This window comes from Dreissena polymorpha, chromosome 7 (assembly GCF_020536995.1).
Source record: "Dreissena polymorpha isolate Duluth1 chromosome 7, UMN_Dpol_1.0, whole genome shotgun sequence".
Lineage (NCBI taxonomy): Eukaryota > Metazoa > Mollusca > Bivalvia > Myida > Dreissenidae > Dreissena > Dreissena polymorpha.
Window position 1 is genome coordinate 30,711,076 of NC_068361.1, and position 288,358 is coordinate 30,999,433.

General features: G+C 35.7%; 8 protein-coding genes and 2 long non-coding RNA genes across 20 annotated transcripts; 6 read left to right on the top strand and 4 right to left on the bottom strand.

The window, feature by feature from the left end:
- Positions 1 to 1,408: 1,408 nt before the first annotated feature.
- Positions 1,409 to 23,281, bottom strand: LOC127839588 (cardioacceleratory peptide receptor-like). Its single transcript, XM_052367978.1, has 12 exons — positions 23,208 to 23,281; positions 20,108 to 20,376; positions 18,012 to 18,149; positions 17,522 to 17,603; positions 16,123 to 16,659; positions 15,360 to 15,528; positions 7,579 to 7,690; positions 5,314 to 5,452; positions 4,169 to 4,272; positions 3,782 to 3,883; positions 2,546 to 2,684; positions 1,409 to 1,599 (listed from the first exon to the last, which is right to left on the bottom strand). The coding sequence occupies exons 2-12, from the start codon at positions 20,144 to 20,146 to the stop codon at positions 1,409 to 1,411; spliced, it is 1,752 nt and encodes a 583-aa protein (XP_052223938.1). The 5' UTR covers positions 20,147 to 20,376; positions 23,208 to 23,281.
- A 44,057-nt stretch (positions 23,282 to 67,338) lies between these two features.
- LOC127837549 (uncharacterized) lies at positions 67,339 to 76,007 on the top strand. The gene is made up of 3 exons (XR_008029336.1): positions 67,339 to 67,452; positions 68,402 to 68,460; positions 75,499 to 76,007. It is a non-coding gene; the product is annotated as an uncharacterized LOC127837549 (long non-coding RNA).
- LOC127837545 (endoplasmic reticulum transmembrane helix translocase-like) lies at positions 76,004 to 230,971 on the bottom strand. Of its 2 annotated transcripts, none has more exons than XM_052364729.1 (26): positions 230,697 to 230,971; positions 224,348 to 224,437; positions 222,603 to 222,790; positions 219,431 to 219,659; positions 218,169 to 218,238; positions 216,796 to 216,902; positions 216,339 to 216,468; positions 212,521 to 212,703; positions 211,597 to 211,734; positions 207,114 to 207,234; positions 206,307 to 206,458; positions 204,747 to 204,922; positions 203,143 to 203,253; positions 202,610 to 202,735; positions 201,818 to 201,926; positions 199,511 to 199,623; positions 198,246 to 198,338; positions 197,442 to 197,538; positions 195,967 to 196,034; positions 194,207 to 194,329; positions 192,587 to 192,704; positions 191,658 to 191,854; positions 191,159 to 191,298; positions 185,783 to 185,891; positions 185,527 to 185,670; positions 76,004 to 76,118 (listed from the first exon to the last, which is right to left on the bottom strand). In XM_052364729.1, the coding sequence occupies exons 1-26, from the start codon at positions 230,952 to 230,954 to the stop codon at positions 76,011 to 76,013; spliced, it is 3,498 nt and encodes a 1,165-aa protein (XP_052220689.1). In that variant the 5' UTR covers positions 230,955 to 230,971; the 3' UTR covers positions 76,004 to 76,010. The 2 variants fall into 2 exon arrangements, with proteins under 2 accessions (XP_052220689.1, XP_052220688.1); XM_052364728.1 differs by lacking the exon at positions 76,004 to 76,118 and adding an exon at positions 181,414 to 182,946.
- On the top strand, positions 94,201 to 158,962 carry LOC127837546 (uncharacterized). 6 transcript variants are annotated; one of them, XM_052364731.1, is made up of 4 exons: positions 99,148 to 99,305; positions 100,194 to 100,287; positions 104,244 to 105,330; positions 156,261 to 158,962. In XM_052364731.1, exons 1-4 carry the CDS (start codon positions 99,247 to 99,249, stop codon positions 156,515 to 156,517), a joined length of 1,497 nt encoding a protein of 498 aa, XP_052220691.1. In that variant the 5' UTR covers positions 99,148 to 99,246; the 3' UTR covers positions 156,518 to 158,962. The 6 variants fall into 6 exon arrangements, with proteins under 6 accessions (XP_052220693.1, XP_052220691.1, XP_052220692.1 ...); XM_052364732.1 differs by having other exon boundaries at positions 104,244 to 104,332; positions 155,299 to 158,962; XM_052364733.1 differs by lacking the exons at positions 99,148 to 99,305; positions 156,261 to 158,962 and adding an exon at positions 94,201 to 94,344 and having other exon boundaries at positions 104,244 to 105,699.
- LOC127837548 (uncharacterized) lies at positions 112,293 to 171,836 on the top strand. Of its 3 annotated transcripts, none has more exons than XM_052364737.1 (5): positions 112,293 to 112,440; positions 167,642 to 167,787; positions 168,603 to 168,726; positions 169,186 to 169,351; positions 171,336 to 171,836. In XM_052364737.1, exons 2-5 carry the CDS (start codon positions 167,651 to 167,653, stop codon positions 171,425 to 171,427), a joined length of 519 nt encoding a protein of 172 aa, XP_052220697.1. In that variant the 5' UTR covers positions 112,293 to 112,440; positions 167,642 to 167,650; the 3' UTR covers positions 171,428 to 171,836. The 3 variants fall into 3 exon arrangements, with proteins under 3 accessions (XP_052220697.1, XP_052220696.1, XP_052220699.1); XM_052364736.1 differs by lacking the exon at positions 112,293 to 112,440 and adding an exon at positions 160,326 to 160,427; XM_052364739.1 differs by lacking the exon at positions 112,293 to 112,440 and adding an exon at positions 163,736 to 163,864.
- An 887-nt stretch (positions 230,972 to 231,858) lies between the features above and the next one.
- Positions 231,859 to 237,272, top strand: LOC127840105 (uncharacterized). Of its 3 annotated transcripts, none has more exons than XR_008030412.1 (3): positions 231,859 to 232,347; positions 232,699 to 234,065; positions 235,297 to 237,272. XR_008030412.1 is itself a non-coding variant. In XM_052368544.1 (2 exons), the coding sequence occupies exons 1-2, from the start codon at positions 232,281 to 232,283 to the stop codon at positions 235,647 to 235,649; spliced, it is 420 nt and encodes a 139-aa protein (XP_052224504.1). In that variant the 5' UTR covers positions 231,859 to 232,280; the 3' UTR covers positions 235,650 to 237,272. The 3 variants fall into 3 exon arrangements, 1 of the variants encoding a protein (XP_052224504.1); XR_008030413.1 differs by having other exon boundaries at positions 232,699 to 233,930; XM_052368544.1 differs by lacking the exon at positions 232,699 to 234,065.
- A 3,942-nt stretch (positions 237,273 to 241,214) lies between these two features.
- Positions 241,215 to 241,860, top strand: LOC127838375 (uncharacterized). The gene is made up of 2 exons (XM_052366088.1): positions 241,215 to 241,605; positions 241,770 to 241,860. Exons 1-2 carry the CDS (start codon positions 241,223 to 241,225, stop codon positions 241,783 to 241,785), a joined length of 399 nt encoding a protein of 132 aa, XP_052222048.1. The 5' UTR covers positions 241,215 to 241,222; the 3' UTR covers positions 241,786 to 241,860.
- A 15,144-nt stretch (positions 241,861 to 257,004) lies between these two features.
- Positions 257,005 to 258,390, top strand: LOC127840144 (uncharacterized). Its single transcript, XR_008030441.1, has 2 exons — positions 257,005 to 257,137; positions 257,486 to 258,390. It is a non-coding gene; the product is annotated as an uncharacterized LOC127840144 (long non-coding RNA).
- A 6,858-nt stretch (positions 258,391 to 265,248) lies between these two features.
- Positions 265,249 to 270,650, bottom strand: LOC127838999 (RING finger domain and kelch repeat-containing protein DDB_G0271372-like). The gene is made up of 3 exons (XM_052367144.1): positions 269,506 to 270,650; positions 266,642 to 267,888; positions 265,249 to 266,372 (listed from the first exon to the last, which is right to left on the bottom strand). The coding sequence occupies exons 1-3, from the start codon at positions 269,838 to 269,840 to the stop codon at positions 266,005 to 266,007; spliced, it is 1,950 nt and encodes a 649-aa protein (XP_052223104.1). The 5' UTR covers positions 269,841 to 270,650; the 3' UTR covers positions 265,249 to 266,004.
- A 5,006-nt stretch (positions 270,651 to 275,656) lies between these two features.
- Positions 275,657 to 287,150, bottom strand: LOC127838049 (discoidin domain-containing receptor 2-like). The gene is made up of 6 exons (XM_052365562.1): positions 286,951 to 287,150; positions 286,006 to 286,137; positions 284,531 to 284,658; positions 282,934 to 283,127; positions 281,365 to 281,603; positions 275,657 to 280,803 (listed from the first exon to the last, which is right to left on the bottom strand). The coding sequence occupies exons 1-6, from the start codon at positions 287,137 to 287,139 to the stop codon at positions 280,471 to 280,473; spliced, it is 1,215 nt and encodes a 404-aa protein (XP_052221522.1). The 5' UTR covers positions 287,140 to 287,150; the 3' UTR covers positions 275,657 to 280,470.
- Between the last annotated feature and the right edge of the window lie 1,208 nt (positions 287,151 to 288,358).

Consider the following 288,358-nt stretch of genomic DNA (forward strand, 5'->3'; position numbering starts at 1 on the left):
AATGAATTAATGTAATAAGTATGTATATGTAAGTATGTTCTTCTTTTTGTTTAAAATATGTATAGACTAATTCAAATGGTGAAATTGAACATTATTATTTTTGAAACTCTAAAGGAGTATGTGCTTAGAAAGTATAATTTATTGTCTGATATGTTTTAAAGGGTAATGATTTCTGATAGACTGATGTTGTTTATATCTTGACTCTTTATGATAGAAGTATTAGTGTATGTGTATTTTCAATTAAAATGTACTTGAAATATATATAAAACGATAAATATCAAGCAATAAAAGATTGTTTAATGGTATGTCATATAACATGACGGTAACCCACCCACTTCTATAATACCTGAAACGTTGTACATACCTGAAATGAGTCAGAAATATTAAAGTTGAAACTTGAATTTTGACATTATGTATATTGTAATGATAATTTCCACTTAAAAATGGAGCGAACATTATTATATAATTTAAGAAAAGATCATTTGAAGGCACATTGTAGACATGTTAGACGCCATTTTGGACGCCATATTGGATGTTCAAGTTAATAAAACAAACGATGAGTGCAAATATGTCATTGTTGTGACATTACTCAATGTAGACAACACTTTCCACAATACATATTGTAAATTGTATAAATAACGTAGAAAAAAGCCTTGTTTAGGTAAATAGACGCCATTTTGGACGCCATATTGGTTATTTTACTATGAAAACAAGCGATTTGTATCAATTTGCTATTATATCCTTATTTCAAAAGATTAAGGCACAAAAAGAGTGATGCTTTTAAAGAAATACTCTTACAAGTGCTCATACATGTGTATTCAAGGCTTGTTCTGCTGAACCGTTAGCGTCACTCACGTTATCAAACGTGCTTGAACTCGGACGCTTCTCATCACGGAATGTTTCAAGCAGTATAAGTTCAGATGGAGTCATTTTTCTATTTGCCAATGGTAGCCTAGAGGTTCTTCGCTGGCAAAGTTTCATCCGGGGTGCGGAACTTTATTTTCAGCGATATTGAAATCACATTTTCTGCTGTGAAAGATTCCATTTAGGCAATTCCAAGTGGCACTTGTTTTGGATTTGACCATTAAACTCGTTCCAGATGACCCTTCTCCACCGCCGTTACTAAACTGCACATTTGACCGGGTAAGCAGCTGTCTCTTAAGGCGGCATTTACACACACAACCACCAATGTTATTTAGGATAGGCAGCTTCCTATTGAAAACACAGCATGAACATACGTCATAAATCAGATGTTATAAATGTATTTAAATTTTGTTTTATTTTAATAATTTGTAGATAAAACGTACAGTTTTCCGTTTTTATAAAGACCGATATTGTTTATCTTGCCGTTTCCGTTACCACTAATTACAAATCAATACATAACAAAACATTACATGGAATACACATATCACCTTATATATAAGCATATTCGTGTTCCGAATATTCCGTATATTATTGGATTTAACACCGAATTTAGCGCAGCAAGACTTTGAATAAAGGCCGTTACAGCGACTTGTGTATGTGACGTCACTGTGTTTATATCCCTGTACACGTCAACAAGATTGAACACAAAGTAGGGAGACCAGGAAGTCACGAAGGCTGAAATTATACGGACTATACAATAATATTATTCGAGATCAGTACAGACTAAATGATCTAGAACATAATGTGATAAAATAAAATCTTGCGTTTGTCAGTTTTTCAGGTAATGTGTTTTTAACATTTAAACATGCATAAATACATTTAAATATGTTGTTCAAACTGCTTAACATACACGTGTAGAATGATGTACATGTTCTTCTTACGGATTGACATTTTGGCTGATATCTATTGAAAATTTATATCGTTTGCGACATTTTAAGGATATATGCGTAACGGATTCCATAGAGAACGATACATGTTTCATTATCATTAGGATGTTATATCAGCCACACAATAATAAACCTAGTTATTTTATTTGAACGAGTTTGACGGTAGATACTTAGGCATCACCTTTTAAACACATTTTAAAATCATACACTCACGATCAGGCCATATTAACATAATGCCATGATATAATGGAATGCTTATTCCTTTCCCGAAACATTGTAGAAACAAACAAGTATTACGCCATGATATTGTTATGATAAGACAAATATGCATGCATTCATTTTGTGTTCGCGACTTCAAAGTTGAATACTTTGATATAAGCACACAAGCTGTTGCTCCTTACAGAGTATAATGATAAGCGTCATCTTCACCGTTTTTATTTTTGCCTGCGGAATGATGCCTTTATTCCTTGTCCGATGGGTAGTTTGGATGTCTAAAAACAAAACGTTCGCACATTATTTAATTTCACTAGAAGAACGCATTGCTCTCTACTTAAAACATAGCATTAAATATACATTATAGGTTTAATGTAAAATGTCATCCAACAACAGATTCGCAGTGCTTTTTCAATGACAAAACGCCCGGTTTAATATTCCAAGAGTTAACGTTTGCCAAAACAAGCATTACGTTCTGAAGACTAAATTTATTTCATTTATAAATGCCTTATATCACTTACTGTCGTCACTATCGGATGACGGACTCCTGTTCAGACCCCTGCCTTTCCCCCAGATCACGCAAATGATAATCGTGTAGCACGAGATGATGATTGCTGCTGGGATAATAAATGCAGTCATGGCAATCAATGTTATGTAGACCTGCAAAGTAATGTTTTATTTGGTAATTTAATTCCGATGACTTGAGAAAAAACTCTATTATTTTCTCATCGAAATTTGTGGAAAAAAAGCTATGTATCAACTTGAAACTTCCTATGATCCTTAAACAAGAACAGTTAGTGGCTTTCGTCCGTTATGCAACAACTGATGATACACATATCGTTAAAAAAGCACTGTACACAGATTTGATATACTTGCAAAAAGTGCTTTTTCTTTTTACACTCAAAGCAATGACTCAACATATTACTTAATCTATGTTTATAAATGAAAAAATCAAAAGCAAATAAACAATTTATTCTTAAAAAAGATTATTTGTTTTCCATATACCTGTCAATGCCAGCGTTCCTGTAGTGTCATTATGCAGTGTGAGTCGCCGTTGAGGGTGACTGTATCGAACAGGAGAAACGAGGGAATGGATAGAATGCCGGAGCTGATCCAAGCACCGTTTGCCAATATCCGGACTGTCGTGGCTTGAGTATATAAGAATAAAGTGTTTGTCTATTTCCGTTGATATTACATACATACTTGGTGAAACATCACATTTGCCCTTACTCACAGCTCAAATAATTGAAGTGCCCAATCCAGCGATAGGGTGTTAATTACATACATTGCGCAGTATTATTTCCTTAACAGATACATTATTGAATCAATAGGAAACACATATTTATCGAACATGTATTCAATTGGCAGTTCCAATAATCGCCTTGAAAAATAAATATTTTCAATGTATGTCTTGACCAGGGGTAAGAGCTGTCCAAACGATACACATGTCACGAGAACTATGCGCCTTACAGTGGCAATAAACACAACTAGCTTTTCTCATTGTTTTTTATTTGACGCTGAATTGTTACATTAAGGCTGTGTGACTGTAATTACAATTATGCCAAAACTAAATTCTTCTACTTGTTTGTAAAATCTTCAACGTTTTGGGATATCCTAACTAAACATTCCATTTATGTGGCCATCTTAGCCAATGCCATTATTCTCTTATACACATATAAGTATCGAAAAGGGTCCGTTCTATCACTTATGGCAGCGTTAGTTATGTGTGAATATACTATAAACAGACATTATTTTACAAACATACCTTTGCGTGTAAATTTCATCGGCCTTGCAATTGCATCCACACGATCTATGCTAAGGGCAACTATCATGAACGTGGACGCATATATCACACATACCTGAAAATAACATCAGTCCGTCTAACGTTTGATTTTTTTTATGGTGTATGTTTATTAATTGCAAAGTTGAATATTTGACATAAGCATACTCAACAGATAAGGTTAGTTATTAAAAATACACATATTGTTCTAACACGTAGTGTCATAAATCAACGTTATATTTATATATTTCAAATTCGAATTCAAATTCCATGAATTTTAGGCGCAAAAAGGGTTAATGATGCTATATGCAAATAAAATGATTATTTGCCATAAACAGACAATTAGAAATGACAAAAAAACTACCTGAAAGAAGCGAACTATTTTACATAGTGCGGGACCGCCATGCCAAACGATGAAACACTTCTCAGCAATCTCCACTGTCACGTGCAGCAGTCCCACAGACATATCTGCAACAATATATTACTAATTTAAAATTGAAATCGATTTGAAATTTTCTTCTATAAATATTAATATAAAGATCAAAATTATTGAATGATTATTACAATTTAGCATAAATAAATAAATAAATTTATAAATAAATAGATACATAAATAGATTAATAAATAACCAAATAAATAAATATAAACTAAATAAATAAATAAATAAAGTAATTCACGTATTAAAATAATTCATACATACAAAAATACATACATAAATCAATAAATCAATCAACAAATTAATAAATCAATAAATAAACCAATCAAGAAATCATTTTAATAATCAATCAATTAAATAAATACATAAATAAACTAAATAGAAGTAAAATAAAAAAATAATTAAATAAATACATGAATACATGGATAACAAAATAAATAATTATTTAATTATTTAAACAAATAAATGAAAAAAAATACATACCTGCATTGATTAGTTACTAAATATATATTTACAAAAAGGTTGTGAAATATATTTTTTTATTATGCAACATTTTATAACAGAAAAAACAACATAGCCGATTCTTTGCTCATTTAGTATAAGCAGTTCGTGTCGATTAGGGCTATTTTGTGCTAATAATTTTTCCTGATTACATTATATTAAACTGAATTAAATATTCACTTGGTAAACTAACATAAAAAAACACATGTACTAATGCTATACATGTGTTGGTTAATACGAGTTTGACCTGCTTTTTACGCAACAGTAAATTTTGAAACTATGGTCGCAGTTTCGGACATTACCGCCTGTCCCACCATTGTACATGTGGTTTCTATTTATATTTGATTAGTGCACCCCCAATAAAACAACCCCTAATAAAACATACGACATATTGAGTTGTTATAAGATGATGTCGCACGCTTTGTTGATGGTAAATCAATATGGAGTGAATTCAGACTATGCAAACATATTTAATTAAACCACCATCCGTGACTTGTATATGTTACATTAATTTATTAACGACAAAGTCAGACATGTTAAATAAGTTACATGAGTCAAATGAAACTCGTTACCTGCTATAGCAAGGTTCATGATAAAGAAGTTCATCCGGGTTTTCGCACGTTTTTCAGAGAGCGCAATCCCGACAAGGACGCATGTGTTGCTGACCACAATGAGGACAAATAGAGTCACCAACAATACCAGTTGCGGCACCTGAAACAATAGTTCTCAATTTATAATATACTTATCTGCACAGTATAGTGATATATCGAAATAATTACCGAAGAGTGTATGTGATTGATCAAAATATTTATAATTATGCCTTTGAGTATAATATTTTTGCAGAAAACGTTTCCTTATTGTGCTGCAAACAACATTTCATACAAGATATCGGTATAATACAGTGGCAAAACGATTTTGTTTGGTTATGTCATGCCAAATTTTCCTGGAGGTTTTTGTTCAGCGGAGCGCATATGCAAAAAAAACATGTGGAATGCCTTATTAGGGCCTAGCATATTTTATGGAAAAAACAAATAACACATTATATCGCTGTCATATTATCAGTGATTTAGTTATTGTTCGCACATATGGTGCTCAAAATAATTAATACAAACCGATTGTATTTACAGTATCTCAGCGTTTCTTTAAAAGACATATTTTTTCTTGGAATGATTGACGGTAATAGTTTGCTCACAAATAATTTCACTAAGGTTTCGTCTTCGGTTCTTGATTTCCCGTTATCAGTTATGGTGTGATCTAGTTGTTTCGCGTCGGACGTTACAATATTTAAATCTCGAATAAAAGGCCTATTTCCTGCATGGTTATGAACTCGATAGAACAGCACAATAAGCTAGATTCAGTTTTAGTTTCGTTTGAATATCATGCGTATTTATCAAAACAATATATGTAGCAGGTATTTTCCGAAGGAAAACGATAATGGACAAGTAGAGAGGGAAGGCATGGTGCTCTTTTAATTTGATTAATGTTATATTTATAGTAACTTTTTTTTTTAAACAGTAACAAAGCATATTACCGATTGTGTAACATAAATATCATTTGATGACTATTTTTGGGCCGCACACTTTTCACCAAATGAACGTTTTAAACATAGACAATCCATTATTGTTAGTTGTAGTCAATAATTACATAAAGCTAACGGATAGGTGTGTGAATATGAATGATGTACGCATTTTTGAAATATATAAGACCTCATAGCATTTTTCTGGTATTGATCTACAAACACAATTTTTAAATGAAACTCATTAAACGGTGTATTGTTACTTTTTCATAAGTTTTTCTTTATACATGAACACATGAATATTTAAACATTTATATGTTTTGCTTTTCCAAATATATAAATGTTGTGCTAGATAATTTAAGGCAAGTGCATTTCGACGCGACTGAAATATTGTTTGTTTAATTATAACAATATATCTATGTCAACTATACTACTTGGATAACTTTGATTCATAAATGTTATGTATGTATTTATTCTGGGGTATGCACTTTTTAGCGAGTACACGCTTCAGATGCTTCGTAATGATCATTCCAATGAGTCAAAACCATATTTGTTATAATTCTTATGTTTGATTATATAACGCTGGGGGTACCTTCTCGTATATATGATAGACAGTGCAAGTGTTGAAACTAATATAATGCATGATCTAATAACTAACAAACTCATTCCGGATTTACATTGACTTTTTCCTCTCTCTCAATAGAGATTCCCGTATGGATTGAGATCTAGTTATGAAGCATTTGAAACGTGTTTAGAATCTAATCAAATGAATAAGTACATGTATTGCAAGATCTGTTATGGTAACCGTACATGTGTTCATTTAATACTATAATTTTGCTGACGAAACATCATAAATAATAATGGGAGATTTTAGTTCCTCGCTATGTCTAAATCAAAATTGAAGAGGAACAATCGCATACATGATGTATATGTATAGAGGTATAATCAATATACGGCGGTTGCAACGGGTGTGTTTTTTGTTTATCATATAAATTATAATAACGTGTATTGTAGACACAAACGATTTTGTAGTATGAAGCTAAGTCAGTATACAGTGAAGGTAAAGATGTCAATAAGTCAGATTATGCTTAGTGTTAAACGTGTGATTTGCATCTTTTACATGATGCGATTATGTCATTTCTTACCAAACGCAATTTACAAAAAATAAGATAATATAATCTATATACCAAACGTTACGATTAAATATACCATCCATGTATGCATATGACTTAGATGCAGTCTCCTATCCTACATTGCAATGAAAAGCATTCACAGTTGCATACAATTTATAATGAGGCAAATGTCAATAAACCAGCCAAACCTTCCAAAATGCCACGTTTTGATCGACGATATAGTAATCCTCGTATGATATATTCATGTCAGTATAAAAGTCCCTCGGTTGCGCGTTAGTGGCAGCAACGAATGTTGAAGCGCTTGAGTGCATCAAGCTCCGTGTCGATATATCCATCATTTGCGAACAGTATTAATTAACTTTCATTTTAGATAGAACGCTTGAAAGATTCATAAAACTACAAATTTATAATTAGCAACTTTCTAATATAAACTCTTAATATTAATATAAGTATTATTTATTTCATTCTTGTATCAAATGTATACGTAGTCAGCTACTTCATCGCATTATAAACAAGTAAATGTTTAGATCTGCTAAGTTCCCATTTAAAAAAAATGTGTATGTTATTTATTGTATTCTAATAAACTCGTTCAAATGTTGTTCAGTTAGTCGGTTGTAGAATTCAATCGATCTTTAAAAAGTGTTGATATATTTTCAAAGCATTTTTAATACACATATTTTATTTATTCTAGAATTGACGGAAGAATTATTCTGTCTGTAAAGTATGCATATGAAACATGTATGTGTGTGAACAATTATTTTTAGGCAAATAGATTCTAGTAGTATAATTTCTAGTTCAAATATTTGCTGTGGTCGAAGAAGAGATGTGCTAAGAAACCCTTTAATTTGCGATCTTTTTCCCAACGATTTTGACTAAACCATCAATACATAGTAACCTGTCTTCGACGTAAGCTGAGCGGTGTGTTTTGTTAAAATGTAAAACAATCTGTACATGAGTAGCGTATATAATTAATCTTACCTTCCATGTTACGAATGATGAGATGTGGACAGTTAAACCATTTGTACTTACGGGATATAAGTTGCGCTCAACGTTATCGGAAATCATCAAAAGAAATCGTAAAGACACAATGCTGACAAAAGTTAAACATGTATTGTCAGGAGACAATAACATCTACAAAGTTAACTAAGTGAGTTGAATAAAGATATAGAGAATAACAGGTTACTGTCCCATCGTTTTGTAATATATCAGGCGAGGCTTAGAATAATATAACGGCAAGGCTTGCCGAGCCGTTATTTTATTCGTGCCGAGCCTGATATATTACAAAACGATTGGACAGTAACCTGTTTTTCTGTTTATCATACCACAGTTTCCTAAAAATCTGCAAAACAATCCATTTTTATATTTAAAATGTACGGATCCCCGCTGATTTTTCTGATCCAGCTTTTACACGTTGACATACATGTAGCAACGGCGTTCGAAAAGACGACACGAATAATCGCTTATTTAAAACATCGTATAGAGAAAATAAAGTTGTTTGCACTACGAATGGGAAGAGTACACCCGCTTAAATTATAAACGTCTTGAATTGGAGATCAGGAAAGGACTGCAGCGACATATTAAATCGAAGAACACACTTCACTGAATATATTTGAGGGAGACGCCATGTTGGAGATGTGTATTGAAATTGACATTTTGATGATGGTGTCAATATTGACATAAGGCGATGATAAGCGTGTTAAATCGTTTGTTTAAATAGTTGAGGATAAGCATGCAGTTATCATTTGTCTTGACGTTTTGTGCAACACTTGCGAGTGCAATGACTTTATCGATATTTAAGATATATTGTCCCATTGATGACGTCATTTACTTTCTGTAGTTCGGGCTGTGGTGATTTTTAAAAGATAAACGGTTTTGTGATTTATGACTTTAAATTAGAATAAAATATGTACGTTCGTGGTATCAATTTTTTGTTTTTTTTAAACCTGATTCACGTTGATAGGAATTGTTGACTTTATTGCGTATCCAACGTAACTCCAAACATTGACTGATATAGGAAATTCCTGTTGACCATGCTATACAAAAATATATCAGGCAACGTGATATCGGGAAGATATCAATGCGGTGGTAAGATAAAAAGCATTATGTTGTAAAGTGCGTGTATGACCTGTACCACCAATAGCATAAACAACTTATACAGCATTTAAAATTAAATACGGAGGTACGAACTATTTGATTAATGTGAACACCTGTAATCTTGCAATAATATAGACCGATTACTTGCCTCAATCGCCTTATATCGTCACCAATTGAGTAAAAATGAAATAAGTAAAACAGATTCGTAAATGCGACACGGCATGCGGTCTAGAGGGTGTTAGCAATACACACTGTTGCGAAAGGGTTGACAGATGTTGATCTTGTACAGTCGAACAGGATAAAGAGATGAGAAAAACAACAACATACAAACAAATCCAGATATACAAGCCCCTGTACTGTCACAAAATTCCCTTATTTTAACAGTGGGATATTTTGATTTTATAAAAGAGTTTTAGAATAAATATACTGCGGTAGTAAAATAAAACCCTTCACGCACAAATTTAAAGCGGTGTTAAATCTTACAATTTTAAACTGTGAATTTTAATCCTATACACAACGTTACTGGCAACATGTATCCTTAATTTTATTTATCTGCTTTTAATTGCAACAGGGCACATCCAAACACGCCATGCATGAACATCAAACCTTTGACCAGCCGCTCGCTCTAGTAGCGAATATACGTCGACACATATATGGCATGTTCTTGTTCTTATCGTGTCGTTACCATGGTTAAGTTACTCGGTCCCATGACTTAATGTGCATGTTCGTGTGAATCATACTTGGTTATTTTTCAAGGCATAGAATGAAACTCATGTCGGTTCTTCCAAAGCTTAAACAAACTAACGCCATTTTGATAAGTATAAAGTATGTGTTTGCTTTTTCTCTTTGATTCGGAAACGACTGACAGTTACCTTAACACGCTTCTCATTATGTTATGTTTACAGGTACACAGCAAAAGGACAGCAAATACAAAACGAAAACAGACGCACAAACAATCATACAAACAAAACGAATGGCATGTCGCGTTTTTTTTATCTGATTCGTATGTCAGCGTTTTTTATTACAGTTAAACAAAAACATAATTTTTCTGTTATTGCATGTATGTTTTAGATCTGCCATTTTATGTCAGAACGATCATTTTCGTTATAACGACGTAGCTGAATACAAAATTGTCGAGGTTGTTGCACTTTCGCACCAACATCATCAAATGTTGATGGTATTTTGAAGTGAAGTCTTTATGTAAGTGCACTAGTATACAGACTGGTCATGTCACGTTTACACATGATGTTAACAATTGTTTATATTTTTGTTTCTTTTCAGTGTTTGTAATGCCTGTTGCAACCTCTGTTTTCTTGGACAAGATTTTCGATTTTTTTTTCATCTGCATCGCTAACATTCGTGCCATTTTGCATATGCTCAGAAACACCTCAGCGCCAATATGTAAAACGGCGTAATAGATATCATGATGGAAACGACACTTTGTTCCTTTGCGTTATTTCAATAACTTGCCTTGGAAGTAATACGGAATTTCATGAAATACATTTAAGGTACATCCGCCATGATATCGGTTCCGAATTAATACCAAGGCTTTCATATTATGTAAGCATCCCAATGTTCATAGTTCCTTTCAAAATGACCGAGTGGTTACAAGTAACATTATTTCAGTGATTTATTTGTATCAGGTTTTCGCAATATTAAAGATATTACATAACAGTTATGTTAAACGAATTTTAGTAATTAAAATGTATATGCCTTTTAAATCTTTCTAAAATAATTGCTATTGCAAAATCGTCGTTCAAACCAACAAAATGAAGAATTGGGTATTCTTCAAAGAGGGACATTCATAGTTGAACTGATGTCATTTAAGTTAAGAACAATACGCTAATTCCAATAATGTCAATGTAAATGATTAATTTTAGTCCAATGTATGATAATTTCAAACAATGATGCTTTAAATGTATGCGTTTGTATCAATTTACATATAACAGTAAATGCATTTGTTCCGTTTTGATTTCAAATCCCAGATTCTAGTCATTGACTGTACTACATAGATTTATAATGACAGCAGCCAACCACACCTTTGTAAGGTAAATGTTTGTATTATTGACATCATTATGTATATTAGGTATAGACTCACCTTTTTTTAAAGACCGTGTTTTCCTGCTAGATTGGTAATGCTTTGAAAGTTCATGGAGAACTTTGTATATTAAATATCACGGCTGTTTTGTTTCTAGCAATTTCTTTTTCGGTTCCAGGGATTTGTTACGTTTACCAATCGAAGTTGAAGTACGTTTATTTGTAATGGTAACATCTGTTCATGAGGAAAAAAAGAAAAAATGGCCAGGGCAGCCAAAGCCAAAAGGTGATACTGGCTTTTATTGTATATACATCAAGTGTTCGTATGGAATGTGTATTACATTTATTTGCTAGAATATAGTTATATAGAATATAATATAATAAACAAGCTACTTAATAACAACCAATTTTACAGAGTGCTTGCGATTTTTAATAAGTAATTTGCGAAGTTATTCACCTCTCACTTAGTCATAAAGCATAAAACTGAAGAGTGAACAAATACGGTTGTTCACCATACTCAATGCAGCTTTATACATCTCAATGTTCACGAACATAAATTTATTATATACTACATATTTTGTTAAAAAATAAAATATTTAATTATTTATTTTAGAACGACAAACGAATACATCGATAAATGTAATTAATCGACAAATCCGCAAACCGCAATCATTAATTAGTTTTGAAGTTTCTGTTAATAAAAAGAAGTGAAACTCCAGCTGCAGGAGCAGTATTGCATTCTCATTATATACAATTAGTTGGTCCTTTATTTAAAGCAAGTGACCATTTGCCAAAACAGTACAAAACAGCACAATACAAAACAACATAAACACATAAAAGAATAAAGCTGGTGTCACCGCCTTGGAACGGTCAATGCAAAGCATTGGGGGTTTTGACCGGTTTTAGAGCGCTTAACCTCACACTTAACCTCACACTTGGTCCAGCAATATTCATGATACACATATGTGTAAATATAATTAACCTCATAGCATTGCAACACAAATTAAACAATATCAAAACGGCCATGAAAACACATTCAAAAGAGACCAGAGCTACAGAGTTACAACTTTTTGAGGACGATGCAATGAAACTACGAACAAGTGTCAACGACATCCCTTCTTTTTAAACAGTAATTGTATGTAACATATTTCACATTGATATGAAACACAAATAAAGCAGATTAAAAGTAGCAAAATGCAGCCATCTACATGTATGTTAGTAAATACTGACGTAAATATTTCATACATATATCCACACTATTATGACAAATATACCCCGCTAAAGGATGCAAATATGACATATGAAAATAGTAAAAATGAGTTCAATGAGAGCATGTGTCGGTCAGTAAAATGGACGAATCCGGAATCGAACGAAATAAAAACAAAATTGCAATAAAAAGAAATAAATATTCAAATCAATTCGGAAAGAACCTGAACTGAAGCAAATCGCAGTCTAAAAATGCCCTGAATGGCGGGAACTTGAGTAAGTAGGTCATCATCTAAAATTGAGAGGCATAGCGTTATTAAAAAAAGAGAATTCAAGTCATACTTTCAAACATGTCCCAGTTCTTTACTTTTTTAACCGAACGGATTCATTAGACACGGTGACAAAACAGTACAAAACAGCACAAAACAGCACAGTACAAAACAACAATACACACAATAAAGCTGGGGACACCGCCTTGGAACGGTCAATGCAAAGTATTGGGGGTTTAAACCGGTTTTAGAGCGCTCAACCTCACACTTGGCCCAGCAATATTCATAATACATTTAAGTGTAAATAAAATTTAACCTCATAGCATTGCAACTCAAATTGAAAAATAATAAAAGGGAATTAAAACGCATTCTATTTAATTACCATTTAATTACTAAATGGTAGGAAAGAGACCAGAGCAACAGAGTTACAACTTTTTTGAGGAACGATTAAATGAAACTACGAACATGTGTCAACTACATTCCTCCTTTATAGAAAAAGATTTAGAATATAACAATTAAAATAAGTATGAATGTGGGTAATACTGTCCCGGATTCCCAAACACATTTATTGAAAATTGCATTATTAAAAAAAGCCCTGTGGGATAAATGTTGAATACTAATCGCACAATGCATACAACCGCAATTATTAAATTTTTAATACAATTATAAACTCACGATATTTAAGCAAAATAAACAATAAAGCCAAATGTTTTTATAGAAACATTATATGTACAGAATATGACTGTAAATGGGTATTGAAAATTATTTCATGTACTATGCACTTGTTCTGTGTTTTAATAAAAGTTTAGTATTTTTGTTCAAAAAGCATTTTATTACATCAACATATTCACTTGGGATAAGCATGAACACTTAATAATTTACATGCTTTCACTTTTTTGCAAGTCAGTGAAAGTAAATGAGCAATTATGTTTCACTTTGGATCAGAGTCACCAGTGCATAACATAAATATTGAATCATAGTGTTCTCCTAATACTGAGAATGCTTTATCAAGGAGAACCGCACAATATGTCACATTGTTACGTGGTTGATGAACGGTGGTGTTTGTCGAATCATAACATGAACTCTCAAGTTTTCCTACTAGCATTGCGACAGCATACAATGTCCGCTCCCTTCTGTCAGTGGCACATACCATTGCACCGCTGTCACCAGGTTTGCAGAACGACTCACCCTCGATGCGATCATTAATTGTCATCAATAGGCCGTTTGGCGTTTCTAAATCGACAGCAGAGATTGTTCCTAAACCAAGAGACGTTTTCGCTCCCCATATATAAACTGGAGTTCCTACCCATTCTTTGCATTCTTTACTGTACAGTAATTGTCCATGCATCTCCTTTCCTGTCACTGTTTTGAAACGGGTTTTACACGTGTTTTTATTTTCTTCATATATTTCAATTGGAAGAATATCAACCAAAGTATTCTCATGAATAGTATTCATTTCTCCAATGATTTTGTCATCAACATGAAGGTATACATGTCCGCCTTCTCTATTAGCATTTGCTACGTGCAGGGAAATAAGTGCAACGAGTTTTCCATATTTTTGTTCCTCATCTGTTTCCTCTCTGTTATATAACTGGACGGAGGAACGCTTAGGAATCCTCTGTGCAAAACCACCCAGTGTTCCATTATAAACACTGTCTCCAGTGGAAATGAAATTTGTGAATTTACCATGAATAAATATGGCTTCAACAGCTTCACCAACAAGGAGCTGATTTACTCTACGTTTTGTTTGTTCGCTGTCCGCCGTGTTATCAACAAGGACTTCGATACATCCATTATTCTTTGAGCAACCAATTACCCCTTCTATTTAAAGTAGTCTGCTGATAATCTAAAATAAAATTAATACATGGGATTTTAAGTAAGTCAAGTGATATTAAGTTTGGATTGTTGATTGTAGATTGTATTAGATTTTTGTTTCAGAAGATCGTAATGTCTTTGTAAAAGATATTCGTTCCTTTCTCAGATACCACATCTCGACTTACATGTTTTTTTCTACGTGTATACTTTTAGTTTGATTTGAAAACAATGCTTACATTGATAAAGAAGACATTTTAATCGCAATTTTTCAATATGTCATCACATGCACCCTGTATATTCCATTTGGCGAAATAGCGACCCGACCTTGGATAGATGACAACAATCGTGTCCCAAATTAGCGGGTATTTATCTCGGCTCGCCATTACAATTATTTTTAGGACACCCGATGGAGCCATAGTGTTAACATCATTTCGCTTTTGTTCTATTATATCAGGATGTGTTTTATGTTGCATGTTGGTAACAGATCTATCGCGGTAATCAAGTAATATACACATTAAATTACAATTAACAGACAAAAACATATTAACCTTTGCTGTATACGTATAATCATATTTCTACAAACGTCGATAATAGTTTTTGGATAGTTGTACGTAATCTCTGGTAGAGTAAGTCTTTCAGGTAGTGGTACTTCACTTCTTTTGTATGCCGACCCTGCATATGCATAAATACTCTGCAAGGTGTTTTCGTTTTCAATATCTGCAATTATTTTATATGTAAATAAAATATACATGTTACTTCAGTAGTTATATGAATATAAATTAGAAGATACATATGAGAAATTACTAACCAATAACATGGTCACCCCTTTTATTCTAGCGCAAACAAAGTGAGCGTTTCTTGTTAAGGTATACGTTTCATGTTAAACTCATATGGACCAACAAGTTGCCGCCTTATTTTTATCGATGAAGTTGCTTAAACAACTCCAAAATACTTTTGAATTGACAACCACAATTCTAATGGAGATCGGCAGAGTGATATATTTACTTTGACACTTTTAACTTATAAATTTAACAGAACGATAAAGCAATTCAAGGGACAAACGTAAATCTGTTAATGGACACAGTTTTACAATTTGATTTTTCAATGACATTTTATCTATGTGTTATGTAAATACACAATAATAGTATTATATGGAATAACTAAATTATTTTGGAGAAAAAAATGAAACACACATGTTTACTGTCCATATAGATGAGTTGTTATTTTTCCTACCGAAAAATGAACTAAGTGCGATTGACAATAATTCAAAGCTTTGCATGATTTATATATAATGCACATTTTAACACCTACTTAACGTATGCGTAGGTTGTCCAAATTTGTTAACGCAGTTTCCCACAATGCTCTTTAAAACTGCAAATATGGCACGTTCCAGAAGATCATCTGCAGCTACCTTGATGTCTGATATCGTCGTCGTGCTTTGGAACACGGATAATCTTGGGGCAATGTATGTTGTATCTTGCTCCTTGCTAACTAAAAGGACGCAAATACCAGAGACATCGTCATCTAGGCTGCTTATCCATTGTTCAATCTTGTTCCGATGTCCTTCACTCACAATTACTACTGCAGGAAAGGATATAGTACGCTTTTTCAAAATAAACTCAATTAGTTTCTCGAGTTGTTGGTTAAATGACTTGGTCTCGTCAATTAAAGAAGACGTTGAGTAAAGCTGAATGCGCTCTTGATTAAGCATTTCGCTCTCAGTTTCATTAAAAACTGGTTCGTAAAAAATGCTTTTTCCTCGAGTCAAAATACCCTGTATAGCTGCACAACCGTGTCGGAACGATGGGAATAAGTCAGTTCCGCATTCTGCCATGACGTCAATGTTTACTTCAATAAGTTAAAACATCAATATTTCACTATCCGGTTAAATCGAAACATGTTATCTTATTATGATTCTTCTTAATCATGTAAAATATACAACACAGTTTTTATCCTTAGTTTGCTATTAAGATTCAAATAAAAAAGCATCAACATAATATTACATAAACAACCATGTTATTATGTAGAATGAAAACAATCATTATTTGCACAAAGCGCCTTTCTTCAAATTACAACGAATATTTAAATAAATAGTGCTTTCTGATATGTGCACCTGACGCAGTATTACCAACAGAATACCAATATTACAATGAAAACCGTGAATGGACCAGTCTAACCCATTTAAAAAACCACGGACAATCTCAAATAAAAAAATCGCGATGGTAGGTCTAGTTCCCCTCTGATATTTCTGCGGCTTTTATCCGGTTTCCATCGTTGTGCATTCCATTTCCTTAAATGACAACTATTCAATAATTCACCGTTTATTTTAGTTTGCTTTTAAAACAGTATTCAATGGTCATTCGTCCGATCTTAAGCACGTTAACTTAAGACAAAAACGATGTTTAAGAATTTGAAATGCATTGGTTCAGCTCCGTTGCACATAAGAGCGAAATTGATTGATACAGGAGAAACGGGTAACATCGATTCATATTGTAGTTGATGCGCATTTATTTTCCGTACTGAGATTGTGTCACCGTATCAAGTGTTGATCCTCTTTTATATTTAAATAAATTTTATCTTGACGTCAACCACAATGCTCACAAGAATCTGAATATTTACTCACATTTAACTTCATTATTCAAGCATTTATGCAATATATATGTTCTTAAACACAGACATGGGTATATTGAAGGCAACAATCTTCACTTACGCTGTTCAAACAATCGTCTCAGGTCTCCATTTGTTGAAGATTCGATGTTCGCCCTAATCGCATTACTAAATTCCTCCTCGTTCTTGAAATTGATAAAAGAGACATATGTATTCTGTTTTATTCACAGTAGTTAAGCCTTTTTGAGTGAATTAAACTTTCATTACGTCTTATTTAGAATTTAAAAACATAAGAGGACAGTTAGTATAAACTAATTCAATGATTTGGAGTTCATAGAAGAGACATGCGGAAAAAAACACTTCTGTAGCCGAAGCTTTCGCCTCTTTATATGATCTTTTTTTTATTCAATCATATTTCCAACTGACCTAATTGATAAATAAATCATACATACTTCCCAATGTTCTTACAGTCGGGAAATAGATACACGTGTAAGTTTTGTCTGACTACGTCGTAAACAGTTTATAAATAACTGAACATGTTTTTTAAATTAATATTTTGAACAAATATTCAATACAAAATATTTTTCAGTTACCACTGTAGCGGTGGTGACAGGTTCTTTAGTGTCATATAAAATTTCCCCATCCCCTTTCAGCTGCTTGTGTGGAGATGCCTCCTCACTGAAGTTTGGCTTATGGTCCCCTGTTTTCCTCGGGCTAATCCGCCGATGGAACTGTAAACATGTAAAAAATTACTACAAAGTTATATTGTTTTGACATATTGCACGTAGTTCATTATTGATTTCATTTTGATGTCTAGCAAAACACTTGATATTAATACAGTAAGGATTTATTTGCAAAGAACACAGGTTCATCAAAACATCTCAAGTGCTATTGTTCCACTAAAACCATTTATAAAAAAAGACATCTAAATAAATTTCAATGTCAACTAAAGTTAAATAGGCATAGTCCAATCTGATCTTGATATTTCTTGCAAAGGCTAAATCATTCAATCAAAAGAGTCGGTCAAGTACTTGGGGTCAACTATTTACCAAAGTTTGATATTTTAATCCATGGCATGGTCAGTTATCACAAATGTCAATTCTAGAAGTAAGTTTCTCTACAGAAAAAATAATTGTTCAACTTCCATACTAACAAGTTGCTATCCACGGCCATTGCTCAATGTTATTTTGATTATGCTTAAGTTGTATGGCTTTATTTTACCAATCAAGCTATCAAGAACAAGTTACAGGTCACCGGAACAAAATGATTCGATTTGTGTTAAACCTAGATGCCAGAGCTCGTGTTGGTGAAGAGCGATTTGCCCTGTTGAACTGATTACCAGTGGCTAGCAGAGTTGATTTTAAAACCATTTGTCATGTTTTTAATATCAATACTAATTCTGCTCCATTATATATGAAGGAACATTTTACCTTAGCTAGGTTTGTTTATAAACACAAAACGAGGTTCATAGCCAAGGTTAAATGTACAGACCCTGTCAAATGTGACAAGAATCCCTTCTACTTTATAGAGTGTAGCCGTTACTCCATCCATAAGGTAAAACGGTTTGATAAAAGGTCATTTGCCTACAGGGGATGCACTTTGTAGAATAATTTGCCACATAATGTTAGAGACCCTGTTAACATTTAATAACTTTCTGTGCTACGGAACATTGTATTAGTCTACTCGATTCTTAACCATATTTTTTCATTTAAAGAAATAAATATCTTTTTGTCTGTAAGTTGCTCATGTTGATTGTTAATTGCTTGTTGTCACTTAATTTTTATAAGCTTTACAAGAAAAATACATGTCTTAGCATTATGTACGATTTGTTATAGATACTTAGTTTAAATATTTTAAAATTTAATAATTTCAAACTAGGTGCAATATACATGTTTTGTGTTATTTACAGTTTCCTTTCTTAAGGTGACTTGATGAAGGTGCTCAAATATGTGTTATATATTTCTATCTAATAATGTCTTCCTATGTCACACACCACTATATATCAAGGACCACCATGGAAATAAGTGTTTTTCTTTTACAAATGCTTTGTGTGTGCCATCCTTGATATATTATGAAGGTTGTCATGACTTCACTTTATTATTTGTTTAATTCATGCATATTTTACTTACTTAAGTACATGTGTGTTATACTTGTATTGCCATGTATTCTGACATTATATATTGCAATCAATCAATCAATCAATCAATCAATCAATCAATCAATCAATCAATCAATCAATCAATCAATCAATCAATCAATCAATCAATCAATCAATCAATCAATCAATCAATCAATCAATCAATAAATCAATCAATCAATCAACCAATCAATCAATCAATCCATCCATCCATCCATTCATCCACCAATCAATCAATCTGTTTTGCATAATTTTCATTACGTGACCATACCATCTGAAATGCTTTGACATAACATATACATATACTTTCTTTTCAAGATGTAGAACCCTACATTTGACATATTTCCTTATTTTTCTTTTACTAAAAACATATTCTCGTGTTACTGAATGTAATGAGATCATTTTAATTAAATCAATGCTGTAGTATACCAACACACAGGCGGCCCTGTAATTGCAAGAAACGAACTCCAAACTCTAACTGAACTTCATACTTACCTGCCCTATACTTAAACAACACTGTTTTACATACAACATCGTGCTCGCTTTGTATACCGTAATGCCAGGCGTGCCAAGATGTGTTGAGTAATTCATTCTTCATGAAACACACCCCGCGGAGAACTGTTCATGTCATCTTATTTCGTATGTTAGCACGACTTTCTGGCCAAACAGACGATACGGACGTTACCCCGCACAGAAGCCATGCGACTGTTAAGATACAACCCCTACAAACTCTAACCGAACTTATTCTTTAACTGTATTTTTCAATAACTTCTTTTTATACAAGATTGTGCTGGCTGTTAAAACCGATATTGCAGATGGGTCTATAAAAAGACAAGAAAAATTGCATTAACATCGGGCAGTTTATCAATAAACAATAGCATTACATGCGTTTGATATCCACACGCACCAAGATAATTCACCATGCTAATTATGTGGGCGAGATATACTTAGCGACAGGTGTCCACTTATGAGATACCGTCCTGTGTTTTTTTATATGCAATGATTAATCGAAATTTCGTAACGAACGTTATTGTCACAAAGATACGCTTGTTAGTAAAATCTTTTAAATGGCCTTGTTCACAGTTTGGTAAAATGACGATTTTCAAAATAACACTCTTTACTATAAACATGTTAGAAATTAGTTTTTCATTAGTTGATGATTATAATCGAACTTGGTTAAATAATGAACGTTTGTAACTCCTTTCCTCAATATTTTTGAAAAACAAACAAACACGATGAGGACAAACATAGAGTAGCTGTTTCATTAAAAATGTCACAGCATGCATGACGTAGCGGTTGTTTATTTACTTTTATTATTTACTTTTTAATTATGTATTTTTAAAATTGTCACCATTTTTAATGGGATGAAATGGAGAGCCCGCTCATTCGTGAGAGTTTTCTATAGGTATCACGATCTTTTTAAAGACATAAGTATTTGTTCAGCATCGTGCAACGGCACGTTTGTGTTACGAAGTCTCCACACTGATCCGACATTTTTCTAACCGTGCAAACGATCGGTTGCACTTTACTAAAAAAGTACTTATTTGCTTCAAAGATCAAGAAAATTTGCGCGGGAACCTCGTTCGTGAAGAACTTGCATACACGCATCCATTCAACATATATTATGTGAGGCATTATATGTCTTTAACATGCTTTGATGTCAATACAAATAACACTCATCGATACCCAATATAACATGTTTGGTGTGCCTGTATTTACAAAAAAGAGACACAGAAAAGGATGGGATTCATGTGAAAAAGGTACGTCCAAAGAAATGGAAAGGGCGTTAATATTTGTAAATGATTGAGAAAAAAAATAGCAGTGTTCCCCTTAGTTATTCTGCTTTAGCTTTATCTCTACATCATAACATAATATTTGTAATATCTGTTTAAAAGTTTATTTGATATTTTTTAAGTTGTCACAGGGTGAAAAGACAATATATCTGCTAAACAAAAAAACAAAAAAAAAAAAAAAAAAAAAAAAAAAAAAAAAATATAAATCCGAAATTAAAACTGGATGGCCCTGTCCGGAATACAGCTAATATTTGGTCTCCCTGATGAGACGCACTAAACAGTTTTATATGTCACATACGTTTCGTTTTATAGCATTAAACGTTAATTTGCTCTCAAAAAGGCTTTGGTGTTGTTGATTAACGCCTGATGTCTGGAAAAGCTATGCTTCAAATAAAGCACCGCGTTGTACATAATTAATTATGGCCTTGTTCCAGACGTAATATCATACAAGCCTGTCACCAGATTAATAACAGTGTTCTCAGAAATTTGCATGATAATCACATGCGCAATTAAAACGCAATTATATGCTTTTACTGTGTTCTTTATATTTGAAGCTATATGTGTATTAAAGCTAAAGTGATAATTTATATTAAATAGTATATAACGTCTTCAAATTATCACGTTTCCTAATTTATCTGATGTTTCTCTGAATTTTTTCATTTAGTATTTAATATTTTGATTAATTGCTGTTATTAAATTATAATCTGTTGGCTTAATGATTGTATTTAAAGGATGTTTTTGCAGATTTTGGCATGTATTGACATTTGCGATTAAATGCTTTATATTGTAATCATTGGATCTAAAAAATGCTCCAGTAAAAACTTAAAGAATGAACAAAGTAACCCTCAACTGGGCTCGAACCACTAACACTTGGAGTAAAAGCCCAACACTTACACCACTCGGCCATCCGCACTCATACAATTAGTGATGTATTTGATAATTGATATAAGCAATAGTCGTAATGTCACACATCGACAACAACAGAACTCTCCAAATTATTCAAGCCTTTCGCGTTTCAACGCTTTATATTTTTCAAGTTTTTAAATCGTCAAAAAATGACTATATTGGATATTTTAGAGCATGGTAAATGTTAAGTATAACTGTTTCCTGACATATAGCATAACTACAACGAAACTGCGAATCTGAAAAATTGTCTTAGTACTTTTGTCATTTTACCAAAACGTGAAAAGGTCTCTTTAATCTATTAATTACACATTCAAGAAATCTTCAAATTTTCAACCTAGTACACCGCCCCTGACATTTTACCTTTAATTATTGATCATAGGGCGATGCGTGGGTGGGGAAAATCGTTACAGTATTATTATCAGTACATGAATTCAGTGTACACGTAGCACAGCACAAACTAACAACATTACTTAAATTAAGCTTACATGCGTCTAATCAAATTATGTCTGGTGTATTAATGGACGGCTGCTTTATCAAGTTTTACAAAGCTTTTTTATACTCTTATATACTATAACTTGCATCGGCTAAATTTCCGGTTGCTGTGGTTTGGCGATTTTTTGTCTGTGACTTACCCATCTACATTGTGTCAGGGCAACGTTATTTAGACTATAAGGTAACATACTTCTAAGGATAGCATGGCATTTGTGATTTATTTTAAATGCCAATGGAATTAACCTAATATTAGTTTTATTGTATGAAGCGAATGACATAATTCGACAAGAGCTTATGAACTACGAAATTTAAAAACATCCTAAACATATCCGGGTGTTGGTTAATATTGTCCGGAAAATACTCGCTAAAATAGCCATTTACACAACATATCCGTTTAAATCGTACAGTTCAATTCAAATATTCCATCACCTAGAAATATCAAATGATAAAAAGGTACTTACGCAAAACTACGAATTGGAGTATTCATTGTAGTCCACAGTATAAGGTAAATTTGATGAACTCTACCTCTACAACCACAAACCTCAAAACAATTAAGCCGTTGATGTCTACGGTTTACACCCAATCACGTGACAAAACCACGCAATCACTTTGCTCGTTATTGATTTGTTAGACATGCTCTACGCAAGGTATTAAATATAACCATGGGTGTAATGCGGTCGAAGAAAGGCAAAGCCTGTTATGAGTGGAAATCAGAAAGGCGCATAGAAGAGTTGTTAATTTCAGCTCCGACAAACAACCTTTCTTCAAATGTTCTCGTGTGCGTGTTTTATATCTTTAAGTCGCTTCGCGTCTTCACGACGTCACTCTGAGGTGACTATCATATGTGGCTCATAAGATGAGTAATTTGAATGTTAAAATATAAAAGAGACATGTGATATAATATGATCAAGTATTTTAATTGGGTATGTTCTTCCAAGCCTGATGCTGCATTATGTGAGGTGTGTATCGAGCACTCCTTCGTACTTTACTATACTCAAGAAAGGTTGGGACGAATGTTACATAAAGTAACTATTCGAATTTTACTGACAGATATGGTCTATTGCTGCGTGGGGTGGGCATTGATGTACCCGGGGAAAAAACAGTTGCCCGGTATGGCGACCACTAATCATGCTCACAGGCGCCAGGAGCGGGGATTGTACCCGGGTCGCCAAAGTGATAAGCGCGTGGTCCAACCACTGTGCTAAACGGACGACCGCGGTGTTCTCAGTGTGTGTATTTCTAAGTTGCTAAATTATTGATTAATGTGTATGTCATTAAATACAGAAGCCATGCAATTTATGTGATATAGTGTTCTCGGTGTGTGTTTCTACGTTTAAGAGGTCCTTCTGTGCCTGTTTACCTTTAGTAAACAAAATAACTATAAAATCTGTCAAGCGAACTGTAGGATGAGATAAAACCAAATGATTAAACCTGATTTTTGCTGTTGGTTTAATTGCGTATACAAATATTCCTACCCAAGGCTGTGTTAAATCAATAAAGCAACGAGGATAGTTGTTTTATTATAAGTGATTTTTACAATATTCGTAAAACAGGAAGAATTATTATTTGCAGATCACTTGAATGTAAAGTTAGGACTTTTAAGATAGCTGTTATAAAAGCACTTTTCACAAAGAAATAACACATTTATTAAATACATGACGAATTGAATTTAAATAAAATAATTTCTGTCATAACTTAAATATCCCCCCTAACACACACATGCAGCTTTGTCAGAGTATGGCTAGTTTGGTTTTATTTTCATATAATTTAATATTTACAACTTTCAGTTTTTAAAGGGATCTTTTCACGGTTTGGTAAATTGACAAAATTGAAAAAAGTTGTTTCAGATTCGCAAGTTTTCGTTTTAGTCATGATATTTGTGAGGAAACAGTACTTCTGAACATGATGATGATGATGATGATGATGATGATGATGATGATGATGATGATGATGATGATGATGATGATGATGATGATGATGATGATGATGATGATGATGATGATGATGATGATGATGATGATGATGATGATGATGATGATGATGATGCTGATGATGATGATGCTGATGATGATGATGATGATGATGATGATGATGATGATGATGATGATGATGATGATTATCATGATGATGATTATCATGATGATCTGTATCAATCATGTTTCCCAGGGGCTCAGTAAGTGTATACGTCCAGAGCATGAGTTGGACAAACTTCGTAAAGATAATGTTACACAACAAATAATGAAAACCTTACCGTTCTGATTTCAGAGAGTTTTGAAGTTGTTTTGATCTACTTTATAAGCCTATAAAAAACATTTAACCCCGGGAAATACCCAACTATGACAACAGAGATATGATTTCACATGATTTAAAAAATAAATCAGATACACACTTAAAGATGTGATATGCACAATAACAAACCTCTAGGCCTTAGTTAAAGATACTAAGAGTTTTTATGAGGCCACTATATATTTCAAAACCAAGTTACCCCTATGGCAGGGCAAATTTTAAACCTGTAGGCATGATTTAAACAGAATTGGTAGAAAACCGCTTTATCATGTTTAACACCAACTATAACACTTCTTACCCATAATTTTATAGTTTCGGAGAAAACTATTTTAAACGTTATTTATTATACATGTCTATATGAATATTGTGATTCCTGAACACGGCCAGTTTTGACCCCAGGGACATGATTTGAAAAACACTTGTTTAAAAGCCACCATTTGATGTCCCATGCCAAATACCAAACATGTCATCTTATCTTAAGTTTTCACTATATACATATAAGAAAAAGGAGTAACTCTAAAGGCGTGCCAATTTTGACTGCATGGGCATTTTTGTCCAGAACTTTGTAGAGGAAAACCACAGAATGTTGCAAAGCATGATCGTTGCAGTTTCAGAGATTCATAAATATAGTTTAAAAAACCTTGAAGTTTTTTAGAAGTAGTTAACTATACAAAATTAACGTATACACATTAATAAAGGAGTATAACTTTTAAAAAGGGGAGCAAGACTTATGGTCCTAAAGCACGGAATACTCGCTCAATAAAATCAATGTACCTTTTCAGTTTTATCATAAATTCCTCTAATATTTTTCACTTATTTCATAACTCATGAAATCAAATCACCAATGAAAAGTCAAGTTCATTTCTCCGATAGTTTTCGAGCTATGCTCCGTACTTAATTGAGGTTCACACATTTAACCGAGTGCGAAAACCCTCATCATAATGTAACAAGAGTTGTGCATCTTGTCCCTGCACAAGCCCTCAATGAGATCTTCCTATCTACATAATACTTATGGTCCTAAAGCACTCAATACTCGTTCAATAAAATCCACTTACCTATTAAGTTTCATCCTAGATTTCTCTGATAGATATGGCCTGGACAAAATCAAACTAATGAAATCAAATCACCAATGAAAAGTCAAGTTCATTTCTCCGATGGTTTTCGAGCTATGCTCCGCACTAAATTAAGGTTCACACATTTAACAGAGTGCAATACCTTCACACTAGTGAAACAAGAGTTGTGGTTCTTGTTCCTTGCACAAGCCCTCAATCAGATCTACCTATCTATAAGTTTGAAGTTGATTTCTCAGATATTTTGCAAGATATGCTTTGGACAACATTTAAAAAATGCAATAACTCTGACAAGAAGGCAGATGCCACTCATCAGAGACACGATGGAAACGAACTGTTTTGTGAAGCTTTTGTGAGGTTTGCGTCCTGAATTTGGGGTCTTACCTTGCTTTTTATCTTAACATAATGTTTAATTCCGCAGAGCTATAAATAGAACAAATGAATGCTTAAGGCCCATGCTGATTGGTAAAAAAGTGAGGCTTTTAGATTGTTGACAATTCTTCGATTCTTCACTGAAGACATTTAGGAAAAACAACCCCACCGCCTTGTAGCCATGTTTTTAGATGGACCAAAGCTTTTTTCAAACTCGGCCGGTTTTTTGTTTGTTAAATCTAAGCTTGCCTGATAAATTTTAAAACGAAAGGGTAGTTACCTGTTTCTGTCTATTTAAGATACATATCTATATATCTCAGATCACGTTCAAAAGATTCGGTGATACTAAACAAATTTACACGAACGCACTAGTGCTAAGCTTAAGTAAGTTACATGTAAACGAGAATAAGCGTGATTGACAAAAAATACTCCTTTGAGCAATCAATGTCAACCTAATGGCGTCACCTAAGATGCTTTAAAAACATTCCGTACATTCAAAATTTACAAGCACTCGATTGGAAATTGTTATGGCAACTTGATAACTATATGCTTATTACGTACAACAGCCATTTAAGATCAGTTAATACAATTCATACAATAACATTACATTACATTAAAATTCAAAAAAGTTGGAAAACAGAAAAAGAAGACAATTTATTATAGGAGACAATATAGTAAGGGGACCAAAGGTCCTATGGCGCTCACTTGAGACCCCAAGGAACATTAATTTAGTGAGCAGGTAGTGTTCACAAATTTTCACAATACACTCTACGATATATTGGCATAACACATGGAAGCCACTTTTTTATCTAGATATTGCAAATAAATACACCACTAAGCTAGCTATGCTATAAGAAAACGCGCATTTTACAGAAACATCTGAACACTTGGCTGAAGGTGGCACCTTACGTGATAAGGCGTATGTGAGCGTACCACACGTAACAGCGGCCTTTACAGTTGTCACTATCAAGTAAAGACCGGTGTATATTTAGCTGCAAAGAAAACTGGTGTTTTGCCAGTGCAAGTACAAGTTGTAATCACTGTGGTGTGCGCAGTTCACTTGTTAAACTGGTGAATGAGCAGTTCACGTAGAAGCCTTAAATGCTGGTGTATGTTTAATGATAGTAGAAATTGCTAATACATTGGTGTATGTGCAGTTCACGCATAAGCTGCAAACACTGGTACATGTGTAGTTTATGTAGAAGTTGTAAACAATGGTGTATGTGCAGTTCATGTAGAATATATAAACACGTATGAAATGACTGCTTAATGCGTAGTTTGCGTAGACGTTGTAAGGCCTTGTGTATGAGTATTCAACGTAGAAGTTATACGTACTGGCTGAAATGCAGGTAACAAAAACATTGTTCGTACTGGTCTGTTTGGAGTTCATCTAGAAGTAGTGGGTCTGTTGTATGTATAGTTCATCTCCAATACTAAATGGTGTATGTGTTTTAATTCTATAGTGGGCACTAGTGTATATGTAGCCACTGTCCAGTGATTACTGGTGTGTGTGTAGAACCAAACAGAAGAAATAATGAATTCCAAAACGTGACGCACCAATAAATTATATACATTTTGGTGTCGTAATCGTCGGCTATATATTTGACAGATTACGTGATAGTTTTTTAAAGTTTTACGTGTGAAGCAAAAACATAGGCTATCTGTAACCACTCTAGAAGCCACACTTAGTTTCTCAAGCATGATCAGCCTTAGTTGAAATGCTTATTTTTACAACATCAACGCCATGTTTGAATCTTTCTCAAATGGGGTCAGCCAATTTGTCATCAAGTCAAGTAAACGACAGTTGGTGAATCGCGTACTCATGTGAGTGCTTTAAAGCCAATATGACAATTGTGTTTATATTTAATTTATTAACAGTAAACCGTTCGCAAATGCGTACGTGCGTATTCCCAGGTTTGCGCCGGCAATAAAATAAATATTTTAAAGACAGGGTTTTCCTATTTCAGGTTTAACTTTACGTTTGAACCACCGAAAGCTTAATCGTAAATACACACTCGATGAAGTTATAAATTAATCTAAAATAATCTGTTAAGATCATGCTCGTTTGATTTGTGATCGGGTCCGTATTACGTTTTGTTTAAAGAACGCGAAACATACCTGAAATATGCCAATAAACACCAAGAGCAGATAATGTAAGCACAGCTAGTAGACACTGAATGATTTAATAGTTTATGTTCTCTACCATGACAAGGATACTTTACGGAACATTTATAAATTTTGAAGTGGACTGGAATGGGAGCAGTGGTCTAATGGTAAGACGCTGGCTTAGGGATCGAGAGATCCCGGGTTCGAATCCCGCCCTGACCGCTGGAATTTCCTTGAGCAAGAAATTTATCCCACAACTGCTCCTCTCCACCCAGGTGTATAAATGGGTACCTGTGAGGGAAATAAGCCAATGTGCCGTGGCTGCATACTGCGCCAAGATGTTAACGGACGACTTATGACCCAGTGATCAGGGAAAAACTGTAACGCGCCTTTGAACGCACATCTCGAGTATGAAAAGGGCGCTATATAAATGTGGTATAAAAAAATGTCAACAAAAAAGGAACAAGATTATAACCATCCTTTTTAAGTTTCTGTACATGTTGCCAAACATATCTTGTTTATTTGTTATGCGATTTAAGTGGATTTTTTTTGGAATAAGGGGCCTGATTTATTGATGTTTTTAGTGTCTTAGGTAACTCTTTTTAATGTATGTGAGTGTTAAACAATTGCCTCAACGACACAAGTGTTTACTGACACCTTTGATTTATTGAGAGCACGTTTTGTTTTTTAAAGTTACATCTCTCTGGTTTGATCACCTGAAAACTTTGTCAGAATAATGCCCATGCTATGTCACCTCAATAAAAAAGGTGTTCCACCTGCTTATCACTATGTATGTATATATAATAGTTTATGTTTTAATACAACATGTCGCAATTTTCAAATAGACAGATAGGAAGTGCAACAAAGGGTTATTATTACGTCTACTACCACCCAGTACTTGTTTTCCTAGGAAAGAGGAAGGAAGATATGGGCGTTATATTATGCATAACACACTGGACAGAGCCCTATGATGTTAACGCAGTTTTTAACTGTACAATGAAAATAATGAGATTGTTTCAGTGCTATTAAATAAATAAAAAAGGTTTCCATTACTTTATATATACGCACACACCTGTTTCTACAATGTGAGTGATGATGATGGTGATAATGATGATGATACTGGTATTAACGATTCCGACTACGATGGTGGTGGTTGAGATGATGATGATAAAAATAATGCTAAGAATCATAGCCTTCACATGAATGTTATAAAACGTAGTACGGTACGATTAACTTAAGTTGCATTCGATCGTCGCTTAGTTTAACCTCAAATTTTGTTTCAAAGTTCTTCACAAACTAACAATAGTCTGTGTTATCATAAAAGTTGTTTGGAATTCGGTACGTTGCAACCTTCTAAAAGAGTTCCTGCAAGCCGCCTAATCGCTTCGTCTATGATCGTCCCGCTGTCCACCCGATTGCCGGTCCCTATGTCTGCTTGACTGGTGATGGCGACCGCTGTCCGCCAGATTTCCGGTCCCAATGTCAGACCGACTGGTGTTGGCAATCTCCGCGCTGCAGGTGGACTTCGCTTTTCATGCCGTCCCGTCCTCCTGGTCCGTTCCCGTACACCAATAGGTGCAAACGCTTTGTATGTTCCCGTACACACATAGGTGTAAACGCTTTGTATGTTTCCGTACAACCGGTGGTGTCACCAATTGATGTGTTGTCGTACACCCATAGGTGTAACCGCTTTGAATGTTCCCGTACACATAGAGCTGTCATGGCTTGGTAGGTTCCCGTATAACCGGAGGTGTCATCGCTTGGAATGTCCCCGTACACACTGAGGTGTCACCGCTAGATAAGTCCCCGTTTACCCGGAGGTGTCACCGCTTTGAATGTTCCCATACACCCGGAGGGTCATCACTTTAAATGTTCCCGTACACCCGGAGGTGTCATCGCTTGGTATGTTCCCTTATACCCGGAGGTGAAACAGCTTGGTATATTCTCGTACGCACAGAGGTGTCATGGCTTGGTATGTTCCCGCACACCCGGAGGTGTCACCTCTGGGTATTTTCCTTTACACATGGAGGTGTCACCGCTAACTATATTCCCGTAATCCGGAAGTGTCACCGCAAGGAATGTTTGCGTTCACCCGGATGTGTAATGTTTCCGAATACCCCCATCATCCAGGGACAATACCTTTACCAACAGCAATGGCATACATGGATACCACCAAACATAGACTGAACCCTTGACAAACTCAAAGTGTGTTGATATAATTGAACCTGTGATGCGTAAGACCACAAGAACAGATCCTGTTTGCAACAGAAAAATACTTGCCAGGGTGTATTGGTTGTTAAGTTTTTTTCTTTTACACACTGGATTTTACTGTACAATATTGCTTATAACAAATTAAAAAAAAACACACACTTGATAATATTACAGTTAACAGTATAAAATTTTAGTTCGCTCATGGAGGTTTCTCTGCTCTGGTTGATGCATGATTGAGTAAGTTCTTGGACTCAGAACCGGTTTGTTTACCTTGGAATTTTCGAAGATATCACATCTTCTTCATCAGCTGATTACTGGCTAATTGACGTCACAGTCACACGACAAACTGGACACAAGATCGACCCTAAGAACATCTTCATATCACTTCCGAAGAACATCTATGGGTACCCAAAGCAAATAAGCCATTGAGATCAAACAGCGGCGGTCATCACTTAACAGGGACGAGGGACTGAAGCTACCTCGGGTGTATGACAGTCTCCTCATATCATGCGACCCATTACAAAAAGCGTGGGGATAATAATGTATAGCATTACAGCGTGCTTTAAAAGGTAACCTTATCATTATATCCAGCTATGCACAACAATCATGTTAATGTATTTCATGATTTACAAAGGATCACAAATTCGTAACAAACCAATATTGGCCGTGTGTTGTATATTATTAAATTGTTAAGACAATTACCTAACAGTGTCTCTTTAAGTAGCCTGTATATAATGACAAACACAAACATGAGAGTGTTAAAGATGTAGTTTAAGCTTTAAAAGCTAAACAATGTTTTTTTGATTATTCTACGTGTTTATTTAACATGGACTGATTAGAAAATAATTGTTATTACGCCCTGTTTACATGCGAGGCGGAAAATAAAATAAGAACGGCTTAACCAGAATAGCTGGAAAACACTTAAAAATCTAATAAATTCAAACTTTACATGTGCATAACCTTGCACTCTACTTAATAATTTAAAGGAAAATATCGATTTTTAACTTAAAAGCGACAGCGTCCATATTTTACATAAACATAACATGTTCAAGGGACCCAACTCGCAATTTTAATACAATGTAGACGATAACTGTATCCTTAATTTAAACATGTTCCTTCATGAAATTTATTGTAGTAGTAGTAGTATTTCGGTTGACCTTGCGGCCAAAAATAACACATGAAAGTGCAAGCACTTATTCCAATGGGGTCCAATGGTTTTGCTGAAAAGACAGCAAGCAGAATAGAATGTATTGAAATACAGTGAATCCGGGTACGATACCCTAGCTCTTTGCGAATAGATCCCTCAGTTATTTTACGTGCTCAGTGTATAGCCATAGAATTACCTGGGTTTCATACCAGTACATCTCTAGTTGGGTGGGGAACGTTTCTGAAATTTCCAGTGCCCCGGCCAGGAATTGAACCGGGGACCTCTGGAATGGTAGACCAGAGTGTTACCACTCGACTACCGCACCACCACCAACTTGGTTAAATTTGATAGATTAACATGCCATGTACATATCAGCTGTACTCTCTTCTAAAATTCTCATTCACACAGATAAATGTAAATTGGCTAATGACAGTAAAATATAGTGATTAACAATAATCTTTATTACCCAAAAAGCACAGGCCAATCCTAGAAAAGATAACGAATCTGTAAAACGAATGGCGTATTATCTTGCCCCATGCATACATTTAATGTATTAAATTCTAGCGATACCTCGTACCATATTTATACCGCAGCAACTGTTTTCTTATTCATAAACTTCCATGGACTTTGATACATGAATCGGATAATACATCTTCAAGGGGATAAACACTTGCTATGGGATACAGTATCCCATAGCAATTGTTAATCCCCTACAAGATGTATTCATAATACTTTCTATAGGCACTGTCGTGAGTTCTGATAGATTTATAGCTGAGATGATGTATTAATAATTCTTAATTAATTGACTGTCATGAGTGTGATACATTCATACCACAACAGGCTTCTTAATACAAGGACTTTTGAGAGTTCTGATCAATTCATCCCAAATCAAGCGTGTTCATAATGCATGGGCTGTCGTGAGTTCTGATAAAAGGGATTATTCTATATTCAAAAAATTCATCCAATCGGCATTCTTCATATGTACCACGTGACCGTCCAATATATTCCGGTATTGGATCCAAAAAGTCTGTATTTTTTTCCATATTGGACAGTTGAGTACAAGTGCACTAAGCAAAGCCGTTACCGAGAAAAAGCATCCGAATGTACTATAATCGACTTACACGGGCGCTTGTCTTGAAAATAGCATAGATGCAATTAAAGCATTTTACAATCAAAATTTAAAATGAAACAAAGAGCTGAAGAAAGTGATATAGAATAAAAAGCCTATTGACGTTTAAACTGTACAATACGTGATATATATTTGGACTCGCACACAGTTTGAAGTCATATATAATGTAATACTTGATGCTTTGATATTCATGGGCATATTGGAATAAGCACGCGTCATGTGCTTTACAGCCTCAAGCGTTTTCAATTATTTTGTTTTACCATTCTCTGACATGCTCATAAACATCTAAGTCGCAATGGACGATAATGATATCCGACTTCCTTCAGTGAGTATATGTTTTGTTAAACCATGTTAGTATGACGTATTCAGGTTCCCAATTACTCAATCGCACGCACGGAATGGGCGGCCCTGATGACGTCAGACTACCTTCAGCAGCAGCTCGTATCCACCACGGCGGAAACCGATCCTGTGATGGAGCAGGCCAAAGACACAAAAGGTATATGATGTGGTAACACCGAGACAATAAATCGTAAAGCGATGTAATATGAAAGCACAATGGATACATATCTTACTTCCTTTTGTAGAGCGGGATTTTTAATAGCGACTCACATGATAAAAAAGCTGCATATATAATGATACATGGAAGCGATAACGCAAAACGAGTCAACACATCATATACTGAACAAATTGTCGAATTTCGTGGTAATTTGATTGTTACGGGAATTTGTAAAGGTTGTGTTCAAGTATCTTAACCCATTTTAGCCTAGTGGACTCTCCCATCCTTCTAAATTGGATCAATTTATTTCCAAAACTAGGGATGTCTAATATATTTATTTCTATATTTAGAATATTTCTTGCAGAAATTCCTTTAAGCAAACAGCGCAAACCCTGATAAGACGCCGCATTATGCGCCGTCTCATCAGGGTCTACGCTGTTTTCCATGGCCTTTTTTCTACACGCTAGGCATACATCGGTTAAGAGTACAGCTTTTTTATTTTAAAATACACATGTGTACTGGGATATTTTTAGTGCTTAGACACGATACAAGTAAAATAATAATACATACAAATTTAAATACGTATGAATTATGATTTGCGTTCAAAATGACAAGTTCTGCGCGAGTAAAGAATTGTACCTTATAATACGACGTTGACAGCCCATTTACCGCTATTACACTCGTGATCTGAGTCTGATCTGGCAGATCTCTGCGCTCCCGCGCGCCTATCTTCGAACCAGGCGGCTGAACCCGTTCAAGCGGACCCGGAACGCTTACATCTACGTGGAGAACGAAGATGACACCACTGCAAGGACAGACGCGGAGTGCACGGGAACAGCCGGCATCGACGGTGAAATGGGGGACGATGTAAGGTATAGTGGTGAAGTACAAAGAGCGAAAGATACTGTGAGTGATTATAAACAAGAATCGTCTGGGGGCGATGGTGATATGGATAAAACTAAACTTATTTCTGCGGAAGATATTGCGAAAGATAATGGTACAAATTCAAGAGGCAAATATATTAATAGTGGTTATGCAGAACAATCAACAGGGAATCTTGTTATACGATATTCACACAAAAACTATCGTGCTGAAATTGTCAAACATTATGGTACACGTTTAACAAGGGAAGTTTATGTAAATGGTACGCGCAACGAATCAACAGAGGAAGATCTTAAGGATACGGTGAAATACGCGCGGGAAAAGCTAGCAGATAAAACACGCGATGGTGAGGAATTAAGTGACTCTGAGTCCGAAAACAGTGACATCACAGCAGCCGTGTTCTATCAAGATTGTGTAATTGTCTATGATAAAGGTGGACATGATTCCATTATTATGTAATCAAATGCTGCGTGTATTTATGTCATTTTCTCGGAAAACCTGATTGAATGATAATGAAATTAAATTAATTATTTTGATGCGCGAACGTATATTTTTCGTTTTGTTTATTAAAAAATCAGCGCTTTAGCAAAACTGTGATTTCTTGTAACATACGCTGTTATGTTTTAAGTTGTTTGTATGAGTTCCCTGTGCATGTTTATCTTTACTAATACCCTATTCATTGTATGGTTACAAGAGGCACAACTGTACAATTCAAAGATGACATTACATCGAATTATCAAAGCTACGGATGTCTTCGACATGGCAGTAATGGGCCACATTCTCTACATGACTGTCCCCAAACAGAAGACGGTGTACGGGTACAACCTACACGAAAAGAAACGCCTTCCGTCTATTCAACTTACACACAAATGCTACGGACTTGATAGTTTCGATAACAAAATAGCTATATTGCTATGCGATACGGCAGAAAACGACTTTCAGATTGCATTTATGAAGGATGTAGGAGTCGTGGCGGGTAAAACCGATCTGTCTCGCGGCGAATACCAATTCAAGAAACCGCAGTATCTGGCTGTGTGCTCTCTGACGCGGTTAGCTTATGTTAGTGACCGGAAGGCTAATCTCTTGAAATGTTTCCGTCTTGACGGCGGTCTTTGCTGGGAAAAGGTAGTGATTGGTGCTGGACCGTTGGCTATATACAGCGGGTACCTGATAATGGCACGGGCTTACACGAGCTCTGTAGACGTTTTCGCGGGAGGAGGGGAGTACAAAGGGAGGCTTCGCTCGGTGAAGTACGCGATAGTTAGGCCCCGGTGCATTGCGGCGAAGGAACACTCCGCCTCGTTTGTGCTCGTAGACGAAGATCAATTAATACATCGGTTCAAAATCTCCCAAATCAACAAAATCGACCCAAAGACAAAGGCTGGTGGATCTAGGGCATGTGCTATTCTATAGGACAATCTATAAACCACGAATTTACACAAGCACTATTCTCCAGGCTGAACATGCTCTGTAAAGGCCGCGTTCTGTGAAAAAAGGGCTTAATGCATCTGCGTAACGTGTTGTCCCAGATTAGCCTGTGCACTTCGCACATGCGAACCGGAGAGGACACTTTACGCCCAAAACTAGATTTTCGTAAAGAAGAGACTTTTACAACCGCATTATTCCATAAAATCGTTGATGGCCTCAATTATTAGCCTGTAATGACTTCCCAGGCTGATCTGCGACGACATTTTACGCATATATGAACCCCAGTTTTACCGGAATGAGGCTACATTGTTTAAAAGACTGTACATTCTTTATAGAGGTGAAAGGTCAAAATTGAAATCGTGAAATGGACATGCAGCAACGCCGCACTATTTATATTGTTCGTTGTAAATCATATGGCGACGGCCAAAAATAAAATACTCTTTTCTTATAAAAAATATGCAAAATAAACAATATATAAATATTTAAAAAACAAAAAGACAAGCGCACTCGATCAATTATGTTTGTGACAAATCGATGCTGATAATTCAATATATACTTTTTATTTTAATGCAGGTTATACAAATCAAATTTTTACATTATAGTGATAATAGAATGATATCATATAAAATGCTATGCAAACTTTTGCAATATCTCATATAGCTCAACACCATGAGCGGTTATATACATAACGTTTTAATGTGAATATTTGTTACTGTTATAAATATGTAATGTATGCATATAAATGAGAATAAAAAATGAAACCTGTATTGGTGCCTGTTGTAAAGCTTCAATGTAAACGCCCCCATGAATGAACAATTGCATGGCACTCGTCTAATGCTGACCGTGACAGTTTGTTCAATGTAAACGCCCCCATGAATGAACAATTGCATGACACTCGTCTAATGCTGACCGTGACAGTTTGTTCAATGTAAACGCCCCCATGAATGAACAATTGCATGACACTCGTCTAATGCTGACCGTGACAGTTTGAAAGCCAAACAACTGATAGGAAGACAATTCTTTTTCTAAACACGAATTGCTCAGGTACGGATCAACTAATCCGAAGTTGAAATTGTACTGATACAAATGTTGATACTGTTCGGAATACGGATAATGACTAATGGAATGAAGCCTGACACAAATACAATAAGAAACGTTGAGATTCATCCTGATATCTTTAGGACGAATTTCCCTTTTTATTGCTGTAAGCCATCGAAAGACGATTAAGAGTTATTGTATGAATCGCGTTCTGAGAAAACTGGGCATAATGCATGTGCGTAAAGTGTCCGCCTTAACTAGATTTTCGTGTAGAAGAGACTTCCTTTCAACGAAAAATACCGTAAAAGCGTTAAGTGTCGTCCCTGATTAGCCTGTGCGGATTGCACAGGCTAATCTGGGATGGCACTTTACGCATATGCATTAAGCTCTGTTTTCTTAGAACGCGACTCATATTGTCAACATTATATGGCCTTGCTCTGTTAAAACGGGGCTTAATGCATGTCCGTAAAGTAGCGCCCATTATAGGTCACAATATACTAAAAGATTTCCTACACAAATTCAATGTGAAAGCAATAACTTTAACAAAAAATAAAGTCAAACTTTTGCGCATAGACATCCCCATAACCATACCTTTTCTTAAAGAGCATTCCAAGCCGCAATGATTTAAACAATAAAAAGGGGGGGGTCATACGTTATGCAAGAAAGAACTCGACGCGAATCAGCCGTCACTGTTTTATGGCCATCTATTTGCCGGCTTCGTACCAGTTGAGAAGGGTTTCCCGCCATCTGTCAAAGTCTCATGTAGTCTCCAACCTTCAAGCAAAAGAGTGCATTTCTGTTAAACATCAATGTTTTCCCTACCACATGCACAAAGAAACATTCTAAAATAAAGCCATGGCAAGTGCCCCTACAGAGAATTGTGTCTTCTTATAAATGATGTTCATGTTTTTAGAGAGTATAGCATTGCACTCCAAAATATTTTAGTATATTGTAACCTATAGGCATGTGCAGTCCATATAGGATGTTCAGGGACGACACTTTCTGACACAAGAGGATGTTTGCTTAGAAGATGCTTCTTTTAAACGAAAACACCATAAAAGCGGTAAGTGTCGTCCTTGATTCATTAATTCATTAATGCACAAACTCCGGTTTTATCAGAGCGCGGTTCATATCGATTATTACCTGATATTGCAAATAGGAATTACGAAGTTTATGTGGTCTTTCCGCGTTTGAGGCTGTTTATTGTGTGGACACGAAATATATCCCATGACGCGTACACGAATGATATCCATGACAAACAACTTTTATTGATTTTGAATGAAATCTGTCATGTCCATTACGGCTAAAAGACATTCAATGTTGGTTAGGTGTTGTGCAGTTTGTGAAAACCCGAGTTTAGAAAGGAAACGAAACCTTTCTTGAGTGGTGGTTTGCAACCTAATTCAAGGGCAATATGGTTTGAATCCTGGTTGCCGAAATGATACGCGTGTCTACCAATTTACGGCCTTAACTGGACAGTCAATCACAATACTATTTTTATATTGGTTTAATTGAGTTTATTATATTGGTTTATTCAGTATATACAAAAGACATACATGATCAAAACACGGTAACATATACAAAGGCATGACATGTGATCAGTATTGAATCTCATAAGTTGTGTCATGAGGTATAAATACATGAACAAGTCTAGGACAAGAATTTTTTTGATTTCAACATTTAGAATCTATTTAACAATTAATGCTATAACGATAAAATCAAAAGCAACAAAGACGAATCTACAAGAGAGCGAGAAGTCAAGTTTGAGTAAAGAATTATATATACAATATGTATAGCAATTACTTCACTCTGCAGCTTTTTAGGCAAACCACACAATCACGCATTGACATTCACGTCGTGATCTTTTTGTTATGGGGAGTAATTGCTACGCGTCTGCCTGGCCATGAGTGGTTGCAGTTATTTCCCCTATACAATATGCAAATGTTCAACTTGAGAACAGGTGTGCTTTCTTAGTCCTGCTGTTGTCATTCGATATTATCAGACAGACAGACAGACAGAATGTTTTATTGACGTAAACTTTACAGTTTTTTGTCATTTACAAAATAGTTATACAAAGCATAATGTCAACGTGAGAACAAATAAGTATATTTAAATATCATATTGATCGCGTAAATATCATATTCATACATACATGAATTTAAATAATAAGTTGTACATAATAAAGATTTGTTTTACAAATTTTAATAAGAAACAAAAAAAATAGTATTCGTGTTTCGCTAGATTAACATATACAGATGATTAAAACAATTATTTGTTATTAACTTTCATAGAAATATTCGAGGATGAAAACCATAAATATAGTGCAATTATTTAAACGTTATACAAGACAACTTGATATGTAAAAAATGAAGAAAAATTAGTTAGTTAATATTTTAACAAATTTGTTCAAGATAAGTAAAATTGGAACATGCGTTAAGACTATACGTGAAGTATTTGAAATATACTAAACTGTACAACATAGATAATTTAAAAACAAAAGGTAATTGTACAAAATTTGATTATTTTTTGTACATTTTACAAAATATGCAACAATAGTATTTAAGTTGTGCTAGGCTAACATATTCAGATGATAAATAAGGTGAATGTAATAAGAACTTGTACAGACGAATGTTGAGGATGAACATAGTACGGCCATCAAACATTAAAAAGACGAGTTTATTTACCCAACTACTAGATGAAGGGAAATTTATTAGTTAATATTTGAATATCCAGGGTTAGTTAGCTGGGTGGGGCTGCATTAAGGCTCTACATATGAACTTGCTCAGGTTCCTTACTTGTGTTTTGTTTGAAGTACCCATTAATTCAACAAATTTAAACATACTTGGTCTTTTATAATAGTAGGCTTTGATTAGTTCTTTTCTCAGTGAATTGAAGGCTTGGCATATCATGATAAATAGTACTCGTCTTCAATATCTCTGACTTGACATTTTGCGCATACTCGCTGTGATCTCTCTATATTGTTATGTGTACCTGTTTCAATTGCTAGTTTGAGCGACGATACTCGTAATTTGGAAACACATATACGCAATTTGTTTGGCAAATAATCAAGATATGGTTCAAACTCAAAAGGTGCATTTAAATAATTTATATGTCATAAATGAGTTGCTATTATTAATCGAATTGTACCAGGGTTGCTTAAAAACGTTTAAAACAGTTGACTTAAATACAATATGGAATGTATCGAGATTGACAGAAGAGGGATTGTCCCATACGTATGAAAATCTGAAGGTATCCATTCAGAGGTCCAGATAAGATGCGTATTTGCGTAAAATACGCATGAAAAAAAAAGAAAATACGCATGGCTTAAAATTTTGTTGAGTAAAAAAACTCCTGGCTAAATTCGGATTACGCATCGTGTGCAATTTCAATGCGTATTAGCCGTTTATACATGAATACAAGTTCCAATCTCTTGCACGACGGTTACATTACATTCACCTCTGTGTTGGGCTCAGAACGGACTACTGATATGAAAACGTCTCATTCATGTCATGATCATTCCAAGCGTTCATCATTGAGGTTACAGTATACTAAACAATCTCTTGCACGACGGTTACATTGCATTCACTGCTAAATAGAAAACCATCTCATACCATGATATCTTATATCAGTCTTAATTAATTATTATAAAATTGATATGTTTTTTATGTTAATAAACCAACATACATATATACGTCGAAGCAATGCCTAACGTAACTCAATAAAAAATATGTACAATTGTTTACATTTGTGAAGTGCGTGGAATGATTCCATCTGTGTAAATGGGCAATAAAATAGTTTCAAAGAGTTGCATTAAAACTCACAAGTTTTTGCACGATTTATCGTAAATTTAAAAGTCATATTTCTTAATTTAATGCATGCGATCTTAAATATCCACTCAAATATACATTGAATGCGTTTGTTCGGTTTTACCTATTTGGTAGACAAAATGGCATGCTGAGCCTTACGCAGAGTTGTATGTGAGAGCAAGGAACGACAACTCTGCGTGGAGATTGTATAAGTTCATGTAATCATGACTGGTTCCCGTCATTGTGTCCACACCAGTAAAAACGTAGTGACATCAACATCTATGTACAGATGGTGGTTCCCGACCTAATTTACTCCTTAGTCAGAACGGTATCATTTCATTTTAGCCCACGGTAAAGGCTGATGTTGACACAACGGACTATCCGCTGCATTGTTGAGAATCGATATACGCTAATGGTGAAAACATTTAACATCACATTCGAAAAAAAAACCGAATCGCCCAACTTCAAGCATATAAGTTTTACTATCAGTTCATCTCTTGTGTGGCACTATGGAAAAACCTTTTTCCTTCAAGCACTGTTTAAATGGCAGCCGAAATACACATATATAATAAACAAGTTTTACGGATACCACCCGCTTACCATTCAGATAACGTGCCTAAGCACATGTTTAAACTGTTACATATATTAAAATCCGGTTTGCAATCAATGAATCCACTAGAATCATCATGTAATGCGAAAACTTGCTGATTGCTTGTTTTTCATATGACCGTCACGATCTGTGCCGCCCTGACCGGCAGTCCCTGTCCCGAAAGCGCTTTTCTTTTTGTGATATGTTCCGCAGCGCCTGCATGTGTTTGTGTTTTATTGTCATGTAAATAAAACAAAATTAATGGCGAGCCAGTTATAAATGGTCGATCTCTATTAAGTCGACATCGTCATTAGTAACACCAGAAAAAAATTGTACGCCCTATTATTGACAGTATATTAAATAAAACAAAAGTTATTGCTTTATTGTGTACAAAACTGCTTGTAATAGCAAGTTAACACTACATGTACAATTTATTATTAATTCAGGTCCTTTGAACATAAATACTCCTTAAAATTAACGGATTTTGATTTTTACTCATCAATTAAAAAATTCATGAGTGAAATACCCCTCAGCTGAAAAAATTATCTGGAGCTCTGTATCCAATAACTTCTTCACGTTTAAAGTCCAATTACCTTTACATAATTTCATAATTTTGAAACGTTCATACAATTTTGATATGATTATGTTATTTGAATGGATAAGTTTACACCAGTATTTTATTAAACGAACATTTTTGTAAATGCAAAGTGGATACCTTCCTAGTTCCCCATATACTCCCATGCTGCTGCTAGATGCCTTGATACCTAGGAGCCTTTTACAAAACTTAAGATGTATACGTTCTATTTTGATAAACTTATCAAATCCCCATATCTCGCAACCTAAATTTAAAGTCGCACCCACGAATGCGTCAAAAAGTTGAAAAGCAATACTAGGTTTGATATCAAGGTTTTTTTAAATTAATCATTAAAACATTTAGGGCTTTAAGTCCTTTCCCAGAAAGAGATTCAGTGTTTAGTAAAAACGAACCCGTGTAATTAAAAACTGTTCCTAAGTAATTGAAGTCGTCAACTATATCTAACTTTTTACATTTAAATGACCATTTTTCATTGTTAAAAGTCGGTCCTCTTTTTCTAAATACCATTACTTTAGTTTTGCTAATATTACCTTCTAGACCCCAAAGATCGCAATACTCACTAAGGTTTTTAATACTTTGTTGGAGGTCAGTTACAGACTTGCCGAATATTACCATATCATCAGCAAAAAGCATAAGTATAAATATCAAGTCATCATATGAAAGTCCAGAATTGACGTCTTTTTCTAAAAATAGTTCAAGGGCATCTAAGAATAGAGAAAACAGCACCGGCAAGAGTACCTCTCCCTGTTTGAGTCCAATCGCACAATTAAAGAAATTCGAGTATGAATTACACTTTTTGACACAGCATTTAACTTGATGATACATGTCTTTGATGAGCGTTTATAATTTACCGTTAATACCTGCGTTGTAAAGCTTATGCCACAGTCCATTTAAATAGACCCAATCAAATGCACGTTTCATATCGAAAAAACAACAGTACAAACGTCCGTTAGAATTCACGACATTTTGAATAATAGCATTAAGTACAAAAATAGCGTCAGTAGTCGAGCGGCCCTTTCGGAAGCCGAATTGAGCGTCACTTAAAATGTTATTATTTTCAATCCAGTTATTTAAACGACTGTTTAGAATGCTCGTAAAAAGTTTGGACATGCAGCTTACCAGATTTATCCCCCTATAATTACCTACATCGTTATGGTCATTCTTTTTAAAAACAGGCACAATGAACCCCTTGGAACATTCTGGAGGAAAATGACCTGAATTCAGTATAGCATTAAATATCTTTAATAGATGTGGTGATAATATATCTAAACTTTCGATGAAATACTCGTTTAACAAATAGTCACAGCCACACGATTTGTAACGTTTAAGCCGATTAACTGCCTTATCGATTTCGTCAGTGGTAATTGGACCAGCTAATTCTTCAAATCTGCCGTTATTAATGTTAAAATTATAAGAACTAAAAAATTGTTCTGCTTGGATATGATCTACGTGTTTTAAATCGTTCTGGAGAGAGTAAAAATAATTATAAAAATCATCAATGGACAAAAAATCACTTATGCTGGTTTTATTTTTACTAAAAAGATTCAACTATAATGAAACAGACCTTTTTACAGCAACAAACAATGCAACAGACTTATTCTAAATATCGACAATGTTTCCTGTTACTAAAAAGGATGATATACACTCAGAAAGGGGTGAGTTGGGACCAATTAATGTTTAATTTATGTTTTAAGTTTATTAATATTATCATAATTTATAATTAATGTTTATTATTATATAGGAATGCAAGGTACAACAAGACTACCAGTTACGGTTGTGTACATGTATATAGCTATTCATCATTTATTATACAAGTAAATATATATCCCGTGAGGCTTTAATATATTATTGTTTTGGTGTGAAAACGTTGGTTCACTAACATTACATTTATATCATAAATATTAACTCTTAAGAGCATATTTTACTGTCGTTTTAATCTACGTAGCTTTTCTCACGTAGCTGATGATGAAATAACGCATTTACTCTCCCAATATTAGGATACTTCTTATATGAATATGCGTCACTTTGTGTCCAGCATCTCATTTAGTAGACTTACATTGAATATGTTATGTTTGTATGTTTTTGTGTGAAACATTTACAGTAACGTATTAAAATTAAGTGTATGTGCTATGCGATCAGAGAATCCAGTTTAAATGAATTTAAATATGTATTCAATTTAACAATTTTGTTGAGAAGTACTCACAATTGTATGAGTCGCGTTCTGAGAAACTGGGCTTATAGCATGTGCATTAAGTGTCGTCCCAGATTAGCCTGTGTAGTCCGCATAGGCAAATCAGGGACGACACTTTCCGCCTTAATTGGATTTTTGCTAAGTGACTTCATTTAAACGAAAAATTTCATAAAAGCGGAAAGTGTCGTCCCTGTTTAGCCTGTGTAGACTGCACAGGCTATTCTGGGACGACACTTTACGCACATGCATTATGCCCAGTTTTCTCAGAACGCGACTCATATGCATATTTTAGTGTTGATCTTAGTTCTGTTATTAAATTGAGGCATTGGGTTAACATGTGTACCGTACGTTCTGTTTACTTGTCTTCGCGCATGGTTGATATCAATGGCCTGTACTTAAGACATAAATACGGTAGTCGTTATATACCATACTAATACTGAACGCATCGTTAGAACCTATAGTATTATAAATATGCATAGCACTTCCACATACCAAGATGCATAGCGGATTTGTGTGAATGTGGGTACCGTTGATGAATAAACGATCAAACGAAAACATGCCTAAATTTCATTATGACATTATTTGTAATTTTAAAATTATTTGCACAATTGAAAATAAAGCTACAATTGTAATACTATTTGTTTGTTTTAGCGATACCTTTGCATTGTTTCGAATAATTAATTGAATGGTAGAATGACATAACGACGTTTCCAAATCCATGCAGAATTGTTAAGAAATTTAACATTTTGAAATGAATTAAGTCGTTTGTAGTGCTTTTGCCCATATATGGCGATTTTGCTAAACATAAGCACAATGAATTGCTAAATGGCTTTGAAAGATACCTTTATTGAAATATCAAAGCAAACAAACAAGTGTAAGAGTCGAATACACCGAATATAGAACAATGATGTCGTAGCAAGCACCGCGTGGGGATTTTATGGTCTTATCGTGCTCTTTAAAGTCTATATCATGCAATTTAAAGCAAGTCATTCATTTTGTTTTATCCGTGGGTTTCCAACGTACAATTATTTTAAAGCGATGTAGTGATTTTATTATAAACAATTGGGGCTACGTCCGTTTAGTACAAGAAAAAGCAATGCGGTTGTCGGAATGTGACCCTAGTTGGTCATATTTTAACAACTGGAACATTCGAAATTGTATATTGTTAAAGTATGCGGGAACGCAAAATAAATTAGCATGGGTTGGATACACACCTGCAATTTATTTATAGATTTACACACAAGTACTGTGTACAGTTTAAAACCAATAGCGTACAACGTAATGTCTCACTGTTACAGACGGCGAATCCTGGCCTTGGAGGAATATATGCAGCCCCGTGTACGCCGTTCAATAAAAAGAGGTTGGCTTGCATGTGTTTTTAATTCGTGTTCTGAGAAAACTGGGCATACTGCATGTGCGTAAAATGTCGTCCCAGATTAGCCTGTGCAATCCGCATAGGCTAATCAGGGACAACACTTTCAGCTTTTATGACATTTTTCGTTTAAATGAAGTCTCTTCTTAGCAAAAATCCAATTAAGGCGGAAAGTGTCGTCCCTGATTAGCCTATGCGGAGTGCACATTCTTATCTGGGACGACACTTAACGCGCATGCATTATGCCCAGTTTTCCCAGAACGCGACTCTACAACTAATTCTGGGAAAACTGGGCATAATGCATGTGTGTAAAATGTCGTCCCAGTTAAGCATGTGCGGATCAGGGATCTAACTGGTTTTCGCTATGAAGAGACATCCTTGAAACGAACAATGCCATTCTAGCGGATAGTGTATCTAATTACCCTGTGCGGACAGCATATGCTAATCCGCAACGATAATTTACGCAAATGAAATAAACACCATTTTCCCAGAGCGAGGTTCATTTATATGTAACACGCGTATCTGCCTCTATTATAACCAGTTGGTCATACTCACTGCGTGCACAAAAATATGCAATTGTGGTAAATGTTTTACGCATGCATAAATACGAATTTAGCAAAGGAAATACAATATTAATAGCCAAAACACTATCACGCGCTTTGGATACTATTTTCCCATTTAGTAAGTTTCCAAAGATAAGAGAGTATACGTTGGCCTGGAGGTGACATCACGTGCGCACGTGCGAAGCAATTAATTTAAGGCTGTTAAGGTCTCTTACAGGCCATAAGTTCACGGGATACGTGAAGATTTGCACGTTAAGATTTTCACTTGGGCACGTGGAGATTTGTACTTGTTCACGTGGAGATCTTTCCTTTCGCAAGCGAAGAAAAACATATTTCGGATGTCATCTTCAAGCAACCGTTAGAAAAACACCGTTACACTGGACCCCACTGCATGTTTACGAATGGGAGCGCTTATAAACTTTAATGCTCACAAATGTTATATTTGTTCACAGATGTGAACAATATTATCTGATAAATATATGGACCGAAATACCGCCTATATACAAGAGGATTCTCATCAAGGAAAGTAAATGTATGATCCAACGATTATAAAAATTTAGTGCATTATATTTTTTGCAGATTACCACAGTGCATAACATCGATGCTCTCTAATTTCAGAGATGTTGATTTTGACAAAATCAGCTGCTCCGTTGACTATTTGAAGAAATGCCGCTTCAATGGATTGTTTGGTAAGTCTTTCTTGATAAAGACCATGACAGCTGAGTGTATTTGTGATAATATAACCCTGCTCTGTGAAAAAGGGGTTTAATGCATGTGCGTAAATTGTCGTCCCATATTAGCCTGTGCGAACAATTGGGGACGACACTTTCCGTTTTTTTTTTTGTATTTTTCGTTTACAGAAAGTCTCTTCTTAGCAAAAATCCAGTTTATGCGGAAAATGTCGTCCCTTATTAGCCTGTGCGGTCTGCACATGCTTATCTGGGACGACACTTTAGGCACATGCACTAAAACCCCTTTAATTAAAAGACAGCATTAACATATAAGAACCGGGCTTTGCATATCGGCGAAAATGAGCCTGTCTACACAGGCTTATCAGGAATGCAACTATCCGCGTTTACACTTATTCGATCTAGGCGGAAAGTATCGTCCCTAAGGCAGACTAACCTGGGGATATACTTTAAACACATGCCTTAAGCCCGGTTTTCTCTAAGGCCGCCTTCAATTGAATATGATAAGATAAAGCCACGTGTACAGCACTGAGGGAGACACAAAGTTTTAAGTGTTTACGGTGTTTAAAATGCATCACATGCTAAAACATGCTTAAACAAGAAACAACGATATCACTGTTGACATCACATGAAATCTTCACTGTGTTAATGATGTATGTAGCAACGACGCAAAAGCCTATCATAACGATAAATGTTGGAACGGACCCTAAATGTCGCGTTGCTACAATGTAACATACTTTTTTACGATTTATGCAAAAGCGAGGCATTAAAGTCTCTGCCTTTTTAGCTCACCTGAGCACAACGTGCTCATGGTTAGCTGTTGTGATCGCATTTTGTTCGTCGTCCGTCGTGCGGCGTCAACATTTTGACTTGTGAACACTCTAGAGGCCACATGTATTGTCTGATCTTCATGAAACTTGGTCAGAACATTTGTCCCATTGATATCTCGATTTAGTTCGAAACTGGGTCAAAAACTAGGTCACTGGGTCAAAAAAAAGAAAAACCTTGTAAACACTGTAGAAGTCACATTTGATGCCCAATCTTCATGTATCTTTGTCAAAATGTTTGTCTAAATGATATGTTGGTTGAGTTCAAAAATGGTTCCGGTCCGTTGAAAAACATGACCGCCAGGGGGCGGGGCAATATTTATTATATGGCTATAGAGAAACCTTGTGAACACTCTAGAAGTTAAAATGTTTGCCCAATCATCATGAAACTTGGTCAAAACATTGATGTCATTGATATCTCCGACGAGTTCGAAAATGGTCCAGATCGGTGAAAAAAACATGGCCGCCAGGGGGCGGGGAAGTTTTCTCTATATGTACATAGTGAAAACATGTGAACATTCTAGAAGTCACATTTTTGGTCCAATCTTCATGAAATTTGGTCAGAACATGTGTTTTTTGGATATGACGGTTAAGTTCGAAAATGGTTGGGATCGGTAAAAAAACATGGCCGCTAGGGGGGGGGGGTCATTTTCCTTATATTTATAAAGTAAAAAAAGCTTGTGAACACTCTAGAAGTCACATTTTTTTGCCTTATCATCATATTTTTTTTTCTAAACATAGATTTTATAGATATCTCGGAGAGTTCGAAAATGGTCATGATTGGTGGAAAACATGGCCGCCAGGGGGTGGAGCAGTTTTCTCTCTATATATATAGTGAAAAAATGTGAACAGTCTACAATACACATTTGTTCCCCAATCTTTATGAAATGTGGTCAAAACATTTGTTTCCTGGATACGACAGTTGAATTCGAAAATGGTTTGGATCGGTAAAGAAACATGGTCGCCAGGGGGGGGGGGGGTCTTTTTCCTAATATTTATATAGTAGAAAAGCTTGTGAACACTCTTGAAGTCACATGTTTTGCCTAATCATCATGCCATTTTGTCAAAACATTAGTTATGTGGATGTCTCGGACGAGTCTGAAAATGGTCGTGATCAGTGGAAAAACATGGCCGCCAGGGGGTGGGCAGGTTTCTTTATATGTATTGTAACGCCTGCCTTGTAATTGTTCACTTTGTTTTTATTCTTACAATAATGATTCTTTAAATTACAATTTTAATAACTTTAAAATTCATTAATGTTAGATCAGGTATATTTTTATTGCATGATAACTCTTAAGAAATGAAATAAATGCTTTACACTCTCTGCAAGTGTGGTTGCAGCTAGTTTACATCAGTGGTCAGTACTGCATCTCTTCTGACCAGTGCTTATCTTTACCTGGATACTAAAAATAGCAGTGCTCTCATTTGATTGGATGTTTACCTAGGTTACTAGCAATATATGCCAGCTACACCTCAGAATCAGGGGACTGGCACATTGTTGGCCTTTCTCATAAGAACTAATCACCCGAAACATCTGGGTATACAAGTGAGAGACTAATGTTAGACCCCCTGGCACTTAGTTGAAAGAGCTAGTCCACTAATTAAAAGATTGGGGTTAGTGAATTACTAACCTGCCAGACCTGTTTAGTGTAGCAACTGTTAGTTTTATCATGGAGATGAGTTTAATGTTCTAAGTTGAAATTTCACTTAGTAAAAGTGACTTACCGGTAGTCTTATTCTCTAAATGAAAATATTGAATTAGTGATTTACTGTGTTTCACTAACTGGGAATGTTAAGTAAGTGGAGTTAGTTTAGTTCTTTTAACTAAGTGCGATTATTAACTAAGTGATAACTAAGGCAAAGTGACTTAGTATTTTTGTTCTCTTAGTGAAAATATTGAGTTAATGATTTAATGAAGAACAGGACTTAGTGAATCTATGCAACAACAAGTTAGTGTTTTTAATAAGTGATGAGTGAACATAGTGAATTTATTAAATGACAAATCTCAGCTAGTCTTTTAATTAAAGTTACTAAATGTGTTGTGATTTAGGTTCATGAAGAGGCTTCATTTTGAAAAATGTGGGACCCCTAGCATTGAACTCAAATTTGACTAAAGGAAGAGTGCCACATTGAAAATGTATACACATATGCTTTAAAGGATGTTTTTCCTTCAAACTGCTACCAAGTTTGTACATCAACGTATCATAACATCCACAAAATCAATCAAAATACAAAGCGATTTTAACACTAAAATATACATTATTTTCAAAAATTTGAATCATGTTTATTCCACGTATTTCGGCGGAAAATTATATAACTAGTGAATAATATCGACATTGACGAGGGCAAGTTACGCTTAAATAGTAAAAAAAGTTTACATATCTAGAAATATCAAAACTCGAACACATGTCATTTCATCACCATGGGGGCAGCCATTTTTAAATTAATAAAATAGAAAGAAACATGCTAAAAACTCACTCATCGCCTAATTGACATTCCAAACGGTTGACGATGACAAATGCATTGGATTGTAATCTTTCCGTTGATGTTTGCAAACTGCACGATCAGACCTCATAAACACTCAAAAGAATAAGTATGTAAGAAGCATTTCACCAATGTTTACAATCGTTGTCGAATCACATTACTTATATTATTGCGCATAAAATAGTACGCTTACTGACTGACAGAAAGATCGATACGTAACTCCGTTCAATTCATCACGGTATACTCTTCTATTGATAATATATAATAATGCATCGCGTTAACAATCTAAAAGTAGAAATAATTGTTTTTTACGGATTTTTTAATAACGAAAGTAAAAACAACGGAAGTTGGATGGATATTCTGTGAGATGCACTTCGGCTCAAGAAAAACAATACAAATAAACTAAAAAAGACGTGTGGGGAACAATTTTCAGCTGGAAAATATTTGAAATAGGGTAAGTGATGTTATCTCTACGTGGTCATTTCTGTTATTTAGTGCGATCTCTTGCTGATTAATGTTAATAGTTGTTTTACTAGTTGCCACCCAAATGTCAAAAAAGTATGTGTTTTCTCAGGTATGTGTATACACATACCTCGTTTTCTCACCACTGCACGTGGTTTCGACCGATTTGTTTTGCACGTTTTTCTACGGATCACAGCGATGGCCACGCTTTCAAAATGGGTAGAAGGAATCGAAATATAAAATCAATCGTTTTGCCAATTTCTTTATATTCCTTTACAATTTTATATGTCGTCTGCAATCTTTTTCAATTTGAGATGGTTTAAAATTTGCAATTTGGTTGAGAGGTAAATAACAAAATTGTTAAGCCTTTAAAATAGAATTGTGACTATTATTATCCATCATACCTGGATTTTTAAAAAGTAGTTACGTTTTAGTTATTTTTAGAACTTTGTTTAGAATATTGATCCAAAAAAGGCAGTTGAATTAAAACTCATTAGTTGTTTAATGACAATAACTTTCTGTGAAATGTTGCTAACTTGACCTTGTATATGTATATAGCTTTGTATTTATTCAACTTAAGGTAGTGCATATCCTTCCTAACTTTAGATTGAGATTTTGTAAATTAGTGTAAAAATGTATTGGTTTTAAACCAAAATATGAATAAAGCACACAAATATTGAATGTCAAAAAGGTGTTTATGTTATTCTATCCGTCTTTAGCTTTAAAATGATATATAGTTTGACCATATTGTACAACATTCTATGAAGAAAAACCAAATCGAAGTTTTAATGAATTTTATCCCCCCCCCATGAACCTTAACGCAAGTTATAAGTGATTAATCAAGGCCGAAGAAATGGATTTAAACTGTTTGCTTTCTTTAAGTGTCTTACATTAGACTTAAGTTAATAATTCAATGAAAGTGAGTTCTTAATTATTTGTTTAGTGAAAGTAAAATTTGTGAGTGAATTCAATTATAGTGATCACGGTGTTACGATTGAACCCATTTCTATGTTATTTTATGTTAATTTTCGGGCCTCATTTGTACAGAACTTTACATTTGTCTAGTTATGTAAGTTTTTAGATTGTTCAGTTTGATGGTTATTATAGAGGTTTTAAGCAAGTTTTTGTTAACCACATTATTCAGTGTGGTAGAAGATACATTTTAAGCCAAAACACGTTTAAATACGTTAAGTTTTAAAAACTTCGATCTTCATATTTTTGTAAATTTTCATGTTTTTCTGTAAAGTTAGACAAACGGGCCTCAATAAATTACGCTTTTAGTCGTACGATATCGGGTGATGTGTACATGATCGATTTATGTCTAATTTTATTGGTCAGTTGAAGAAAAGTTGTTCAGTTTGAGTTCATGGAGAGAATGTTCCTCGATTTTTCGGTAAACGCTGCTGGGCGGTTAAACGTATAAATCGACAGACAATTTGACATACATGGACAGTTACAGCTTTCAGACTAGAGCACTAGCTGTGACGTAAGTGTCCATAACATACGGCATTTGGGCAAGTTATTTTATTTTCAATTACATTTTTAGCTCATCTATTTTTTGAATTTTTTTTTGAACTATTGTCATCACCTTGGCGTCGGCGTCGGCGTCCGGTTAAGTTTTGCGTTTAGGTCCACTTTTCTCAGAAAGTATCAATGCTGTTGCCTTCAAACTTGGTACACTTACTTACTATCATGAGGGGACTGGGCAGGCAATGTTAGATAACTCTGGCGTGCATTTTGACAGAATTATGTGCCCTTTTTATACTTAGAAAATTGAAAATTTTGGTTAAGTTTTGTGTTAAGGTCCATTTTATTCCTTAAGTATCAAAGCTATTGCTTTCATACTTGCAACACTTATTAACTATCATAAGGGGACTGTGCAGGCAAAGTTATGTAACTCTGACTGACATTTAGACGGAATTATGGACCCTTTATACTTAGAAAATTGACAATTTGGTTAAGTTTTGTGTTTTGGTCCACTTTTCCCCTAAAGTATTATAGATATTGCTTTCATACTTGGAACACTCGCAAACTATCATAAGGGTACAGTAAAAGAACAAGTTGCATAACTCTGGTTGTCATTTTTACGGAATGATGGCCCTTTTTTGACTTATTAACTTTGAATATATGGTTAAATTTTGTGTTTCGATCCACTTTACTGCTAAAGTATCAAAGCTATTGCTTTCAAACTTCAAATACTTTCATGCTATCATGAGGTTACTATACCTGGCAAGTTGAATTTTACCTTGACCTTTGAATGACCTTGACTCTCAAGGTCAAATTATTAAATTTTGCTAAAATTGCCATAACTTCTTTATTTATGATTAGATTTGATTGATACTTTGACAAAACTACTGTTACCTGACATACCACAATAGACTCCACCCAAACCTCCCCCCCCCCCTATTTTTTTTTTAAGATCATCTCACAAATGACCACCACACTCTCACCCCCCCCCCCACACACACACACACACTATACACCCCTCTTCACTCCAACCCTCTCTCCTTTGTGATTGAAATTGAGAGTCCCTTCACCTAAAAAAAGAAAATAGATGAGCGGTCTGCACCCGCAAGGCGGTGCTCTTGTTGCTACTTGTTTTTGCTAGGTGAAATGAATTGTTGTTTTATTTTAATATTTCAATTTATTCTTATGGGAATAAAGTAGATTATTGTTTGCATTTTTACAAGTAAACGCCGAAGTTTATTTTAAATATAACCATTTATTCTTGTAGGAATAAAGAAGATTGGTGTTTGCATTTTTACAAGTAAACTCCGAAGTTGTGTTTCAATTTTTTTAAATAGTTGTCAAAAGCGGAAACTTGCATTATCTGTATAGTTGTTTGCTTGTGTACATAATCCTAGATACGCGACGCATGGTAATAATTAATGTGTTTATGTCTTAATATAATTTATTGTGTGTATACGCTTTATGCATCTATTGATTTAACAAACCATTAAGAGTTTGATTTAATTCAATATTACACATTTACGGTGGAGTATCATACTTTTTTAGATGTTAGTTGGTGAATTGAGTATTATGTGTACAATTTTTTTGGCACATCGTGCATTTAATATATGCATTCAAGCGAGTAGCAATATTTGATAAGAAACTTGTGCATTTATGGAAGTAAACAAGTTTGTGATACATTGTATGAAATTGTACTATATTTATATGGTATGACTGTAAGACAGTCGTTAATGACAAAGTATTTATGTCATTTATTTTAGCCGTTTCAATGTGGGTATTCGTTTGGCATGGTAGACGACAGGTCGTCAACGCACCGTTAGCGTTACGCCAGTGCCACTTGAGCATCCGCAAGTCTACAGGGCGTCATACTCGTTGACATTACCGACGACACCTCGTTATAAGGCGGAATACGGGGAACCGTTTGCACCGGAATACGGCCGGTCGCGTAAACGTCACCAGTACGTTCTACTTCCGGGCAACGTCTGCTCGGCGTTTGAAAACGTTCTACTTCCGGGCATCGTCTGCTCGGGTATCTACAGACTACTTCCGGGCTCGATACAGCTCGGGTAACAACAGTCTTCTTCCGGGCATAGTCTGCTCGGGTATCTACAGTCTGCTTCCGGCATTGATACAGCTCGGGTTATTTGCACTCTACTTTCGGGCTTGATACAGCTCGAAGTTTGCTACGTCGCAGAACACTATCACCGGTACTCAGCTCCGGTTCTGGTCATTGACGGCTGGACCTAGGTTCATGTCGTGACACTCAATAGTGCTCCACCACTACATCTAACAGTTACAGTTGAACTACGTTAACTGGCCATTAACTTTGATACTTTGTTGGTTTATTTCTTTTGATAGTCATATCATATTGTAAATACATGTAGTTTATTTTAGTGTTGTAAATAAATTTATTTATTGTTCTTGTGTAGTTGTATCTGGTTCTGGAGGGGTTATTGCACTGAGTTATCACCGCCTCTGCAATCCTGACGGTTACACACGAGTGTTTGTTTATCCTAGTGCTTTATACAGGCATTTTCCTCGTACTGAAAACAAACTGTTGACCAAGTTTAGACATGAACGTGTATAATTGTTTTCGAAACCTTGGTTTAACTATGATTAACTTTTGAAAGTTTATGAACTGTATTTCTCTATGAATTGTTTGTATTGTTTGCATTATTGCTTAAGTATAAATGATGAATGTTTAGAAATAATAAAAATAGTTTAGTCATATTGTTGTTGATTTTTTGTGTGCCTCAAGCTAGGCTCAGATGAGCCCCAGTAGCTTTCCCTGTCACAGTATGTGATAAATAATAATTAAAATTATTGACTTCATTTTTGATAGCCGGCATGACGTGTGAAACGCTTCAGTATATAGTGAAAACATGTGAACAGTCTAGAAGACACATTTTTTGCCCAATCTTCATGCCCAATCTTCATGCCCAATCTTCATGACATTTGGACATATCTTGGAAGATTTCAAAAATGGTTCAGGTCTGTAAAAAGACATAGACGCCAGGGGGGCCATTTGTTGTTCATTCTTCATGAAACTTGGTTCGAAAATTTAGTCCATTGATATCTTGGGCTGCAAAGAACAGGGTCATTTCTTTTTATCTCAGGTGAGCGACTTTGGGCCTTTCAGGTCCTCTTGTTTATGTAATAGAATCAATTGGTTTCCGTACCTTTGTCGTGAAAGTTGTTCTAAACGTAAATATATATTGACTCCGACATTATGCGATTTGACATAAGGATTGAACTATATTATGGATATGTAAAATACTGGCAATTGTAATTTAACATGCGTACTAGTTTGGTCAATGAACCAAATGGCAGTCACTCAGACGCAATGTTTACTATACTGTGATAGAACAAATGATAGTTTGAATTCCCAGATTTTTTTGTATGTAACAAAAACGGTCAGATTATTAAAGGGATCTTTTCACGCTTTGGTAAATTGACAAAATTGAAAAAAGTTGTTTCAGATTCGCAAATTTTCGTTTTAGTTATGATATTTGTGAAGAAACAGTATTACTGAACATTGACAATAGTCCAATATAGCCATTATATGTATCTTTTGACGATTTGAAAACCTAAAAATTATAAAGCGTTGCAACGCGAAACGATTGAATAATTTGGAGAGTTCTGTTGTTGTCGTTTAAATTTACGAAACTACGAAGGTTGCTTATATGAGGTATAAATTCCTTAAACTGTGTATACCCGGCGGCTATTCCGAGAGGGCTAATGCGTTTTTACTTCAGACTTACTCCAGGACTCCGGGGGTCACTGGTTCGAACCCTGGTACCGGCTACTTTTTTTCCTTTTTTAAATTTTATTCTTGATTTTTTACTGGAGCTTTTAAGATCCAATGTTTACATTTATCAATATAAAGCATTTAATGACAAACTTCAAAATATGCCAAAATCTATGAAAAGGCCCCTTTAAATGCATCGATATGTATAAAATACGGAATGTAATGAATCTATGAAAATCGGGCTTAATGCATGTGCGTAAAGTGTCGTCCAAGATTAGGCTAACCAGGGACGACATCTTCCGCTATTTGTGTGGATTTTTTTCGTTTGAAGGAAGTATTTTCTTTGCGAAAATACAGTTAAGGCGGAAGTGTCGTCCCAAATGAGCCTGTGCGGACTGCACAGGCTAATCTGGGACGAAATGTTAACGCACATGCATGCAGTTTAGTTTTCACAAAACGACGCTCTTAAATATCTGCTCTGAAAACTGTTGGGGGTGTTACAGTGAACGGAACGTTGGGAGAGGGCCTCAGTCTGTCGCTGGAGGAGCGGAAATAGAGTCTCGAGGAGTGGATGCGTCACGCGGAAGGGTAAATACAAGTGCCCGTGGCACAAATGATCTTGCGATGATAGTGCATAACGTATGGGCGTGAAGTATCAGATTATCCAATGCACTCCGCACAGGCTTATTAGGGACGATACGTTCGCTTTTACCGAATATGTAGCTTAAAGGAAGCCTCTTCTAAACGGAAGTCCAGTCTGGGCGGAAAGTGGTTACCTATTGGAATCAGTCGGGGCGGAAAGTGGTTACCTATTGGAATCAGTCGTGTTCCGTACTTTTTTTAATCAAAGTAATTTAAATACAAATACATAGTGACCTCGACAGTTTTCGGTTTATGTTATAGAAGACCCTAATAAGTTATCCAAAAATAATCAATGCTTTATCTCATTGTCAGAATATATATATGTGCAGTGTTGAGACGCGTTCTGAGAAAACTGGGCTTAATGCTTGTGCGTTAAGTGTCGTCCCAGATTAGCCTGTGTAGTCCGCACAGGCTAATCAGGGACGACACTTTCCGCCTAAACTTGATTTTCGGTAAGGAGGGACTTCCTTGAAACTTAAAATACCATAAAAGCGGAAAGTGTCGTCCCTGATTAGCCTGTGCGGACTGCACAGGCTAATCTGGGACGACACTTTACGCACATGCATTAAGCCCAGTTTTCTCAGAACGCGTCTCATATATGTATCTTGTTGATTATTTGAGTAGAAATATTTAAACCATTATTGTAGGTTCAGGTGCCTGCCCGGCCTAAGCACTTACAACAAGTTAATGTTGTGATTTTTACTCGAGTTGTTCGTTTAAGGGCCGTTTGATAATGAACCTAACTTACTACAATAATGAGTTGGGAAGGTTTAGGCGCTCGACTTATAAACTATCTAACGAAACACTTAACTTACAAATTTAAGGAATTCGGAAGGTACATGGGTCTGTCCTACCAAAGATCTTATAGAACTCTTAAGTTTCGGCTTATACGGAATGTTAAAAGTTAAATGTAAATGGCCAGCATGTACTTGAAAGGAAAGGAAATAGCTGTTAAAAAACAAAGATAATAAGTCAAATTTCTGAAATTCAGGAATCATACTTGAAAGTAACGATTGAATGTTGAACAACTGTCCTTAAATTAGTTAGTTCATGGAATCATCTATTTTTGGTAATTCACATGTCCTTTTTGTTCAAACGTGTAAACATATTATTAATAACCCATGCGCAATGTTTACTACGACTGACTTCGAGAGCGGTTTGAGTTGTCGTTTCCGGATGCATGTACATATTTTTGTGTGACCTGTGTGGCACATTTGTAAGACTGGCTGTACGGCACGTTAAGGCATGAGTTGACACGGAGTTGACACGCTTGACCCATTTATGCCTACTGGACTCTCCCATCCTTCTAAATTGGATCAATTTATTTCCAAAATTAGGAATGTCTAGTATATTTATTTCTATATTTAGAATATTTCTTACAGAAATTGTTTTAAGCAAACAGCGCACACCCTGATGAGACGCCACATCATGCGGCGTCTCATCTGGGTCTACGCTGTTTGCCAAGTCCTTTTTTCTAGACGCTAGGCATAAATGGGTTAATGTACTGTTTGTTTTGTCTTGTATTGTATTTGCAATTTGTCTTAAATACAGACTAGCGAGATATAACCGGAATTTCTCTCAAATGTTTCTGGAGTTTTATTATTCCTTAATCATTAAGCGGCCGAATGACGTCACGCGCAATTTAGAAGTTTAAAATTAGCCACTTATTGGCAAATGATGCTTTTAAAAATAAAGGCGTTTATAGAAAGCGCTTGTTTGTTGCAGACTTCAGCTCGTAGCCCACATTGGGACCGGAAACCTGAAGGATACACAGGAGCTGGTTCGTATTCCTCCGGAAGTCACGTGCTCACGGCTAGATTTCCATGTATTCTAGTTTTGCGCGCGACAAGATATCACTATCTAATAGTCGTGAAGTATTTCATGGACCGCACATGTTCAATAAGTAATGCAACGTGAATAAAAATAGCATTCAACCAGGCATAGACACTCTGCTGTTACGTTGATTTTGAAAAAAAACACGACCGAATGCTATTATAAAATCATGTGAAACGTATTTACAATGACATGTTAAGTAAAAGTTTGAGATCAAGTCCACGACTCCTGAAAACCAATGGTTAATCCCCGGTAATATGTATTTTTTTATATATGCATTTCTTTTTAAATGTGCATTTCTTTTTAAAATCTACCGAAAAGCAGAAATATATTAAACCATGAGTAAAGCTGAGTACTGTTTTGATGTACATGTATACCTAAGGCCGTATGTTTCCTTTCAGGTCAAATCCCAGAGCATTATTACATTAGCCTCGTTTTGGGAAAACTGGGCTTAAGGCATATGCGTCCAGTTTTTACACAGATAAGCTGCATGTGCAGTCCACACAGACTAATCAGGTACTTCACTTTCCGCATAGACTGCATTTGTGTTAAGAAGAGGCTACCTGCAACAGTGTAACTGAAAAATTCCATTACAACGGAAAGTGCCTTCCCTGTGCGGACTGCACAGGCTTATCTGGGACGAAATTTGACGCACATGCACTGAGCCCAGTTTTCCCAGAACTGCTAATCTGGGACGAAATTTGACGCAAATGCACTGAGTCCAGTTTTCCCAGAACTGCTAATCTGGGTGAAACTTCGCGCACATGCATTAAGCCAAGCTTTCCCAGAACAAAACTCGTACTGTATTGCAGGCCCGGCACGCCGAACGTATAGGAGTGGACGCCATAGCCGCCCTCCCGCCTACCTACTACAAACCCGCAAATGAAGGTACCAAGCTTTTAGTGGTTTTAACTACAATAACTATAATATTCTGCTAAGAACAAGCGCATGTTGTTTATTTGGAAAATATTCAGGGAATCAAATCCATTATACCCCGATCGCAAGTGGGGCACTATAACAACAATTCTGTCGTGGTAACTTCTCCATAACTCGCTTGTTTTTAGCTCGACTATTATATATGAAATATATATAGTGGAGCTATCCTACTCACCCCGTCGTCGGCGTTGCCGTGTCCGTTTGCGTGCAAATGTCAAAGTTTGCGTACTACCCCAAATATTTTCAATGTCCTTTGACATGTTGCTTTCATATTTTGCCTACTTGTTTACCATCATGACCCCAACCTATAAACAAGAGCAGAAAACTGTATCAAGCATTTTGACAGAATTATGACCCCTTTTATACTTAGAATATGCTTATTATTGATAAATCTATGTTAAAGTTTGCGTACTACCCCAAATATTTCCTGTGTCCCTTGACATATTGCTTTCATATTTTGCATACTTGTTTATCAACATGACCCCAACCTATAACAAGAGCAGACAACTGTATCAAGCATTTTGACAGAATTATGGCCCCTTTTATATTTAGAATATGCATATTATTGATAAATCTATGTTAAAGTTTGACAAAACAACAATTACCTTACATACCACAATGCACTCCACTCAAACCATATCCCACGCCCCCAGAACCCTCCCCCACCCCCCCAATTTTTTTCTTACTTTTGAAAGGTCATCTATTAAATTATCACACACCCACATTATACCCCCTCTCCCCCCACCCCCGACCCCCACCCCCCCCCCCAAAAAAAAAATAAAATAAAATAAAAAATAAAATAAATTTTGTTTTCTTATTTTTGTAAGATCATCTATTAAATGATCACACACCCACATTATACCCCCCCCTCTTCATGATGGCTTTCGTTAAACTGTCAAGCACTCGAATACTCGAGCGCGCTGTCCTCTGACAGCTCTTGTTTCTATCGGTGTTACTAGATTATTTCTCTTGATTTGCTGTGATGTCAGCGCAGCTTGCTCTGATGACGTCGCTTTTCTTACTTGATCTGCTGTGCTTTTGAGCTAGCCCCTCAAGATCCTGTTTTGACGTCAACGTAAATCTTGATTCGCTGTGCTGACGTTAACAAGCATATGTGATGTCGTCATCTAGCTCATTGGTTTGCATTCACGACGTCCGCCAGACTGTACTTTTCTCATGTATAATGATCTGCTCATATTATTGTTGTACTTTTTAATGATTATGGTGTGTGATAAAAATCCGAATGAATGTGAAAACAATTACTGTTAGCCGATTGAGCAGTCAAGCATAGAACAATAATGTACATGATTGGATATGTTCATCACATATTTTATGTTTTTAATTGAGCCTCGTATTTGGTAAACATGACTTAATGCATATGCGTTAAGTGTCATCCCTTAATAGCCAGTCCGCTCAGGCTAATCAGGGACGACACTTTCGGTCTAGACTGGATTTTCATTTAGAGGAAACTTCCTTTTGTCGAAAAACTCCGTAAAAGAGGAAAATGTCGTCATTGGTTAGCCTGCGTGGACTGTTCAGGTTAATCTGGGACGAAAATGTACACACATGCATTAAGCCCAGTTTTCGCTTAATGCGGCTCAATTATATCTTACAGAACAGCTGATGGAGTACGTGATCGAGGTCACCAACGCCGCCCCGAACACACCGTTCCTTTACTACGAATATGACGTCACCACCGGATTACACCGTAAGTTCTCGTAACACACTGTAATCTCTCGTTATACACCGTAAGCTCTCGTCATACACCGTAAGCTCTCGTCCAGATAGCAACGTCATCACCAACGAAAGTAGTTAAAGACTGAAAAGTACTGCATGTTGTTAATGTTGCGATGGAAGAACTTGACGTAAACTAACTGCATTTAGAATATAATTTTTCATTTTTATGCACTGTTCCAGTGAAAATTCCGCGGACATATTTTTATGCGCTGTCCCAGTTACTATCCCGCTTGCACAGTTTTATATGCTCTTCCAGTAAAAATAATGGCAAAGTTTTATGCGATGTATTAGTGAAAATCCCGTTAGCATAGTTGTATGCGCTGTTTCAAAGAATATCCCGCTAGCATAGTGGTGGTATGCGCTGTTTCAAAGAATATCCCGCTAGCATAGTTTTATCCGCTGTTTCAGTGAATATCCCGCTTGGATAGTTTTATGTGCTGTTCCAGTGAATATCCCGCTAGCATAGTTGTATGCGCTGTTCTAGTTAATATCACGCTAGCACAGTTTTATGCGCTGTTCCAGTGAGTATCCCGCTTGCATAGTTTTATGTGCTGTTGCAGTCAATATCCCGCTAGCATAGTTGTATGCGGTGTTCCAGTGAATATCCCGCTAGCATAGTTTTATGCGCTGTTTCAAAGAATATCCCGCTAGCATAGTTTTATCCACTGTTCCAGTGAATATCCCGCTAGCATAGTTGTATGCGCTGTTCCAGTGAATATCCCGCTAGTATAGTTGTATGCGCTTATTCAAAGAATAGCCCGCTAGCATAGTTTTATCTGCAGTTCCAGTGACTATCCCGCTAGCATAGTTGTATGCGCTGTTCTAGTGAATATCCGGCTAGTATAGTTATATGCTCTGTTTCAAAGAATATCCCGCTAGCATAGTTGTATCCGCTGTTCCAGTGAATATCCCGCTAGCAAAGTTGTATGCGCTGTTCCAGTGAATATCCCGCTAGCATAGTTGTATGCGCTGTTCCAGTGAATATCCCGCTAGTATAGTTGTATGCGCTGTTCCAGTGAATATCCCGCTAGAATAGTTGTATGCGCTGTTCCAGTGAATATCCCGCTAGAATAGTTGTATGCGCAGTTCCAGTGAATATCCCGCTTTTCCAGTGAATATCCCGCTAGCATAGTTGTATGCGCTGTTCCAGTGAATATTCCGCATGCATAGTTTTATGCGCTGTTCCGTTGAATATCCCGCTTGAATAGTTGTATGTGCTATTCCAGTGAATATCCTGCTAGAATAGTTGTATGCGCTATTCCAGTGAATATCCTGCTAGCATAGTTTTATGCGATGTTCCAGTGAATATCCCTCTAGCGTAGTGGTATGCGCTCAGTGAATATTCCGCTCGCAATGTTTTATGCGCTGTTCCAGTGAATATCCCGCTTTTCCTGCGTCTAGCCAAACACCGGTTGCCCACGCTGTATGGTGTGAAACATACCACGGCGGACCTAAACTCCGCGCTTAGCTGCGCCCTAGCGTGCCGCCGGAAATACAAGATCTTCTACGGAACGGATGCCGTATGTATGCGTTCAAGTACTCGTTCAGGAACCTTAAAGCTTCAAACAATCGTTGTTGATTTGCTGCTTAACAAAGATAAATCGAACATTATAATTTAATGTATTCGCTGTAATTTTGAGACCGGTTGTGTTTTAAACACACCCAACCAAACTTCGGCTATGGGAATCGGACCTTTCACTGGACCCAGCTCTAATTATCTGTACAAAAACTGTAAAATATTCCAGTGTAAATTATTAATTTGACGTTCATTGTCGTATCTCTGGCCCCTTTTTACAGATGTACCTTCCGGCGCTGTCCCTGGGACTCGATGACGTCATTTCCGTGCCCGTAATGGGAACCCTCTTACACTTGATGAAGACGAACTTTTTGAATGGCAACACCAAGGAGGCCCAAAAATGTCAGGTAAATAACGAAAAACACACTACGTTGATTTACTACGCATAACGGTATAGTATTCTGCCTCTGATGTCATTCACATGAAATTGAGACGCTTGATGTTTTCATAGTATATGACCTGCGTCTTGCGAACATTCGTCTTATGACATTTGCGGCATTCGTTCAGGCTTTTCATTAGCTACGATCTCTGCTACAAAGTCACACACGGTTTCGTGGTCTTAATCAGACAAAGTAGCTCCTGTTCTGACTGTATTCCTCCCGCCCTAACACCCGACGCCCACCCGACTCCCGCCCGATCCCCGCCCGACCCTCGCCCGACCTTCCTCACCGGCCGCCCGCCCGCCGGCCCACCATACTAACCGCCCGCTCGCCCATACGTCTTTCGAATGGTGAGACGAGTTACTATTCTTTCCGTCAGTCTGTCTGCTGATGTTAAATCCGCTCGTGTTTCAGGAGACAGCCCTTCGACTGCGGAACATTCAACAGGAGCACGGTACGTAGCTGTCTGACGGGTGCTTTTTGGCAAGACGGGGCTTAATGCATGTGCGCAAAGAGTCGTCCAAGAGTAGCCTGTTTGGAAAGAACAGGCTCATCAGGGACGATAATTTCCGCCTACACTTAATTTTTGTTTTGAAGAGACTTTCTTTCAGCGAACAATTCTATAATAGCGGACGGTTTCGTCCCTGATTAACCTGTGCGGACTGCATCCTACAGGAGCTCAGAACGTAGCTGTATGATGCTTGTTTCTCCAGGTGTCTGAGGCTTTGCGCGCCTTAATTGAAACTTAAAGCCACAGTCATCAAATCCTTTTACAAATAGTTAATAGAAATCGTTTCTTACGGACCAAAATACACATAAGCCTCGCTCTGGGAAAACGGGGCTTAATGCATGTGGATAAAGTGATAAACGCAAAATATCATACAAGCTGTAAGTGTTGTCCCTGCATATGCTTATCTGGGACGACACTACGCATATGCATTAAGACCCGTTTTCCTAGAGCTAGTCTCTTATAAACGTATTGAAACCGGTTATATAATACGGTTTAGGTAATAATTTATCGTATACTTTCTGTATATACGTGATCATGAACGTTTCCAATCAATGTTTTATCCGCAAGGACAAAACATGTGCAATTCTTATGTCGTTGTCTTCCATTCGGGGGCTTTAACCTTTGGCAAAGATGTGTAGGAGACATGTATGCCAATATTGTCCTTATGCTATCTCAGCTAATGACAATAACTGAAAACTAGTCATTCACCAATGAAACTGGTCGTTTCTTCCGCAGTACTAAGTATTTCCCCGCATAGGAAGTCGACATGGCTTTTTATATTGGAGTCACATATTGGTTGGTTTGTCGATCACAACCTATGCGGACATTTTGGAAAGTACAACTTCAATTTTTTGTCAAGCATTAATCTTAAAACTCCAAATATGACATCGTCATGTTATGATACACGATACTTTTCCATGTCCAATCATTCATAAATCCTTAACTTATTTTCCCACAACAAGCGATGCGACGGTAATAATACTTACGTTTGCCTCAAAGCTCTAGAATGTAGTTGCAGTTGTTGTTGTTCCTGTCATGTAGGGGGCGGTATCGCTGTTGCCAAGGCGACGTTCGAGCTCATGTCCGGGATCCCGATGGGCTGCACCCGTCTGCCGCTGCACGCGTTGACGGAGGCGACCAAGGAAAACCTGCGGGCGGATCTCGAGGAGAGCGGCTTTCTGAGAGGCGATACGTCCAGCGACTGCACTTGGTAGCCGCCCCGGTGCCGTGTGTATCGGGGTCGTGTGTATTTTAATGTTTATGGGGTCCTTCCGCGCCTGAGGCTGCATTCTGTGAGGACTTGAAGTGTGTCCCAGTACTCCTACCTAATTAACTATTCGACTCACACAAGTTGGGACCATTTTTTAATTATAGCTATAATTTCCAGTCATTTGTTTTGTACTGAAATATATTTTTAATGTTGGTGTGGTCTTGTGTTGTTTTTGGGAAGTCGAACGATACCCCACCTGTTTATCATGTTGACCACCAACCAAACCCTCATGCTTCCGGGTACGGGGCCCTGGTCGCATGGGTGAGAAGCGCGGCACTTCTTTAACCGGCCGCCGCCCCATGCCATGTCCGGAATGTGTACATGTGTACGACACTTAAAGCACATGCATTAAACCCTTTTTCACAGCCATGGCTAAAATATTTGTATGAAATTGAGTGTAATTGCACACCTTGTGGTGTAGTATTATATAAAAATAAAATGATTTTCACCATTTTCAATATACTTACTAATGGTTTAGTATTAGTGCAAATGGTACAAATAGTTGTTGGTTGGCTTGTTTGTCATACACAATTTTCAGGAATGTTTAGGAAAACGTTTTTGTACTGTAATAATTATAAGATAAGCAACATTAAGCCACATCACATCTGTTATATCTTTGGGTTGGGATGACTTGATTGCGATAACAAGATGTCGAGTTATTTAGTTATTCATTCTCTCGCATTGTGTCAGTTTTTGTTACATAAAGGCCCATGAGTTATTTGATATTCGTTCTGATATTTGCTGCTGTTACCGAAATGCTTTATATATTTAAAAAAACATACAACACATGCTTGGATATTCTTCGGTTTGTGCCAGTTGTTTTATACCTCTATCCATTTTGTTTGAAAGCAATACTCAACAGTATTGACTTTTACTTCTGTGATGTTGTTGCTGTAAGCTCAATGCTATATTCGTGTTCAGTATGCGGTGAACGTATTATGCGTTCTCGTGTTTTAGTTGCAGTGAATCCCTTCATTAAAAATTATGCATAGAAGATGATGGCATATCTAACTAAAAACTTATTTTCATTCAGTTATTGCTACCTCAATGTAGTTATTGCTATTTATATAACCCTCGAACTGGGAAAACTGGGCTAAATGCATGAATATGCGTAAAGTGGCGTCCGAGATACGCATGCGTCCGAGATAAGCATGCGTCCGAGATAAGCATACGCAGACCGCAAAGGCCAATCAGGGATGGAAGTTTCCGCCTAGACTGTTTTTGTTTCGTTAAGAAGAGATTTCCTTGGAACATTTGTACCGTACAAGCGGACTGCAGAGGGATATCGGATGACAACTTACGCAAATGTTTTAGACCCAGTTTTCCCAGAGCGAGGCTCATTTGTATTTAAAAAATGAAAATGAATAAATATTCTGCATGCTAGCCAGCTATGTAACGTCTTTAATACCGTAAATCGTCTTAACTTTGTTTGATTGATTTCAAAGAGTAAATGAAAACATGTCGATGGCCATAAAGTGTAATGTTTACACAATAGTTGATTGTTGTAGGATTTGTTAATCTATTATTTTCGCTAGATGGCTTCGAAAGCCTGGGTCTTTAACAAATACTCTCGAGTCAGTTTCGTGGGTTAGTAAGAACTTAAGATGTTGAGAACTCTCCCAGAGACCCGTAACCTTCTGATCACACCATCCATCCATCCACCCAATCAATCAATCAATCAATCAATCAATCAATCAATCAATCAATCAATCTAAATAAATATATTAAGAAATATGTTTTGTTAACATTACCGGAAGTTTATCATTTACTTAATAATCATGCTTTGTAATATTGCCCTTATTGTATATTTTGTATCTGTGGGTGAAATAAATGTTTTGTTCTATTCTGTTCTATATAATTAAATCAAAACTAATAGCCAGTTGTTTAACATAATTGTGATAGAAAACTATCATACGTCACGCGCGTTCTGTCGCTGCGTTTAGACCTACTCCTGAATTTAAACATAACGCAATGCACACAAATAAATACTCAGAACTCTGAATTATTCATGCCTAAGCAGCAATCACAGTCTGCCATCGAATGTATACAAATAATGGCTTGGCAATGCTTTTCTAAAAACCTTCGCGCAGAAGTTTACTTAGTTCCACTCATATCCGTGTTCGATTATGGGCAAAGTGGGGTAGATAATAACGTTACCGTGTTAAACCTAAGAAAAAACAACGTATAACCACTTTGGAAGCCACATTTATGAATCAATCTTAATGAAGCTTGGTTAACCCATTTATGCCTAGCGTCCTGAAAAAAGGACATTGCAAACAGCGTAGACAGCGCATGATGCGGCGTCTCATCTGGGTCTGCGCTGTTTGCTTAAAGGATTTTCAGTAATAAACATTCTAAATATAGAAATAAGTACACTAGACATCCCTAATTTTCGAAATAAATTGATCCAATTTAGAAGGATGGGAGAGTCCACTGGGCATTGGACGTTGATTAATGACTCGTACATATGAACGACAATGCAGCAATTAGCTAAACCAAGATATGATAAAATTATTCAGACGTTCAGAATGTATAGACGTTTGATCGGACTCCGATAGATCCAAGACTTCCTTTCATTTTTATTAAGTTTGTGTATACGCCTTAGTTCGCATACTTCAATGATCAGATCTGTTCGACCTTTGTTTTTATCTGATTAAGTCAACAAGTACCGACTTGACCCATTATGAATCACAGTGGACTGATTGAGGTTCCAACGTGATAAGGGACTTAGAGAAATCGTGATTGTCGTTGGTTCCACTGAAGCAATTATGGCTATTGGTAATGTACTAGGGGCACGCGGGAAGAGCTACAAACAGCTGGAGGGGAAACATTTCTTCACTTCTGTTAACTGTTTGCACAGGTAAGGACGCTTGATTTTCGACAATGAGTATTGAAATCATGAAAATAATTGTATTTTCCAGTATTTTACAAAAGTTCGATAGTGTTTGATCAAAAAATATTTTGTGCAGATAAATAGTATGGTACGTTTGAAAAGAATGGATGTATTGATAGTAATTAAGTATTTATTAAATTAATAGAAAAAAAGATGAATATTCATGAGTGTTAATTCTTTAACATACTTTTTTACGTTTACATGGAACTGTTGTGTTTTGTTTTACTTGTTGACCTATGCGTAAATGCACTAAATATATTAGATTTAATGACGTGTTCAGTGTCCTGGTTCGCAATTGTAAAGCATTACGCAGTGCGTCCAAATACTATTGAAAACAATGTCTTTCATGCGATTGTATTGTACGTTTAAAGGGGCCTTTTCACAAATTTTGGCATATTTTGAAGTTTGTCATTAAATGCTTTATATTGATAAATGCAAACATTGGATCTAAGAAGCTCCAGTAAAAAAATCAAGAATAAAATTTTAAAAAAAGAAAAAAATAACCCCAGCAGGGCTCGAACCAGTGACTCCGGGTGTCCTGGAGTAAAAACCAATTAGACCGCTCGGCCATCCTGCCAATTATATATGACGGACGTATTTTATACTTTATATAAGTAATCTAAGTAATTTCACAAAATTAAACGACAACAACAGAACTCTCCAAATTATTCAATCGTTTCGCGTTGCAACGCTTTATAATTTTCAGGTTTTTAAATCGTCAAAAGATGCATATAATCGATATATTAGAGCATGGTAAATGTTCAGTTTTACTGTTTCCTCACAAATATCATAACTAAAACGAAAATTTGCGAATCTGAAACAACTTTTTTCAATTTTGTCAATTTGCCAAAACGTGAAAAGGCCCCTTTAATAAAACAGACCATTAATGGCCGTTGAATCGCTGCATATATTTTAGATCATCATGGGTCTTGGTTCCATTATCGTTGCTCTTGCGGTTTTCGGCGCCTGCCACGGGTAAGTGTTGCCAAGTTTCTTCGACATTGTTCCACTTAGCATATTTAAAGCTAAAATACTACCGCAATCATGTAATCAGTATGCGAATATATAGCCGATACGAATCAATGCGTGATATTTTGTGTGAAAATTGTGTGAAGTAAGATTATTTGTTATGTTTTGTGTTATATTTTTAGTTGAGCACTGACCCATTTTTTTAGCTTGTCTTGTCAAATTTTAAGATCGTGGTGTGAAATAAATTCTCACAATAATCAACCTCTGTTTTAACGTGCACACACGTTGAAAACAAGCTTTGCGACCCGCATTAATATTTGAGCCGTGCTTTGTGAAAATGGGTTTTAATGAATGTGCGTTAAGTGTTGTCCCATATTTGCCCGTGCAATCCGCTCAGGCCAATCCGGGGCGACCATTTCCGCATTAATTGGATTTTTGCTAAGAAGAGACGAAAAATACTATAAAAGCGGGAAGTGTCGTCCCTGATATGCTTATGCGGACTGCACAGGCTTTTCACAGAGCACTGTCAATCTATGTCGGTTGCTATGCCGAGTCGAGCCAAAAAACTACTGAACGCACCGACTAATCTACATGTAGGACGACACTTAACGCACTTGCATTTAACCCCCATTTCGTCGACCAAGGCTCATTTGTTTTTATGTCCCCCACCACAATAGTGGGGGACATATTGTTTTTGCCCTGTCTGTTGGTTGGTTGGTTTGTGTGTTTGTTTGCTCCAACTTTAACATTTGCCTTAACTTTTGCAATATTGAAGATAGCAACTTCATATATGGCATGCATGTGTATCTATAAGTCACAGTTACTCGAAAGAGTAAAATGGTTTCCGGATGATAACTCAAGAATGATTGCGCCTAGGATCATGAAACTTCATAGGTACATTGATCATGACTGGCAGACGACCCCTATTGATTTTCAGGTCACTAGATCAAGGTCACAGTTACAAAAAACGTAATCACAAAATGGCTGCCACTACAACTGACAGCCCATAAGGGGGGCATGCATGTTTTACAAACAGCCCTTGTTTACATTACTGTTACAAGTAATATATATGAGGCTTGTCTTTAGAAAATTGGTCTACTGCCCTATTCTGCCTGCATAGTTTCAGACCAGCCTGTGCAACAGGCTGTCTGGTCGGAAACTACCCAATTCGTTAATAAGACCAATCATTTTTTTGTGACTGTCGCAGACAGCGTAGCAACTGACCAGACTGCCTGCACACGCAAGGTGGTCTGGAGCTACATAAGACCTATTAATGCAGGACGCAGTTCATATATGTTTCCCTACAAAAGTAGAATGAAATCAATGAAACTATATCACAAAGTCAATTCTGTAACACTAGAATTCATCTCCTTTACCACAAACATGGATTTAAATATACAAACCATTGCAATTTATCATGACAGTAATCAAGTTTCATGTTAATACGTAAAAGCTATCCGTGTAAAAATTGGGGCCATACATTCTGTCCATACAGTATCACACACTGCTTTGTATCTACTGTCAGGTACTGTGCTGTGAAACAAATCAACAATTTATTAATTCATAGAAATAGCTCTTGCTGTTTATTTTCCATTTAGTAAAATATCAATACAACAATTTATCAATAAATTAAAAACAATGACTGTAAACATGTCATGAATCTGCATGACATGAAATCCGCATACACCATGTAGTACATATAGCATTACATACCCCATGTAGTACACATAGCATTACATACACCATGTACTACACATAGCATTACATACACTATGTAGTACACATAGCATTACATACACCATGTAGTACACATAGCATAACATACACCATGTAGTACAGCTTAGTTTATATACATACACTGCAGTACAACATAGTATTACTTGCAGCATGTAGTACAACATAGTATTACAAACAGCATGTAGTACAACATAGTATTACATACAGCATGTAGTACAACATAGTATTACATACACCATGTAGTACAACATAGTATTACATACACCATGTAGTACAACATAGTATTACATACACCATGTAGTACAACATAGTATTACATACACCATGTAGTACTGCATAGTATTACATACAACATGTAGTACTCCATTGTATAACATACACCATGTAGTACAACATAGTATTACATACAACATGTAGTACTCCATTGTATAACATACACCATGTAGTACAACATAGTATTACATACACCATGTTATACAACATAGTATTACTTGCAGCATGTAGTACAACATAGTATTACATACAACATGTAGTACAACATAGTATTACATACACCATGTAGTACAACATAGTATTACAGACACTATGTAGTACAACATAGTATTACATACACCATGTAGTACAACATAGTATTACATACAACATAGTATTACATACAGCATGTAGTACAACATAGTATTACTTGCAGCATGTAGTACAACATAGTATTACTTGCAGCATGTAGTACAACATAGTATTACATACAACATGTAGTACAACATAGTATTACAGACACCATGTAGTACAACATAGTATTACATACACCATGTAGTACAGCATAGTATTACATACACCATGTAGTACAACATAGTATTACATACACCATGTAGTACAACATAGTATTACATACAACATAGTAGTACATACAGCATGTAGTACAACATTGTATTACATACACCATGTAGTACAACATAGTATTACATACACCATGTAGTACAACATAGTATTACATACAACATAGTATTACATACAGCATGTAGTACAACATAGTATTACATACAGCATGTAGTACACATAGTATTACATACAGCATGTAGTACAGCATAGTATTACATACACCATGTAGTACAGCTTAGTTTATATACATACACTGCAGAACAACATAGTATTACTTGCAGCATGTAGTACAACATAGTATTACATACAACATGTAGTACAACATAGTATTACATACACCATGTAGTACAACATAGTATTACATACACCATGTAGTACAACATAGTATTACATACACCATGTACTACACATAGCATTACATACACCATGTAGTACAACATAGTATTACATACAGCATGTAGTACAACATAGTATTACATACAGCATGTAGTACAACATAGTATTACATACAGCATGTAGTACAACATAGTATTACATACAGCATGTAGTACAACATAGTATTACTTGCAGCATGTAGTACAACATAGTATTACTTGCAGCATGTAGTACAACATAGCATTACATACACCATGTAGTACAACATAGTATTACATACACCATGTAGTACTGCATAGTATTACATACACCATGTAGTACAACATAGTATTACATACACCATGTAGTACAACATAGTATTACATACAGCATGTAGTACAACATAGTATTACATACAGCATGTAGTACAACATAGTATTACTTGCAGCATGTAGTACAACATAGTATTACATATAAAATACATTATAAAATAGTTTTCAATTCACACAGATGTACGACCTGCAATGGAAGTACACAGATTGGTCTTGATAAGGTCACAGTGGTTTTTTCTCACCATTTTGGGAATGGGTAGTGTGCATTGGGAAAATTCATGTATTGCTACTAAAATTGTATTTATTTGTGATAATGGTGTTTTTAACATTGTATTTTCTAAAGTTTTGCTCACAAAGCTGGATATGGAGAAATACTTTATATTGCGATTTCTATTTAAAACAATGTTTTTTAAATCTGTATTTATTTGGGAATTTTAGCAGTAATTTGGGAAAAATATATACTTTTTTGAGATTGGGAATGAGGTTGAATTTTGGCCCCAAATTTTACCCACACCAAAACACCACTGATGAATTTTTTAAAACAATCAGGTGTAATAGCACTTTATGGCAATATATAACATTTGTTGTTGAAATTCAGTCATGTTTGAACTTAATTTTGAGGTTAAACAAGAAGGCAAAAGGCCCTAAGTACCTGAGACCCCAAGGAACTTGACAGTTCTGATAAGGTAGTGTTCCCATGGTTTCACAAAAGAATGATAAGGAAAACAGTTGTAACACCAGGCATCCATGTTTTGAATAAACAAAATTATTTTCGAACTCAGATATCATCACAACAGATTTTAAATCTCTTAACAAGTTTAATTATTAGTGGGTAAAAAATGTGACTCGAGTGTTCGAATGGTTTTACTTAAGCCTTATAATGAACACTGCAATTCTATCTTGCAATTCTATCTTGCAGATTTTTCAATTCGCTATGATTTACCTTTTAAAATTCACAAAACAAAAAATACTTTCCCTTTTCCAAACAACATATACCAGTAAAATAAAAACACCACCGAGATGTGTAAGCCTTATAAGTAGCATGAATTTAAATATAAAAATATATTTAGAACAAATAGGTAATAATAATTCAAATATCTTAACAATCTAGAATTATTCCAGTATTTGTTTAATATATATTTTCAGCATGAATATAAAAAAGTGTTTTAGTGTTTAAAGTCGTGTTAAAATAATAATAATATATTTCAATATGAACTTTTTATATTTTGATTCAATAAATAAACTCATCAAATCATGCAATACTGTTTTTGTTAAAAAAATAAAAATAAAACTCACTTTCATGTGAAGATTGAATATGACATCAATCAGAACTGTTTTTCTTTAAAAACAGTGCATTATAAGGAATTTCACCTTTTGTATTTTTTATTTTTCACAAATTCTAAATAAAACAGGCACTAATATACATATTTGGATCATATAAATTGTTTTACAACAAATCTGGATGCTAGATTAAATTTATTTTAAATCCCCCAACATTAAACGTTGTTACCATGTCCATATTTGTATTAACACAGTTAAAAAGATTAAAAATACAATAACTGTTAATGAAACAAGAGCTGTCAGAGGACAGCGCGCTCGACTATTCGAGTGCTTGACAGTATAACGTAAGCCATCATGGGGAAATTGTTCAAATTATTCAATAAGGTCAAGGTAATAGTTCAGGTATATTTTCCACAATCTATTAAACGTTTGTGAAGACATAAAACAAACTAATAAGATTTTATTTCAAGTTTGATAGCAATAGCTAGGGTGGGAAGTTTGGACGATCCTTCAAATATAAAGTAAATAAATATTTAAAAAAAATTAACCATGTTTCAAAGAAAATTATTCTTTTGGGGTTGGGTGGGGGGTTGAGAGGGGGGTAGAATGTGGGGTGTGGTCATTTATTAGACGATTTTTCAAAAATAAAAAAGGGATTAAAAATATTTAAAAAAAAAAAAATTTGGGGGGGGGGAGGGGGGCAGGGGTTCTGGGTTGGGGCGTGGGGAATTGTTTGAGTGGAATCCATTGTGGTATTCAGGTAAGTGTTGTTTTGTCAAAGTTTTAATAAAATCTGATCATAAATAAAGAAGTTATGACAATTTAACTAAAATTTATTCTTTTGACATTGAGAGAAAAGGTCATTCAAAGGTCAAGGTCAAATTGAACTTGCCAGGTACAGTACCCTCATGATAATAAGAAAATATTTGAAGTTTGAAAGCAATAGCTTTGATACTTTAGAAGTCCATTTGATCTAAACACAAAATTTAACAAAATATTCAGTTACTAAGACAAAAAGGGCCATAAATCTTACAAAATGCTTGATACAGTTGTCTGCTCTTGTTTATAGGTTGGGGTCATGTTGGTAAAGAAGTATGCAAAATCTTAAAGCAATATGTCAAGGGACAATGAAAATATTTGGGGTGGTACGCAAACTTTAACATTTGCACGCTAATGCCAACGGGAACGCTAACGCCGACATGAGTAGGATAGCTCCACAATATATATTTCATATATAATAGTCGAGCTAAAAAGTCACGAAGAAGTCATTATTATACTTTAAGTATCCACAGAATATTAAAAAATATTAATATAGAACCTGCAGTTATCAATTTTGTTTGAGATTATCACCAAAATGATTTCACATTCCAAATTCACAGTCTTTAAACATGAAGAGTTGACGGAATTGGCTAACATCCACTGTTCAATATATATTTGTGTCTTGTTCTGTGAAAGCTGGTCATAATGCATGTGCGTAAAGTGTCGTCCCAGATTAGCCTGTGCAGTCCGCACAGGCTAATCAGGGACGACACTTTCCGCTTTTATGGTATTTTTAGTTTCAAGGAAGTCCCTCCTTACCAAAAATCAAGTTTAAGCGGAAAGTGTCGTCCCTGATTAGCCTGTGCGGACTGCACATGCTAATCTGGGACGACACTTTAAGCACATGCATTATGACCAGCTTTCACAGAACAAGACACATTTAAACATGCCCTACAGTCAAGCCATTCTTAAAAATTGGTCCCCAAAAAAGTCAGTTGGACTCACATTATTTCTGCTTTATGTTGACCATCAATAATTCTATAAATACTAAAATGGCTGAATGTTTGACAGTTAATCAGGGGTAGGTGAGTTTAAGCTCGAATCCTGCCTTATGTTTCATCTTGCAATACATAATGAAATAATTACTATGGCCATCGCCCCCACCCCTCCCCCTACATCTGGTTTGAATAATTCACGGGTCAGTTATGTTGCATTAAGGTACATGTTTGTATCCTCATAGCTGCTCAACCCCTTACATAAGCTTGCTTTGAAAATATAGGAACAAACAATGTGCGCATGGATTATGTTGGATATTTATGAGTTTCATGTCAACGATAATTCAGTCTTTACAAAATCATACAATGATAATAATTGTTCATCGCAATGCTACATTCATTAATCTACCCACAAAAGAAATGGAAATGAATATAAAACAGATAATAAAGATTTTGCAAAAAATGATGACAACTTATTGAAGAGTTCATTACCATGAACATTCTTAATGTTTACAAAAATGCAGATAACAGTGTTTCAATATATTGTAAATGATTTATTAAATAGCATTTTTCTCAATAACTTAATTCTAACAAATACATTTCACGGACAAAAAATAAACGTTTGAAAAAATACCAGGTTGACAAAATTGTTATCAACCAATGTAGGATCAAACAAAGCCAATCAACTAAATACATCTTACATCTTACAGATTCCACCAGCCATCAACCATTGCAGTCCATGATATACAAGTTACTCTCTACACCAGCCATACACCAGTGCAGTCCATGATATACAAGTTACTCTCTACACCAGCCATCCACCAGTGCAGTCCATGATATACAAGTTACTCTCTACAGCCATCCACCAGTGCAGTCCATGATATACAAGTTACTCTCTACACACACATAAATGAGCTGCACTCTGAGACAAATGGTCTAAATGCATGTGCATAAAGTGTCTTCCCTGATTAGCCTATGTAGTCCGCACAGGCTAATCAAGGACGACTCTTTCCGCCTAAACTGGATTATTTCCAACAAAAGACTTTCTTTTAACGAAAAAAAACATAAAAGCTTAAAAAGTGTTGACCTGATTAGGATAAGGGGACTGCATAGGATCATCTTGAAAGACACATTACACATATGGATTATGCCCCTTTTTCTCGCAGCGCAGCTCCAATGATTGAGTTAAAATCCTAGACGAAATCTAGATGAAGTGCTGTCGTTACCGCCGCCTCACTTTCCCGGTTCCACACAGCAGCTGCAGGGTCCTGTCTATGACAAATGCGCCAACAATGTCCGCTATGACCACTGCCATCACAGTATTGCGAAACTGAAAGCAAAATTAAATCAAACATATGGTATTTTCCGGCTTATAAGTTGCACTGTAGTACAAGACGTATCCAATAATTTTAACATTTGCAAGTAGTGTTCATATTTAAGCTGCTCCGGATTATAATACGCTCTTAAAGTACTGGGGGGAGGGGGCTGTACAATAATAGTTAACATTTATCATGCAGTTGGCATGAGTTGCAGCATTATTTTTGCGCGCTTTTTATCGGGACAAAGGATCAGCACAAAATACGTAAGCCCTGTTTTTTTGAAGCTAAAATATATTATTGTCATGTAAACATTATAATTCTTAAGTGTGCTTCGGATTAAAAATTGAATTATGCTTATTTGATAATTCATTAAAACATTTACAGTTGTTTGAAATGAATTCATTGATAATTTATTAAAACGCTTTATGTGTCGAAAAACAATTTCAACGAGGATTATACCCGGTTGCCATCATCAGTCTCATCATTTTATCATGGAGGAGTACAAGGAAGGGACGAATAAGTGACATAACCCCTGGAAATATCGACTGATAGTTCATGCATGACTGATTCGCAACCATTTGAATCTTAAATGCCTTAAAGTCATCTTTCGGGAAAATTGTACAGTAAATATATGAAAAACTACTTGTTTAAATCTTTATTATATTAAATTTACAAATAACATATTACATAATTACATAACATAATTATAATTACTTGCTGCATAGTGAACGTTTAGCTTGTACTCTAATATTTTTTGTTTTATAGTAGTGAGTACCAATTTTGGTGAAGGATACAATTGTTTCAAACAGACAAACAAGTAACAGGCAATAACTATCACTCGCACATTTATGCAATTCTTACTTAAAATCTAACTTTATTTTAAACAAGAGCTGTCGGAGGACAGCGCGCTAAACTATTCGAATGCTTGACAGTATAACGTAAGCCATTATGGGGAAATTGTTAATATTCAATAATTGATTAGAATATCATTCAAAAATATAAAAAGGAAAAAAATATATATAAAAAATTTGGGGGGGGGGGGTAGGGGGGTTGAGAGGGCGTTATAATGTTGTGTGTGGTCATTTATTAGAGGATCTTTCAAAAATAAAAAAGGAAAAAAAAGATTTTTTTTTGAGGGGGTAGGGGGGGTTGAGAGGGGGGTATAATGTGGGGTGGGGTCATTTATAGGATGAACTTTCAAATAAAAAAAGGGAAAAAAATGTTTGGGGGGAGGTAAGGGGGGCAGAGATTCTGGGTTGGGGCGTGGGGTATTATTTGGGTGTTGTTTTGTCTAAGTATTAATAAAATGTGATCATAAATAAAGAAGTTATGGCAATTTAAGCAAAATGTTCAATTATCTACGTATAAAAGGAGCTATACTTCTGTGAAAATACTTGATACAGTTGTCTGCTCTTGTTTATAGGTTGGGGTCATGTTGGTAAACAAGTATGCAAAATATGACAGCAATATGTCAAGGGACATTGAAAATATTTGGGGTAGACCGCATGCACGCAAACGCCAACTGGAACGGCAACACTGACGCCGGGGTGAATAGGATAGCTCCACTATATATATTTCATATATAATAGTTGAGCTAAAAATTGTGTCCATATATTAGACACACCGGAATATAAGACACAGACAACTTTTTTCTGTTAAAAACTTGCGCCTTATATCTCGAAAAATCAATCAAACCTTATAAAGGTTAAACACTTACATTACTACGATGAAAGCTACATAACCAACCAGATTCACGTGCCCAGAATGGGATACAACCCGCTCTACTCGCCTCTGTAGGTAATTGCACCAGTTCTACTCACCTCTGCAGGTAATTGCACCAGTTCTACTTACCTCTGTAGGTAATTGCACCAGTTCTACTCACTTCTGTAGGTAATTGCACCAGTTCTACTCACCTCTGTAGGTAATTGCACCAGTTCTACTCACCTCTGTAGGTAATTGCACCAGTTCTACTCACCTCTGTAGGTAATTGCACAAGTTCTACTCACCTCTGTAGGTAATTGCACCAGTTCTACTCACCTCTGTAGGTAATTGCACCAGTTCTACTCACCTTTGTAGGTAATTGCACACGTTCAAAGTACTCATTGGCCTCAGGTAGGAGACCGCTAGCCAGGGCTATGATGGCTCCCCCGGAGATGGAGATGCTGTACAACATGGGCCTGTTGTAGATCAGGCTCTCCATAAACGGCTCTCCCTGTGGAATCATAGGAGACATATGTTTTTGTTATTATTTTAAACTTATCATTTACCTTTATCCCATCAAATTTCTTAGTCGTAAATTATTTATTTAAAAATAGAAAAGGAAAATCGAACTACACGGAAAATCCCAAAGTTATTTTAAACAAACATTGTTTCATTATTTTAATCGTGCCGAGCCTAATACATTACAAAATGATCAGTAACTAACCTGTTTTTCTGTTTATCATACCTCTACGTCCCCGATTTTTAAGAAATAATGAGAAAAAAATCACTAAACAACTGCAGCTTTAGCGTGAAAGAACATGCATTGTGTCGTATGACGTGTTAATAATGACGTAACGAGTACGCGCACTTAATATTTGTAAATAATGTTTTTAGCTTTTTGAGTTGCATTATGTGTTGAAAATATATTACATCTTGGTATCAAATTGTTTGTTTTGTTGAATCTGATTCGATTTTACTAAAAATGATTACTTTATAGTTGATTTCGAGTAATATGACCATTCTCCGCCGCGCGTGACAGCTATATTTCAGCACTGCCGAAATAGAGAAAAATTTATTCCACAGTGGTTTATTTCGACAATGCACGTCTGATGATGGGATTACTTCGGCTTAATAGGGAAATTACACATATGTAAAGTGAAAGAAGTGAACACTACTCTAAATTTGCTAGTAGTGGAACTTAACACACCTCAACATTATACAGCATAAAGTAATTTAAAGAGTATCGCGTGACGATCTCTGCAATACCGGGTAAGTTCAATTAGAACTGATAGTGAAGATGAGTTGATGCAAGGACATAAAGGATATCCTGGTTTGAAATAACGGGGATGCTTTGTTATTTTTTCTCCAAAAACGCATTAAATAAGAGTGAACAGGGTCCATAACTCGATTATGATTATAACTACCGTGTGATGGTTAATACAATAGTTTATCAACCCTACCGCACTATATACCACTTAAATCAAGCGGCAGATAGCATGTTGAACTTGTTTGCGTTATGATACTATGAGCTATATCTGTGTTAACACCGTCATCCGTCCGACTACGTGTTACTGAACGGCTGCGATATCTTCGGACATAGTGGAGTTGATTTAACAGGTAATACTTGTGTATCCCTTGTATTAGTAGCTTGTTTAATGGAATACAGTTATACCACGTACCTAGACGTACTTTCAACAAGCTACTGCAATTATCTGACTTGCCGCCGCATTTTTATTTGTATGTCACTTTTGAAACTGATGTATGCTGTGTTACAACCCGTTTTGTAATAAAAACCCGAATTGTAATAATTATTACAAAGTGGGTTGCGATGCATTGTTACATTTCGGGTCGACAGTAACAACCCGTTTAGTAATAAAAACCCGAAATGAAATAAATTGTATTATGTCCTTTAAATCAGAGATAAATACTTTTTTAGAAGTTATCTTTCATGTTTCATGTTTAAATTAGTTGTAGAGTAGGTATTGACTGTTCCCCCGACCTTTGTTCTCATAGACTCCATTAACAAATCATGACACTACTACAATCGCACATTGCAATCTACAATATTTTACTATCATACGCAATATGACGATTGTAACCGATTACTCAAAGTGATTATGCGCTAAACCAGTCGTGATACATCGGCTTTCTCCGATAGCAACAGTACGATGAAATAATCGTCTGCTGGTCCAGGTAACATTACACTAAATCATAAGTAATGCCTATTTCTAAAGAGTTCCTTTTCTCTTCGGTATTAAAAGCGATTTAGCGATCGCACCCATGCATTTTGTGATTATTTCCTGCATCCTGTGTGTCTGCAACGTTTTGGCGCATTTCATTGGGGATTACGTTGAAAGATGACTGTTTGGGGTGCGTTTATTGAAGTACGGGGTTTTTGTCGAAATTTCACTTTCGAAACTCTGTTTTCCGAGATTGCTTGCCTTTGGGCGAATTTTACTTTCTTAGAAGTTGCGAGACTATATATTTTTGAGTGCATTTATTGAAAGAGGACAGATTTATCTTTAAAATGATACCGGTCTTGCAAAATTTGATATATAGGAGATACAAGAAAAATGCTTTGAAAGTTGGCAGTTATATAATGGGACTCTATGGGAAATGGAATTAGTGTAATATAACCTCCATATTCGCGCTTAAGTACATTACAGCATTGTTACAACCCGTTTTGTAATAAAAACCCGAATTGTAATAATTATTACAAAGTGGGTTGCAATTCATTATATCATTTCGGATCGACAGTAACAACCCGTTTTGTAATTAAAATCCGAAATGTTATAAATTTTATTATGTCCATTAATTCAGAGATACAGAATTTTTTTAGAAGTTATTTTCATGTTTAAATTAGTTTGAGAGTAGGTATTGACTGTTCCCCCGACCATTGTTCTTATAGTCTCCATCAACAAATCATGAATGTAATAATTTATTACAACGTGCGTTGCGATGCATTTTTACATTTCGGTTGGACAGTAACAACCCGTTTTATAATCAAAACCCGAAATGTAATAAATTGTACCATGTCCGATAAAGTCCGAGATACAGTATTGTTTAAAATTATTTTCAATTTTAAATTAGTATTAGAGTAGGTATTCACTCTTCACGACCTTAGTTCTAATATATTGTCATCAAAAATCATAATAAGATATTACAAAGTGGGATGGTGCGATGTGAGAGAGAGAGAGAGAGAGAGTGAAAGAGAGAGAGAGAGAGAGAGAGAGAGAGAGAGAGAGAGAGAGAGAGAGAGAGAGAGAGGGAGGGAGGGAAGGAGGGAGGGAGGTAGGGAGTTAGGGAGTCTCTGATGGCGTTAGCTTTTACAGTTCCCAGGAGTTTCAACATTTCCTGGCTGAATGGGACATCAATCATGTTCAAAAGTAATGCACTTTACAGTTTAAATCTTTTAACATAAAATTCAACAAAAGTCTCTGCCCCGAAAATAAGTTCATTATTAACAGGGGAAATAATATCATACAATCCCCATGATTCAACAAATTGAGAGTAATTCAATCTTTTAAAATCAACAAAAATTCTAAATCTAAATAATGACAAAAACATAGTAAGACTATCGATAACTTTAAACAGTTTTTTATGATGTTTTGTTTGATTTTGCAAATGCCAAATTCGAAATAGATAAGATCACAAAATTGTGTAATTATGTCCAGCACTATCTGCTTAAAAATAAAAAAACCTAAACATCTTTTCAGAAAAAGAGATTTTTGATTCTGAGGCAATATTTTACAAATATATAACAGTTTTATTGAGGGGACTACACAAGGAACATTCTATAAATATGTGCGAAACAGTTTCAATATTTTTACCGATATAACAAGTTTTGATTTTTGAAATTCATTTCAGGTAAATAGTGCTGCAAACAGGCACACATAAGTCGCTTATTTAGGGGAGTAACTGGCCACTGATCATAAACAAAGAGTTTATATACAGAAATGTTCGTCTGGGTCTGTAGATTATGGTATGAGATTTCATTTGTTCGAAAAGTGCTGGAGAGCTTCAAAATCCAAGATTGCGTCCAAGATGGCCGCCAAAAGTGTCCTACTCACTGTATACATTACAACTTTTATTTTATTCGGGGAAAATTGCTATCCTCCTTATAAATCAACATTAAATGAAAGGGGTGTGTATCTTAAATGCTTTATTTACCTATTGCCATGTACTGGAATGCATTTTTGTGCATATTTTACTGAAAATCAGCAAAAAATGCTCCAATTTTAGGGGCAAAGTCTAATATCTTTATGTATAACTATCAAGTATTTGATTAACATGTACTTAAAATCAGGTAAAATTAATAAGTGTATTAATATCCTTTAAAACAAATGAAAAAGAAAACGTTATGGTCAAAAATACGATCCAGATATCACTAAATAACATTTTAATTGATGAAGTGATTTGTAACTGTACTTTCATTTGATACATTGTGTTAATTCATAGCTTAAAACTCAAATTATGATTTTATACCAGTTATATGTTATCCATTTATATGAAATTATATACCATTTTTATGAACTAAGTAAACTTTTAACTCTGAAAGCTATGACAACTATAATAATATAAAGAATTATTTGATTTTAGATACTAAACATTTGTTGAGTTACTCCCCTTTGATATAAATTTACAATACACATAAAAGTTAGCAGACACCAATGTCAAACTTGTTTTGTCATTTTCACAGTTTTCATTTCCATGTACATCTAATATGGTAAGTATTTAACATGTTTATTCATTGTTCGTTTCATAACTACATCATAAAACATTTTCTCAAACTTCATCACAAGGAAATTTGTCTGCTATGTCATTGATGTTATTCATCACGTATATTTACTAAAAATCCGTTTGAATACATGCAAAAGTAGTGTGCGTGAAAATTTGAAACCCTAACATGAAACTTACACTGTCTTTTGTATTTAATAAGAGGTGCTAATATTTGTTTTTCCAAAACTTGAGTAGTACTCGGATAGGTACTAGTAAGCGGACATTGTTTTCACTCATTTTATTATCTTGTAAATTAACTTATTTGATTTTTTTTTTCTGTTGATGAATGATTGTGTATGCCTAATATATGTTAATTTCTGCCTATTCTAAACTATTGTTTGAGATATATTAATAGGTTCGACAAAAGAACTTCATCAGCTAAGGGAATGCCACAGTCTTCGGTGAAGAAAACATGGCTACATCTGGAGAGAGCTTTAAGATCTACTATGACTGCAAAGTAAGACAGTATGTATTGTTAATTGTAATTCTGTTGATCCATTATTACAGTCATTTATTTAAGAGGTTTGTGTATACTAAATGGTTAGATATAAATGTACTTACAATAAGAACACAGGCAAGTTATAATTATTATTAAACCAAAGATGATTTTTGTTTGCTTCAAAAAAATGAAGCAGAGGATTGTACTGAAGACATATATGACAACCATGTGGTGATCCTGGCCTGGTATGTCAATGATAATGATATTCATAAATATCATAGTTTGACTTCTCTCAAACATGATCCTTGAGAGTAGAACATTAATGTAATTTCAAATTCTCTATTTTTCTGCAAAGGATTTCATATGTTTTTCTGTTTTTCAGGCCCAGATGGTCCTATGATGACTCAACAATCGATGACAAGGAAAACACAAGAACGCCTTATTCAGACGAGGTCAACTTTTGAGAACTTTGACTGGAAATCAAAGTGCTTCATTTGTGGCGAAAAGTGCAGCCGTCATAGAGGCAATACATCAATAGGTTTTAGCAAAAGTTGGTCCCTAGGGCCAAACAAAAAAATTGTGTGTTTCGGGAAACGGCTGAATTTATTTTTTTTTAGGTAGGGAAGGTATTTTTTTCTGGTCTTTGCGATGGCTCACATGCTTTTTCAATGGAAATATCCGGGAAAAAAACATCGTGCGGAAGTATGCGCGGCTTAGAAATTGGACCATATTCCGTTTCTTGTTGAATTCTCAAATGCGCATAATTAAATTTGTAATCCGAAACACTTTTTCCTATTTAATTTTTACTCGACGTTATCACATTCTTCAAACAAACTGTAAATGTACAGTGTGTTTCAATCTTTTCTCTCGAGAAAAGCGCGCGCAAATTATTCCCTACATGAACAACGTCACGTCAAACGCATGGCAGCGTGCGTGCATTAAATTTCCGTTTAATGTTCCGTGGTAAATTTTAACAGAATGATATAGCGAATGATTTGGAATTTGACATTTCCTCAAAATAAATTGCAGATCAAACACACTGTATATTTATCGTTACGAACGTTCACATAAGTCACTATTGAAACAGTTATTGTACTGTACACTGGTGCAACAGAAAATCCAGACAAAACTGGATTAAGTGCTGGGTGTTGTCAAAACGAATCCCGGAATAAACCCCCTTCGGAAGAAAACCCCTTCCCTAAAAACAGCATAGCGGAATAAACCCCCTTTCACATTTTGCATAAACGGAAGAGACACCCTTCCATAGCGGAACAAACCGCCTTCCAGTTTTTAGACAGGCGGAATAAACCCCCTTTATAACTGTTATTCAAACTGTTCGAAAAACATTGACACGTAATTCGATTCACAATATTCCTGTTTGAAGCAATAATAAACATTTTGTATATTACATACTCACATTAGTATATATATATATATATATATATATATTAGAGACAAAATATTAACTGTGCAGTGACAATCTTGTGTCAAGCTCGTATGTACCAATAGGGGTCGTCGTCAACCGGGTTTCATGTTTTAGTTGTATACGTATACCAGGTCACTTTTATCTACTGAAAAGCATTTAGAAAAACAAAATTATGAAAAAATACTGGTTGATGTATAACAACACAAACACAAATAATACTATTAAAAAGTCTTATAAGCGGTACGTTGACCATATCTTGTGTCAATTTCATAGATCTATATGTGGGCTTTTAATTGCTAATTATATTTAAAAAACAACAACAACAGATTGACATAATTATACACCGAAGTTTGACAGGGAGTTATGTAGGAGTCACGCTGTTGGGCGGTTGGGCGATTGGTTGGTCGGATGATTGGTTTGTTTGTTTGTCCGAATCAAATGTTTAAAGTTTGTTGAGCGACTTCATTTGTCAAGCTATTGAATCGAAACTTGGAATATGTAATCCCCTTTAAAGTGTAGATGTGCAAGACACTTTTTCATGAGCAGTGATCCACACGTTCTTGAGTTATTTAGCCTTGATAGTAAACCTATTATGGCAAACGTATACAATTTTCTCCGTTTGTGAAGTGATGTTTTTTCCATATTTCTCAAGCGATAGAAGTGAAACTTGAAATATGGCAATAACCTGAAGTGTATGATGTTCAATACACAATTGTGTTTGCTGTTTCAAAGAAGTGAGAGGGTATGTTAAGTCATGTTTGTGACAAAGCTGTAGTTTATGTACGTAAAATGCATCACGTATAACGATCATGAAGTTTAAACTTAATTAGTTTTTACCCAATTCCAAATCATGGAACAATTGTTAAGAGTTTAATGGGCAGATATATTGACTTTTATTTAACATTAATGAAATAATGCATGTTGCCACTTTTAACCTGAACGTGAATTTAAATAAACCTTGTAAAATTCTACTTGCAAATTATCTGATAACCTGTGTACTTATTATATTATGCTTGCGAAAACTGTTCATTTGTTTTAAATGAGACACTCCATACATATATATCAGCACATGTAATTTAATCATGAATAAGGCACAATTCTAATAATGGGAGATTAATCTCCAAGTATAAACATGCTTGACATTGATGTCAATAGATGCTACAAAGTGGTTAATTTCTGCAAGATTCTACACATCCATGTTCTCAACAAGATATTGTTCCCAAACAGTCCATACTTACAGATAATTTTTACTCACTTTAAGATCAAAACCGTCGGTGGATACCGTAATCCTGACAAGTAAAAAACAAAGATGAGAAGCTATTTATTATACCTGATATGGAGAGTCCTCAGTTAATCTGCACTAATCGGAGCAAATTATCATCTCCATTTGCTCGAGTGGACAGAAACCAACGCGTTTATCTTGTAATCTAAAAGTGCTCAGTTTAAACTTATTATAGGGCGGTTAAATGCATTGCTTGAAAAACTTGGTTGACAAATTAAATTATTGCAAAACTTTGCCCAGATCTTCGACTTCAATCTTAAAAAAAGCCATATATACATGATCATAATAATCTGCAATTATGTCGTGTGTGTTTCTTTCCCCATAGTAATACTGTATTCGAATAGTAAAGCTTAATGCGAGTGAACTCGTTTATATTCGATGGTGAAGACAGCATACTTATAGCCCTCTACTGCTTGATAACCCAAGCTAAAAAAAGTCGTAGCTTGCTGGTGCCAAAATAGGTCACAGTTTGCAACTTCGATGATACGCGTGTCACAGTACAGAATGCATACTTAAATATACGTAGTACGTTTGAAAAAAGAGTCTTGCTTAAATATAATTAGTACTTATAAAACAAAGTGTCTTTTATTTCATTGAAACGAATTTTATTTGAAGAAAAAAAATGTGTCTGTTCAAAAGCGCTTTAAGCGATATATATGTTTACTTATGTTTGCGTGTGTACTTAATCGATGAACTCTTAAGGTTTCTAGCGCAATTGCTTGTATAATTCTATCTATGCTATTAATTATAGCAAATTGTTCGTTATTCTTCCGATTACAATGCGTTTTTTTTTCAGTAACGTGTTCATCTTAATCATTTTTTTTCCAAGTGTGTTTGGAATTGGATTAAAGGTAGATCCAAAAGTGTGCTTCTGCTCGTTGGCGCTGTTCGGCAAATGTTGCTGTGATTTCACCCGACTTATATTTTAAGTTGTGTCCAAATACATCCTTGCTTGAAATTAATTCCTAAGTCAGACAAAAAAAATGTGATAAACGTCATAAAACTTATCCCAGGCGGTAAAACAATTTGGCCGCCTGTGAAAAGTTTGTTTGAAAAGCTCTCCAAAAACAAGGATATTATCATTAAGTGTGGGAAATCTTAACTCTGCACAAATGTTAAGACAATTATCCCCATCAAGTGATTTCTACTGATAGCATGTTCTGATTTCTTCGCCAAGCTGTTTTTTTTCACTGCTGATGTGTGCACAATGGTTTTATCTTATCTGAGTACACATTGTTCACGAATACCTTTAGTGACAATATTGTGTGCGTCGTCTGTTCGTTATCATGTATTATATTAACACTTCAGAGCACACATGGATTGCTCAATTTTCACGAAACTTTTTCAGCACATTTGTCGCAATGATATTTCGGACAACGTCACTAGGTCAGATTAAAAAAAGGGCTTGTTAAAACTATAAGAAACATGTGTTACACAATCTTCATGAAGCGTACCCAGAACATGTGTTTTTATGATATCAGCAGAGCGTTTGGAAACGATTTTTGTTCGTTAAAAACATGGCTGTCTGCGGGAGGGGGGGTAGCAGCTGTTATAGCATGGGTATAGTCAAACCTTGTGACACATTAGAAGTCTGATGTTTTGCACAATCATTATGAGACTTGCATAGAACCTTCTTTTCAAATGATATATCAGCATAGTTTGAAAATGGCCCTTGTCCTTTTAAAAACATTGCCGCCGTTGGGTAGGGCTGTTTTCTTATGTGGCTATAGTGAACCAAGAAGGTGAGGCAGTTGTTCGAGGCTATAGTGATATATTGTGGACGCGCTAGAAGACCATCATCATTAATTTCAATCAGAACATTTTTAATGATATCTCGGCTGAGTTTGTAAATGATTCCGGTCTGGTTTTTCTTCTTTTGCGTCTGGGAAACCATGTAAACACTTAAAAACACATATCATTTTGTCCAATGATCATTAAACTTGCTCAGAACATTAGTTCTAATGATTTAGAGGTCGAGTATGAAATACGTTCCGGTCCATTAAAAAACACGCTTAGCGGTTCTACTGACCTATTGTGTAGACAGCGATGTTTTCACAAAAGAGATTAAAATGTGCGAAAGCGACTCTTTGCGGATAATGGAGCGTGTCTGTCAAACTCGACAATACTATGCGTATCCTTGGAAATTTATGAAATTCTACGCTGGATTATAGTGTGCAATCGATAATTGCCGGGCGTAAAATCGGATGATTGATAACGAAAGCGGCAGTGGCAAATGCGCGGTTATTTTCGGGCACTATTTTTTTCAGAGATCTTTTTTTTACAAGACGTAAAAAAGTAGGGTCGGTACCCAAATTGTAGGTAGGGTCGGGTTACCTGATACACACATTTTTTGTGTTTGGCCTAGTTGAAACTTGTATATCTTCAGACTCTAACTCTATATATCGCAAAGTGTAAGATATTGCTACTGCAATAAATGATGTAGCAATTATTGACAGATTGGCAAGTGTTCCAAATGGTGATCCTGTAGCCATTGAGGCTCGCTACATAGAAAAAAGGTTGTTTTACTAAATACTACCAGTGTAATACTTATGCATTTTCCGGGCTGACACCCAATAAGGCCACCTCTGAAAACCAAACAATTCCATACACAATAATTGATGAGATAATTAAAAATGAATTTGAGCATTCTATTGTTGTTGTTAAAAGTTGTTTTTCTTTCCTACATTAAAAAAAAGTTTTGTTGAAATTGCTGAATCAGAAGGATGTTCAAATGATGCAAACTCTTATAAAAGTTCCAATTTGAAAAACATGTTTGAAAAATTATTGCCAGAAGTATCCTTATTCATCAGCATGAAAAGCCTGACCTAGTTTGTTTGTCTAGTTTGACTATTAATGATGCGGTCAGAAAGTCAAATGAGATGGAACAGGTCATTCAAGATGACAATTAGTGTTCATACGATGAACTACCAGAGTCAGAGGACGACACAGATGAAGCTGCAGTTCATAAGGCGATGGGTATTTTGAGAAGACGAATTATAGAGAATAATCCTAAATTTGATGACTTCCATTACGCTTCAGAAGAAATCAAATTGTCAGATCAGAAGCAGCTTGTGGAGCCTCTTCTTTACAAGGCAGTGTGTGGGTTACATGACAAAAATGCTACAAGGAAGCTTCTGAGAGGACGATTACAAGATGTCTAGCTGTTGCTTGTGACCTAACTACACTTGTCACGTAAAACCCAACCCCTAAACACCTGGGCTTAGGGATACACCTTAACAACGTGTTTGGCAGCCGCCATCTGATTAAAGATATGTACTCTCTTGTTTATTCCATCTCATATCCAGATCTTCGGTTATTCTTAACATCAGCAGCCCAATAGCATCACACAAAATAACAGACTCTGGTGGTATTGTACCAGACAATATACTACCTAGAGACCAAAGGGGGAAGCTTGTAGTGGCAGTTGCTGATAACTGGAATCTGAATGAGCGAAGAGTTGATGGTAAAAGGACGACTCATGCGATGACACGCATGTTGGTCAGCAGTGCGCCAGCCGAGTCAACGAGGATTCCATGACTTCCGAAAGCAACAAGTAGGACGTTTGACAGTCAGTCACTTTCTGGTTTACAGGAGTTGTTTTTCAGTGTTTGTAACTTGAAAACATAATTTGTTATTTGCATCATTTGTATTAGTAAATACAATGTAAAACCTCATACTTTACAACATTTGTAAATAACGTTTATGAGTCTGTATCAAGCACTTATACCTGGTTGGATTTGATTGTTGAATAAATATGATACATGGAACACTGCATAGCAGTTCTTTACATTTGCCTTGAATAGTCTTAAAGTATTTATTAAAGATTAAAAGCAAACTTGTTAAACTTGATGGTTAAAATGCCAAATGACTTTCCACGAACCAGGAAAATGGCCACATAGTGTATGTAGTCTTGGTTACCATGCTTACCAACACAATTTTAGGCATTTACTTTTGTTTAAAATGAAGCTTGTAAATGTGGCTATATAATAAAGAGGTTAGATATCACAGCAACTGTAAAGCATTTGAATTAAAAAAGAAAATGATATGTCAATACTCAAATTTTCGTTTATTTTTCCATTTTGACCATGAAATGACCTTGACCTTTGGTGACCTTGGTGATCTGTTTGGTAGAAGCCCTATATCAATGGATTACTTCTATCAGATATTAAAGTCAGTACATATAGGTGTTCAATAGACGTATTCAATTCATCTTTATTAGTAATTGAATCATAAAACGGCGGCCATCTTGGATGTCTAAGCCCTCCAGCACTTTCCAGATAAACGACATCTTGTTCTGAAATCTACAGACCCTGACGACCATTTTTGTATATGAAACCCTCTGTTTATAAGTTGTGACCAGTTAGATGTTATAAACTTAAAAGGATTAGTTCAAATACAGAGTATTCTATCAGCGAATGCATTAGTAGTACTCAATTGATAGAAATTCCTATTCATTTATATTATAATATTTTATATACAATTGAAATAATAAAAGGTACTTAATCTTAATACATTATTAATGTTGTATCAAGAATTGAACAATTATATTGAATACAAATGTTTATAAGCAGAGTATACCCAAAAAATGTTTTTCAAGGGAGTTAATACAAAAAAATGTTTGCCCCACTCCATGCTATTAGAAGTCGGAAACGGTTAATCAAGGACGACTCTTAATGACTATACTGGATTTTTGCCTTGAAGAGACTTTCTTCAATTAAAAATATACATGCGGAATGTGTCGCCCCTTATTAGCCTGTACGGACTGCACAGGCTAATAATGGACGAAAATTTACACACATGCATTAAACCCCCTTTTCACAGAGAGAGACTTATTTGATTTAATCACTGTTGTAATTGTATTCGTACTCCGTGTGCAATGAAATGTAGGTATACTGTAGGCTACTTGTGAACATTTTTACGAACAAGTCGGTCCTTGATATTGCAATTGCCTAAGTTACATCAGGATGATGAAACACATTTACATGTCATAATTGAAAACTATAATTTACGCTCGATGTGTACTAAAAAACGACGTTAATAAAAACATTGCAGTAACCTCGAAAACATGTATCTGAAAGTAACATGCAATTTGTACTACGTTAAGAATGGAAGCTTGAAAGATGCCTTCAGTGTGCAACTCATTTTAAATTCACGTCAATGAAAACGTAACAATGCAAAAATTAAACAATTAATGGCCGTATAATCAATTTGTAGCATCGATTAGAATTATTCGCTAGTCAATTCGCGACAACGTCGTGCAATCATTAGCTTTAAATAATATTTTATTAATATCGTTGTATTAAAACTTTGATATTTACAACCTTATATGTTGTTTTGTTCAACTTAACCTTAGTAAAAATTAACAACTATGTTTGTTTGATTAAGGCCCTGCTTTTGCTGAATCAAGGCTAATAATTATATAACATCCTAACATTTAAGCAGTCTTCATAATTATTTTTATAATGCAGAAGCATGTATAATTATACAATTACAGTAACATGTGAAGTTTACACGAGACCGACTGTATACATAACTGAATGTTCACTGGCCCGACGTAATGTTTCACTAGACCTGTACAGTCAGTCTAGTAGTCATGGTGTCTGTTTCAGTACGATATGTTCAATAAAACATATGAGCCGCGCTATGTGAAAAGGGAGTTTAATGCATGTGCGTAAAGTGTCGGTTAAGATTTGCATGTGCAGTCCGCACAGGCTAATCAGGCACGACACTTTCCGCCTAAACTTGATATTTGCTAAGAAAAGACATTCTTCAAACGAGTAATATCATAAAGGCGCAAAGTGTCGTCCCTTATTAGCCTGTGTGGACTGCACAGGCTAATCTGGGACGGCACTTTACGCACATGCATTTAACCCCTTTTTACAGAGCAAGGCCCATTTCTATTGTATGTAAACCGCTATGTAGCTAAGCTTACTCTTACAGGAAGATCAATTCATAAGTCTTCTACATATGTCAGTGACAAATAAACATTATTATATATGTATTTAACTCAATTGTAAATAAAAATGGCATACGAAAAGGATAGAACTCGAATAACTCGTATGAATATTTCTTTTAAAAGTTAACTAGTCTATAACTAATGCTCTATGAAGAAGTCAATGAGGGGAAGGTTTCTGTTTTATTAACGTTATACACAAGAAAAGGCCTCATATTTCCTCAGGCGGGGTAAGATAATACATATTTAAATATTATATTCATGATAATAAATTAATTTGATTTTTTTTGTACGAATTAATTTGTTTTCACAGTTATTATCCACTTTTTTTCATTCGTTGTGTTTCGCTAAGATGATCCACAGTGGAACACGCTTTCTAGAATATTAAAAAAATACTTAATTAATTATACTTAATTATTCACATACTATTCTGTTTCTTATGAAATGGTCTTGGTAACTTTGACGCAGTAGTGGAAACTGTGGGTCTATTATAATATACCGATACTGACGTTTCATATCGGAATGACGCAGTTGTGAAACATGCCGCCAAGAACATTTAGTATTATACAATACACGTAGAATAAAATATATGCTGTTAACGCCATCATTTTTGTATGTCTATTAAAACAGATACAATAATATGTGAATCGTATTAACTATGATTATTATTTCCTTTTGCCTACTGTTGAAAATATTATGGTGATCGAATGATTGTATTGGATAGAGTGAAAGTAATCAGCTTGTGCGATTATTTCATATTATGTTGACTATTTGTAATGAAGAAGATCACTTCTTTGTATGATTTTAAAATTTGAAAATGTAAGTGTATTGTTATCATTATCAATTAGAATATTCTATATGTAATTCTTATGTTATCATTATCAATTAGAATATTCAATTTACATAAAAGAGACAGCAAACATATGTTATATGCTAAATGATTAAATAAATCTACTCATTATTTTTTGTAATTAAAGCATTAGCATTACGTAATAATGTTACTTAACTAAGTATGTGTAATTGAACAATTTTGAAATTGTTAATTGTATCCAGCATTGAAAATATAATCGATCATTTAAACAATGAGAACTTTTTTTTTGTAAAAGAAATTCACCACCGAAATTATATATTCATTATGTAAATGACTTATTGATTCTTTTCTTTGAATGATATTGACATGTTTTTTTTTTCTTTTTTGTTTTACCCACTATTTGTATACATCATTTTGTGTTGTACTTCTCAAATACATGTACCGTGTCTTTGCTATCTCAAACACATACTGTATATAGGCTTTAAATTTGCAATATGCTATTTAATGCCGAATTAATGTTATGTTATGTTATGTTATTTTGAACATAGAATTGACCAAAAAGGCCTTTTAACAGATTTTGGCATGTTTTAAAGTTTGCAATTAAATGCTTTATAATGATAAATGTAAACACTGGATCGAAAAAGCTCCAGTAAAAAATCAAGAATAAAATTTTAAAAAGGGAAAAAAAAGTAGCCCTCATCAGGGCTCGAACCAGTGACCCCCGGAGTCCTGAAGTAAAAAACCAATTACACCGCTCGGCCATCCTGCCAAGTATGTATGATTGACGTATTTTATACTTTATATAAGCAATCTTTGTAGTTTGACTAAATTAAACGACAACAAAAAAACTCTCCAAATTATTCAATCGTTTCGCGTTGCAACGCTTTATAATTTTCAGGTTTTTAAATCGTCAAAAGATGCATATAATGGCTATATTAGACCATGGTAAATGTTCAGTATTACAGTTTCTTCACAAATATCAAAACTAAAACGAAAATGTGCGAATCTGAAACAACTTTTTTCAATTTTGTCAATTTACCAAAACGTGAAAAGATCCCTTTAAGCATCAAAATCACTTCAATGGCAAATTTATCTGTCTTTAAATATATAACGAACTTTTCATATACTAGTATGTCCACTTCAATCATTTTGAATGTAAAAAATAGACAAATAAAACGACCTTATTATACCCCCACAAACGAAGTTTAGGGGGGGGGGTATATAGGAGTGAACTTGTCTGTCTGTCGGTCTGTTTGTCTGTCGGTCTGTTCTAAAGCGTTTAAAAGGGCTGTAAAACAAAAACATACTTGTTAATAAATTAATTGTATTTACTAAAATATAACTCGAAAAAACACCAGATTCTGCATATATCCTGACACTTATTCCACTGATCGGGTGTGTACGTTGGCCGGAGTGTTGGTGTGTGCGTTGGCCGGCGTGTTGGTGTGTACGTTGGCCGGCGTGTTGGTGTGTACGTTGGCCGGCGTGTTGGTGTGTACGTTGGCTGGGGTGTTGGTGTGTACGCTGGCCGGGATGTTAATGTGTACGTTGGCAGGGGTGTTGGTGTGTACATTGGCCGGGGTGTTGGTGTGTACGTTGGCCGGGTTGTTGGTGTGTATGTTGATTTAGTATATTGTAACCTAAACACAATGATAACGAGCAGGTGATTTAGGTAGTTTATCTTGAATGCTCTGGGCTTTAATTAGTACATACGAGCAACGCGGAGATAGCTGGGAGTTGTATTATTGCAACTAGTGATTAAGGTACAAAGTCCTCAAATACGCCCCGTTGTATTGAGCAGAACGTATGCAGGCAAGGATTGTTTAAGTTTGATGTAAATTTACAGGTAAGAACGGGTTAATTATTTTGTTCTACAAGTATCCATAGTGCATTTACGTGTTTGCTTATATTTAGAAAATGAGCACTGTCTGATTACAGACGATAATTTACTTACTTTGATTTGAACATTACGTTTACACTTTTAGAAGTTAGTATACACTGTGTATTCGACGTAAAATTATGTAGAGGATTCGTAGGCTATCATAGGAATTATAAGGCTATTGTCGTGTATATTGAGGATATTTGTTGGATTCGGTGAATTATCGATTTTAATTCACGAGTGATCGCAGCCACGAGTGAAAATATATATTTTCTATGATCACGAGTGAATTGAAATCGATATTCCACCGAATCCAACAAATTTTCTTTTTATTTTATGCTCTTTTTCACAGTTTATATACATCGTTTAAGAGTTTAACTAAAGAATTTCGCTGAAATAATGAAGTCATTTCGTAAAAAAGGACGTCATTTCACAGTGAACAGTGAAAATTATCGATAACTTTCACTGATAATTTTCACTGTTTGAAACAGTTAAATTATCAGTTTTAATTCTCTATAAACCACCGGAAAGCACTAAATAAACATGTGTTTTATGGTTTATACAGTGCCCCAGGTAATTATTTGGGAAATGGGGTTTTCACCCATTGATTTTGAAAAATAGGGGGATTTCATTCTTGAAATAGGATGAAATCAAATATAAAAGTGCACACCTTAAAGTCATTGCTGCTTAACTTCTGATGAAGCTGCACACTTGTATTGATTCATTAAAACTGTAAACTATCATAATTAACTTAAATAAACTGATGTTTCATAGCATCTTTAATTCTAAAACTGTCCATGATATACACTGAAAATTTTTAAAAACCCTGATGTTAACTGATATCTTTGAAACTGTCAACTGATATTTTGGCGCAACAATCGTGGACGTCTTTCTACCTCTCTTAGACATTTTTATTTTTCGCATCGTAATAGAAACTGAAAGTACAGACGCTTTACAAATAATTGTATATGCACAATGAGCGACGAATTAAGTCAGATTGAAAACGCATGTATGTCGTCGTAAATCATTTGGTCAGTCGCTATATTTAAATATGAAAATATTTTCGCAGATCGTTTGAATAACTTTTACTGTCATCCCGATGTGTAATAATGCATCTCAACCCATCAAGTAATAATTTATTACATTTATGTTTGTTTGATGAAATGTATAAGAACGAAGGTCGGGTGAATAGTCAAGTCCTACTCAAAATTGTTTTTTGGCGTGCTGTATTAAGCCAGCTTTTCACCTTACCTGACCTTTGTAAGTGTCCAATAATATTCAAATAAAATTTCCCGCGGCTAGGTACGAATGAATACACTTATTTATTCCATTGGCTGATTTGAGTATAACACCAAAACATTGGAAACATATCCGCGTCTTTGTAACACTGTAATACTGCATGAAACAATTTTATCTCTAATGAAAAGGCTCAATAGATAGAACAGTTTTACAATCAATTCTCGACATAAATACAGTTTGTGCGTGCACCTTTTATTTTCAGAGAATTACCAGCGCAAAAGCGTTTATACTTATGGCTATTTTCTCATATTTAGTACTTACTTCCTTATTCATGTCAACATGTTAACATGTAAAAGTATAAAGAGCAGTGGAAGCGAGGCCTCACTTTAATGCATTGCATTTCAACCCGCGAGGTTTCGGGTCAATTCGCGGCCAGTGTGTGAAAGTCAGAGTTTATATACAGTTCATCACCGGAGTTCGCAGCCAGTAAAATAATCGTTATATAATAAAGACTCTATCCGTGAACTAGGGGACCTGGAATTTTCTTTAGAATAGAAATATGTTAAATGAAGATATTCAGCAATATAATTAAGATATGTCAATAACAGATTATTAATGTGTTTTCAACAATACAATGATAAATATTATTTTAGATTAATTTAACAATAATTATTCCACCATATTGACTAATGTATTAAGCATGAGCGCGATGATTCTCGATACTGTTAATAATCGAATCATATAGCAATGTCCGACAAACCACTAAAACAGGTTTGTTCGAAGAACGCGCCTATAAATACGGATACTTCGCGTGTGGCCGGTTGACTCGTATGTTTTAGTTTAACTTCCATTCTTCTTTTGGTTTTCTGTTTTGTATCTAACGGTTTATGACCAGCAATATGTAATAATGTAAAATAAGCCGCGAAAACTCCGCGTAACATCCCTTACTGCGTGTGATGCAGCTAAGAACTGCACAGAAAAAGACATTCGCTATCATTGATCTCATTCATTGAACTATCAACGCCGTTTATCTTTTTTAAAGATATTTCTTGTTAAACATGAAACAACATTCTAACAAATCTATATCTCGGACTTTATCGGACATCGAACAATTTATAACATTTCGGTGTTTTATTACAAAACGGATTGTTACTGTCAACCCAAAATGTAATAATGCATCGCAAGATACTTTGTAATAAATTATTACTTCATGATTTGATGATGGAGTCTATAAGAACAAAGGTCGGCGGAACAGTCAATACCTACTCTAAACTAATTTAAACATGAAAATAACTTCTAAAAAAGTCTGTATCTCTGATTTAATGGACATGATAATATTGATTACATTTCGGGTTTGTATTACAAAACGGGTTGTTACCTTCGACCCGAAATGTAATAATGCATCGCAACCCACTTTGTAATAAATTATTGCATTTATGATTTGTTGATGGAGTCTATAAGAACAAAGGTCGGGAGAACAGTCAGTACCTACTCTAAAACTAATTTAAACATGAAAATAACTTCTAAAAATGTCTGTATCTCTGATTTAATGGACATGATAAAATTGATTAAATTACGGGGTTTTATTACAAAACGGGTTGTTACTGTCGACCCGAAATGTAATAATGCATCGCAACCCACTTTGTAATAAATTATTACATTCATGATTTGTTGATGGAGTCTATAAGAACAAAGGTCAGGGGAACAGTCAATACCTACTCTAAAATTAATTTAAACGTGAAAATAACTTCTAAAAAGTATGTATCTCTGATTTAATGGACATGATAACATTTATAACATTTCAGGTTTTTATTACAAAACGGGTTGTTACTGTCGACCCGAAATGTAATAATGCATCGCAACCCACTTTGTAATAAATTATTACATTCATGATTTGTTGATGGAGACTATAAGAACAAAGGTCGGGGGAACAGTCAATACCTACTCTTAAACTAATTTAAACATGAAAAAAGCTTCTAAAAAAAGTCTGTATCTCTGATTTAATGGATATGATACAATTGATTACATTTCGGGTTTTTATTACAAAACGGATTGTTACTGTCGACCCGAAATGTAATAATGCATCGCAACCCACTTTGTAATAAATTATTACATTCATGATTTGTTGATGGAGACTATAAGAACAATGGTCGGGGGAACAGTCAGCACCTACTCTAAAACTGATTTAAACATGAAAAAAACTTCTAAAAAAGTCTGTATCTCTGATTTAATGGACATGATACAATTGATTACATTTCGGGTTTTTATTACAAAACGGGTTGTTATTGTCAACCCGAAATGTAATAATGCATCGCAACCCACTTTGTAATAATTATTACAATTCGGGTTTTTATTACAAAACGGGTTGTAACAATGCTGTTATGTACTGTAGCGCGAATATGGACCAGCAGACGTTTTTTCATCGTACTGTTGATTCCGGAGAAAGCCGATGTATCACGACTTGTTTAGCGCATAATCACTTTGAGTAATCGGTTACAATCGTCATTTTGCGTATGATAGTAAAATGTCGTAGATTGCAATGTGCGATTGTAGTGGTAAGCTAGAAGTTTTATCTAAAGCACTGCACTATAAACGTTATATCTAACCATACACGAGCTTTTTGTACAAACAAAAGAAAGGCATTTTGTAGAACACAATATGTAGATCGTACAATTGTCTTAGTTTTGGTACACTGTAATGAGAAAAAAAGAGGTATTCAAATGTCATCTTTCATTGAAATCATTATAAAAATATATAATTAACAAAAATACCCAGGTGCGGTTAGGATGTCTCGTTGTTAGGATATCTGTATTTAGTTTCACCCCTCTAGCAACAATACTTTTTGATTTACGTTCGACATAAAAATATGACAAATGAAAGGAAAGACAGATGGAAGGACGAGCAAAAAGTCAATACGTATCCCCGCTCGGAAATTGTGGGCATAACAACGAATAGAAATGAAAGTATACACATGTGAAAGTAGTGCATCAATTACGATCGTATGAATGCAATAGCTCATTACATTAAACAAGTATTGCTCTATTTGCTATGTAAACAGTAAAAAATGAAAATCATTGCAATACATTTCACAGAAATATAAAAACATAGTAGTTCTTGCATTCAAAAAAGTGTGGCATATATAAATGTTTATATTTGCTCAATGCAACTCAATTACAATGGTTTTAATGCGCGTGTGTAAAGTGACAATAAATGTGTAGACAATAAATGCAAGCATGTTACCACTACACAATGTAAACATGATACCTTAAAACTACATAAACATAACCAGGATAGAATTCTTTATAATATCCAGTGGTTCATTATTTCAGGCAAAACATGATCTCAATGTGTACTGAGATGAAGACATTAAGTATCATCCACATAACATTTACTAGATTTTCGTATTAAGATTTTTTTATCCAAGTTTTGGCTCATAACTTGTACTAAAAATTTACTACGCTAGGTTATTTTTGTCATAAATCTCGATGATATCATATCTATTTATAGAGCAACTTAATGATTGTGGATAAACAGAAATTCCTTTCAAGTGTTATTAGATCGAAATGCATGGATTTTCAATACAACCTAACCCTAAATTGTGTTTGTTTGTGACATTTATTTGAGGTTATAATGACTTGGAATCATATTAAAATCGTCGTTGCAGTAGACAGTAAGATATTATTGAAAATGTGCGTGTTAACGCATTAATTATTTATTACTTTGGTCGAATGGATATTGAAATCGAAAGTACATGAATTTGTCTATACAACCTAACCCTAAATTTTGTTTGTTTGTGACATTTGTTTGAGGCTAGTGTGACATAGTATCATATTATAATAGTCGTTTCAGTAGACAGTAAGTTATAATTAAAAATGTACGTGTTAACACATTAATAATATATAACTTTGGTCGAATGGTCCGGAATGGATATTGAATTCGAAAGTGCAAGACATTTGAATATTGCTAACACCTACCCTTTTTCAAACTGTAGATGAACTTTGCTTATTATTTATAAACATATGTATTTATTCGAGGCGGATATGTTAGTTTTCTTATGTATAAGTCATGTTTTTCATAGTGCTTTATCGAACAGTTGATTGTTGTAAATCAATATGCGTATCCAAGTTCTATCCTTTTTAAATTGCGAACAACAGTATCATAAGGAGTCCACGCTTGGTTTTGACAAATCAGTTTAGATTTGTATTACTCAGACTTTTAATTTTATCAAAATAGTAAAACATATTTATGTATTTTAGGCGGATATTTTATAAAACGTATTTGTGTTTAGTAAAAGCCATGTTCTTCCTTGTGCATTATCGAACGATTGATTGTTGTAAATCAATATGCGTATGCAAGTTCTAGCCTTTCGAACAATAGTATTACGAGGAATCCACGCTTTGTTTTGCAAAATCAGTTATAAATCGATTTTAATGTTTTGATACGTTTAATGCGAAGTTAAAAGCTTATAAATTACATACAATCAATCTTAAATAAATTTGAAAATATATTATCACTTTTTATAATGTCTTCTTTTATTTAATCGTTTTTTTGTAATGGAATATTATATTGTCTTCCAGCTTTTTAAAAATGGCAGAAGGAGGCTATGGGTGTACGGATACAGAGACTGGAAGCGTTCCTATACCCATCAGTCTGTACAGTCGTCACTCTCAGGTAAATCAGAGACTGAAAGCGTTCCCGGACAAAGCAGTCTGTACAGTCGTCACTCTCAGGTATATCAGAGACTGGAAGCGTTTCCAGACCCATCAGTCTGTACAGTCGTCTCTCTCAGGTAAATTAGAGACTGGAAGCGTTCCCAGACCCATCAGTCTGTACAGTCGTCACTCTCAGGTAAATCAGAGACTGGATGCGTTACCAGACCCATCAGTTTGTACAGTCGTCACTCTCAGGTAAATCAGAGACTGGAAGCGTTCCCATAACCATCAGTCTGTACAGTCGTCACTCTAAGGTAAATCAGAGACGGAAGGGTTCCCAGAAACATCAGTCCGTACAGTCGTCACTCTCAGGTAAATCAGAGACTGAAAGTGTTCCCAGACCCATCAGTCTGTACAGACGTCACTCTCAGGTAAATCAGAGACTGGAAGTGTTCCCAGACACATCAGTCTGTACAGTCGTCACTCTCAGGTAAATCAGAGACTGAAAGTGTTCCCAGACCCATCAGTTCGTACAGTCGTCACTCTCGGGTAAATCAGAGGCTGAAAGTGTTCCAATACACATCAGCCCGTACAGTCGTCACTCTCAGGTAAATCAGAGACTGAAAGTGTTCCCATACACATCAGTCTGTACAGTCGTCACTCTCAGGTAAATCAGACGCTGAAAGTGTTTCCATATACATCAGTCTGTACAGTCGTCACTCTCAGGTAAATCAGAGACTGAAAGTGTTCCCAGACCCATCAGTCCGTACAGTCGTCACTCTCAGGTAAATCAGAGGCTGAAAGCGTTCCCATACACATCATTCCGTACAGTCGTCACTCTCAGGTAAATCAGAGGCTGAAAGTGTTCCCAGACCCATCAGTTCGTACAGTCGTCACTCTTGGGTAAATCAGAGGCTGAAAGTGTTTCCAGACCCATCAGTCCGTACAGTCGTCACTCTCAGGTAAATCAGAGCCTGAAAGCGTTCCCATACACATCATTCCGTACAGTCGTCACTCTCAGGTAAATCAGAGGCTGAAAGTGTTCCCAGACCCATCAGTTCGTACAGTCGTCACTCTTGGGTAAATCAGAGGCTGAAAGTGTTTCCAGACCCATCAGTCCGTACAGTCGTCACTCTCAGGTAAATCAGAGACTGAAAGCGTTCCTAGACCCATCAGTCTGTACAGTCGTCACTCTCAGGTAAATCAGAGACTGAAAGCGTTCCTAGACCCATCAGTCTGTACAGTCCTTACTCTCAAGTAAATCAGAGACTGAAAGCGTTCCTAGACCCATCAGTCTGTACAGTCGTCACTCTCAGGTAAATCAGAGACTGGAAGCGTTCCTAGACCCATCAGTCCGTACAGTCGTCACTCGTAGATATATCAGAGACTGAAAGCGTTCCCAGATACATCAGTCTGTACAGTCGTCACTCTCAGGTAAATCAGAGACTAGAAGCGTCCCTAGACTCATCAGTCCGTACAGTCGTCACTCGTAGATATATCACAGACTGGAAGCGTCCCTAGACCCATCAATCTGTACAGTCGTCACTCTCAGGTAAATCAGAGACTGGAAGCGTTCCAAGACCCATCAGTCCGTACAGTCGTCAATCTCAGGTAAACCAAACACTGGAAGCGTTCCCAGCCACAGCAGTCTGTTACTCTCAGGTAAACCAAAGACGGGAAGCGTCCCTAGACACAGCAATCTCTACAGTCGTCACTCTCAGGTAAATCAGAGACTGGAAGCGTTCCCAGACACATCAGTCCGTACAGTCATCACTCTCAGGTGAACCAAAGACTGGAAGCGTCCCCAGACACATCAATCCGTACAATCGTCACTCTCAGGTAAATCAGAGGCCGAAAGCGTTCTCAGACACAGCATTTTGTAGAACAGTATGTCTCAGGAATATTCTATGATTTTTAACGCTAACCTAGCTAGTGAGATGTATCGTACTCAATTTTCGTTTGTTATCGATCAAAATATATTGATGTTAATATTTAACAATGAATTTAATAGGAAACAACGAAATAGCGATTGTGTTTTTCAAACTTTTACTTCTTAACTTTTGTTTAAAATATGAATTTGCATAGGTTGATTTTGAAAATATACTAGTGAACGTAGATATATGTATTAATAGAATACACCGAATTTTACGTTCGGATATTTTAACCATTCTTTTGTTGTTTTAAACGTTTAAGTGTCAATTTGTACAAATACAATTGAAAGAACGTGTACATGGAACGAGTAAAATGTACTGGCGCAAGTCGAAGACATGGCAAATCACTATTACAATATTTAAATTGATGTTGCCAATGAACAAGCTAAAACAATTATTTGTCTTTTAAAACAGTATTTTGTGCAAATGCTAGTGATCATTTTTAGAGGGTCGTATTTGTTATTTCAATATTAACGTTAGTGACTTCAATGGTTACTCTTAACAAGATCCATCGAAATGTACGAAATTCAACTCTGATTAACAAGATCCATCGAAATGTACGAAATTCAACTCGGTATAACCAGATCCATCGAAATGTACGAAATTCAACTCGGTCTAACTATATTCTCGATTGGTGTTCAAAAGTAAAAAAAAAAAACTGCAGTTACACATACATTGTGATGTATCGTATACTTAATGATTAACAGGACTTATTTTGAAAGTTTTTTTTGTGTGCAGACGTTTTATTTTTGCCATATGGTAATATATACATTCATATGACATTCATGTAAAATTCGTGTTACATACATAGCAAGTCATAAACACATACGTTTAGGGTGTGTATAGCCATAGAAGTAGTAATCGAAGATTCGTATGCAACACGTGTTTCAAATTAGAAAAAAAGTAAAAGCAAAAAATAATGGACACTTGCAAATGTCATCTTTATGTATTGATTAACATGTATTTTATTTCAAGGTCAGAGGCAAAGTGTGTGGCTTTAATTGTTCAAGCGCTAACGTAAAAGTTTTCATTCCCAGTCGTATAATTACAGAAATCCCAGTTACACTGCACTGATTCCTGTTTAAGTCTAAAACAGAAGAACATACATTTTGTATATAATATTGAAGTTCTTTTAAGTGAGTATGTATTATATTTATGGGCGTTTTAAATGAGTCTCAAGCCGACTTTCATATGTATATCTTCCGAATGTCATCTAAAATAGTATTCAAATAATGTCTTTAGCTGGGGTTTCAGACAGGACTTAAATTAACATCCATACCCATTCAATATGTAAACTGCGATGATGACTGTCTTCGTTTACTGTGTATTATGTTATACGTATATACTTCCTTTAAATAAGCTTTATATGGTACACCATCTTCACCAGAATCAGTCTAATTATGCGTGCCATAATATGAGTCGAGGTTATTTATTATTAACGTCACGCACATAGCTGGGCCTGATTCATTGCGACTTGACGCCACAGTGAATCCAGAATAATTTAATAACATATAATAACTTCGAGTCTAATTTAATATTAGTCTGTTTTCAAAGCTGTCATTCAGGAACGCGTTTTCGTCTTCACTCTACATACCTTTCAACAAAGAACATGAACACGAGCATTCAATGATAAAACTGAACATACATATTCATTACTACTACACATATAATACTGTTATAGTATTAAACGTCAATATATGTATTAAAATACCCATAATACAATCGGTGTGTTCATCAACACTAAATTTGTCACTTAATATTCAAACATGTATTCAAATAGACACAATGATCAACAAATAATTAAAAAATGACTTAATCATGTATGTTCACATTTTATTTATGATATTATTATTAATAATGACGTTTGCTGTGGAAATGCATACCTGTAGACACTATTTTTCATTTACAAATACAAACTGTATATTATCTGAAAAAATATTATAACCAACTTTGGAAAAGTTTTGTTTTTTATATGCGTATAATTTAAATAATCTTTAATCACGCATCTTAAACCGACATAAAGAACGCCCTATTTTGTTTTCAGAATTATGTAGAGAGTGTGTCTGTTGAGATCTGTACTATAATGACCCGGCTGGGATACGGCGAGGAGATGAGACGGTGGCGCGTTGCGAAGTACAGGGAGTGTGACAGACTGATAAATGCATACCTTAGTAATGAACTGGTAACTATTATCACAGCTGGCAGTAAGGCAGAAGGGCTGACCTGCTTTTTAGAAAGCGACCGTGACAATCTATACTTGCTGAAAAATGTCATCTGTTTGGAAGCTGGTATCAATCTTTACAGCATACCAGACGACTTACAAGTGTACAGGATGGATACACAGGTATATCCAGGACACTGCAGACTTTTATTAGAGAGACAAACGTCTAGTTGTTACGAAATAATCCACAATGCTCTGTGTGATAATGGAAATGGGGACGTTCTATTGAGCAGTAGTTTATTGTTAGATGAATTTTCGTCGCTCTCTGCATATGCCGGTCAACTCCTCACTGCATATACCGGTCAACGTCAACTCGATGTGGAGCAACATAAATGCGTGGGACCGTCATCACCGCATACCATTGAAGGGTCTTTCCATGGAGACAAAGTACTCGCACTACGCTGTCTATGCCCAAGTGTCCTACACAGATGGGCTGCCAGACCCCGTCATTGGCCGTCACCAGTCATAGTTAAGAAAGTCGTAACATTAGGAGCGATTCTAACACCGGTAGGATTTAAGGGGAGTGAATTCAAGCACATGGAATGGCGGATTAACTTTAACAGCGGTGAGGCAGAACTCGTAAGCAACCTTAATGATACTCAGGCGAAAGTTTATGTTATACTAAAAATGATCATCAAAGATATAATCAAACCAACAAATAAAGAAATAACGTCATATATACTGAAAAACATAGTTTTATGGCAAGCTGAACGTAACCCACAGACACGCTTTAGTGCATACAGTTTGCTTCACTGGCTGCATGACGGTCTGAGAGAACTAAGGACTGCAATTGCCAAAAAACATATGCCGTATTACATGATTCCTGAACGAAATTTAATGGAAGCATGTGGTATAAACAATAGGCTGCATCGTAAATGGGTAGCAGATATCACGGACATGCTAGAAGAAGGTCCCGGGGTAGTACTTAGATTGGAGAAGATACGAAAGGCTATTGTCGGATCCCCGGAGCCTATGTTGTGGTACAGCAAGAAAAGGATGGAGCTGGAGATGCTGTTTCTCGAGGAGATGAAAACAAGTTTGGAATGTAGATATGATTACTCGGATTTCGTGCTGAATGCGATACGCGTTCGCTGTGGCGAGGTATTGATAGAGGTACGACAACGAATGATCCAGGAGGGCTGTTTTGTAAATGATCTGAAATATATTATAGACGCAATGTTAAAGTAATAATGAACTAAAATACTAAAATTACATGTGTACCATGGCTGTTCTAAAGACCACACATTCACTCAAATAAATAATGTCAGTCATCGACGGATTATACGGCGTAATATTTTCCAATATATATGCAGTATTTATTAAAGTAATGATTGTAAAATAATAATGAACTAAAAACCCATAAGCGTATATATTGGTGTTTTACATTCTTGAATATGGTTGTAAAATACGATGTTAACGCAGGTAAGCCGTCTAATAAAAAAATAATTAGCATTTACTGATGTTTCATATGTTTAAAAGAAATTTCGATTTAAACAATGTGAGCGACTACCGCATCACGGAAACAATTCTTTAAGTTGCGAAATGATTCATATGGTTGGGGTTACAAATAACAAGGGAGTCGTCGTTGACACAAACAGCTGACTCTCTTGAAGAATCACTGACGGTGTTATGGAAATGTGGATTTCGTATCGCCTAAATGTATAATAAAAAGCAATTCATATAAAAGCCAAACACATTTATGGTGTCCCTTTTTTCATTATTACTACACGGTTATACTTGTTCTGATAAATGTCAAAATTCCCTACGTTTCCCCCATTATAATGATTTCAATGAGCTTTATTCATAAAAAATGAGAGTAATTATCAAGACAAACACATTAACAACATCAACAATAGCTTGATATTTTCGATGACTATGGTACGTGTCTTGATATATTTCCAACAGGCTATACGCAAATCTCAGAGTTCGAACTGATGTTCTCCGCATAAATGAACAATCGCGGTGACGTCATTGATAGTTGCAGACCCGCGCTGAATGAACTAAAACAATATCTGAATACTTCGGTGTTGAACTTTCGCACGATAATTTATCGTTTAAGAATTGCGGGATTCTGACTGATCGAGGTAGTTGCTAATAAGTCGATAAGTCGCATCTTCTGGTACCCATCCTATTTACGTGGTGTGTTACTTCGTGTACCCGGTGATCTATATCCGGTACTTATACTCTTGGCTCTGTGTGCGTGACTAGGTGTCGGAGAGATCTGTAAAATCATAGCCGGAGGAGTAACACACGCGTACAATTGAATGAATACCTCATAGTATTGATAGATTACATTAATGATGTAATTACACGTAAAAGTAACCATAACTGTTTTCTTAATTATTTCATTCATAATGAGTATTTCATAAGTTCTTACAACTTAATTTAAACTATGTGTTAGAGAAGACATCACAGTTACAGTTGTCGATCTTTCTTCACTTTGTATGCGTTTCAAACTCTGCGAGTCCCTCCATTTTTGTTATTACTGAGCGGTATGTAAGAATTATCACCTGCTTCCATTGTGTTACAGACAACACATGTCTCCTGAGAACGACCTTCTTGACGCAGTTGTCTTAAGCAAAGACATTAGTTCAATCATATATTTTTATTCGCCATCCGATGACAAGCAATAATTACATTTGTTAACTGAGTTACAGAAAATATGCCATTACTTGACTGACTGTTTTCTCAACATACTCGTAATTTTGTTTTTGTTCGTACCCACAGGTTAATCTTTTCATCGCCCAGTCTGAAAGAGCAGATATCGTAACGGTTGTCAATGAGGACTGAGACACTCCTGTCAAGATAAATGACATTCGCTATCGTTATTTCTGCTATTGTGTTTATGTTTATGGAATATAATTGTATATTGTTTTGAACTATTTTACATAACATAATAACTACTTATTTACGACCATGTACGCAAATAATATCAGAACATAACATAAAGACAAACAACAAACCCAAATGATAGCATTATGAAATGGTTCCTGATACAGAAAATGGACAGTTATGTAAAGTCTATTTGTAATGTTGTAACAGTATACTACGAGAGGTGGAGTATTATATGGCAAGTAATAACAGACGCAGAATGCACATTTAGTTACCAATTGGACTCAATATAAACCACAGTGAGCGTTCTTTTGCGACATATAATCAACGTGCAAGGAAAATAATCCAAGTAATATATGTGATGCATGTTGAATAGCTTAAAGAGTTTCGCCTAAACGACACGAAACAACTTGGGTAGCTGGTTTACCATTACTATGTTCACATACTTATATCATTAACGAACATCTTCTCTACTTGAATCAGAGTAATTGGCTGTAGAAATGTATAGAAGACCAATTCCCAAATAAAATATATGGCAGGGCCGGGATCGAATCCGCGATGCAAGGATTTGAAGTACAGCGCTTTGTCCGCTCTTTTAACTAAGCCGTAAGTGCGTCAATGCCAATACGACACGACACAAGACGAAAAACGTGAGGCTTGTTTGATTGCGGCCATTTTAAAGAGAGTAAGTCAGCGCCAATACGACACGACACAAGACGGACGATGCTATGTTACAAGTATTAAAGTCATGTCGTTACTTTCAATGCTCGGGATCACTATGTCACGCCTCAAACATTTCCAGAAATTCTTAAATAACTTATAACTCTCGTATACTGACCAACATGTCGAAATAAACAATAACAGGTTACTAAAAATACAAAAGATAGATTAGATTAGTAACGGCTTCCTGCAACAACTTCAGATAGTACCCAAGGAAAAGAGTGATTGACACGCCGTGACTTACGGATATGTTAGAATTCTTAGCAAACTCATGCTTACATACCATACATATATATAAATATGGGTGCACATCTGGAATTACTAATAAACTCCGCAGATAACAAAAAAGGGACAAAGGCAAGGTCCACGAGTTGAGAACATAAGCAGCCATTGTGATGTTTGTATAATACAAGTGGCCTTTCTTTTCAGTCTAATCAATGTGGCTTCTGACCTTGTTTTTCAGTCGTAAACATTTGATAATTTTGATGAGATATCATAAGAACAAATGTTTTGATTTGATAAGGGAATGGGAGTAGGCGTGTGTATGCGATAAAGGGAAATTGGCCCTATTTCCGTCAATGGAAACGACATCCTGTAATGCAAAGTGGAGCAATTCAAATTTCATCTATGAGAGTAAGTTGCTGAATTTTAGGGCTAAAAACACACATACGTATGTATGGTTTCGGCTTAATCGTAACTTTCTTTATTAATGTTTGCGTTTCCACAACTTAATTCATCGAACCGTTACTTACTTCCGCTGAATTCTGAAACGGTATCCATGCTTTAAACTATTTTTATAGTTGCACGTTAGACTTGCAAACATTTGGGCCTCGCTCTGTGAAAAAGGGGTTTAATGCATGTGTCTAAAGTGTCCAAGATTAGCCTGTGCAGTCAACACAGGCTTATCAGGGGCGACACTTTCCGCTTTTATGATATTGTATATTTCAAGATAGTCTCTTCTTAGCAAAAATCATGTTTAGGTGGAAAGTGTCGTCCCTGATTAGCCTGTGCGGACTGTGAAGTCTAATCTGGGACGACACTTTACGCACATGCATTAAACGGAGCACGGCTCATTTGTTTGTTTGCGATAACAAGACCGATCCTTCCTTGCTTTGGTGATGCGCCTGGACTTATGTCTTAATTGGTATTTCATGTAAACGTTCTGTTAATTTATGCTGCTTTCGATCATTTTTACATATCAATATAAATAAGTAACACAGATATTTGAATGTTTCCGTGCTCGAGTACCCATGTAAAATGTATAAATTAGAACTAAAAACAACAACATACGGTTACATTTCTTGTGAAAGACTAGAATTGTGGCTTAAATGTGAAATTCCATGCTTTTAAAACCCTTAAAACACTATTTAATCCAATTAATTGGAAATAAACACGTTTTGGCACCTCGTTTCGATTCAATGGGGGTGTTATTAGTGAGAACGAACATGACAAAGTCGCGAATTTTCACATATTCCGATCTACTCGCTTTTTTTATACAAACTGATAGTGACGTATGTTGGAACCGTGTTCATTCGCCGGCATTTACGAACCGGCATAAAATGGCATTGGATGCGAAATTTATCGCAACTTTTGTAAGAACAATAAATTAAAATGGACTATTATAGAGATTATGAAGAATTTTCTTTTGAACATTACATGTATGAAACGAAATTTAGTGATTGTCAGTAAGATTTGTTTCTGAAAGTGACTCGGTCAGCAAAGAATATATTGCTCAATGACAATCAGGTAGGGAATATGAATCGATAAAAATAGATTTGTCTTTTTTTTGTTTAACGCAAATGCCGGAAACAAACCTGAATTTATGTTTGATTTATTTGATTGTAATACTACAGTAAGATCGCGTTGAATATGACTACGTTGTACAGTTCAAACTTATCGCCACAGAACGGATACTTGCAAGATTTCTAATGGATGTATTCAAATACTACTTCCGTTATAATGATGTGATGAAATCAAAACAAGGGCATGCGTAGATAAAAAGGGGCGCGGTGGGACTTTGGATCGACAGGGTGCTCCATCCCTGTGTTAGGCCTTTATATGATAGCGATGAATGTTTATAAAACAAACTTGATTTGATTAGGGGATTTCTAATAGAATATCGGATATCACACTGTGACTGCCATAAACAACTAGAGATATATCCTCTGATAAGACACATTTCAAAACCCCAACAACAATAAACTACATAACAACATCTGTACAGAAAAATACACAACGCTGATAACTTGTGTCAATTTGAGATTCGCCTTTGCTGGATATTTTCGAAAGTTATAAAACAAAAGAAAGCAATCATTTTCTGTGTAACCTTAGATTTAATCCATTTGATTATTATTACTTAGAAATGCAAAGCTTTTAAGTGTTTATCAAATCAATACGAATAATTATGATCCATGCAAAAATCCCGTGGCATATTATATTTTATAGTGAATAGTTCAATATAACATAAACAATAGTGTAAGCAAACAATAATACTGTTTTAAATAGTATTCTAACTGCCGTTTAGAAAATTATCTGCTTCTGGTCTGTGTAATAAACAGTAAATTATTGGGGTTTAATATCCGTATAACTAAGTTTACGTAGTTATTTTTTTATTCTCTCATAATTTCTTATATGTTATAGAAATATAATTGATAAGCACACATAATATTTTGACACTCGATATTTTGGCGACAGAGACCATACCTTGAGATTTTAAGATGAAATAAGTGTATTATGTATATATGTCCTTTTTATATCTGTTGTGATGATTCACCGTTTAGTTTTTAATGATTAGCGAAGGGTTCAAATAACGTGTTTTTGTTACCAAACTATTGATGCCTATCAAAAATCGTGGCATTTTGATTAATCCGTATCTGTAAAATAACAACAAAATCATCGTTTTAAGTATCTAAATGTTTTTTTTGGCAATTTTTGTTCATGATTTAATTCGTGTTAAAATATATTAAGTTATAAAATAGCATTTTCGTTATAACGACGACATTTTTCCTTTAACTCATCTCCATTTATTCCATATTTAGAAGAAAGATTTTCTGGACACTTTTGTATAATGTAAACACTATTCTTGTTGTAAAACACGTGTGTACTGATTTTAACTAGTCCCTTGATTTTCATGCAACGTTCTTCTTCGTATCGCCACAAGATAAACAGGTTATTTTCAGGGCCGTCGGTGTTACTTTAGAATACGTGTAGATCATGTTTTCAACATTTTCGATACAAACTGAAATTCTCTTGATAAGTTGCTGCCCACTCACATGCCAGTTTTGCTTATAATAATCTATGATTGTGATAACGTTCTAAGAATTATTTTACACTTTAATATTAAGTTTATTACATGACCCCAGAAATTGAAAGCTTTTAATTAAAACAATAACTGTACTTCTCCATCATGCAAGCATGTTTGTGATTTACGTTTTCTTTCTCTGAAAAAACACCATTAAACTAAAGCTAGAAATTTCTAATTGTTCAATTTTCCTAAAACATTTCATATTCAATTTTTCTTTCTGTAATTTGAGTGGTGCTTTATAGAGGGAAATGACACATACGTAAAGTAGAGCGAAATAATAATTTGTAAAGTGAAAGAAGTGAACTTTGGCCAACATACATACCCTATATTTGTTGAAAGCGGAACTTTGCACACCTTAAAAGGGGCATTTTCACGTTTTGGTAAATTGACAAAAGTGAAAAACGTGTTTCAGATTCGCAAATGTTTGTTGCAGTTATGATATTTGTGAGGAAACAGTAATACTGAACATTTACCATGCTTAATATCCCCTATAGGCATCTTTTGACGATTTAAAAACCAAAAATGAATAAAGCGTTGCACGTGAAACGGTTGAATAATTTGGAGAGTTCTGTTGTTGTCGTTATATTTTGCAATACTACGAGGATAGCTTATATAAAGTATAAAATACATCACTCATTGTGTGAGCATGGATGGCCGAGTGGTTTTAATTTTATTTTTGTTTTTTACTGGAGCTTTTTAGATCCAATATTTTCATTTATCAATATAAAGCATTTAATGACAAACTTCAATACATGCCAAAATCTGTGAAAAGGCCCATTTAACAATATAAAGCAGTTAGTAATTTAAAAAGAGTATCGCGTGACGATCTTCGGAACAAGGTCAATGAGATCGGACAGTGAGGATGAGTTGAGGCAAGGGCATGAAGGATCCTGGGTTGAAAGAACTTAGATCTGCTTTGCTGTTGTTGTTGTTTTTACAACGCATGAAATAAGAGTTAACAGGTTCCATAACTCGATTATGATTATAGCTACCTTGCGAGGATTATTAAACTGGTTTATAAACCCTACTCTTTATAGCACTTTAATCAAGCGGTTGATAGCATGTTAAACTCGTTTGGTTTATGATACTATTGAGTTAGATCTGTGTTAACACGTGTTGCTGAACGGCTGCGCTATCTTTGCACACAGGGAGTTGAGTAAACAGGTAATATTTGCGTATTCACATGTGTTGGTAGCTTATTTGATCAGGTGAATAGGTGTACTTATACAGAGCTACTGCAATTGTTTGACTTGCCTTCGCATTGTAATTTGTATGTCACTTTTAAAACTGATGTAAATGTACTAGCGCGACCAATATTGGACTAGCAGACGATTTATTTCATCTAACGGAGGATTCCGGAGATAGCCGATGTATCACGATTGGTGTAGCGCACGATCACTTTGAGTAATCGGTTACTATCGTCATATTGCGTACGATTATTAAATGCCGTAGTTTATATCTAAATCAAAGCGCTGAAGGCACTGAAGTTGTTCGCTGTTGTCATCCTTGATTAGCTTATGCGCATTGCACAGGCTAATCAGTGTGCACAGGCTAACTTATTTGACATGCATTAAGCCCCGTTTTCCCTGAAAGCAGCCAATATGTACATATTTCAATGATAAACACTAGACTGGCCAATGTCGTCTTACAAGCTGGTAAATACACACACTGCAGTAGTAGAGCATACGCTCCTAAGCATTCGTCGTCTGCAGTGCAGACAGGCAGCGGTAATCGTTCCTAGCGTAGTGAGTTACCGTCCTTAGCGTAGCTAAGCACATACTGATTTGCAAAACATGCTCTGTAAATTTAGTCGGCCGTTAACGCGATCAACTAATAAAATTACCCAGGTGCGGTTAGGATGTCTCGAATACAATTTATTTACAGATTATTGGTGTATGTCTAAAACGTGCTTATCCTTATGTGAGCTTGGGGAACTGATTTACTACTGCATTCACAAAGTGACTTGTTTATTCCTGTTTATTCTTGTTTGCGAACAGTTTTAAATGTACAGCACCAACATTAATACAACCTTTTTTCAAATTGTGATATGTATTTTGTCTCAAAAACAAAAAAAAACTGTTAATGCTGCTAAATAATCTTGATATTTCTAATTTTCTCTGTACAACCTGCATGTTTTCATAACAGCAAACACACTTCTTCACCTGTCGATACGTTTATAGATTGAAATAATGAACACATACATATAGGATGTGGCACGAGTTGTCATATCATACCATATTTTTTTAAACGCCTTTGGCGAGCTTACTAACGTAATTCCTGGACGAGTTTAATAAAATATGATATGATATGACAACGAGTGTCACATCTTTTTTTATCACACGCTTTTTAATGAGCAAATAAAATAAATATTTACGCAAACATAATGAAAAAATCCAGAAATGTTGTTTACATTTCGTGACGTTATTTGACGTTGCAACGTCATTTCAGCAAAATAACAAAATGCGATTGGTCAATAAACGAAAACTAAGCCAATAAAAACGCTTTAAAATGTTGTATTACACATGTGTAATATAAAAAAATATGTTATGGTTGTAAAACATTGGAAACAGGGTATAGCATGTGATAAAAAAGCGTTTGCAACACTTTTCAATACCTTTTAACGGTTTAAAATGCTTATTTGGAGAAAAACAAACGTGTATGCATGCAGTTAATTGAGCGCAGATTTAAACGGGTCGGTCGGTAAACGGACAACGCGTTCACACTTTGCGCAAATCTATGTATACGTGGTTATCGGGAAGCGGAAATGGAGCGTCTGAAGAAGCAGCTGGGCTTGGTTTCCCACCCCTCGGGGTACGGCGCATTCCGGGAGATGTTTAAAGGGGACAGGGAGGTGGTGTTTACTTCACCGACAAGGTAAGTCTCAGTAACAAACTGAATTTCAATCTACTTATGAGCCATTCTCTTATAAAAACAAGGCTTAAAATGTCATACCAGATAAGCATGTATCGTCATGACACGTAATATGAGTCACAAGTCTGAATGTAAAGTTAAAGTTCTTTATTTAAGATACACAAATAATTTCAAAACCAAAGTAAATAACACAAAATGAATATTTCCTAAGAGAAGGCAAGGGCGTGTTTTATCTGCATATTTTGACGAGGTATTTATACCAATTTCGTTACGTACACGCCTAATTTGTGACCCACGCCTGTCATCAAGTAATGGGCGTCAAACATGTGAATTTTTCCGTTCTTGGACAGATGACATATCGTCCCACCGGACTTTACGCCTCTATACTCGCGGGTCTCCATTTAATTTGACATCTCCAATTTGTATTCACACCTGGAAAACGCAGCGGAATGTCGCTTCTCCCCGCTTAATGTGCCTACTAACTGTTTCTATGCATTTAACAAGTCACGATACTTATAGGTATTTCGTAGAAGAGACCTAATTGTATGTTATGACATGTTAATTGCTTTGTTTTCGTTTGGTATCTTAATTACTAACCGTCTTTATTTAGTTATAGTGTAGTTATTTATGATTTTGTATGTTTCTTGCCTCTGTATTATAATTTGATTATAAGATTACTAACCCTAATATAATTACAGTTTGATTATAAAATTATTAACCCTAATATAATGTTCTGTGTTACGTCACAGTCATCATTCTGAAATGTTCAATAGTTTTGTTCTCTACACGGGTAAACTAAATAACTCCTCCGTCCCCAGCCATGACGGGCCTCGCTCCACGGCGACCTGTATATACTTCCTGTTGACACAGCCTCACTGCGTCACGTGGCACAGACACCTGTCAGACGAGGGATTCTACTTGCATATTGGTGAAAAGGTCAAGGTCAGTGGTTGTGGAAGTGCAATAGCGGTTCTTACGGGATAATATGATTTGCTCTTTTTGGCGGGACTTCAATTACCACGACGTAATAATAACTAAGTCATTTCGTAGTTTGGTTCATTGACACCTTGACATTTCTTTCATGCAAGCCTCGATCTGAAAAAACGGAGTTTAACGCGTGTGCAAAAAGTGTCGTCCACGATAAACCTGTGCAGTACACAAAGGCTTATGAGGGACGACATTTCCGCCTAAAATGGATTTTCGCGAAGAAGAGCCTTTCTTTAAACGAAAAATACCATTAAAGCGGAAAGTGACGTCATTGATTAGCCTGTGGCTTATTTCTTACATCTTCAATTAATAAGAAGTTGATCTCACTGATAGTGTAGTATTTCTCACTATTTTGGAGAATATACACACTGAGTTTATACACAGTATGTACCACTTATCCCTGGACGGTACGGATGTTTACGCACGGCGGGACACTGTCGTGTGTCAACCTGAGGGACGTTGTGCGTCATGAAGACTGTGTGGGGCAGGTGATTATGCCGCATGACACGTGGTACTGCGCCGAACTACAGGAAGTGGCGGCGTACGCACTCTACAGCGCCGTGGTTACGCCGATGAGTAACGAGTGAAGGTAAAGAGAGATAAAGATAAAACATAGGTTTATAGTCTGCTAATAATAATTTACTCATCTTCATCCGACATTCACATTTATCCCCGATCACCATGCAATGAGTCGTCCGTTTTCGTTGTGCGCAGTATGCAGCTACGGTAAGTTGACACTCTCACAGGTACCCATTTATACTTCTGGGTGGAGAGCAGCAAGCGTGGGATTAATGTTTTGCTTAAACAATCGCAATTTTTAAGAGGGATTCGGACCAGGGACATGCCGACTTCTATACAAATAACCTATCCCTAGATCACTGTCCCACTGTGTATGTAGAAGGGGCGGCTATATATACACACTGTTTTTGTAGAGTCAGTGTAGTCGCCACTAAATTCTCCATATTATAATTCAATACTGGAATAATGGCATTTGGGGTGCTTGTAGAATAGTTGCATTTATTAACCGAATATTGTTCGATTTGTTTGCCAATAAACACTCATTTATACTTCTTATGAGAAGAATGTAAATCACGACTGTGTGATATTTTTATTCTAAAATTATCTGACAATTTTTGTGTGAGGAACAATACTATGAGCATAGATGTATCGATTGTCGGTGTGATGCTGTGTGAGGGTTGTCTGTATTGATGGGAAACTACTTAAAGTATTCAACAAATCAAACTGTACTAATCATATTATTTTTGTTCAATGACGTGTCGAATACTTAAACGTAGCACATACGCACATTGTACAATGATGGGTAAATATGATAAATACACATATATGGCATAACTAAAAACAAAAACATTACAGCTTTGCTCTGAAAAAAGGGAATAAATGCATGTGCTTTAAGTGTCGTCCAGGCTTATCAGTGACGATCTTTTCCGCCTTAACTGAATATTCGATAAGAACAGACTCCTTAAAAGAAAAAAATCATAAAAGCGGATTGTTTCCCTGATTAGTCTGTGTAAACTTTACGCAAATGCATTAAAACCCGTTTTCTCAGAGCAAGGTTCATTATTATTATTTGATTATATTTCACATGTGCACACTCGTATGATTTCGGTTGCCAGATTTCGAGTTTCGGGACTGGATTAAAGGAGACAGAGATACCATGTTGAAGGCGTTTTCGCGGCATCATGACGTCATTACTTAGTTTACTTGACGTCATCCAAAAGTGCAGTCAGCGTCATCTCATAGTTAACATGACGTCATTTTGAAATTCACGTGACGTCATCATGCGGGACTTGCCATAAATATTAAAAATACATAAAAATTTTACTTTTATGGACAGTCTGATCGTAAGTCAGAAAATGTAGCACAAAGAAAATCAACTATGAAATTCCTGAAGAAATACACGGTAATGATTTTTGTTATTGCAAACATCCGCTAGTAGTTCGTTTTAGCCAAGAGCCTGAAATGCCTGATAAAGGTAATACCCTTCATATTAGAGACACCCAATGAACTTTAAAAACATTAACAACTGAGACCAAATGGAGATGTTAAAATCATATACATTTACTTTAAAGCCAAAAAAAAAAACCTATGTTTTTCATACATGTGTAAACTTTTCAACAAAGTAAGGGTATGTTGTTTTGTACTTTAATTTATGTTTCATGGCATGCTAAAGAATGTTTATGCTCACTTCCTGGTAATGTGGCTGTTTTATCAATCAATTTCAGTCCCATTCATGTTTATGCGTACATCATTAGACTTACCCTTTGAGTTTACACTTTGGTGAAGTTATACCAACATTAGCCTAACCATTTGAGGTTTAACTTTGGTGAAAGTATACCAACAACATTAGCCTTACCCTTTGAGGTTACACTTTGTGAAAGTTTACCAACATCATTAGTCTTACCCTTTGGTGAAAGTATACCAACATCATTAGCCTTACACTTTGATACCTTCAACATTAGCATAACACTTTGAGGTTACACTGTGGTGAAGGTAGACCTACAACATTAGCATTACACTTTGAGGTTACAATTTGGTGAAGGTTGACCTACATCATTAGCATAACACTTTGATGTTATGATGAGGTGAAGGCAGACCTGCATCATTAGCATAACACTTTGAGGTTACACTACGGTGAAGGCAGACCAACATCATAAGCCTTACATTTTGAGGTTATACTGTGGTGAAGGTCGACCTATATTATTGGCATAACACTTTGAGGGTACACTTTTGTGAAGGTAGGTCTACATCATTAGCCTTACACTTTGATGTTACACTTTGGTGAAGGTCACCCTGCATTATTAGCATAACACTTTGAGGTCACACTGAAGTGAAGGTAGACTAACATCCTTAGCCACACACTTAATTTACACTGTGATGAAGGTAGGCATATATCATTTGCATAATAATTTGGGATTACCCGGTGTTGAAGGAAGACCTACATCATTAGCCTAACACTTTGCGGTTACACTGTGGTGAAGGTAGACCTACATCATTTGAATTACACTTCGATAAAAAGAAGTGAAACTCCAGTTGCTGCAGCAGTATTGCATTTCTTTTATTCATTCGTTCTGGTTCCTTTATTTATGGCAAGTGACCGATTGCCAAAACAGTACGGCACAATACGACTCAACATACAAACCTATTAGTATAAAGCTGTATTTAACGCCTCGAAACGGTCAATGCAAAGCAGTGAGGGTTAAAACCGGTTTTAGAGCATTCATCCTCACAATTGGCCCAAAAATATCCATGATTATAAATTAAATTCAACCTCATGGCATTGTAACTCCAATTTAACAATAATAAAAGGGAAATAAAACGCATTCAATTTACATCATTAGCCTTACACTTTTAGGTCAAACTGTGGTGAAGGTAGACCTACCCCATTAGCAAAACACTATGAGGTAAAACTGTGGTGAAGGTTCACCAACATCATTTGCCTTTCTCTTTGAGGTAACACTGTGGTGAAAGTAGACCTACATCATTAACCGTATACTTTGAGGTTACACTATGGTGTAGGTACACCTACATCATTAGCCTTCACTTTAAGGTTACATTGTGGTAAAGGTAGATCTACATCATAAGCCTTACACTTTGAGGTTACACTGTGGTGAAGGTAGACCTACATCATTAGCATAACACTATGAGGTTACACTGTGGTGAAGGTAGACATTCATCATAAGCCTTACATTTTGAGGTTACACTACGGTTAAGGTAGACCTGCATCATTAGCATAATACTTTGAGGTCACACTACGGTGAAAGTGAACCTACATCATTAGCCTTACACTTTGAGGTTACACTGTGGTGAAGTTACACCTACATCATAAGCATAAGACTTTGAGGTTTCACAACGGTGAAGGTAAACCTACATCATAAGCATTACATTTTTAGGTTACACTCTGGTGAAGGCAGACCAACATCATAAGCCTTACGTTTTAAGGTTACATTACGGTGAAGATATACCTACATAATTTGCATAAATGTTGAGGTTACACTGAAGTGAAGGTAGACCTACATCATTAGCATTACGTTTTGAGGTTACACTCTGGTGGAGGTTGACCTTAATCATTAGCATAACACGGTGAGTTTACACTACGGTGAAGGTAAACCTTCATCCTAAGCATATTACTTTGAGGTCACACTGTGGTAAAATTAGACCTTTATCATTAGCATAACACTTTGAGGTTACACTGTGGTGAAGGTTGACCTCTATCATTAGCATAACACATTGAGGTTACACTACGGTGAAGGTAAACCTTCATCATAAGCATATTACTTTGAAGTCACACTGTGGTGAAAGTAGACCTACATCATTTATCTGACACGTTGAGGCTACACTGTGGTGAAGGTAAACGTGCATCATTAGCATAACACTTTAAAGTTACACTGCGGTGATGGTAGACCTACATCATTAGCCTTAAAGTTTGAGGTTACGCTATGGTGAAGGTAGACTTACTTCAAATGAGGTTACGCTGTGTCGAAAGTAGACTTACATCTTTCGCATCACTCTTTGAAGTTACACGTTAGTTAAAAAAAAACCTACATCATGAGCCTTACACTTTGAGGTTAGAGGTGTTTTTAACATTGTGTTTGCTAAGATGTCACTCAAAAACTGCATAGGGAAGCAAACGGAATATTGCGATTGAATATTAAATTTTCCAAAATAAGTAATTGAATTAATGAATTCGAAGGAAAAAAAATGACACTAATAACAAATGTGTACAGTACGTCAATATGTTTTTCTTTAGAAACATTAAAGCAAAACATCGCAGTTATTGTCTTATATTCGATTAATATACCTTGTGTAATGGGGTTAAATAATTTTAAATAGTTAATCACTAACGCAACAGTAAATATTTCTTTATTTTGATGATTGTTAATTTATGATAGTATGAGAGTGTACACGATAAAAGCATGTTTTTTACAAACTTCTTACGGGTGGGAACATGCTCAACATAACGTATGCATTTACGAAATCCTAGATGGAACCGGCAAAACCCAAATGGGATGCCCTTACGTGACAATAGAAACAAAAATGCAGAAATGCCGTGCGTTTTCGGCAAAACAATATGGCGCAAAGTAGACAAGCTCGTCGAACGCTCTCGCCCCAATCCAATCGGTGCAGAGGGCTTAGACGAATATTTCAGAAATCAATCAGATATAGTTTCAAACAATTAAAAAGGAATACGGTTAGACTCAACTATTATTTCACAAGACTACATACCTTTTCACACAAAAATTCTGTGCAATAGTTCAACTATGTTTAGTTTAAATTATTCAGTTTTAGCAATATTAAACGGTTGGTTATTGTAAATTGTATTAGTACAATATCGCAACTGAGCTTTGCCGATATGTATAATCTAATAGCACATTTGCCGAGTAGCCATATCAAGCAACTGACGGCCTTGCGTGCCTGCAGCTGAATTATATGAGGATCCAAAGTGTGTCCCCGCACTACTTCCTAATTACTTTTTAGACTCACGCATGTTTGGACTAATATTGAGATAAAGCTGTAATTTCCAGGTATTCAACATGTATTTAAACACCTATATATTTATAGTGTCTCTTTGGCCTGGTCCGATGATCCAAAACAGTGGCAATTAGGATAAACACGGTGCCGGCTCGGAACGTGTAAGCCGATATTGTGCACCCAATAGTCCATGCGTCCGTTATTGTTTATATGCAAGTATAGGGTCCCTAATGCCTGGGCCTGCGTGATCAAAAAACATTGTCATATATAGACAAACAGGATCAACACAGTGCCTGCTGCGAACCGGTAAGCCGCAATAGTGCCCCAAATGTACCGGTGTTTGTCCGTGTTAACTCTAGCGGAGTTAACGAGTATGGTCAGATAGGTGATACCATCGGTGTAATCTTCCCCCCCCCCACTCCAAATAAACATTTGGACTCAGCTGTCGCGCCGTTTGTCGCCCTTCCCAAAATATATCAAAAACTTAAATGACCCGGACTAACAGTACAAAAATATGATTCCAACAAATGCATACATCTCCGGGTTTACATTCCAGTCTTTATTCCCTTATATCCCCATTCTCCAAGAGGACATAGATGTTTAACTGAATTAAGATTAAACAACATAATATACTAGTTAATTTTCAAAAGATCCATTAGGGTCAAAGATCCAAGAGAACAAAATATCAACGAAGTGTAATAGTGCGGTAGCATCGATTATAAGCTGGTATACGTAACAATTATCTTTTTAACTTTCGACTAATAAAGAGAACATAGTTGTACAAAATGTAAATACTTTACCACTACACAATGTATACACGTGACCACTACATTGTGTAAATACGTGACCTATACACATTGTGAGCAAATGACCTCTATACAATGTAAAAACGTCACCTCTACACAATGATTATATACACACTATCATGCTACGGGAAACCAGAAGATAACTCTTATTCATACGCGCTTAGTGATTTATTTGTTGTGAAATCTATGTTACGTCATATCTATTTAAAGATCAACTAAATCATCGTAGGAGAATCATACATTATTTTCGAGTGTAAATGAAATCAAAAGTGCATGGATTTTTCTATACAACATAACCTTCAACATTTGTTTGCTGGTTATTGCGAACTTTATCATATAAAAATCGATGTTGCAGGAGACAGTAAGCTATAATAGCAAATGCACTTGTTAACACATTAATTATTTCTAATTTTGGTTGAACGTGTATTGAAACGAAAATGCATGAAATTTGAATATTTTAACAAGTACCCTATTAAAATAACTTTGCTTGTGATGTATTAACGGTCTTATTAATTCGAGGCGGATGTGTTATTTGTGTTATGTATCAGTCATGTACTTCCAAATGTGTTATCTAACAGTTGCTTGTTGTATATCAAAATGCGTAAGCAAGTTCTAACTTTTTTTAATGTCGAACAACCGTATCATTGGGCATCCACGTCGAGGCGGATGTGTTATTTGTGTTATGTATCAGTCATGTACTTCCAAATGTGTCATCTAACAGTTGCTTGTTGTATATCAAAATGCGTAAGCAAGTTCTAACTGTTTTTAAATGTCGGAACAACCGTATCATGGGGCATCCACGCTTGGTAGTGCACACTCATTTTATATGTGTCTTATTATGGTTCTTAATTGTATAAAACTAGTGAAAAGGTCGTATTTCACAATCAGGTTCATTCATACGACCAGGACTCTGCTATCTTGACCCGTTTAATGAAACACTGTTCTATTCCATTGCTCCATAGGCACACGTGCTCAATATAAACCTTTAGGAAAGAAGTCTCTAAGGCTTTTGGATATTCGCGTAAAATGTGTATTCTATAGTGTAAATGATATGCCATTCCATCTAGCAATTTTTAGAGTGATTTTAACGTTTTAAGACGTTTTATACGAGGTTATCAACATTTACTCGCTAATAAAACACAGACATGCAGTGTCAGCTGAGTTAGAACATATATTATTACCTTCCATATTACCGTCTTTTATTTAATCGCGTCTTTTTCAATTTAAACTTAATATATTTACTTCCAGCAATCTACAAATGGCAGAAGGAGGAATCGGGTCTACAGATTTTGAGACTGAAAGCGTTAGCAGAGGCCTGTACAGTCGTTACCTTCAGGTAAGGCTTTCGTGAATGCGTGTATCCCTGGTAACAGTTCTCGTACGCAACTATTACATTTCCACAAAACAATTAACAAACTTCTAAATAACTTGTAAAAGCTATTAATAATATAACTGTCTTGATTATTTGTTCAAGCGTTCACGTAAAATGTATAATTCCGATTCGTATAATCACCGATATCCCAGTTATAATTCCATAATTTCTGTTTCAGAAACAGAGTTACATAAACATTGTATATACTACCAATGATCTTTTAAGTGATGTATCTATTGTATTCCTGGTCGTTTAAAATGAGTGTCAGCACAACGTGCATATGAACATGTATATATATATCTATTTATATACTACCAGGCGCCTTTTAGAGCATTATAGGCAGAGAGACATTATCGAGTCCGTTTCCTGGGAAGAACCAGTACTAGGTGTCTATGGAGGAGATATTGAGAATGCTCCCCGAGTTGGGAGCGAACCCACGAACTCCCGATCGCTAGGCGGACACCTCATCCACTACACAACCGCGATCTCAAAATATATATATATACCCAAAATCTACCGACTTCCACCTAGATAGTATGTTTATAGGGCCTTAGGAAATGGTAACAGAGAGGAATGTAGTTTCTAACCATATTTATTCACTATGGAAACTTCGAGAATGACTGTGTGCAGTTAAATATGTAGTGTATTATCTTAACCTAGCTTTATATGGTACAAAACCGTTTCAAGAATCTGCCGGACTTACATTTCTAACTCATACTGAGTGCAACTATATGGATCGAGGTTTTCTAATCATAAAGTGACGTAATGATCTGAGCGGGATTCATGGCGTACTTTTAAATGAAAACTCAGAGGTGAATCATTTGATAACATGACCTGTATTTCAACAATACTTATAATTCGAGTCTAATTCGATCTTAGTCAGTTTCCAAAGCAATTATTCAAGAACGCGTTTTTTATCCTCATTGTATCCACTTTTCAGAAAGTTCATACATGCGTGAATTTCAATGACGAAATTTATCACAATATAATTATTCATCATTACTCAAAATATACTACTGTTAATTTTAACATTTCAATATATATGTATTATAAATATCCATTATACAATGGTGTTTCTTTGTGTTTATCAACAATACTTTTGTAACTTAATGTTAAAAATGATGACCTTAAATAGTCACAATTATCTACGAACAAATAAAAAATGATTTACTGACGTATTTATTCTCATATTTCTTTATTTTTGGTATTATATAATAAGTTTCTATGTTGTTGAATTGTATATCAGTAGAAATTGCGCTTGATTTACAAAAAAAACAACTTTACATTATGTATATTACCTTAAAAAAATATATCAACCAACTCCACAAATGGGTTTTTTGTCGTGTGCGTATAATTTAAACTTAAAAAAATCGCATTCGTAAACCTCTTATAAAGATCGATCTATTTTGTGTTCAGAATAATGTCGAACGTGTGTTCGTTGAGGTCAGTTCTATAATGACCCGGCTGGGGTACGGGGAGGAGATTAGATGCTGGCGGGTTGACAAGTACAGGGAGATTGATAGGGATTTGAATGCAAGCTTAAGTGATGTACCTATCATCACAGCTGGCAGCAAGGCAGATGGGCTGACCTGCTTTTTAGAAAGCGACCATGACAGTCAAGCCGTGCTGATCGATGTCCTCTGTGTGGAAGATGGCACCAATCTTAACATTATACCCGGCAATATAAATGTGTTCAGGATGGATACACTTGTATATCCAGAACACTGCAGACTCTTACTAGAGAGACCAGCGTCTAGATGTTACGAAATAATCCAAAATGCTCTTTGTGATAATGGATACGGACACGTTCTATTGAGTAGTAGTTTATTGTTAAATGAATGTTCGTCGGCATTTAAACTTCTACCCGGAATGGTGCAACATGAACGCGCAGGACCGTCATTAGCTTATGCTTCGGCCGGGTATTTTCGTATGCACAAAGTATGCGCAATACCTTGTCACTGCCCAGGCATCCTGCAGAAATTGGCTGCCAGACCCCGTCATTGGCCGTCACCAGTCATAGTTCAGAAGGTCGTATCATTCGGAACCTACGTAACCCCGGTAGGGGTTAAGGGAAGTGAATGCAAGCACATGGAATTGAGGATTAACTTCAACATCGGTGAAACAGAACTCGTAAACAACCTCAATGACACTCAAGCGAAAGTGTATGTTCTACTGAAAATGATCCTCAAAGATAAACTGAAACCAAAAAATAAAGAAATTACGTCATATATACTGAAAAACATAGTATTGTGTCAAGCTGAACGTAACTCATAGACACACTTTAGTGCATACAGTTTGCTTCACTGGCTGCATGACGGTCTGAGAGAACTTAGGACTGCAATTGCCAAAAAACATATGCCGTATTACATGATTCCTGAACGAAATTTAATGGAAGCATGTGGTATAAACAATATGCTGCAGAGTAAATGGGTAGCAGATATCACGGAAATGCTAGACGAATGTCCCGAGGTAATACGTAGATTGGAGAAGAGGAAATGCAATTGTCGCGTCTCCAGAGTCGATGTTGTGGTACAGCAAGAAAGGATGGAGCTGGAGATGCTGCGGCTGGAGATGGATAAGGTGGCACACTACAGTTTTTGTAGTCTCGGCCAATCTCGTACACAAGCAGGAGCGAACCAATGTCTGGAAACTGGTCACCTCGCAAATCTGAAAATAAACCAAGCATATTTCCAGAATGGTTGAGGCTGTGGCTTCTGAAAAATCAGTAACATTTAAATCAAATGAGTTGGGGCAAAATGTTTTAGTATTGATTATTTCAAATCAAAACATCAGAAGTCTGTGTGTTTCCGAGCCTTTTTAAGCCAGTTTCAACAACAAACTGCCACATTCCTGCAGAAGCAAGGTACCTGGAAACCATGTTTTTATATTGGTAACTTACCAAATACTAAACAGCAATGGAGAAAATTGGGGGTCAAAGAATTAGATTTTTTGTAATAGTTCAATGTCCGTACGCCCTTTCAAATTTCCAACAGAAATACTGACCGGAGCCAGCATTACACCTGTTTTCGAATTGCATTAATTCTACTACCTGTATGCAGCTATAGTAACAAACATCCAAGAAAATTCACCACAACTCACACCTGACATTCATTATTGTTTAAACACTCAAAATGGTTCTTACTTGAGCAGTGTTCTCTTTATTTAGAAATTTGACCGGGGCCAATTCGCATTGGTGGCTAAAAAGTGTGGTGTGCAGCCTAAGAGAGTCAAGCCATGGATAGATAATGACGACCTGTTATATGACTCGGATTCTGTTCTGAATGCGATACTTTTACGCATGAAAGAGGTATTGATAGAGGTGCGATACCGAATGCCCCATGAGGGCAGTTCTGTTAATGATCTGAATGGTATTTACAAAGCAATGTTTATGTAATAATGAACAAAAATACTAAAATGACATGTTAATCATGGCTGTACTAAAGACCACATATTCACTTAAATAAATTCAGTCAATCATAAAGGACACATCGACGGCTTAAACTGCAAAATATTTTCTAATATATGTGCAGTATGTAATAAATGAATAAATATTAAATTATGTAATAGTAATCGTAATGAGGCATGCTCATTAAATTATGTTTTTTTTTATATTACATGTGGTATCGGCGACAATTGCAGCGTTCGCTAAAATAAAAGTACTATATGCATATTTCTGACCCTGGTGTGTTTATGTACTTTAAATATTGGACTTGTTCGCTTAATAACGCCTACACGTTTTTATTATTGGTAATTGTTCGTGCCACATAAAAAATACATTTTCACATGCATTTTGTTCGTACCAGCCATGTTTATCTACATGTCGTGTTGTACACAATTAGCAAAACAAGATGAGTTTGATATATTATCACAAATGTACAATCACAAAGACAAGTAACGCTTCAGGGTCTTCGCGGGCATATTTTCAGAAATGTCCTGTTATACACGTGTAATGTTGGCGTGTGACCTTACATAACACTCTAAAAGCTCCTTCTTTAACACTGTCACAGTGTAGAACAAGCAGAAGGGTATTTCGCTGTGATTTTACATTTCCGAATGTGGGTGTAAATTATGTTGTTAACGCAGGTTTCTTATTTTCAATATGACTAAATATTAATTATAAACATTCAATGTGTTTTCCTATCTTGTGACTTCATAACTGTCACCTCAATCATGTTTTTTAAATAAAGTTTGAGTACGACAGCCGCTACACGGAAATATTCTGTAGGATGAAAACTGAGTCATTATGTGGGAGTTAAAGTTTAGTACTCAACCAAGATATGCAATGGTATACTCTTATAATCATCTCTATAAACAGGTGGTAATGTGTTCAGTTAAAGACACTTGTTATTATATAAATGAGCCGGACTCTTTGAAAAGGGGGTTTAATGCAGGTGCGTAAAATGTCGTCCTAGATAAGCCTGTGCATTCCGCACCGGCTAATCAGGGACGACACTTTCCGCTTTTATGATATTTTCTGTTAAAAGAAAGTCTGCACAGGTTAATCTGGGACGACATGCATTAGACCCCCTTTTCACAGAGCACGGATCATATACATTTGTGAGAGAAGCTCCCGATTAAAAATGGCGGGATTCAGGTGGATGCGAATATGTCTATACATCATTCTGAGAAAGAACATTATACCAGTAAATGTTTCTAAACATTTTTCTGGTTGATGATGCATTTAAATCGGGAATTAATAAGTACCGTGCATAGATCACCAGGTAACGAATGGTACCAGCAGATTGGCGCACACGTCAGCTGCACGCGCATGCTCGGGATATATGACGTCATATTTAATGTAAGATCGGAAGACCATCCATATCCTGTTTACGGTGTTAGGACTGTCCTCGTTATTGATATCAAGTACGCTTTAATCATATAACAATGCATTGAATTTTATTCCTTATTAAGCCAGGATCCCTCCATTACCTGGTGATCTTTATACAGCACTTAAATTCGTGTCTCCTGAGCTTTCTGACTTATTGGAGAGATTTGTGGAGGTTTTGAAAGTAACTAAAGTAATTAACGATTTAATTCTTCGTATACATAAAGTTAATTTCACTAAATTATTACATTTATAATGAGTATTGCACCTGCATTTAAAGTACGATTTAGAGAAGACATCACAGTCAGAGTTGTCGTTCTTTCCCAACAACGTATGCATGCCAATCTCAATTTTTGTTATAACCGAGCGGTGTGTACGATTAATTGCCTTTCTAACTTGTTTCTCAGACAACTAATGTCTTCTGAGAACGAATGACATGAACTTTTTGACGCAGTTATTTATATCAGTTGTGATTCGCCAAGAAATTAGTTCAATCATACATTTTCATTGGAAATCCGATGTCAAGCAATTAGTACATTCATTAACTGATCTCAAAATGAACTTCTTGGTTTCAACTGCAAACGTGTATATGTGCCATAATAGTGACCCTCATCCTCGGGTCAAATTCCAGTCTAAAATCCTATATAAGCACCATTCGCCACGGGAATATAGATGCATAACTTAATTAAGATTAAGCAACATAAAACACTAGGTATTAGCAAAGATCCATAAGGTCAAATATATACGACAAGTAAGTGCGCAATCGTGCGCAGCGAGACTCTCTCATATAGAATTGAACCTCTTATTGCTTTCTTTCGAAATAATTTCATGTCTCCGACACTAACATGCAATACGCCCGTTTTTTTACATGCGGATTAATGCTCCGTGTTAGATCCATAAGTAGTGAACGCCGCAATATTTCCAAAAATTAACACCGGATTAATGCTCACCGACATTGTTTCATACAGATTTGATATAAACATTATTGAGCTGAACAAACAATACATTAAGCCCTGTTTTCCCGGCACCTTTAAACAAGTTTTCTTAAGAATTTCAACTAGTGCATACAAGATTTGTATGCTGCTTATGACAATGTGTAATACATCAGAATTACTTTATTTAATAACCGTGTGTTCTTGCTCAAAAATCCATTCTTACTGCATTCATAATAGGCTACAACTATTTCAAGTCATTGAAATACATTTGCAAAAATCTTAAATGCATAAAAGACAGTTTTTCTTGCAGTTTGTGTCGATATCTTAAGGTATAAGACTAAATCATTGAATACGTCTTAAATCGGTGACAACATTTCACGTTGCGTAAAACATACTATTTACATAGCCGTGTAGATACAACTTTCTAATTAATGGACTTTAGCCTGGTTTAAAAATTCACACTCCCACAAATAGTGAACAAATCATTTCTATATTTTTCTAACGGCTTATAAAAACGCTTCAGTTATTTTACGTTGGTAAATACACGTATTATACAAAGAGACAGAGAGAGGGCGTGTACACAATCAAATGTTTTTTGTTTACATTTTGTTACTGGTTCCACGCATATTGCGACCCTTACTGTGGTATATACTATAATTGGGAACAAACTCGCCCAGCCAATCAAATATCGCGTTACAATTATTTGTGTCTGCATATGGCTGCAGTAAAATCTTCAATAACGCAACGAAACTTGTTGTTATTCGCTTTCTTAACAAAAAAGGCTGGAATAACACCAAAATCGGTGTCTGATGTAATGCACTGAAGTCCATGTTCAAAATAAACACAGGTAAAATGTGATTTATCGAAATTTGAATGGTACAAATACCATTTTTATTGAAATTGTATTGTTCACACCTTTGTCCAACTTGGATTTTTACGTTGATTTTGTTAACAATTTTGTACGGTTTCATACCAAAATAATTACAAATCTATTGGGTGTTATGTTTTCTAGCAAATAACTGTGTTGTCTATCGATATTCAGTGTCATATTTGCGGTGATTGCGTACGTTTGCGAAATATGGGCTATTATTTAGACAAGGGTGTTAAACATTTATTTGACAGTTGTATCCCTTGTATCCCTTGTATATATGTATAGTATATATACCAACATTTTTTTAAGGTCCCTGTGGTTGATTCTGTACCCTGTAAACAATTACGGTTGAAATCCGTGCGTGGGAATTTTTCTGGTAACCAAGAGCGACGACAACGAGCATTCATAAATGTATATGCGCCGTGTCTCAAAACCAGCATCGCCGGATGTAAAATCTTTTTTTAACCTTGCATATTATCTGCTGTTGTGTGTACCTGCCAAATATTTTAAAATGGATTCCGAACCGGAAAGTCAATTACAATATTGAACGAATGATTTTAATTGATTACAAATTATGGTGCGCAATGTTATTGTGCATGCATTTAGGTGTTATTATTAATTAATTGCTATTTAGTAACAGCCCTAAAATCAACGTTTATTATTCATTAGTAATGCATATGATATGAAACGCCCAAACGCACGAGATCATGCGTATTTTTCGGTGCTTTTTCTTTCTCTCGAATTCATTCATGCTTCATTCATCATTCATTCATTTTTTTTTTATCGAGTGCACCGGGATTGTCTCCCATATGGCCATCGCCCCCAGAAAGACGTGTTAGTTGGTTACGGGGGATAGTGCAAGATACAGGAGACATCCCGTTCCAGAGGTTACCCTGGGTCTTTTTAGTGCCCGGTGTATAGCACCTAGTACACTGCACCTCGGTTTAACGTCTCATGCAAAAGACGAGTTAGTAGGTTAGGTGCAGCGGGGGATCGAACCAGTGATCTCTGGATTGTGAAGCCAGTGTGTTACCACTAGACCACGGATCCGCTACAACATGCTTCATGTTTATCTCATTTAAAACCATACTCTTGTTGTTTTTCGTTTCAGACGGACACGAATAACAAATAATTTTAATTCGTATTACATAGTGTGTAAATTTTCAAGTGTACGTTATATTTGTATCTTTATTTATCTTTATTAATCTTTAATTGTGTATGTTATATCATTGTTTAATTGTAAACATATTTTTGTTATTCAGTTGTCAAATTTTACATTTAATTGCCTATACACACATTTACCCACTATTTATACAATGGGAACAATTATTAATTTTCAATTTCTAATGTTTTCATCCAGTTGTTTTAAATCATTGGTTAAATACAATGATTATTCTTTAAAAATTTAGAAATGTCAGTTCCGCTTAAAAAACAAAACCAATTACACCATATAAGGTACTTCTAACACACATGTCCGAACATGAGAAAATTGCAAAAACGAACTAAAAAATCAATATCCACTTACATGTTTACCTCTTCTAATATTTCTATATCAAACTTAGTTTTTTGCAATAATTTATTTTGATATACCTTTTCTCTACCATCAAATGCTCGACCGCTTCATTACGGTAAAACTTACAACTTTAAACTTTTAACTTTGTAAAAAAATTATCACTATTTTATAGAGTCAAATATTTCAAAAACTGCTTACAATAGATTTATTAAATAAAAATGTGTACCCCTTTCTTTATATTCTGTCTCTATCACTGATATTTCACAAGCGGACATTTAACAAATAAACGAACAAATGAAAACAAATTTCCAAGTTCAACGTTGTCTTAAATTTCTTAAATGTCAATCGATAACTTTTGTCGTGTTTGTAATTCTTCATTTAAAAATTCCGAACCAAAATTCAAAAAGATTGATACTCTTGCTAATTATATATTATGTAGAACCCTTGTTGCCTTAGACCGTACCATATCTTTTGATCCTCTGATATTCAACAAAATGGTTTCCATATCTGTAAATTATGGCTTCATTTTCAAAAACGTATTAACCGTGTCTTAATACGTATACCTTGAACCATGTATGTGTTTATGTATATGTAAATAAAGCAGTGTATGTTGGAACACAAACGAACTTGTTTTAACAAAATAAATTAATATTAAACTTGGCTATGCTTAATATTAAATTACTAACTCCTTAATTATAACGAATAAAACTTGACACTCCTTTTGTTTTCCAACAAACAATATTATGTATATCAACTGATTTGTAATCATTGTGTATGTACAATAACGTTGTACTTAAAATATTGTCTTATTGTTGGTCTAAATTATGTCGCTAGTATTGAATCTATAATCTGTAGTTAATTTAAGAATCATTTTGCATACTATCTGTATATTTCAACCGTTTTGACTGTAATATTGTTAGATTTATAAGTGCATGCAGAAAACCCACGTTCATAGTACACAGCCAAAACAGTTTTCGGATTGTTTTAAGCAAATAAAATAAAACAGCCCATGAATTAGAATAGGAATTCTAATGAAAGGGAGGGAAGATGTAATCCAATCGAATTTTACAATTTCATGATATAATGTATTGTCTCAATTTTATCTTCAACTTATTCTATTTTTAATTAATCCGAATAAACCTCGTTTTAATAAAGTTCAATTAAATTTTAAATAGTTATTATATTATTTTAGAAGCGGTTATTTTTATGAAAGGAATTGTGCACTTTATTTTCTGATAACAATGTATCAAATTGATACAGCATTTAATTTATGAAGCTATAAATATTAAATACATAAACATACAATAAATAGAAAAAAATCAATAAACAAATAAACAAAAAGATTTATGAAAACAACACAGCGAACACATATATCTCTTTCGGACTTACCGGTTATCAGCCGCGTAGGCTATCCGTAGATGAATAACACTTTACCCCGGAGTTTTACCTTGTGCACTTGTACTATGAATGAATCAAAGCAAAAACACAAGCCGGGTACAAAGGAACAACAAATGAGTAACACATTATTATCCAAATTCTTTTCCATATTGAGAACGTCTGAAAGTAGTCTGGAAAATCGGAAATTTCTTTGACTTAGGGTCAGCGGACTTGAACCGAATACAAATTAATAAGTCAGTGAGTGAACGAACCGCGTGGGAATACGTGAGATATGAATCTGGAAATGCCTGATCGCAATTCCAAGACATCGAAACTGAAAAGATATTTAAGAATCGCGCACGGCGAAATCGCCAGTGCAGGGGCGTAGCTAGCATTGTGTTATCTGTAGGCCCGGATATGATACATAAAATGGTGGGTTCGGGGGTCTTCTCCCGTAACATTTTTAAATCCTATAACGCCTGTGGTGGGATTTAAAACATATCTAGACAGGTAATAAGATGAGAAAAATAAGACTTTGGCCTGTTTTTCTTTGATATTTTACTTCTTTTTTTCAATGCCAGAGAACTAAATTTTACTGTATTATCTTTATACCGAAGAACTAAATATTAAAACAAAATGGAACTAAGAAACATTTAAAAGTGTAACACTCCACTTATTCACAAGTCAAACCATGGAAATTCTTTCCAATGATACTATCTGCATGTCTTTAACGGTGTAATGTAACGGGTTATAATGGGTATATTTAAGTAAAATGTATATGCAATGTATTTTATTATTATGAGTTTATTTTTTGAAAGGATAATAGATATATTTCAGTAAAATGTAACGAACAGAAAAATATAAGAATCGTGACTCGCAAAATGCATATAAACAATTAGTAGGTACATTAAGCGGGAAGAAGCGACATTCCGATGCGTTTTCCAGGTGTGAATACAAATTGTAGATGTCAAATTGAATGGTTACCCGCGAGTACAGAGGCGTAAAAGTCCGGTATGCACACGTTTGACGCCCATTACTTGATGACAGGCGTGGGTCACGAATAAGGCGAGTACGTAACGAAATTGGTTTAAAAGCGGAGTAATTTTAACGGACCAGGAGCAATTAGACCCCATTGGAGCTAGTTTGACAATCGAGTAGAGTAGTCACACTTTCTTGACGTGGCGGCCAATAGGCCGCCGCGCTGTAAAATTGTACTTCATGAACATTGGAAGCGTTGTGTTAGAAATTATTTAACAGAAATAAATCTCGATGAAAACAGAAATGAACTTTGGTTGTTACTGTGTATTATCAAGGAACAATGTGTAATTACGTCACACAGTACATTTAATGGTGCGCAGTGCCAGGATGAACCAGAAGTGCCACTCATTTTAACGACCAACAGGAAAAAAACCAACGCGACATGGAAAACGGAGTACAAACAACACTATACGGAATCACGGGCCAACGGAGAAAAAACGCAGATGGAAAAAAACGGTCAGTGTTTTCATAAATTATGGCAAACAGGGGTTTACTTCAAATTGTATCAAGTAAAAAATAAAAAGTAAAAGGCGTCATGACAACGAAATTTTTAAGAATTGTTTTAAAGTATTTTACGTAGTTAGGTGTTAAAGAAATAATTAATCATGTACGGAGAAATTATGCAAGTATCAAAATCGATACCGTTTTTCATTGACCAGTATTTTTTCTAAAATATCGGCAAATTGAGTATAAAATAAATGAATAAGAAAGTATTTGAAATTTACATAATTTTATGAGTTATAGAAATACTGAAATTAGATGCGCACAAATAATTGAGGGTATTTAAAGAATTTTCTATATTATTTGTATTATTAGAATATATAATTATTTACGGACACATTTTTGCATAATATAAATACATTTGTAATTGATGGTATTTTTGAAGGCAGTTTAATATTTTGATATTATATTAAAGGAACTTATAAGGTAGGAATAACAATTAGAAAGTATCCGATTTTGACGTCATTTGATATAAGATATGAAATAGAAACCTGCACATAAATGGGAATTTAGAGACGTACACAAAAAAATCAGTATACTTCACTAATTGTATGTGGTTTTATGCATTAATAAAATAAAGAAATTAGGAGGGTAAACACATTTATAAGAGAAATAATGTTGAGTGCGAATATGAATAGGGCAGACACTTATTATGTAAATATGTATATACGCCATTGTGTTGATTGCAAATATATGTAGGATATCGGTAATATTGAAGGTCTTGAGTAATTTTAAGTAAGAATTTAATGCGATCCGACGCGTATAGCGCAGTTAAAATATAACGATATGTACTCATTAAATTTCTAATATAATTGTTTAAGGGTTACAATTATATTTTATGAGCACGGCTGACTGATCAGAGTTCGGACATACCGAGCCCGAGGTTCTGATAACCTTAGCGTCCTCATGAGTTAGAGAATTTATCCCTGTGCCATCGAAGCAAATTACGCTATGGACAGAAGATGCGATGTCGCATAAGAATTATTTGAATAAATCGATTCGGAAAAAAAGACCTGAATTTTGAAGTATACCGATACGTGTTCTGATATTATGAATGCATATTTATAAAAGTCTGCCTTGTCATATTTGCGCATTCTTACAAGTGCACAGGTCAAACATGTCAATAACTCTATGCCCAACGGCAAAACTATAGTGATAAAGATGAGATTTATGAAATCATGATATGAACAGGTACGTCTGTCATTACCAAATACTCTAGGGCAATAAAGTGGCGCACGCCTGTCAAAAATTTACTGGCTGCACGTGCGTAAAATGACAAAATACCAAATAGTCGAAATAGTAATCATATGATGCCTAAGGCGGTACACAGGTCATATTAAGTAAATGGCTTGCCAGATGTCAAACTGTCATGTACTTATCCGAAGTATGTTTTGAGGAATTGACTTATATTTTTCGTCGTAAAGAATTTATTTTTTTGAATAAGATATTACAGTAAGTTGTCATGACGATATTTAACAATAACTAAGGGGATATTTATAAATGTTTGCCATGATTTTGAACAACTGATACTTGTATCACCACAACGCATATAAAAGATCGAGATTTGAAGACAACGCCGAATAAGAGCGACTTCGCGAGACAACGCCTTCCACAACGAATAGAAGAAACAAACAACATGATTAGGATGGAACATCACGGCGTTTACTCTCAAAGTGAATACCTGGTTCTATCGCTAAAAGAAGACCAACACCAGAAGATTTCGAAGGACAACACGTGACGCAACACTGGACACATTACTTGTGACGTTAAACACTATAGAGTAGATGCAGCCGTTCAACTGTTTGACGTGCGTAGATAACGCATTTGGAATGATACTTCCGAGGCCTAAGACATCAAGGAGAACACTGCTATAGTTAATACCTCGTGAGCATTATGGCCAATAGAAGATCTTAATGTCCCGAGAGAAACGAAGACGCTGGGACCATCAACAAACGTACAAACGACAACGAAAACAACAACGACGATGAATACAACGGAAACGACAATCGACGACGCAAGTAAAACATCGGAAAGCAGAGCTGAATCAACAAACGCATTACAATCGCCACGGACGAACCTACAATCGGCTTATCTTCATGACGGCGGCAATGACTTCAATGAAACATCGTATTCGCCGCGAGCTACAACTTTAAGACAACATGGACGACACCAGATGTACAGATGGCCAACGATCAACAGATGATGTTCTACACAACATTTTGATTGACATTTAAATTGTATAACAATTACTAATGTTATTTATTTCAGCAGAGACGCTTGTCAAGGAAATCTTATTGTTATCCGCATATTCTCCATCATTTGTGTGTGATTATATGAATCTAGTTTCTTTCTTCATTAAATAAGTAATTTAATAGTAAAAATTTTAAAAGATTTTTTTAATATCATAAAATATTAAAAAAAATAAAATAAAGGGGAAGCTGTGTAATGTAACGGGTTATAATGGGTATATTTAAGTAAAATGTATATGCAATGTATTTTATTATTATGAGTTTATTTTTTGAAAGGATAATAGATATATTTCAGTAATATGTAACGAACAGAAAAATATAAGAATCGTGACTCGCAAAATGCATATAAACAATTAGTAGGTACATTAAGCGGGAAGAAGCGACATTCCGATGCGTTTTCCAGGTGTGAATACAAATTGTAGATGTTAAATTGAATGGTTACCCGCGAGTACAGAGGCGTAAAAGTCCGGTATGCACACGTTTGACGCCGATTACTTGATGACAGGCGTGGGTCACGAATTAGGCGAGTACGTAACGAAATTGGTATAAAAGCGGAGTAATTTTAACGGACCAGGAGCCATTAGACCCCATTGGAGCTAGTTTGACAATCGAGTAGAGTAGTCACACTTTCTTGACGTGGCGGCCAACATGAAGATATATGTAAACTAGTTACAGCCAGTCACGTGAAAAGAAGCGAGCTAGAATCTATGCACATAGAAAGAAGTAGAGTTGATAATTGGAAGATATGAACACGACCAGAATCCATTGTCTGAGGATTATGTCAATATGAAATGCAGTTTTCTAACACCTTATCCACCTCAGGGTCAACATTTTAATGCGTTTCTCGAAGTTGAAACATTATTTTGTTTTCACGTTAAACAACAATTCTAGGCCCGTGCTGTGCCTTATAGCAGCTACGCCCCTACAGTGCATTGTCTAATATTGTTTCAGGTAAGATCTTTGTTACTATTTACTTATTTTCACACTTAAAAAATTGTTTGCTGCAAATGAATATTTTCATACTCAAACTATTGTTCGCTACTTTCATTCATTTTAAGTAAGTTCAATATAGGGTATTGAAGAAAATTATTTAACTGCACAATGTCGGAATAAATATAAGGATTATGTAATTCATAATTATCGCTATTTTATAAGTATAATACCAGCAAAACTAATAGAACAGTTTCTCATGAAAACATAACTTCTTTGTTTTATAATTTGATAGAACAATGTTAATGTTTGAAAAATGTTAATGCTTGATAAATAAGAATAGTATTTTGTATGATTTGTTAATTTATGAGTATCAACTTCGTCGCATATACGTATAAATATGTATTCCACAAATAATATTTGTGCATGCAAATATTTATGTTGCTTTGGTATAATATGCAGTGCATATTATGATATTGTTTCAGGGAATAACATGGGCTGTTTTACACCAACTTAGTTATTTACGTCTCTCATGCACCAGAGAGTATTAGCGTTTAGCGCTATTTGAACTAGACACATGATAGAAATATTAATTTTGTAAATTAAGGAATTACAATATTAAGATAGACAATCGAAGGACGGATAGAAATATTAATTATTAAGAAATCAATAATTTGACATACGACAATTTATGAAGATCCCGGTATACACAACACGACGAAATTAAATTTAATAAAATGGAAAGTCCAATAGCGCACGAAAATATAGGAAAATGACGAATGACAGCTTACCGAACTTAACAATAACGTTTATCAATCTATTTATTTATTTATTGATAACAAATGCACCATTACATGATGAAATTATGAGTTTTAATGCATGTATGTATGTTTATACAATTTTTGTATTATTTGCCTGTGCGGACTGCACAGGATTATCATATATATGTCTGTATTGTATTTTGTATTATCAGTTTATTGCTAAGCAGCGTCATTTACTTGATGTGATAAACATGTCTGTAGGTTGCACTCTGATAAACATGTCTCTAGTTTGCACTCTGATAAACATATCTGTAGGTTTCACTAAGATAAACATGTCTGAAGGTTGCACTCTCATACATACGTCTGAAGGTTGAATGTTTTGTGGACAAACACTTTGTAAAAAACACTTTGTACAATAGGGTACTGGTATTATCACCTTATTTGTAAGCTTATATCACTTCAATGATGTTTGAACATGTTCACACATTTTTGAAATCTAATTTCATATATTATAATATGTTTTTTGTCATTTAAAATAACCAGTATGCCATATAATAACAATATACATATTTCAATGCAAAACGGTAAATACATTTTGTTATCAGACAGTCACATTTAAAAAAAAGTATGCAATAAAATCATATAGCAATTTTTATGCATACCCAAATTTGTACGGGAAATATAGAAGACAACAGTTTTTTTTATAAGCTCATCTGTTTTTTGATTGAATCTTCCATGCGCAAAGAAGTAAGAAACATAGACTCAAAGCTCAGTGAGGTGAAGAAAATGTTATGCTTGATCAGCAGTTCTATTTAGACATATTCTTACATTCGCAGTGAGAAGAGCGTTATCTGATCTACCTTTTTCCTAAGCCGCTCAAGCATGCAGACTTACATTCATGTATCGACATGGTAAAATTCACTGGAGAACTGTTAACTTTATTTAGGTGTGTCATAATTGGATAATAAGCAAAATTATTCACAAGTGCAAAGTTGTTGAGGTAAGTTAAAGAGAAGTTCTCTGAAAGTAGCAGTATTACTGTGGTTCCCTTATTCATAAGAATAATGTTTGTTTAGCTAAAAAAATCAACATCAGTTTCTACCAGTGTTGAAAATCTGTACGAAGGGAGGTAATTCTAAAAACGTATCAAGGGAGGTAATATTTTATGATTACAACTCAGCTCTGTTATTGATCTCAGTTTAGACTGGTGCACTTGATGAGTCACCCATTGTTGCCTGTGTTTTCGTTAAACCAGAAAAGGACTAGTGACACAAATTTACTAGCATGGCAGGAAGTGTTCAGGTGCGCATGCGCAATAACACATCATGATTGTAAACAAAAATATGATGTCATCTTTTGGGCGTGTATTTCATTTTATCTCGCTTTTTCTTTTCATCAGGTTTAAAGTCTATTAAATAAATACACTTTTCCTCTTGATTAATTTCCCGGACATTCGGACAGGCGATTCACATGGTATTTTCAATCGGACCTGTCTATAAAGTATCGGTCAGGTCCGATGGTCCAGCACTTTTTGGAATGTCTGCATATTCTCGATAGCAAAAAATGTTGCTTTTTTCTCATATTTTCCAATTTTGCTTGCATAGATTAAAGTTGATATATCTCTTCAATCGATATCTTTATGCTTTGTATTTTCTGTTTTATGCAACTCTTATCAGTATTTATTTAAAAGTTATAAATCAAGCAACAAGGTATTTTTCCAATTTACTTCCATCAGTTCTCATAGAATGTAAAGGATGTGGGGTACCAGTCTATGTTCAATTATATCATTACTCACATTCCTGGGCCAGCAGCCAGCAGCATCTGAGAGGATTTGTCAGTTAATATAGAAACTGGGAACTAAGTGCTAGGATAGCAGCTGTATAGGGTTATATCAAATCTGGAAAAAAAGGTATTTCAAGGCTTTTATTTGTTGAGACTTTTATTTTAGTATCCTAGTTTTCTGTATTAAACTGTAGTCTAATGACGGTGGTGTTTATATGTAGTTTTTTATTAGTTATTAATGGAGATTCAATGTTCAATTAACTGCCTTCTGATGCCCAGCAGGTTTGGAAGCTGGTAGCCATTTTGAATAGTATTTTTGCTTCCAGAATATAGAAGTGAGGTTGAAAAGGGCAGGATCTCTGGTTAGCTCTTTAAGCAAATGAATGGAGTTACGGTGGAAAATATAGTTAAATAAATGTGTAATTAATTCTGGTGTAAGTACAGGATTCAATATATTTACAATGAACTCTAACCTTGCTGAATATAAATAAAATTATAACTGGTTTTTAGACAAATTAATTACAATGGGCTATATTGGTTAAAATGAGAAGTGACATGTATACACCAACAGTACTATATACCAGATTCGGTGACCAACTTTACAATAATGATATGCATTATTATACTTGTAATTTGTTAAATGTGGAAGTATACAGATTTTGATCGGTTGATATTAGAGGTTAGATACATCTTGCTACTGTCAGTCAATAAGTAGGATTCCAAATTGCAATTTGTATTCATTAGATGATGAATGCCCTATAGTACTAAGACGTCTGTAGTGGCATATATGTTAACTACAATTTTATAATTTTTATTTGGTTCCATTTAAATAAACATTCTTTGCATGTGCCGTTGTATACAGCAATTTAATCCATAAGCTGTACTTTGTACACCCAGCTTTGTATATTTGTTCGTCTTATTTCAGAAGAATGGGTTCAAATTGGCGTATATACTGTTTTGCTACAAACCTTTCCTTTCCATTTTCAACTTAGGGAATCTTTAGTGAACCTGTTGACATTTGATTACATATATTTGTTTAAGTATCAGACTTGGGTTAGTCTCTGGGAAAAGCGAGCTTAATACGTGTACATAAAATATAGTTACAGATAAGCATGTGAAGTCTGCACAGGCTTATCAAGGACAACACTTTTATGCATAGGCTGTATTTATGTTTCGAAGAGATTTCCTTTAAACAAAGTTTTGCATCAAATCTGAAAGTGTCGCCCTAAATAGCCTTCTGGGACGTCACCTGCTAATCTTGGATGACACGTTACTCACATGCGTGAAGCCTGGTGTTCCCAGAGACTGGCTCATATGTGAGAACATAGATTCAGGTCAATGCTTACAGTCTCAGTTTTTTATACAAGGTTGTTTTTTTTGGCCAAACTTGTTATATTGTTGAACACTAGTTATATAATACAAAATGAAACATGTGCAATTTTATTACAAGCTCAAATTTCAATGTTTTGTCGTTATCACAATTATTCGAAAATAAGTCATGTATTAGGATAATAAAATGTATAACCTCTGACTGTGTTCCTGACTTTTGCTTTATGTGATGAAACTGATTACTCATCTCATGGCTAATTGAAGTGGGTATGCTGTGGAATATCCATCTACATGTATGCAAGGAACATTTATTCAGTGACTGTATAATAAGACAGTAAACTTAGAATCAACTTTTTTTTAAGTCACTTAAAATATAAATCATTAAATGATTACACGAAAACAAACTATTGCCTATGGAATTGAATTAATAGTGTCAATACATAACATTCACATTATTAAATATGCAACAAACAGAGGACATATATATAGTGATTTTGAATAATTATTGACATTTAATTTAAAAAAGCAATCATCAATGTGTATGCCTTTCTGAAACGAGATAGGATGGATTGAAGTTCACACTGACATTACCATGGTATTTAGGTATTTTATTTATCATACAAAAAACCTAACATTGAATTGTTAAAGTCAGTTCCAAAAAGGGGGTTTAAACCAATATTTTTGCCAATAAATTAATTATCATAGATCAAACGGCGTCGGGAGAATAAAATAATCATGATTTTAGTTATATTTTACTGTTCACGTGTGTCAATACTGTGTTTTATAAGAGAAAATGATATTTTATACATCCAATTTATCGAACGACCCGTAAGTAGACAACATATTTGTGGACGGTTTTCCTTCAATAACTATTTTATCCTGACGTCTACGATCTTGAAACAAAAACCCGAGGGAAGCACACACACCGTAGAGCCGAAAGAGTTTATTCATATAAAATAAATATAAATACAAAGTGGATAACCGGGTGAAAATATTTGCTAATCCTTCACGAAAATAACAAAAACGACGCCATCTTGGAAGTAAATTCCAACTAACCTCACTTAAAGCAGGTAAGCTCGTGTATACGCATGCCCCCTGTTAAGTAAACGTATTAAGCGCCATGCAACACACGGAAGAAACTTGGACACAACGCAAAACTACCGAACATAGTTACATTATTAACATGTACGTACATATAATGTACAATTTCTCTTCAGAATCCCATTAGATCGTTTCGATAATTAATTATATGGGCGTCTTTATGGGAAAACTGGGCTTATAGCATGTGCTCATAACGTCCTCCCAAATGAGCCTGTGCAGCGCGCACGAGATTACAGGGACGAGGCTTTCCGCTTAAATTGTATTTTACGTTTGAAGGAATGCTCTTTAAAGAGAAAAATAAAGTTAAGGTGGTAAGTGTTGTCCCTGATCAGCCTCGCGGACTTCTATATACTATTGTCAATCACTTGTCCCTTGCGATGCATTAATCTTTAAATTGGATTCATTCATTCGTTCGCACGTTTATTCGCTCATTCACCACATGTATCAAACCAATAATGCATGACAGACCATGTCTCTTTAGATAACATTCCACGGGCTGTGAAGTACACATTCATCTAACGCAGGCGCATGGGTCGTGTTTTTCCGCTGTGTACAATCAACACAATTCCAAATATAAATAAATAAATAATTTTTAAATAAAACGTAAAACATCTCGATACAAGTAATAACGAATTGTTCGGTAATTCAATATGATTGTCTGTAGAAAAATATATGCAGAGTATAGTATATTTATATATGCCTATTTTCGATTATTCTACTTTGTGCAACGGGTTTAATGTTGCTGTTGTTTTTTATTATAAATATTTAACTTATAACTCAACAGTCAAATAGTTTTTGCATTTGATGATTGATAATTTATGATACTATTGAAATGTACATTACATAGACAGGATATTTTTTACAAACTAGTTTTGGTGGCAACATGCATTACTTAACGCTTGCATTTACGGAATCCTAGATGGAACCGGAAAACCCCAAACGGGATGTGCTGACGTGGCAATAAAATTGTATAAAAGCAGGAATGCCGAGCGGCCATTATTTTTTTAATTAGCTTTTAAGTTTTGACGACCTGTGCATGCGCACACACGAATCACGCGCTTAGTGAATAATTACATGAGTCATGCCGTTTGATGTCATCGACATGAAGTGGTTTGCGTTGTTGTATTAAGTGATTGACATCTATAGGATTGGGCCATTCATTGTTTCACGTATGAACATGTATATAATTTTCCGTATTTAACCGAAACTCATCTTCCATGAAATCTATTTTGATGGCGTTTCGTTCACTAGAGCTATAAGTGTAATTCTAAAATAATCGTACTTGTTTAAAGTAGAAGTATTATGTTTTTGTAATTTGCATGTGCTCATTCTCCAAGATTCCACTTGTCTATCAATTGTTTACTTGCAAACCACTTAAAGGGGCCTTTTCACGTTTTGGTAAATTGACAAAATAAAAAAAAATGTTTCGGATTCGCAAATTTTCGTTGCAGTTATGATATTTGTGAGGAAACAGTAATACTAAACATTACCTGGCTCTAAAATATCCATTATATGCATCTTTTGACGATTTAAAAACCTGAAACTTATAAAGCGTTTCAACGAGAAACGATTGAATAATTTGGAGTTCTGTTGTTGTCGTTATAGTTTGAGATACTATTTTGAGATACATCGAGGATTGCTTATATAAAGTATAGAATACATCCCTCATTGTCTGAGCACAAACGGCCGAGTGGTCTAAGCGATAGACTTATACTCCAGACAAAGTCGGAGAAAACAGATACTCTTTGATTAGGAGTCCATACGCAATTGTTCCCGCAGCATCAATTTTATACATTTGCGCACAGATTGACAGTAGCAAAGATACAATTAAAGTGCCAGAATATCTACACACATCAATACTCGAATGTATGAACATGTCAAAGGATGCTCGTTAAAACCTAACTGTGTGACTGTCATTTTCGTTGTAAATGCAGTTTGATAATATAACATAATATATCGAGACGTTGTCAAACGTCATGTGTTGAATTTACGCCGAGTTATTAATTGTTTACGTCGTTTTGACGTCGTTTTGATGTTACAAAGTGTAGTCAGACTTTTTGACGTTACGTCTGGAGCTATTTAGATCCAACGTTAACATTTATCAATATCAGCATTTAACGACAAACTTCAATACATGCCAAAGTCTGTGAAAAGGCCACTTTAAGTGAATGACGTCTATATGATTGGACCGCTTTGAGTGATTGACGTCTATATGATTGGACCGCTTTAAGTGATTGACGTCTATATGATTGGACCGAATATTCTTGTACTTATACAAATATTTTAAATTATTTTCCGTATTTAACCGAAACTCGTATTCAACGAAATCTATTTTGATGGTGTCTCGTTTTCTCGAGCTATAAGTGTTCTCTGAAAAAATCGTCATTGTTTTAAGTAGATGTACATGTATTATGTTTCTTAATTTGCATGTGCTCAGTCCCCACGATCCCACTTGTTGTCTATCAATTATTTACGTGCAAACCACTTAATAATGTCTTCTAACAACTCAAAGCCAACTTCGAATATTTTCTTAAAATATGATTCAGCACTAAACTTTCTAATGCGGATTTTTCAACTCATTTCATAGGATGATCATGGAATTCAACATCTGGTTCAGCTGTGCCGCCCAAAAGACAACAAAATGTATTGGTATACATGTAGATACGCGTATATGGATCCTGGCGTTTCCACAAAAGCTTAAAATCATTCCCGGAAAAACCAACTTTCCATTTTACAAAAAATGCAAACATAAGCACATACTGGTTAGCCAAGTGCGGAAAATATTAATTTTTGCAGTTTTATTTAAATAATTTTATGAATCGAATTTGACATGGTAGATTGAGGTCCGTGACATTCATTTTCTTATAGAAACAGACGGGGCTACTTATCAATTACTGAATACTAGTTCTTCTTACAGTCTTTTGTTGCTCAATGAAGAATAACATAAGAACACAAGTTTTGATATTCTGAGCACGTTTCAGTTGGTAAAGCACGCGACTTCTTGCTTGTTCAAATGGTTTCAATATAGTTACTTAAGAAAAACTGCACCACTCATACCAAATCCCACGTGTCGGAGAAATAATTCGGACTAATATACATATAAAGGTTGGTGAAGATCGAATACAAATAAGGAACACTTCACCCCTCATGGCGGCCATTTTTTCAGTTGACATGTAGCATATCCCACTTGTATGAGAAATAATTACAACAAATATACAGATAAAGGTTGAAGACCATCGGACAATAAATGTTGCATCTAAAGTGTTCACAAGCTTTGTTAAAATTTGACCTAGTGACCTAGTTTTTACCCTACGCTACCTCGTTTTAAATTCGACCGAGATATACATGTATATACCGGTAGCACAAATGTTTTCACCAAGTTTCATTAAGATTGTGTAATGGGTATGACCTCTATTGTTTTCGCAAACCTTTTCCATCATTTGACCTATTTTTTCACATATGATCCAGTATCAAACTAGGTCGGTATATCAATTTGACAAATAGTTTGGCAAAGTTTTTTAAAGAATTTCGCGATAAATATTGAATGTGTTCATAAGCTTTTTATTTTATTCAACCCAGTAAAAGTGTTATAAACACAACGCCAACCAGTTTTAAATTCAACCGATATAGACATATATTATGGAGACAGACGTTGTGACCAAGTTTCATGAAGATGGAAGACGGCAATAGTCTTAGGTGTTCTTTATTTGCATTTGCAATTAAGTTACTGCTCCCATTATTCACCGTTTTGTGAGGCGGACGATCAGTGACATATTCAATGTATGTATGTATTGCAAAAACAATAGAGCTATTTAATATTTTCTTGGAAGTGCAAACCGGTTACAATTACCTGGCTATACTATTACACATTTTCCTTTGTTTAACAATATCAAATCCAGACAGCATTCATGAAAAAGTTAAATTATTATTGATTACCACAAATACTTTTTACTCTTATTACCAATCTTTATATTTGTTCAAATATTATTTTCTTAATTATTGTGAAATTAAAATAATATCTTAATTCATTATATGCAACAACTTGTTTTCGATCTTAAATAATAATTTTGAATAATTGTTATCTTAAAAATGTAAAATATAGCTTTAAAAGTCTTTCCATGGGCTACTTGTATGTTTGACTGATCAAACGCGTAACGTTATTTCGCTGACAGAAGTTTGAAACGTCAAGTGACGTCAATAAATGTTAAAAACATTCCTTTGTAATCATGACGTTTTCATGAATAATTTCTTCCTATTTTCAAATGTAATTGCATGTTATAAAAATGACATGAAACTCGTTGTGATTTTATTCGATCCTTTATTAAACTCGTCTATGAAATTTGTGAATAAGCTCATCACAGACTCATTGACTATCAAAATCCCTGATCTCGTTTAATAAAATATGGTATGAAATGACAACTTCTCTCAGATCATATATAGATATACTAGTTACTAGTAACGGGTGGGCACATGCCTGAAATAACACATGCGTTTACGGAATCCTAAATGGAACCGGAAAACCCCAAACGAAATGCTGAATGTCGAGATGATATAATTGTATGCGGTTTAAATTCTTTCGCAATGTAGGCAAGATCGTCGAACGATCTCGCCTAAACCAGGCCCCGTGAGACCAAACCCCCATAACTTTTGACCCAGGGGTCAGATCAAAATTCCGAATAGTGCAGGGTCGCACATATGCTCATAGCTACCATGTGTGTAAGTTTCAAGGTTCTAGTGCTTAGAGTGTAGGAGGAGATGGTGGCCAGGACGGACAGACGGACGAACGACGGAGATAACCACAATATCATCACGCTTTTCAAAAAGCCTGGGGATAATTAACAAGATTTGGGTAGGTTTGGGTTGTCTGGGTAAAGATAACGAGGGGGGGGGGGGGGCGTGCACCATGACCCCCACCCCCTTCCTCGGTAACCTGAACCTTGAATTGCCCAGTGAAATAGTAACGAATCATGAATTACAATAAAAGTATATATTCCCGGGTTAGATTCCAGTTTGAAGTCCCCCACGGGAATATAGATGCATTACTTTATTGGGATTTAGAAACAAACTACACTACTTTGTATAATTTATTTGCTAAAGATCCATCAGGTTCACAGATCCACGATAACAACACATTTAAGAAGTGAAATAGAGTGGCAGGATTGATTATAAGCCTTTATAAAGTAAATTTCTAACTTTTGACTAATTAAGAGAACATACATGTAGTTGCACACAATGTAAATACGTGACCACTTCACGATGTAAACACGTGGCCACTATACCATGTGAACACATGACCACTACAGAATGTAAACACGTGACCTGTACATAATGTCAACACGTGACCACTACGCGATGAATGTAAACACGTGACCACTACACAATGTAAACACATGACCACTACATAATGTAAACACGTGAACCATACAAAATGTCAACACGTGACCAAACACGTGACCACTACACAATGTAAACACGTGACCATTACAGAGTGTAAACACGTGACCTCTACATAATTTTAACACGTGACCACTACACAATGAATACAATCATATGACAACTACACAATGTAAACACGTTACAACTACACAATGTAAACACGTGTTCACTATACAACATAAACATAACCAGTCGAGAATTCGTGTTTCTATCCGGAAGTCTTTTATTCAACCATTAACCACTTATATACGTATTTTGATGCAAACGATTAAATAATTTGGATATTTCTGTTGTTGTCGTTGTATTTTTATTTGTGATACTACGAGGATTGCTTATAATATAAAGTGAGAGGACGGTTGGCCAAGTGGTCTAAGCGATAGACTTTTACTCTAGGGGTCATTGGTTCGAGCTCAAGTGAGAGTTACTTTTTTTTTGTTTCTTTTTAACTTTATTCCTGTTTTTTTTTACTGGAGCTTTTAAATTCCAATGTTTACATTTATCAATATAAAGCATTTTTGTCAAACTTGAATACTTTCCAAAATCTGTGACAACGCCCCTTTAAAGCTACACTTTGCATTTTCATCGCTAAGTGATTTATTTGTTCATCTTGTCTTTTTTATTATATCGTTTACATCACATCTATTTAAAGAACCACTAATTCATTATGGATACTCGGAAATTCTTTTCGAGTGTTAATGACATCAAAAGTAGTTGGATTTTTCCATTCAACCTATCCCTCAAATTTGGTTTCCTTTTGACATTTACTTGAGGTTATTGTGAACTGTTCTCATATTGATGAAATCGTCGTAGCAGGAGACAGTAAGTTAAACTCGAAAATTTACTTGTTAACGCATTTATAATATATCATTTTGATTGAATGGGTATTGAAATCGAAGTGCAAAACATTTGACTATTTTTAACAGATACATTCATTGAAACTGTATATACAGTTTGCTTCTGATTTGTAAATGGTTTTATTTATTCGAGACGGATATGTTAGTTTTGTTATGTGTAAGTCTCTAGTGCTTTATCGAACGGATGGCTTCAAACCTCAGGTTCATAGATACGTCCAGGACTTTGTTGTGTAGACTCGATTGATGAAACGCACATGAAACGCAGCTCTTTTTCAGTATTTCATTGGCACACATGCTCAATATAAACCTGGAAGAAAGTTGTATCTAATGCTTCTTTATTAATAATACAATGTGTATTCTATAGTGTTTATGATATGCCATTCGACCTAGTAATTGTTTGCGCGATTTTAACGTTTTAAGACGTTTTATGCGAGGTTATCAAAATTTAAACGCTTATAAAAACACATACATGCAGTCTAAGCAAACTTAGATATTATTACTTAAACTTATGTTACTTCCAGCATTCTACAAATGGCAGAAGGAGGCATCGGGTGTACAGATTCAGAGACTGGCAGAGTTCACAAACACAGCAGTCTGTACAGTCGTCACTCTCAGGTAAATCAGAGACTGGAAGTGTTCCCAGACACAGCAGTCTGTACAGTCGTCACTCTCAGGTAAATCAGAGACTGGAAGTGTTCCCAGACACAGCAGTCTGTACAGTCGTCACTCTCAGGTAAATCAGAGACTGGAAGTGTTCCCAGACACAGCAGTCTGTACAGTCGTCACTCTCAGGTAAATCAGAGACTGGAAGTGTTCCCAGACACAGCAGTCTGTACAGTCGTCACTCTCAGGTAAATCAGAGGCTGAAAGTGTTCCCAGGCCCATCAGTCTGTACAGTCGTCACTCTCAGGTAAATCAGAGGCTGAAAGTGTTCCCAGGCCCATCAGTCTGTACAGTCGTCACTCTCAGGTAAATCAGAGGCTGGAAGTGTTACCAGACCCATCAGTCTGTACAGTCGTCACTCTCAGGTAAATCAGAGACTGGAAGTGTTCCCAGACACATCAGTCCGTACAGTGGTCACTCTCAGGTAAATCAGAGACTGAAAGTGTTCCCAGACACATCAGTCCGTACAGTCGTCACTCTCAGGTAAATCAGAGACTGGAAGTGTTCCCAGACACATCAGTCCGTACAGTCGTCACTCTCAGGTAAATCAGAGACTGGAAGCGTCCCTAGACACAGCAATCTGTACAGTCGTCACTCTCAGGTAAATCAGAGACTGGAAGCGTTCCCAGACCCATCAGTCTGTACAGTCGTCACTCTCAGGTTAAATCAGAGACTGGAAGCGTCCCCAGACCAATCATTCTGTACAGTCGTCACTCTCAGGTAAATCAGAGACTGGAAGCGTTCCCAGACACATCAGTCTGTACAGTCGTCACTCTCAGGTAAATCAGAGACTGGAAGCGTTCCCAGACACATCAGTCTGTACAGTCGTCACTCTCAGGTAAATGAGAGACTGGAAGTTTTCCCAAACACATCAGTCCGAACAGTCGTCACTCTCAGGTAAATCAGAGGCTGAAAGTGTTCCCATACACAGCAGTCTGTACAGTCATCACTCTCAGGTAAATCAGAGACTGGAAGTGTTCCCATACACATCAGTCCGTACAGTCGTCACTCTCAGGTAAATCAGAGACTGGAAGCGTTCCTAGACCCATCAGTCCGTACAGTCGACACTCTCAGGTAAATCAGAGGCTAAAAGTGTTCCCATACACATCAGTCCGTACAGTCGTCACTCTCAGGTAAATCAGAGAATGGAAGTCTTTCCAGACACATCAGTCCATACAGTCGTCACTCTCAGGTAAATCAGAGGCTGAAAGTGTTCCCAGACACATCAGTCTGTACAGTCGTCAATCTCGGGTAAATCAGAGACTGGAAGCGTTCCCAGACCCATCAATCTGTACAGTCGTCACTCTCAGGTAAATCAGAGACTGGAAGCGTTCCTAGACCCATCAGTCCGTACAGTCGTCACTCTCAGTTAAATCAGAGACTGGAACGTTCCCAGACACAGCAATCTGTACAGTCGTCACTCTCAGGTAAATCAGAAGCTGAAAGCGTTCCCAGACACATCAGTCCATACAGTCGTCACTCTCAGGTCAATCAGAGACTGGAAGCGTTCCTAGACCCATCAGTCCGTACAGTCGTCACTCTCAGGTAAATCAGAGACTGGAAGCGTTCCCAGACACTGCAATCTGTACAGTCATCACTCTCAGGTAAATCAGAGGCTGGAAGCGTTCCCAGACACATCAGTCCATACAGTCGTCACTCTCAGGTAAATCAGAGACTGGAAGTGTTCCCAGACACATCAGTCCGTACAGTCGTCACTCTCAGGTAAACCAGAGACTGGAAGCGTTCCTAGACCCATCAGTCCGTACAGTCGACACTCTCAGGTAAATCAGAGGCTGAAAGTGTTCCCATACACATCAGTCCGTACAGTCGTCACTCTCAGGTAAATCAGAGACTGAAAGTGTTCCCAGACACATCAGTCCGTACAGTCGTCACTCTCAGGTAAATCAGAGACTGGAAGTGTTCCCATACACAGCAGTCTGTACAGTCGTCACTCTCAGGTAAATCAGAGACTGGAAGTGTTCCCAGACACATCAGTCCGTACAGTCGTCACTCTCAGGTAAATCAGAGACTGGAAGCGTTCCCATACACAGCAGTCTGTACAGTCGTCACTCTAAGGTAAATCAGAGGCTGAAAGCGTTCCCAGACACATCAGTCCGTACAGTCGTCACTCTCAGGTAAATCAGAGACTGGAAGCGTTCCTAGACCGATCAGTCCGTACAGTCGTCACTCTCAGGTAAATCAGAGACTGGAAGCGTTCCTAGACCCATCAGTCCGTACAGTCGACACTCTCAGGTAAATCAGAGGCTGAAAGTGTTCCCATACACATCAGTCCGTACAGTCGTCACTCTCAGGTAAATCAGAGAATGGAATTCTTTCCAGACATATCAGTCGGTACAGTCGTGACTCTCAGGTAAATCAGAGGCTGAAAGTGTTCCCATACACAGCAGTCCATACAGTCGTCACTCTCAGGTAAATCAGAGACTGAAAGCGTTTCTAGACCCATCAGTCCGTACAGTCGTCACTCTCAGGTAAATCAGAGACTGGAAGCGTTCCTAGACCCATCAGTCCGTACAGTCGTCACTCTCAGGTAAATCAGATGCTGAAAGTGTTCCCATACACATCAGTCCGTACAGTCGTCACTCTCAGGTAAATCTGAGAATGGAAGTCTTTCCAGACACATCAGTCCATACAGTCGTCACTCTCAGGTAAATCGGAGGCTGAAAGCGTTCCCAGACACCATCAGTCCGTACAGGCGTCACTCTCAGGTAAATCAGAGACTGGAAGTGTTCCTAGACACATCAGTCTGTAAAGTCGTCACTCTCAGGTAAATCAGAGACTGGAAGCGTTCCCAGACACATTAGTCTGTACAGTCGTCACTCTCAGGTAAATCAGAGACTGGAAGCGTTCCCATACACATTAGTCTGTACAGTCGTCACTCTCAGGTAAATCAGAGACTGGAAGCGTTCCCAAACCCATTAGTCCGTACAGTCGTCACTCTCAGGTAAATCAGAGACTGGAAGCGTTCCCAGACACATTAGTCTGTACAGTCGTCATTGTCAGGTAAATCAGAGACTGGAAGTGTTCCCAGACACATCAGTCTGTACAGTCGTCACTCTCAGGTAAATCAGAGACTGGAAGCGTTCCCAGACACAGCAATCTGTATAGTCGTCACTCTCAGTTAAATCAGAGACTGGAAGCGTTCCCAGACAAAGCAATCTGTACAGTCGTCCCTCTCAGGTAAATCAGAGACTGAAAGCGTTCCCAGACACATCAGTCCGTACAGTCGTCACTCTCAGGTAAATCAGAGATTGAAAGTGTTCCCAGACCCATCAGTCCGTACAGTCGTCACTCTCAGGTAAATCAGAGACTGGAAGCGTTCCCATACACAGCAGTCTGTACAGTCGTCCCTCTCGGGTAAATCAGAGATTGGAAGTGTTACCAGAAACATCAGTCTGAACAATCGTCACTCTCAGGTAAATCAGAGACCGAAAGTGTTCCAAGACACAGCATTTTGTACTGTCGTCACTCTCAGGTAAATCAGAGACTGAAAGCGTTCCCAGACACATCAGTCTGTACAGTCGTCACTCGCTGGTAAATCAGAGACTGGAAGCGTCCCCAGACACATCAGTCCGTACAGTCGTCACTCTCAGGTAAATCAGAGGCTGAAAGTGTTCCCATACACAGCAGTCCATACAGTCGTCACTCTCTGGTAAATTAGAGACTGAAAGCGTTCCCAGACACATCAGTCCGTACAGTCGTCACTCTCAGGTAAATCAGAGACTGAAAGCGTTCCCAGACACATCAGTCCGTACAGTCGTCACTCTCAGGTAAATCAGAAGCTAAAAGCGTTCCCAGACACATCAGTCCGTACAGTCGTCACTCTCAGGTAAATCAGAGACTGAAAGCGTTCCCAGACACATCAGTCCGTACAGTCGTCACTCTCAGGTAAATCAGAGACTGAAAGCGTTCCCAGACACATCAGTCCGTACAGTCGTCACTCTCAGGTAAATCAGAGGCTGAAAGCGTTCCCAGACACAGCATTTTGTACAACAGTATGTCTCAGGAATATTCTATGATTTTAGCGCTTAGCTAGTGAGATGTATCGTTCTCAACTTTCGTTTGTTATCGATCAAAATACATCGATGTTAATGTTTAACAATGAATTTAAAAGGAAACGAAATAGCGATTGTGTTTTTAAAAACTTTTACTTCTTAATTTTTGGTTTTAAATATGAATTTGCATAGGTTGATTTTGAAAATATACTATTGAACGTAGATATATGTATTAATAGATATAACCGAATTTTACGTTCGGATATTTTAACCATTCTTTTGTTGTTTTAAACTTTTAAGTGTCAATTTGTACTAATACAATTGAAAGAACGTGTAAATGGAACGACTAAAATGTACTGGCGCAAGTCGAAGACATGGCAAATCACTATTACAATATTTAAATTAATGTTGCCAATGAACAAGCTAAATCATTTTTACATGGTCGTGTTTGTTATTTCAATATCAACGTTAGTGACTTCAATGGTTACTCTTAACAAGATCCATCGAAATGTACGAAATTCAACTCGGTATAACAAGGTCCATCGAAATGTACGAATTTCATATCGGTATAACAAGATCCATCGAAATGTACGAAATTCAACTCGGTATAACAAGATCCATCGAAATGTACGAAATTCAACGCGGTATAACAAAATCCATCGAAATGTACGAAATTCAACTCGGTATAACAAGATACATCGAAATGTACGAAATTCAACTCGGTATAACAAGATCCATCGAAATGTACGAAATTCAACTCGGTATAACTATTTTCTCGATTGGTGCTCAAAAGTGAAACAAACTGCAGTAACACATACATTGTGATGTATCGTATACTTAATGATTAACAGGACTTGTTTTGAAAGTGTTTTTTTGTGCAGACGTTTTATTTTTGCCATATAGTAATATATACATTCCTATGACATTCATGTAAAATTCGTGTAACATACATAGCAAGTCATAAACACATACGTTTAGGGTGTGTATAGCCATAGAAGTAGTTATCGAAGATTCGTATGCAACACGTGTTTCAAATTATAAAAAAGTAAGAGAAAAAAATGTGTATATACTTAACAGATTAAAGATTTAAATTAATGGACACTTGCAAATTTCATCTTTATGTATTGATTACCATGTATTTTATTTCAAGGTCAGAGGCAAAGTGTGTGGCTTTAATTGTTCAAGCGCTAACGTAAAAGTTTTAACACAGTCGTATAATTACAGAAATCCCAGTTATACTGCACTGATTCCTGTTTAAGTCAAAAGCAGAAGAACATACATATTGTATATAATATTGAAGTTCTTTTAAGTGAGGTATGTAATATATTTCTGTGCGTTTTAAATGAGTCTCAAGCCGACTTTCACATGTATATCTTCCGAATGTCACCTAAAATAGTATGCTAATAATGTCTTTAGCTGGGGTTTCAGACAGGACTTAAATTAACATCCATACCCATTCAATATGAATACTGCGATGATGACTGTCTTCGTTTACTGTGTATTATGTTATACGTATATAGTACCTTAAAATAAGCTTTATATGGTACACCATCTTTACCAGAATCAGTCTAATTATGCGTGCCATAATATGAGTCGAGGTTTTTTAATATTAACGTCACGCACATAGCTGGGCCAGATTAATTGCGCCTTGACGCCACAGTGAATCCAGAATAATTTAATAACATATAATAACTTCGAGTCTAATTTAATTTTAGTCTGTTTTCAAAGCTATCATTCAGGAACGCGTTTTCGTCTTCACTCTACATACCTTTCAACAAAGAACATGAACACGAGCATTCAATGATAAAACTGAACATACATTTTTATTACTACTACACATATAATACTGTTATAGTATTACACGTCAATATATGTATTAAAAATACCCATAATACAATCGGTGTGTTTATCAACACTAAATTTGTTACTTAATGTTCAAACATGTATTCAAATAGACACAATGCTCAAAAAATAATTCAAAAATGACTTAATCATGTATGTTCACATTTTATTTATGATATTATTTAATAATGACGTTTGCTGTGAAAATGCATACCTGTAGACACTATTTTTCATTTACAAATACACACAACTTTATATTATCTGAAAAAATATTATAATTATTATAACCAACTTCGGAAATGCGTTGTTTTTTATATGCGTATAATTTAAATAATCTTTAATCACGCATCTTAAACCGACATAAAGAACGTCCTATTTTGTTTTCAGAATTATGTAGAGAGTGTGTCTGTAGAGATCTGTACTATAATGACCCGGCTGGGATACGGCGAGGAGATGAGACGGTGGCGCGTTGCGAGGTACAGGAAGTTTGACAGACTGATAAATGCACTTTACGGTGATCGTTATACTTGTATCACAGCTGGCAGTAAAGCAGAAGGGCTGACCTGCTATTTAGAAAGCGACCGCGACTGTCTATTCTTGCTGAAAACTGTCATTTGTTTGGAAGCTGGTATCAATCTTTACAGCATACCAGACGACTTACAAGTGTACAGGATGGATACACATGTATATCCAGGACACTGCAGACTTTTATTAGAGAGACTAACGTCTAGGTGTCTGAAAATAATACACAATGCTCTGTGTGATAATGGAAATGGGGACGTTCTATTGAGCAGTAAGTTATTGTTAGATGAATTTTCGTCGCTCCTTGCACATACCACTCGCGGAATGGTGCAACAAAAATGCGTGGGACCGTCATCATCGAGTACCATTCTAGGGTTTTTTCATACAGACAACGTACCCGCACTACGCTGTTCATGCCCAAGTGTCCTACACAGATGGGCTGCCAGACCCCGTCATTGGCCGTCACCAGTCATAGTTCAAAAAGTCGTAACATTAGGAGCTATTCTAACACCGGTAGGATTTAAGGGGAGTGAATTCAAGCACATGGAATGGAGGATTAACTTTAACAGCGGTGAGACAGAACTCGTAAGCAACCTTAATGATACTCAGGCGAAAGTTTATGTTATACTAAAAATGATCATCAAAGATATAATCAAACCCACAAATAAAGAAATAACGTCATATATACTGAAAAACATAGTTTTATGGCAAGCTGAACGTAACCCACAGACACGCTTTGGTGCATACAGTTTGCTTCACTGGCTGCATGACGGTCTGAGAGAACTAAGGACTGCAATTGCCAAAAAACATATGCCGTATTACATGATTCCTGAACGAAATTTAATGGAAGCATGTGGTATAAACAATAAGCTGCATCGTAAATGGGTAGCAGATATCACGGACATGCTAAAAGAAGGTCCCGGGGTAATACTTAGATTGGAGAAGATACGAAAGGCTATTGTCGGGTCCCCGGAGCCTATGTTGTGGTACAGCAAGACAAGGATGGAGCTGGAGATGCTGTGTATCGAGGAGACGTTGACTTACTCGGATTTCGTGCTGAATTCGATACGTTTTCGCCGTAGAGAGGTATTGAAAGAGGTGCGACAACGAATGATCCAGGAGGGCGGTTCTGTAAATAATCTATTAAAATTTGTTAACGCAATGTTAAAGTAATAATGAACTAACATACTAAAATTACACGTGTACCATGGCTGTACTAAAGACCACACATTCAATCAAATAAATAATGTCAGTCATCGACGGATTATACGGCGTAATATTTTCCAATATATATGCAGTATTTATTAAATTAGTGATTGTAAAATAATAATGAACTAAAAACCCATCAGCGTATATATTGGTGTTTTACATTCTTGAATATGGTTGTAAAATACGATGTTAACGCAGGTAAGCCATCTGATAAAAAAATTAGCATTTATTGATTTTTCGTGGATTGTGATTTTCAGTTCACAACCGTAACCCCCATCATATGTTTAAAAGAAATTTCGATTTAAAAAATGTGAGCGACTACCGCATCTCGGAAACAATTCTTTAAGTTGCGAAATGATTCATATGGTTGGGGTTACAAATAACAAGGGAGTCGTCGTTGACTCAAACAGCTGACTCTCTTGAAGAATCACTGACGGTGTTATGGCAATGTGGATTTCGTATCGCATAAATGTGTAATGAAAAGCAATTCATATAAAAGCCAGACACATTTATGGTGTCCTTTTTTCTTCATTACTACACGATAATACTTGTTCTGATAAATGTCAAAATTCCCTTCTTTTCCCCCATTATAATGATTTCAATGAGCTTTATTCATAAAAAAATGAGAGTAATTATCAAGACAAACAAATTAACAACATCAACAATAGCTTGATATTTTCGGTGACTATGGTACGCTCTGGATCGTACAAGATTGTCTGTTTCGCATCCGCATTCTAGACGTGTCTTGATGTATTTCCAACAGGCTATACGCAAATCTCAGAGTTCGCATAAATGAACAATCGCGGTGACGTCATTGATAGTTGCAGACCCGGGCTGAATGAACTAAAACAATATTCTGAACACTTCGGTGTTGTACTTTCGCACGATAATTTATCGTTTTAGAATTGCGGGATTCTGGCTGATCGAGGTAGTTGCTAATAAGTCGATAAGTCGCATCTTCTGGTACCCATCCTGTTTTTGTGGTGTGTTACTTCGTGTACCCGGTGATCTATATCCGGTACTCTTGGCTCTGTGTGTGTGACTAGGTGTCGGAGAGATCTGTATAATCATAGCCGGGGGAGTAACACACGCGTACAATTGAATGAATACCTCATAGTATTGATGGATTACATTAATGATGTAATAACACGTAAAAGTAACCATAAATGTTTTCTTAATTATTTCATTCATAATGAGTATTTCATGAGTTCTTACAACTTAATTTAAACTATGTGTTAGAGAAGACATCACAGTTACAGTTGTCGATCTTTCTTCACTTTGTATGCGTTTCAAACTCCGCGAGTCCCTCCATTTTTGTTATTACTGAGCGGTATGTAAGAATTATTACCTGCTTCCATTGTGTTACAGACAACACATGTCTTCTGAGAACGACCTTCTTGACGCAGTTGTCTTAAGCAAAGAGATTAGTTCAATCATAAATTTTTATTCGCCATCCGATGAGTAATAAGTACATTTGTTAACTGAGTCACAGAAAATATGCCATTAGTTGACTGACTGTTTTCTCAACATACCCGTAATTGAGTTGTTGTTCGTACCCACCGGTTAATCTTTTCATCGCCCAGTCTGAAAGAGCAGATATCGTAACGGTTGTCAATGAGGACTAAGACACTCCTGTCGAGATAAATGACATTCGCTATCGTTATATCTGCTATTGTGTTTATGTTTATGGAATACAATTGTATATTGTTTTGAACTATTTACATAACATACCATTTTTGTAAAGAAGTGCATTAGCTAAGTTTCGATGCGGTGTAGCACCGCTTAGATTAGAAACTGGTCGATATGAAAATATTGAATTGGGTAATCGAACATATTTCCATTGTAAAAACATAGTGGAGGATGAGATACATGTTCTTTTTCATTCATTGTCCTTTATATGTGAATATCAGGAAAAGTCTAATGGACATTTTAATTGTAACTCCAAATTGTCACAACATGTCAGATACTGAGAAACTTAAATACATATTTACAGATGGGAGGTTGCTTTATATATCAGCCAAATCCTGCTTTAGTATTCTCAAAGAAAGAAGGAATATTTTATATTCAAAATGAATTGTATATACTTAAGTTTTACGCTGTACATTTGTAAAATAGTTTATAGACTAGTCTAGGTTTTAAAAAACAAATGGTATTTTAATGTATGAACAATATTGACAAGTGTAAATAAAACCACATAGTCTTAGCTGCAATAACTTATTTTAATAGAAGTAAGTTTTAACGATATGGAATTCATTTGTTAGTCAATAATTGTTAATGTATATAAGTATGTAATTATATAGTCTCTTATAAATCATATTATGATTGGTCGCATACATGTAACTGTGCTTTTATATGTATTTTAATTGTATATGTATTGCGAATGAGACTCTAATAAAGCATTGAATTGAATTGAATTAACATAATAACTACTTATTTACGACCATGTACGCAAATAATATGAGGACATAAAATAAAGACAAACAACAAGCCCAAATGATAGCATTATGAAATGGTTCCTGATACAGGAAATGGGCACAGCAGTTATGTAAAGTTTATTTGTAATGTTGTAACAGTATACTACGAGAGGTGGAGCATTATATGGCAAGTAACAAAAGACGCAGAATGCACATTTAGTTACCAATTGGACTCAATATAAACCACAGTGAGCGTTCTTTTGCGAGATATAATCAACGTGCAAGGAAAATAATCCAAGTAATATATGTGATGCATGTTGAATAGTTTAAAGAGTTTCGCCTAAACGACACGAAACAACTTGGGTAGCTGGGTTAGCATTACTATGTTCACATACTTATATCATTAACGAACATCTTCTCTATTTGAATCAGAGTTATTGGCTGTAGAACTGTATAGAAGACCGATTCCCAAATTAAATATATGTCCGGGCCGGGATCGAATCCGCGATGCAAGGATTTGAAGTACAGCGCTCTGTCCGCTTTTTTAACTGAGCCGTAAGTGCGTCAATGCCAATACGACACGACACAAGACGAAAAACGTGAGGCTTGTTTGATTGCGGCCATTTTAAAGAGAGTAAGTCAGCGCCAATACGACACGACACAAGACGGACGATGCTATGTTTCAAGTATTAAAGTCATGTCGTTACTTTCAATGTTCATGATCACTGAGCCGTAAGTGCGTCAAGGCCAATACGACACGACACAAGACGAAAAACGTTAGGCTTGTTTGATTGCGGCCATTTTCAAGAGAGTAAGTCAGCGCCAATACGATACGTCACAAGACGGGCGATGCTATGTTACAAGTATTATAGTCATGTCGTTACTTTTAATGCTCCGGATCACTATGTCACGCCTCAAACATCTCCAGAAATTCTTAAATAACTTATAACTCTCGTATACTGACCAACATGTCGAATAAACAATAACAGGTTACTAAACATACAAAAGATAGATTAGATCAGTAACGGCTTCCTGCAACAACTTCAGATAGTAACCAAGGAATAGAGTGATTGACGCGCCGTGACTTAGGGATATGTTTTGAATTCTTAGTAAACTCATGCTTACATACCATACATATATATAAATATGGGTGCACATCTGGAATTACGAATAAACTCCGCAGATAACAAAAAAGGGACAAAGGCAAGGTCCACGAGTTGAGAACATAAGCAGCCATTGTGATGTTTGTATAATACAAGTGGCATTTCTTTTCGATCTAATCAATGTGGCTTCTGAACTTGTTTTTCACTCGTAAGCATTTGATAATTTTGATGAGATAAGGGAAGGATTCTTTTGGGAATAGGCGTGTGTATGCGATAAAGGGCAATAGGCCCAATTTCCGTCAATGGAAACGACATCCTGTTATGCAAAGTGGAGCAATTCAAATTTCATCTATGAGTGTAAGTTGCTGAATTTTAGGGCTAAAAACACACAAACGTATGTATGGTTTCGGCTTAATCGTAACTTTCTTTATTAATGTTTGCGTTTCCACAACTTAATTCATCGAACCGTTACTTACTTCCGCTGATTTCTGAAACGGTTTCCATGCTTTTTTTATTTGTATAGTTGCACGTTAGATTTGCAAACATTTGGGCCTCGCTCTGTGCAAAAAGGGGTTTAATACATGTGTCTAAAGTGTCGTCCAAGTGTTAAGCCTGTGCAGTCAGCACAGGCTAATCAGGGGCGACACTTTCCGCTTTTATGATATTGTATATTTCAAGATAGTCTCTTCTTAGCAAAAATCAAGTTTAGGTGAGAACGAACATGACAAAGTAGCGAATTGTCACATATTCCGATCTACTCGCTATTTTTGTACAAACTGATAGTGACGTATGTTGGACCCGTGTTCATTCGCCGGCATTTACGAACCGGCATAAAATGGCATTGGATGTGAAATTTATCGCAACTTTTGTAAGAACAATAATTAAAATGGACTATTATAGAGATTATGAAGAACATTACATGTATGAAACGAAATTTAGTGATCGTCAGTAAGATTTTTTTCTGAAAGTGACTCGGACAGCAAAGAATCTATTGCTCAATATGACAATCAGGTAGGGAATATGAATCGATAAAAATATATTTGTCTTTTTTTTGTTTAACGCAAATGCCGGAAACAAACCTCAATTTTTGTTTGATTTATTTGATTGTAATACTACAGTAAGATCGCGTTGAATATGACTACAATGTACAGTTCAAACTTATCGCCACAGAACGGATACTTGCAAGATTTCTAATGGATGTATTCAAATACTACTTCCGTTATAATGATGTGATGAAATCAAAACAAGGGCATGCGTAGATAAAAAGTGGGGCGGTGGGACTTTGGATCGACAAGGTGCTCCAACCCTGTGTTAGGCTCTAATATGATAGCGATGAATGTTTTATCCACCCCTGTGTTAGGCCCTAATATGATAGCGATGAATGTTTATAAAACAAACTTGCTTTGATTGGGGGATTTCTAATAGAATATCGGATATCGAACTGTGACTGCCATAAACAACTTGAGAAATATCCGCTGATAAGACACATTTCCAAACCCCAAAAATAATAAACTACATTACACCATCTGTACAGAAAAATACACAACGCTGATAACTTGTGTCAATTTGAGATTCGCCTTTGCTGGATATTTTCGAAAGTTATAAAACAAAAGAAAGCAATCATTTTCTGTGTAACCTTAAATTTAATCCAGTTGATTATTTATACTTAGAAATGCAAAGCTTTTAAGTGTTTATCAAATCAATACGAATAATTATGATCCATGCACAAATCCCGTGGCATATTATATTTTATTGTGAATAGTTCAATATAACATTAACAATAGTGTAAGCGAACAAAAATACTGTTTTAAATAGCATCTAACTGAAGTTTAGAAAATTATCTGCTTCTGGTCTGTGTAGTAAACAGTACATTATTGGGGTTAAATATCCGTATAACTAAGTTTACGTAGTTATTTTTTTTATTCTCTAATAAGTTCTTATATGTTATAGAAATATATTTGATAAGCACACATAACATTTTGACACTCGATATTTTGACGACACAAACCATACCTTGAGATTTTAAGATGAAATAAGATGAAATGAATATGTCCTTTTTATATCTGTTGTGACGATTCATCTTTTAGTTTTTAATAATTAGCGAAGGGTTCAAATAACGTGATTTTGTTACCAAACTATTGATGCGTATATGCCTATAAAAAATAGTGGCATTTTTATTAATCCGTATCTGTAAAATAACAACAAAATCATCGTTTAAGTATCAAATGTTTTTTGGCAATTTGTGTTCATGATTTAAATCGTATTAGAATATATCTAATTATAAAATAGCATTTTCGTTATAACGACGACATTTCTCCTTTAACTCATCTCCATTTATCCCATATTTAGAAGAAAGACTTTCTGGACACCTATGTATAATGTAAACACTATTTTTGTTGTAAAATACGTGTGTGCTGAATTTCACTAGTCCCTTGATTTTCATGCAACGTTCTTCTTCGTATCGCCACAAGATAAACAGTTTATTTCCAGGGCCGTCGATGTTACTTTAGAATACGTGTAGATCATGTTTTCAACATTTTCGATACAAACTGAAATTCTCTTGATAAGTTGCTGCCCACTCACATGCCAGTTTTGCTTATAATAATCTATGATTGTGATAACGTTCTAAGAATTATTTTACACTTAAATATTAGCTTTATCACATGACCCCAAAAATTGAAAGCTTTTAATTAAAACAATAACTGTACTTCTCCATCATGCAAGCATGTTTGTGATTTACGTTTTCTATCTCTGAAAAAAAAAACCATAAAACTAATGCTATAAAATTCTAATTGTTGAATTTTCCTAAAACATTTCATATTCAATTTTTCTTTCTGTAACTTGAGTGGTGCTTTATAAAGGGAAATGACACATACGTAAAGTAGAGAGAAATAATAAATTTGTAAAGTGAAAGAAGTGAACTTAACTTTGGCCAACATACCTACCCTATATTTGTTGAAAGTGGAACTTTGCACACCTTAAAAAGGCCATTTTCACGTTTTGGTAAATTGACAACATTGAAAAACGTGTTTCAGATTCGCAAATGTTTGTTGTAGTTATGATATTTGTGAGGAAACAGTAATACTGAACATTTACCATGCTTTAAATATCCCCTATAGGCATCTTTTGACGATTTAAAAACCAAAAAAAATTAAAGCGTTGCAACGTGAAACGGTTGAATAATTTGCAGAGTTTTGTTGTTGTCGTTATATTTTGCAATACTACGAGGATAGCTTATATAAAGTATAAAATACATCACTCATTGTGTGAGCATGGATGGCCGAGTGGTTTTAATTTTATTTTTGTTTTTTACTGGAGCTTTTTAGATCCAGTATTTTCATTTATCAATATAAAGCATTTAATGACAAACTTCAATACATGCCAAAATCTGTGAAAAGGCCAATTTAACAATATAAAGCAGTTAGTAATTTAAAAAGAGTATCGCGTGACGATCTTCGGAATAAGTTCAATAAGATCGGACAGTGAAGATGAGTTGAGGCAATGGCATGAAGGATCCTGTGTTGAAAGAACTTAGATGCTTTACTGTTGTTGTTGTTGTTTTTACAACAACGCGTGAAATAAGAGTTAACAGGTTCCATATCTCGATTATGATTATAGCTACCTTGCGAGGATGAGTACACTAGTTTATAAACCCTACTCTTAATAGCACTTTAATCAAGCGGTTGATAGCATGTTAAACTCGTTTGGTTTATGATACAATTGAGTTAGATCTGTGTTAACACGTGTTGCTGAACGGCTGCGCTATCTTTGCACACAGGGAGTTGAGTAAACAGGTAATACTTGCGTTTTCACTTGTGTTGGTAGCTTATTTGATCAAGTAAATAGATGTACTTATACAGAGCTACTGCAATTGTTTGACTTGCCTTCGCATTGTAATTTGTATGTCACTTTTAAAACTGATGTAAATGTACTAGCGCGACTAATAATGGACTAGCAGACGATTTATTTCATCTAACGGAGGATTCTGGAGAAAGCCGATGTATCACGATTGGTGTAGCGCACGATCACTTTGAGTAATCGGTTACTATCGTCATATTGCGTACGATTAGTAAATGCCGTAGTTTATATCTAAATCAAAGCGCTGAAGGCACTGAAGTTGTTCGCTGTTGTCGTCCTTGATTAGCTTGTGCGCATTGCACAGGCTAATCAGTGTGCACAGGCTAACTTATTTGACATGCATTAAGCCCCGTTTTCCCTGAAAGCAGCCAATATGTACATATTTCAATGATAAACACTAGACTGGCCAATGTCGTCTTCCAAGCTGGTAAATACACACACTGCAGTAGTAGAGCATACGCTCCTAAGCATTCGTCGTCTGCAGTGCAGACAGGCAGCGGTAATCGTTCCTAGCGTAGTGAGTTACCGTCCTTTGCGTAGCTAAGCACATACTGATTCGCAATACATGCTCTGTAAATTTAGTCGGCCGTAAACGTCAACTAATAAAATTACCCAGGTGCGGTTAGGATGTCTCGATTACAATTTATTTACAGATTATTGGTGTATGTCTAAAACGTGCTTATCCTTATGTGAGCTAGGGGAACTGATTTACTACTGCATTCACAAAGTGACTTGTTTATTCCTGTTTATTCTTGTTTGCGAACAGGGGTGGTATTCTGAAACTTTCTTAGACAAAATTTTCACTAAGAATTCACATTTTTTCTAAGAATTTTACTATAACTGTAATATTTTCTTAGTTTTTGTCTTAGAAACGTTCTAATGTCTTAGAATTTTCTAAGAGTCGCCGAATTTTACTATAAAAGTTAGAAACCTCTACACCTGTCTATAACGTATAGAATTTTCTTAGAGAAAATATTTTTCGGCCATTTTGTGTTGATTTATTGAAAAAAATATCGAATTTCACGTCAAACCACCACAGGTAAGTTAAATTTAACATTGTTAAACAATCTTTACATTTTAAATGACGTAAACGCACCTAATATGTAGATAACGTAACATAAATATCCATCTCTCGTATGTTTACAAACGCATTTAAAATGTGGGAACAAAATTCACCACAATATATACGTTGACAGTTATTATCATCCTAGAATGTATTACTATGTCGAAACCTTCACTTTCCTATTTTACAAAATACGAAACTGTAAAGTGACGAAACCTCCTTAGATACATTTCCGTCAAAACAAATATGGCGGACTTATGCCGGACGTATCAGTTTTGTTTACATCTTCGAAAACTTTAAATGAACGTTTCCAATTTAAATAGGAACATAACGATGCAAAAGCACATCATCTCTTGTGCTTTCAAGTTAAATGCTCATACTGTCATTTTATAAAACTGTATGGATTTAGAAATTGGTATCGTAACAATTCTTGAATTGGAGAAAGTGTAATCTAAATCACATGTCAATTTACTATACTATTTTCACTTTTAAAGTTTTATACTTAATTTCTTAAAAACGTGATGTAATTTTTTTGTTTTCCATTTTTATTTATTGTCATCCTAGCGTTGTTTATATTGTTGGTTGAACTGTTCATATTGATTATTGCAACTACTTTAAGTTAGGTTGAAATATTTGTATAAAGTTACTTGTTTTATAATGTACTAAAACAACTGTTTGTTCAATGGTGCAATTGGAAAATCTGTTAGAAACATAACACACTTAACTATAATTTCAGTGCCAAAAAAACCTTCTTCGCAAGGGGCCTCTTTTTCTTCTGATTAACCAAAAAGTCCCTTTCCCACAAAAATTTCTTTAAATTCATGCATTTTTATCAAAAAATCTATCTCAGTATTGTTCATTCCCCAAAACCAGAAAAGTGTGTCTTTTTTCCCTGAATAAGGCTGTGGCCCTTTCCACAAAGTTGGTGTTTTGGCCCTGAATTTAATTACCTTCTGTAAATCTATGTTTCAGTAGCTCATGGTTGGTTAATCCGCTGATGCCACTTCCTTCAGCCATTAAATTACAAAGGATTAAACAATCGTCCAACGAAAATTTTTGTTCCCGTTCCTTTTTATTTGTCGCCATTGTTTAACACTGATTTTGACAGTTGTCGTCTGTTTACATCCCAAGTAAAATGTTCTATTTTTAGAGACGGGAATTCCTATTCGTGACGAAGTCGAATGGTTACACAATGACATAACTATGAAATAAATATGTAGAATTACTTTATTCCACACATACCATTATGCAACCATCCGTGTTATATTCAGACTTGACACATTTTATTGCTTTCGATTGAAGATTGTATAGACACGTAACATCAACTAACAATTGATCCACATTCACGCGAATATGATTCGACGCACATTAATTATTAACCGTTCTCTACTCTGAACGTTTGAGCGATTTCAGTATTATCGGCTTTAACGAATAGCAGATGGAATAACATCCAATATTCAATTAAAATAATGTGTTTGAAGCCTTAAAACACATTACACTCGCGTTTTGAAATGACACACATTGTCCTTCAAAGTTGCCATATTGTTTTGCTTCGCAGTAATAATCGCGCATGCGCACAAATGCAAAAGCGCTCAATCTGTCAAAAATAGAAATCTTTTTCGAACGAAAATCGTTTTATTTTCTAAGAACGATTTTTCTCTAAGAATGGTCTTAGAAAAATTCTTAGAGGAAAATCTTAGAAAAAAAACTTTCTAAGTGAAAAAAATTAAGAATTAGAAATTTCTATATAAAATATCTAAGAAATGTTCAGAATACCGCCCCAGTTTTAAATGTACAGTACCAACATTAATACAACCTTTTCTTCAAATTGTGATATGTATTTTGTCTCATAAAGAAAAACAGCAAAAACACTGTTAATGCTGCTAAATAATCTTGATCTTTCTAATTTTCCCTGTACAGCCTGCATGTTTTCATTACAGCAAACACACTTCTTCACCTGTCAATACGTTTATAGATTGAAAAAATGAACACATATATATAGGCTCTGGCACGAGTTGTCATATCATACCATATTTTATTAAACGAGTTCAGGAATTTTGTTAGTAAGCGAGCCTTTGGCGAGTTTACTAACGAATTTCCTGGACGAGTTTAATAAAATATGGTATGATATGACAACGAGTGCCAGATCTTTTTAATCACATGCTTTTAAATGAGCAAATAAAATAAATATTTACGCAAACATAATGAAAAAATCCCGAAATGTTGTTTACATTTCGTGACGTCATTTGACGTTGCAACGTCATTTCAGCAAAATAACAAAATGCGATTGGTCAATAAACGAACACTAAGCCAATACAAACGCTTAAAAATGTTGTTTTACACATGTGTAATATTAAAAAAATATGTTATGGTTGTATTACATTGGAAACAGGGTATAGCATTTAATAAAAAGCGTTTGCAACACTTTTCAATACCTTTCAACGCTTTAAAATGCTTATTTGGAGAAAAAAAACGTGTATGCATGCAGTTAATAAGAATGGATAGACTAATTATATACATGTATATACATAATAAATGCATGTCTGAGAAATGCATTGAGCGCACAATTAAACGGGTATGTCGGTAAATGGACAACGCGTTCACACTTTGCGCAAATCTATGTATACGTGGTTATGTTTGTATAACATAGGCACCTAGGATGTCGCAACAATCACCGGAAGCGGAAATGGAGCGTCTGAAGAAGCAGTTGGGCTTGGTTCATCACCTCTCGGGATACGGCGCATTCCGGGAGATGTTTAAAGGGGACAGGGAGGTGGTGTTTACTTCACCGACAAGGTAAGTCTCAGCAACAAACTGAATTTCAATCTACTTATGAGCCATTCTCTTATAAAAACCAGGCTTAAAATGTCATACCAGATAAGCATGTATCGTCATGTCATCTAATATGAATCACAAGTCTGAATGTAAAGTTTAAGTTCTTTATTTAAGATAAACAAATAATTTCAAAACCAAAGTAAATAACACAAAATGAATATTTCCTAAGAGAAGGCAAGGGCGTGTGTTATCTGTATATTTTGACGAGGTATTTATACCAATTTCGTTACGTACTCGCCTAATTCGTGACCCACGCCTGTCATCAAGTAATGGGCGTCAAACATGTGAATTTTTCCGTTCTTGGACAGATGACATATCGTCCCACCGGACTTTACGCCTCTGTACTCGCGGGTCTCCATTTAATTTGATATCTCCAATTTGTATTCACACATGGAAAACGCATCGGAATGTCGCTTCTCCCCGCTTAATGTGCCTACTAACCGTTTCTATGTATTTAACAAGTCACGATACTTTTAGGTATTACGTAGAAGAGACCTAATTGTATGTTATGACATATTAATTGCTTTGTTTTCGTTTGGTATCTTAATTACTAACCGTCTTTATTTAGTTATAGTGTAGTTATTTATGATGTTGTATGTTTCTTGCCTATGTATTATAATTTGATTATAAAATTACTAACCCTTATATAATTACAATTTGATTATAAAATTATTAACCCTAATATAATTTTCTGTGTGACGTCACAGTCATCATTCTGAAATGTTCAATAGTTTTGTTCTCTACACGGTTGAACTAAATAACTCCTCCGTCCCCAGCCATGACGGGCCTCGCTCCACGGCGACCAGTATATACTTCCTGTTGACACAGCCTCACTGCGTCACGTGGCACAAACACCTGTCAGACGAGGGATTCTACTGGCATGCTGGTGGAAAGGTCAAAGTCAGTGGTTGTGGAAGTGCAATTGCGGTTCTTACGGGATAAGATGATTTGCTCTTTTTGGCGGGACTTCAATTGCCATGACGTCATAATTACGAAGTCATTTCGTAGTTTGATTCATGGGCACTTTGACATTTCTTTCATGTGAGCCTCGATCAGACAAACGAGGTTTAATGCGTGTGCGAAAAGTTTCGTCCACGATTAGCCTGCGCAGTACACACAGGCTTATCAGGGACGAAATTTCCGCCTAGAATGGACATTCGCTAAGAAGAGCCTTTCTTTAAACGAAAAATACCATTAAAGCGAAAAGTGACGTCATTGATTAGCCTGTGGCTAAGTTCTTTCAACTTCAACTCATAAGAAATTGATCTCACGGATATTGTTGTATTTCTCACTATTTTGGAGAATATACACACCGAGTTTACTGTTATGTACACAGCATGTACCACTTTCCCCTGGTAGGTACGGATCTTGACGGACGGCGGGACACTGTCGAGTGTCACACTAGGGGACGTTGTGCGCAATGAAGACTGTATGGGGCAGGCGATTGTGCCGCATGACACGTGGTACTGCGCCGAACTACAGGGAGGGGCCGCCTACGCGCTCTACAGCGCCGTGGTGACGCCGGGTGAGTAACGAGTAAAGGTAAAGAGAGCTAAAGTCATGGGTTTATAGTGTGATAACGATACTTTTCTCATCTTCAGCCTAAATTCATAGTTACCACCCGATCACCATGCAATAAGTTCTCCGTTTACATTCGGGGCTATATGCAGCCACTTCATATTGGCTTATTTCCCTCACAGGTAACAATTTGTGTCTTGTTCTGATAAAACTGGGCATAATACATATGCGTAAAATGTTGTCCCAGATTAGCCTGTGCAGTCCGCACAGGCTAATCAGGGACGACACTTTCCGCCTAAACTTGATATTCGGTAAGGAGGGACTTCCTTGAAACTAAAAATACCATTAAAGCGGAAAGTGTCGTCCCTGATTAGCCTGTGCGGACTGCACATGCTAATCTGGGACGACACTTTACGCACATGAATGAAACACAGTTTTCTCAGAACAAGACAGGTTTATACACTTCAACACCGTTATTTCGAACACCGATAATCCGAAGTCACCGTTATTTCGAAGTATTTTTCAGGTCCCGATTTTGGTTCTCCTTTGTTTAATGTAAAATTTCATTGTTAATCCGAACTTCGTTAAACCGAAGAAATCGTTAATTCGAAGTGATTCAGTCGGTCCCAACACTATAATTCGCACCTAATTATCAATCTTTAATCCGAAGTCAAAACTGCAAAATAAGGTGCGTAATTTCACACCTTTGTCGTGGCGCGTCAAAAGCCGATCATTACACCTTTGTCGTCTGTGCGAATGCCGTTGTTCAGAGATACATCGCGTATTAGTTAAAAAAATGTTTAATTTCCGAAAATGTATTCATATGTATGTATGTCTGATAATTTGTGCTATTCTTTATATTTTATATGTTCTGTAATAAGACAAATATAAAAACAAGAAAAAGAATCGTTTTATTCCTCCGTTTGTTACAAGTGGAAATCTATTTGCTATCTGACTAGTTTACGCTTTTAAGTAAGCGTGTAACAAAACCATGCGAATTCCACAACGTTTCATTTTTACAGAATCAAAAAAGTCTTCTGTCAAATGTTTATTTCGAATTATCGTTAATCCAAAGTATTTTTAACGGTCCCGACGACTTCGAAATAACGGTGTTGAAGTGTACTTCCGGGTGGAGAGCTGCAAGCGCGGAATTAATGATTTGATTAAAAATCGTAGTCTTAGATGGCTTCGAAACAGGGACCATCCGATTCCTAAGCCAGTATCGTATCACCAGATAACTGTCTCACGGTTTATGTAGTAGGGACGGCTATATATAAAAAAGTAAATTCAGTGTAGTCGCTGCTAAATTCTCAATAATAGAATTAAATACTGACATGATGTCAGTTGAAGTGCGTGCTTAATAGTCGCCGAACATTGTTGGATTTGTTTGCCACTCAACAATGACTTAGACTTCTGATGAGTGGGAATTAATTCACGACTGTGTCAGTCATATAGTTAAATAGCCAGCCATCAGATCAAGAATAGGCCGATCGATAAAGACAACGCAATCATTATTTTGATTCTTACATATTTTGTGAGGTACAATAATATGCATGAGCCTATATGTGGTGTTAAGGTATAAAGTTGAGTTTGTTCAGATGTTTAGTTAGGTTTGTCTGTAGTGAAGGTAAGCTACATTTTAAGGTATTCATCCAATCACACTGCATGTTAATGACCTTTCAAATCATAGTATTTTATTGAAGGACAGTCGTATTAAGCTAATCATGTGTTGATTAGATCTACATTAAAGACGCACGTTTACGCAAACAAAAGTATAATGGAAATTATGGTTTATGCACTTTTTGTAGCATAGCATAAGCAAAACTATGTTAGTTATTTGAGTATATTTTACAAAATATAATGACAACAACAGAACTCTCCAAATTATTAAATCGATTCGCGTAGCAACGCTTTATGATTTTCAGGTTTTTAAATCGTAATTATTTGAGTATATTTTACGTGTGTACACTAGTGTTTTTCCTTTTGCCCAGGTTTTGAGTTTCGAGACTGGATCGCAGGAGAAAGGGAGGCCATGTTGAAAGCCTTTCCTCAACATCATGACGTAATTATACAGTTCACCTGACGTCATTCAAAAAGTCAAGCAACGTTTACATGACGTCAACACAAACTTAATGGAACGTCATCATGCGAGATCTTTACATTGATTTGATTTTATTAAAATTGGACTTCCAAGGACGGTCTGAACGTCAGTGAGAAACTGTTACACAAACCATTTGAATATAGGAATACAAAAATTCGTGAAGCAAAACCACGAGAGACATTATTACAAACAATCCAAGGAATGTTTATTTGCACACATCTGCTAGTTGTTCATTGAAGGGGAGAGCCTACACTTAAACATAAAACTGCAGACCTGATATTCCTTGGTATACCCATGCAAAGAAAATGTACTGGAGAGCTCTTTTCTATTTTATGCAATATATGTATGCCTGATAAAGGTAATAGGCCTTATTAAAATGCAGTGCTTGTTGTTTGATGCCTTTACATGCTTTGCGAATAACTAAAATACTTTATGTTTCATGGCATGTTAAAGTTTGTTTGTGTACCCTTCCTGGTAATGTGGCTATTTAATCAATCAATTTCAGTCCAATTCTTGTTTGTGCGTACACGATGAGATTACCCTTTGAGGTTACACTTTGGTTTTAAGTATACCAACATCATTAGCCTACTCTTTGAGATTACACTTTGGTGAAAGTATACTACTATCATTAGCCTTACCCTTTGAGGTTAAACTTTGGTAAAAGTATACCAACATCATTAGCCTTACCCATTGAGGTTACACTTTGGTGAAAGTTTACCAACATTATAAGCTTTACTCTTTGAGTTTACACTTTGGGGAAAGTATATAAACATCATTAGCCTTACCCTTTGCGGTTACACTTTGGTGTAACTATACCTACATCATTAGCCTTACCCTTTTAGGTTACACTTTAGTGAAGTATATCACCATTATTAGCCTTACAATTTGAGGTTATAATTTGGTGAAAGTATACCAACATCATGAGCCTTTCCATTTGAGGTTACACTTTGGTGAAAGTATATCAACATCATAAGCCTTACCATTTGAGGTTACACTTTGGAGAATGTATACATAAATCATTAGCCTTACCCATTTAGGTTACACTTTGGTGAAAGTATTCCAACATCATAAGCCTTACCCTTTGAGGTTACACTTTGGTGAAAGTATATTAACATCATCAGAATTACCATTTGAGGTTACATTTTGGTGACAGTATACCAACATCATTAGCTTTACCATTTGAGGTTACATTTTGGTGAAAGTATACCAACGTCATTAGCTTTACCATTTGATGTTACATTTTGGTGAATGTATACCAAAATCATCAGCCTTACCATTTGAGGTTACATTTTGGTGAATGTATACCAACATCATTAGCCTTACATTTTGAGGTTACACTTTGGTGAAAGTATACAAACATCATAAGCCTTACCCTTTGAGGATACACTTTGGTGAAAGTATACCAACATCATTAGCTTTACCCTTTGAGGTTACACATTGATGAATCTATACCTACATTAGCCTCACCCTTTGAGGTTACACTATGGTGAAAGTATACCTACAACATTAGCCTTACCCTTTGAGGTTACACATTGATGAATCTATACCTTCATCATGAGCCTTACTCTTTGAGGCTACACTTTGGTGAAAGTATACCTACAACATTAGCCTTACCGTTTGAGGTTACACTTTGATGAATCTATACCTACATCATGAGCCTTACCCTTTGAGACTATACTTTGGTGGTAGTTAACAGACACAATTTTAATTCTTCATTTTTGTTGAAGACTTTCATGTCAACTATATTTAATGATAATTTTATACAACTTAATAACTTAAGCCGCAGTAACCTTGGAAAGAGGTTGTCGTCAACAAAATAAGTCAAATTTTACAACTTTCTGGACTGTAACTGAATTAATGTATGCGGAATTCATTTAAACAAGAGGGCCTGAAAGGCCCAAAGTCGCTCACCTGAGATAAAAAGAAATGACCTGTTCTTTGCAGCCCAAGATAGCAATGGAACAAATGGTCTAACCAAGTATCACGGAGAATGAACAACAAATGGCCCCTTGGCGGCCATGTTATTTTAACAGACCTGAACCATTTTTTTTAACTCTTCCAAGATATGTCCAAATTTCATGAAGATTGGGAAAAAAATGTGTCTTCGAGACTGTTCACGTGTTGTCACTATATACATATAAAGAAAACTGCCCCACTCCCTGGCGGCCATGTTTTTTCACTGGTCATGACCATTTTCAAACTTGTCCGAGACATCCACATAACTAATGTTTTGACACAATTTCATGATGATTAGGCAAAACATGTGACTTCTAGAGTGTTCACAAGCTTTTTTACTATATAAATATCAGGAAAAAGACCCCCCCTGACGGCCATGTTTTTTTACCGATCAAAACCATTATCGAACTCAACTGCCCTATCCAGGTGTGGTAGTGCGGTCTCCTTCGCTTACGCAAATGAGCCGGTCACAGGACGGTTACAAGTTATGTAACTTTGTAAGCACTTATGTAATGCGAACATATTTATTTGACAAACTCTTATTTCCGGTCAGGATGAATATACTGACTTGTTATAATTCAATTATCGAAAGGCGTTCAGTCAGGGACGCCTAAATACACTCAAAGAATTTATTTATATGTGAAAACCAAGGCAGCTTAACAAAAATAACTATTTTTTTATTCCAAGAACTCGGAAAATGAAGAACAATGACAGAACATTAAGAACTGGTACAAGCCAAGTCTAAAGAATCTAAGTATCGTTACAAAAATAAACAACATACAGCAAATACCTTAATGAATGTAAAAAGAAATTCAAAATCTGTATAAAAAAACCCTGATATAAATATAAGTTACTGTTAGTCTAGAAAGTGCTTCAAAAATCTAGTTTACAAAATAGCTCTTATTTAATCTAAAGAACAATATTTATGGAGAATAGGAAACTTCAGTGAATCAAATGTAAAAATAAGAAAAATATACTACAGTTATTGAAATAGAATATAGTCTTTAAAATTTAGAAAATGATAAATAAAAATAATCTAAATAATAAGGATAATTTAGAAAATAATGCCAAAATGTCTTGATGCTGGTGTTAAAAATAATTTAGAGATTAATTATTTCAAAATTCCAACCTTTTTTAAGAGCTGTTAACTTTTCAAGAAAGCATCAAGAGGTGTTTAAATCAGCCCAAACAGCTTATTTTATACAGTTCAGAAGAGATCAATGGCAGAGTAGTCAATTTTCCCTCAAAATAGTGCATTTATCAATGATCAATATCTTCCCGAATTCCAGCGCAGAACTAAATATAGATTACTGAACCAGGTTAAACAAGGGAGATAAATACTGCATAAATACTGCAATATCATGGTCATGTTGTCTTTCTTTCAGTTATCTCTTAGTTGAAAGACCTATCACAAATGTTAATGACTAAAACAGTTATGTTAACTATGAAAATTCTGTGTTATGAAAAATTACATAACACAGTTAATGTCACATAATATTGACATAATAAAACCAAACTTTACTACACAGGAAACCAATGTTCTGAACAAATTTAACTATTAAACTATAGCCATATAAGGAAAAATGCCCCGCCCTTTGGCAGCCATGTTTCAAGCCAAGGTTACCATTTTTTATTTCATTGGGACATATCATCTGAGCAAGTTTCATGAAGATAGGAAAATAAATGTGGCCTCTAGAGTGTTAACAAGGTTTTACTATAGCCATATGAGGAAAAATGCCCCGCCCCCTGGTGGCCATGTTTTTCAACCAACGGACATCATTTTCGAAGTCGTCCAAGATCTCATTGGGATTAATCTTCTGACAAAGTTTAATGAGGATCGGACAATAAATGTGGCCTCTAGATAGTTAACAAGATTTTGCTATAGCCATATATAGCCTTATAAGGAAAAATGCCCCGCCCCTTGGCAGCCATGTTTTTCAAGCAAACGCAACCATTTTCGAACACATTCAAGATATCATTGAAACCAATATTCTGACCAAATTTCATGAAGATTGGAATTAAATGTGGCCTCTAGAGAGTAAACAAGGCAAATGTTGACGTCGCACAACGCACGACAGACAAAAGACGATCACAAAAGCTCACAATGAGCACGTTGTGCTCAGGTGAGCTAAAAATAACTTAACAAACAGCATAATGCTGTCAGTTTAAAATATGTATTCCTTTGTCGAAACATAAAAGCATTTTTGCAACACACTTGTAATCAGAGAATGTCTGTTGTTGAAGTTATAACCAAGACAACGACCTTTTTATATTTATGCCCCCCTTCGAAGAAGAGGGTATGTTGTTTTGCACATGTCGGTCCGTCCGTCAACCAGATGGTTTCCGGATGATAACTCAAGAACGCTTACGCCTAGGATCATGAAACTTCATAGGTACATTGAGCATGACTTTCAGATGACCCCTATTGATTTTGAGGTCACTTGGTCAAAGATCAAGGTAACAGTGAATCGTTCTTGGATGCAGTTTACGTCCACATTTGCAGATTATATTATGTTCTGGTGTCGTGAGGTCTCCATCCCCACCAGATTGTTTCCGGATGATAACTCAAGAACTCTTACGCCTAGGATCATGAAACTTCACAGGTACATTGATCATGACTGGCAGATGACACCTATTGATTTTGAGGTCACTAGGTCAAAGGGCAAGGTCACAATGACTCGTTCTTGGATGCAGTTTAGGACAACATTTGCAGATTATATTACGTACTGGTGTCGTGTGGTCTCCGTCCGTCCACCAGATGGTTTCCGGATGATAACTCAAGAACGCTTACGCCTAGGATCATGCAACTTCATAGGTACATTGATCATGACTGGCAAATGACCCCTATTGATTTTGAGGTCACTAGGTCAAAGGTCAAGGTCACAGTGACTCGCTCTTGGATGTAGTTTAGGACCACATTTGAAGATTATATTATGTACTGGTGTCGTGGGGTCCATCTACGAGGGCTAGCGCTGTCCCAAAATTTCTTTGAGCAAACCAGTTTTTTGTTTGGTGCACGAAACTGGTTTGGAAATCATCGTATATATACATGTATTATCAACTTGTTATGCCCCCCTTCGAAGAAGAGGGGGTGTATTGTTTTGCACATGTCGGTCTGTCGGTCGGTCCGTCCACCAGATGGTTTCCTGATGATAACTCAAGAACGCCTAGGCCTAGGATAATAAAACTTCATAGGTGCATTGATCATGAATGGCAGGCGACCCCTATTGATTTTCAGTTCACTAGGTCAAAGGTCAAGGTTACAGTGACTCGAAACAGTAAAACGGTTTCCGGAATTTAACTCAAGAATGCTTACGCCTAGGTTCATGAAACTTCATAGGTACATTGATCATGACTAGCAAATTACCGCTATTGATTTTCAGGTCACTAGGTAAAAGGTCAAGGTCACAGTTACTCGAAATCGTAAAATGGTTTCCGGATGATAACTCAACAATACTTACACCTAGGTTCATGAAACTTCATAAGTACATTGATCATGACTGGCAGATGACCCCTATTGATTTTCGATCACTAGGTCAAAGGTCAAGGTCACAGTGACTTGAAACAGTAAAATGGTTTCCGGATAATAACTCAAGAATGCTTACGCCTAGGATCATGAAACTTCATATGGGCATTGATCATGACTGGCAGATGACCCCTATTGATTTTTAGGTCACTAGGTCAAAGGTCAAGGTCACAGTTACTCGAAAGAGTAAAATGGTTTCCGGATGATAACTCAAGAATGCTTGCGCCTAGGATCATGAAACTTCATAGGTACATTGATCATGACTGGCAGACGACCCCTATTGATTTTCAGGTCACTAGATCAAGGTCACAGTGACAAAAAAGGTAATCACAAAATGGCTGCCACTACAACTGACAGCCCATAAGGGGGGCATGCATGTTTTACAAACAGCCCTTGTTTACATTACTGTTACAAGTAATATATATGAGGCTTGTCTTGAGAAAATGGGTCTACTGTCCTATTCAGCCAGCATAGTTTCAGACCAGCCTGTGCAACAGGCTGTCTGGTCGGGAACTACCCAATTCGTTAATAAGACCAATCATTTTTTTGTGACTGTCGCAGACAGCGTAGCAACTGACCAGACTGCCTGCACACGCAGGCTGGTCTGGAGCTTCATAAGACCTATTAATGCAGGACGCAGTTCACATATGTTTCCCTACAAAAGTAGAATGAAATCAATGAAACTATATCACAAAGTCAATTCTGTAACACTAGAATTCATCTCCTTTACCACAAACATGGATTTAAATATACAAACCATTGCAATTTATCATGACAGTAATCAAGTTTCATGTTAATACGTAAAAGCTATCCGTGTAAAAATTGGGGCCATACATTCTGTCCATACAGTATCACACACTGCTTTGTATCTACTGTCAGGTACTGTGCTGTGAAACAAATCAACAATTTATTAATTCATAGAAATAGCTCTTGCTGTTTATTTTCCATTTAGTACAATATCAATACAACAATTTATCAATAAATTAAAAACAATGACTGTAAACATGTCAAGAATCTGCATGACATGAAATCCGCATACACCATGTAGTACATATAGCATTACATACACCATGTAGTACACATAGCATTACATACACCATGTACTACACATAGCATTACATACACTATGTAGTACACATAGCATTACATACACCATGTAGTACACATAGCATAACATACACCATGTAGTACAGCTTAGTTTATATACATACACTGCAGTACAACATAGTATTACTTGCAGCATGTAGTACAACATAGTATTACTTGCAGCATGTAGTACTGCATAGTATTACATACACCATGTAGTATAACATAGTATTACATACACCATGTAGTACTGCATAGTATTACATACATCATGTAGTACAACATAGTATTACATACACCATGTAGTACAACATAGTATTACATGCAGCATGTAGTACAACATAGTATTACATACAGCATGGAGTACAACATAGTATTACATACACCATGTAGTACAACATAGTATTACATACACCATGCAGTACAACATAGTATTACATACACCATGTAGTACTACATTGTATTACATACACCATGTAGTACAACATAGTATTACATACACCATGCAGTACAACATAGTATTACATACACCATGTAGTACAACATAGTATTACTTGCAGCATGCAGTACAACATAGTATTACATACAGCATGTAGTACAACATAGTATTACATACAGCATGTAGTACAACATAGTATTACATATAAAATACATTATAAAATAGTTTTCAATTCACACAGATGTACGACCTGCAATGGAAGTACACAGATTGGTCTTGATAAGGTCACAGTGGTTTTTTCTCACCATTTTGGGAATGGGTAGTGTGCATTGGGAAAATTCATGTATTGCTACTAAAATTGTATTTATTTGTGATAATGGTGTTTTTAACATTGTATTTTCTAAAGTTTTACTCACAAAGCTGGATATGGAGAAATACTTTATATTGCGATTTCTATTTAAAAACAATGTTTTTTAAATCTGTATGTATTTGGGAATTTTAGCAGTAATTTGGGAAAAATATATCCTTTTTTGAGATTGGGATGAGGTTGAATTTTGGCCCCAAATCTTACCCACACCAAAACACCACTGATGAATTTTTTAAAACAATCAGGTGTAATAGCACTTTATGACAATATATAACATTTGTTGTTGAAATTCAGTCATGTTTGAACTTAATTTTGAGGTTAAACAAGAAGGCAAAAGGCCCTAAGTACCTGAGACCCCAAGGAACTTGACAGTTCTGATAAGGTAGTGTTCCCATGGTTTCACAAAAGAATGATAAGGAAAACAGTTGTAACACCAGGCATCCATGTTTTGAATGAACAAAATTATTTTTGAACTCAGATATCATCACAACAGATTTCTAAATCTCTTAACAAGTTTAATTATTAGTGGGTCAAAAATGTGACTCGAGTGTTCAAATGGTATAAGGAACACTGCAATTCTATCTTGCAGATTTTTCAATTGGCTATGATTTACCTCTTAAAATTCACAAAACATACAATACTTTCCCTTTTTCAAACAACATATAAAATAAAAACACCACCAAGATGTGTAAGCCTTATAAGTAGCAAGAATTTAAATATAAAATATATTTGAATATATAGGTAATAATAATTAATATATCTTAACAATCTAGAATTATTCCAGTATTTGTTAATATATATTTTCAGCATGAATATAAAAAAATGTTTTAGTGTTTAAAGTCGTGTTAAAATAATAATAATATATTTCAATATGAACTTTTTATATTTTGATTCAATAAATAAACTCATCAAATCATGCAATACTGTTTTTGTTAAAAAAAACAAAAAAAACTCACTTTCATGTGAAGATTGAATATGACATCAATCAGAACTGTTTTTCTTTAAAACAGTGCATTATAAGGATTTTCACCTTTTGTATTTTTTATTTTTCACAAATTCTAAATAAAACAGGCACTATTATACATAATTGGATCATATAAATTGTTTTACAACAAATCTGGATGCTAAATTAAATTTATTTTGAATCCCCCAAAATAAAACGTTGTGACCATGTCCATTCTTGTATTAACACAGTTAAAAAGATTAAAAATACAATAACTGTTAATGAAACAAGAGCTGTCAGAGGACAGCGCGCTCGACTATTCCAGTGCTTGACAGTATAACGTAAGCCATCATGGGGAAATTGTTCAAATTATTCAATAAGGTCAAGGTAATAGTTCAGGTATATTTTCCACAATCTATTGAACATTTGTGAAGACATAAAACAAACTAATAAGATTTTATTTCAAGTTTGATAGCAATAGCTTGGGTGGGAAGTTTGGACGTTCCTTCAAATATAAAGTAAATAAATATTTAAAAAAAATTAACCATGTTTCAAAGAAAAAAATATTCTTTTGGGGTTGGGTGGGGGAGGGGGTTGAGAGGGGGGTAGAATGTGGGGTGGGGTCATTTATTAGACGATCTTTCAAAAATAAAAAAGGGATTAAAAATATTTATAAAAAAAATTGGGGGGGGGGGGGGGGGGGGCAGGGATTCTGGGTTGGGGCGTGGGGTATTGTTTGAGTGGAATCCATTGTGGTATTCAGGTAAGTGTTGTTTTGTCGAAGTATTAATAAAATCTGATCATAAATAAAGAAGTTATGGCAATTTAACTAAAACTTATTCTTTTGACATTGAGAGAAAAGGTCATTCAAAGGTCAAGGTCAAATTGAACTTGCCAGGTACAGTACCCTCATGATAATAAGAAATTATTTGAAGTTTGAAAGCAATAGCTTTGATAATTTAGAAGTCCATTGGATCTAAACACAAAATTTAACAAAATATTCAGTTACTAAGACAAAAAGGGCCATAATTCTTACAAAATGCTTGATACAGTTGTCTGCTCTTGTTTATAAGTTGGGGTCATGTTGGTAAAGAAGTATGCAAAATCTTAAAGCAATATGTCAAGGGACAATGAAAATATTTGGGGTGGTACGCAAACTTTAACATTTGCACGCTAATGCCAACGGGAACGCTAACGCCGACATGAGTAGGATAGCTCCACTATATATATTTCATATATAATAGTCGAGCTAAAAAGTCACGAAGAAGTCATTATTATACTTTAAGTATCCACCACAGAATATTAAAAAATATTAATATAGAACCTGCAATAATCAATTTTGTTTGAGATGATCACCAAAATGATTTCACATTCCAAATTCACAGTCTTTAAACATGAAGAGTTGACGGAATTCGCTAACATCCACTGTTCAATATATATTTGTGTCTTGTTCTGTGAAAGCTGGTCATAATGCATGTGCGTAAAGTGTCGTCCCAGATTAGCCTGTGCAGTCCGCACAGGCTAATCAGGGACGACACTTTCCGCTTTTATGGTATTTTTAGTTTTAAGGAAGTCCCTTCTTACCAAAAATCAAGTTTAAGCGGAAAGTGTCGTACCTGATTAGCCTGTGCGGACTGCACATGCTAATCTGGGACGACACTTTAAGCACATGCATTATGCCCAGCTTTCACAGAACAAGACACATTTAAACATGCCCTACAGTCAAGCCATTCTTAAAAATTGGTCCTCAAAAAGGTCAGTTGGACTCACATTATTTCTGCTTTATGTTCACCATCAATAATTCTATAAATACTAAAATGGCTGAATGTTTGACAGTTAATCAGGGGTAGGTGAGTTTAAGCTCGAATCCTGCCTTATGTTTCATCTTGCAATACATAATGAAATAATTACTATGGCCATCGCCCCCACCCCTCCCCCTACATCTGGTTTGAATAATTCACGGGTCAGTTATGTTGCATTAAGGTACATGTTTGTATCCTCATAGCTGCTCAACCCCTTACATAAGCTTGCTTTGAAAATATAGGAACAAACAATGTGCGCATGGATTATGTTGGATATTTATGAGTTTCATGTCTACGATAATTCAGTCTTTACAAAATCATACAATGATAATAATTGTTCATCGCAATGCTACATTCATCAATCTACCCACAAGAGAAATGGAAATGAACATAAAACAGATAATAAAGATTTTGCAAAAAATGATGACAACTTATTGAAGAGTTCATTACCATGAAAATTCTTAATGTTTACAAAAATGCAGATAACAGTGTTTCAATATATTGTAAATGATTTATTAAATAGCATTTTTCTCAATAACTTAATTCTAACAAATACATTTCACGGAAAAAAAATAAACGTTTGAAAAAATACCAGGTTGACAAAATTGTTATCAACCAATGTAGGACCAAACAAAGCCAATCAACTAAATACATCTTACATCTTACAGATTCCACCAGCCATCCACCATTGCAGTCCATGATATACAAGTTACTCTCTACACCAGCCATCCACCATTGCAGTCCATGATATACAAGTTACTCTCTTCACAAGCCATACACCAGTGCAGTCCATGATATACAAGTTACTCTCTACACCAGCCATCCACCAGTGCAGTCCATGATATACAAGTTACTCTCTACACCAGCCATCCACCAGTGCAGTCCATGATATACAAGTTACTCTCTACACAAGCCATACACCAGTGCAGTCCATGATATTCAAGTTACTCTCTACACACACATAAATGAGCTGCAAAGAGAAAAAGGGTCTAAATGCATGTGCATAAAGTGTCTTCCCTGATTAGCCTATGCAGTCCGCACAGGCTAATCAAGGACGAAACTCCTCCAAAACTGGATTATTTCCAACAAAAGACTTTCTTTTAACGAAAAATACCATAAAAGATTAAAAAGTGTTGTCACTGATTAGCATAAGGGGACTGCATAGGATTATCTTGAAAGACACTTTAAACACACGGATTATGCCCCTTTTTCTCACAGCGCAGATCCAATGATTGAGTTAAAATCCTAGACGAGATCTAGATGAAGTGCTGTCGTTACCGCCGCCTCACTTTCCCCGTTCCACACAGCAGCTGCAGGGTCCTGTCTATGACAAATGCGCCAACAATGTCCGCTATGACCACTGCCATCACAGTATTGCGAAACTGAAAGCAAAATTAAATCAAACATATGGTATTTTCCGGCTTATAAGTTGCATTGTAGTACAAGACGCATCCAATAATTTTAACATTTGCAAGTTGTGTCCATATTTAAGATGCTCCGCATTATTATACACTCTTAAAGTATCAGGGGGAGAGGGCTGTACAATAATAGTTAACATTTGTCATGCAGTTGGCTTGAGGTTGCAGCATTATTTTTGCGCGCTTTTTATCTGGACAAAGGATCAGCACAAAATACGTAAGCCCTGTTTATTTGAAGCTAAAATATATTATTGTCGTGTTAACATTATAATTCTTTAGTGTGCTTCGGATTACAAATTTAATTATGCTTGTTTGAGAATTCATTAAAACATTTCCAGTTGTTTGAAATGAATTCATTGATAATTTATTAAAACGCTTTATGTGTCGAAAAACAATTTCAACGAGGATTATACCCGGTTGCCATCATCAGTCTAATGAGTAACTGGACACCATTTTATCATGGAGGAGTACAAGGAAGGGACGAATAAGTGACATAGCCCCTGGAAATATCGACTGATAGTTCATGCATGACTGATTCGCAACCATTTGAATCTTAAATGCCTTTAAGTCATCTTTCGGGAAAATTGTACAAAAAATATATGAAAAACTACTTGTTTAAATCTTTATTATATTAAATTTACAAATAACATATTACATAATTACATAACATAATTATAATTACTTGCTGCATAGTGAACGTCTAGCATGTACTCGTTGTTTTATAGTAGTGAGTACCAATTTTGGTGAAGAATAAAATTGTTTCAAACAGACAAACAAATAACAGGCAATAACTATCACTCGCGCATTTATGCAATTCTAACTTAAAATCTGACTTTATTTTTAACAAGAGCTGTCGGAGGACATCGCGCTAGACTATTCAAGTGCTTTACACTATAACATAAGCCATTATGGGGAAATTGTTCATATTCAATAATTTATTAGACGATCTTTCAAAAATACAAAAACAAAAAAAATAATATTTTTTTTTGGGGTGGGGGGGGTGGGAGGGGGGGGGGGGGGTTGAGAGGGGGTATAATGTTGGGTGTGGTCATTTATTAGAGGATCTTTCAAAAATAAAAAAGAAAAAAAAAAATTTTTTTTTTGGGGGGGGGGGGGGTAGAGGGGGGTTGAGAGGGGGGTATAATGTGGGGTGGGGTCATTTATAAGATGATCTTTCAAAAATAAAAACAGGGGAAAAAATGTTTGGGGGGGGGGTGGGGGGGGGCAGGGATTCTGGGTTGGGGCGTGGGGTATTGTTTGGGTGGAATCCATTGTGGTATTCAGGAGTGTTGTTTTGTCAAAGTATTAATAAAATAAGATCATAAATAAAGAAGTTATGGAAATTTAAGCAAAATGTTCAATTATCTACAGGGCTATACTTCTGTTAAAAAGCTTGATACAGTTGTCTTCTCTTGTTTATAGGTTGGGGTCATGTTGGTAAACAAGTATGCAGAATATGAAAGCAATATGTCAAGGGACATTGAAAATATTTGGGGTAGTACGCAAACTTTAACATTTGCACGCAAACGCCAACTGGAACAGCAACACCGACGCCGAGGTGAGTAGGATAGCTCCACTTTATATATTTCATATATAATAGTCGAGCTAAAAATTGTGTCCATATATTAGACACACCGGAATATAAGACACAGGCAACTTTTGTCTGTTAAAAACTTGCACCTTATATCCCGAAAAATCAATCAAACCTTATAAAGGTTAAACACTTACATGACTAAGATGAAAGCTACATAACCAACCAGATTCACGTGCCCAGAATGGGATACAACCCGTTCTACTCGCCTCTGTAGGTAATTGCACCAATTCTACTCCCCTCTGTAGGTAATTGCACCAGTTCTACTTACCTCTGTAGGTTATTGCACCAGTTCTACTCACCTCTGTAGGTAATTGCACCAGTTCTACTCACCTCTGTAGGTAATTGCACCAGTTTTACTCACCTCTGTAGGTAATTGCACAAGTTCTACTCACCTCTGTAGGTAATTGCACAAGTTCTTCTCACCTCTGTAGGTAATTGCACCAGTTCTACTCACCTCTGTAGGTAATTGCACCAGTTCTACTCACCTCTGTAGGTAATTGCACAAGTTCTACTCACCTCTGTAGGTAATTGCATCAGTTCTACTCACCTCAGTAGGTAATTGCACAAGTTCTGCTCACCTCTGTAGGTAATTGCACCAGTTCTACTCACCTCTGTAGGTAATTGCACCAGTTCTACTCACCTCTGTAGGTAATTACCCCAGTTCTACACACCTCTGTAGGTAATTGCACCAGTTCTACTCACCTCTGTAGGTAATTGCACCAGTTCTACTCACCTCTGTAGGTAATTGCACCAGTTCTACACACCTCTGTAGGTAATTGCACAAGTTCTACTCACCTCTGTAGGTAATTGCACCAGTTCTACTCACCTCTGTAGGTAATTGCACCAGTTCTACTCACCTCTGTAGGTAATTGCACCAGTTCTACTCACCTCTGTAGGTAATTTCACCAGTTCTACACACCTCTGTAGGTAATTGCACCAGTTCTACTCACCTCTGTAGGTAATTGCACAAGTTCAAAGTACTCATTGGCCTCAGGTAGGAGACCGCTAGCCAGGGCTATGATGGCTCCCCCGGAGATGGAGATGCTGTACAACATGGGCCTGTTGTTGATCAGGCTCTCCATAAACGGCTCTCCCTGTGGAATCATAGGAGACATATGTTTTTGTTATTATTTTAAACTTATCATTTACAAAGTTAAGCATATATTAAATACATGTATTGGTAATATGAGGTATTGTATGACATACCTTGTAATTAACAGCGAAGGTTGAGACTTGTAGAGACATGGAGATGATGTAGACTGTAGTGTTAAGAAGGTTGGGCGCAAACTTGGCCTCTAGGTCCACCTTGCCTTCCCTGCAACGGACACGACAATACACAGAATGGTTAGAGAGGGTAAACAGTACACCAAATGGTTAGCAAGGGTAAACAGTACATATAATGGTTAGCTAGGGTACACAGTTTACTTAATGGTTACAGAGGGTACACAGTATACATAATGGTTAGAGGGTACAAAATACACAGAATGGCTAGAAAAGGTAAACAGTACACATAATGGTCACAGAGGGTAAACAGTGCACATAATAGAAAGAGATGGTACACAGTACACAGAACGGTTAGAGGGTACACAGTACACCTAATGGTTAAACGGTACACAGTACACATAATGGTTAGAGGGTACACAGTACACGGAATGGTTAGAGGGTATACATTACACAGAATGGTTCGAGAGGGAACACAGTGCAGAGAATGGTTAGAGAGGGTAAACAGTACACAGAATGGTTAGAGAGGGTAAACAGTACACAGAATGGTTAGAGAGTGAACACAGTACACAGAATGGTTAGAGAGGGTAAACAGTACACAGAATGGTTAGAGGGGGTAAACAGTACACAGAATGGTTAGAGAGGGTAAACAGTACACAGAATGGTTAGAGAGGGTAAACAGTACACAGAATGGTTAGAGAGGGTAAACAGTACACAGAATGGTTCGAGAGGGTAAACAGTACACAGAATGGTTAGAGAGGGTAAACAGTACACAGAATGGTTAGAGAGGGAACACAGTACACAATGGTTAGAGAGGGAACACAGTACACAATGGTTAGAGAGGGAACACAGTGCACAGAATGGTTAGAGAGGGAACACAGTACAAATAATGGTTAGAGAGGGAACACAGTACACAGAATGGTTAGAGGGAACATATACACGGAATGGTTAGAGAGGGTACAAAATACACAGAATGGTTAGAGAGGGAACACAGTACACAGAATGGTTAGAGGGAACACAGTACACAGAATGGTTAGAGAGGGTACAAAATACACAGAATGGTAACAGAGGGTTAACAGTACATATAATGCTTAGAGAGGGTACGTATAAGCCTGGTTCTGGGAACACTTGGCTTAATGCATGGGGTTACAGTGCTTTCCTACTGGGAACACTTGGCTTAATGCATGTGGTTACAGTGCTTTCCTACTGGGAACACTTGGCTTAATGCATGTGGTTACAGTGCTTTCCTACTGGGAACACTTGGCTTAATGCATGTGGTTGCAGTGCTTTCCTAGATAAGCCTGTGCCAGGGTTGCCATTAAGAAGAGACTTTCTTTAAACCAAAAATTCCATGAAGCTGTAATGTCTGTGCAAACAAGTAATACAATACAGGATGACAGATAACACTCATGCAGTAAGCACATTTTATACCTTAATGAGGATCATATAATAGATGACATTAACATAATTCAACCTTAACTAACCCTTAATGAGGGTCATATAATAGATGACAATAACATAATTCAACCTTAACTAACCCTTTATGAGGGTCATATAATAGATGACAATAACATAATTCAACCTTAACTAACCCTTTATGAGGGTCATATAATAGATGACAATAACATAATTCAACCTTAACTAACCCTTAATGAGGGTCATATAATAGATGAACATAATTCAACCTTAACTAACCCTTAATGAGGGTCATATAATAGATGACATTAACATAATTCAACAGTAACTAACCCTTAATGAGGTCATATAATAGATGACATTAACATAATTCAACCTTAACTAACCCTTAATGAGGATCATATAATAGATGACATTAACATAATTCAACCTTAACTAACCCTTAATGAGGATCATATAATAGATGACAATAACATAATTCAACCTTAACTAACCCTTAATGAGGATCATATAATAGATGACATTAACATAATTCAACCTTAACTAACCCTTAATGAGGGTCATATAATAGATGACATTAACATAATTCAACCTTAACTAACCCTTAATGAGGGTCATATAATAGATGACAATAACATAATTCAACCTTAACTAACCCTTAATGAGGGTCATATAATAGATGAACATAAATCAACCTTAACTAACCCTTAATGAGGGTCATATAATAGATGACATTAACATAATTCAACCGTAACTAACCCTTAATGAGGGTCATATAATAGATGACAATAACATAATTTAACCTTATCTTACCCTTAATGAGGGTCATATAATAGATGACATTAACATAATTCAACCTTAACTAACCCTTAATGAGGGTCATATAATAGATGACATTAACATAATTCAACCTTAACTAACCCTTAATGAGGGTCATATAATAGATGACAATAACATAATTCAACCTTAACTAACCCTTAATGAGGGTCATATAATAGATGACATTAACATAATTCAACCTTAACTAACCCTTAATGAGGATCATATAATAGATGACAATAACATAATTCAACCTTAACTAACCCTTAATGAGGGTCATATAATAGATGACAATAACATAATTCAACCTTAACTAACCCTTAATAAGGATCATATTATAGATGACATTGACATAATTCAACCTTAACTAACCCTTAATGAGGGTCATATAATAGATGACAATAACATAATTCAACCTTATCTTACCCTTAATGAGGGTCATATAATAGATGACATTAACATAATTCAACCTTAACTAACCCTTAATGAGGGTCATATAATAGATGACATTAACATAATTAAACCTTAACTAACCCTTAATGAGGGTCATATAATAGATGACAATAACATAATTCAACCTTAACTAACCCTTAATAAGGATCATATAATAGATGACATTGACATAATTCAACCTTAACTAACCCTTAATGAGGGTCATATAATAGAGAACAATAACATAATTCAACCTTAACTAACCCTTAATGAGGATCATATAATAGATGACAATAACATAATTCAACCTTAACTAACCCTTAATGAGGATCATATAATAGATGACATTAACATAATTCAACCTTAACTAACCCTTAATGAGGGTCATATAATAGATGACAATAACATAATTCAACCTTAACTAACCCTTAATGAGGGTCATATAAAAGATGACATTAACATAATTAAACCTTAACTAACCCTTAATGAGGGTCATATAATAGATGACAATAACATAATTCAACCTTAACTAACCCTTAATGAGGGTCATATAATAGATGACAATAACATAATTCAACCTTAACTAACCCTTAATGAGGGTCATATAAAAGATGACATTAACATAATTAAACCTTAACTAACCCTTAATGAGGATCATATAATAGATGACATTAACATAATTCAACCTTAACTAACCCTTAATGAGGGTCATATAATAGATGACAATAACATAATTCAACCTTAACTAACCCTTAATGAGGGTCATATAAAAGATGACATTAACATAATTAAACCTTAACTAACCCTTAAGCTTATTAACAGGCTACACAAGTTTGATTGCCATAGCAACCATACAAACATAAGCTGTTATTAATCTATTCCTTGATTATCAAGCAACATTCAATTTGATGGCATTTAGGTCTCAATATATGTCAGAATTTTTTTATTATACTGAATTGTCAATCAATAAAAGTCCATGAACATGGATGCCACTGGACTGTGGACACATAAATCAGTGTTGGGGGTGATCATCGTGGTAATTTATTGAATGTACACCAATTAAAAAACGGCAATAACTCTAAAAACAGAGGAAAAAGTTATTATTGTGCAAAGTACATCCCTTTAATCAGATATATCCATCTCCGAAGTTTCTAGTTGATACCTCATGTAGTTTCATGAAACACTCCAGACCAAATTTAAATAAAACAAGAGATATGTTTGTCAGAAACACAATGTCCCCTACTGTGGTGCTTTAATTTTTTTTACCTTTGACCTTGAAGGATGACCTTGACCTTTCACCACTCAAAATGTGCAGCTCCATGAGATACACATGCATGCTAAATATCAAGTTGCTATCTTCAACATTGCAAAAGTTATGGCCAGTGTGACGGACGGACGGACCTTTGACCTTGAAGGATGACCTTGACCTTGACCTTTCACCACTTAAAATGTGCAGCTCCATGAGATACACATGCATGCCAAATATCAAGTTGCTATGTTCAATATTTCAAAAGTTATTGCAAAACTTTACTATATTAAAGTTTAAAAATTTTGACCTTTGACCTTGAAGGATGACCTTGACCTTTCACCACTTAAAATGTGCAGCTCCATGAGATACACATGCATGCCAAATATCAAGTTGCTATGTTCAATATTTCAAAAGTGATTGCAAAACTTTACGGTAAGGTTAAAGTTTTGGGACAGAATGACAGACATAAAGAAAGAAAGACAGGCAGACAGGCCAAAAACTATATACCCCCGATCATTCGATCCGGGGGCATAAAAATCATCCGACCAGAACCTGCAGATAATATACACATCTTCTCTTGGTAGTGAAGCTTCCCATTAAGTTTCATTGAATTCCGGTCATTAGATGCTGAGAAATAGCCCGGACAAAAATTGTGCATGGACGGACACACGGACGGACGAACAGACGAAGCGGCGACTATATGCTCCCCCCAAACTTTTTAGGGGGAGCATAATAAATCAAGACTATTGCCAAGCAATATATGTCCCTACTGGCTCCACCATTGTCAGAAATTCCACCATTGTCAGCATTTTTTTTTTATTTGTTGCCATACCAACCAGAATTTTTGACATAGGAACAAAATGATATGACGTGCATAATGTCCATATTGCCATCGATCCATGTTTCAAGTTTCAAGAAAAAAATATTTAGAACTTTAAAAGTTATCGCAGGATCCAGAAAACCACCATTTTCAGCAGTATTTCTAGTCTATTTGTTGCCAAAGCAACAAAAGAAATTGACGTAGGAACAAAATAAAATGACGTGCATAATGTTTCATGAAAAAATATTAAGAACTTTAAAGCTATCGCAGGATCCAGAAAAGTGTGACAGACAGACATACACACAGTGCGAAAACCATAAATTATCCAAGGGGTTTGGCAGCGTATTTAATGTTGCCTCAATTGTGTACTAATAAACATTTGAAGAAAGTATAATAGTGATCCAATAAGAACTGGTTGAGTTAGAGAGCGGAAACCAAAGAGTGCAGAATGACACTGTGATGGAGTGAAACGCTTGCTCAACTGACATGGCAGAGACTGCGGAAACTATATACCTCCCATAAGAGGAATAAGAACAAAGAGATCTTTTAGAATCTATAATTCTTGTTGAGAGTTTAGAAGGGTGTTCAAAATTGTATGTACACAAAGTTCACTGAAGAATCATACCTTGGTGATATAAGTTGAGCACTCTGTACTAGGTAGACTAGGGACACGAAGTGTACAGCAAACTGGGACAGCACGGTTACTATGGTGTAGAAGTTGAAGATATTGGGAAGAGGCCGCTGCTTTGACAGGTACTTCAAGGGCTGAAAAGGAAAGAGTTCAATTCATTCATTTATTGAAAGATTTTTTTATTTTCCATATTGTTATTTTTTCCAATATATACACATTCTACTGAGCTAGTTATTGCGTGAGGGTTATGGCGTATAATAATACTTTTACTTACACTTAAGGAAAATCAGGATCAATGACTTCACAGTGATGTAAATGTAGCTTTCAATTGTTGTAAATTATGTGCATTATGTATTTGTATGGTTTCTGCATCAATTTAAGATCTACAATGCCAAACACAGATTCTGACCGTTGACCTGGATATGAACAGGAAGCAGATAAAGATTCCGACCTTTGACCTTGATATGAGCAGAAAGCAGACACAGATTCTCACCTTTGATCTTGATATGAACAGGAAGCAGCCGGCGAGTAGTAGACCCTGCATGGTGGCCTGGGTGTCACTGAACTTGACCCCCTCCAGGAAGAGAACACTCTGGCTGTAGGCAAGGATGAGCGCATTGAGGGCTAGGATCTTGAACATCTGTAGAGTTGTCACCAGGGTACATCGGCCCTGCTTGATGATATGGCAAACTGAAATGCACAGTGAGACAATATGAACAGTGAGGGACCGTGTGAAGCGATAAGAGTGGGAGCTAAAAATGCAAACTGACAGAGTGCGAACAGTGAGGGAGTGTAAACAATGAGGACTAGCAAGCACAAAGAGAGAATGGGAAAATTGAGGAAACATGTCCAGTGAATGAGACAGTGTAAACAGAGGGTGAGTAAAGAGTGAAGGTGCTTAATCACTGAAAGTGTGAATTGCGATTTTGAACATTTAGGGAGTGTGAACACTGAGAGTACATACACTCAGTGGGAACTATGAAAATGTGAAAAGTGAGAATGTGTGATTTATGAACATGTGAACAGAGAGTGTGACAGACAAGTGACAGAGTGTGAACTATAAAATAGTGCACAAATAGAGTATGAACAGTCAGGATGTGTGAACAATGAAAGTGTGAACTAAAAAAAGGGAATAAAAAGTGAGAGTTTGAACAATAAAACTTTGAACTGAGAAAAAGTGAAAAGTGAGAATGTGAGCAATTATACTTTAAACTGAGAGACTGTGAAAAGTGAGAGTATGAACAATTTAACATTGAAATATGGGAGTGTGAAAAAAAGAGGTGACCAATTAAATTTTGAATTGAGGGTGTGAGAACATAAACAATTAAACTTTGAACAGAGAGTGTGAAAAGTGAGAAAAAGTGAATTTACAGTGTCAACAATGAGGAAGTAAGAAAATTGGAAAAAGGATCAAACACTTACTACACATGATGGTGGATAGTTTGGAGGTGAAGGGTGAAGCGATGCTAGCATCTCCAAGCCTAACGACGGCTGCTTTTTCCTCCTCCTCAATCTCTTTCATCATCGTCTGAAGCTTCTTCTACAAACACAGAATCTAGTTTGGGTTTCTGAAACTTCTTCTACCAACACAGAAATTAGACTGAGTTTCTAGCGTTTCTTTTACAGCACAGAACTTAGTTTTGGTTTCTGGAGTGTTTTTTTACAAACACAGAACTAGGTTCGAGTTTCTGAAACTTCTTTTAGAAACACAGAACTAAGTTAAAGTTCCTGAAGCTTCTTCTACAAACACAGAACTAATTATGTGTTTCTGGAGCTTCTTCTACAAACACAGAACTAATTATGTGTTTCTGAAGCTTCTTCTACAAACACGGAACTAATTATGTGTTTCTGGAGCTTCTTCTACAAACACGGAACTAATTAAGTGTTTCCGAAGCTTCTTCCACAAACGCAGAACTTAGTCTGAGTTTCTGATGCTTCTTCTACAAACAAAGAACTAATTATGTGTTCCTGAAGCTTGTTCTACAAACACAGAACTTAGTTATAGTTTCTGATGCTTCTTCTACAAACAAAGAACTCATTATGTGTTCTTGAAGCTTCTTCTACAAACACAGAACTTAGTTATAGTTTCTGATGCTTCTTCTACAAACAAAGAACTCATTATGTGTTCTTGAAGCTTCTTCTACAAACCCAGAACTTAGTTTAAGTTCCTGAAGCTTTTTCTACAAACACAGAACTAATTATGTGTTTCTGAAGCTTCTTCTACAAACACACAACTAATTATGTGTTCCTGAAGCTTTTTCTACAAACGCAGAACTTAGTTTGAGTTTTTGAAGCTTCTTCTACAAACACAGAACAAATTATGTGTTCCTGAAGCTCCTTCTACAAGCACAGAACTTAGTTTGAGTTTCTGATGCTTCTTCTACAAACAAAGAACTAATTATGTGTTCCTGATGCTTCTTCTACAAACACAGAACTTAGTTTGAGTTTCTGAAGCTTCTTCTACAAATACAGAACATAGATTTAAGTTTCTGAAGCTTCTTCTACAAATACAGAACTTAGTTTAAGTTTTTGAAGCTTCTTCCACAAACGCAGAACTTAGATTTAAGTTTCTGAAGCTTTTTGTACAAACATAGAAATTAGATAGATTTTTTCAAGCTTCTACTACAAATACTGAACAAGGTTTGACTTATCAATTTAAAACATAATTTGAGTTATAAAAGCTGAACAGCAATTGAGTTTTTGACACGGGCGATAATTTGAGTTATGAATATATAACATATGTTGAGTTATGAACACAGAACATAGTTTGAATTGTCAACACATAATTTGAAGTATCAACACAGAACACATGATTAGTTATTTACAAAGAACATTGTTTGAGTTATCAACACAGAACATAATTTGAGTTATAAAATAGTTTGGAGTTAGTATTCAACACAGAACAATTTTTTAGTTATCACTTAATACGATCAATTCCCTTACATACCACACTGACACTGGTGACATTTGTAAATAAATTTCCAGTTTACAAAGCCACAGAAATACGGTGACCGTGGCTAATACATGAACACAAAGTCTTACCTGAGCAGGTGCCATGTTGTCCCCCCGAGCTATGGCCCGTTGCTTAGCAACGCGGCTCTGCTTGCCTGCTGGACCACGAGGGGAGATCTGTCTGTCAGTAGCATTGGATGTCAAGTCTGACGGCTAGAATGTTAGATATGGCTGGTATATATAGGAAATACAATTGAGCTACGCTCTCGGAAAATGAGGTTTAATGCATGTGCTTAAATGTCTTTCAAAATTAGCCTGTGTAGTCTCCCCCTAACTGTATGCTCTCTTCAGAAAAAACTTCTTTAAAACGATAAAAATTCTATATCAGTGGACAAAGTTGTCCCACAGGCTAATCTAAAAAGACTCTTTAGGGGCCTCCATTATGACCCTAATCTAAAAAGACTCTTTAGGGGCATCCATTATGACCCTAATCTAAAAAGACTCTTTAGGGGCATCCATTATGACCCTAATCTAAAAAGACTCTTTAGGGGCATCCATTATGACCCTAATCAAAAAAGACTCTTTAGGGGCATCTATTATGACCCTTATCTAAAAAGACTCTTTAGGGGCATCCATTATGACCCTAATCTAAACGACTCTTTAGGGGCCTCCGTTATGACCCTAATCAAAAAAGACTCTTTAGGGGCATCCATTATGACCCTTATCTAAAAAGACTCTTTAGGGGCATCCATTATGACCCTAATCTAAAAAGACTCTTTAGGGGCATCCATTATGACCCTAATCTAAAAAGACTCTTTAGGGGCATCCATTATGACCCTTATCTAAAAGACTATTTAGGGGCATCCATTATGACCCTAATCTAAAAGACTCTTTAGGGGCATCCATTATGACCCTAATCTAAAAAGACTCTTTAGGGGCAAAGATGTCCCACAGGCTAATCTAAAAAGACTCTTTAGGGGCATCCATTATGACCCAAATCTAAAAGGATTCTTTAGGGGCATCCATTATGACCCGTTTTCCAAAAGCGCGGCTGATATATGGAATATAATTTATATTCAAATTTGCATTGATTTCTAAGACACTGATCCTTTGTATTAAAATGAACATCATAACATCCTTTTTTGTAATATCACTTGTCATGCTTAAACTCAGTCATATTCAAGAAACTTTTAAATCAGGCCTCCTTCTGCAAAATGGGGCTTAATTCATGTGCACACTGCAAAATGGGGCTTAATGCATGTGCACACTGGAAAATGGGGCTTAATGCATGCGCACACTGAAAAATGGGGCTTAATGCATGTGCACACTGGAAAATTGGGCTTAATGCATGTGCACAAAGTGTCGCTTCAGATTAGCCTGTGCAGTTCCAACAGTCTAAACCACACTTTCTGCTTTAATGTAACTTCTTGTTAAAGGGAATTCTGTTCAAATTCAAAATTCAGTCTAGGCAAAAATTGTTGTTTCTGATAAGCCTATGCAGACTGAACAAGCTAATCTGGGACAACACTTCAAGCACATGCAGACTGAACAAGCTAATCTGGGACAACACTTCAAGCACATGCATTGAGTATGCAGACTGAACAAGCTAATCTGGGACAACACTTCAAGCACATGCATTGAGTATGCAAACTGAACAAGCTAATCTGGGACAACACTTCAAGCACATGCATTGAGTACAGCCTATGCAGACTGAACAAGCTAATCTGGGACAACACTTCAAGCACATGCATTGAGTACAGTTTTAACAGAAAGCTCCTCATTACATAAATTGATAATTAAGTATAGTTGCAACAATTAGTAATGTAAGCTTGCGAAACGAGCCCATTTACCTCTTCCTTTTCCTTCTTGTGTCTGGATTCTGGCATTCTCTCTGGAGCGTTGGCCAGCAACGCAACCCCTGCCGTAGAAATACAAACCATTCAAGTGCCTATATTTGACCTATATAAAACTAAAAACTCCATATAAGCAGAAAGTGTGGTCCCACATTAGCATGTTCAGAATGCACAGGATGATCTGGGACAACACTTTATGCACATGCATTTTGCCTACATTTCCTGCCATAGAAATACAAACAATTCAAGTGCTGTCATTAAGGTGATTGTAAAACATTTAATAAATTGCACAAGGTATGCAACGAAGCCAGTTAAAGCGAGATTATTCGATTTGTATAGGTGTTTAATTGTAACATATTGATAGAAATATGTTACAATAACACAAAATATGCAAGAAAAATTATAAATTGAAGACAAATTTTATTAAATGCAGCAAAGAAAAATTAGCGTACATATTTTCTACAATAACCAAAGCATTCGTCTTTGTATTCGGATCGGGGTTAGTGTTCGTGTGTCGTATGAATATATATCGTTGCAGAAATTTAAACAAACCGTTAAACTAAATTTAGATTCACATCGTACATGCATGATATACATGCTGGTGATTTCGACTGTACAGACATTTTCGATTTCAGAATTAAATATCTAGCTTATTTCGCATTTTTCGACACATGTTCTTCTTAACTTTTATGTTAGGTTATTTTGACATATATGTAAATAAGTATTTTACATGTTTTTTAGAAACTCATAAATATTTGACGAAATCGTATAATCTCGCTTTAAAACACTTTATTACATACTTTTAGTAACATATTTGGTTAGCAAATAGATCAAACTAAAGACAGCATTTTCTTAACAATTCAAATTACCTTTAAAATCTGTTTAATATGTAATTTTTATAATTAAAAATAATATACCCAAATTTACTGCACTTTTAACCAAAAAACACACTATTTAGTAACACACAAACAACTTCAATCAGGGCATGTATTCACATACCAATCATAGACTTACGTAAAATAATAAAGATTATTCTTAAAACTGTAATGAACTTACGTACTTGAAAAGTGAAGGTAACAGCTTTTAGTGTATAATTCTTAGTTAAGAACAATATGTTAACATCAGCACCATTTAAGACTGTATACATCAAACCCTAAGATATTTTTATTAATTCTAACACAAGTGAAAGCTTGTTAGAATATTAATTTTTTTAGAAGTCACAGTGACCTTGACTTTTGACCTAGTGACCCACAATAGGTGTGGCGTTTAGAACTCAAGGTGCATCTACATATGAAGTTTCAAAGTTGTAAGTGGAAGCACTTTGATTTTAGAGCCAATGTAAAGGTTTTATCACAACGCTGGCGGACGACGAGCAGGCTATGACAATAGCTCGGGTAGTCTCCGAAAACAGCCTCACTAAAAAGGGGTTGGCGAATACAGCAAGGTATGCCCGTGTTATTATAGCAACCTACCAACATGAGCGTGTTTGAGGGCTCCAACATCATTGGTTCCATCTCCGCACATCAAAGTCATGAACCCAAGGCTCTTTAGAGATGTGATTATCAACTCCTGTAATGTACACATGCAGAAAATAGCTAAACTGTGTAAAATAGAAACAATGTTCAATTTCAGTCATTTGCTAAATGTCAATAAAAATCAAGTTCTCATAGGACTTGTATAGAAAAGCTCAACATGTTCTAATGACCTCTTTTGATGTTGTTTAAAGCACCTTGACTTTGAAATATCATGAAAAAGGTAACGGTTCTCGACGCCATTATGGCATGGCTCCAACAAAAAATCTCAATTTATGCCATAAATAAGGTAAACTTTAAACCATTCTTGCTGGTTGTAATGAAACAGCTATTGAGTATTGATTTAAAGGCCTAGTAAATATTTCAGAGTATTGACTGAGCAGCTGTCTGGGAAAACTGGTCTTAATGCATGAGCTTAAAGTTAACTCTTTCAGTGCGGGAACAGGATTTTGAAGGCCTTTGCAAACAGTTTGGATCCAGATGAGACGCCACAGCACGTGGCGTCTCATCAGGATCCAAACTGTTTGCTATTCTGATAGTATTCTTTGACAAAAATTGAAAGAAAATGCTAATTTTAGAAATTGAGCAGACGACATTTTAACAGACGACAAATTTCCCAGCATGCAAAGGGTTAAAATATCTGTTTGATATGACAACCAAAGAACTCACACACTAATAGCAACACATTTTCATTATAGGTGAGTCATTAAACCCAGTTTGCCATGAAGGAGGCTCATTTCATACCTTCTGTTTTGGTGCCACTCTAGCAAAGACCTTCACATTGGGCAGAACCACTTTCCAGATCCTGGGGTGATCCCTCTGTAGATAGCTCACACCCTAGAGTAAATAAAAACAATATTCCTAAACAACAAAACCAAAACTTTGGAAAGTTTAAATAAAGTTAACAAAATGATAGTCATAAACGGTTGCTGGTAAATGTTTTAAGTTTTCCCCTCAACATTTACTTTAAAAATTGGTTGAGAGTGTTACACATAGGTGCACAAAATACATGATCAATTACTGGGCATGGATTAAATTCATTTAGAAAAGTTGGCTACGGTGAATAATGGAAAAGTTGAATACAACATCTTAGTTTCAATAATGATATTTGTGATTGGAAGCATATCTGTTGTTCTGATTGGTCAATAGGCATCATTTCATAGAGAGGGTGATCTGAGCGTTTAGATTGACTAATATAAGTTTTATTTTGTGACAAAACTCTGCAAATGTGCTACACAGTGATTGATTGTGTCTCAGGACTTACTGGTAATCATTTGTATACTGACTTAGAGTGGATGTTTCTTGAGTTCAAAGGCTATTGTGACAAAAGAGGTGTACTTTCACAACAGGATTGTCATTGCTTTAATCCTTAGAGATGTTAACTGACAAAATACACGTGCATGGTGTAAGGCCAAAATGTTCATAAGGGTCATTTGTAAGATTGAAAGGAAATTAAAAGAATAAATGAAATTTAGCTGTCATAAAAGAAGATGATGCTATGAAATTTTAATACTAAAAAAACTGCATCATAACTTCAAACTGTGGCACGGGTTTAATACACTACAATTTATAAAAAAAATTTTTTGGGGGGGGGGGGGTGGGGGAGGGGTGCGCAAATGAATGGGCAAATAAAGTTGTAAACAAGACCTTTAAGATATCATTAACAATCACATAATTGTATAGAATTCTTGAACAGGGCAGAGTGTATTACCTCCCCTGTGAGACAGAGAGTATGACCTCCTCTGTGAGACAGAGTGCATTACCACCCCTGTGAAACAGAGTGTTGTATTACCTCCCTTGTGAGACAGAATGTAATACCCCCCCCCCCCCCCCCCTATGAGACAGAGAGTATGACATCCCCTGTGAGGCAGAGTGTATTACCTCCCCTGTGAGACAGTGTATTTCCTCCCCTGTGAGACAGAGTGTATTACCTCCCCTGTGAGACAAAGTGTATTATCTCCCCTGTGAGACAAAGTGTATTACCTCCCCTGTGAGAAAAATTGTATTACCTCCCCTGTGAGACAGAGGTCATGTTCCTCCACAAGTTGTTTGCGAAGATCGCCTGCTGTCTCCACAGGAACAGACACTGTATCATCAATGGAACGCCACTGCCACGCTTGGTCTGAGGGTAACAGAGGTACATGCAGTGTATAAACACTCTTACTTAAAATAAGAACATTCATAGTAAGAAGTTATTTGTAAGATGAAAAACCATTGTAACATGCTGTTAACTGAAGTACAAGTTTATAGAACAATAAATCCTTCATGAATTATTAACAATTCTAAAAATTCTTACAATGCATATATTGTTTTATATTTCCTTCAATTACTTATGTCTCTCTATAAGTACTTGCTGAGCTAAAAACTAAAAGAAAAATGTTGAATTGTTTGATGGATTTTTGCCTTTGATCCCATGTTTAAATTACAATAAAGCAGCCAGTAAAACAAAGACATTTTACCTGAAATACAACAGCTGAGATGAGCTGATCACAGCTGATCACCATAAAGTGCTCCTATTTCTAATGTACATACCCTCAAGAGGCAGCCATAAAGTGCTCCTATTTTTAATGTACATACCCTCAGAGGCAGCCATAAAGTGCTCCTATTTTTAATGTACATACCCTCAGAGGCAGGTACCATAAAATGTCCATATTTCTAATGTACATACCCTCAGAGGCAGGTACCATAAAGTGCTCATATTTCTAATGTACATACCCTAAGAGGCAGGTACCTGCAGTATGAGTGTGCTCCTATTTCTAATGTACATACCCTCAGAGGCAGGTGCCTGCAGTATGAGTGTGCTCCTATTTCTAATGTACATACCCTCAGAGGCAGGTGCCTGCAGTATGAGTGTGCTCCTATTTCTAATGTACATACCCTCAGAGGCAGGTGCCTGCAGTATGAGTGTGCTCCTATTTCTAATGTACATACCCTCAGAGGCAGGTGCCTGCAGTATGAGTGTGCTCCTATTTCTAATGTACATACCCTCAGAGGCAGGTGCCTGCAGTTTGAGTGTGCTCCTATTTCTAATGTACATACCCTCAGAGGCAGGTGCCTGCAATATGAGTGTGCTCCTATTTCTAATGTACATACCCTCAGAGGCAGGTGCCTGCAGTATGAGTGTGCTCCTATTTCTACTGTACATACCCTCAGAGGCAGCCATAAAAATGCTCCTATTTCTAATGAACATACCCTCAGAGGCAACCATAAAGTGCTCATATTTCTAATGTACATACCCTCAGAGGCAGGTGCCTGCAGTATGAGTGTGCTCCTATTTCTAATGTGCATACCCTCAGAGGCAGGTGCCTGCAGTTTGAGTGTGCTCCTATTTCTAATGTGCATACCCTCAGAGGCAGGTGCCTGCAGTATGAGTGTGCTCCTATTTCTAATGTACATACCCTCAGAGGCAGGTGCCTGCAGTATGAGTGTGCTCCTATTTCTAATGTACATACCCTCAGAGGCAGGTGCCTGCAGTTTGAGTGTGCTCCTATTTCTAATGTACATACCCTCAGAGGCAGGTGCCTGCAGTATGAGTGTGCTCCTATTTCTAATGTACATACCCTCAGAGGCAGGTGCCTGCAGTATGAGTGTGCTCCTATTTCTAATGTACATACCCTCAGAGGCAGGTGCCTGCAGTATGAGTGTGCTCCTATTTCTAATGTACATACCCTCAGAGGCAGGTGCCTGCAGTATGAGTGTGCTCCTATTTCTAATGTACATACCCTCAGAGGCAGGTGCCTGCAGTATGAGTGTGCTCCTATTTCTAATGTACATACCCTCAGAGGCAGGTGCCTGCAGTATGAGTGTGCTCCTATTTCTAATGTACATACCCTCAGAGGCAGGTGCCTGCAGTATGAGTGTGCTCCTATTTATAATGTACATACCCTCAGAGGCAGGTGCCTGCAGTTTGAGTGTGCTCCTATTTCTAATGTACATACCCTCAGAGGCAGGTGCCTGCAGTTTGAGTGTGCTCCTATTTCTAATGTACATACCCTCAGAGGCAGATGCCTGCAGTATGAGTATGCTCCTATTTCTAATGTACATACCCTCAGAGGCAGGTGCCTGCAGTTTGAGTGTGCTCCTATTTCTAATGTACATACCCTCAGAGGCAGGTGCCTGCAGTTTGAGTGTGCTCCTATTTCTAATGTGCATACCCTCAGAGGCAGGTGCCTGCAGTTTGAGTGTGCTCCTATTTCTAATGTACATACCCTCAGAGGCAGGTGCCTGCAGTATGAGTGTGCTCCTATTTCTAATGTACATACCCTCAGAGGCAGGTGCCTGCAGTTTGAGTGTGCTCCTATTTCTAATGTACATACCCTCAGAGGCAGGTGCCTGCAGTATGAGTGTGTGCTGCTTCCTGGTGAAGCGTAGCTCCTTGGCAACATGACAGGCAGTCAGAGGGTTGTCTCCCGTTATCATGGCAACCTGCACATAGCAACACAGTTTCTAGACTTATATGGATGCAAGTTAATGATGAAATGATTTAACAGCACGTCTTGTTTAACCTAGTCTCAAATCTGAACTTACTTCAAGTCTGTCACAGTTCAAGGCTACAAACTCTGTTACGTGTTTGAAATTTATCCAATCAAGTAACTGTCTGATTTATTACCTAGTAAATATAAACAGTAAACAAATAATTTCAAATACTTCACAAATGCAAATATTCAGATTTATTGACCTTGTATGCAGGTACAAACTGCTCAAATGAATGATTTGTCTCTAAGTTTGGGCAAAAGATTGCAATTATATGCCGATTCAGAAAATTCAGTATAATGATTGAACTAGAAATCTGTCCTTCTTGTCTATTAAGCAACAAGTAAAGTGGATCCCCATTCTGGGTAACCCTTTCAGTGCGGGAACCGAATTTTGAAGGCCTTTGCAAACAGTTTGGATCCAGATGAGACGCCACAGAACGTGGCGTCTCATCAGGATCCAAACTGTTTGCTATACTGATGAGCAGCAAACAGCATAAAACCTGAACAGACTGCTAGTTACTCACAGGCTGTTCTGGTTTAATGCTGTTTGCACATAGCCATTTTTACTTGGCTTCAGAGTGGGAAAGGGGTTAGTCCAACTTATCAAGAACATGGCCAAGTATTTCAACTTACATGATGCGAAGCATTCTGTATTTCACGGATGACTGACTTGGAGTCGGCCTTGAGTGGACAGGAGATGACTACAAAACCACAGAAGTCGAGGTCTCTCTCCACGTCATCTCTGGTCATTATCTTCAGCTGCACAGACAGACGGGGTTATAAATAGAACAGACTGGTCTATTAATTTAAAAACAGGGTTATTAATAGAACAGAAAGGTTTATAAATAGAACAGACAGACAGGATTATTAACACTTTACCACTTAGGTATGTATTGTGACGCATTTGTAGTCCCTTAGAAAGTTAAACTTAATTAATAACCTTTCTTACAATATTCAAGTTTTAAAGGCTTCATTTTTAAGCCTTAGATACTGATAAGCAGCAAACAGCATAAAACCTGAGCAGACTGCGAGTTTGCACATATCTATTTTCAATTTGCTTCTGAGTGGAAAGAGGTTATTAAAAAGGTAGAGGTTATTAATACCAAGGCTGCTGTATTCAGCAACCTAGTCTTGACTACATATATGAACAAAGCAAATCAACTTACATCTTGATGTGACAGCTTTCCAAGATGCCTGTGACCAAGGGCCAGCACTCTTGCTCCACGGCGAGCCATCTCAAGGTAGACACGATCATAGTCAGCTGGGACTGACTTCAGCTGGAATGGAACAACTTGGCCAATTTATGTTCAAGATAATATGCTGACCAAGATTGAGTCATAACCCTTTTCCACTCAGAAGCAAAGTGAAAATGGCTATGTGCAAATGGCATAAAACCAGAATAGTAACCGGAGTCTGTTCAGGTTGTAGTGCTGTTTGCTGCTCATCAGTCTCTAAGTGTTTGAAATGAAGACTTTGAAACTTAAATCTAGTAAGAAAGGTCTTTTATTAAATCTAACTTTCTACAAACTACAAATGTGTCAAAAAACGTATCTAAGTGGTAAAGGGTTAAATATGACTTCAGTAAACATGATTTCCGTCACATTTGACACCGTGACTTAGTTTCTGGAAATACAGTTTTTCTAGGATTTGACTTTATGACCAAGTTTTTGAATGCATTCGAGCCATTTCAACTCTTTCAGTGCGGGAACCGTATTTTGAAGGCCTTTGCAAACAGATGGATCCAGATGAGACGCCACAAAACGTGGCGTCTCATCAGGATCCAAACTGTTTGCTATTCTGATAGTATTCTTTGAAAAAAATCGAAGAATATGCTAATTTTAGAAATTCAGCAGACGACATTTAAGCAGACAACAAATTTCCCAGCATGCAAAGGGTTAAAACTAGATATTGTCAAGACAAACATTCTAACTAAGTTTTGTCAGGATCAGATGAAACAGCTCATCAGGGATGGCACTTTCCACAAAAACTTAATTTTTGCTAAGAAGTTTTCTTGAAACCAAAAATATCATAAAAGCAGAAAGTGTTGTCCCTGATAAGCCTGTGCGGACTGCAAGTCTACTATGAGACAGACTTTACGCACATGCATTAAACCTCCTTTTCACCATGCATGGCCCATATAGATTTTAGAGTAGTTTCCATCTAAAACACTGGGTTATCACATGTACTGAAATAGATCACTTCTTTCTCAAGTAAGCTAAAAATATGTACATGTGTATGTATTGTCTACTTATGTTGAATTAAAACTGCATTCACGCATTTAACTAATCACTATATTAGTACAATAGAAAACATAGCTGTTTCAAACTTCCCTATTTCAATTTTTTTTTAAGGTCCTAATAACTTTCAAATATCAGCATTCAACTTCAAAATATAGCTTAAAATTGATCTAAATAATGTGACTTTTGAAAATGCAAGGAAATGGCCACACCGTCACATTATTTAGTGCCAAACTAACCATATTCTTGATGGTTATCCAATAATTTTTGGATGAAAAATGGATCTAAAATGTTTCCTTCGAAAATGCAAGAAAATAGCACGTCAGATTTCTAAGTGCAAAAACCAGAGTTTATTCTACCATTTCCCACATGAACCAACAGATCAAATTAAAACATAAAGGCTTAAGAAATTTCGGAAAATTTGAGTTGGCTACAACTTTTTGTTCATATAGCTCCCATGCAACAAAAAACATTCTACATTTAAAGGTAAATTTGGCTAAAGGAAATTTAGAGCCAGGGGGAATCCTGCTTACCATGGTCTTGATGGTTTCTGGTGCCCCTTTAACTGTCGCGATGTACTCTGTTTCCATGGAGCCTGGAGGGGTGTGGCCGGCAATGACAGACATACGCTTGAGGGCGCTGGCAAAGTGGAACCGATGGAAGATCTTCAGACCGTGCATCTTCTTACGCTGAGAGACCACCGTCTCTCCTGAAAAATTAAAACAACAAGAGCTGTGTTAATGAAACACAATGCCCCCTACTGCGCCGCTTTGAAGCCATATATTTGATCCTGAAAAATTAAAACAACAAGAGCTGTGTTAAAGAAACACAATGCAACCTACTGCGCCGCTTTGAAGCCATATATTTTACCTTTTACCTTGAAGGATGACCTTGACCTTTCACCACTCAAAATGTGGAGCTCCATGAGATATGCATGCATGCCAAATATTGAGTTGCTATCTTCAATATTGCAAAATTTGACCTTTGACCTTAAAGAATGACCTTGACCTTCAACTCACCACTCAAAATGTGCAGCTCCATGAGATGCACATGCATGCCAAATATCAAGTTGCTATCTTCAATATTGAAAAAGTTATGGCCAATGTTAAAGTTTTCAGACGGTCAGACGCCATATATTTGACATTTGACCTTGAAGGATGACCTTCACCTTCACCTTTCACCACTCAAAATGTTCAGCTCCATGAGATGCACATGCATGCCAAATATCAAGTTGCTATCTAAAATATTGAAAACGTTATGGCCAATGTTAAAGTTTTCAGACAGACAGACGTCATATATTTGACATTTGACCTTGAAGGATGACCTTCACCTTCACCTTTCACCACTCAAAATGTTCAGCTCCATGAGATACACATGCATGCCAAATATCAAGCTGCTCTCTTCAATATTGAAAAAGTTATGGCCATTAAAGTGTTCGGACGGACTGACTGCCTGAATGACGGACAGTTCAACTGCTATATGCCACTCTACCGGGGGCATAAAACTGAGCAACACTCTTGGTAAACGGGGCTTAATGCATTTGCGTTAAGTGTTGTCCCAGATTACCCTTTGCAGACTGGGTCAACAATTTTTTGCTTTTATGGTATTTTTAATTAAAAGGAAATTTCTTCTTGGCCAAAATCGAGTTAAGGAGGAAAGTGTCGTCCCTGATCAGCCTGTACAAACAAAATGGTCAAATATGTGATGATACTTAACGCAAATGCATTAACTCTATTCTTCTCTAATATATTATATAACAGTTTCTTATCTTTGAATAAGTAATCTTAGACTACACATGGCACAATATCAAGACGAAGTTGTATACATCCCAACCAAATGCAACAAGAAAATTGGTTGCATTGATATCCGCTGACACCAATTCCAAAATTTTGTGACAGACAGAATGACCTTATGCACAGGCTAACAAGAGACAAAACTTTCTGCTTTAATGAAATTTTTCATTTAAAAGATTTATCTTCTAAACATAAATCAAATGTAAGTATTGTCCCTAATTAGCCTGTGCATGTTGCATTAAGACTTATTTCCCACAGCAAGGCTAAATCTGAACAACATAATTTCTTCTTTAAGCCCACCTTTAGTGAGTGAGAACTCTACAGCGTGTAGTGTAGCCTTCTCCAGTGGGTCGCCTACCAGCTCCTCATCCAGCTGTACCAGGGCATGGCAGGTGGCCAGCACGTGGATCGTCTCCACAGGGCAATCCAGTGCACTCTGGACCTCGCTACCTCTGGAAATATGAAGCAGGTCACGTTGGAAACAGGGAGTGGGTTACCATGGAAACAGGGAGTGGGTTACCATGGAAACAGGCAGTGGGTTACCATGGGAATAGGGAGTGGTTGACCATGGAAACATGGAGTGGTTTACCATGGAAACAGGGAGTGGTTTACCATGAAAACAGGCTGTGGGTTACCATGGAAACAGGCAGTGGGTTACCATGAAAACAGGCAGTGGGTTACCATGGAAATTGGGAGTGGGTTACCATGGAAACAGGCAGTGGGTTCCATGAAAAAAGGCAGAAGGTTGCCATGAAAACAGGGAGTGAGTTACTATGAAAACAGGCAGAGGTTTTACCATAGAAAAAGGGAGTGACTTACCATGGAAACAGGCATTGGGTTACCATGGTAACAGGGAGTGGATTATCATGGAAACAGGGAGTGGGTTATCATAGAAACATGGAGTGGGTTACCATGGAAACAGGCAGTGGATTACCATAAAAACATGATGCGTTTACCATGAAAACAGGAAGTGAGATACCATGGAAACAGGAAATTGGCAAACATGGAAACTGGCAGTGGGTCTACAAACTGTCACAAAATAATACCTCTATACAGCCTTGTCAGCTACATTCATGGGAAAAACAAAGGTTGTCTGCTGTCACTTACTTAAGCCCAGTGACTCCCTCCACCACCAGGTTGTCCGCTGTAAGTGTGCCCGTCTTGTCAAAGCAGCAGATGTCGATCTTCCCCGCAAACGGTATACGGAACGGCTCTGTGCAGTAAACGTCTGTAATAAAAACACAAGAGCTGTGCTCTGAAAAAATGGGTTCTAATGCATGTGGGTTAAGTGTCAGCCCATATTAGCCTGTGCGGACTACACTTAACACCTAAACTGGATTTTTGCTAAGAGACTTTCTTTATATGAAAAATACAATAAACGCTGAAAGTGTCATCCCTTATTAGCCTGTGCAAACTGCACAGGCAATGCTGGTACGACACTTTACACACATGCATTATAACCCCTTTTCATAGAGCATGGCCCATATATAAACCGTAACAATTTACAAGCCTCAATGTCTTATATTACAAAGAAAAAAATGTACCAGCCAGCTTTAAATTTCACCTGCCATAATTATTAATGTTCACCCAGAAAGGAAAATGGGCTTGGCAAAGTAAATTCACAAAGTGCATTTTAACATGTGGTTGATTCAACTAAGGACAAACAAGGGGAAAAAAGACTTAAATTTAAGCACATTTGATTTAGTTTGGGGAAAAAAATATTGGGGGAAAATATTAAATAATAATAACAAGTATCAACATGCATACATACTGTATTGTTATTGTTGTGTCATTGATGTATTTAACCGAGTTAAATTAAAATATTTAAATATTTACCTTTCAATAAATTTCATGTTCATTATATGCGTATACAGTAAACTGTACTGAGTGACAAACATAATAAAGCAGAATATGCAAATGAATATAATTATACACACATAAACTTATATATAAATTAAACTATGCATGTCTTTTTCCTGTTTCCAACCCTAATCTTGTTAAAACAGATTAGGTGATTAGACTGATTTCTCATGTACAATGTGTTGTTTGTATCTTAAACGTTATTCTCTATTGTTGAAGAACACATGCTTTTCATGAATCCATAAAAATATTATGTCCATCGCTACTTGCCATTTTTGCAAAGAATTTTACTTTGTCTCTATTGTCCACCATCTCGGAATAATGATGTATGCACTATTTGTAAAATCATATATGCCAAATTACAGTCTTGTGTCGTTCTGGGACAACTCCAGATGCTCTGTTCACTTCAGGAATCATTCTTGGAATTTACAGATGTTGTCTTGAAAGACATTGAGGGCAGTTACGAAAAATGATCTGAAATTAGTGATTTTGGTTTGCCCTATTAGAAAGTACCACTGCCAAATTAATTGGAAAAACTAAGCGCAAAAAACCCTGAAATTGGAAAAATTTGCGTTGTAAAATCTTCAGATTTGGAATTATTGGTATTTTAAATTGCTTGGTATAAATTCAAATTCAATTCAAATATTTATTAACTTTCTTGAAATGTTCAGTATCAGTGTTAATTTTATTTGTTCCCTTGCAGATAATGCACTTTTGGAAGAAAATTTAGTAAATTTTCCTTTCTTTTGATAATTTATCTTTCAGCAATCGTAAAGTACCTTTACGAGTACATGCACTTATAAAGAAAGAAACAAGAGATGTGTTTGTCAGAAACACAATGCCCCCTACAGCGCCGCTTTGATTTTTTAAATTTATTCATTTTTTACCTTTGACCTTGAAGGATGATCTTGACTTTTCACCACTCAAAATGTGCAGCTCCATGAGATACGCATGCATGCCAAATATCAAGTTGCTATCTTCAATATTGCAAAAGTTATGGGCAATGTTAAAGTTTTAGGAAGGACCGATGGACAGACCGACTGACAAACAGTTCAAATGCTATATGACACCCTACCAGGGGCATAAAAAATCACTGAATTATGTCAGGAACTATCCGGTACAAGTGACCACAAAATAATATTGTTATGAAAACTGCAAGAGGAATTTAATCTTTGCGAGCAAAGATTACCAGATAGTAAGTCTGGCAATATAGCATATCGCCAATAGCTTTTTGAATTTTGTCGTAATCTTTTGTCGTGTCTGCATATATCCAAAAGTTCAATGCAGTTGTGTAATCAGTGAATGTGTTAACAAACTTGAAGGAAGTGGGGGGGGGGGGGGACAACTTTATACTTACATAGTTTTTTCTGGGCCAGTGAACTCTTTTAACAGCTAGAGACAACTCTATGGGTTACTCAGGCGGGACAATTTTATACCAGGGATCATATATTTTTTGGTTTCGTCGGTCCTGGACTGATTGGTGTCACGAAAGACCGATTGAAAACCCAGTTGGTCCGATTCTGTTTGCTAAAATTCCCATGTCATATAATCAATTACACAGTGCACATGCTAACACACCCTCATTACATTCTTATCGCGATTAGGTGTGATAAACCATTCGCTGCAGTCGCTAAGCCGGTCAGGACCAGTTTATTGCCGTCAGCCGACTAGTATCAGAGTATGACCCCAAGCAGCGAAGATTCGCGCGGTTGTGTATTGTTCATGCGCGAATAACCCCGGGGAATAACCCTGTGTCAATATCAATCAATAATTTCACTGGCTTATACCTAGCACACTAATCGGTCCGTAATGTGTACTCGTCCACGATAAAATCGTTGACAGTTACTTTGGAGATGAAAACCCCGATGTTATCCTCGTGGAAATTGTGCATTTCATGCATGATACAGTAAACTTTCATATAAACAAAGAAGAAAATGGGATATTCTGCAATAATTGTAGGTGGACCTTATACACTGAAAGCACGCGCTGTAACTAAACAAACATGCCGATACATTTTGAACTAGCGTAATTATCCGGCTATAAATGAATGAAAGTCGCAGATCTGATCAACAGAACAGCCAAAAGTTATTTTTATGGGCGAAACTTAACATAAAATAGTACAGCAGACAATAATATAAACTGTATAAATCTTTATTAAAAATCATGTTAGAATTGAAATAATTCGTGTACTTTATGGTTTGTTGTTGAATAACCCACAACCAGAAGTTTAGATGTGTGGTTTCAAATCACTTGTGCGATTTAATCATTCTAGCATCTTAACTATGGGCTGTGGGTTATTCGAAAAAACAAACTATTACGCACACGAATTATTTCTAAACTATTTGCTTTTGTTATTTCAGTTGCAAACCTACGTTAATACATTTGTTTGGTTCAGTGCATGTTTGTAAGCTATTATCGAGTCGACAACGATTTAAAACATCGGTATAGACTTACACAGATTAATAATATTGACTACAATAAGAACATTGAAATAGCAAATGATAAAACCAATTGAGAAAACTCTTATGTTCCATTTAAAAAAATGCCTGAGGGATTTTAACTTGTACATTTATTATTCCACCATCATGAATGGCAAAATCAATGGTATATATTTAAAAGTAATTTGTCATGATATCGGATGTAAATTTTCGGATAATTTTTTCCCATTCAAATCCAGACCGATTGATGTTGCGGGAAAATATGATCCCTGCTTTATACTTACATAGTTTTGTGAGTGCCAGTAAACTCGTGTTGACAGCTAGGGACAACTCTATGGGTAATTCAGGGGGGACAACTTTATACTTACATAGTTTTGTGAGTGCCAGTAAACTCGTGTTGACAGCTAGGGACAACTCTATGGGTAATTCAGGGGGGACAACTTTATACTTACATAGTTTTGTGAGTGCCAGTAAACTCGTGTTGACAGCAAGGGAAAACTCTATGGGCAACTAAGGGGGGACAACTTTATACTTACATAGTTTTGTGAGTGCCAGTAAACTCGTGTTGACAGCAAGGGACAACTCTATGGGTAATTCAGGGGAGACAACTTTATACTTACATAGTTTTGTGAGTGCCAGTAAACTCATGTTGACAGCAAGGGACAACTCTATGGGCAACTCAGGGGGGACAACTTTATACTTACATAGTTTTGTGAGTGGCAGTAAACTCGTGTTGACAGCAAGGGAAAACTCTATGGGCAACTCAGGGGGGACAACTTTATACTTACATAGTTTTGTGAGTGGCAGTAAACTCGTGTTGAAAGCTAGGGACAACTCAATGGGTAACTTAGGGGGGACAACTTTATACTTACATAGTTTTGTGAGTGCCAGTAAACTCGTGTTGACAGCAAGGGAAAACTCTATGGGCAACTCAGGGGGGACAACTTTATACTTACATAGTTTTGTGAGTTCCAGTAAACTCGTATTGACAGCTAGGGACAACTCTATGGGTAACTCAGGGGGGACAACTTTATACTTACATAGTTTTGTCAGTGCCAGTAAACTCGTGTCAACAGCAAGGGAAAACTCTATGGGTAACTCAGGGGAGACAACTTTATACTTACATAGTTTTGTGAGTGCCAGTAAACTCGTGTTGACAGCTAGAGACAACTCTATGGGTAATTCAGGGGAGACAACTTTATACTTACATAGTTTTGTGAGTGCCAGTAAACTCGTATTGACAGCTAGGGACAACTCTATGGGTAACTCAGAGGGGACAACTTTATACTTACATAGTTTTGTGAGTGCCAGTAAACTCGTGTTGACAGCTAGGGACAACTCTATGGGTAATTCAGGGGGGACAACTGATGTCAGGATGAGGGTGCACTCCAGGAAGAGTTTGTATCTGTTCCTGTCTGGATCCTCAGTACCTGTAACCATGGAAACAAAACATTTCATCAATAAATTGATAAATTTACCACGGAGATGGCCAAATTATATTATTTGACTTAACAATTACCAATTACTTATCAAGTACATTTCCCTGCGTCTGACACAAATGCTGCACCATTTAGGACGATAAAACAATCATGTTACAGAAATTTGAAGTTGAAAAATGATGCATAAGATTAACCACTTAAACATACGAAAAAACTAAAAACTAAAGTTTGAATGTTGTGTGCCGAAAAACAGACTTTGCTTGACAAGTTTGCGTTTATAGACAGATAGATAGACATGCTTGGAAGAGCCTCAGTGTCTGTAACCGTGGAAACAAAACATTTGATCAATTAATTTATAATTTTCCAAGGAAATCTCAAAATTTTATTGTTTTCCTTATCTATTATGAAATAAATGTCCCTCCACATGAAGCAAATACCATATAGGAGGATAAATAAAATTAAAAAGTTTGAATGTTGTATGCAGGAAAATAAGTGAATGTTGCCCGACAAGTTTGCGATTATGGATTGTCAGCTGTTCATGTCGATAATCCCCAAATGAGAATCAGAATTTATCTCCCTTGGTGAATCTGTAATTATCCCTCTTGGTGAATCCAACATGACCACCCAAGGTGAAACAAGAATTATCCCCCTTTGTGAATCCAGAATTATTCCCCTAGTTAAACAAGAATTATCCCCTTTGTGACTCCAGATTTATCCCCATTATTACTCCAGTTACTCTGGGATTATTCCCCTTTACTTCCGTAAAACATTGCTTACCCTTGATCCAAACATATCCAGCTGCGATAATTGCGAAGATGAGCAGGAAGAGTATGAAGAAGAACGTCTCCACATTGTTAGCTGTGACACGCTTGACACCAAACAGGATTGTACGGAGTAGCTTCCCTTGATTTGTGTTGAAACTGTGACGGAGGACGTAAGCGATGCAGCCGTTGTCAGTAGCTGGAAGAAGCAGTCAATTCATATGTGCATTTTAGCCTCACTCTAGGAAAACGGAGAAAAATGCTTGTGTCATCTCGTATATCAGGGTAGACACTTTCAGGCTTAAAAGGATTGTCACTAAGAAGAATGCTTGTGTCATCTCGTATATCAGGGTGGACACTTTCAGGCTTAAAAGGATTGTCACTAAGAAAAATTCTTGTGTCATCTCGTATATCAGGGTGGACACTTTCAGGCTAAAAAGGATTGTCACTAAGAAGAATGCTTGTGTCATCTCGTATATAAGGGTGGACACTTTCAGGCTAAAAAGGATTGTGTCATCTCGTATATCAGGGTGGACACTTTCAGGCTTAAAAGGATTGTCACTAAGAAGAATGCTTGTGTCATCTCGTATATCAGGGTGGACACTTTCAGACTTAAAAGGATTGTCACTAAGAAGAATGCTTGTGTCATCTCGTATATAAGGGTGGACACTTTCAGACTTAAAAGGATTGTCACTAAGAAGAATGCTTGTGTCATCTCGTATATAAGGGTGGACATTTTCAGCTTAAAAGGATTGTCACTAAGAAGAATGCTTGTGTCATCTCGTATATAAGGGTGGACACTTTCAGGCTTAAAAGGATTGTCACTAAGAAGAATGCTTGTGTCATCTCGTATATCAGGGTGGACACTTTCAGACTTAAAAGGATTGTCACTAAGAAGAATGCTTGTGTCATCTCGTATATAAGGGTGGACACTTTCAGACTTAAAAGGATTGTCACTAAGAAGAATGCTTGTGTCATCTCGTATATAAGGGTGGACACTTTCAGGCTTAAAAGGATTGTCACTAAGAAGAATGCTTGTGTCATCTCGTATATCAGGGTGGACACTTTCAGGCTTGTGTCATCTCATATATCAGGGTGGACACTTTCAGGCTTGTGTCATCTCATATATCAGGGTGGACACTTTCAGGCTTGTGTCATCTCATATATCAGGGTGGACACTTTCAGGCTTGTGTCATCTCATATATCAGGGTGGACACTTTCAGGATTGTGTCATCTCATATATCAGGGTGGACACTTTCAGGCTTGTGTCATCTCATATATCAGGGTGGACACTTTCAGGCTTGTGTCATCTCGTATATCAGGGTGGACACTTTCAGGCTTAAAAGGATTGTCACTAAGAAGAATGCTTGTGTCATCTCGTATATCAGGATGGACACTTTCAGGCTTGTGTCATCTCATATATCAGGGTGGACACTTTCAGGCTTGTGTCATCTCGTATATCAGGGTGGACACTTTCAGGCTTAAAAGGATTGTCACTAAGAAGAATGCTTGTGTCATCTCGTATATCAGGATGGACACTTTCAGGCTTGTGTCATCTCATATATCAGGGTGGACACTTTCAGGCTTAAAAGGATTGTCACTAAGAAGAATGCTTGTGTCATCTCGTATATCAGGATGGACACTTTCAGGCTTGTGTCATCTCATATATCAGGGTGGACACTTTCAGGCTTAAAAGGATTGTCACTAGGAAGAATGCTTGTGTCATCTCATATATCAGGGTGGACACTTTCAGGTTTAAAAGGATTGTGTCATCTCATATATCAGGGTGGACACTTTCAGGTTTAAAAGGATTGTGTCATCTCATATATCAGGATGGACACTTTCAGGCTTGTGTCATCTCATATATCAGGGTGGACACTTTCAGGCTTAAAAGGATTGTCACTAAGAAGAATGCTTGTGTCATCTCGTATATCAGGATGGACACTTTCAGGCTTGTGTCATCTCATATATCAGGGTGGACACTTTCAGGCTTAAAAGGATTGTCACTAGGAAGAATGCTTGTGTCATCTCATATATCAGGGTGGACACTTTCAGGTTTAAAAGGATTGTGTCATCTCATATATCAGGGTGGACACTTTCAGGCTTAAAAGGATTGTGTCATCTCATATATCAGGGTGGACACTTTCAGGCTTAAAAGGATTGTGTCATCTCATATATCAGGGTGGACACTTTCAGGCTTAAAAGGATTGTCACTAGGAAGAATGCTTGTGTCATCTCATATATCAGGGTGGACACTTTCAGGTTTAAAAGGATTGTGTCATCTCGTATATCAGGGTGGACACTTTCAGGCTTGTGTCATCTCATATATCAGGGTGGACACTTTCAGGCTTGTGTCATCTCGTATATCAGGGTGGACACTTTCAGGCTTGTGTCATCTCGTATATCAGGGTGGACACTTTCAGGCTTGTGTCATCTCATATATCAGGGTGGACACTTTCAGGCTTAAAAGGATTGTGTCATCTCATATATCAGGGTGGACACTTTCAGGCTTAAAATGCTTGTGTCATCTCATATATCAGGGTGGACACTTTCAGGCTTGTGTCATCTCATATATCAGGGTGGACACTTTCAGGCTTGTGTCATCTCATATATCAGGGTGGACACTTTCAGGCTTAAAATGCTTGTGTCATCTCATATATCAGGGTGGACATTTTCAGGCTTGTGTCATCTCATATATCAGGGTGGACATTTTCAGGCTTGTGTCATCTCATATATCAGGGTGGACACTTTCAGGCTTGTGTCATCTCATATATCAGGGTGGACACTTTCAGGCTTGTGTCATCTCATATATCAGGGTGGACACTTTCAGGCTTGTGTCATCTCTTATATCAGGGTGGACACTTTCAGGCTTGTGTCATCTCATATATCAGGGTGGACACTTTCAGGCTTGTGTCATCTCATATATCAGGGTGGACACTTTCAGGCTTGTGTCATCTCATATATCAGGGTGGACACTTTCAGGCTTAAAAGGATTGTCACTAAGAAGAGACCTCCTTTGAACGAAAAAAACCATTCAAGAAAGTGTTGTGGCTGATTAGCCTGTGAAGACTGCGCAGGCCAATCTAGAATGACCTTTAACACACAATCATCGTGCCATCTAGGATGACCTTTAACACACAATCATCGTGCATTTTTCCTAGAGCCAGACTTATTTTGTTTTAGCATTGTATACAAAGTTCTATCCCTACATAAAAAAGCCACATGGCCTATATTAAACAAACACTCAAATAACTTTGATTAATGAAAAACAACATCTAAATTATAGGTATAAAATCAGTAATTTATATATATTATTCCAAAAGTGTATTTAATAAGTATAAACTTGGAAGTATAACACAGACACATTGGAAAATGACTGATGCAAATTTCTCTCTTTTTTCATCCGAAATATGAAATCAACAAATGCACATGACCATAAAAGTCTATATTTGAAAATAAAACACTAAATTTAATGTAGTGCTACAAGCAATGCTCTCAATGCGACTCAGGTGCCAATCCTTTTGCAGTACGGTATGAAAATAGTGCTACAAGTAAAGCTCTCAACATGACCCAGGTGCCCTCTGCAGTACGGTATGAAAATAGTGCTACAAGTAAAGCCCCCAACATGACCCAGGTGCCCTCTGCAGTACGGTATGAAAATAGTGCTACAAGTAAAGCCCCCAACATAACCCAGGTGCCCTCTGCAGTACGGTATGAAAATAGTGCTACAAGTAAAGCTCCCAACATGACCCAGGTGCCCTCTGCAGTACGGTATGAAAATAGTGCTACAAGTAAAGCTCCCAACATGACCCAGGTGCCCTCTGCAGTACGCACCCTTCATGGCTGCAGTTGTCTTGCTGGGTGGGGTATGCTGTACCACCTTGGTCCCCCCATACAGGATGTGCAGCTTGCCGTCTGATTCCACGTCTAGGACGTGGTCCCCCTCCAGACTCTCAACGGGCTCCTGGAAACAACAAACACTGGCTCTAGTGTAAAATGTATTTAAACGTTGTTAAAATAAAATCAGTGGACAAGAACAAAACTCAAACTTGATCTGAAACTCAAAAACCAAAGACCAGGAAAATTTCAGAAAGCATATAAGAAAAATATTTCTAAAACTATATGAAAGGTGCAGGACAGAGGGAGGGATGGTGCGACTTCTATATTCCACCCAACCAGGGGAATACAGAACACTGCCTGTTAATATTCAATCTCTGAAGGTTTTTTTTAGGTGAAATACTAGTATTACTAAGTCAGGGAATGGCATGTTGAGTATGGACTGTGTTCTCACCTTCATCACAGGTACTGACTCCCCTGTCAACATGGCCTCATCCACTATACATGGTCCCCTTAGTAATAGCAGGTCACATGGTACCAGATGGTCATCATGGGAACGACCTATATGATAGATACATGACATGGTCCCCTTAGCAACAGCAGGTCACATGCTACAGGATGGTCGTCATTGAAGCGACCTATATGCACATGTATTCTGCATACAGGAGGAGAATATTGTAATCTAATTATCAGTACACTACTTTACATTGGTACAAGAAGTAGTGAACAAAGAACAGTTTTAAACATATTTCTCTATATAACTTAATTCTGGGAAAACTAGACTAAATGCATGCGAATAACATGTTGTCCCAGATTAGCCTGTGCAGTCAGCTATTATAAAACTTTTTATTTAAAGGAAGTATTTCCTTAACAAAAATCCAGTGTCTGCAGCAAGTATTGTCCCAGGTTATCCTGTGCAGACTGCACAGGATAACAAGGGATGACACTTTACGCAAATGGATTAAGCCCAGTTTTCCCACAGCAAAGCTCATCAGTGTACAAGTTAACATATAAGTGTTTTCTTTTCACCTATAGGGGAATGGTGGCCGGGCCCGTCCAAAGGGGAAAAACGCGTCGTTTTTAGGAAAAGGGGAAAATTAAAAATTCACTCTTTTATATGTAATGATATTTATTACATGAATACACATGTATGTATGAATGTAATATTCACAGCTGAATGTCTCTGTCCTTTTTATTAAATATGTATCAATGATTTTTTCAACATTAGTTTCAGACAGTTCAGCCGTCTCAGTTTTCCTAGCCAATTTGAGTCTAATTGGGATTTATTTAATCGATAAAATGGCAAATTTGAGCATCTTTTATCAATAAAATGGACCAAATTGGAATGTTTTATCAACAAATATTGACACAATATAAACACATCAAGCCTTTTTCTGGCCATTTTTGGGAAAAAATGCAATTCATGGGAAAAGTCCGCTCATTTGGGAAAAACTCATTTAATTTAACTCTTTAAAATAATAAAAAATCATATTAATTATAGTAATATACCTTGTTAGTTGTTTATGAAATAAATTTGAGATATTTTTATCATTAGGCAGTCCTTTCTATAAAAAAAGGAGGGAATTTTTTCTACAAAATTGGGGGAAAATATATACTCTTTTTTGAGGGGAATGGGGCCGAATATCGGCCCCAAAATTGCCATAAAAAAACACTGCATAGGTACAAGAAGTAATGAACACATATATATGCTGTTTATACTTGTTCCACAATATGTTTTAACTGTTAAATAACAAACTATTTACTTTACACTATTAGTACAACTTAAGGTTTAAATTGTACCCACTTACAGTTCTCTGCCCTACTCACCTATAGAGACTATATCCCCTGGCACTAGGTCTGTTGTCAGCTGCATACGCCACTTCCTGTTCCTGTACACCTGAAGTAAATGGTAAATGCATGTTTTAATAGTCTGATTATGATACTAGACTAATCTTCAATTGACTTTGACAATGACTGGGATACATTGTCCGTTTACATTCGGCGAAGGATGCAGCCAATGCACATTGGCTTTTTACCCTCACAGGTACCCATTTATACTCCTGGTGGAGAGGTGCAAGCTTGGGATTATTTTTTTGCTTAGGAAAATATCGTGGTCTGAGCGGGATTTGAACTAGGGACCTTCCTATTCCTAGACCCACATCCCACCACTAGACCAAGGTCCCACTTGTAAATAAGCAACAAGTCAACATTAACTCTTTACTGCTTAGACATGCTTTTTGATGCTTTTGTAGTCCCATAGATATTTAAAGACCTTTCACAGCAGATTTAAGTTTTAATGGCTTTATTTTCAGCTCTTAGATACTGATAACCAGCAAAATGCATAAAACCTGAATGGACTGCAAGTTACTCGCAGGCTGTTCTAGTTTTATGCTATTTGCATATAGCCATATTTACTTATTTGTTTTTTAAGGAAAGGGTCAACAGGCAGTAATAAATAACTTCTTGGAAAAAGCTGCATCTCAACAATTCCACATGTGCTGATTTACCACTAAGATAGGTATTGAACCCTTTACCACTTGAATACGTATTTAACCCTTTACCACTTAGATATGTATTTAACCCTTTACCACTTAGATACGTATTTAACCCTTTACCACTTAGATATGTATTTAACCCTTTACCACTTAGATACGTATTTAACCGTTTACCACTTAGATACATATTTAACCGTTTACCACTTAGAAAGGTTTAATCCTGTCATAAAATGGCATGATCGAAGTGACAGCAGATAAGCCAAAACAGGACAGAAATCTGGCAAAATAGTGCTATAATATATATTGCCTGAAAATTTAGAGTTATTAATTATGGACAAAAACCTGAATGTCCGAGTCACTAAAAATAATTATTTGGGTTAAATAAAGGGGGTGTCCTAAAATTTAGAGCGTCCAAAAACTTTAGAGTAATTATGGTACACATTTTCTATATACCAACATTATAAAGTACAAGTTTGATCAGATGTGGCACATTCACATATATCTATGGTTCTGTACATTATTAAGTAACAGTTTGATCAGATGTGGCACATTCACATATACTTTATCTATGATTCTGTATTTCCATATGCTCACATTGATCATATAGGGCTTGTTTCCCATCTTGCGTATCTCAGCCATGTTCCTCAGCTGCTGTTGTACCAGCGTGGCCTCGAAGGCTATTAGCATGAACAGAGTGAACACGCTGTAGTACCAGTACTCGTCTAGACACCACAAGCCTACGCAGAACACCTGGAACACAAAGAACGGCGCAGTGGCGCGCTCCTGGAACAGCTCGGCAAACCTTGGGATGTCCATTTCCAGCCTGAAATGTACAGGGAGGGTTTTCAGTCACAGAGGAAATTTATAAGCTAAAAACAGATGGAAGAAAAAGGCAAGCAATACAGAGACTTTGATACAACAATGCAATGCAATAAAAAAACAAGAGATGTGTTTGTCAGAAACACAATGCCCCCTAATGCGCCGCTTTGAATTTTTTTTTTGACCTTTGACCTTGAAGGATGACCTTTCACCACTCAAAATAAGCAGCTCCATCAGATACACATGCATGCCAAATATCAAGTTACTACGTTCTATATTGCAAAAGTTATGAAGAAGGTTAAAGTTTTGGTTAAAGTTTTTGAATTATTTTTTTTTACCTTTGACCTTTAAGGATGACCTTGACCTTGACCTTTTACCACTCAAAATGTGCAGCTCTATGAGATACACATGCATGCCAAATATCAAGTTGCTACGTTCAATATTGAAAAAGTTATGAAGAAGGTTAAAGTTTTGGTTAAAGTTTTGGGACACACACACACAAACAATGACAGACAGGCCAAAAACAATATACCCCCAATCTTTCACCAAATCTCAGTGACTTCTCACAGGTTTTTTTCCCCAAATCTCTGTGACTACTCTTAGCATGTTTTTTTCCCAAATCTCAGTGACTGCTCACAGTTTTGTTTCTTAAAGCGGATATATACGATTTTTTATATGTGTTTAATTGTAATATATTGATAAAATATGTTACAATAACACAAAATAGGCAAGAAAAATTATACATTAAAGCCGAATTTCATAAAATGCAGCAAAGGCAAATTAGCGCCCCGAGCCGATATTGATGTACATATTTTCCTACAATAACCGAAGCATTCGTCTTTGTATTATAAACCGTTAAACTACGAGGGGTGTTCCAGAAGTTTGTGGATTTTCGCTATAACTTATTAGTTTGCTGGTAAAAGTCAATGAAATTTACATATTTTACAAACCAATTATCACGGACTTAATATATAGGCTAAAAATGCATGAATTCCATAAAGCGCGTTTGAAACGCGTTGCTATAGAGACCTCAGTAACGACATGCGGCGCACGCGTGTATTTTATTATAAGTATGAGCGTTACGCGAATTTAAATTTGGTTTAAATGTCGTTGATAAACATAATTTACGGCAAATTTCACGTTACAGCGCCTAAGTCCTCCTTACAGCCCTGATTTGGCCCCTATGGACTTCCGCGTCTTCCCGGAAGTTAAATCACAGTTGTGCGGTATTCGCTTTGCAAGTAAACAGGAACTTACAGTTGCAGCAAAGCGAATCGTGTCGTCTTTTGACGCTGACTGGTATAGAGACACTTTTGACACATAAAGTGCATTCGCGTTGGAGGTGATTATGTGGAAAAGATTTGACAGTTGTTAACTTCATAACGTCATTGACGTTGAACAGAAACGTTACACGTGCGTCGGTGTGCGCATTGTGCACATGTTTAAATCTCTGATATATATTTATTGTTTTATGTATTTCCATGATATTTGGAGAGTAGATTTGGAAAGGACGAAATATTCTTACATGCTATTTGTTTGTCCATTTATGTTACCAAATGAAAGTTATAGCGAAAATCCACTAACTTCTGGAACACCCCTCGTAAGTTTAGATGCACATCGTACATGTATGGTATACATGCTGGCGAATTCGGCTGTACAGCCGTTTTCAATTTCAGAATTAAATATCTGGCTTATTTCGCATTTTTTGACACATGTTCTTCTTAACTTTTATTTGAATTTGTAATGAAATATATATATAATAAGTTTTTTACACAGTTTATGTAAATTCATAAATATTTGACAAAATCGTATATACCCGCTTTAATCTTAGTAACTAATCACTTTTTTTCCCCAAATCTTAGTCCCTACTCACAGGTTATTTCCCAAATCCCAGTGACATCACACTAGTTTTTTCCCAAATCTCAGTGACTACTCACAGGTTTTTCCCAAAATCCCAGTGACTACACACTGTTTTTTTCCAAAATCTCAGTGACTACTCACAGGTTTTTTCCCAAATCTCAGTGGCTACTCAAAGATTTGTTCCCACGTCTCAGTGACTACTCACAAGCTTTCCCAAATCTCATTCCCTACTCACAGGTTTTTCCCTAAATCCCAGTGACTACACACTGTTTTTTCCAAAATCTCAGTGACTACTCACAGGTCTTTTCCCAAATCTCAGTGACTTACTCACAGGCTTTTCACAAAACACATTTCTTACTCCAGTGTTGTGATTTAAGAACCAACTAATGAAACTTCTATGCCCTACACCCCGTACCTAGTTCAACTAAACTATTCAGTTGTATAGATCTATTAAAGTTCATAATCATATGTAAAATTATTTTGACATTGAAAGTGAGGAAAGCAGCTGAAAGATGGAGAAATAACACACCTGCTACTCCCAGGTTTCCCCCAAAGAAGTCTACTGAAACATCAGTGACTACTCACAGGTTTTCCCAATCTCAGTGACTACTCACAGGTTTTCCCAATCTCAGTGCTTACTCGCAGGTTTTCCCAATCTCAGTGACTACTCACATGTTTTTCCCAATCTCAGTGACTACTCACAGGTTTTTCCCAATCTCAGTGATTACTCACAGGTTTTTCCCAATCTCAGTGACTACTCACATGTTTTCCCAATCTCAGTGACTACTCACATGTTTTTCCCAATCTCAGTGCTTACTCATAGGTTTTTCCCAATCTCAGTGACTACTCACATGTTTTTCCCAATCTCAGTGCTTACTCACAGGTTTTCCCAATCTCAGTGCTTACTCACATGTTTTTCCCAATCTCAGAGCCTACTCACAGGTTTTCCCAATCTCAGTGCTTACTCACAGGTTTTCCCAATCTCAGTGCTTACTCACAGGTTTTCCCAATCTCAGTGATTACTCACAGGTTTTCCCAATCTCAGTTCCTACTCACAGTTTTTTTCCCAATCTCAGTGCCTACTCACAGGTTTTTCCCAAATGTGTTTTCAGCGTGCCTGATGTCCTCCTCCTCCTGCAGTCCCTTCCACTCGAGGTAGTGGTGTACGGAGTGGGACACTGGAAATGTCAGTGCCACAAACTGCCTCTTCTCCTCCCTGTCATAGCTATACTTGGTCTTCTGGAAGTTGAACCACAACTCCTCAACGCCATTTTCCTGAAAACAAAGAGTTACACATTATTTTAAACCTTAAATATTATTAAATCAATTAAAGCTTCATCCATGAAAGGCCAAATACTCTTGAAACAGTTTTGAGTCAGTTTCCTGGGTAGAACACCAAAACTAAGCTATTTCTCTTCGCCATAAAACAGAGAGTCTCAGATTCATACGAGTATTGCCATGGTAAAATTAGGCTTAATGCATGTGCATAAAGTGTCGTTCCAGAATAGCCTGTACAGTCCACAAGCTGATCAAGCAATACACTTTTCGCTTTTATGGTATTTTCGTTAAAAGCAAATCAGGGAAAATCCAGTTAAAGCAAAATTGTTGTCCCTGTTTTGCCTAATCTGACTGCCCAGGCTAATCTGGGATGAAACTTTGCGCACATGCATTCAGCCTGGTTTTACCCGAGTGCAGCTAATATCCATGTCTTCTTTTAAGTGTAAATACTATACAAATAACTTTTTGTGTGAATAAGAATTTAAGTTGTAGGATTGGCAAGATTAATCTACATGACAATTTGGAGTTTAAAATACACCAATCTTTCATGTGAACATAAGCAATACCGTAATTACTCTATGTTTTCGGACACCCCTTTTTTTAGCAAAAATAAATATTTTTGTGACTCTTAATTTTTGGACACACAAGTTTTCGTCCATAATTAATGTCTCATAGTTTTCGGACAGTATATTTTATAGCGCTATTTTACCAAATTTCGGTCCTGTTTTCGATATCTAATGACACATGGGGTTTTACAACCAGATTAACATCATAAAACATGGCAGGTGCATGCCTGAGGGCAACGGACCATTACATTTGCGTTATTGGGTAAATAACCTTGTAAACCGGTATTAAACAATGGTTGCGCCCGATAGCATAAGCCTTATGGCCAGGGGTAGTGCCAATTAACAATTCAATTATCTACCACAATGGTACTACCCCTTCTCAGTTAAATAACTGTGACACATAATTAAGTGTGATACACCCTATTGCAAGTTTTACGAACAATAAAAGGTGTTAGACAACAACTATCGGAAATGAACAAACAAAGAATTCATTGCTTTTTTGTTGCCTTAATTACAGGTTCATACTAGCGAGTATCGGTACATCACATGCTCATCTTTGAACTCGTTGGTTAAAGTACAACATTGTAGTAACTTTCTGTCAAATAAATTAAGCATTTAAAATTATTTAAAATGCAGTGCAAACATATATAACTGTAATTTATACTATACGGCATGGTATTTTACAAGAGCGTGCTATTACCTGTAGTCAATGATACGCTATTTTCGGACACTTAAAATTTTTACTCTAAGTTTTCGGACACCTGTATTTTGTGAATATTTTTCGTATCTAAGTTTTCGGACACGAAAAAAAAAAAAAAAAATTAAGTGTCCGAAAACATAAGAGTAATTACAGTTGATGATTTAGTATTTTACTTTGTTTTTCTTTATCCGAAAAAGGTTATCTATTGGATTGGCTAAAGTTATCCATATTTATACAATTGGCTATAAAACCCTGTGAAACTTTATTTCTATTTGTATCAGCCTGTACCTGAGTTCTATGCAGCTTCACAAGTTCTGTAAAGCCGTTGTTGGGAGTCGGGACCACCTTCACCCACGTGGCTTTCTCAGGACTCAGAACCTACAGGTTGAGAAAACAACATCACAATTTGGTTAAAACAACATTACAATATGGTTAAAACAACATTACAATATGGTTAAAACAACATCACAATATGGTTAAAACAACATTACAATATGGTTAGAACAACATTACAATATGGTTAAAACAACATCACAATATGGTTAAAACAACATTACAATATGGTTAAAACAACATTACAATATGGTTAAAACAACATTACAATATGGTTAAAACAACATTACAATATGGTTAAAACAACATCACAATATGGTTAAAACAACATTACAATATGGTTAAAACAACATTACAATATGGTTAAAACAACATTACAATATGGTTAAAACAACATTACAATATGGTTAAAACAACATTACAATATGGTTAAAACAACATTACAATATGGTTAAAACCAGGCCTTGAAGAATTGAGAAAACAAAATTACAATATGGTTAAAACCAGGCCTTGAAGAATTGAGAAAACAACATTACAATATGGTTAAAACCAGGCCTTGAAGAATTGAGAAAACAACATTACAATATGGTTAAAACCAGGCCTGCAGGGATGGAAATTAGTGGTTGCCCGTGAGCCCGGGGCCAGTACATTTTGGCCTGGGCAACTCAAATTCAAAAGTAAGTAGTCCGGCTGGGCAACTTGCTTTTTAAGCTTGAAACAATGTGCATTTAAACATTTAATGAAATTGACGTCTGTGAGTTAATAATTAGTTTAATAAAATTCATTTATCAAAGCCAATGAAATGATTTAACTCAGACTTATATTAGGACATAATACACAAAAAGTAAATTAAGCAATGTTGTTGTTTACTTATCTTTTATTTTATTAAAAGAAATTCTTATATACACACGACCCTACATATACATTGTACTGGGCTCATTAGTCTTTAGTTGGGCAACCAAAATACTAAAGATGGTTGCCCGTGTGGGAAACCAATTGTAAAACGTTAGTTTCCATCCCTGGGCCTTGAAGAATTTTTCCAGAGCCACTCGCCCTGCAGGGCGAGTAGGTCTGACAATCCACTCGCCTTTCACTTTAATCTACTGGTCCTGCATTTACAAAAATATATCTATATTTATAGTTATGATCAACCATACCTTTTAACCTACATAACATAGTGACACTAAACTGCAAACAAATTAACTACATTATCGGATGGATTTTATTTGCTTTTTGCACATGTTTCATTTTCTCAATATTTTCCGCTTCTCGTTTTGATGATCTTTCTTTCTGTTCCCTGTCTCCACCACCTTGCAGATATTTTTAAAAAAGAACCCTTTTCCATGCTGAGTTTTAATATTTCAGACAAACTTTTACTGAAAGACACGCTTGATTGACAAAGGGTTACAATATGGTAAATTTTGGTTAAGGCTTCTGATCACAAATTATTCTGTTTATTATTAATTATTTTTCTGTTTATTTTTAATAAAATATAAGAAGTATTATAATTGACCAGTTATGTATTATTTTTTTATTGATATTTACATTAAAATGAAATTTTATTCTTCACGGAATGACCAATATATTTTACTGTTTTTTTTTCAATTTTAATAGATTAGCTAAGAGCACTGACACCTTCGAAAAGAGCGCAGCCGATTATAAGAATTTTTTTCACTGTGCCCGTGACGTCATTTTCATTGTCAAAACGAAAGTGCAGTTTCTTTTTGTACTAAATGTATTTTTTGTTCATTCAAAAAATTGTTTGAATTTGTATCGATGTGGCAGGAGTTCTGGAACTGAATTTATATTTCTCAACTTGAAAAACAGCACTCGCCCAGTCGGTCGAGTATTTAACAAACTTTACTCGCTCGACCGTCAACTTCACTCGCATATATGCGAGCGGTCGAGTGGATTCTTCAAGGCCTGAAAACAATATGGCTTAAAAGGCCCAAAGTTGCTCCTTTTAGACATCATCCAAGATATCATTAAGACAAATATTCTAACCAAGTTTCATGAAGATTGAGCAATAAACATGGCCTCTAGAGTTCTACTATCCCACAAATTCCAAGTACAGTATTTAACAATATTATGTATCTTAAAAAATAATGCATGTAGATTTTCCTTTTAAACAACACCAGAACACTTTTTGTTAACATTATGATACTTTAAACAAAGACTAAGAGAAAGGGCGAGTTTCCCAGCCTGCGCGCGCATTTCAATAAGCGAGCAGGCTGACAGCATTTTATAATGGGTAATGACGTACTTCCGTTGCTTGAGAAAATGGCTAGTGATTTACCTTGTCAATATCTTTATATATTGTCAAACTATTTTTTTTTTTAAGAAGACGTTTTTTTTCGGAAGATTTTTATTGATTTAGTATGTGTTTGCATTATAATAAACAGATTTATAAAAATCACGGCTGCAGCTGCATTTTTCAAAAAGTCGCAGCGGATAGTCGGTCATTGAGTCATTGCCATCGAGCGCCTGTGAGCTGTCCTGTGAATCTGGACACTAAAGTTGGCTTGGGAGACAAAGAGAGCGTCCAGTGCATGACTTGAACCTTGACCCCAAAAAAACTAGCATGATGCTTTACTACAGGGACCTTTACCTGTTTGTATAGGTCCCTGTTTACTATGGTGGACGAACCAGTTATCAAACACCTAAGAAATTACGTTAAATTATGTTAAAATTGAAACACTTTAAATAACAAAAACATTTTGTTTAACAAACAAATGATTAACCGTTCAATCATTTAATAACTAATATTTTAAGTTTTCCAGCAAATATCATTCAAGAATTCATAAAAATAATTCCCTGGTTATTGTCACCTCTATCAGACAAAACAGGCGGCCAATGATAACATGACCTAATACCGGACAGTTCATATATACTACTCCAGTATATACAAAGTCACATGACTATCACCTGACCCGGATTCGGCAAAAAAATCTGGGTCTGCTGCAATCAAAATTGCAAACAGAAATATGCTTATTGGTGTGTAAATGCACGTTTTGATAAATGCATTCAAAAAGTTATAGCAAAAACACATAAAAACTTGTAAATAACAATAAATGCATTCCTTTAACCTGTTTTCGGCGCATTTGTTTCAAGCTAAGTAGGCAAGTAGTCATGGGCTTCATGTGCGACCATTTGTTTATAGATGTGACCACGGACTCTAGATAACACAGATAAGAAACGGGACCGTTACGCCAAATATCTTGTTGTGTCTAAGTCACGTGACCGTGTCGTAACTATCAATCTTTTACCGAAGCGCAAAGGTTATACATTTGATGTACCCACTCACGTATTTTGTTAAATTATAGTTTCATTTCTAGGCCGATTTTGACAAATTATATATCATTAGAAAGCTTACGTAACGTAGTTTTCAGATATATAAATATAAATTAAGTTTTTCTTCTAATTTCGGTTATAACTTGAACTTTTGCAAATATCATACCGTTTTGGAGTTTTAGAATCTAGATTTACGGTTGACATGTTCGTACTTTATACCGATTTGTAGCGTTTATATTTGGAGTTCAGTTTTAAAAATAACATCTTGCCTAGGAGAATAGAATTTTGTATATGATAGAAAAAAAATGGTTTAAAAATGAAAGCAAGTAAGGAATGAAGGCGGAAGAAAGTAGCGCGCGGTCCTAACGAACCGAACTGATGCTAAGGTCTTGGCGATTATGCTTTTGTTTAGATACCGGCCATTGAATTTCCTTTGCCATGATTATTATATTTTTTATGGAATATATTGAAATATTTTGTTCTAGAGACATATTAAAAAAGCTAAGTATTAATGAAGCTTAATAAATTAACGATTTCAGCTCTTGATTATAACACAGAAAGGGTGTTAATTTTATGATGAAACAGCATATATAGCGGACCCTCTTGATATTTTTCGGCTTTGCATACTTCAAATATAATGGGTGTCAAAACATTCATCGTTTGTTGTTTATTATCAAAAAGGTAATTATGTTAAATTATATGAAAGGTTATTAAACATAAATTATCAATTAATTAAAATTATTTAAAGATTCTTGAAAATCGCGGTCAACTGTCTATGCATGTATATTGAAATATCTTTTTAAGTTATCAGAGTTATAAATATATAGAATTCTAAATTATAACTCTGTATTATTTGTATTTTTCGGAAAGATTATTTAACCCCGTTGTGGTCAAATGAGAATGCTGTTTTTAATCATGTTGTTCCGTACACTACCATACACTCTTTATAGGACTACGAAATGACGGAGTTTTTTACCGGTACCCGCTTAATACGTTAGATGTTAAGTATTAGATTTTTTAAATGTTTAAAATGTACATGTATAGGTATTAAGCACTTATAATTATTATGATTAAGCTGGCTGACATCTATACAGTATTTAGTTTATGGCAATCTGTATGGGCAGCTGACTATAAATGTTTTCAATACGCTACATATCTTATATACGCAAAATTGAGTATTTGTCGTTACATTACTCCAAGAAATGACCACTAATACCATGAGAAGACATGGAGTATCATAAAAAGTGTAAACTGACCAGACATTGCCACCTGTGGTAAGGGACCAATATACAAGTATAGGTCCCTGCTGTGGCGTATGACACCATAGTGTTATTTTGTATTGATCGGCACAGTATCTGATCATAAGGAGATAATTGATTTGTGCTGAACACAGAGGCAACAAAACCACAGATCTATCAATAAACAAGATTATTAAGATATCTTTTATTGAACACCGCGATAAAATGCTCAAACCACGGACTCTAGATTACACGGATAAGAAACATGAAAACATTCTCAGAATCATCACTGCTATATGTGTAATCACCTAACAATTCATCTAAAAATAATTTATATATTTGAGTTGAAGACGTATAAGTCTGAATAAACTATCTGTCTGCCTGTCTAAAACTAAGCCGTCATCGTCCCAGTGAAAAAAAATCTGATTTTGAAAAGTTGGACATGATGCCCTGATGTCAAAATACGAAATGACCCGCATAACAGCGACCGTGATTTTCAAGAATCTTTAATAAATTGATAATTTAAGGTAAATAACATTTCATATAATTATACATAATTACCTCGTTGATAATAAACAGCAAACGATGAATGTTTTTGACACCCATTTTATTTCAAGTATGCATGCAAAGCCGAATAATATCGATAGGGTCTGCTATATAAGCTGTTTCATAATAAATTTAACACCCTTTCTGTGTTATAAACAAGAGCTGAAATCGTTAATTTATTTAGATTCATTTATAATAAGCTTTATTGATATGTTTTGTGAACAAAATACTACAATATATTCCATAAAAAATATAATAATATGGCAAAGGAAATTCAATGGCCGGTTTCTAAACAAAAGCCAAGACCGTAGCATCAGTTCAGTGCCTTAGGAACGCGCGCTTCTTTCTTCCGCCTTCATTCCTTAATTATTTTCGTTTTTAAACAATTTTTTTTCCTATCGTATACAGAATTCTATTCTCCTAAGCAAGATGTAATTTTTAAAACTGAACTCCAAATATAAAGCTACAAATTGGTATTAAGTACGAAGATGTCAACCGTAAATCTAGATTCTAAAACTCCAAAACGGTATGATATTTGCAAAAGTTAAAGTTATAACTCGCCAGGCTGTCGAAATCAGAAGAAAAACTTAATATATATTTATATATCTGTTTACTACGTGACGTAAGCTTTCTAATGATATATAGTTTGTCAAAATCGGCCCAGAAATGAAACTATAATTTAACAAAAGACGTGAGTGGGTACATCAAAATGTATAACCTCGGCGCTTTGCTGTACGCTAATTGTAAAAGATCGATAGCCACAACACGTTAAAACGCGCGGTGGTAAAACATAAAATGTGTATTTCTTGTGTTAAACTCGCTATAAATCCATTAATAACAACGGGAATATACTAAAAGTTTTATTTTTTTGAAAGAGGAATTAATAAGCAACAAGATAACGTATAAACCAATAAAATCGGATGAATAGTTTTTGCATAAGATTGAATTTACTACAGTATGGGTCAAATACTCGATTCATCTCCTATCAATATACACTCCGTGATGTGACGTCATGTGCAATTTTGTGCTTCAGCATACAGCACCAAAATAAAACGTTCGATAATAGGTGCTGTTCGATAACAGGTACTTCAACGATATAAGAGCTGACCAGGCTGCTGTTTCATACTGAAGCACTTGTTCATTTTATTTGTATGTTAACATACTAATCCACACATTAAAAAAACAAATGTCAGCTATCAGAATGTTAATTGTTAATTAGAGCCACTTACTCTGGAGCACGTGAGAACACAGCGCACGTGCACGGACCATAAACAAAACAGCGACACCAGAACTTGGACCACTCCAATACAGGCCAGTGCGATCAAACCGGCCTCGAAATACTCCTCGAGCCCGTACACAACGGTCCAGCAGTAGAGCCAGACGAGATACAGACCGACAAACGGTCCGATATATCCGTGCAGAATGGTAGGACGGAAATTGTAGTAAGTAACATATTGTATTTCTTCGTTCAATGCGGGCGCCGCCATCTTTGCCAACTGGCGAAAATCCTATGCCGCACTGTGCTATCGTGTGTATTATGCGGATGCTTATTAATTTGACACCAGTTATTTCCCGTGGTTGCTGACAGTTCATCTGTATTGACGTAAATATATAAACCATGTTCTTTTCTGCAAGATAATAAAATAACACATCTTGGCTCTAAGCAAAGCGATACCATACAGCAAATCGTTTAATAATACCAATCTATTGACATTTGATTGTAAGAAAGCTGCATATCTCAATATATGACGTCAGAAAATTGTGGTGTAGGTCATATCAGGTCATTGAAGATGGGATTTCATGCTTGAGTGTTATATAGATTAGCCTGTGCAGTCCACACCACAAGATTCAATGCTTGAGCATAAATTATCATGCCAGATTAGCCTGTGCAGTCCATACAATAAGATTAAATCTTGAGCATAAAATATCATGCCAGAATATCATGTGTAGTCCACACATAAAGATTTAATGCTTGAGTGTAAATAATCATGCCAGATAATAAGCCTGTGCATTCCAAACAGGCTAATCAGAGACTATTCTTTCCACTTTTATGGGATTTTTACGTTTGAAGAAATCTCTTTCTCACAAAAATCCAGTTTAGGACAAAAGTGTCAGATGGACTGCACTGGCTAGTCTGGGACAACTCGATTTTATGTATTATCCTCAGAAGTCTATTTATACAATTATAAAAAAAGCCATCGGATTTGCTGTTAGAAAACCACATAAATTGTGTGTTCATCACAGCATTTGAATATTAAAGTTTTATCAGTTAAACACCAATGTACATGCTTATGCCAATGTACAGATTGCGTGAGAAGAGATAAGAAAAGTATCATTCATACTCAAGTTTATACACATTATCAGTTACTGATTAGTTGCAGTTCAGTTAAATTCAAGACCTCAATGTGGATAGTGAGGTTTACAATAATATAAATGTCAGTTACTGACTAACATCGTTAATCAATTAGATCACGGACATGGCATATGAATTTGAGGCAGTTTACAAAGGATCAGACACAACCCATGACTATCCTTGTGGAATTTGTGATGAGAATAGGATAAACAATGAGGCTGATTTCTACTGTGAAAAAAGTTTTTCTGTAACTATTGTTTGAATCACCATAATAACATGTACAAAAAACACATCTTGTTTGGAAGAGAAAACTCTACAAAGTGGCCGACTACCAAGAGAACAGACTATGCATTAAAGAAATGTCAATATCACAAGAGTGAGACATTGCAGCTGTTATATGAAGACCATGATCAGTTGCTGTGCACAGTTTGCCACGTGTACAGCCATCAGCAAGTAATTAATGTACAGCAATGTCTATCTTCTTTATTCAGCAAGATTCCACTTCAAACTCTTACAAGTGTTGATGAGTAAGTATTTGGGCCAGCTTTACTACGAACATGGGCTGGAGATTGTAGGTCCCAGATCAAAATCATTCCCATCCTCATGGGAATTTCCTGACAAAGATTTTTATCCCACGTTGGCTCAAGTTCCCATAAATGTATGTAAGGGTACTTGTGAGGTTAATAATCAATTATTCTGAGGCTTCTTCACGCATTTTGTATGTAGTTATTGACGGTAAATGTTCAGTAAATATGAACATAATTATCAGTATCAAACTATTAATCCGACCTTAACATTTCATCTTTACATTTCATTCATGATAGTAAAAGTTAATACAAGAACTTATTAAAAATGTCATAAATGTTTTATTTTAACAGACAATGCCGCCATGTGAAACTGATATCTGATACTGTGCCATCACTCAAACATAAAGCAGATGTTGAGAAGTTGACAGCAAAACTTGACACTTTACATGGGGAGTTGGCACACAAGAAGCAAGACGTAGTGGAAAGTATACAGTCACTCGAGAAATCCTACAAGAAAATTTGGGCAAAAAAGCGCAAATTAAAAGAGGAAATCAATGAATATTTTGATACACTGGAAAGTAATACTGTCACAGAGTTAGACGCTTTACTTTCGGCTGAAGGACATCTTTTCAGGATGATATCCTGGTCTGTAAACAGGTTATTGAGGACATGAATGATACACACCATAATATGCAACGAATAACCAGCAAGAGCGATACCTTACAATAAGTCACGTGCAAAGATTGCCACAAGTATTTGTTAAAGGCAAAATCAATTCTACAAGGAATGCCTGCAAAGAAGGAGGTTGAAATAGAGTTACAACCTGATGCTCGTTTCACAGAGACTCTATCCACTCTTCTAGGATTAGGAAAAGTATGCCAAGTAAGTAAATCATCAACTGAGACTAGCTTAAAAACTCACTCAGAAGTATATTTCCCAGTAAACTGCTCATCTCAATACGCTGCCATTGAAATCCTAAGTGATGTGAACAACACACAATCAATTTCAATCAGCCAGTCTACCGACGATAACAAAACAAGTGATGTAAACAGGCCAAAACTGGTGCTTAATCCAGAATCCAGTTCTACCAGTCACCTTAACCATGGAAGCAAAACATGTGATGTTACCAAGCCAAAACTGGTGTTTAACCCAGAATCAAGTTCTACTCGTAACATTGACCATCACAGCAAAACAAGTGATGTGACCAAGCCAAAACTGGTGTTCAATCCAGAATCAAGTTCTACCCGTCACCTTGACCATGATAGCAGAACAAGTGATGTTACCAAACCAAAAATGGTGTCCAATCAAGAACTACGTTCTTTCTGTTACCTAGACCATGATAGCAGAACAAGTGATGTGACCGAGCAAAAACTGGAACTCATATCTGCATCAAGTTTAACTAGTCAGCTTGACCGTTCAAGCCTTACAAGTGATGTGAACAAGCCAACCGTACAGTCTGATCAAAACTACATCACGCTTGAGGGACTAACAACAGAGTATTCAGTTACAATGAAAAATGATTTATACCTATCCATTATAACAGGAATCTGCGAGACAGCTTCCGGGTAATTCCGGACAAGAAGGTAAAGCTGCTGGATTAGTGCTACAGCGTGGTGGCCCACTGCGAATTGCCTGATAGGCCATTATCCATATGCACAATTGACTTCAGGCTGGCGGCTGTTGCTGTGAATGCTTCAAGCAAGTCCATTACGAAAAATGTAATCATTTGATCAAGAGATAATAACTCCAAAAATATCGAAGACAAAAGTATCGGAATTGTTATTTTTAAAGTCAAATTGGGAAGCAAAATTCCGCCCCAGTCCCAAATGACTGCCCAATTTTCGAATTAAAGGTTTCCAAAAAAAATTATTATCCAGCTTTATTAGTTAAACCTTAACAAATAAAATGTTGAAAACCTTTTAATTGAAATTGTTAGTATTTGCCAGTATTTGCCAGCATCAAAACACACAACTACTAAATATTTCAATGTATGTGTGAATACAATCCCAATCAACAGAGCTCCGGCCCCTTTTCCACAATAGTGAAAAACACTGGTTACGGTTCTTGTTTCTTGCACTTCATAGCAGATCCCTTTATCTTAAGACGGAGTATCATTTTAATCTTCTCAATGTTTCTAGTCATTCTTTGCACACATACACTCACTTTGTAGTTATGTTCTCTACAAGACAAAAGAGAAGCAACATGGTCCGATTTCGCTCACCTGAGTATCTTTTTTTAGAAGTTTGTTACGACATTGTGTTCTATAGGTCTAGATTTGAAAATGCGAAAGAAAAGAAAACTTAACATAACAAAAGCATGGTAAAAGTCAGCTGGTTTACCGGTATTAAACGCACATACTAAATAGCATTACCAATTCCCGTACAAGTTATAAGGCCATGCTGGTATTCGAACTGATGACCTTTGGATATGCAGTCAAACGCTCTACCAACTGAGCAAGCCGGCTGTTTTTAATCACAGCAATGCTTCATATTCTAAGCAGGTGGTGGCATAATCAAGAACCACAATGGAAATTATAACAGAACACGAGTTTCTTAAAACATCAAATGGTATTCACATTATTTTTAACAAAACTGTAAAAACGACGGTATCAATCACATTTCAGCCTGTTTTATGGATAAGGAAACTATCTGATTCAAGACGACCTCTTTATATAACTTTAATGTTAATCAAAACTTTTGCATCACACCCTTCAAATGTTTAATTATCCACCATTAAAGATGAAGTTCAAGCTCTAGTCTCAGAAAAATCAGTTTTTATACATAAAAATGTGTTATTTTGATACAATATATTTACAACCCACATTCAATAAACTGAACAATATGGGGATCTGAACAGGATATGAACTTTACATCTGTATAGGGGATACAACGTATAATCATCTTTTGAGTCAAATGTCTATTAAACATGTTCTTTTTAATGTCATTACAGACACAGTCATGGCATGTGCAGTCAGTCCAAATGGAGACAGGATATATTTGACAAATGAGCACAGTAACCAGCTGATCACACTGTCCACTATCCACTGCACAGTGATCTCCAAACTGGATTTAAATGTGCTGAAGACGAGTTCTGAATTAGCCCAACCTGCCCATCATGGCCTCCATGTAACAGACATGGGGAACGTCCCGATGTGTGGGAGCGTGTCTCCGAATTCAATTGTCCAGGTGGACAAACATGGGATAGAGGTACTGGCAACTGTTCTGACTGAAGAAGATGGAGTCAAAAGTCCGACATCTGTCTACTACAGTCAACAAACTGGCTCACTGATTGTGGAAATGTGAAACAAGGGCAGCATTCATGTGTTTAACATGAAGTATTTAAATATTTGAAATGGCAATTTATTCTACAATATTTAAATGGCATAAAACTTGATCTAAAATGTCAAACATATTTTTACATTTTTGTAAGTCAAACTATATGATTTCACCTGTACCACAACCACTGCAAACTGTAGAGCTTGTACATTAAGCATTTACCGTGTTTTTCAACAATAGACACAACTGTGATTATATCTAAATTGTCAATTTTTCATATCTTAAGTATGATATATAGGGAAACACATACATGGTGAGCACAAATATACATGATCATGAAAAGAAATCATATACTTTTCTTACGTTAGGGATAGCTAGTCTCATAATTAAAGCGAATAGTGTATTTGTCTATGTGATTAATTGCCTTTGCATTATATGTGTTCTTTAGCAGTTTGTTTACCTTTGACTTATGTCTAATGGTGTCTATGGTTGCACTGGCACAATGTGGGTTTAATAATTAGGAACATGTACGGTCCTCAGCTAGGGATGGCTCTAGGATAGGATGGAACAGCAGCACTGAAATCACAAAAATCTTGTATGGATGTATAGGTTGCTGAAAATATTGGTGTTGAATGCCCATCATGATATGTATCAGTAGGCTTTTGTATGTATTATGTAGAGAATATTTGATGGTTTCAGTATATTATCAAATTAAATTGATGAGCGATCAGAGAATAAATATTTTCATACGTGGCGCAGCCACAAGGTAAAATATGTACATGTATTTTTTATGATGACTAGTAAATAAAAATCGACATTCTACACACACACACACACACACACACACAAAACTAATTTCCTTTTTTTTAAATTAATGCTTCTGAAATGTTTATTTACATTTAAAAAGGAATTATCTGGAAATGTTCGATGGAATAATGACGTTATGACGTCAAAATAACAACATCATTTCACAGTAAACAGTTAAATTTATTGAAAACATTCACTGTTATATTTCACTGTTTGCAAATCACTGAGATTTGCCTATAAACCAGAGAAAACCATTAAATATGTTTCGTGTGTACATGATTGCTAGATTGCTTTAAATTTAGGTTAATGTATTGCAGTTTATAACACATAAATATGCTTTTGTAAAAATGTGTATCAATATAGAGCGTGAATTGTCTTTGTTAAATCGTATTAAAGAGATATGCATAAAGATTTCCGTTACTTTTGAGCATTCTTTGCTCATGTTTTGCAACCATGTATCTTTATTCTGAAGATGTGCTCAATGATTAAAATGCGTGCACTGGAATCAAAACACATTCTTGCAATAATGGAGAACATTGAATGCTGTAAATATTGGCGGACATGTCCAAAAGATATATTACAGTGTAACCGAAGCAAGACGATGAGATTGTATTTTATCTAGCTGAAAAAACATCTATTCATGATTTTGTTTTTCATTTAGTTTTTGGAGAACAAAAGTCGCATTCCGTATCACATATAAATATCTGAACGGTACTACAATCGGTAGTTTGTATCAGACGTGTTTTTCCAAATATGTTAAGTTCCGGATTGCAACTATTGTTGAGAGATTTTTTAAACTTAAACATTATTAGTTGATCAATTTCATGAACTCACTAAAATTGTTAAGGCAGGTTTTTATTGAACTAAAACATGTCGCCATAATGTCAAGCCCATAATCAAGATTTGAGCAAATGTTATTGACTTCTTGTTATTATTTTAAAATCATATCACATGTAGATCCTTTATCCTATTTCTAAAGAGTAACAGCACTCTTCATTGTCAAGGATACTATTTCCAAAACATCACTGTCATTTGTGATTAACTTTGAACCATGCTTTTTACATACACAAAGTGAATCACCAGTTACTATCACTATTTAAGTACTTATAAAAATGGTATATGCATTAATAATTCTGTACAGTCAATCAACCAGTTCCGGTCTGTGTTTTGCATTTTCGCAGCAAATTTAACAATTGCGTTAGACACATTTCTCTTTTTTTTTCGTGGATGAAAGATAACTCTTTTATATACAATTGAAGTCCTATTTGAATGAAATCGAGCACGTATAAGTATGATAATTATGCATGTAAACAAAGCGCCCAAAGCATCCAATTCCTATCCAAGTCGAGCAGTTTCGACACACGTATCTATTTATAGGTGTCTGCAATCGGGGGTCATCTCGAAAGGGTTTTTGACAGTCACTTTTGACAGTTTGTGCTCAGAGAATAGACAAGGTATAGAGACATTGTGATCCTCGCAGAACACTTCCATTTTCCTGCCCTTGTGTTCCCTACATAGTTCTATTGGATCTTCTGCTGCCTTAGTAACTGGCCACTTCTCCAGATCTTCTCTCCCAAAACAGTGTGCTTTTTAAAGAGCTGATTGTGGTGTTGCATACATCTGCTACTATAGAACTTTGAACATTTCTCACAGTACATATCCGCCTGTGTGTTTATCTCATTTTCCACACAAATGTCACTCAATGTCATAGATTAAATCAGATTCTTTGGAAATAGATGCCTCAAAATTAGACGCCATTTTTGTCACCTTTAACAGCTCAGGTATTTGTGAACAATCTTCAGACTTAAAAAATATCGTGTTACTTCCTTTTGCAGAATGATACCATATATTCCCTAAAAACACTTTTTGGCACACACAAAACTTGTCAGCGTTTTATATTGATCAGCCAATTTAAAAATAACAAAAGTAAACCATGTGGAAGCACCATGTTTTGTGTAAGACAAATATATTTGTTTTCGAGATCAAAGTTTAAAGATCAGTTAAATACTTTTTGCAGTACAGCTGTTTTTCAATGTAACGTTATCACTCATTATGACATTTTAAATGGGTCACCATTTGGAGTCAGTGTGCTAAGTGTACGACCCATGTCACCTGACCACACTAAGAGGTAAACATAAAAACATAGGAATAACACAGCTGATTATGGCTGTCACTTTGTCATTCATAAGGGAATTTTAAAATAAATTAACAATTTTCTGAAATTGAGATTGGCATGATACGTGCAAAACCTTTGTCATTTGTTCAAATGTCTAGTTCACATTAATAGGTCAAATTTCAAAGATTATCATGCTTCGATCAGCTTGTCTTAGCAGTATGATTTTAATTCATCAGTCAATTTAACAATAACCTCCCTAAAATGTTCAGAATGTGCATCCGGTTTGACACTTGTATCCCTTCACTCAAAGATAAAGGTATGTCACATTTAAATTTATGATAATCATATACTGAGCACATCGTCTTTTCTTATTCTTTTTCATCAGTATTTAAGAAAAATTAATTTACTGTTAAGAATCTATATATGATACTGTTGTCCATTATTTTTTGGTGAACAATCTTTATTCCAATGTTTTGTCAAATATACATGTAAATAATAAATCTTAATCAGACACACATCACTTTGCTGCAAGGTTCATTGTTTTGTATTAGTAAAATATATGTCTCTGCATGTGCGCTAACAATTGATCGTTTATTGAAATAGATAGCTATTTGTAGGCAGGAAGTTTACAGTGTTAGCAAGATAGTGAATATGGATTACGCTTGATTTTGATTTGGACATTTTGAAATAGAGTTTTGGTTGTTTAAATAATAATCTTTTCATAAAGCACTATCACACACTATCAATGTATAGGCATTTGTAATCGTGTGAACGTTGATCACAGACTTATCTTTAAAATGCCTCTCTGAAACCCTTGGTATATGTGTTCATGAAGCTTTAAATCATTAATATGAAAGAGGAGATCTGCTTGTGATGTGAATTTCAAATAAGTACATGAGGTGGGAAATCTGTAAAGCACTAACGGTATCTCGACATACCATGCTAGAGGATATCTGCTTGTAGGAGGTTTATAAAATGAGATGGTATGCTAGCCACCTCGATCAGACTTGAAGGCATTCTATACATAGATGGTGACGTCACTACGTTATTGTCACCTCTATACGAAGACGCATCATATTCCCCTGGTTTGGGGAATGATGCTTCCACCAAATTTGTTCTGCGTAGGAATTAAATTTTAATAATGAAAGAAAATCGTATTTTATAATATGTTTAAAACGGAATGTTGTTTTAAGAAATGTTATTTAATTATGTTGTACTGTGATTTTGAATCTATTAAGACTGATAGCTATAATCAGAAGCACGATTACCTGACCAACTTTCGCTTTCACTTTTCACTCGTAAAAGAGATGCTACCCACAATTCCTTTCGCGTTAGGACACAGGTCAATAAAACCGGTGTGTACACAATGGCTTGAAGGTTTAAAGGTAAAATTTACGATAAGAGGTGAACTTTCAAATAGAAAAAAGTTCATCCATGTTCGATGAGATGTTCTATTAATCTTTAAAGCGAGAGTTTACGATATAATTCAACTTTTAATTTTCACAATTTTAAACAACACACGAATTTGAACAAGGAATGTAATGGAAAATTAATGAACTATCATTAAATGGAAGTATAAGTCAACATTGATGACTGTTTTCGTAAAATTCATGACAGACAATGTGAGGCAAAAAAAGACACGCTTATTCGTGTGTCTTCATGTCATATGAAGGAATCTGCTTTAACTAGTGGGGGATTTTTCAATAGTGTATAATATATACAAATACTATTTATTTTTACACAAACGTGAATTAGATCTATCTTATTGGTACATTTGTTGCCATATTTATTATATTCAAATAAATGTGCACTACACATAAAGATCATTAAGCCGCAAATATTTGACTAACATCCACCGAGTACAAGGCCGTTAATCACGGACGCCACCTGTTTTTTTAGATGCATTAATAAACGAGCCAATGATACTTCCGAGGTGGCGCTCAGGACAGTACTTTTTTAAATAAACCGAGAATCCTACAGGGGGAATAGGTTTTATATTTTTTTTCAACATATTAAGCATCGTTTAAAAATCAGTTAATGTAGTGCGAAGATGTAATGGAAACGTGAGGACCTGTATAAGATTTGACATTGTCGAGTTTTTAAAAGCAAATCGAATTTGTTTTGCCTGTTTGACGAGCAACTGTCCATCCAATTAAATCGCTAAAGACATAAAACGATTTTTTTTCAACATATGCAAGTTGTTGCATTCACAAAACAATATCTTGATCACATCATAGATAATGTTGCATTCTTCCAAAAGAGATGGCGCCAGTGCTAATGAGATGGCGCTAGGAATAGGAGGTGGCGCAAATGCACGATTTATGCAACCGATGATGGACGACAGACATAGACTGACTGCAAACATTTAACACTCTGTTATGAAATTCAAATCCTTCCCCTCGGGTAAAATTTATGAAATGTCTTTTTTTTTACATCGTTACGTTTCTTAATATTATAATATTAAAATAGAAATGTTGGTGCTTAGGTTGTGGAAACAATATTGCTGTGAAAACAATATTGCTATGAGCGTTGTCAAATGTATTAAGTCATAGCTGTATCTGACCAAGGACTTGAACTCAAAATTGGTGTATGTGATAAAGCTACAAACATGCTTATAATATGAGTTTACTGTATTATTATGAAACATGTTCTTGTTGCTGTAATTACAGGAACCGTCATGGCATGTGCAGTCAATCCAAATGGAGACAGGATATATTTGATAAATGAGGAATATAACCAGCTAGTCACAATCGCCAGTAATGGCACATTGATCTCGGAAAAGAACATCCATGTCCTGAAGAGGAATCCTGAATTAGCCCAACCTGTCCCATCTGGTCTGCATGTTACAGACAATGGACAAGTTCTGGTGTGTGGAGGTATGTCAGACCCAAACGCAATCGTCCAGGTAAACGATAATGGTAAATATCTAGCGACACTGGCAACTGTGGTGACAGGAAAAGATGGTGTCAAAAGCCCAATCTCTGCCTGCTACAGAAATCAATCTGGCGCACTAATTGTGGGAATGTGGAACGATGACAGCATCATGGTATTTTACACAAGGTACTTACATATTAAAAATTTCAATGCATTATGTGATATTAATTATTGTGAATTGTGTGTGTATGCCTTATTAATAATTGTATTGCCCCATAAACAAAAAGGTACATGTAGCACACACATAAATGTATGCTTAGTTACAAATTTCTGTGTGTTTTATATTTCAGAGAGTATTACGCCTAATTTCTGTGGAGCTTCTTTAAAATAGACATGGGCCAATGTTCACAAAGCTTGTTAGGGAAAACTTAAGTTGTTCTTCATTTCAGATCAAGTTCTCAATAAAAAATCTGATGTTTACTGCTCACAAAACAGTAAATCATTTTCACAACGTAGTAAAAGTGACTTGTTACAAAAAATACATTATAAAATTACCCCGAAATAATATAGCCAACCAGATTGCAACAACTAGAGAGAAGGAATTGCATGAATTTAATTGATTTCTTTAGATTTTTCCTATGAAGATTTGTGAATATTTGCCCTGGTGGCATAGGGAGGGGGTCATTTGAAGGAATTGTAGACGGACAACAGAAAAATACCAGTTTCACAAGTTCAACCCAAGTCTGCTGCAATCGGGTGAAGTTACACATGAACTGTACTTTTAAAACTGTTCAACTTTGTTAATCAAAGTATACAATCACACATATGCAGCAACATTGAATGGTGTAGAGGTGTGTGTTAAATTGTTCATATAGCATACATTGTATGTGTTTTGCCGTCAAGAATTCTGGACATCAAATAGACAACATTTCATTGAGATATATGCTATGATGTAACATTATCAGTGCATAATTCAACACAATGTTCACAAAAAAATCATGTCAATAATTTTATTGTTATTTGATGGACATCTGTTCCCAGAATGTATGCAAATAGTGTATTGTCTTATCTACTTGTTTTATCAACATTATTTGATTGCATTTGTTCTTTTACAATAAAAGACCTTTTTACCTTTGACTAACGTCTAAAACCGCATTTAAACTGTTCAAGTGTGAACAGCAGTATCATGTAAGTCCTCATATTGGTTAGAATGGCACCTGATGGTGGAAAGACAAAATAGCAGCACTGAAATTGCAAAAATAACTATTTTGTATTGTTGTACAGTCGACTCCAGATGGAATGAAGTCAATGGGACCAGCTATGAAACTTCATGATATCGAGACTTAGAGCAAAACGGAGTTTTCAAAACATATGTTTTAACATGTAATGGCAGTAATCCATCTGTTGTTTTATAAGATTTCCTATTTAGAGTTATTAAGATATCTATACTCGTTATTTACAAACATAAAACATATTTTTTTATTATTACTTTAATTTAAATTGTAAAAGTTGTTTTATCATTTGCATATTTTTAACACATGTCACGCGTCAATTGTATTACACTTAATAATGGCTAGATACAAATTCGAGGCAAACACAAAACTAAATTAGTAATAACTATAAATTGGGGTGTGAAAAACATAGTCGAACCATCCAAAATTTAAATTTCGTAAAAATTATATGAATATATATCAATTTAATATTGGTCCTTTGATGGAACTTCAAGCAAGCAAGCAAGAAATTCGAGTCAAGCAACTTCAAGGAATAACGAGTTCACTGTATATGTTTCTGTTACGCATAGGTGTTAAATGTCTTGTATGATATGTATGAGTGTTCTGGTGAAATTTATGATATAATGTTTGAAATATATATATTCCTGTATTTTTCTTTTTGTTTTATTGTTATAAACATTTTCCTTAAATTGTCTTAAAATGTTTTCGATATCAGGTTTGAAATGTGTAAAACTTCTGTTTTAGTGCCAACAACAATATTTTAGTCAGCTATTTACTTACATTAATGTAAAAACAAATGCTATTATTTCGTCTGAAGACAATGTGCATTGTGATGTATACAATAAATACAACCCATGTTAGTAAGTTAAAGACATTCTATATAATTGAATGAATAGCATACACTATCATGTCCATATAAATATATATATATATATATATATATATATATATATATATATATATATATATATATAAACCACGCATGTATACATTAAATGTTCATAAAATGCATATAATTTAAGGCCATAAAGTACTATCAGTAAGTATTGAATTCAAATATATGTATACATGTAAACGGAATAAAAATACATTATTTCTATAAAATTGTTAAAATTGTTTTCAGTTTTTAAATATTCTACAATATTTTTTTATTATAAATTCAAAACCACTTATTTAATTTTTATTATATTAGATATTTGTTATGTATATTCAGAGTTATGTTCTATATGATTTTATGAAAAACTTAAAGATGATTATAGTCTTCAGCTTATGTTGCGTTATACAATAAGCATAATATTTCTTTGTTACAACATATTAGACAAAATATGAATTTTAAGTCGAATGTTATAAAGTGTTGCCTTTAAATCTTATTTTTGTTTTGTGGATAATAAAATAGACATGATCATTTCTGGCATTCTTGACTATACCATATATATATAGAGCAGTTTGAAATTGATTCATTTTCAAGGACGTATTTGACTATCAAATTATATAGTATGTTCACAGACTTCACTTTCACTGACAAGCATAAATACTAAGATGTGTTTCAAACAAATTTTGTTATTCACACAGCAGTCAAAAGATAGAATGATATCAGCGAGGAGAAATATAGGTACATTAATTTATTAACAAAAACAAAAGAACCCGACATTACAAAAACAACCATTTTTGCACTTATTTATTATATAATAAAGCTGCCCTGGGACAGTCGCTCGACGTTTCTCGTTCTTGTCATAGTTTCTGGCCTTTATTATAAACCAAACTGTTGAGTAAAAGAGTTGTCTTGCAACATAAGAAAAAAAATGATGAATCACCTGATAGCAAAATTTAAAACATATTTCTAGGACATTGACTTTGAGCGAAAATATTTTTTCTATATTTAGTTACAATAAACTTAGCTGATTGTCATGTACTCATTCTACCGCGTCTGACCTTATTTAGAATTTTCTATATAAAAAAACGGAATGTTATTGGTACGAGGTTTTTGAAAATAGAATCTGATTCCACAATTCACTTAACTGTATAATTCCAAAACTGGCGAACGTTTGTGTTTATGAAATTCCCAATTTTTTCGAAAATACGTGGCCAAATATCCCGACAATTTTCACGAAAAGTCCCGATTGTTGCCAGATAAATTATGGTATGTATGTTTCTATATTTAGTACCAGTGACCTTGACCTTGATCACAACCATCACATATGCCATTGTGTCACACCGGTCTTTCTGACCTGTGTGAATGCGCGCTAAGCATTGTGGGAAACGGACTTTTTTCCATAATGGCGTCGGTAAACATAATAAACACGGAAGTGAAAAATGGTAATTAATTATTATCAAAAACAGTCCCCATCAAACCGGGCCAGCTGTAATATATATTTGGATGCAGTTTGTGCTTCAAATGGAGCCACTTTTCATGTCAGTCTATTGTTTGTAAGAATCACTTAACACGAAATTAGACTAACAAAACACGTCGCAATACTGTATCTTCGAAAGAGTAAATAAATCTAAATCATAAATATTTATAATTAAATACCTGCTGAAATTTGAGAACGTAAACTATTTAAAATAAACGCTGTGAACATTACAAGGAATCGTACATGTAGGCCTACTGTGTGAGAGGATTAATCAGGGATAAAATAAAATGGAGTTCGAAGGATCTCACATTTTGAGGAGGACGTCATGTTATCTTGGCAGGGCTTTTTTTAAGCGGCGCCCGCTTGCCCGTGCCGGGTTAAAATCGTCGCGGGCAAGTGATTTTCCAAAGTAGATAGTCCGCCGGGCAAGTCCGTTTCGTATTAGCATAATTGCGGTATTTTTGCGACTTTTCCCATTTTATCTATTTATTTTCTTTGGGTCAATATATTTTTTTATCAAGTACAAGTAAAACGAGATTTGATTGGTCGCTTGCGTTGTAAAAGCCAATCTAAGCGCTCAAAACAAGTTCTACTCGGCAGACGTTTCAACATGGCGGACGGTAGCGTCCAGCCGATCTTTTCATTTAAACATTTTAAATGTTCTGAATCAGACCAAAACAACAATGTCCCTGATTTTAATAACAAGCAAGATAAAAGTGTTGGTAGTAACTGTGCTATTCCAATTTTCTTGTGTAAAACCACTCAAACTGAAACAATTTCGGAACAGTTACTAGAACTGGATGAAGAAGCGTATACTAGTGATAGTGATGTCTATGAACATGAATATAATAACTGTGGAAAGGATTGTTCAGAGTTTGAAAATCATGTTGAATATGCAGACCGTTTAAAACTTCCTAAGAATGCATATGAAGAGTTTCTCACTATTTTAATCTGTGAATAATTTGTATGTTACATATTCACAGTTTAAAATAGTGAGAAACTCTTCATCAAAGACATCAACATGATTTTCAAACTCTGAACAATCATTTTCACAGTACTATTTTAAGCCCCCCCCCCCTTTTAATCTATGCCATAACTTGTATAGATATAGTGACAAGTATACCGTTTTAAAATTTTAATAGTAATAAACTCTTCATATGTATTGTATTCAATAGTGACTATTCAATGAAATAAAACTGTCCAGATTTTGTTTTGTTGACAACTTTATATTAAATAAACGATTATTATTTTACTTTTTGATACATTGAATATAGCTGAAATTAAATCTAGCATAATAATGCATGTGTATCAATGCTTTAAAGATCAAATGACATTGAAAAAAATTGACTTCAAAATAGGGCAACCAGTTTTTAATGAGGGCAAGTAGATGGTCAAATGAACTTGCCCCCCGGGCAAGTGAGTGTCAATTTCTTACGTTAACCCCTGCTTGGACATTTGGCACTTTCATATATTTATTTAGTAGATACTGAAAATGCTGAATGTGCGAATTGCAACATCAAAGACGAGCAGGTGAGATTTTTACAGCTTAATTTTTCTTGACATTATATTGTATGTCTTCCATTAAATTTATATGCCAGTGTTTTTTTTTCACCATTTTGGGAATGGGGCCGGGTCCGTTTAAATTGGGAAATAACGTGTTCTTTTGAGTTAATTTGGGAGATTAATATTGTTGCTTTTAAGATTAAAAGTACTTTGAAATTGATAATAATAGTGATTTTAATAAGATATATTTTAAGGTTCAACTTCTTTAGCTTGACTTTGAGATTTACATGTTTATATAATTATTTTTTAAAAATCGTGTGGAAACCTTCCAATGGGAATTTTTAGGTCCCATTTGCAAAAACTATATAATTTTTTGCATTGGGAATGGGTCCTCTTACCGGACCCAAATTTTAACGAAAAAAAGAACACTGTATGCTCAATTTTAGCTCGGCTGTTTTTCAGGGAAAACCCTAGGTATTGTCATGGACAGCTCATCGTCAGATGTCCGCGTCGAGCTAAAACCTTTACATCGGCTCTAAAATCAAAGTGCTTCCACCTATAACTTTGAAACTTAATATGTATATGCACCTTGATGATTTCTACACACCACACCCATTTTGGGTCACTAGTTCAAAGGTCAAGGTCACTAACCTAAAAAAAATAAAAATAATAAATTTCATTTATTCAAAACTGCACCGCAGCCTAGCTTGGCACCAATTATGTGGTGCACTTGTTTACATATAATTTTAAAAATGTGCTAATAACCAGAATAGTTGATGCATGTATAAATTAAAAGATACAGCCATGAACAGTGTGTTTTAATTTTTATTAAATATGCTTTGATTGCGTGTATGCAAAACAATGAAGTCCATAAATTGTTTACTGATTTTTAAAATAATGAATGTCACACCTCACTTTCCTCTCCGTTTATGTAACAACACTTAATGTACCACTATCTGACACTTTATGTACCATATTTATAATATATAGAGATAACTCATTTAATATGAATGTGTGTTATTAATGAAATGTTTTTTGTGTGAAAGTATTTATGAATTGGCCATAGATTATATTTTTTGTCAGATTGTCTAAGTGTCACTGAGTGTCTTAGTGTAATTTATTAGCCCAAGTACATGTAGTACTTAATAAATGATTTATTAGTCTTACCTGAAATTGAAGTAAATTAAAAAAATTCATTTGTCTCTTATCTTATCCTGACTAAGGATTATAAAGTCTAAAATGTTTGTATTATATTGTAAAACTGAAATGTGATACTTTGAAGAGAAGAGAGAATGACCTTAATGTTCAAACTGTAAAAAATCAAATTATTTCCATCTTTAGACTTTAATCATGTTTAGAGAATGACCTTGATTCATTAGGACTGCTATGAATGAATGGACAATAACACCTATATTTTATGTAGGTGGTACGTAAAGTTTCAAAGTACCGGTAGTACATAAAAGGTCTGGTACATGTACATAAGGTGTTACACCCTCAAATTATTATGGTATCAGTGTTTCAATAATGTAGTGTTTTTAATATGTATTGCTTAGGTTGTTTTGTTTCAAATTTGCATTTATTTTAAAGCATTTTCAGTCATTTTGTGAATACCATAATTTTTGTAATAAGGTGAATTATGTTGCACATGAGTTCAAAAATTAATTTATGGTCGCTGTGTTGTAGAGAATGTTGTCCGCTGGGCGTGGGTTCGATCCATACTCTGGGAGAGTTCTCATTATCGTCTCCATGGACAACAAGTACTGGTGTACCAAGAAGTAGTAGTAGTAGTGGTGGTGGTGATGGTAGTAGTAGTAGTAGTAGTAGTAGTAGTAGTAGTAGTTGTAGTTGTAGTAGTAGTAGTAGTAGTAGTAGTAGTAGTAGTAGTAGTAGTAGTAGTAGTAGTAGACTATTAGCAGTAGAAGTAATATCAGTAGTAGTAGTAGTTGTAGTTGTTGTTCTTGTTGTAGTAGTAGATAATTAATTAATTAGTTGTAGTAAGAGTTGTAATGGTTGTGTTTGTATTGGTATTGAATTCTGATCATACAACACAATGATGCTGCTGCTAACGATGATGATGATGAATATGATAATACTGCTGCTGATTGTGATGATGATTATATGATGGGACTTCGGTATTATAAAATTTGTGAGGTTCAAACACAAAACCTGTTGGATAATAAAACTTCTCATTTTATGACAAAAGAGCTAGATTGCAGAGTAAAAAATAAGTATAAAATTCTCTAATAGGAAACCTACCATTAAAGGACCATGTGGGCTTCATCAAAAGAAATGCATGACACAGTTATATCTCTTTCAAATGCACTCAATATTGCTGTTCCAATTGTTATGATCAGAAATGCTTCTGGATGGGCATACACCAAAGAGTACTTTTCTTCAATTATTTTTTTAAAGACACAATAACAACACTGTCGCCCTTAGCAGGAATTCCGGACGCCCCCCCCCTAAGATGTTCCCTCCCCAGACATTTCCCCCCATTTTAGTTTTAGTGCTTACATCCCCCCACCCCACAATAAATTTATAATGGTTTTGTTGAAGTATAATCTTGATTTATTATCAAAATGATTATTTTGCTTATGTAATCTTATGTAATTAACTTTTTATATGAAGCCGCTTGTTTGTTGTTTTCTTTGGATTAATCATTCATTATTTTTGTTAAACTGTTTAAGGAGTGCATGTAAATTATTAGTAAGTGCATGTTGGTGTACTAAAGGAATACTAGAGTAATACATGGGAAATATTTTCAAAATCCTACACGTGTTGTTTTTAATATAATTAAATAGGATCAATTGATACATTAATTCAGTTTGAGTAAACTAGGGCTGGGTTGTGGAACTATAGTAATTTGTTGTTTTTAATCCAATTAAATAGGGTATTTTGTAACTGTCAAAAAATATGCATTCATACGCATATAATCCAATGATTGGATGTCACTGATATTTTCAATTTTACTAGTAGCTTATTAAGACTAATTAAAACAGAATTGGACTTTCCTTGCAAATATTTCATTATTAATAATATAATTAGCTAATGTAATCAAAATGTATTGATATTTAATAATATAATAAGCTAACGTAATAAAAAATATTGATATTTTAATAATTTAACTTAATGATATTAATAATATTTAAATTTGCCCCAAAAAACTAGGGCAGGTAGATAGGAAGGATTTTTTTTGTGGAAAATCAACAGTGTTGTCAGTGTTATATATTTGTAAAGCTTCTTCAACTTCAGTTTTACATTTTATGACCTGCAACATATTCTGTCCTAGTTTATTTTACTATGGTAAGTCATTAAAGTGTTATTTATTTTTTCAACTATATAATGTGCTAATCTCCTATAATGAATTACTACCCCATTTAAAGATGAAACCTAATCTACATTCATTTATACAACAGTTATAATTGTTTTATTGTAACATACTATTCCACTAAAAATGACCATCATAGAACATCAATGCTGTGCTTTTACTAAATTTTTCATTGATCTCAATTACTTAAAGAAAAAAATCAGGCACTAATAAAAAAATATATAATTAGGCTGTCAGAATTTAACAAACTGAACAAGTCAATTTGAACTTCTCTTGCAATGCAAATGGAGCCACTTGAAATATCAAATTGTTCCCATACTAGTCGGCAATACAGCTATGACATTGTGTCTATTCAAAACATGCATCAGACACATTTCTGAAACTTTTTAGGCGGTTTTGAAAACGCTATTTCATTGCATAATTTCGTCAATAAAGGATACATGTTGTTATACAACCGAAAGTGAAAGTACAGTTTAAAAAAATGAATAAAGAGCGAAATTGTTGAAAACTAACGAAAATTTTAATTGATACTAACAAAAGACCGTAAGACTGAACAAAATAATACTTAACTTTTAAATCATAACATGAATATTTACTTATAAAGCAAATTGTTCATACATCCGCGGACTTCTTTGTGTCGTAGTCATAAATGCCTCCAAATGGAGGTGTGTGATGCGTCTAAGTATAGAGGTGATAATAACGTAGTGACGTCACCATCTATGTATAGAATGTCACATATGCTGGCAGTAAGAAATATATTTCTTTTATACCTAATGATAAAATATAAAAATAAACAAATTGTTATTATCACCGGTGAAAATAACAAATTTTCGCTGTAATAATGACGTCATTTCGTCAACAAAATGACGTCATTTCGTCAACAAAACGACGGCATTTCAATGTATTGAGGTACGCCACGGGAGGAAAGGTAACTTTTCAGCGAAAGGGAAACAGCTATTAATTATTTTCTTGAAAAAGGGGCATAAAAGAAACAGAGCATGTGTTCATGTCAGTGTAAGATCGTTTGTTATTTCACTCTGCGCCACCCTTGAAAATATATTTTCTATGATTACTCGTGAAATAACAAACGATTTTACACTGACATGATCAAATATCCTCTATTTATCAAGTTTGTGTAAAACACTTCAACATAAACTTACAGAGCACTTGATGTATCAAAAGAACGCTTGCGGGCAACAACTGTCGAAATATACGTTTCTAATCCTGCTGACTACAGTGAAAATATGTATTCACCTAGAAGACCCTTAATTTGGTTTCGATTTCAGTGTAAGTGTTAACATTGCTGTTTAAAGAAAAAAGAAAATTAATGACGAATTTTAAAAGGTTATAGTGTGCTCAAGTAAAGGACATTGAGATACTACATATGTATATTGTTGTTTTTCCGCTGCAAAGATAAATACATTTGTATGCTGTTTACACATTCTGCAATTGATTTTTATCCAGATGGTTAGCAGAAAAAATAAATCTTGTTTTATAAATGTGCATATGCTCAAATACTTAAAAAACAAGCGAATTCGTTGTATTGATATCCACCCGCCAAGTAAATTTTGTTTATGGATGGGTGCCAATCCCTTTATATATGGTAAAATCCTAACAAATAATTAAGTGTAGGTAATTGTTTTTATGAATTGCAATTCTACAAATTTATATCTATACACCCATGAAGTTTCATGTTGAAATCTTGAGGCGTATCTGAGAAATAGCCATGAAACGTTATATCATACACAAATAACAAAGGTCAATAACTCTTATTTAAGAAAGTGTAGGGTTATGGTTCTTGTGCTTGGCACTCTTTTCCATTGATTTTCACACACCTATAAAGTTGTATGTTGAAATCTTGTATCGTATCTGAGATATAGCACTGAAACGTTACATCGTACATAAGCAACAAATGGCAATAACTCTTATTTAATAAGTGAAGGGATATGGTTCTTAAGCATGGCACGTCTCCTCATTAATATCAATACACCTATGAAGTTTCGTGTTAAAGTTTTGTATGGTGTCTGAGATATAGCCAAAGTTACATCATACAAACAACCAAAGGGCAATAACTCTTATTTAAGAAAGTGTAGGTGATGGTTCTTGTGTATGGCACTTCTCCTCGTTAATATCTATACACCCATGAAGTTCCATGTTGATATATAGTTTATGAGATATAGCCCTGAAAAGTTGTATGGTATCTGTAAAGTTACATCATACAAACAAACAAAGAACAATAACTCTTATTTAAGAAAGTGTAGGGTTATGGTTCCTGTGCATGGCACCTCTCCTCATTGATATCTATACACTCATGAAGTTTCATGTTGAACTATTAAATAGTTTCTGATATATACCCCTGAACAGTTTTACAACAGACGTAATGACGGACGGATGCCAATTGTATATCACTCCGCCTTTGGCAGGGATAATATGTTGCTATAGTTGTTTATAGAGATAAAACTACTTTAGACCACAGATGTTCAGCAATGTGTAGTTTTATTTGATTAATTATGAGTAAATATGGATACACAAGAGGGCATTGACCCTAAGGCGCTCACATGAGACACAAACAAAACTATTATGATAATGTCGAGTTCAGAAATACTTTTTGACACATAGATGTTTAATTACTAGTCACATTATTTTGAAACACTTGATAATTATAAACATTTAGAACAAAGAACATATGTGAACATATTTATTTAAACCTAATATCAACAACTGTACTGAAAAAATCAAGTTAGCCAGTAGCCGGTTGTCTCTCTCGTGCAAGAGTCTGTCTATATGTTCAATAGGTCTTTTGTGAATTATTTATTGACCAAATGGAGTGATTCTAATTACAGTTCCTGATAACCATGTATATTTGATGAAGACTCAAATAAGATTCAAACTAAACAGTTCTTGTTGTTTAACTTGGTTTATTATTATAGCATTTTCAAGAAAAACAAGAGTTCCGCGGTTGGAGACGTATGCCCCCTCCCCAAACAGGGCCTTGACACTGTCAGGTTTTTTTTTGCAAAACAACTGATCATAAGAGTTTATCTTATCATGTTAGTGTCACAGTGACTTTGATCATTGACCTAAATTTCAAAAGGGATTATCTGCTGTTCAAGGTAAATGCATCTGCAAAGTATGAAGCCCTTCACTCAATCATTTCATGACATATTGAACTGAAACCAATTTAACACTTAATGTCACAGTGACCTTTGCCCTTGAACTAGAGACCCCATTTACAATAAGGGTCATCTACTGCCAAAGGCCAATGCACTTGTGAAGTATCAAACCAATCGGTCAATTCAACGAGTAATTGATCGGAAACGATGTTCACACTTATTGTGACAGTGACAGTGACAGTGACATTTGACCTAGTGACCCAAATTTAATAAGGGTCATATACTGTCCAAGGCCAATTCAAAGGGGAAGTATCAAGTCAATCGGTTCCTCCGTTCTCAAGTTATGATTGGAAACAAATTTCACTCTTAGTGTGACAGTGACCTTGGACCTCGTGACCCCAATTTCAATAGGGGTCATCTACCGGCAAAGGCCAATGCACATGGGAAGTATCAAGCCAATTGGTCAACCCGTTCACAAGTCAATGATCGGAAACGAACTGGTCGACTGACAGACCGACAGACATACCGACCCACCCACGACATCCAGCAAAACAATATACCCCCTCTTCTTCGAAGGGGGGCGTAAAAGATATAATAATCTGAAGTAATGGACATATTAAACTTGAATTGATAAATTTAATTAAAACGTTGTGCTTTTGTGTGCATGTTTCGGAATTTATCACAAGCATCATCACCAGCACAGCAGCAGTCGCAGCATATACAACAGGACATTGGCATTACACAAAAAGGTCAATTATTGCGGCTAAATGGTACAATGACATTTGAGTGTCTATTTATGCATCTCACCTCCACAAACTGAACAAATTGTGACAATTGAATGTTACAGTCCAGACAAGCCATAAATGCCAACATTTGAACTTTGACCTCTTAATCCTGGTATTGATTGAGATAGGGACGCAGGTCTTCTTCGTGACATTCCATATCATAATAGTGAATATTTGTTTGTGGTGAATTATTTTAAAATGAGATAATGAAGTACGGACGCACACACACCCGTACAATCGACGATTGTGACAAGTAAAAAAGTATCTGACACTGTAATCATAACTCACTTTTATTTTGTACAAGCGAGATAAATGCATAACAATGCAGAATTCATACGACAATAGTTAACAAGGTTATTGAAAGATAATAATAGAAATCAACAGAGTGACATGTACAAACAATATTAATAACAACAGCGTAATAAAGAATATCATCTATGGTTATGGTTATTTTTCATATACTAAAATCATAACAATTATCAGCGAAAACTGGGGCATTGTAATCAGCAAGTATGGCTACTGTATTAAGGTTGAGCAGTTATCTTACATAAACTTCTACAGGTATAATCAAATGCCTCCTGCTTAGAGAAATTGTAAGATCTATCCAAACTTATTATCATGGTTATCAAGTTAAATTGATGAATAAACAAAAATGAGTTGATTTTGTAAGGGTTTGCGCTTTTAAAGCGTCTTGTATTACTTTTTTAAATGAAAACTTATCTACAAGACTTGAGCTAAGATAACATGCAAACGTTTGTTCACAAGAGAGAAATCTAAAATACAATAACAAAGTACCTTAAGCCACCAAAAGTCACGGAACATTAACGTCAGCACATTTGTTTAAGCAATGGCTGCTCGCACAAATTTTTCCTTTGTTCTTTTTGCCTTTTTACTTCAATCAGTATGCATAGAAGGACTTCTGTATTCAGTAAGGAAGTGGAAACTTCAGAGGCCTTAAGTTCAATGTGTATAATGGCTGTCTTTCATTCAGTAAGTCTTTCAGATTTGTAAGCATTTGAGCCTCGCTCTGTGAAAAAGGGGTTTAATGCTGGTGCGTAAAGTGTCGTCCTAGATTAATCAGGGACAACACTTTCCGCCTAAACTGGATTTTCACCAAGAAGTGTATTCCTTTAAATGAAAATTACAATAAAAAACGGAAAGTGTCGTCCCTGATTTGCTTGTGTGGACTGCACAGGCAAATCAGGGCTAAAACTTAACTCACATGTATTAAGCACCATGTGTCAGACTCTTCTTTTTCCAATTTCAACATGAGTAATGCCCCTCTTGTTCAGAGGCTCTGCTCACACAAATTTCTTTCGATTGGTCACACTGTTCATGTGTTTATTAAAGCATCAATTCAGTATGCAAGTATGCCTGTTTTAAAAGTCCTCAATTAACATGATTGTCCATTTAAAACAGCCTGCGATAACGAGTGAAAAGTATACTGCAACAGGTTTGCCCATTTACTGCGGAGTTATGATAATACAACATCCCTGTGTTCAACATAGCTAACATACGAGTCCTTTTGATTGTCACCAGTATTTATGTTAATAAAGTTTAATACGTATTACAAGCCAAATGGTATGGCTACATTGTTTGTGTACTCAAAAAATCAAAGGAGCAATGAACTACGTATGGTTTCATGCATTAAGATTCATCATGCACTTTGTAAGACTTACAACATTGTTCGTGTGCTCAGTAGGCCTGACTCAGCGAGCCCGGGGTCAGTAACATCATTGTCTCCAGTCTCGTTACTGGCAGTGCTTTAATTGTCCAGTTCCTTGAAATAATAGGTTACAGGGTAAAAAAAAACTGCCCTCATTCTTAAATACATTAAGATCCTTTGGGTGAAATTCATCATTATGTATGATTTATGCGTAAGCATATACATACAAATTCATGATCAAATGACCAAAACATGCCCAATACCTTCAATTTGTTAAAAATGTTCTTTTTGTCAGGTATAATGACGCCTATGGCATATGGCGTAACTAGAAAGAGTGAATATCCACTCATGACAATATTAGCTGTCTCGCTTTCCATTAAAGGTATACTTTGTTATAACACTGAAAAACAAACAAGTAGCCTCTATGGATAGACTTCTTTAAATATAAATGGTCCTCCTTTCAACTGAAGATATACTTGGTTTAACCGTTTCCCACTCAAAAGCTAAGTTAAAATGGCTATTTGCAACCAGCATAAAACCAAAACAACCTGTGAGTAACTCGCAGGCTGTTCTGGTTTCATGCTGTTTGCTTTGCTGCTTATCAGTATATTAGGGTTGGAATTGAAGCCTTTACAACTTGAATCTAGTTAGAAAGGTCTTCATTTTTTTCTAAGGGACAACAAACAAGTCAAAATGTGTATCTGAGCAGGAAACTGTTAACTTCCACATTGAGAACAAGGGGCTCTTACCACATCACTAAGATCCTCCATCTCCGCAGGCAGCGTTTCCCCCTCACTATCCCTCCCGCCTCACTAAGTCTTACCAAATCACTAAGCTCCTCCTCTTCCTCAGACAGCCTCTCCCCCTCACTATCCCCTCCCGCCTCACTAAGTCTAACCACATCACTAAGCTCCTCCTCCTCCTAAGGCAGCGTCTCCCCATCACTGTCCCCTCCCGCCCCACTAAGTCTTACCACATCACTAAGCTCCTCTTCCTTCTCTGGCAACGTTTCCCCCTCACTATCCCTACTCGCTTCATTGGCAGCCACTGACTGAGACAAGATCTCTTCTCCCTGAAATTTAGTATAAAAATAAGTAGAGGTGGCGCTATGGAATCCCCATGGTTGTCTGTACGTCCGTCTAACTATATACACAAACTCGTCCAACAAAGTACTGCTTCGTTTTTCTAAATATAACATTCTCTCTTGCATTCATTGTTCCTTATGATATGAAGTTGTGCATTTGCCTTTTTTATTATGTTGTGATAGATGTTTAGGTAGAGATTTAAAAATGTTGCTATTCCACAAAGCATTGATTTGTTATACTTGAGCTTTAACATTAAATTGTGACGTTATGGTAGTTTATTTGACAATCCCATATATCCTGGACATTAACATAATATTATGAATTTTCAAATAGGCAGAAACTGGCCGTTAACAAAATCGTATTCATAATTCCTTGAATCTTTAATGTTAAATACTTTATTATATCTATTGAGCATTGTAAATGATATACGATCAACTAAATGTCCTATCCAAACCAAGCTAGAACCACATTTACGATGACAAGCTACATGCAATTCTCACGTGTTAATCATTGTTTTTCAAGTTGCCCATCCAAAAGCCCTCAAGACATTTGTTCACCGTGAGCATGGCCTTCACACGGAACACAAACACCTCCGTGGTACGCTTCATCATGGACACCTGGTTAGTCAGCGCTATGTCGTTGATGATCTGAAAAGGTAAATAACGGGTAAAATATGTACAGTACGTAAAAAAGATCTAAAATGTTCAATAACTGATTAAATATGTACTGCATTTTACAACACAAAGATCTCATATGTTCTATAACTGATTAAATGGGCAATAACTGATTAAATATGTTCTGTAGTATACATCAAAAAAATCTAAAATGTTCAACAACTGATGAAATGGTAATCCAAATAGTAAAATGCAGCATTGAAAGGTTAAAAAAATATTACAAATATATATAGTTCAAAGACATAAAGACCCAGCATGTTCATCATGTTATCACGTTTTTTGTAGAAAAATAAAGTTTTCTGTATGCATATTCTCATGGGCGTCCCCAGAAATTATCCAAGGGGGTCAAGGGGGGAGCTCATCAGGGACGGACTCAAGGAAACGGATCTACAGAGGGTGATCACTGCAGTGTCGCATGCACAGAATAGTCACTGTGCGTGATCTGTGGCAGGGAAACGACGGCCAAGGTCAAGGGGTCGGGAAAATGAGGTCGGAACCAGGGAATGGCGCTTACTTTCTCCGTGCGCTTAAAGAACATGATCGAAGGCTCTCCGTCGCAATCGACCCATAAACAGTTCTCGAGTTTCCACGTGGAGCTCCTAAGTGCTGGAACAGACGGCCAGAACGGGCCGACGGATGTTGCCGGGGCTGTTGTCAACAAAACATTGGTTGAATTTGCTTTCGGTCTTGGTTTAGACGCCAGTAAATTGTTTAAGAATAACGATTCCTACGCATTCTTTAAGTAACTTAAAGATGATTCTCTAATAGAGACTGTGCTAACGTGAACTAATGTTATGGATATTCAGTTGTTGAATATAACATTTCTAAGCAAATAGATGATGATCATTACGCAGGACTACAGTGTGTTCAAATGATGTCCCTGGGGTCAAATTGACCCGCCATAGGGGTTACTATTTTATTTCCTTTTATGTATTAATTGAAAGTTTAATCTGAAACCACAGTGCCCAGACGTTAGTTATTTGGCATTTTATGTCTTAAATTGGTCCTTTTTGCAAATCATGTCCCTGTGGTCAAAACTTGGGCGCCGTGGCGTAGTGGATATGGTGTCTGCCTAGCAACCGGTAGATAGTGGATTTGACACCCACTGTAAGAGGGTTCTTTAGATCTCCTTTAAAGACAGCAAGTACTGGTTCTGGCCAGGAAACGGACTAGTGTTTTTATAAGCCTTAGGCTTTCGATAGAATCAAGCTAAAATAAATATGTCTAAATTAAACTTAAACTTGCCGAGTCACATTTTTTATAAAGACTTGCATAATTAATATTGATACACAAATAAGAAATCATCTTCTGTGAAGCCGCAAGGGTCAGGGGTTTGATACTTGATTTGTAGCAGAGTATTGTTTTTAAAATTATGTGGCAGGGGTCACAGCTAACCAGACACAGAGTCACATAATATAGAAAGACTAAATCTTTGGTAGGCGACATCATATAGTGGTTCTTGAGTAAGTTTGTTCAAAATTGATCCCATTTTAGGGTTTACTTGACTATAATGTATTTGTTAATGTTTTTAGTAAGCATTTAAAGTTGTTCTTATAACTGTCTCAGACCCACATTAAGTCTGAGCAATAAAGAGTTAAAAAAAACCTAGATAAAAACTACAGCTGTTACACAAATGTCACAAAATCTACACATAACAGGTTGGTGTATATATGTCGCAGGTGAGCGATAAAAGGCCATTTGACTCTTTTTAGTACTTCATCTGGATCACACATAGATAATTATTAATTTGCAGTATAAAACAAGATTAAACATTACAACACTTATGGCTCGTACTTCATATGTCTCCATGTGTATTAATACATTTTAAACTCAAAGTGACATTAAGTAACTTGTCTAATTCAGATCAGTTCAGTCTGATCTTCATTACTATGTCACATAATCTAGCATATGTTTACATGTGGTCATGTGATTGTTTATAAAAAGTAACTGTGTTGATTAGAATTAAATGAATCTCTCTACAGTAATCTTTCACAATAATCTATGGCACAGTTGTAGTACATAAAACATAGCGGTTAAATCTCAGCTTGGGCCTGAGTTTTTTATTGACTTAAAAACTAGAATGTTTGTTATCTTTCCACAATCAGCTTTCACAATCCTCAGTAGCAAAGTGATGGTGCATATGGCTTGAAGGAGTTGTGGAGATCAGGTGGAAGCAGTTCAAACTCAGCTGGAGCCAGTGTTTATGTTGACCTTAAAAGTACAATGTTTCCAAATGATATATTAATCTTTCCAAAATAAGCTTTCACAATCCTCTGTAGCACAGTTGCGTTGCATCGCACTTGCAGGAGAAGTGGGAGCCGTTGGTATTGGTCCAAATTATACTGGGGGCAATATACATTAAGTATTAACACCATTTAAAAAAATACGAATATTTGTTTGATTTTTTTTTAATTTGCATTTACATCGATAGTGTTTTTAAAAAATAGTTTTTTTTTTCACAAAAACATGTTTGCTGGCCTTATGTTTTTACTCTTATAAGCATGTTTTACAAAAATGATTGAACATGGAGTTTACTTTGATGGGCAAAATTCCACTTTAGTGAAAATTAAATTTAATTGTTACAAAATTAATTTGAAAACAAGTCTTTTTCAGGAGGTGAGAAAGGCACCCTATGCAAGTGAACATGGAAATGAACAACAATTTATTAATAAGTTTTTGTTTAAAAAGCCGAAACCCTTTATTGTTACCTTGTCCTTTCAATAAGTGCATACTAATGTTACATGAGACATCCTCTGGTCATGGGGAATAGTAATTCAAAAAAATCTTAAAATCGTTCATAGGAATTGAAGTTACCAAAAATAAATAAAAACATTAGTGATCTTTAACCTTTTACTGAGAAGCCATGAAAATTGTATGTGACACAATAAAAAACCTAGGATTTTAAAATTTGGATTTGATAGTTCATGACCTTTGACCTTTAATTATGACCTTAACCATAAACAGCGAAGTGTGAGTTGTCTCGCAATAGTGAATGATAACTTCTAATAATATTGCAATCCCCAGATGCAGAACAGAAACATTGACCTCGAAATTTAACCTTAAGGAGAATGGGAGTTGTGACACATTGTCTAGTCAGGGGGGAATAATAATAAAAAGAAATCATAAAATCTTCCCAGGCATTTAACAGTTCAAATTAGAGACTTTTATACTCTTTGACTTTGACCTTTAAAAGGGGGATTGGGAGACACAAAGTCTTCTGATATGGAATAAACATTTATAAACCATGTTGTATTGAAACCTAACAGGTATTTAACAATTATGGAGAGAAAGAAAAATATGTCTTCACGGATATTAATTACCAACAGACGAAAGGTACAACTACTATATTCCATTGTACGGTGGCTTAATATAAGAAAGCAACTGCCCACTTAGTTATTCCAATTTAACAATTTCCAAACGCCAAAATAATTTATAAATGTTATACACTTAAATATATTCAACTGACACTACAGAAAGAGTTTAGAACAGATGCTGTCCAACGTAATTGATCTTGGCCCGTTAACACTTTGAATATGGCAGTCTGCTAGTTTGTTCTCCAGATTTTACAATTTGGAGGATGTTGTATGCAAAACAATTCAATATATCAATGTAATGATAACCAAAAGGAGGGGGACAAGTACTAAAACCAAACATTATATCACTAAGTGAATACATTGTTTATTCGAACTTAGTGAATACATTGTATATTAAAGAGTATTAGTGAATACAATGTACATACACACTAAGTGAATACATTGTATTTTCAAAGTGTAGAAAGCAACACGATTTTTATAATTTATTTTCCTTTAAATTTGATTTAATATATTTGCAGTAGGTGCTTACGTTATTCATAGGCATCTTCGCCTTAACACGACATTGCAACAGCCACAGTTTCACAATAGATCATTATGAAGGAATCTGAAATTTGAATATAATTTTATTCATAAAGATGAGAAATTTTAGTCTGTTCTGTCAAGTTAGTGGTCAAATAACAAAACAGTTGAATCCCTTTTTTAATAAAAGTACTGAAAGTACTGGTGGGGCGATTTTGCTGGATTTTTTATAGCCTTGCACTTCACATTGAAAACTTAAAATTGCTTTATTTTAATAAAATGTGTATTAAATATTTGCTAATGATTCATCAGAGGTACCAACACAATTCTGCAACAGCAAAAAAAAATGCGGAGAGGAGTGGGTGCGGGTGGCTTTTTATCTGCAATATGGGCAAAACGAATACTATATTAGTGGAATGTGACCAATATTCGCCCCAAAAACCGTCAAATTGAGGTCATAAGAATAATAAGACTTTAAGGGGTTTTCCTGCTATTTAAAAAAGGCCGTAAAATGGATCCGATCCCAACCCAAACGGACCCGATCCCAAATCAAATACTTACAGTTCTGGTTTGACGATGCTTTTGAAGATGATGAATATAAAAGCATCAATTCAAGTTTATCTACATCACCACAATTGTGTATGTGGGTATGAAAAACAATTTGGGTACGAACATTTTGGGTACAAACAATTTATGCCAAAAAAATGTGGGTACGGAAAAAAAATGTGGGTACGAAAAAAAAATTGGGTAAGAAAAAAACATCAATTTGGTACAAAATCAAATTCGGTACGAAAATTTTGGGTGCGAAAAAAATATGCCTTAAAAAATTGGGGTAAGAAAAAAAAATGGGTACGAAAAAAATTTGGGTACGAAAAAAAAAATTGGATACGAAAAAAAATTGGGAACGAAAACAAATCGGATACGAAAAAAAATGGTACAAACAAAAATTGGGTAAGAAAACAAAACGGGTACGAAAAAAAATGGATACGAACATTTTTGGGTACAAAATCAATTTGGGGGTACGGGGAAATAGTAACCGTGGGGAACTTGACCCATTCAGCGAAACTTGGAGGCGGGTTACATTCTCGATCAAATCTAAATATAACAAGAAATGTCGCGGCAGCGGCCGACACGTATCCCCCCGCCGCATAGATGTTATATTAGCAAATCTTTGGTTGACATCAAGACAAAAACATGCATTAAATAGTCTTCATCTTCGATAATGGTGACACATAGACCATAATAAGCTTAAAGCTTAAGGTTTATAATTTAAAAAAAAACAAGAACAGAATATCAGGAAAGATTTGGAAATCCTTTCTGCAACTTGTCTGACACAGGCTAGTGAAACTTGTCTTACACAGGCTATTCCAACTTGTCTGACTCAGACTAGTCTAACTTGTCTGACAAAGGCTTGTCTAACATGTCTGCCACAGGCTACTCAGACTTGTCTGACACAGGCTAGTCTAACTTGTCTGACACAGGCTAGTCTCACTTGTCTGACACAGGCTAGTCCAACTTGTCTGACACAGGCTAGTCTTACTTGTCTGACACAGGCTATTCTAACTTGTCTGACACAGGCTTGTCTAACTGTCTGACAAAGGCTAGTCCAACTTGTCTGATACAGGCTAGTTCAACTTGTCTGACACAGGCTAGTCCAGCTTGTCTGACACAGGCTAGTACACTTGTTTGACACAGGCTATTCGAACTTGTCTGACACAGGCTAGTCTGATTTGTTTGACACAAGCTTGTCTAACTTGTCTGACACAGGCTATTCTAACTTGCCTGACACAGGCTGACACAGGCTAGTCCAACTTGTCTGACAAAGGCTAGTTTAACTTGTCTGACACAGGCTTGTCTAACTTGCCTGACACAGGCTAGTTTAACGTGTCTGAAACAGGTTAGTACAACTTGTCTGACACAGGCTAGTCCAACTTGTCTGACACAGGCAAGTCTAACTTGTCTGAAACAGGCTAGTCTAACTTGTCTGACACAGGCTACTCCAACTTGTCTGAGACAGGCTTGTCTAACTTGTCTGGTAAAGGCTGGTCTAACTTGTCTGAAACAGGCTAGTCTAACTTGTCGGACACAGGCTAGTCTATCCATGGCTACGTCTTTTCACAATGATATTAGCACCCGTGTTACACGCAGTCCGTATGGAAGGTGTATACAGCGACGAGTACTTCGTCCCCATGACACATGTTCAATAGACCAGTTTCACAATACCGCCACTGTTGCTATTTTTAGATATCACGTGACACGTCGAATTTCAGAACGAGGCGGAACGTGTAACTGTCTTTGGCGGAGAATATCGATGGTTATGTACCCTTTAATTGTATTGTTTACATTCGGGATTTTCACGAGTACTGACACTGGTAACAATAACGTCAAACATATGCATACAGATAATGTATAAGTTATTTTAAAAGAAACATTCTAACACCTAAATAATAGTTCAAGGACATAATATTTAGAACCATTAGTGTATATAATATAAATTACATTTTTATCTTTATAAAAATACGAGTTACACATTAACACTAGAGTTAAGGTGGTCTGAAGACTAAACATCGATTATTGAACAAAACAAAGATATACATTTACTGTATAATACAATACATAGTATTATATAAGTATAATTTTCAAAGGTAAGGGTGTGCTGGTGTGTGATGTTTTTCATGAACGATTGGACCTGTAAGAGGTGTGTTGAATTAATTATAAGACAAAGCGCTATAACAGGCGAAGTACATGACACTATTTATGTGTCATGTTAATTTTCTTTTACATTAAATACATTTTCTTTGACAGCAAATGAAAATATTTAAGAATTATTATATACACATGAACAAAAACGGACGTGGTGTAAACTGAAGTGTCTATACATGCATATTGATAACTCTTTATACTTGATTATGAGTGATAAATATATGTCATTTTGTATCATAAATCAATTTTGTTTTTATTTTCGGAAACATTATTTCACCCCGTTGTGGTCAACGAAAATGCTAGTTTTAATTATTTTGTTTCGTACACTTACATACACTCTTTATAGGAATACGTAATTACGGAGTTTTATTTAGCCGGTACCTGCTAAATTCATTAAATGTTAAGCATTTCCGGACATTCGTTTCTACGGACAATCATCTTACGCTTATTTCGTCAAGGCGGACATTCGTTCCTACGTTATTTTAACTGCACGGACATTCGTTCCTTCGTTATTTTGACAACCCGGAAAATCGACCCAAAATCATTTTAACAGACCGGATATTCGTTCCTACACACCGGGACATTCGTTCCTTTATCATTTTTCATAATTCTGTCGTCTTGTGTTTACAATATCATTACGTCGCCGAATTTTTCAAAAGCATGAAAGGCCGAAATCAAATGCGTCGTTGCCTTACGCTATCCGAAATGGCTACACGTTCTGAAATTCTGTGGGTCGCGTGACTTCGCGCTCTTATCAGTTTTGGCCTATTGTGAAAAGGGTCTATTGGTCACGTGATAATGCGTGTGCGCATTAATATTAATACCATGCGATCGGAGCTTTTTTCTTTGCGAATGCAGAATCTGGATGCAAAGTTGGGTTAATTGGAATAACGGACTTTATTCTGAAACTGATTCTTCGGTATACGTATATTATGTTACCAATGGTGCGAATCACAGGTGGTTAGCGTGTTGCTATGATATTAAGTAGTGAAAACATCATTTTGAATGATAACTAATCATATTATAACGAAAAATTATCTTTTCTGAAAAAAAAATTCACTATCAAATATATATATATAACAAGGTATGCAACTCAAAATCACCCCAAGACGGGGTGCATCGCTTTGAACAGCCATATCTTCATCAATTGTGCAGCGATTTTCACGATCTCGGTCTTATTCAACGCAGAAATGATTTTCCTTTCTGGAAATGTATATGTATTGCAATATTTTTACAAATGCTGGGTCAACTTTTAAGAAATACACAACTCGCATGATAGTTCTTTAGTACATGTTCTCATAAGGCGTACGAATGTATATACTGATGGCTGCTTGAGATAATGAGATTTTATTTATTTTTTCATTCTATCATAATAACAAGGGTGGATTAAAATGAAATGATATTCATTTTCAACATCACATGATTTACAACAAATACTATAGTTTCGTTCTCTAGCTATGAGATTGTTCCTGAACCTACCGATAAGAATTCTTTGATGACTGTAGACTCTTAATTTCCAGAAGTAAAATCTCAGACATAAAGTTAAAAGATCTTAATATGTTTAATATTGTTTATTTTTATTATTCTTTGTACAATAGTAAAACTGAAGTATGTATGTGTAACTTGTCTTGTTTAGTACAATCTATGGCTCTGCATTTAAATTCAGAGAGAAATGCCTTTTTGTTAAGGTACTGGTATTTTATTTGGAAATCTGTTGCACAATTTGAGGTGAATAATTTCTAATTCTTTTTATTTTGTATAAAAGCAAACATCACTAAAATTAAAAAATATTGGTGATACAAATGCATCACATAGTAAACCAAAACGGGCAAAAATAGCAGTGTAAAAGGGCAAAATGAACAGTGTGAAAAATCTGCAGCGGTGTAAGAGTGCAAAATCGGCAGTGCAAAAGAGAAATATCGGCAGTCGAAAAAGGGCAAAATCAGCAGTGTACAACTAAAATCTAATAATGAAATCCCAAACCTTCACACAGCACAGTAAAATGTATTCCCCATGTCACTTGCATATTTATTAAAGCAGTTGAGAATCAAAATAATGTTGCATATACTTATTTATTGGTCATTAAAAATCCCTTACCTTCTGATATGATGCTATGACCCCTGAGGTTTAATTTCTAAGCAGACTTATTGCGCAGTAAACAACTATTAATCAAATATTATTTCTGCATTGGATATTATTATTTCCAAAGCAAACTTAAAACAAAAAATGTACATTTATCAGTCGTCGCAAAAAATAATGTGCACGTATGAATGTTTTTCACACGTCGAATTTCATATAAAAATAGCACAAAATTACGTGGTCTTGAACACCAGTATTTTGTGACTTTCTGCCATCCCTACGATAAGTGTGTCTGTAAGTGAACTGAAGAAAACTGCAGTTGGCTTCCTCACATCATCTTTCTCGGTAACCACCTCTGCTAGTCTATGTCTCCCATCTCTGTCTACCATGAGAACTGTGTGAGACAAACCTCCACACACCAGGACTTGTCCCATCTCTGTCACATGGAGGCCTGGTGGCACACTTATGGGTCTCCAGTCCAACGCCGGGTCAGTCAGTGTGGAGATCACTGTGCCATCGCTGGACAGGGTGACTAACGTGTTTTTGATCTTGTTGGCAACATATATCCTGTCTCCATCTGGACTGACTGTACAGTATATGGCTGTAAATAAACGAGAAATAAAGAGTACATGTTTCATGTAAGAATATTTTGTATGGAATGGCATTTTTTTTTAAAGCTCATACATAAGAAGCAGGTTTAAGGTGCAAGTAACACAATAATATATAACTAAGTGTGTTATACAAAAATGAAGTGGAGAAGTAGAATTTCTTGTGCTAAAATTGAGCCTTCATGGAGAAAAATATTTCATAACAACCTAGAACATAGAGAACCATAAGCTTCTTAGTTTAAAACAAACACAATATGATTACATGTCGAAGTCCCGGATGTATCCTCATACATCTTGCTCAAACGTCTTCCTTCCACAGTGTAGTGGTAAAGGTTTGATTGGGATGTTATATACAGGTAACCTTGTTGAAGGGCAATACTCATACACTGGTGTTCGAGTCTTAATGTCCTGTCTTGTACCAAACTGCTATTGGTGAGTTTGATGAACAAACATTCATGATTTCCTAAAGCAACAGCCACTAGATTAGAGTCAACGCCACATATTGACCTTGGTGAACCATTCACGCCAAGTTGGGATACCACCCTGTACGCCCTATCCAGCAATTTAATTTTCTTGTTAGCCATGTCTGCGATGACAAGTTTTCCGGAAGCTACCTCACAAATGCTGGTTATACTGCAAGGGAAGGAGTCATCAGTCATTTTAACTATATACTGTTGATTACTTTTCACTGTGATGTCTTGATTTGGTTTGGAAAGCTTACCTTCCATATTTTCATAATTTTGACGGGTTATTTGTGATGGGATAGACTTGTCTTGCAATCTGGTTCCAAAATCGGATATTTGAATGTTCTCATAGGCTGAATTTCTTGCCATATCTGTTTTGCCTGTCAAACATAATTCTGACTCCAATACCTGGCTTGGCTGGGTTATTACACTTAACTGGCTTTCAGTAACAGGTTGGCTAGATGGAGCCGATACTTGGGTTTCTTCAGGATTTGTTTCATTTTCAGTTTGCGATTCCTGTATGTCTCTGTGTATATTTTGTAACATTGCGAGAGCAGACAGACTTCTTTCTATGATTGGTTCTGGCATATAAGTGAATGTCACGTCAACGTTCGTTGGCATTTCAATTAAAGCTGCTCTTGCCTTAAAACAATGCTTAAGGCCATGATTGTACATTAATAAAGAAGAAGTGTCACTTTTGTCTTTTACTTTCACCCATTCTTCTAGTACAGATTTTGTGTTTCCAATAAACTCGTTGCATGTTTTGACATTATGCTGGACAGATGTCTTCATTAAATGTAACTCCTGGGTGGTATTTTTCTCCATTTGATCGAAATAATTATTGATGTTCTTCCGCGAAGCATTTATTTCTTCCAGAATTTGCTTGAATGTTTTCTCAGAAGACTGCATATAGCCCACAAAGTCAGTTTTCTTCTCCACAAATTGTTCTTGTAATAAATCAAGATTTGCTGAAAGTTGTTGAAAATCTCCTTTCTGGCGAAGGCCTTTCACTTTATCAGCAATGAGTATCACGTGATGACATGGCCTGAAAAAGTCAATCGTTTTTAGCTCTAGCCTTTATTGTGAATAAACACTAGTTTCTCTAAAACTTGTTTTAATCATGTGTATTATGTTTTTACAAAATCGTCAACAAATGTGTTTATTCAAATCTTTACATCTGAAATGTGTTACCCATGTCCCTTATATTATGATGTTTGATATTATTGTCAGTGGAGTTGTTTTACTGCAAGTGTTATTCTTATAATTCTTAATATATGTTTAAACAGCCTTTTGTAAGTGCGTGTTTCTTAAATCACATTTAGCCAAATTACAAAAAAATATCTCTATTTATAATCAATAAAATAGTACCTATTTATATCAATGTTAATACTAACTCGACATGCAGATTGTTAATTATAGACAAAGAAGGAAATCATGTGTGTGTTATTCTTCTATAAACATTGACGGAGACTTATGTTTCAAATTTCATTCTGAGGAAATGAGCAGAAGAACAAACGTTCATAAACTTTGCTAAATTATAATTATTACAAACTTGATTTTTTTTTACAGCATAATGCACTATAAGCCTACTATATGGTAATTACATTCACACAAAACATAAACGTTAATAAACTTTTTATCTTACATTTGCATGTTCGCAAGTTACATTAAAGTAGGTATCAACTTAACAGACTTTATATTGCTTGTTTGATTTTTAACCAGGTTTTCCGAAGAAAAACTGGTTATTAGATTGGCGAATGCGGGAGGGCTGGCTGGCGGGCTTTCGGGCGGGCGACACAAGATTGTGTCCGCTCTCTATTTCAAGTTTATTTCATCCGATCTTCACCAAACTTGGTCAGAAGTTGTATCTAGATGATGTCTAGGTTAAGTTTGAATATGGGATATGCCGGGTGAAAAACTAGGTCATGGGGTCACTTAGTGCGTTTTTTAACATTCAGCATTGAAAACCTGGTTTTGTGACAATTTTGTCCCTTGTTATCAATTTCAGTTGACATCACTGATACTCGAGGGTGAATTCACGTGGTAGGAAAATGGACAGAATATAGAGAGACATAGTTCTCATGCATTTTCTATGTGAATACAGCATAATACCAATAAGATCTTATCAAAATTGAACTTATATATTTTCTTTCATAGTTAATTGTCGAATAAGCCACGGTCTGGAGTATAGATGTGAGTTATCAAATCACTCTTGCTTTGAACTGGCAATTTAATTCCCACACTTCTATACTCCTGACTGATGTTTATTTAATATTTTTTATATTAATTCTTATTAACTTTCTATTGTAATTTTGCATCCCAATGGTGGGGGAGATATAGTTAGAGAGCAATCATAATAAATGATATAAATTACATGTATTACTGTTATATTACAACTATTTATTACATTTCTCACATTCTTAAATAGGAGAAAATTTAATTAAAATTGTTAAACTAAACAGATGGATCCTGGGTTTACCGTGAATAATTCAGATTAATCCCCAGCTAATTCCATTCATTTATAACCAAAGCCATCACAAACATTACAAACAAAATCCACATATTTAATGCTGCAAATGAACATAATGTCCGAGTGCCTGGATTCCAGAATAATTTATATATGATTTGGTGAGCCTTCTTTAGATAATGTTAATTAACATACTTGTGATTCTGTAGATGACAGACTGTGCACAGCAACTCATTGTGATCCTCGCAGAACACTTCCATTTTTCTTCCCTTGTGCTCCCTACACAATTCTATTGGATCATCTGTGGCCTTGGTAACTGGCCACTTGGTCAGATCTTCTCTCCCAAATACAGTGTGCTTTTTAAAGAGCTGATTGTGGTGTTGCACACAGCTGCTACAATAACACTTTGAACATTTCTCACAGTACATGTCCGCCTGTTTGTTTATCTCATTTTCCTCACAAATGTCACACGAATAGTCATAGATTAAATCAGATCCTTTGGAAATAGATGCCTCAAAATTGGACGCCATGTTTGTCACATTTAACAACTCAGGTATTTGTGAACAATCTTCAGACTTAAAAAAATAGCGTGTTTACTTCCTTTTGCAGAATGATACCATATATTCCCTAAAAACACTTGTTGGCACACACAAAACTTGTCAGCGTTCTATATTGATCATGCAGTTTATAACAAAAGTTTACCATGTGGAAGCACCATGTTTTGTGTAAGACAAATATCTTTGTTTTCGAGATCAAAGTTTAAAGGTCAGTTAAATACTTTTTGCACAGTACAGCTGTTTTTCAATGTAACTTTATCACTCATTAGGACATTTTAAATAGTTTACCATTTGGAGTCAGTGTGCTAAGTGTACGACCCATGTCAACTGACCACACTAAGAGGTAAACATAAAAACATAGGAATAAAACAGCTGATTATGGCTGTCATTTTGTAATTCATAAGGGAATTTTAAATAAATTAACAATTTTCTGAAATTGAGATGGGCATGATATGTGTCAAACCTTTGTCATTTGTTCAAATGTCCAGGTCACATTAATAGGTACAATTTCAAAGAATGTCATGCTTCGATCAGCTTGTCTCAACAGTATTATTTTAATTCATCACTCAATTTAACAATAACTTCCCGAAAATGTTCAGAATGTGCATCTGGTTCGACACTTGTATCCCTTCACTCAAAGATAAATGAATTTCACATTTAAATTTATGATAATCATATACTTAGCACATAATATTTTCTTATTCTTTTTTGATCAGTATTTAATAAAAATCCATTTACTGTTTAGAATCTATATATACTGTTGTTCATGATTAATGGTGAACAATCTTTATTCAAATGTTTTGTCAAATTTACCTGTAAATACTAAATCTGTTATCAGACACACGTCACTTTGCTGCTAGGTTCAGTATTTTGTATAAGTAAAAATATTTTATGCACGTGCGCTTACAAAAAAAATTGATCGTTTATTGAAACAGATAGCTATTTGTAGGCAGGAAGTTTACGGTATTAGCAAGATAGTGGGTTGGATTACGCTTGATATTGATTTGGACATTTTGAAATTGCTTTATGGTTGTTTAAATCAATATCTTTTCATACAGCACTATCTCACATCATCACTGAATAGGCATTTTTAATAAAATGACAAGGTATGCTGAACATGTAGATCAGGCTTGAAGATTTAAATGTTAAATGATAAGAGGTGGAAGTGCACCTATAAACATGTTAATACATGTGTGATGTGATATTTTATAAATCTTTAAAGCAAGAGTTAACGATGTATTTCTACTTTTTGTTTTCACAATTTAAAAACAGCACATGAATATGAACACGGAATGTTCAGTCAATACCAAACTTCCAGATTGATTTCAGACATTCGGTCTGACGGATTGACAAATTCTGTCAGACCTGATGTGTGTTTGTCAGACTAAACAAAAAGAGAGAAAACACAAAATAAAATGACGGTTACACATAGTATTTATTTATATCATGATGACATATATCAAGTATGTTCTATCTAGTACTATCATAAAACAAGTATGTTACTATATATTACTAGATATTAACAGATATCGGAATAGAGATTGGAATTCAAATAATTGATTATCTTCTTTTCATTGTGATTGAGAGGGAGCTGCTTTTCTATTTTAATTAACAATGACCCTGACCTCACAAGCCAAAATGCATTTCAAGACACATCATGATGCATGCTTATTATAGACAAAGATTGGTCAATATAAATTTATAAACATATGTCATCATATTTACAAATTAATAATCTTAGTAATTTTACATTGAACTCTAACTGTGATTATCTGAAGTGTTGTAAATTTAAGGAATGGATACCCTAATAAGAGCTATGGACAAATATGTGTTTGCCTTTAGGGTGAATCTGTTGGACTCATACAATAATCCAGAAAATAAGCTGAGAAAGAAACAGTTGTTTGACAAATAGATTTATTAGATATGGTTCAACAAGTCTGCACCAACTGAGTCCCGGCTTTGAACCAAGAGTTTGTTATTACAAAAGTGTATTGTTACCATGTTCACCTCAAGGAAGCGTTATTCTGTGATCTTGTTTACCTTTTATTCAAATCAGACATTATAAACAATGGCAAGCCATTCACCTCTGTATTGCTCTGTAACTCACACAAAGATTAATGTGATGTGCTACTCTGATAGCTATCTAGTAAACAACCATTCAGCCAAATACAAATACAGCGAAGTTATTTATCGTTATCATGATTTAACAAATACCAACGCTTCACAGGATAGAGATCTTGTCACGCAATCTGAATAATTCAATCTAAACTAGCATTACACACATAACAAAACGCGCATTCCCTTCACGACCACATGAGAGTTTTTGCGCAATTTTATTTGAAAAACAGGAAGTTAATATACATTTCTTTAGTGGATTTGTTTTGGATCGTTTTAAGTGTCCTGCTTTTTGGTCAAATTTCCCAACAATTTTGTATGGAATGTCCCGATTCGGACCTGAACAATTCTGGCATGATTTGTTGAGTTTCTGCGTCAAAGTCTACGACATTATCAGGTTCAGCAGTCTCCTGCTCATCTGAGGAACCTTCAATTAATAGATGATCAATCACTTGAGTCTCGACAAATTTGTTTTGCCAATATTCTCAATATAATAGTATCAGTACCAGGTAATACCTTATTATATTTTTTTGAGTCGGACATTTTGGTCCGACGGAATTGCAAAATCGATCGGACCTTGTCATAATCTGTCAGATATGTCCGTCGGTCCGACGAAGTTTGGTATTGTCTGAATGTTATACATAGAAAATATGAACTATGAATGACAATGTATCAACGTGTATTGCTGTTTTCATTAAATTCTTGAAAAACAGTGTGACGCAAACAAAGACACGCTTATTTGTGTATCTTTGTGTGATATAAAGGAGTCAACTTAAGCTTTTGAGGATTTTCCAATAGTGTACCTGTCTTTTGTACGTGAATGAATTTTCTACTATACAATTCTAAAGTATTTGAAATGGTATACAATTTTGTAATTTTTGTTGATGTTGTTGCACTATTTTTCAGAACTTTTTTCCTTGTTTTTCCCTAACAGTATTAAAAAACAGGATATGTGGCAAAATAGTCTCATATTGGACACAAGCATCAATCAGGATACTGATATAGGTTTAGAGTCAAATATGACACAAGTATATGCAAGTATCAATTAGGATACTGAGATAAGTTAAGTGTCACATAAGACACAAGTACATGTATACACAAGTATTAATCAGGATACATAAATAAGTTACGTGTCTACTAGGACACAAGTACAAACAAGTATCAATCAGGATACTGAAATAAGTTACGTGTAAAATAGGACACCAGTATCAAACAGGATACTGAAAAATGACATGTGTAACATAGGACAGAGTTTAACACAAGAACCAATGGGTATTGGTTATATAAAGCAGCAAGTATAGTACAGGTGTTAAACTAGATACTCAAATAGGAAACAGGTATACTCAGTAGCAAGCAGGGTACTTGGATGGAAAAAGTGGTAAATAGAACACCATACCAAAAAAGGCTCTTTTATTAAGGTAATAGGTTAACACTGTAATAATGATGGGAATGCTATATACTCAAATAAGTACTTTTTTATCCCAATTACTTTTACAATTCTGTCTAGCATTGTACAAGGAGTATTTAGGAGCACCACTTTGTTTAGAACACAACTGTAAAGTGTAAAATGAGCCACTGCATGCAAAAAAGGGTCTTACGCCATATTCAGCAAGGGACTTTGCTCCAGACCAGCCTGTGCATTTACACAGTCTGGTCAAAAGCTACTCTGTCTACTCATTAGACAAATACATTTTGCTAAACTCTATGTGGAACAAGGTATCTCTTGACCAGACTGCGTAATGACACAGGCTGATCTGGAGCTACGCAGGCCACACAGAGAAAGCCAATTTCACATGACACAGGTCTAATATTCTGTTGGATGGACATGTACTTTCAATGGTTGATTATCAAGTAGTTCATTTGCATACAAATTGGTTTGTGAGCATCAGCAGTTACATGTTCTATGTCAAAGCGACAATAATGGTGGTTAATGGACAGACACATATCCTGGGAAGATGGTGCACAACATACAACAAATAAGAATATAACAGAAGAGCAACACTGCCATGTGGTTCAACATTTTTATTAAAATACGTTAGATTTTGTATCCTATACAACGACATATAGCACTTGTATGACTGCAACCATCCACAATGAAATACAACATATAAATACTTGTCATAAAATATTGTACTTTTTGGTAATTTTCAATTTGTAACAGGCGAAGATTATTTCTATCCTGTTTTCTACATTTATTTGTCATACCAGGCAGTAAAAATAATTTAAAAATGACAAATGTCTAAAGAACATAATTATTACGCTTAACAAATACATATGATATTGATGTACCTAATTAATTGTCTAATGTAAATAATAATGTCAGAATATGATTGGCCATCAAGTTTAATAACATGAACATTAGATTAAGTAATTATGTGTTTCCACAATATATTATAAAATATACAAAACTTAAATCAGAACACAGCCCAAGTCTGCATGAAGCTCACTTGAATACTCAAATAGACTACAATATAACTTAACCCTTTCGGTGCTGGAACCAAATTTGGAAGGCCTTTGCAAACAGTTTGGATCCAGAACGTGGCGTCTCATCAGGATCCAAACTGTTTGCTATTCTAATAGTATTCTTTGAAAAAATAATGAAGAAAATGCTAATTTTAGAAATTCAGCAGATGAAATTAAAGAAGACGACAAATTTCCCAGCATGCAAAGGGTTAATATTTGCAAGATGCGCTACTGAGATTTGTTGAGAGACGTAAAACAATGGTTTGTATTTCTGTTCTATCTCACACTGTCATCAGTTTCATGTTCACATAATAACAACATCATTAACACATAATTATGTTACAATAACAAGATTTACCAGAAAACAACTTACGTAACTGAAGGACTAAGAACAATCAAATAATATACCAGTAGAATATGCAAATATTAACAAATGCATCACCAAAGTAAATGTCTTGTACTCAAATTCTCAAATAAAAATAATGGCTTTGATAATAATGGCTTAAGTCACATTAATGCGGCACATTAACAATAGGGCCAGCCTAGGCAGAGATTAATAGACCCTTGGAACAAGAAAATAACACATACACCTAAAATCTGACTAGATATACCCCGGTTAAATGTTTTATGAACAGTTTGCTCCAAAGGCTAAAAGAAACTGTTTTAACACCCCCATTCAAAATTAAACCAATACATCAAATGTTATTATCACAACTAAAATGAAATTTTATTTAAACACATTAAAACAACAACCTAATAAATGAACATATCTTTTCTTTGTGGGTTTCATTGTAATGCCTTACTAGAAATATTGCTTCCAACTTATAAAAATAACACGTTTCTAAGTGCAAACATATATTTTTTTTTGCCTTAATTTTACATTATTATGTAATCAGCATATTTTATCATTTATTAAACTCTGAATAATATCCATAAAATGTTTATTAAGACTTTTGTCCCGATAATTACATGCCATAACTTGAATCTGCTTTCTTAATACGGAAGTAACATACCAAAAGCATCAAAACAATATTTGGAGGGTTGAGCATCGATGACAGGCAGTTGTAACAGTTTAATGATGAACTCTTGACTGGGTACCTGCCAGATTTGGTGGCATTGTTTATGAGTATAATTAATGAATTAAAAACTAACAACATTTTAGGTTGAAGGTTTATGTATTCTTATTTAGGTAATAAAACAACAACAACAGATTCAGATTGTTTTAATAAATATTTTTTACAACTTTTCGTATTACGAGTATTAGGCACCAAAATTCTAGAAAAAAAGTACATGACTTTGTCAAATAGATGACTGTGAATCTATCCAAATATATATATATATATATGACCCACCCTTAGAACAACAGGGCTTAATGGATGTGCGTCAAGTGTTTCCCAGATTTGCGTGTGCAGTCCACACAGGCTTATCAGGAAAACCACTGTTGGCTTTTAAGGAATCTTTCATTTAAACAAAGTCTTTCAGCACAATCAGGAAAACCACTGTTTGCTTTTAAGGAATCTTTCATTTAAACAAAGTCTTTCAGCACAATCAGGAAAACCACTGTTTGCTTTTAAGGAGTCTTTCATTTAAACAAAGTCTTTCAGCACAATCAGGAAAACCACTGTTTGCTTTTAAGGAATCTTTCATTTAAACAAAGTCTTTCAGCACAATCAGGAAAACCACTGTTTGCTTTTAAGGAATCTTTCATTTAAACAAAGTCTTTCAGCACATGCATTAAACCTGGTTTTCCCAGAGCGATGCTCATATTTATAAACAAAATGTATACAATATTAACAGCTTAATATGTGACATGTGAAATATAAATGGAATGAAATATTATGCACATTCAAAAACAAGAAAGAAGCCTCAATATGGAATCAGTGATAGTTATGGCTTGAATTTGTTAGTTATCACGGTAATTCCTTTGGTTTTTAACCCATTTATGCATAGCGTATAGAAAAAAAGCCTTGGCAAACAGCGTAGACCCAGATGAGACGCTGCATAATGCGGCGTCTCATCAGGGTCTGCGCTGTTTGCTTAAAGGAATTTCTGTAAAAAATATTCTAAATATAGAAATAAATGTACTAATTTTGGAAATAAATTGATCCAATTTAGAAGGATGGGAGAGTCCACTAGGCATAAATGGGTTCATGAAGAGAACGGCAAGTAAATTACAACACAAACTGTGTAACAGCACGGTGATGAAAATAAGCTGGCCACATGCATCAATAATCACACACTGCATGTGTTCTATTCTTACTGGAACTCACATCAATAATAACACACTGCATGTGTTCTATTCTTACTGGAACTCACATCAATAATCACACACTGCATGTGTTCTATTCTTACTGGAACTCACATCAATAATAACACACTGCATGTGTTCTATTCTTACTGGAACTCACATCAATAATCACACACTGCATGTGTTCTATTCTTACTGGAACTCACATCAATAATCACACACTGCATGTGTTCTATTCTTACTGGAACTCACATCAATAATCACACACTGCATGTGTTCTATTCTTACTGGAACTCACACGTATCAATAATCACACACTGCATGTGTTCTATTCTTACTGGAACTCACATCAATAACCACACACTGCATGTGTTCTATTCTTACTGGAACTCACATCAATAATAACACACTGCATGTGTTCTATTCTTACTGGAACTCACATCAATAATCACACACTGCATGTGTTCTATTCTTACTGGAACTCACATCAATAATCACACACTGCATGTGTTCTATTCTTACTGGAACTCACATCAATAATCACACACTGCATGTGTTCTATTCTTACTGGAACTCACATCAATAATCACACACTGCATGTGTTCTATTCTTACTGGAACTCACATCAATAATCACACACTGCATGTGTTCTATTCTTACTGGAACTCACATCAATAATCACACACTGCATGTGTTCTATTCTTACTGGAACTCACATCAATAATCACACACTGCATGTGTTCTATTCTTACTGGAACTCACATCAATAATAACACACTGCATGTGTTATATTCTTACTGGAACTCACATCAATAATCACACACTGCATGTGTTATATTCTTACTGGAACTCACATCAATAATCACACACTGCATGTGTTCTATTCTTACTGGAACTCACATCAATAATCACACACTGCATGTGTTCTATTCTTACTGGAACTCACATCAATAATCACACACTGCATGTGTTCTATTCTTACTGGAACTCACATCAATAATCACACACTGCATGTGTTCTATTCTTACTGGAACTCACATCAATAATCACACACTGCATGTGTTATATTCTTACTGGAACTCACATCAATAATCACACACGGCATGTGTTCTATTCTTACTGGAACTCACATCAATAATCACACACTGCATGTGTTCTATTCTTACTGGAACTCACATCAATAATAACACACTGCATGTGTTCTATTCTTACTGGAACTCACATCAATAATCACACACTGCATGTGTTCTATTCTTACTGGAACTCACATCAATAATCACACACTGCATGTGTTCTATTCTTACTGGAACTCACATCAATAATCACACACTGCATGTGTTCTATTCTTACTGGAACTCACATCAATAATAACACACTGCATGTGTTCTATTCTTACTGGAACTCACATCAATAATCACACACTTCATGTGTTCTATTCTTACTGGAACTCACACGTGCAAACTTGCAAATAATGAAAAAATGAAAGCACAGCATGTATACAGCAAAGGGCTAAGCCTTGTTAATACAAAAATTAAGTCAAATTTAAAAAAGCCTGCAATTGAATCCATCTATTGCAAAGGAGCATAACAATGTGTAGCAGTTTAAAGTAAAGTATTTTTCTACAAAATGCAGTTTGTTTGTGATGTTCCTAGGAAGGCATGCAATTTTAGATGAAATGAAATCATTCTTCAACAATAGCTTGAATTCACGCTGATACTTTTTCTGGGCCCCAAAGGCAAAACAGTCCAATTATTCACAAATTGTTGATATTACGGCAGGAATGAACAAACAGAAAAAGGGAGATCACTCCAAGATATCATGATGTGGCCATGGGAGGTAATAAGGTGATTAAGGCGCTTTAAAAAGAACTAAACTCACATGCACATTAATGGAGTTAGCCCGTTGTATACTACAGATACGGTATTAAAAAGAAAACATTTTGAAATGTAATTCTTCCCAATTTGCACAACAAGAAATACAAAATATACCACAATAATTACAACACTTGACATAAAACATAATTGCAGCCCTTTTAGTGAGATAATTGAGGAGTAAATGGCAGAAAATCAACATACCTCCCACTGTATTAATACTGTGGATGATGTTATATTTATGTGGATGATGTTATATTTATGTGGAGGATGTTATATTTATGTGGAGGATGTTATATTTATGTGGAGGATGTTATATTTATCTTTTTTTTAAGTAAACATTTCATGCTGACATGCAGACATAGTAATATAAAATAAGTAAATCAAATATTTTCCTGCAATCGTTTAAATGTTCTTTAAGCTTTTTTCGTATTGTCAGATACCACTATGAGTATATAAAATAAATAAATATGTTCTGTTTACCGAATAAACAGACTCTGGTTACAGCTTTATCGTGTAAGAAAAATCAGCAGCAGCACTCATAGCTGTACACATAATTTGTAAACATTGACTGGATTTCATGATCAGAAGGAAATGTATAAACCAACGTGTTAATGTGTCCATGTAACAACCATATGGCGTAGTATGATTCTGTTAAGGACACTGAACAAAAAGAAGTCAATTGGGAATGACGTGTTCAATAAAGTGTACACTGTTTAGTAATGAGTGAGAATATCAACAAGCAAGCATAAAATTACAAGCAACATGCAAAAATGGGTCTTATGCCATATGCTGCCAACATAGCACAAAACCAGCCTGCGCATAAGCCCAGTCTGATTAGAATCTACCCTGTCTGCTATAAAGTCAGGCAAGATATGGAGGTTTCATTCGCAGACAGGGTAGCTCCTGCCCTGACTGAGTGAATGGTCAGACTGGTCGGGAGCTATGTAATAAGACCCATTTTCGCATGAAGCAGCTCCAAACATTTTGAAGGTCTATACATGAAAACTTTTTCAGAACAATTATGGGTATACATAAAATAAACAACAACAATACAAAAATGGCACTAACAACTTGTAACAAATAATTACATGATAGCAATTTGATTCTTTACACTGATACACAAATGTAAAACGATGTTATAAAGAATACAAAGAATGATAAAGTTATCATAAGACATTGCTTGATATGAACATTAAACAAGCTATCAGATGTAAAAGTATTCTGAGCATAATGTATCACACAAATACTATTCTGACATAAACATGGAACACATTGCACTTTTATCAACTTGACCATCTTGTAACACCTGCATGTACTAATGTTACAAATGCAGTCTGCCTATATACAACTGTAATATATTAATACATATAAAATCTGCATGCCATTCTTTTTTTTTAATATAATATTTTTACATTCAGATTTATACCGGCAATGGACAGCATGGACCTTTCATAAATAGATGCGTTTATTCTAACCTATATTAACAGAAGTATTTGTTGATTTTATTTCAAACACTGAAGTGTTTTTCAAAACATTAAAAAATATACACAGGACATATAATAATATAATGGTTAGCACTTCAGAAAGATATCATTTACTCTAGTTGTAGACTGAGACGTTTTTTAGTCAATAGCACAATGGCACACTAACAGAAGTGATGAAGGCTTCAGGCTTTCTTTTAATAATAGGTTAAAACACCAGGACCAAGCCATGAGCTCTTATGTTACTTTCATTTGGATCTCCTTAGTTTTAACCTTTGACATTATTGTTTACAAAGGGAGAGCACTATGTGAAATGAGTGCTTTTCTCACAACACTAAATTTTGCTTCCAATTATTGGCAGAGAATTGAACGAGTCAACAGCTCAGCTGTCACAATTGAATTTCTGTATATGTTCACCATAGCTAACACACTGGAACTTTTAATTGGTTCAACTTTTCATCCTTTGGATTGTATCCCATGTTCTTTCGTAACAAGAACATGTGAATGTCTTTGAATGTGGGTCGCTCACAGTCGGAGCGGTTCCAACATTCAACCATCATGTCGTAAATCTCACGGGGGCACACGATGGGCTGTGGTAGAAGCATCTGCTGTCCGTCACTTCTGTAGAAATGTCCCGCATTGGCGATCACTTGATCATCACTTAGATTATGATATGGCTGATCACGGGCAAAAGTCAATATTTCCCACAGCGTTACTCCAAACGACCAGACATCTGACTTTGTCGTAAACTTGCCCTTAAAAATATACCAAAGAAGGTAAGCTATCTTGTAAATGTTTATGTATTTTTCCCTAAATACTTATTTTCCGCGAGTTGTCATTTTTCAGTGTGGAAAAAAATTAAGCTGTACAACCATTCGGTGTAATAGAAGAAATATGTACTTTAAATGAATGTGCTTGAAAGATGTTTAATATTAAAAGATTTCAATTAATTTCATACTGTAAGTTTCCAGAACACAATTTTAGTATTTTAGGAGGGCCCTACACAGTTTATTTCCCAGTTGAGTTTACCCTGTCTTAATCAAAAAGTTCAACACAATCTGAAGTATCATTTTCTGATTTCAATTTACAATTTGAATGAACAATTTTATTTGCACATTACTTTCAAATCCCTTATTTGTAACTTTTTATTCATGTTCCTCTGTTATTTAACCAGTGACATGTACACATTGCATTCACTCAAATTTGAAACTATATGAAACATTTGTATTTCAAAACTCAATAAATTTATCAATAAGTTCTCCCATAAAACTTAGGTAAATCATGTGAGTCTCTTTTAAGATTTGACGCCACTTTACCAGTAGTATAGACTCCCAGGCCATCCATCTTATCGGAAGAACAGCTCGTCCCTCTATCTTGTAATAGTCAGCACTGTACAAAATCCGACTCATCCCAAAGTCTGAAATCTTGATCGTGAAGTTCATGCCAACAAGGCAGTTGCGTACAGCGAGGTCACGATGCACCATGTTCAGAGACTCGAGGTACTTCATGCCAGAGGCAATTTGGGACGCCATGTAAATCAGGCACCCGTAACTAAAATGTGCAATATATGGTTTGCACTAACAATATTGTGTGATATATTTTATGGTATGTAATAACAATATTGGAAATTAAATTCTGAACAAAAGCATCTTTGTAACAAACAAGAGGGCAATAATGGCCCTGAAGTGCAAAGTTCAACTAGGACCAATTGTTGAAAACTTGTAATGGTGACCTGGTTTTAGAACCACTCCTGACTAAAATTCAATCATGGCGTAAATATTGTCAAGATAAACATTTTGATTATGCTAAGTCAAGATTGAGCCTGAAATGTGGCTTCTTGAGTGGTAGTATGAGTTTTCAATGATTACACCAAGTGGCCAAGTTGTTTGTTACATGTGACCCAGACTCATACTTTGATACAATATTGTCTAGATTCTAACAAAGTTTCAGTGAGGTTGCTTCTAAAGTGTTAACAAAGTTTTATAAGATTTCACATGGTTACTAAGTTTTTGGATGCACATGACCCAGATTTGAATTTGTTCTAGATGTTATCAAGATAGATTTTCTGACCAAGTTTTATCAAGATATAAAATACAACCACTAAAGTGGCAACAACATTCAGGACATACGATGAACAATGCTAGAAATAGACTGACCACAAGTGTGATCTGGCGAGTTCAAATACTCAGAAAGTGCATGAAAAGATGTTAAAAGTGTAATAATTGTTTAATAATATGATCTCATTGATCTGAAGACACCGTAGAAACAAGTGTCATACAACAGCAAAACCACTTAACCCTTTACCCCTTATAAAAGCATTTTTACGCATTTGAAGTCCTTTAGAAAATCAACTTCAAATTAAGTCTTTTCTTAATATATTAAAGTTTAAAATGGCTTCACCATAAGATACTGATGAGAAGCAAACAGAATAAAACCTGAACAGACTGCGAATTACTCGCAGGCTGTTTTGGTTTTATGCTGGTTGCAGAAGCCATTTTAACTTTGCTTCTGAGTGGAAAACAGTTTGCTCTCAGCGGTTTGACTATGGGTGGATTGGTTTGATGACAAGTGTATTGATTTCAATAGTAGTTGATTATAAGTGAATGGTGTAAGACATAGTTGATTGACTTGATTATAAGTGCGTTGATTTGAATAAAGAGAATTATAACTGCATTGCTTTTAATATAAATGGATTGATTTAGTTTATGTGGGTTGACGTGATTATAAGGGTAGTCTATTAGACAACTCCAGTCTGTGAATCACAGGAGTATTTTAGTGTTGATAGCTTGCGCAAAGAGCGTCTCCTCCTGAATATCACTGAAAGACACACCTGAATATTTTAGCATTGATAGCCTGCACGGAAGGCGTCTCAATGACTCATCTGAGTATTTTAGCATTGACAGCCTGCGCTGAGGGCGTCTCCAGCACATGGTCCAGCAGGAACTGGTTGAGGTCTCCATACTTCATGTACTCTACTATCATACACAGTGGCTCCTCCCCCGTACACACGCCCAGAACACGCACGATGTTTGGGTCCCGTAGCTGGGACATTATCTTGATCTCCTTCAGAAAGTCTGCCCTGTAAATCACAGAAGAAACATATGAGCCGAATTAACATATGAGCCAAATAATCATATGAGCCAAATAAACATGAGAGCCAAATAAACATATGAGCCAAATAAACATATGAGCCAAATAAAAAAACATATGAGCCAAATAAACATGAGAGCCAAATAAACATATGAACCAAATAAACATGTGAGCCGAATAAACATATGAGCCAAATAAACAAGTGAGCCAAATAAACATGTGAACAAAATTAACATATGAGCCAAATAAACATATAAAGGAAGTCTCTTCTATACAAATATCCAGGTTAGTGGGAAAGTGTTGTCCCTGATTAGCTTGTATGGACTGCAAAGGCTAACCTGGGATGACACTTTATGCACGTGCAATTAGACCAATAGGTGGCGTAGAGATGTGAGTTTTTTAACAGCCAGATATAAAGTAAACTGTCATTAATTTTTATGCTCCCCCAAAATTTTTTGGGGGAGCATATAGTCGCCACTTCGTCTGTCCGTGCGTGTGTCCATCCGTCCGTGCACAATTTTTGTCCGGGATATTTCTCAGCTATTAATGACCGGAATTCAATTAAACTTTATGGACAGCTTCACTATCAAGAGGACATGACTGTGCATATTATCAGCCGGTTCTGGTCGGATGATTTTTCACAGAGTTATGACCCTTTGAAATTTTCCATTAACTGTACATATAGTGCAATTCTTGTCCGGGCTATTTCTCAGCAACTAATGACCGGAATTCAATGAAACTTTATGGGAAGCTTCACTACCAGGAGGAGATGTGCATATTATCAGCCACGTATGGTCCTATGATTTTTCACAGACTTATGGCACTTTGAAATTTTCCATTAACTGTACATATAGTGCAATTCTTGTCAAGGCGATTTCTCAGCAACTAATGCCTGGAATTCAATGAAGCTTTATGGGAAGCTTTACTACCTTAAGGAGATGCGCATGTTATTTATGTTCTGGTTAGGTGATTTATTTAGAGAGTTATGGCCCTTTGAAATTTTTAAGTTGCTAAACTATCTATCGTATTATTTTGTCCAAAGTTATGCCCCTCAAGACGTTTCCTTTTATCTGAATATGTAGTGCAATAGTGTGACCAAAAAAAAACCTTTCGGGAGCATCACCCGTCTCCGACGGTTTCTTGTTGGTTTTGTTTTTGCAAATGTAATGGTAAAACTGTAAATTGCTTGTTTTTATGGCAAAATCAAATACATCAGCTAAAATATTTTGCAAGGATTTTATATCATGTTCCTTTTTATATTTTAGTAAGTCTGCTTGTTAACGTTTTGATCAACTCAGTTGTTTCTGAATAAAAAATAATAAACATTTTAAGGTGGGCCAACCAACATGGCTCTGTCCCCTCCCACCCCAAGATGACTGTGTGCCTACCAACCTGGCTCTGTCCTCTGCGTCTGTTCTGAGTATTTTCACGGCCACCAGGCACGGTCTGGACAGTGTGCGGTTCATTATGAAGTCTTCCTCCACAAAGTGACTCATGTTCACTGCGTCACACAGGTGAACCTACATGGGAATAGATTGATTAGTTATCACACAGGTGAACCTACAAGGAAATGGATTGATAAGTTACATGTATCCCACAGGTGAACCTACATAGGAAAGGATTGATAAGTTATCACACAGGTGAACCTACATGGGATTAGATTGATAAGTTACATGTATCACACAGGTGAACCTACATGGAATTGGATTGATAAGTTACATGTATCACACAGGTGAACCTACATGGGATTGGATTGATAAGTTATCACACAGGTGAACCTACATGGGTATGGATTGATAAGTTATCACACAGGTGAATCTACATGGGATTGGATTGATAAGTTACATGTATCACACAGGTGAACCTACATGGAAATGGATTGATAAGCTATCACACAGGTGAACCTACATGGGATTGGATTGATAAGTTACATGTATCACACAGGTGAACCTACATGGGATTGAATTGATAAGTTACATGTATCACACAGGTGAACCTACATGGGATTAGATTGATAAGTTATCACACAGGTGAACCTACATGGGATTGGATTGATAAGTTATCACATAGGTGAACCTACATGGGTATGGATTGATAAGTTATCACACAGGTGAACCTACATGGGAAAGGATTGATAAGTTACATGTATCACACAGGTGAACCTACATGGGTATGGATTGATAAGTAACATGTATCACACAGGTGAACCTATATGGGAATGGATTGATAAGTATCATGTATCACACAGGTGAACCAACATGGGAAGAGATTGAGAAGTTATCACACAGGTGAACCTACATGGGAATGGAATGATAAGTTACATGTATCAAACAGGTAAACCTACATGGGAAGAGATTGAGAAGTTATCACACAGGTGAACCTACATGGAATGGATTGATAAGTTATCACACAGGTGATACACATGGGAATGGATAGATATGTTTTACAGGGTTGTAGATGAATATTGAAATGTCTATTTTGTTAAGGAAACTACATAACCCAAGTATTGTACATTTAATACAATTACGGAGACATTGAATTAAAATTTATTAGCAGTAATTAGTTTGTGTCTGTTCTTGCAAGATTATTTGCCCATCTAAGGTATTTAACTGGCATGTAGCTAATATTTAATAATGCCAATACTAAAACAATAATATTACGCAATGATTGTCTTTTTTATATCTGTCTTTGTTTAAATTTATATGAAAGTCATTTGCGTATAAACAAGAAGAGCGCATCACATATTGTTAGGATTTTGAAGTCAGGTTACAAAGATATGACAGTTGTTTACTCATAATCTCTCTCTCCTAACACACACATTAAGATTGCTCTCCCTTAACAAACACAGAGTGTTCCCCCCTTCCTACCTCTCCAAACTGCCCCTGTCCCAACACCTCGATAAAGCGTAGATTCTCGCGAGGGAATTCGTTGACGGAAACTTCAATGCTGAGAAGCAGCTCCTCATTGGGAACAGCATATACATTGTTGCCACTCACACCCTGTCATATTATAGGAAAAATATGCGAGTTAGAGTTAAAGACACATGTTATTCTGTAGAAAGGTAGAGTTTATTTGTATAACCACATGGATGTTTTATTAAAGGACAATAAATCATAATAATATACTAAATATTTATAAGACTTGTCTCACATAATACTTAAGCTTCATTAATGATTAGAGGTAATGAGGTTTTCTTTGATTTGACCTAGTGACCTAGATTTTGAATGCAAATGACGCAGACTCCAACCCAACCAATATACTGGCAAGATAGACATTCTGACCACGTTTTATAAAGATTCAGACCTCTATGGCCTCTAGAGTGGTAGCAAGGCTTTCATAAGATTTGACCAGATGACATAGTATTTAGACCTACAAGCAATCTCTGCAAAGATATTGTCCAAATTTTTTTTGTAAGACGTTTCATTAAGATTGAGTCATCAATGTGGCTCCCAGAGTGGTGGCAAGGTTATCTAAGATTTGACTTATTCACCTTGTATAAATGCACATGACCTAGATTCACATTCAACCTAATTTTTGTCCAAATTAATATGAAGACCAAGCTTCAGGAAAATAGAGTCATTTATAAAGTGGTTGCAAGATTTGACCTATTGACCTAGTTTTAGAACAATGGTGATCACGATTTTAACTTGTGATAGATATTGTCCATATATATCAAGTTATAAATCTAAAACATTATGAGAAAACTTCTGATGCATTAACTTGCCTGCAGGGGGGTATATTGGGGACTTGGGTGCTGCTATACTTGCCTACAGGGAAGGGTATATTGAGGACCTGGGTGATTCTATACTTGCCTGCAAGGAGGGTATATTTGGGACCTGGGTGCTGACAATATCTGCTGCAGCGTAGAGTGCGTCATACCGTGGGGGTGGCTTGTCCAGGTTGTTCTGCTTGCGTGCCTGCGGGAAAGTCATCAGGGCTGACTTGGTGACATCGGGGACAGCATAATCCTGGCTTTCTGCTTCAGAAGGGAATAGCGACATTAAGATCAATGTCAAACACTTGAGAAGTATGACAGACAGACAGATGGACAGTGCGAAAACTATATACCCCCTTTTCTTGGAAAGGGGGCATAATAAAAAACCTAAGAAAGGATTTCATGACCAATCCCAACTCTGGGCCGGGAATTGAACCTGTGATCCTCAGATTTGTAGTCCAGTGTTTTAACATCTGAGCTAGCCCACTTAGACCTGTGATCCTCAGATTTGTAGTCCAGTGCTTTAACATCTGAGCTAGCCCAATCAGCGTTTTTTTCCCTTCTTTATAAAGTACTGGAAAACAGCACTGGGAAAACATCTTAAATCTGCCAATGGCTGTAAAAATATTCCCACTTGAAGGTTTCCAAAATGAAAAAAATAAAATAAATTATTTTGTATAAAATGCAACATTTAAGTTTCCTTATGCAGTTCTTTGGCTTGAACCTAAGTAAATAAAATATTGACAACTTGACAACACTAAGTTACCAATTTTAAAGCATTTGGGAGCAAAATATTAAATACACCAATTTCCCAATATGATGAATTCACAACATGAATTTTCCCAATTTCAGGTTTTTTTTGCAGACAATTTTTCCCAATTGGGCTAGTACAGTATCTTTTCACAATTGGCAAAAAAATAACTGTACTGGACACACTTTAGCGAAGGAATGTGGAAGTGTGGTTATAATTTACTTGATATGACTTAACAAAAGCAAGCATAACTTTTCTGCAAGGTGGAAGGGGTGATAGTTTTTGAAGGTTGAAATATTGTCAAAGGGTTGTTACATAGGTAATGTACAAAACGTGGTGATTTCCTCACATATTTTTGCACACTTTATTAGTAAGAGCAACATAAATCTTTGGTAAGCAGAAACAAAAAGAGATCAAAGACAAAAACTGTTTACTATTATATTATTCACATTTTTTTTACAAAAAAGAACTTTGGAAAATGTTATACTTTATGGACAATTATCAAGCAGGTGTATTGAATACTTCTTTGACAGGATGTGAACAAAAATAAAGCAAGAACTTGAATGGCTTTTGAAGCAAACTACTAGGTTCACTTTTATTGTTTGGTCTTGTGTGAATTATTTTAGTTGAGGCATAGATTTCTATAATGGTAAGGTTCCAATACTAAAACAAAATGATTTCCATTGTTGGCTTTTACCATCATGAAACAAACAAACTATTGTAAAAGATTACATTGAAAACATTCTAACTTTGA

Bases quoted from the DNA above. Each gene is read 5' to 3' on its own strand.
- LOC127839588 (XM_052367978.1), bottom strand. From the start codon at position 20,146: ATGAATTACTCAACACATCTTGGCACGCCTGGCATTACG. The intron at 16,660-17,521 runs GTAAGTGAAGAT...AACTTATTGAAG, and splicing joins GAGACGATTGTTTGAACAGC to TAAACATTGACGTCATGGCA. The intron at 4,273-5,313 runs GTAACGAGTTTC...ATATTGTTGCAG, and splicing joins CATGAACCTTGCTATAGCAG to ATATGTCTGTGGGACTGCTG.
- LOC127837546 (XM_052364730.1), top strand. From the start codon at position 99,247: ATGACTTGGAATCATATTAAAATCGTCGTTGCAGTAGACAGTAAGATA. The intron at 99,306-100,193 runs GTGCGTGTTAAC...ATTGTCTTCCAG, and splicing joins AGTAAGATATTATTGAAAAT to CTTTTTAAAAATGGCAGAAG. The intron at 100,288-104,243 runs GTAAATCAGAGA...TTTTGTTTTCAG, and splicing joins TGTACAGTCGTCACTCTCAG to AATTATGTAGAGAGTGTGTC.
- LOC127837548 (XM_052364736.1), top strand. From the start codon at position 160,392: ATGCAAAGTGGAGCAATTCAAATTTCATCTATGAGT. The intron at 167,788-168,602 runs GTAAGTCTCAGC...CTCCGTCCCCAG, and splicing joins GTGTTTACTTCACCGACAAG to CCATGACGGGCCTCGCTCCA. The intron at 168,727-169,185 runs GTCAGTGGTTGT...TTCCCCTGGTAG, and splicing joins ATGCTGGTGGAAAGGTCAAA to GTACGGATCTTGACGGACGG.
- LOC127837545 (XM_052364729.1), bottom strand. From the start codon at position 230,954: ATGGCGGCGCCCGCATTGAACGAAGAAATACAATATGTTACTTACTAC. The intron at 211,735-212,520 runs GTAAGCAATGTT...CCATGGTTACAG, and splicing joins TGGATATGTTTGGATCAAGG to GTACTGAGGATCCAGACAGG. The intron at 191,299-191,657 runs GTGAGAATCTGT...TTTCCTTTTCAG, and splicing joins TGTTCATATCAAGATCAAAG to CCCTTGAAGTACCTGTCAAA.
- LOC127840105 (XM_052368544.1), top strand. From the start codon at position 232,281: ATGTACAGCAATGTCTATCTTCTTTATTCAGCAAGATTCCACTTCAAA. The intron at 232,348-235,296 runs GTAAGTATTTGG...ATGTCATTACAG, and splicing joins ACTCTTACAAGTGTTGATGA to ACACAGTCATGGCATGTGCA.
- LOC127838375 (XM_052366088.1), top strand. From the start codon at position 241,223: ATGGCATGTGCAGTCAATCCAAATGGAGACAGGATATATTTGATAAAT.
- LOC127838999 (XM_052367144.1), bottom strand. From the start codon at position 269,840: ATGGCGTCCAATTTTGAGGCATCTATTTCCAAAGGATCTGATTTAATC. The intron at 267,889-269,505 runs GTATGTTAATTA...TGACTTTTTCAG, and splicing joins TGTCATCTACAGAATCACAA to GCCATGTCATCACGTGATAC. The intron at 266,373-266,641 runs GTAATCATATTG...GTTTATTTACAG, and splicing joins TACATCCGGGACTTCGACAT to CCATATACTGTACAGTCAGT.
- LOC127838049 (XM_052365562.1), bottom strand. From the start codon at position 287,139: ATGTCGCTATTCCCTTCTGAAGCAGAAAGCCAGGATTATGCTGTCCCC. The intron at 284,659-286,005 runs GTAGGAAGGGGG...ATTCCCATGTAG, and splicing joins GACAGGGGCAGTTTGGAGAG to GTTCACCTGTGTGACGCAGT. The intron at 283,128-284,530 runs GTTGGTAGGCAC...TGTGATTTACAG, and splicing joins GACGCAGAGGACAGAGCCAG to GGCAGACTTTCTGAAGGAGA.